This window comes from Lynx canadensis, chromosome F2, assembly GCF_007474595.2.
Source record: "Lynx canadensis isolate LIC74 chromosome F2, mLynCan4.pri.v2, whole genome shotgun sequence".
In the NCBI taxonomy this organism is placed as follows: domain Eukaryota; kingdom Metazoa; phylum Chordata; class Mammalia; order Carnivora; family Felidae; genus Lynx; species Lynx canadensis.
The window spans coordinates 6,703,349-6,991,706 of NC_044320.2; the positions used below are offsets into that span (position 1 = coordinate 6,703,349).

The following is a 288,358-nucleotide window of genomic DNA, read 5'->3' on the forward strand; positions in this document are numbered from 1 at the left end:
CATATTTATGATAGCTGGCAAGTCCAAAATCTGCAGGGAGGGCCAGTAGGCTGAAGACTCAGGGAAGAAGGGAAGAGCTGTTGTTACAGTTCAAGTCCCAAGGCTGCTGGCTGACAAAATTCCCTCTTGCTCTGGAGAGGGTAGTCTTTGTTCTATCAAAAACTTCAACTGATTAGGTGAGGCCCACCCACATGGCAGAGGGCAATCTACTTTACTCCGAGTCCACCAATTTAAGTGTTAATCAAATCCACAAAATACAGCCTCAGCAAACATCCAGGATAACATCTGACTACATATTTGGGCCAGCCAAGTTGATATATAAAGTTAACTTTCACAGTCAAGGAAAGTGTCCTTGAAGAGAAGTCAATTCCGGCTGTGATATGGGAACGAACAGGAGTCCTCCATGCACAAATTCAGGAGAAAAGCATTCCGAGCAGAAGGAACAGCAGGAACCAAGGGCTAGGGAGGCAAAGGCTCTAAAGTTAGCTTAGAGTTGAGGGAATAGAAGAGATGATGTCAGAAAGGTGAGCGGGGCAGAGGTAAGTGTGAGGGCATTCTTCGCAGAGAGGGAGGAAAGCCATTTCCTGCCCGGGGCCCCTCCTCCACACCCCGCCGCATTTGTTACCAACCCACAAAGCCGCATTGTGCTGGGGAAGGTAGGCTGGAAATATATCCCCAGACAGCCACACATAAAGAAACCGTCAGGACTTTTGAAGGAAAACACAGGGAAAGGTAACCTCTAACATAAATATCATTTCTCTTGGTTCTTTCTCGTGCTTCCAGAAACAGACAAATTTACTTCTAAATTGTCCTGCTGAGTCTGCCTTTATTACCCGCCTTAGGAAGGCTGCATCTGGGCCAGCTGGGAGGCAGGCCGCCTCCAGTAATGCTCACGCTCCTGGCTCAGACAGCGCTCGGGCCAGCGGAAGCTTGATTTCCCCACAGATCCCAGCAGCGGTCCCAATGCCTTGATTGCTTCTGATCAAGGCAAACTGAGAAGAGCAAAGCAGGGACATCTGTTCTCTTTCTGTCACTGGAAGCCGGCAAAAACCTGCAGTCGATGTGGTCACTCCAAACCCACACAGAAGTACATTGCAACTACAGGGAGCCCCCATAGCATCATAATGAATAAAAACTTTGCTCCAGCCTCTACTAAGCAAAAAAAAAAAAAAACATAGGCTGGCTATAGTCAGAGCCAGATGTCGATATGTCTCAGTTGCACACATCTGTCAGAAGTGTTGACTGGTCCTGCATCCCGACCTTGGGAGCTGAGGGAGGCCTGAGTTAGACATCGGTCTCCGCTGCCTGTCATCTGCCAGCACGTTGCCAAATGCAGAGCGACAGTTTCAGCCGGAAAGCTCTCTGCACCATTGCCTCTCACTGAGCTGCTGCAAGGCTCCTGGTGTCATCCCTGGGTGTTTGGGAGCCTCTCTGCCATCCTGTGCTACCCCAGGGCCCCTAAATCCTTTCCGGCCTCCTCTCCCTGCAGATCGTACTTCCAACTTCAGATCAGGCTCTGGGAGCTGCTGTCACAGTTCCCAGCAAGTCAGGCTCCCTCTCGGCTATGCACCGTTCCACAGTTGCCCCTCGGACTGTCCCCAGCCTTCAGCCCCAACCCCACGGCCACTGACGAGCTAACACCTGTCCCCCCACCAGGCCTCAGGTTTGGGGATCCTTCCCTGACCACCCTGTCTGATTAGGCACACTTCCCCAAAGCCCCATGATACCCCATTCTGAACATGAGTCCCAGGGCGTTGTAAGACTTCACATTGTATCCCCACCACACTGTGAGCTCCCTGAGGGTAGGATCCATCACACCCGTTCATTTGGGGTCCCCAGTGCCCAGGATGCACCTAGCAAAGAGCAGGTGCCACATTGTACTTTTTGAATGAGTGAATGGCACAGTGAAAGTCTCTGGGTCAGGGGCAAAGGACGAGAAAGCCTGTGCCTTCCAGAAGCTTATAGGCAAATAAGAGGCAGCCACAAATAGGCAATGCCATCAAAGTGGGAACATGCGTGGGAAAGTGGGGGCTTATCTACTCCCTGCCTGACGCTTGTGATGCTTCCAGGAGAAGCCAACGCCTGACTTGAGCCTTGAAGGATGAGTAGGAATGAGCAAGTTTGTGGGGGGAAGGCAGCCTAGGCTTTGGCATGAATCGCAGTCAGAGGGAGGGCCAGCACCCCGGTGTTTGCGGGAGGCTAATCCCGCATGTGTGTTAGGTGATGAGGCTGGAGGGGCCGGTCCACAGAGGTCTGGGCTGCAAACGCAGATCTGATGGCCATCCACCTACAACGAGGGCCAAATCCGGGAGGGAAGGTGAGCACACCCACCCTGCACACGCAGCAGGAAGGACAGACTCAGAGAAACACCCGCATTTAATTTCAGGGCAGAACACGGAAAGGGGAGGAGGGACAGGGGAAGGAGAGAGGGAAAAGCCAATCAGAGGCAAGCAGCTGCAAGGAGGAGGGCTCGGACCTGGAAGCCAAGGGTGAAGGAATTTGCAGGAAGAAGCGCATGGGGTTAATCACCAGCGCGAGGCAGAGAGGCCATGACCTTGGGTTTCAGTAAATTGCAGAGTCGGGGCGGCGGAAGTCGGCCTATCAGACCTCAGCGCCTGGAGGAGGAGACGGGAGGTGAGGACCAGAACCAGGGAGTAGTTGAAGTGGTTCCTGAGTGAGGCTCAGGAGGAACACGCAGAGCAGGCTGGGGCCACACCCGCAGGTAAGGGACCACGTGACCCAGGCCCAGAGGCTACCTGGCTTGTAGGGGTGTAGACCCAGAGGTTTGTAAGAGGGCGATGCAAATTGAGATCGCTCCGCCTCAAGGCCTGGACACTAACGAACCTCCCTAAACTACGATCTCGCTTGCCACGCGCAAAGGATGCCTTCCCAGCTCGCGCTGGGCTCGGGGATGGCGAGCACTCCATGATCCTTGACCCTCCCTTGGCCTGACCATGTGAAACGCTCATCTGTGGGGCTCACATATTTCCTGGAGAAGAAATTCTGACGTTTTAAATTAATTCAAGGAGATGGGGAGGATTTCACAAAGATGTATCATCTTAATTTTTTTTTTTTTTTTTAAGTTTCCTTATTTATTTTGAGGGTTGGGGGAGACAGGATCGTCTGCAGGCTCCTGCACTGACAGCAGAGAGCCCCAGGCGGGACTCCATCTCAGAAACTGTGAGATCACGACCTGAGCCCAAGTCGGTTGCTTAACGGACTGAGCCACTGAACGCCCCGTCTTCATTCTTTTTTAACCCTAACAACACATTAGATGAGTCAAAGTGAGTGTTCACAGGACCTCCTTTGCCAGGCTGCTTCCAATAGGTCGAACTGGTGACATTGGCATCTATGCAAATCAACGCATACTGAACGGCAGCATTTTCTTGGGGTTCTACTTATTGGCCCCCTTAAAGCCCAGTCCTTTTCTTGCCCCCAAGCCCCGCCCCCCATGCTATGCCTCCACTTTCAGTGCCCGCCTCTCAGCAGCCCATTCCTCCTGATGCAACCCAGGTACCTCCCGCTCATTCTTTAGGCCACGGCTCAGGCAACGCTTCCTTCCAGATTTCCTCGAGCACCGCGACGGTCCTCTACTGCTTGCTGCGTGACTACTCAGTGGCTGAAACCACACGCATGTGCTGCCTTCCAGTTTCCGTGGGTCACGAGCCCAGGCGTCGCGCAGCTGTGTTTTCCACAAAGAGGCCCCCGAAGCATCAGCCAGCCCTGGATTCTCGAACGCTCGTCCCAAAACTAACCAGGGAAGGCTCTGCTTCCAGATGCTCATGCAGTTGTCGGCAGAATCTGTGTCCTTGCAGACTGTTGAGCCGAAGGCCTCAGTTTTCCTCTGGCTCTTGGCTCAAGGCTTCCCTTGATTCCTTCACACGTGGGCCTTTCCACACGGCAGTTCACACGGCCACTTGTCCCGTCAAACCCAGCAAGAGAAAGTCTGACGGCCAAGTGGCCATTACACTCTAACGTAAAATAATCGAGGGGCATTGGCCACTGTTGCTATTTTCTATGGGACATCAGGGAGTCACAGGTGCTTCCGTTGGAGGTGACTACGTGAGGATGTGAGTGCCAGAGGTGGGTGTGATCGGGGGCCACCCTAGAATTTACTACAGCCAACGAGACTGAATCACGGCTCCTCCCCCCGCATGCCCATTGCCCCAGACACACCTTCGTTTTTGTTACATAAACACGGCGATTTTCTGCTTTTGTGTCTTTCTCCCCCAGTAACTTGCGAGCTTTTTCTCTGGAAGGTATTTTGTCCTACCTGTTGCATCACCGTGTCCAGCACAATGCCTGGCACCTAGCGGACGCTCAGTAGGCACCTGACAGATTCACTCGTTACCGACGTTGCTGCTCACTGGACAAGTCACGAGACAAGCCAGACCGCAAGTCTGTTGTAGGCTGTGGCGGCTTTCAGCAAGGCCTGGATATGCTAAGTCAAATGGTGAGATTCCACAGCGAAATGGCAAAATTCAAATGGGATGAATGAAATAATTAAAGGGATGTTCAGTGCACTAGTGAGCAGAGATACTAAATGAGATTGCGTGACGGCACTTCAAAAACCGAGCTGTGGTATGCACTCGAGGTGTACATGCTCATTTCAGGATGAAATGACCCAGCAATGAGCCGCTCTGCAGCTGTGAGTTTGGGAGTTGGTGCTTCTATAGCTTGATCATTAAAATAAAGAGCAAACACAGGGTAAGAGGGTATGGAAAGGGAGAGAGAGAGAAAGAGGTCAAGAATAAGGACAAGAACAAGGGAGAGAGAGAGATAAAAATACTACAATGAAGATATTTAGCCTGCAGACACCCAAGGTATTCCAAAGAAATGGATGGGGCTTATCGGAGAAAGGAGATGGCAGAGGGTCAAACCCAGCTTGTAAAGCAAAGTGACTGATCCAGTCAGAGGGGTTGGGGGGGATCCAAATTCACATCTTAAATTCACACCCAGGCAGCCTGGCCCTATAATAATTCAAACTTCTTCTTTATGGAATAATATGGCAAACGCAGTGCTGGCCTCTATGGTGGTGTGGTGACAAGACAGACACATCTGGTCCCTGCACCCATAGGAGGTACATGTCACCACTGGGGAACACTGATCAAAAATAATAAACAGGGGAGCCTGGATGTCTCAGTCAATTAAGCATCTGACTCGATCTCAGGTCTTGGTCTCAGGGTTGTGAGTTCAAGTCCCGCATAGGGTTCTGTGCTGGGCATGAAGCCCACTTAAAAATCAAACTCCACACCCGAAAAACAAATCATCCAGTGAAGAAATGGGCAGAAGACATGAATAGACACTTCTCTAAAGAAGACATCCGGATGGCCAACAGACACATGAAAAGATGCTCAACGTCGCTTCTCATCAGGGAAATACAAACCAAAACCACACTGAGATATCACCTCAAGCCGGTCACAGTGGCTAAAATGAACAAATCAGGAGACTACAGATGTTGGCAAGGATGTGGAGAAAAGGGGACCCTCTTGCACTGTTGGTGGGAATGCAAACTGGTGCAGCTGCTCTGGAAAACAGGGTGGAGGTTCCTCAAAAAATGAAAACTAGATCTATCCTATGACCCAGCAATAGCACCGCTAGGAATTTACCCAAGGGATACAGGAGTGCTGATGCATTGGGGCACTTGTACCCCAATGTTTATAGCAGCACTTTCAACAGCAGCCAAATTATGGAAAGAGCCTAAATGTCCATCAACTGACGAATGGATAAAGAAGATGTGGTTTATATATACAATGGAATACTACTTGGCAATGAGAAAGAATGAAATCTGGCCATTTGTAGCAACGTGGATAGAACTGGAGGGTGTCATGCTAAGTGAAATAAGTCAGGCAGAGAAAGACAGATACCATATGTTTTCACTCATATGTGGATCCTGAGAAACTTAACAGAAGACCAGAGGGGAGGGGAAGGGGGAAAAATAAAGTTACAGAGAGGGAAGGAGGCAAACCATAAGAGACTCTTAAATACTGAGAACAAACTGAGGGGAAAGTGGCTGATGGGCGTTGAGGAGGGCACCTGTTGGGATGAGCACTGGGTGTTGTATGGAAACCAATTTGAAATAAATTATAGTAAATAAATAAATAAATAAATAAATAAATAAATAGATAAATAAATAAAATCATAATATTAATAATAATAAGAGACCGCAATCATTTCAACCTAGGATTTTCTCCCAAATAAATGGATATGGTGATAATGATAAAGGTTGTCCTCTCTAATTACTAGCTTTACTATCTGAGCTAGTTGTTTAACTTTTGTGATACCAATATCTTCAACTATAAACTGTGGCTACCAATCTCTACCTGCCAAATTAGCATAGAGATTAAATCAATTAAAGAAAATATGACAAGTAGCACAGCCCATGGCGTTCAGGAGACTTTCAATGCCATTGCTATTATTGTCCAATTTAATTGTGCCACCCCATTTCCTGTCTTAGTGCCCAGCATTGCACTGGCCTACAAGCAGGTGCTCAGTTTACATGGCTCAGGAACTAAGGCGGGGCAGTTTGAGGGGACAGGCAGCATTGCTGTTTAGGGGCAGACAGGTGTTTCCGTGAAGAAAACCATCTTCTCTTTCATTTTCCAAGCTCGGGGGGGCGGGGGGGTGATTAAATTAAATAGGTCCCTTGTTAATAGTTAACCATAGTATCACTACTCCCCAGCCATTCATGTTAAAATTAGTAACAATTTTATCGATTCAGATTCCCAAGTGGATATGTGGGTAACTCAACAAAACAATATGTCTACATGCCATTGGGGTTCAAAAAAATAAATAAACACATAAACATACCAGCACACCTGGCCTCTAGTTATAATGCACCATTGACCCACTGGGATCTTGGGAAGATCACTTTCCCTAATTGGGTCAAAGTTTAGTCCCTTTAAATTGAGTACATTAGAGTACATGCTTGAATGGCTTCCTTCCTTTCAGAGATGGCTGTAGGACTGTCCCCCTTCTGGAAAGGGAAGAGCTGGTTCAGGAAGAATCAGTAACTCTGTCTACCATCTGGTCTGGCTCTTGGCTTGAAGACACGTGGTGGGATTGTTCCCCCCACCCCGGTGAAGTCAGTACGTCCATGTGACCCGCTTTGGCCGTGAGATATGAGCAACTGTGACATGAGTCACTTCCAGTCATGAGGTTTAAGGGCTTGCGCACAATTTGTCCCAATGGTTTTGTTTTGTTTTGTTTTGTTTTGTTTTCCCTCTGACATGACACTTACAATATTTGAGGTAGTGGCTGTCCTGTCAGCTGGCCCTGAGTGATCGTGGTGACATGTGCTAGGACACTGAGGTAGTGGGGTTACTGTCACTGCAGCAGGACCCAGCCCATCCTGACTGATCTGGTGAGCCATATTGGGGGAGGGAAGAATAACGTGATTCCAAAGCAAAGGACTCTGGTCAGTGGAGGAGCAAACAAAATCAAGACCTGAAACCTGCTTGGAGCTGAAAGCATGGCCCAACTCTTGGAGCAGCTCACCCGACCGTTACAAGGGTCCGTGGAATATTCGGTGATGTGGCTGGTGTCGTGGTTAGATTTGGGAAGGTTTGGTTAATCATCAGAGACAGGGGCTGAGGGTATCTAAACCATGTGTATCTCTAATATTGGGCAGCTCCTCTGTGCTCCTGGCCACACCAGGCAAAGGAATGGACAGAGTTGACCTATGGCATCTCTAAGTGCTTAGGGCCTTAGGGGGACATCAAGACAATCTGGATCGGTGGCCTGGTATACTTTTCTAATTCTGGCAGTCTATAAACCCGGGGTTCTGCTGTGCTTGGGAAAGACAACCCAACAAACGAGGCACTTCTGGAGATCTCTCTAAACAATAACACCAGGCAGAGGGTGACTTTGCAGGAGAGGAGAGAGTGACTCTGAGCGATTCATCTTTCCTTGCAGAAGGCCGGGTGCCATGAGCCTGGAGGGAATGGGTTTAATAAATGGCAGCAGGTGGAATGTAGGTTAGCTCCAGAAGGAGAGCATGTCAGCAAGGGTTATGAAACACAGAAGAAGTGACGGATGAGGTGACATTGTCCGGTCCCCTTGAAGACCCTGGGAAGGAGATGGAAAGTCTTTCTTAAGGTCAGAAGTTGAAGAACGAGTCCAGACTTAGTCGAGTGGGGGTTGGGTTGTGGGTCTTGCGGGCCAGGGCCAGAGCAATAATAAACGGCTCTCCTCTTTCCTCTCCAGGTTCTCAGCAAACTGAGAAATCGGACAAATGGCAAGGCGGATGGAGGCCAAAATATCAGCTGAGGGTAAGGGCCAAATGGGCCTGTTAATGAACTGCAGAGGGAGGCCAGCTTGTCTCCTGGTCCCAGGCAGTGGTGGCCCAGAGCAGCCTTCTCAACACTTGCAGGAACCGAGCCCCAGAGAGCCTTCAGCCTCGTGTCTCTGCACGCACCTTACCCTCTAAAGAGGACAATGTCCTCTTTTCTAAAGAGAAAAGAAGACAGCTGAGCTGACCAGGCCTCATGTAATCTTGTCAGTCCTGAAGTCAGAGAGGCCTCTACTGTGCCTCAGACAGGTTGGGAAGAGAAACAAAGGACTCACATCAAACCTCCCCCTGTCCCGCCCCACCACCGCCACGGAAGGAGGCATCCGTGGTTTCCAGACCAAAGACCTGCCCTCTAGGAAAGTGAAGGGATTTGCCCAGGGCTGGTGAGGCACAGGGTGAGGAGCTGACCTAGTAGCTGTGAATCTCAGTTGTTAGGACTCGCTGCCTTCCTCTGCCCCAACACGGGCCCCCAAGCACAGATCCAGCGAATGCAGGAGGATGCGGTCTGAGCCATGGCTCATGGGTCCTTCACCTGTGGGACTCCAGGCAGGTCACCCAGGTGCTCTGAGTCCCAGTTCCCTTATGCCAAAGCAAGAAACCATCATATCAGAACCAGCCCGCTGACAAATTCTTGAAGGTCACATGAAAGAATGGACGGGGGAGGGAGTCATCCAAGTAACTACAAGATGAAAAAGAAAGGGTTGAAGTTCGGGCCGCTTCTGCAGCTGAGAGCCTGCCCAGAGAAGGGGATGTGATTGACCCTGCATGTGAGCAGATGTCCTTCCGTGCTCTGGTCCAGGGCTGAGGTGGGTCTGCCTTCGTTCCTTGTGGTCGCGTCCAGGTTTCAGGCTCGGAAAGTGTTCTTTCCGTCCCTTTCATTTATATCCCTTTCTATTTTGTGCCAAGATGGCTGAAGCTTTAAACTCAGACCCAGGGCTCCGGGGAGCACCTCGTCTGTGTGCCTGTGGGGAAGGCCCCAGGGCTGAGGGACAGAAGAGAAGGGGTGGGCCTGATTATGACTGACCTACACGCTGCGGTCCAGCGCATCTTGAAAAGCACATTTGAATACTTTTCACAAGGGAAGAGTTCCCATTTTAAGTTAATAAATCCCCTCAAGGAAGGAACTGTAACAGAGCATGCAAACAACTCACAACTGAAACATTTTGTTCCAGAATTGTTTTTCCCCCAAACTTGGTGATAAAGCAGCACAAAGGGGGAAAAAAATGTTTTCAAGGGATATGTTGCTTCTCTGAGAGGAAGATCCTCTCTACTTAATGCTTTCTGGGACCATCCCTTGATGTCCAAAATTATGCAGATCCCCCCGAACCAGTGAACGTCCACCTACTGTGCGTATAACACTGGGGGGAGGGGACGGGAAACAGAAATGGATAAAGAGGGAGATAGGTCAACCGTAACTGTGAAGTTAAGTCAACTAGTTGTAAATATTTATGAAGAGCCACGAGAGGCAATGCCCTCACCCCAGAGCTCACCCATGACACAGAGAACAAGCCCTGTTCTCAGCAAGTACACATTCTTGTGGCGTGAGATGGACCATCACCAAGCAGGCACATCATTTCAGTGAGTAATCAGCACTATGGAAAACATAAAACAGGCCATTCTGATTGATAGTGTCTGGGGCCGAGGGCATCGTGGAGAAAGGGTGAAGAAGTCGAGTGTAGCTGAGTTCTGAATAGCTGAAAAGGAGTCAACACCAACTCTCACAGGGAAGAAACTCCCAACCAAAAGGGAGAGAAGCTGCCAGGGTCCTCAGGTAGGAATGGGTTTGGTGTATTGGATGAACCAAACAAGGCCTCTGGATGGGAGCAGAGTGAGGAAAGAGACAGTCACAGGAGATCAAGGCAAGGTGGGCTTGGGTTGCCTCAGATACTGTCTTAGGGCAACGAGATCCATTCCCTGAGGTGAGCCCGCCGTAGTCAGCTCTGACTCAGGAAGCGCCCCTGGTTGGATCTGCAGGAACAAGATGGGGCGCCCACCACTGATCAACGCGGGAGAAGGCAGGAGCTGACAAGAAGTCTTAGGCCAAGAGTTCTCAACTCTGCCCACCGGGATCTCCTCGGGAGCACATGGAATACTGATTCCCTGAACCTACCCTCAAAGATTCTGACTCAACTGGTCAAGGGTGCCACGGAAGTTTTGTCGACTCCCCTTATGATGCTAGGGTGCATCATAACCTGCATTAGACAATGCAGAGGAGGGAAAAGGCTTGGAGAAAACACATTTCATAATAATAAAAGAAGAGCTTTCTTTCCCAGGGCTTCCACTTCCCTCTATGGACCAGATGTCCCCTGAGAACCTACCTGCCTGACTCCAAAATACCCCCCAAGTCTGTGACTCTGAATAAGACAGTCAGCCTGCCTGTGTGCCTGGGAGGCTGAGCGAGTATGGCACCACTGACAGAACGGGGAGCTAAAGACCCACATCCTGGGGGCGTCTGGGAGGCTCAGTTGGTTAAGTGTCCAACTGTTGATATCGGCTCAGGTCATGATCTCACGCGTAGAGCCCGCTTGGGATTCTCTCTCTTCCTCTCCTTCTGCCCTTCTCCTACTTGTGCACACACATGCACTTTCTTTCTCTAAACAAACAAACAAACATTTAGAGACCCACATCCTTCTGCTGCATGACTCCTACATCTCACGATGCTACCCATAGGGGATTTAAAACCTGGGCCCCCAAAACCTCTGCGTGCCAGTGCTGAGGTACTGAGGTCAAAGGCTTTAGAGCTGGTTCCAATAAGGATCTTTGAGACAAGGTCATCATACATTCAGTGGGCTCTCTACTCCCCACCTCCTGCCCTCAGCCTTCAACTCCTGCTGGGGTTCATTTGTTCATATGCCCATCTTCCTCTTTGTGAACCACTCTGAGAGCAGACACTATCTGCTTTGTCGTGGTTCTTTACTCTTCCCGATGTAATGCCTTGAAAGCTATCAGGGCCTTCACATGCACACTGCAAAAGACGTGGGCCACATGGTCGCCCTCATTAAGCTGCCAATCTTAGAATTGAAAGCAACCTCAGGAATTGGTCCAATATCTCATCTGACAAGTGAGGGAACGAGGCCCAGAGACGTTAATAACCAGCAACCCTTACATAGATAGGGCTTTGTCATCTGTAGGTTCACATATGTTTCCTAATTCATTGTCACCCACCCCTCCCCCGATGTGACAAGGTTCCTCTCATTATCCCCACCATGTAAGTAAGGAAAGTTGAACAGCAAAGAGTGAACGAACTTGTGTAACAGCTTAGTGAGAAAGGGAGTCAGGACGCAACTCAGTCCAACAAAAATGTTATTTTTCCCACCACACAAGGCTCTCCATGCTGTGACTATGACCCCAAAGTAAAGCTAGTCCTTCTCAACATCACACTGTTCCTTATTCTTTAGGCCGGATCTCCCTTCACAACACAAACCAGGTTCTTTGGTTTCTAGAAATCAAGTTAGTGTTTCATTGCACAACATGGTCCTAAGGAGGTTTCAAGGGAGTATTTGGAATTAAAAACAAATAAGCAGGGGTTCCTGCTGGCTCAGTCAGTAGAGCATGTGACTCTTGATCCCAGGGTTGTGAGTTCAAGCTTCCCATTGGGTGGGGAGCTTACTTAAAGAAAAAAAATAGAAACAAGCAAAACCAGATGGGGACACCTGGGTGGCTCAGTCGGGTAAGCATCCAACTCTTGTTTTGGGCTCAGGTCATGATCTCAAGGTTCATGAGATTGAACCCCCGCATCAGGCTCTGTGCTGACAGTGTGGAGCCTGCTTGGGATTCTCTGTCTCCCTCTCTCTCTCTGCCCCTCCCCTACTTGTTCTCTGTCTCTCAAAAAAAACAAAAACAAAAAAACAAAGCAAAAACAAAACAAAACAAAACAAAAACTTAAAACAAACAAAAACACAACAAAAAAAAGCAAAACCAGAAAGTCAAACTCATAGAAACAGAGTAGAAAAAGTAGCTGTCAAGGGCTGGAGGGGTGGAGGAAACAGGAAGAGGCTGGTGAAAAGCATGTTCTAGAGGTAAAAGATGAATAAAGTCTGAGGATAAATCACGCAGTGACTATACTTGACCACACTGCATGGTACAACTGAAATTTGTTGCTAAGAAAGGAGAACTCAAACGTTCTCACCAAAATCAAGCAATCAATTAAAGTTTAAAAAGCGAGGTGACGGGTGTGATAATTAACTAGATAGGGGGATAACGTGTATGCACATATGACATCATCACCATGGAGAAGTTCAGTATCTTACCATTATATTTGTCAACTAGACCTCAATAAAGTTGAAAATAAGAGGCCAAGCAAACCCTGGAGAATCAGCGTCCGGGGAAGAAATGGAGGCAACTGCCTGCCAGAGAGCGGCCCTTTGCCTTCACGCCAGCAGCCCGCCAGCGCCCGAGATGTCTGCCAGGCAGAGCTCGTTAACCAGGGCTGGGGATGTGCCTGCCTGGCATGTAGCATGATTTATTTCACTTTGGTTCCATGTCTCCCACAGATCGGCGCTTTCTTTACATATTATACTTTGCATCTTAAAAAAATACCCAAGATGATGATGTGTTTTGTGAACTTTTTGCCCATCGGTCTAATGTTGAAAAAGCCAATCTGACTCCCTGCCCTTGTCCTCCAGAGCTGTGAAATCACAAATCAGGCATAATAATAGCGTCCTCCTTAAGGATTCACCCAAGCATGTCAGCCAGCCTGGCGTCCCAATGATGAAATTTGCATTGCGCTTACAGGGCTGTTTTATTGATAAAAATGGACTTTCGTACCCAATGAGTGACCACTGTCTTGGTGCCTGTGGGGCCTCTTGGTCCATCCTGGGTCCCTGGGAAAGGCCAGCCACTGGCCTCCCTGATTGACTGTGATAGTCCAAGGACTGAAGCAGTCACACTGCTGCTCATTCCAGGGAAAGATTTGTCTGGATCCAGCCACCTTCGTCCCCGTTCTCGCCGCTTGCGCCTTCGCCTGTAGTCCACATGCCTCAAGACAACCCCTCATGCGTGCTCCCTACAAGGCTTCACTGATGGCCACCCCAACATGCAGACGTTAGGGCAACAGCATGTGTGGTCAAATATTCAGATGCTTTAGAAAACAGAAATCTCTGTCTCACATTTAGGCTAAAATTAACAACTCAGGAAACAATAGACGTTGGTGAGGATGCGGAGAAAGGGGAACTCTCTTGCACTGTTGGTGGGAATGCAAACTGGTGTAGTCACTCTGGAAAACAGTGTGGAGGTTCCTCAAAAAACTAAAAATAGGACTACCCTACCACCCAGCAATTGCACTAGTAGGTATTTATCCAAAGGATACAAAAATGCTGACTCAAAGGGGCACATGTGCCCCACTGGTTACAGCAACACTATCAATAGCCAAAGTATGGAAATGTCAACTGATGAATGGATAAAGAAGATGATATATATATATATATATATATATATATATATATATTCCAGTATATATATGTGTGTGTCTATATATATATATATATTCCTATATATATGTGTATACACACACACACACACACACACACACACACACACACACTGGAATACTACTCAGTTATTGAGCAGAACGAAATCTTGCCATTTGTAACTACATGAATGGAACTGGAGGGTATTATGCTAAGCGAAATAAGTCAGTCAGAGAAAGACAGATATCATATGATTTCATTCACGTGTGGAATTTGAGAAACTCAGCAGATGAACATAGGGAAAGGGAAGGAAAAATAAGATAAAAACAGAGAGGGAGGCAAACCATAAGAGACTCTTAAAGGGGCGCCTGGATGGCTCAGTCGATTGAGCATCCAACTTTGGCTCAGGTCGTGATCTCACAGTTCGTGAGTTCAAGCCCCTCATCGGGCTCTGTGCTGACAACTCAGAGCCTGGAGCCTGCTTCAGATTCTGTCTCCTTCTCTCTGTCCCTTGCCCACTCTCACTCCGTCTCTCTCTGTCTCCGTCTCTCTCTCAAAAATAAATAAAAAACATTTAAAAAAAAAGAGAGAGAGAGAGAGACTCTTAAATACAGAGAACACACTGAGGGTTGCTGAAGGGGAAGTGGGTAGGGGGATGGGCTAGATAGGTGATGGGCCCTAAGGAGGGCACTTGCTGAGATTGAGCACTGGGTGTCACATGTAAGTGATGAATCCCTGGGTTCTACTACTGAAGCCAACACTACTGTATGTTACCTAACTTGAATTTAAATAATGATGATGATGATAATAATAATAATAATAATAATAATAATAAAAGAAAACAGGAACCTCAAAATGAGGCTGCCTGTCTGCACTATAAGGCCTAAAGTTACATGGGCTGCTGCCTTGACATCTTTGAATCTCACAGGGTCCCAAAGGCCTAACTGTGAGCTCCCCGCTCTCCCTAAATGTGCTCCCACCTAGCAGGAGAGGCTCCCCGCCCCCACCGACCAGTTCCCTTTATTAACCAGACCAGCAGGCTGTGCCCCACCCGGGGTTCCAACCTAACAGGCTTCATCTCCAACAAGTCAACCGCACCCTCGGACAGGAGCCTGGGCCACCCTGCGCACTTACCACCACCCCCAGCATCTCCCACAGCCCCTGCTGGCTCACTTTCTTGCCAAGGACAACCTCTCTGTGGCCCTGCATGGAGTGAGGTGTCCGGCCCCTTCTTATCTGCCCGCTATCCCTGGGTTTGGCCACATGTACTATGAGGGCCAGGGAGCCCTTCCTCACCAACGGGATGAAGAGAAGGTACTCAAAACTTCCCTTTCCAAAAAATACCCATGATTCTAATTTAGTCATAATAATGGATGGAGAACAAGAGGCGTGGCCATTTTGCTCTGCACTCGTCTGGTCAAAGTGCATGGCGCCCAGCCCAGGCTTAAAGACCACATGTTTCTGGAAAGCAATCGGCAAATAGGAGCACGCTTGGAACACTACCGCCTGCTTACCTGGATGAGGGAGGGCAGGGGGTCAGATTCGGACTGGACTCCTCCACTCGGTAGTAAGTTGGGAGGCAAGGGAAGAGACCACAGAGCAGGAGACTAAGGGGGAGCTGTAGCCAAGGCTTCCAGTGCTCTGCCCAGGCCCTCTGGCCGCATCCCCTGGCTTCTGCACACTTCTCTCCAAAAGGCTCCCTCTGAAACCTTATTCAAAAGCCTGCCCTCGTGCTACCAGGGCTACCGTATCTGAACAAACTGTAAGCCAACGTTGATGACCTCAGAGCCTTCCATCAGGATATCTTGGTCCCCTGAGGGAGGTGGGACAAGATCTGTGTGGCACAATGGACACTCCAGAGTTCCCTGAAGGACCCGATCAAGTCCGGGTTGGACTGAAGCTTTACTGCTGGCTTCTCCCCACCTCTGTCCTGCTTACCCTGTTTCTGTGCAGCTTCTCTTGAAAGCACATCCTTCGTGAGTTGCCCCCCCAAAAGAAAATCATCTCAGAGAGCCTAGAAGACCTGAACAAATTAGCATCCAAGAGCCATGCCTCAATCAGGTATAGAAGCATCCGAAGCTGAGGATGGGTGGACAGAGGCAGAAATAAGGCACAATTTGCCAGACAAGAAGAAGGAACACCACACCAGCCACGTGGGTTTGGAACTAAGCATTTGTAGCCTGGGGAGCGAATGCACCGTCACAGGGACTCTGTACAGAGCCACCAGGACCCGGAGGTAGGAAGCAGGCTGTGGTGGATGAGAGCCACCAAGACTAAGAAAGCAATCATCTTGATTCATTCAAGGGTATTTCCGGGGACTCCAAGCTGATTACCCTAGAAACGAAAAGAAGCAAGATGACTGACTTCTAATAACTGAATAACATCCATCAGGAGGAAATTAAAAGCATTCTCTGGGATTCCATATGGGTAACTTGGATCAAGATGTGCAATGAAGTAAGGACAAGTTCAGGCTGGTTTAAGGAAGATGATTCTGAGAGCCTTAGCCATTCTAACACGGCATGGCCCCCTCAGGAGTTAGTGAGTGTTTGGACACTGGAAGTGGACCAGAGTTTGTACGGACATTATTCGGTCTCTCATCCAAGTACTAACCAGGCCCGACCCTGCTTAGCTTCCGAGATCAGACGAGATCAGGTGCGTTCAGGGTGGTATGGCTGTAGACTGTAGGGACATTATTCGGGACATGGAAGCATCCCCTAGAAAGGATGTGCATTCCAGCCAATAAATCACAGTGTCTTCCTCTCCTCCCAGCCCCACAAAATGCTTGAGCACACAGACCGATGCTTCCAGCTGCTTTTATTTCCCTTGGGGTTTCTTCAACACTTACACAAAAAATTCAATAGGAAAAACAAAAAAAACCTCCAAAATAAAGAGTGCCCTAAAGCGGTGGATACAACTTTTGTATGTTTCAGATGAAAAGAAATAATAATTGAATGATCAAGGTAGGGAAACGTATGAATTTGCTAATACAGATCATTTTTAACACGGCTAACATCAATTTAAAAGAAGCGGGTAGGTTGGGACCATTGCACAAACAGATCTGCTGTGAACAGGTGAAGACTTAATGACGTGCTTGTCTTGGTCCACAGACCAGTATTTGGGAACATTTGCTCAAAAAAACAAACAAACAAACAAACAAAAAATATATATATATCCACTAAAAGTCTCACCATATCTCTGTTTCTGGCTTTCATGCTTTAAAGCATAATATATTTAGGTAAATTCAATTTAGGTCTCTTTCAAATTTTCAAAATTGAATTCAACAGCCCAACAATAATAGAGTCAAGACTGTTAGAACCGTATTTTGTTTCTTATCATACCTCACAAATCGTTAGTGCCCTGAGATCGTCAGTGCCCTGAGCCTATAAGACACTTTCACATCCGTGATTTCAGTGGGTGCTCACAGACCTCACGTGCCAGCAGATAAAACAGTGTTGCTTCTGCAGTTTGTCACGTGCCTGGGGCCCAGGTGGGGTGTGAACTGGGCATCGCCCGTCAGGTGAGGAACCCTACATCTGCCATGCGTGCGGGGTGCACTCACCCTTGAGAAATCACCTCGTAACGTGAACATGGAAACTGCCTGCGTGGAGGGCAAAGCCCAGGAGGAAGCGGGCCTGGTGTTCTAGAGAAAAGAAGGGGGATTCTTCCGGGGGAGGGTCAGGTCCAGGAAGAGAAACAGCAAATGTTCTGACCGATGCTACAGGTCCAGTGGGAGGAGAGCAGTCCAGACGTGATTGCAACCTGAACACCCGGCAGGTCGGTGATGCCATCCAGGGAGAGGGGACCCAGGAAGATGAGGAGATATGCAGACATATTAGTTTGCGGTGACAAACTACATAATTCTGGAAGCCAGAAGAGTGTGAAAGCAAGTTGTCAGCAGGGTTGATTCTTTCTCAAGGCTCTGAGAGAATGTACTAGTCAGGGTTCTCCAGAGAAACAAGACACAGGAATTGGCTCACGTGATTACAGAGGCTGATCTATCCCACCATCTCCCACCCACAAGCTGGAGATCCGGGTAACCCGTGCTGTGGTTCAACTGGAGTCCAAAGGGAAGCAAAGTCTCAGTCTAAGGGCAGAAGAAAACCAATGTCCAGTTCAGCATTCAGGCTGAAGAGGTGAATTCTCCATCCTTCTTTCTTTTTTTTCTACCCAGACCATCCACACTAGGGAGAGCAATCTGCTTTACTGAGCCCACTGGTTCGATGCTAATCTCTTCCAGAAACATTCTCACAAACACACCCAGAAATAATGTATAATTGGGTATCTGGGAACCCCACAGTCCATGCAAGTTGACGTATAAAATTAATCATCACGGGGAGAATCTGTGTCGTATCTCTCTCCTCGTTTCCGGTGACTCCTAGAATCCTTGGCGCTCCTTGCTTTGTAGACAGTCCTGTCTCTGCCTCCGTCTTCCTATTGCCTTCTCTCTATGGTGTCTCTGTGGGCCAAATCTCTCTCTACCTTTCTTTTATAAGGACACAAGTCATTGCCTTTGGGGCCCACCCTAAACCAAGCTGATCTCATCTCCAGATCCCTAACTTAATCACATCTGTGAAGACTCTTTTTCCAAATAAGGTCACAGCCACAGTTACTGGAGGCTTAGGATTTAGGCATATCTTTTCGGGGGGAGGGGGCACTGTTCAATTCATTACATAGGAGAATGGAAAGGTTGGCTCTCCTAAGCTGTTTTATCTTAAAGACAGAAGATAAAGAGCCAATTGTCTGGAGATCATTCGAGATCAGGGTGAGCTGAGGTTGGAGCGAGGAGGCTGGTGGGAATTAGTCCACCCACCCAAGGGCTACAGACAAAGTTCTCTGGGCAGACACAAACAATACCAGCTGCACAATTACGCCCAAGAGGTTAGTTAAGACACCGAATCTCCAGTGTTTCTTGTTCAGTAATAAATTTAGTCACGTCACCACCACTTTTGAATCCTCCTTGATATCCACCATAAATCTGGCATGGCATGATATGCCAACCAAGCTGCTGGAAGAGTGTTCCATCTTAGGATTTGAAGCAAGAAAGGAAAATATGGGCTCCATCATGAAGGGCGTTCATCTTTTTCAGCCACTTACGTACAGAATGATTTGCCGAGCAGTGGAGCATGTGAGGCACTCTGTGAGGCTGGAAGAGGCCAGGGTGACTCGGCCAAGTTCTCTGCCTCAGATGACCACTGTCCAGGGGGCTTCTCAGCCTCAACCAACTATTGGCAGCTGGGTCCAGACCATTCTTCATTGTGGGAGGCGCCCTGTGCTTTGTGGGCTATTCACAAGTATTCTTGGAAGCCGGTTTCACCCCTCTCCCCTCAGTTGTGAGAACCAAAAACTTTGCAAGCACCGCCAAATGCCCTCTAGGAACAAAACTGCCCCCCAGCTGAGACTTATTACCGTGCTGCTATAGGGGGTGGTGGGACAGATCTCATGAGCAAGACAGCGCTAAGGCTGACCATGCAAAAGAGGGCTTGAATAAGGTCCTGGAGGCCCCAGGCTGTGCAAAACAGGGGGAGGGGGCAGAAGGGAGATTAACGGAGGTTCTGAGGGTCCAGGAGAGAGTCTGGCAGGGACTTGGGGAGAGGACAGAGGACATGAGGGGAGCAGGATATAGTCCAACTCATTCAGAAGGTTTTGCTATTTTAATAAAGCACAAGCCCATAGCAGTGCCCTCACATGAAAATCCAGAGGCAGGGCTCTAATCTGGCCTCTTCGCTTTATAAGCCCAGCACCTTTTCCCGTGAGAATGCAGAGTGAGCACGGATTTCTCCACCAAGCAGCTCCCGGAGATACGGGGTTAGGCTGACACAGTGGACATCCTCAGCGACAGATGGAGTTAAACAGAATAAAACCCTGCACCGTTTACCATACAAGGATCTGCACTGAGCCTCTCCTTTTCCTTTTCAGATCCCTAAACCACTCGATTTAAATACGCAGCTTTTGCATTAATGCACCGGAATAATTGACGTCTCAATGTCGTCCTCTCTCTGTCACCCGTTACTAAATATACATTCTCTCCAGCAAAGTTTTCAGATTGACTGCTCCTGACAGACAACACAGATTTCAACATTTACACAGAAGTTGTCTGTCAAAAAAAAAAAAAAAGGAGGAAAAAAGAAACAGAAAAAAATATGCCCTATTTTAGGATGTCTCTGCTTAAAACGCAGGAGAGAGAGAGGAGGGAGAAATCTCTCCCTGTGCATAACAGCAATTTATGCCAGGATGCACAGTCTCGCTGGAGAGGTTGCTAAGCAACTGCCTAACGGCATGTCAAAGGTCAAAGGGAGATGGGAGGTAAAAAGGTAGCAAGGCATGAGCACGGCAGGCCGTGCAGAGACCCAATCCACTCGGGACAACCACTCCCTCCCCGCTCCCTGAACAGCTAGAATAACTGGAGGGGTGCATTTTCATCCCAGTGGCCTTGAAGTCGATACGGGAGATTCCACACCCCAAGCACAGCTTGGAACACAGCCACTGTTGCTGACATTTCGTCTGCCGTCTCTTGTGCAGTCGACGAGCTCAAGGTTGAAAGTCAAGCAAAGCTTGGTTTCTCCATCTGTAAAGTGGTGATTAGAACTGTAGCTACACCACAGTGTGGCGGTGAGAATTTTTCTGGATTCTTCCCCTGCCTGTACTTGCCTGCCTGAGAGCATTCACTGCATTGCATTGAAATTTTCTCTTCTTTGTCTGCCTGTGCCCAGTGGGACCGTGTGCTCCAAGCAGAGGGACCACATCGTCATCATCCATCATTGTCCCATGACCAGCACCTTGCCTGGAACACAACAGGACCTCATTAAACAACTTTGTTGAACGTGCTCCGAATCCTAAAGTCTTGTAATGTAAATGGGCCTCGGGTATGCCATGGTCCCCTCCATTTCCTCTTGTCATCCTCTCTACCTGCAAACTAGACGCTAAGGTAAATTCACATGGGGCCTTCATGGAGGGGCCACGCTTGAGTTAGGTTTGAGAGGATAAGTAGGCGTTCGCCAGAAGTTAGTGGGGAGGAGGGAACCATATCAGGATCACGGTTCACTCAGGTTCATTGAGAGAGAGAGGAGCTGCCCTTTTACGACCTCTGCTCTTCCAAGCTTTGGGGTAGTTAATATTTGACTTGGTTAAAGGTCACAGAAAGAGTAAATGGTAGGCAACTCTTAGACAAAACCCGATTTTATCTGATTCAAAATTTTCTGCACATCTCACTAAATCACACACTTTCGATCACGCGTAACCCAAATCCTTCCTTCGTTAATTCTGATAGTTAAGAATAATGTATGAAACACATACTTTGGACTAGCTGATGAAGGTCACCAATATATCATGTATTCCTTAACTCATTCAGTTCAGTCATGCATCCACTGCTTCAATGAAAGGCATCTTGCTAGTCACTGGACACTCAGAGATGAATCATGCCCCTTGCCCACAAGTTGCTCACAATTAGACACTACAACACAATACTGGTCTGTTCTGTTGCACGTGTGATGGCTCTTCTCTCCATACCTGGACAGTCGCCACCTTCATGCATGTCCTAGGTCTCAGATTCCTGCCTTCCAATAGCTGCTGGCATGGAACTTGAACAAAAGGAGATGGCTTATATCTTCTTGGTAGAACTTGAGCTCCTTGTATGTTTCCTTTTGTTATTGTTGGTTGTTCTTCCTTTTGGTTTGGTTTTATTGAAATGTATTTGACACATAATGTTGTATAAATTTAAAATGTACAACATATTGATTTGATACGGTTGTATTGTGATTGCCATGATAGCAATACCACCTCTGTCACATCACATCATTGTCATTTCTTTTTTGTGGCCGGCATACTTAAGATCCAGGGGCACCCGGGTGGCTCAGTTGGCTAAGCATCCAACTTTTGGTTTCAGCTCACGTCACGATCTCACAGTTCTCAGGCTCTGTGCTGGCACAGTGTGGAGCCTGCTTGGGATTCTCTCTCTGTCTCTTTCTCTCTCTTCCCCTCCCCTGCCCATGTACTCGCTTGCTCTCTCAAAATAAATACATAAATTAAAAACTATGTTTAACAAAAAAGATCTAACCTCTTAGCAAGTATGATGACTATAATACAAATTATTGTCTATATTCACTATACCATGTTCTAGATCTCTGGGACTTATTAACCACTAACTGCCAGTTTGTATCCTTAAGCAACATCTCTCCTATTACCCCACCCCTGGCCCCTGGTCTCTAACATTTTACTCTCTGTTTTTGTAAGTTTAGTTTTTTTAGACTCCACATATAGGTGACAGCATGCAGTATTTACCTTTCTCTGTCTGACTTATTTCACTCAGCATAATGTCCTCAAGGTCCATCCGTGTTGTCGCAAATGGCAGGATGTCCTTCTTTCTTAAAGGCAAAAGCAAATCCCCGTATGCTTCTTAATCTAATTTACTGCAGTTTGATTCCACAAAGGCGGAGCAGAAATGGCAACTTGGAGCACCCGCCACATTCCTTATCTTGTGAGTCCTCTACATTTGCTCACTTAATCTTTGCAACGGCTCTTTGGGGCAGGGATCTTTATCCCTGTCTTTACACCTGAGAAGCCTGAGCTCACAGGGAATAAGCAACCCTCCCATAGCTAGTCACTGGCAGAGCCAATACTGAAGACAGCTTTTCTCTAAAATCCAGATTCCTTCCATGCCAGCATGCTGCCTCCACGCAGACCTCGAAAGATGATTCAGAATTCCACAGACCCGGAATAAGAGGAAGAAGGAAGTGGAGGAAACAAGAGCAAAAGCATTAAGGTGCACTGCATCGGGGGAACACGGAGCGTCTGGGGTGGCCAAGGCAGAGTGTGAACGTAGCCTTACACGAGAAATGTACCCAAAAAGATTTGAGGCAGGGTGAGAAATGCCTTGAGCATCCTCTGCACCAGGTTTAGCCTCAGGGTTCCGTCCCCCCGCCCCCCAGAAAACACTCAACAAAGGAATCCAGTCTGTTAAAGCCTGACCCAATTTTCCAGAAGTGGACCTAGAAAGTGCACTCATTTTGCAGTGTTCGTGAATGCTTCGCTTATCTCCCCCACAACAGATGCTCCTTAGCTCCGCGGAGGTTACTTCACTTCTCCCCAGTGGTTTATGAATCTCCCTCCCTCTGCTTGACCTGGAGCTCCGTGGACAGTACTGTGGGTGCATCTCTGTAAAGCCAGCTCTTGGCTTTTCCCCACGAGGGGCGCCACCCTGTGCTCTCTCAGTAAGCGAGGCACCGACCCAGTGAGTGGGTAAAACAGACCGTTGACCATTTCCAGCATAGCAGGTATGATGACTACACATAACAACGGCATAAACAACGACATAAACAACGGCTCAGAATCCTTTGAGAAAGCTACCTTATTTGAATAAGTAATTATTACTTAGTGCTTAATACTCACTACTCTAGTACTTATTTAAGCCCTCCCTTGGAAGGACATGACAGGGGATATAGCAGATACAGCTTTATTGAGCCCACAGTGATTTGAAGTGCCTGTCTGAATTTGACTTCTCTGGGAATGGCATTCCACTCAAGGCAGAGTAGGTACTCTTGCCGGGTTTGGGGCGGCGGCGGTGGGGGGGGGGGGGAGTCGAAGAAATCTGAGCTTTGGCTGCTAATTGGGCTATTCTTAATTATAGTCATTCTTTATGCTAGGGAGTGGGAAGGGGAGGCAGGGAGAGCGAGGCTTTTATTTTTAACAACTGCACTTTCTGTGAGAAGTGTGGCCCCCATTTACAGCAACAAATGGAATCAGTGCTAAGGAGATGCGGCTGAATCATTAAGTGCAAATAATTAGGCCCTTAGTTCCTGGAGTTGGGAAAAGGAGCTCTCTGTGCAGCACAGGGGTGGAGAAAGTACCATTCATTTTGAGTTTTTCATCATTTAAAATGATAATCAGTGAGAGATAATATGCCTCAGTAGCCAATTTCGCCTCTGATTATTTGCTTGAACATGGTAATTGTGTGGTTTTGTTTTGCTCTCTCTTCGACGTGCTTCCTAAAGTCCTTGTGATGTTTTAGGGGGCTAGGGGGCTCGTTATTATCTCTGAAAGTAACCATGGAAATATATAATTAGATGTTATTCAGGGTAGAATGACCCAGGTTGCAGGAAGTCTCTGTGGTACAGTGCATTTAACTGGGCACGGGCTCTCTCCTCGGATCAGCAGGGTGTTATGTTCCCAAAGATCCTATAGTCCCATCTTATGGGACTGTGAGGCAGCCCAGTCTCAGGCAATAGGAGACCTGTCTCCCAGTCCTGGCTCTAGCCTGTCTGCAACTGGTTTTACATCCGGGCAAATGGAGGGGAAGGGGCAGTGGGTGATGTCAAATGTGCCACAAAGTGCTTGCATTTGTTTAGTACGTCATTTCTTCACTGCAAGTGGGAGATGGTTGTCAAATGTCCTCTCTACATTAGAAGGGTTGAGTACACTGAAAATAGGGGAAGAGAGAGTTCTGTTTGTGCTAAAATGTAAATATTTATTCTGTATATCATGGGCACATAAGAAGACTTTAAAAAGGGATAGCCGCATGCTATTACCTTCAAACATCAAGTGTCAGTGATCCAGAATGGCTCCTGGCTTCCACAAAGGGTTAGGTTCTATTATCTGTTTGGAAATCTAGAAAGAAGCACTCAACCCAGAAGGATAGGAATTAGGAAGCCACCGAAAGGTGGCAGGGGTGGGCTAGAGGAAGGAGAGATGGATGCAAATGAGCACTACAATCCCTAGCCAGAGTGTAGGGGAGGACCGTACGTCTTCAGCCAGATTTCATGTGATACCAGGAAATGCCATCTATTGAGTAAGACAGTGATTCCGTATCAGAACTTCAGCTCCTTCAAGGTAAATCCCAGACTCCTGAGCATAGCACAGCTTGCCATCTGTGATATGAGCATGACCCCCACCTTCCCTGCCTCAGCCTCTCATACGAGCTCCAACCATTCTCCTGCCTGCTTCCTCGTGTACCCATTTTGAACTTCTTGGAGCTTGTAGAATGCCCCGCACTTTTTATCAGCCCTGTGACTTTGTCCATGTCCTTCCTTCTGTCCACAATGTCTTTGTCTTCCCGCTTTGCCTACATGACTGTGAATCACCCTTTAAATCAAAGCTCCAACATCAGTTACTCTGGAAAACTTCCACGATTTGGGTCAAATCACTACCTCTGTAATATCCTGCCTTTATTCCAATATTATACTTATCTAGCATATCATAGGTGTTCAATACATGTTTTATTTATTTATTCATTGCATAGTTCTCTCCTATGACTTATGTAGAACCTCATCTGTATATTATGTTAGTTGAGCTGGTTAAAGAAAGTTGGAGAGAGGTTGGTTGGGTTGATGTGGTTAAACTTAGTGGTGTTGAATTAGGACTGGATGAAATTAGGGCAAAGACAAACAGGAATTCCCCCAGACAGTGAACCAGGCTGTAGAACACGCTTTCCACCAAACATGACATCTCCTTCTCAGCAGTGCTGTGGGTAGAAGACAGAAAAGTTCTGATACTTTCATGCAAACTGCATAGCTGCTATCCTATAGAGTCACAGTAAGTCCCTTGTTCTTGATAATAGAACAAAAGAACACTAGTTCCAAATACTACTGAAGGATATTCACACCCAACCTGCCCACTGACACTGTCTTTGCCCTAGGACACAGTCAAAGCTGGCGGAATACTAGGTGCCCATGATAAAGAACTGAGATGGAACTAGGATGGGAAGTTAGGACCAGGTTCCAAAAGGATAGTTCTTCCTAGAATGGATCATCCAAGTGGGATGTTAGGCAGGAGAAGTAATTGCGCGCCTGGAAATGTCTAATTTTATTGTCCCAAAGGCCATGCTCTTAACTGGTACTCTCTACTGCAGAGTGATAAAAATGGGCATAAATCCCTAAGTTCAAATCCCATTGACTAGGTGTCATCAAGAGGTTAGTAGCTTTTTCAGTAGTTACATTTCCTAGGATGGGAAGAAATTACCACTTTGGTCTCTAAGGGGGAAAATCACTAGAGAAACTATTCCACTTTCTCTCTACCTGCCACTCATCTTTCTAGAGAAAGGGAGTGATTTATCTGATGGGTAAGATTGGAAGAAGGACCTGTGATATAGAAGGATTAGGCCCTTCTGGCCTCAGGCCACCCTGTTCCTCTACTATGTAAGCTTAGGGGTACGTACTCTCCTCCCCCGGCCATGAGAGAGCTGGTAAATTCCAGTCTAGAGTGAAAACTTAGGCTATCCACAGTGGCCACACACCTAGACTATAGTTTCTAATCAGCTTTATGTGAATCTGGCATTTTGAGTGTTACTTTTCTGCCTTCTATTTCTTATCTTTCAGTGTTTTGAATGCCGGAAGGAAAATGGCAGGCACACATTGGTCCCATCCTCCCCAACAGACATGTTACCATCGCCACCCATTCGACCATTCCAGGTCTCTGTTTCCCTATCCGTAAAATGGGAAGAGTGCTGCCTGTCATCAATGTGTTGTGGGAAATAAATGGAACAGCATATGGAAACCGTGGCACCGACTGGAATGGCACCAAACAGAAGGCTATTACCTTCGCCACCTCCACCTTAGAAACAAAATATTGGCAATCAGATCCTATGACCTTCTTGCTCTGTTCTCCCTCTTCCTCCACCTTGTTTTCCCTGTTCTTATATTCCCTCCTGTAATGAAAGGAATGCCCTTCCACCCACTTGCCACAGATGGACATCCGCTACACTCACATCTCTCACTGTCTCCAGGAGCACCCCAAATGAGAACCCCAAACGCACAGCAGAACTCGTTATCTTTCAGCCAAACCCCCAACTTGTGCCTTCTTTCAGCCACCCAAGAAGAAATCATAATCACCCCGACCCCATGGGCCATGAGCAAATCCTACTAGAACAAGCTCTTCATTGCCCCCCTTTCCTCCCCATGCCCTGAGTCCCATCTCCTCCAAATCCATCCATCACATGCTGTAGAAAGCTCTGCTGTAATAGCTACCGGCTTTCTCTGAAGTAGGTCCCATTCCTTATCAGCCTTCCCACTGGGCTGTAAATTTCCAGAGGCAGGGCTGATGATGCCTATTTCTCTGTATCAGTTTTGTTTTCTACACAGACCTTGGCATAGAGAAACACCTTTACAGTGTTAGTTAAATGGAAAATGGATTGATCTAACCTCTGTTCCCTGTTCTCTCCTGGCCAGAAATAGCCTTATTTTTATTGGTGGCAGTGAAGCGTTGTCAGAAAAGTGACATTAGACGTTGTTAATATGATGAAGTGAAAAATAATGTTGAGCTGTTCACAGATATACCCCGCTTCTGTTTTGTTTTTTGTTTTCTTTTTCTTGCCGGGTGTTCTAAGAGATCTCAAGCAAACTGAGGCTTGATGGAGGGCAGGTGGGTGGGCAGATGGGCTAAATGGGTGATGGGCATTAAGGAGGGGACTTGTTGGGATGAGCACTGGGGTGTTATATGTAAGTGGTGAATCACTAAATTCTACCCCTGAAACCATTATTACTCTATATGTTAGTTACATCGTTGGATTTAACGATAGATAGATAGATAGATAGACTCAGTAAATAAATATTTCAAATAAATAAATAAACAAATAAGAGAAAGAGAGAGAGACATCTCAAGCAGTCAGCTGGTAAGCTTCTTAGATACAGACCCAAGTGTATCTGTCCAGGTTAAGGTCAGCATGATAATAGCCAGAATTTCCAAACTCTATTTGCAGCCAGTCCCAAGACAACAAATCACCTCTGTTCCAAACAAACAAACCAGCATTTGGAAACCTTAATTCTCTATCTGCGGCTCATCTCTGGCTGTGGTATTTTTAGTTTATTCAAGGCTTTTTGTTTGAAAAAAGCAAATGTGCATCCCCTTATCTGATTAAACTGTAAAACGCCTCTCCTGCCCAACACTTGCCCTATGTGCCCTCTCTCACAGATTTTCCCCATTTCCAGCCCACAGACGTTTTGCTGAGTGGCAAGGGTAAGTAAAAAAATGTTGGTGTGATTAAAAAGAAGGAAGAAGAAAAATAACCCTGGAAGCTTCTTGATCCTTATTACCATGGAAAAAAAAAAAAAAAAAAAAAAAAAAAAAAGATGTAGTGTCACCTGGGAAATAAAAAGGAGCTGACATACCGGCTGCTACCGTGGCACCGCGCACATTAATCGCGGAGATTTGCCTTTTATTCGATTGTCATGGCTTCATTAGGTGAGTGCCTCCCTCTTCCCAAAAAGGACTTCTGCCCAAGAGGCACAGCCAATTTGCTGTTCATTTCTGCCACTTCCAAGGATACATTTTTTTGTTTTCCCAGGACCACGAGCAAGTCCAGGCTCGTGTGGAAGTGACTCTGTCGCAGACACTATTGGTGACTTCTCATCTCTGTTCAGAAGGTACCTCCACGTGGAGAAGGCCCTTCCAGAACTTCTGTGGCTCTGCCTGCGCTCCGGCAAGCTGGACGACCCTGACAGCGGCTCCCATCAAAGAAAGAAGGGGGAGGACAGTGGTTAAACACCCCATCACCTCACATCCCAGGTGGGAAAACTCAGAAGCGCATGTCCTAACCTGCCTTCCAAGTTCCTCAGTAGGACTCAGCTCTGTTGCCTTGGCGGTAACTCCTGACAACATACAGTTCGCTGGTTTCCTTCCCTTTTCTGCCTCACTGCCCCCTTCCTCGGCTCGTGTCTCCTGGACTCATCTTTTAGTAAATCACCAGCACTCACATCTGGCCTCAGGGTCAGTTTCGGGGAGGAGCCAAACAAAGAGAAGCCCCTGCCCTGATTTAGATGACAATTGCCCTTCAGAGCTCCGCTCCAGAGGAAATCTCTCTTTCTAATGAACAGGGCCTTGGACATCCGAGATCCTGGTCTGCAGCAATATTCCTCACACTGAATCCAGGCATGGGATGGTGTCCCTTGCCTTCAGGCACAGAGTTTAGAGCTGAGGAAGGGGACAGTCTACAAAAGAATGATGTATGGAAACGCTGAATCCAATTCAGGTGCAGAGAGTAACTACAGCATTAGCATCCACTGGGGACGGGTCACTTAAGACCTCCAACTCAAATGCCCCGCGGGCATTTCATCCCACAAATATTTAACGAGTGTCTTCTATATGCCAAGGATGGTGCTACCTACCCTGTCACGTGTGACATTTCCTCTGTATGAGACTTCCCACTATCATCTTTTTTAATGCAATATCGTAAGTATTTTCAAAATAGTAAGAAGGAGAAAAGAAGCACCTGACACTCTTCCAATGAAGCACAAGCAATAAAGAGAAAACTCTCCCTTGAATAAGTTGTAAAGAGCAGACCACACCCCCAGGTCTTCCGAAGGAGCATCTGACACTTGTCTTGTGAACCCAGTGTTGTTGGCATGGAAACGACATACCTCTAAAGCTCTAAACTGTCTTCAGGCCAGGAACATGAGGATGTGATCCAGCAGTCTACAGAGGTGCTTCAGAGCCCACACAAAACCCTTAAGGTGCTGAAACAATAAGAGACCCAGAAGACTCTAGAACTAAGCAAAGGGTGGAATGAAGATAGTTCTCAACCTGCTTCGTTAGTTCCTCAACTGTGGCATGCTTTCGTCACCGTGGGGGACTCTATTTGCTATTCTCACTGCCTGGGCTTCTCTTACTGCTCCCCAGACTAATCTACTAGTCTCCGATTCACTCTACAGATCTCAGAACTTTCGTCCTTCTTTCCAGGATGCTTCCCTAGAGTTGCAAGACCAAATGCTATCCCCTCATTAGAACATTTATCATAGTTGGTGCCTATGCGCCTATTTGCATGTCTATTTTTCCTATGAGCTCCTTGAAAGTTGGAGCTACAGCTGTTTCTTCCCACTGTTGAATCCCTGGCATCTGGTACAGGGTCTGATAACTGGGGTTCAATGACAATCACTGCATAAGTAACGTCAACATTACTGTTTTCACCAACACCAAGGTGAACTGCTGAGCAGACCAGATCCGCTCTTCACTCGGCGGGGGGGTGGGGGTGGGGGGCTCGAAATGTACTCTAAAGAACACTAGCTCCAGGTTTTAGACCGAAAGAAATACAAGTTTCCTGAATCTGGATTAAATAAATCCAGGAAATCAGGTTTTAATAAAAATTGTCCAGGTCTCTTTACTTCTCAGAGCACTTAAAATACTAATGTGTATGGTGACTCTGAAGATGGGAATCCATCAAGAAAAGTGCCCCGGACTGTCTTCTGTGGCCCCACCAGTTCCAAGCTGCTTGCCCTGTGTGCCAGCAACATGCATTTTTACTACTCGTGTCAAAGTATCTAGCACAATCTGGGCGGGAAATACATGTTCATAAGTCCTGAAGGAAAGGAGTGGTGGAAACCAGATATTGTGAGAACACTGTGTGTGCTTGGCAAATCCAAAAGTGTATGCAATTAGGGAGACTCCTTTCAAAACAAATACGGAGAGGTGCCTTGGTGGTTCAGTTAAGTTTCCAACTCTTGATTTCGGCTCAGGTCATGATCTCACAGTTCGTGAGTTCAAGCCCCACACTGGGCTCTGTGCCTGCTTGGGATTTTCTCTCTCTCCCTCTCTCTTTCTGCCCCTCCCCTGCTCTCTCTCTCTCTCTTTCATAATAAATAAAATTAAAAAAAACTTTTAAAAACAAATACATTGATACAGAAATAAAAACTTTTAAAAAATATGGAAATTAAACTTTGGAAATATGGAAATGAAACTATGGAAATAAAAACTGTAAAAAAAATTGGAAATTTTACAAAAATATATGATTATGTGCATACATAAATAGTGACCTGATTTGGAATCATCTCCAAGCTGCTTGACCATCTCTGTGTCTTCTAGCAAGACATTCCCACCAAAGGGTTCTCAATTTACTCAAGGTTAAGAGCTTCTTGAGGTAAGGACCACATGTCTTCAGCTCTCTGTACCCATTGCTCTCTTCAGTCACTGCCCTGTTCCTCTGAGCAGCACACCAGCACACCGTAGACACTCAACAGCTCATTGATAATGAACTGAAAAGAAGGAAGGAAGGAAGGCAGGGAGGCATGAAGGCAGGAAGGAAGGAAGACGGGAAGAAGGAAGAAACCTAACTTGGTTTATTCTCTAAGCACCATAAGTTTTGGAATTTCTTATCACAAGAAGTGGCCTTGACTGAAGCATGGAAGATTTATGAAGAATCTCTCTTTAAATTATCCAAAGCACAGCATAAAGGTCAGGAGTAAGTTACATTCTTCAAAATGCCACGATGTGCAAGGGAGACCCTAGCTTCTCTTTTGGATCTGTCAAATCCATTCGCTTCCTACTGCACCTTCGGTAACCCTGTAACCTCTTCTGGTTCCTGTCATGTCTTGGGAAGCTGGGGAGACTCCACCCTTGGGACTCACACTGAAGCCTGAAACAACCCTGCTTTGGCTGTTAGTTACATCAGTGGACAATCCAATCTACAGGAGACCTAACAGGGAGAACATGGGCCGAAGAGTCAGTAGTTACACACATTCAAATCACCTGGGAAGCTTATTAAAGACACTCATCCCTAAGCTCCTCTCTGGACCAATTAAATCATACTCTCTGGCAGTAATGCCCAGGCAGATGTGTGTTTTAAATCTTTTTTTTTTAATTTTTTTTTAACATTTATTCATTGTTGAGAGAGAGAGAGAGAGACTGAGCATGAGCAGGGGAGGGGCAGAGAGAGGGGGAGACACAGAATCCGAAGCAGGTTCCAGGCTCCGAGCTGTCAGCACAGAGCCTGATGGGGGGCTCGAACTCACCAACCACGAGATCATGACCTGAGCCGAAGTCGGATGCCCAACCGACTGAGCCATGAGCCACCCAGGCGCCCCAGCATATGTGTGTTTTAAGAGCTCCTACATGAATGCAATGTGCAAAACAGCTTGGAGAACTGCTGGGCTTGATAAATGTGTGCCGCTTTCAAGATCTGCCCTTAATTCATTATGTGAATGTGGGTAGGCTCTTTACCCTGCCCAGACCTCAATTTCCTCAACTGTAAAATGTCCTGTTTAGAGAGAAAATGGTTAAAGTTTCATACTTGGTAAGTGTGTGTTATTTTTATATAACAGTTTTGTAGCTGTGACAAGGCAAGACACTGTGCAGAGTGCAAAGATGAAAGAGTGGTCCTTGACCTCAAGAAGTTTATAAACAAGACTTTTTTTTAATTTTTTTTAAACGTTTATTTATTTTTGAGACAGAGAGAGACAGAGCATGAATGGGGGCTCAGAGAGAGAGAGGGACACACAGAATCGGAAACAGGCTCCAGGCTCTGAGCTGTCAGCATAGAGCCCGACACGGAGCTTGAACTCACTAACCGCAAGATCATGACCTGAGCCGAAGTCGGACGCTTAACCGACTGAGCCACCCAGGCGCCCCTATAAACAAGTTTTAAATCCATCAGTCACATAAGAGTAAAAGGCAGAGAGACTTGCTGGATGAATGGATGGGTGGATGGATGGATGGATGGATAGATGGGTGATGGATGGATGGATGGATGGGTGGATGGATGGATGGATGAGCAAAAAGACCCTCATGTTTTCCTTGTGAAATAGTCTACATATAATTTTAATTCCTTGCATGCCCTTCTAAATCCTAGCAGCATCCTGATGTGAATCCAGGGGAATTTAAATATGCTGTCATGTGGGTTACAGGAAGATGTAAATCAGAATCTTATTTTTGTGTTGTTTATTTTATGGACACAAAGCACACAAAAGTAGATCAAATATAATTCATAATTCTTGACTCAAGAAACACTATCATCATTAGTCCATGCTTTCTTTTACTTCATAAAATTATGATTTTATCAGGTAAAGAGCATCTATACAGATTTGTATAGAGCATCTATACAAGGTGATCTATCCATCACCCAGCCCATGAATAAGAACATTACCATTTACTTAATCTAGGAATTTTCTCATTCCATGTTGTTGCCTTAACCACTTAACCAAATCCAGACATAAAATTACTTTAAATATTGTGGTTTACAAAATTTGTTTTAAAAAAGAAAGTTTCATCAGGAACTCACATATATGCACACAGCACATATATATTATTTAGTTTCACTTATTTCTTAACTTTACAAAAAGGCTGTCATACTACAGCTAGTCTTCTAGGTCTTGCTTTTTAACTAAAAATTATATTACTAAGATTTATCTCTGTTTTGATTGGGGAGTCACTTGTTTTCACTGCTATATAATATTCTGTTGCACAAATATACTCTCTCTACTCTTTTAGTGAGCATTCAAGTGGTTCCCAATTGTGTGCTATTACAAAAGGGGTGCTTTTTGGATTCTTAAACATTTCTCCTGATACACATGTGCAGTGTGTACCTAGGAGTACAATTACAAGACTTCAAAGAATGTGCATATTTAAAAGTACAAGCTAATGGTTCCTTGGTTTCCAATGTGGATAGGCTGAGTTAAAGTCAACCATAAATGTGTAAGAAAGCTTAAAATAATAATGTGATTATTAGTTTAACAAATATTTATGGAGAGCATACCAAGCACTGTGCTCTGTGTGGGGGATAAAATGATGCAACAAGAGAAAAGGGTCCTTCACATCACTGGGGCTACACGCAAGTAGGAAGATATGAGAACAGAACATCATGAGTGCACAGAGAGGGAAATAGCATGGTACTCCAAGATCAGAAAGGCCTCTAACTCAAACTTAGAAGTCAGAAATGAGATCAACAAAGAGCAGAAGAAGTAACGTAGCCCAATCCCTTCATTTTCTAGGCAGAGACATAGCACAGGGAAAAGGTAGCAGTGAATGATCAAAAGAGCATTTTGTGTCGACTGGAAGTAATAGAAATCTCATGATTAAAGTGTTATGACTTGTGAATGGAATATTCATGTAAAGATTTAGCATAGTGCCAGGCACATGGTAAACTACTAAACAATGTTAACTATTACTATGATCATCCAAGATGATGCCTCAGTTTTGGTTAAGGTAATTGGGTGAATGAAGATCCATTCACTAAGACAGGAAAAAGAGAAAGAGGAAATTTGGGAACTGTGGAATGATGTCAGCTTGAGCCATGTGATGACTGAGATACTCATATTTAGGAGACCGTTGGATAGAAGTTTGAAATTCAGAGAGTCAGACAGTGTCATCACCTGGAGCTTTGGGAAAAGATGGACTCACCCAGAGATAGCATGTATAAATGAGAGCACCAAGGGCAAAACCCTTCAGCATATTAATACTTCAGTGGGCAGAGAAACTAAAGCCCACAGAGAAGACCCGAGAGGTGGAATGAGGTGCACCAAGACATTATGAGGGCAGGAGAATGGAAGCCTAGGGGACAGAGCATTTCAAGAAGCAGGCAGCACTGCTGAATGCCAGGAAGAAGTCCACAAAGGGTACATTGGAATTTCCAAGAAAGGCAATGCTGGAGACCTTGAGAACTGCAATTTCAGTGGAGTGGAGAGGGCTACAGTCTATGCATCCCAGGCTTCACAGTGAAAAAGAGGTGAAGAAGAGAAAGGAATGGCTGATACAGGCAGACAATGGAAAGTGAGGTAACTGGAGGGAGCATGTGCTCAAATAAATAATCTATTTCGAAGATGCAAAGACCTAAACATACTAACAGGCTAAGGGGAAGAAGCCAGTGGAAAGAGAATTTGGAAATGTAAGAGCAGCCCTTAGTTGACAGGATAAAACCCCCCTGAATGGGGAGAAATTAAGCCCTCTTCCCTCATAGCTGTAAGTGTGATGATCTTTGCTTTGGAAGTTTGGATTGATAGTTTCCTTCAGTCCCCAGACTGTTCAGGCAATGGTATTATTCTAGATAATCGAGTGTTAGCTCTCAGTCTTTCAGAAAGAAGATTTGTAAGTTTTACTATTACAGTATTCCCCCATTGTTTCACATAATCTGAGAATTAGAGAGAATCATCTGGTATCTGACCATCTTATTTGACTGAGGATATTCTAGAGTTTTATTCCATTCACTAAGATGATAATAAATATTTTAATAAATTATTATATTATATATAATGGAGGTAAAAAATAATGCCCAAGACTTCTGAATCCTACTTTAAAAATAATCCATTCACTCATTCAACATGTATTGAGCACACAAAACTCAGACGAAATCTCTGTCTTCAGGGCTAGTACAAGATGTTTTCCATTAGAGCAAACTGTCATTACATATTTAATTTTTTGTCTCGAAAAAATAATACAACAAATTTCTTGGGATTTTTAAATGAAGGCTAGAATCAATTTCACTTCATTATAGCACTGAGAACCTCCAGCCTCCATTTGCTTAAGTGCTATCAACTTAGTAAGCTCATAATAGTGGACATTAGGCACAGCAAAAGAAGGCACCAATATCACCTGAACCCTTACTCTCTCTCTCACAGTTCTGCCATGTCCCAGCTGTGCGACCTTAGATCTATGTATCCTTTCCTCCAACATGCAAATATTTCTTATAATCATGTAAAGACCAAAAAGGATATGTATTGTAATTTCCTGACATATAGTAGACATCCAGTGAATATTGATGGGAGATAAGTTTGAAAATTTCAAACAGAAATAAAGAATGTTCAAACAAAAACAAGAAATCAAAAGACAGTTAGAGATCATCTTGCCTAACAAAATTTCTTTCTGGAGGCTCTGAATCCCCAGAATGGGGATACCCCTCCAGAGCAACATGACCAATCAGCAGTCTCACTGTACTTGAACCTGGATCTTTCCGTTTCTAGCCAAAAGCTTTTTGTTTGTGCCAACTTGCATTGTACCACAAAAAAAAGTCTAAGGAATCTGGGTTTTGTCATGTAGACAAAGGTTTTCAAGAAGTGACATGATGAATCACCCATCAGGGTTTGACACCAAATGTGTGAAATAATTGGAAAGGACCAGGGCTGGGAGAAGAGTTCCTGTCCTTCACATAAGAGCCTCCACTTATCTGGTGAGTTCTATTTCTAAATTTAATAAACCATGAAAACTTTGACTTCCAACATACACCCTAAAATAATGACAGAGTCCACAAAAATGCCAAGAGATGCACAAATTTAGTTTCCACATGCCTGCCCCAGCTCCAGCAGGATCCTGAGGCCCTGAAAGCACTTGGTATGCATCGAGCTGATCAAAAAACATCAGTGAAAACATATTTCAGCTGTGGACATCATTTTTCTTTCTGGTACAGAGTGACTTTCACTCCTGGCCAAAAAAAAAAAAAAAAAAAAAAAAAAAAAGGTACCCAAAATAAAAAGAAAAAAAATGAAAAGCAAAGTCTTCATATCAAAAGCGTATTGATTTTTTTTTCATTTACAAAAACTCACCCATGTCTGTCTATTAAAAATAGAATGTCTAAGGGCCTGAACTTATGTCGTGCCAAGAACCCAAACTTTCTACTGACTTCAAGGAGGGCTTCTAAGTTGGAACAAAAGCAGAGAGGCCAAAAGAGGGCTAGGAAACCGAATCTCAAATCCAGGTTTTCAAAACCTTGCTTTCTTATTCTCCACAAAATTCTGAATTGAAATATTACATAGGAGGTATTGAAGGGCTTTATAAGAAATGCCATGTTGTACGAGAAAGCAAGATGGTCAACAGATATTTGACACCCCATTGTGTCACAGGTGCTGCTCCAGCCGAGGTTGAACATGTGACTTTCAAAACTACCTTTCTTAGACTCATTTTTCCCCACCATCTGCCCTATCCTCTGACCATCCAAACCACAGTCTGTAGTCTAAATGCAAGCATGACCTTCAACATAACCTCCAAATCCTTACTTAGATTTTTACCCTCGTGTCCTTCAACACCCAGCCTAAATGTCTAAGATCGGTCTGGGCGTACTGAAATTATGTTTAAACATCTGCTTTCTCTAGGATAATGAGTACCAGGTCCACAAAGATGCCAGCCCTGCACCTACCAAATTCCTGGAAACAGTAGGTTAGTGATAGGTGCTTCTTGAAGAACTCATGGAATATAAGAGATGAGTCAAACACAGATTCTACTGTCAATGAAAAGGCTAGAAGAGGAAGGAGTAACAGCACGAAATTAACAGAACTTCTAAGAAAAGTGATAAATTTGGTGATAGGTGCTCAGAGAAAGCCTTTAGAAGCATACACTAGAGGGTAGCTACTGTTGGAGGGCCTGGGGGGGGGGCGTCAGGGTAAGCTTCATAGAGCAAGTGGCATATGAAATGGACCTTGGAGGATGTTGGGGGACTGAACTAACTAAACCAAGCAGGGCACTTGTAAGGTTTAAAGTTAATGTAAGCAAAACGACCAGGTCCATAGTAGGAGCTAAATAAATGGCAGCCAATAACAATAATGATAATAATAATAATAATACTCTAGCTAGCCTCCGATACACATGTCAGTTGTCTGTGCTTCCATTTTATTCCTTTTATACTTTTACTATCCTGACCCTAGAGTCTCTAGCCAGTGAGGATGAAATTGGTACATCTTACGAAAACAAAATCATCACCTCACCAGCTTTTACAAGACAGGCATGGAGGACATTGAGCTCCTGGTTTGTTCAGCCTTGGCCTTGACATTAATTCCTGGAACTCAGCTGGATTCTCAAACCCGTTGTTTATGCTTATAGCCTACTCTTTATGGCCAAGGGTCAGTCCAGACTCTTCGTTCTCCCGTCAGGATGGTCCCAAGAGGGGCAGGCATCTCTCCTTTCAACCAAATCTTCTTGCCTCCCAAAGAAGACACCAAGATACACCTTGAACTTTTGTCTTGATGATCTTTGGCTCACAGTTAGAGCCAACGCACGGCTCTCTTCATATCAGATACATAACAAGTGCTTCACCTACTCCTAAGACGGCTATGGATTTTTTTTTTTCAATCCACAGATATTTACAAGGTACCTGTATCATTCTGGGTTCTGAATTTCTTTTTAGTTGCAGAATTGTCTTGTCTGAAATTTTTTTAGTTCCAATGCTCCTGAACGCTCTTCTGGCTTCAGTTTCTCCTTCCCATGGTCCATCCCCACACAACACCATCATGGTCTTGCTGAAACTACGTAGACGCCTCACGCTTCCACAGACAACTCCATTAAAAGTATGTGCCCAATAAAGAAGATGTGGCATATATTTATATACAATGGAACATTGCTCAATCATCAAAAATCATCATCATGACATCAAAAATCATCAAGATGTGGTATATATTTCTATACAATGGGATATTGCTCAATCATCAAAAATCGTCATTTGTAATGACGTGGATGGAGACAGCGTGTATTATGCTAAGCAAAATAAGTCAGTCAGAGAAAGAAAAATACCATACTCACATATGGAATATAGGAAACAAAACAGATGAACGTGTGGGAAGGAAAAAAAGAGACAGAGAGAAGGAAGCAAGCCATAAGAGACTCTTAACTATAGAGAACAAACTGAGGGTTTCTGGATGAGAGGTGGATGGAAGACGAACTAGATAGGTGATGGGTATTAGGGAGGACACTTGTGATGAGCACTGGGTGCTGTGTGTAAATGATAACTCACTGAATTCTATTCCTGAAAATGCACTGTATGTTACCTAACTAAAATTTAAGAAAAAAATTGGGGGAAAAAATACATGCCCAGCTGCATTTCATCAGCATTTGCTTACGTACACCCACCCCACAATGTCTAACCCCATTTTCTCCCAGCAAACTCCTATTCACCCCGTAACACACAGTTCAAATATCTTGTCCTCTGTTAGTCATTTCTTGACTCTCCCAGTAGAGGTTAGATGCTCCCTCTCCCTTGACTTTCTTACATATATAAGAAGGAGCCTCTTCTGAGTACGTGCTCTCTATTCACCAGTTACAAAGTTGAAGAGGGAAACAAAACGATCTTGACCCAAAAATAATCATGAATGAATTGTTTAAAAAGAAAAAAAAAACAGTTCCTGTGGTAACACAGACTCTATTTCCTATCATCACCTCTGTGTTCTTGTTGATTATTCTGTTCATGCCAAATAGTTCAAGTGTTATACAAACACCACAGAAACTGTTTGTGAAAGGAAGTTGTAACTTTTGCAAAGATATAGAATTCCGTGAACTCAGTAAAAGTGATGTTGGGGAAGTTCTCAAAGCATAGGGTGCCCATCGACAAATTAGAATTTCACTGAGGTGGACAGTTATCAAGCGAAAAAGATAGAATCTACAACCTGAGCAGGCACCTCCAAAGAGAACGATATGAATATTAAAAGCTTAAGAACAGCCGTTGGTAAAGTTGATAAATCCTTTAGAAAATATGACAATTCAAATTAGTAAGGGCGAGCTAACTATTGTAAGAACCTGCCACAAAAATCTCAGATGTTTAACAGAAATACAAGCGTTTCTCACTCAAGACGTGGTCTTGTGTGGGTGGATCAGGGTGGGATGGGGTGGAATGGGTTGGAAGGGAGGTTCTCCTCCACTCAGGCTCTTTCAATGCATTTACCTCTGCTGTCTTCTAGACCAGGGGTTGGCAATCTTTTCCAATAAAAGACCAGATAGTAAATATTTTCAACGTGTGGGTCATCTGGTCCCTGTCACAATGACTTAACTCTGCCATTGTAGCATGCAAACAACCATAGGTGATGTGTGTATGAATGAGCATGGCTGTATTCCGATAAAACTACATTTACAAAAATAAGTGGTGGGCCAGCTCTGACCTACTGGCTGTGGTCTGCTGATTTCTGTTCTAGAACTTCATCCTTCTCGCTATTCAGAAGGTAAAGAGGGAAGAGGGAAGAAAGACAGACGGGGCTCATAGGCTTATTAATGCTTATACAGTCCATGTTAGTGTCCCCGGAGGGATTTTTCCTTTTTTGTCACTAATCTACTCTAAATGTACAGAAAAGTGCATGCAGATGATCAATAAATATATACTAAATGAAATTATTGAATGCATTTATTATAATACAATTTTGAGTAGCAAAATAAATACTCAACCACTTTGTGCATCCTAACCATTAAAAATAGTAGCTAATGTTTATTGATCACGTAATATATACCAGCTACTGTTTTAAATCCATTATGTGTAAATGCCATTAAGTTTCTCACAACAATCTGAGAAGGAAGTTCCATTATTAAAATTTATCTTTTTTTTTTAGATGAGATAACTGAGGTACAGGAAGTTCTAATTATAACCTAAATGTGATTCGTTGTCAGTAAAATGCAGTTACTTCCACATTTTCTAATTTTGTGATTATAAATTAAAATCTCATTCAAACACTTGTTTCTAAACCACTTCATATGACATTTTCTTCTTTTAAGAGTAAATTCCCTTCAAGTGTCTTTTTCTTGGTACCAAATGTTCTCTCTGATGGAGTACCTCCTGTGATGTTTCGTAAGTGTGCCCATTATCAATTTATCGCCTCTCAACTGCAAGTTAATCCTTCAATGCCAGCTCTAAAAAAAAAAAAAAAAAAAAAAAAACTAAACTGAGCCCTTTAAATATTTTTCCCATTGTTAGCTGTGCCAAGAGAGGGGGCTGGAAAGACCTCACAGGAAGAACTAACCACTCAGCCGGCTCCTCAGTAAGCATCTTCAACACCTTCCAGGGTTGTTAGGGGCAAGTCAAGAGACAAAAGGAATAGAAGAGAGTTGGCACACACATAATCTCATATCCCTTTCTTTATGAGTAACCAGATCTGCTTTCAATACGATGGAGAATGTGGGGATGAAAGGGGCACATGAAAACTGTTTTCTGTTATTTTGGGAAGGAAAAAAAAAACCAAACTGTGTGCCACAAAACTCTTCCAAATGAGAGGGATTATATTTGTTAAGAACTTAAATTTATAGGTCAGTGAACATAAACATTCACTATTTAGTTCTTTTGTTGTGAGAGCACAAGTGGAAACAATATCATGTTTATCCAAGGCATGATGCCCTGGAAAGTTTATTTGCATAGACTTGTGATCATCAGAGAAAGCAGAGTCTGAGGTCAAACGTTTTTGTTTCTGTTTCCTTTGTTTCTTTGTCTGATTTTATTAAGAGACTGCTTTTATGGAATAAGAAAAACTAATGAGGTATTCAAAACATGTAACAATTATTTATCAAGCTTGCAAAGCAAATCGTTTCTGATCATCAAAGTAACTACAAAAGTTAAGCGCCGTAATTCACACAGTAGTACATTGAGAAAATGTAGTTCCAAGAGATTATGAAATTTGCTCAGTAACACAAAGATAGGAAGTGACACAGCCAGGATTTTAACCCCAGATTTGATTGGCTCAAAACATACCTTCTTGCACTGGCACGATGATACTTTTGTCACAAATTGTCCTTGACAATAACATTCAGGAAAACCAGGCTGTAAACTCGGGTCTTACTGATCAGTAGCAAATGCCTTCTTCGCTGTAGGGCGTAGGATGATGGGAGTTGGGGGGCAGGGGGGAGACGATGGAGCTAGAACCAAGCATGATATTAACATGCGCTTCAGATTACATAACCTGCTCTAAGTCAAGAATTTTGGTCACAAGTGACAGAATTCCAAGACCAACTAGCTCAGCGAGCTGCAATAAAGAGAATTTATTGACTCATGCAACTGGCAAGTCCTGGAACAAAGCTGCCTTCAGGCATAGCTATATATAAGGGCTCAAATAATGACAGTAGTACTCTATCTTTCTGTCCACTTGGGTTCATCTCTGGTCCCCTTTGTTAACTGGCTTTATTTTCTCACCATAGTCCAGCTTTCCCCACGTGACAGGCAAAACAGCCACACCAGCTCCAGACCTGCATGCTTAAGGCCCTTTTTTAATACATATATAATATATTTAATATATATAATTTATTGTCAAATTGGCTTCCATACAACACGCAGTGCTCATCCCAACAAGTGCCCTCCTCAAGGCCCATCACCCATTTTCCCCTCTCCCCCACCCTTCCCCCATCAATCCTCAGTTTGTTCTCTGTATTTAAGAGTCTTGGGGCGCCTGGGTGGCTCAGTTGGTTAAGCATCCAACTTTGGCTCAGATCATGATCTCACTGTTCGTGGGTTGGAACCCCGCATCGGGCTCTGTGCTGACAGCTCAGAGCCTGGAGCCTGCTTCCGATTCTGTGTCTCCCTCTCTCTGTCCCTCCCCTGCCTCTCAAAAATAAACATCAAAAAAATTTTATTAAAAATTAAAAGAAAAGAGTCTCATGGTTTGCCTTCCTCCCTCTCTGTTTCTAAGTATTTTTTCCCTTCCCTTCCCTTCCCCCATGGTCTTCTGTTAAGTTCCTCAAGTTCCACATATGAGTGAAAACATATGGTATCTGTCTTCTGACTGACTTATCTCATTCAACATAATACCTTCCAGTTCCATCCACGTTGCTGTAAATGGCATGATTTCATTCTTTCTCATTGCCAAGGAGTACTCCATTGTATATATAAACTACATCTTCTTTATCCATTCATCAGCTGGTGGACATTTAGGCTCTTCCCATAATTTGGCTATTGTTGAAAGCACTGTGAAAAAGACAACTCCTCATCTATTGCCAATGTGGAAAAGTTCCGAGATGGTATCCGACTGGCTGAAAGTCACTGGACTCTTCTAATCACCAGGAAGTGCGAGGCATCACCAAAGCACACGGAAGGGGAAGGAAAGGTATATCCCAAACCAGGACAAGAAATTGTCACTGCATCCCTAATACCCACATGCATACAGGCCAACATCACCACAAAATTCCAACATCCTCCAAACTAAGTATTACAGGTGATAAAACATGGAACATTTTAATACATAAAATCAGCTAAATCTCAATTATAATGCTTCGCCATAGAAGGGACATCACAAAGTTTTCAACAAATAAGAAATCAAATAAAATATACTGTTAACTCTATCTCATGGAAAAGTCTGTCATCTTTATATCATATTGAGCCTTGCCAGTCATGATACCTTGGCTTGTCATGTGAGCTGGGATATTAGAACGTATGTGTAGTATTGAGGCATCGTGATGTTATGACATTTTTGTCCCACCCACAAAGAACTCTGCTACTATATCTTTAGGAGACAAATGTCTTTAATGCTGAATATGCTTACCTCTCATTAATTAGCATCCAAAAGGATATCCTAAGCTCTGATAGATATCTGTATATGCTAACCCAACACTTCTGAAACCATGTTCCTATTCCATAGGGTATATGCTCTCAAGATGATAAATTTAAAAAGGTTCAATGGCTAAAAGCATACCCCAACATTCCTTTAGATGATGATAACCTGTAACAGTAGACAAAACTCTGAGAACTGTAGTAAAGAGGAAATGTTCAAGTTTTTCTAAAACCGTTGTGTCTTTGTTTGGACTTCCCTACAGGCAAAATCTGAGACATAATTTGCACAAAGAGTTTGAAAGGTGATCACAGAAAGCACGAGAGGAGGAACGGTCAGACAGGGAAGGAGAAAAAGTCAATAAATTATACATCACTGAGCTAGTTTCCAGTACAGTCATGTGCAGATTGAGCTCCAAAGGGATCCTACAAGGAATGGTGTAGAATGTCCCTCAGATTGTCTCTCCAACTACAGGAAGCTAGCATATATCTACCACCTCTGTCCCTATTGGTTGAAGGTTTACCCCCAAAAGCCTTACATCTGTCACACCTCTGGGCACCTTCACCCTGGTCAAGGGTTTTTAGGTGACTTAGACGCCACGAGACAAAGCAGGGGAGCAGTAGGAGATACTGCTGAAGGGCCAGGAGGTAGGACCTCCAGTAGGCGGGAAACTATTCACCAAGGGTGTGTTGAAATCAATGGTGGGAAACAGAATGTGACACATTTATTTTCGAAATCTGCTTATGTGTTGCTTCCCACAAACACAGAGCCCTTGTGGCATAAAACACCTTTGAGCATCACACGTAATCTGGAAAGCACTCTGTTAGACCAGTATGCAGGAAAGGACCAATAAGAGAGACTTCCAGAATGGCAGAAAAAGAACCCTTGGAAATCCTACACCTGCATAAAGGCAACAGGAACAGTGGCAAAAAAAAAAAAAAAAAAGTCAAATCAAAATTTTCAGAACTCTGGAAATTGACAAATTTTTTGCAATAATCCAAGGAGCATTTATTCAACAAAACCAGCTGAATCTTGGTAATAACAGGGAGATTTGTGATGCTTTCACCTGCCTATTTTCATCCCTTCTTTTCCCAGCTCTCCAGGAACTGTGCACAATGGCTGCCTTGAAATCTCCATCTCTGTGAAAGCAAGCAGCCTGGCAGACACCGGAGGGGACAGATTCGGTTTGGGGATCTTCAGAAAGTCCCATCCCTATCACGTTGCACTATTTCATCTGTCTGGCAACTCCCTGGAAAAGCCCCATTCACAGGGTTGTTCATTATTTGATCTGATTCAGAGCCCACGCGACGAGAAAAGTCCAATCCCTGGGGTGTTTGTCAAAAACAATCGGTGGTCAAGAGAATGAGAAGACAGACCACAGGCTGAGACAAAATATTTGCCAGAAACACGTCTGACAAAAACTGTTATTCAAAATACACACAGAACTCTTAAAGTCCAATGATGAAAAATGAATAATCTGATTTTAAAATGAGAAAAAAATATAAGCAGACACCTTTTCAAAGAAGATATACAGATGGAAAATAAGCAAATGAAAAGATGCCCAACATCATATATTACCAGGGCTTTGCAAATTAAAACACCAATGAGATATCACCACACACTCCATTAGAAAGGCAAACATCCCAAACACCAAAACACCGAAAAAATCCAAAACACCAAATGCTGGGTAAGATGTGGAGCAACGGGAACTCTCAGTCGTTACTGATGGGAATGCAAAATGATGCAGATACTTTGGAGAACAATTTGGCAGTTTCTTCTAAAACTCCTACCATATGATTCTGTAACCTTGCTCCTTAGTGTCTCCCTGGAGGAACAGCACATTAACATCCACACAAAAACCTGCACCCGTGTTTATAGCAGCTGTATGCATAATTGCCAAAACACGGAAGCGATCTGGGTATTTGTCCAAAAATTACAAGAACACTAATTCAAAGGGATACATGCACCCCTATGTTAATAACAGCATTATTCACAACAGCCAAACTACGGAAGCGGCCCAAGTGTCCATGGACAGACGGCTGGATAAGGAAGATGTGATACATAGATATAGATATGTAGATATATAGATATACACACACACACATATATATACATATATGTGTATGTATATGTATATATATGAATGAATATTACTTGGCCATCAAAAACAATAAAATCTTGCCATTTACAACAACATGGATAGAACTAGAGAGTATTGAGCTGGGTAAAATAAGTCATTCAGAGAAAGACACATACCACAGGATTCCACTCATGTGAAATTTAAGAAAGAAAACAAACAAGTAAAAAACAGAAAAAAAAAAAAAACAGAGAGAAACCAAAAAACAGACTCTTAACTCTAGAGAACAAATGGATGGTCACCAGAGGGGAGGTGGGTGGGGGCATGGGGGGAGTAGACGAAGGGGATTAAGGAGTACCCTTAAGCACGATCAATGTAAAATAAAATGAAATTACATCAAATATGAATAAATAAATAGAATTTGGAAGGGATCAAAATGTCCTTCGGTAGGTGAATGGATCAAGAGACTCTGGTCCAGCCAGACGACGGAGCATTGTTCAGCTCTCAGGCCACGAAAAGACACGGAGGAACCTTAAATGCGTACCGCTAAGTGAAAGAAGCCAATCCGCAAAGTCGACACGTGGTACGTTACGACATTTTGGAAAAGGCAGAACCATGGAGCCCCTAAAAGGGTTCGTGGTTGCCAGGGGAGAAGGGGGAGGATGGATGAACAGCAGAGCACGCAGGATTTTTAGGACCGTGAAACTATTCTGGATGACGCTTTGGTGGTGGATACGCATCATTACACATTTATCAAAACCCATAGAATGTGCGGCACCAAGAGTGAGCCATGCCCTTTGGGTGATGATGATGCATCTGTGTCGATGTGTGGGTTCTTAACAAGTGTACTCGTCTCAAGGGGGATGTTGATCACGGGGGAGGTTGTGTGTTTGTGAGGACAGGGGGTATATGGGAACTCTCTGTATTTTGTGCTCAATCGTACTGTGAACCTAACACTGCTCTAAAAAAATGAAGTCTATTAAAAAATGAGTGCAACTGTTTAATACTGTGATGCAGCCGCCTGAGGTGATGATACTATTTAAGGCAAGAAAACATGGAAAGATTGGAGAGTGAGATTTTCATAGGGGACTTTGAAAGGCTCCAACACATTGCTGGGATCCAGAGCCCAGACCCTGGTGCAGGGGTACGCACGGTCCCAGGAAATACCCTAGGGGACCCTAATCTGTCATTGCTGGCTCTCTGGAGGCTCTGTGCAAGCAGGAAACAAGGGTTCAGGCAGTCGTATAAACTCCTCAGGTACTGACAGTGTATCCAAACATACAAACTCAGCTCTCCGGCAAAGCATGAGACACTTCCTGTTTCAAAGCTTCTTGAAACTTCCGTCTGATCTCTAGCTGACCACTGAGCTAACTGGACACAGACCTCAGTGGCTGCACGGGAGACAGAATACAGACCTGAGACGGTTAGTCCAGACAGGTCACTAAATAAACAAGTAGCATCAAGAACAGCGACAAAGAGTCACAACAGCAAACCCTGTCCACAGGGGGGCTGCACTTCCAGAGTAGCCGCATCATATATATTATTTAAAATGCACAGTTTGGGGGGCGCCTGGGCGCCAGTGTGTTAAGCATCTGACTCTCAATTTGGCTCATGTCATGATCTCACGGTTCCCGAGTTCGAGCCCTGCATCAGGCTCTGTGCTGATGGCTCTGAGCCCAGAACATGCTTCAGATTCTGTGTCTCCCTCTCTCTCTGCCCCTCCCCCTCTCACACTCTGTCTCTCTCCCTCTCAAGAATAAGTAAACATTAAAAAAATTTTTTAAATGCACAGTTTCAACACCAGCAAAATTATGGCAAGAAACAGGAAAACATGTCACCAACCCAGAAAACAGAGCGGCCAATGGAAACTCTCCCTGAGGAAGCATGCACACCGGATTTACTAGATAAAGACTTCACAGCACTACTTAAATCGGTCACTATAAATACGTTCGAAGCCCTAACAAAAGCATGAGAACGATGTCTCATCAAATAGAGAATATTAGTAAAGACATAGAATTTTTTTTTTTAATTATAATGCTAGAATTGAACAGGGCAATCTTTAGAGTGAAGGGCTCACTCAAGCAGCGCAGTGATAGACTTGGGTTGCTAAAGGAATCAACAAACTTGAGGGTAGAGCCCGGGGTTTTGCAGAAATGAAAGATGTTTGAGCAGGTAGTCAATAATAAAGATAGTGACATGACATGATGCTGACGGGGAGTGGAGAAGACAAGTGCTTTGCAGGAACAGGAATTGGAAGGTTCCAGAAGACAGTAACAGGGGGATTGCACCGTTGATGATTAGTTGTGCAAGCTGGTACTCAAAACCTTTGCCTGAGTCTGTACAGCTTATGATATGTCAATTATACCTATAATTGGGAGGAAGGGGGGGGAGGGAGGAAGGAAGGGAGGGAGGAAGGAAGGGAGGGAGGGAGGAAGGGAGAGAGGGAGGGGGAGGGGTGAGGAAAGGAGGAGGGGGGAGAGGACCTTTCTTAGGAAGCACTTTGCTGCTGTTGTTTCGCCTATTCCTGCGTTCTTCTTGCATTCTGACTCGTTTTTCCTTCCTCCCTGCCTTCCTTCCTTTCGTTGCTTATCCTCCGTCCTCCGGCCTCCCTCGTGTTCTCTTTTTTCCTCCGTCCTTCGTTCTTACGTTCTGTGCTTCCGTCGCGTCTTCCTCCTCCCTCCTTCCTTCAGCTGCGACCTTCCTTCCTGCTCCTCATTTCGTCTCCGTCCTTCCTGTTCGTTCTTTTTCCTTTCTTTCTAGGAGGGGTGTGAGAGAGAAGGAAAACGCATTCCCATTTTCCTGGCTCTCCTTCCCAGTAGCTAAGGGTTCTCAGTGAGGATGGTATGGAGGCCTATCAGGTCCCAGCCTGCATTTACAGCCTATTTTCTAATATTTAGGAAACAAACTATGGACACATTTCATTGCAGAGTGTCGCGTCGGCATGGAGAGTGTCTCGATCGATCCTAGTGTCTTCCAAAGTCAGAGTTAAAACACTGTCACATGTGGGGGCTGCGGTGCGGATGCCACCCGCTGCTTCCAGCCCTGACTCTGACGCCCCAAACAGACGAATCCAGGCGAGGCAGCCCCCGCGGAACCCGGATAATGAGAGAGCCACTGGCACTCCCTTGCCCCCGGCCCTGTCCGGGAGGACTGCCGGGGGTGCTCCACCTCCCGGGCAGCCCGGTGCTCGGAGGACTTGGTGGCTTTTGCGCCTCCCCTTGCCTCCCCCCGGGGCGTCAGCTCCCATCTGCCGCCTCGGACGGGAAACACGGGTCAGCCTGGCTCCGGACTCTGCCCCTCCCCGTGCCGTGCCTCGAAAACTAGGATTTTCCATTCTCCGGCCCTGCAGAGGCCAGAAATGAGCGGACACCGGCTGAAGCCGTCGCGGGCGGACCCGCGTAGGGCAGAAGCTTTCGTTCGCCGAGCGGGCGCCATAGGGCGCGTCTGTTCTCTGCACTTGGGCTGCCCCGGGCCCAAGGTCAAGCTCCGGAAGGGGAGGAAGGAAGGGCGGGGAGCCTACCTGCCCTTGGGGAACGTGCGAAGTCGGCCCCGGGAAGACGTGCTGTTAAAATGCTGTTACACGTCCAAAGTGGTACTTGGATGGTCCAGAGCGAGTCGAGAATGGCTTCTGGACCCGGTTACAAGCGGCCGCTTCCTGCAACCCTGCGAGAAGGACGGTGAGGGAGTGTGGGAAACGAGAGCCGTGAAGACAAGAGGCGACTGAATAATTTAACAAATATGGTGCCAGAACTCTTTTCGGAAAGTGAAAGGGGGAAAATGAGGGGAGAAGTTGTAAGAGAGTCCATATCTTCATCTACAACAGTCTTGGTAAAGTCAACAGATAATATCTATAATTGAAATGCCAATAAGTAGTAGTAAAATTGTTTATTTAGAAATAAGGGAAGTGAGACAAGAAGAAACAGTAGACTAGAACATGGTTGCCCTTGGAAAGCAAGCACTGAGAATAGTCCCAGACAAGCGGGGTGTGAAGGCTGCTGGTCCTGGGGGCACCTGGGTGGCTCAGCCGGTTAAGCATCTGACTTTGGCTCAGGTCACGATCTCACAGCTCATGAGTTCGAGCCTTGTGTTGGGCTCTGCGCTGACAGCTCAGAGCCTGGAGCCTGCTTCGGATTCTGTGTCGCCCTCTCTCTTTGCCCCTCCCCTGCTCGCTCTCTCTCTCTCTCTCTCTCTCAAAAATAAATGAACATTTAAATTTTTTTTAAGAAACTGCTGTTTTTTGTGATAATCTTCGTATAATGATGTTACCCTAAGCTTTCCCAGGTACAAGTGTTAATCTGATAAAAGCTAACTATTTAAATGACACCTGATGGAGGGATCCAGCAAAGTACCGTTGGAGGAAGTGGGTTTATTTTGATGGTGTTGCAATGGACTCTTACATTCCACCTTCAAGCAGAGGGCTCTTCCTGAATCAAAACCCACATCAGATCGCATGCTCTTCTTCTTTAATGTTTATTTAGTTTTGAGAGAGAGCAAGTGGGGGAGGGGCAGAGAGAGAGAAGGAGAGAGAGAATCTGAAGCAGGCTCCGTGAGGTCAGCACAGACCCCAGCGTGGGACTTGAACTCGTGAACCGTGAGATCATGACCTGAGCTGAAATCAGGAGTCAGACGCGTAACAGACTGAGCCACGCAGGCGCCCCATCACATGCTCTTTTAAAACTACTCGCCATTCATCCCACGAGCATTAAAGGTGCTCCAACATGCACTTATAATGCACCAATAATGAGACCGGCTCTGCTCTGGACCCCAGGTGTACTTTCAGCCCATGAAAGATCCCAAGAGGCCTTCACTGCCCAGGCCCTGGGCTTAAAGCAGGCCAGTGTGAAGAGAAGCATCCAAGACACTGGAACGGCATCCATCCTGACCCTCGCACACTCATCTTGCACTTGGACGCTCCCAGTTAGGCTGAGGAGCGGTCCCTCCACCTTTGCCCCTGTCCAGCCTATTCTCCGTGCAGCAGCCCGAGGAGTCGCTTCAATGTAGATCAGATGCCGTCACTCCTCCGCGGCAACCCTGACTTCTGACTCAATCAGAAGAAAGCCCAAATCCTTACCATGGCCAACAAGGCTGCACAGTCGAACCTCTTATTCCCTGTCCCTCCCCAGCATGCACGTTCCCCAGTGTCCCTCTCTACGTCCTTCCTAATCTTCACCATCACCTGATACTATGATGTTTTCTTTCATTATCTCTTTCTGTCTACTGGGTTACGACTAACCAGGCTAGAGCTTTACTTTGGTCATGACCACATCCCCAGCACTTACAACAGTACCAGGCACATAGCAAACATGCAATAACCAGTTGTGGAATGAGTAAACAAAGAGCCATCGAAGACTATATCAGTAAGTCACTGATCACAGACACGAGCATTGTTAAACCATCACTCTTCCTTCAGTGTGAAGAATAGATTACAAATGAGAACATCCGAAGAGTCAGGGGCACGGGGCACCCGGGTGGCTCAGGCGTCTGACTTCGGCTCAGGTCATGATCTCACAGCTCGTGGGTTCAAGCCCCGCCTCAGGCTCTGGGCTGACAGCTCGGAGCCTGGAGCCTGCTTCAGCTTCTGTGTCTCCCTCTCTCTCTCTTTCTCTGTCCCCCCTCCTACTCATGTTCTGTCTGTCTCTGTGTGTCTCTCAAAAAATAAAAACATGAAACAAAATTAAACAAAGAGTCAGGGGGGACCACTGGGGAGGCAGGCTGGCACAGTGATCCAGGAGCAAGGAAGCTATGGGCTGAGAAGAGAACTGACAATCAGCTGTAGCAATACTTAGGGAGGGTCCACAAATGAATCTTCTGGAAATAGCAGGAGAGGTAGGAGCCAAACTGGGATGGTGCAGGGCTAAGGGAGCAAAAAAAAAAAAAAAAAAAAAAAAAAAAGGTTTTATAAATGAAGGGCATAGACTTAGGAATCCTTGAGGTCAAGTAAGATGCATAATGGAAAACGACCATTGTCTTTAGCAATAAGTGAACCACTGATGACCACAAGGGTTGCTTCATTGGAATGTGAAGGCAGAAGTCAGATGCCACTATTGATAAGGACAGTCAGGAAGCAGGGATCTCAAATGCATTTCACGCTTTCAAAGTGTGGGTGTACAAGGAAGGAGGGAATTCGGCAGAAGATAAGCTGCTGGGTTGCAGGTAGGGGCTCTTTGGAAGTTGGGAGACACTTGAGTACATTTAAGTCCAGGTGGAAGGAAGCAGGTAGAAGACAAGAAGATCCAGGGAATATAGACGCCAACTGATGGGACAAGGTTCTTGATGGAAGGGTGCAGAGCACAGGTCAAAGGAATGGCCTTGGAGAGGAGGGCCACATATTCCATCGTGGATGTCGGAATGGATGCTAGCGGGTGTGAGCATTTGGCCGTGGCAGGAATACAAGCCATCCTGGCTTGTTCCTCCGGCCAGCATGTATAGCTCTATGCAGCAAATTCTATGCTGCATACTGTGTTCCAGCTGGGGACACAAATATAAGGAAGACACATCGTCAAGAAATGACTCATAAGAGTTCCAAGGTTCTATTTTCTCATTGTTGCTTAATTTCTTATCCTTCCCATCCCAGATAAGGCCAGGGATCGTACCCTTCAAGTTTAATTCCATTTAAAAAGCCCATTGGCTTCGGCCCCAAATATGCTTCTGTTTCATATAACTGCTACTCCCCACACACCCCTGCACCATAATGTCTTCCTCATAGCAAATCCCTCCCCTACTGCCTTGTTTAACATCTTTACTCCGGTATTGCTCTGATGGTCTCTTTCTCATAACAAAGTCATCATAAGAAGAATCTCCATGATCCAGTGCCTCACCCAGAGCTCTGCAGGCAGGGAGCACGTGCTCTGTTAAGTGAAGGAGCAGATAAGTTGGCCGATTATGGCTTCTAGTCCGTCTGGTAGCTATCATCCACTGACCACCTGGGGGGATGGGAGGACCTGAGCTGGAGGAAAAGGAGAACGAACTCCAACCCGAGATGGATCTGAATGTGAATCTATCCCTGGCACGTGCTAGCCATGCGAGCTTGAATTCACTTCTCTTAACAGCTCTCATGCCACTTTTCTTATTTGACAACTGGGAAAAAGAGTTCAAACTCTAGTAAATTACTTTTTTTTTACGTGTATTTATTTGTTTTTGAGAGAGAGAGACCAGGAGCAGGGGAGGGGCAGAGAGAGAAGGGGAGAATCCCAAGCAGGATCTGCACCGTCAGCACAGAGCCTGACATGGGGCTCGATCCCATGAACCATGAGATCATGACCTGAGCCAAAATCAAGAGTCAGACACTTAACCTGACTGAGCCACCCAGGAGCCCCTAAACTTTAGTAAGTTATTTTAAGAATTGATTAAGTTAACGTAAATTGCCAACAAATGGCCAACGTAGCCAGTAAGTGAAGGGATGAAATGAAAGCTACAATAAGAAAACATCTTCAGCTATTAAATTAGGAGGGATGAGAAGAGTCATACAAATGGCGTGAAGAGGAAAAGAAATCAGTCCTTTTATGGGTTGCTGGTGGGTGTGTAAGTAGCACAGTGTCTCTAGAGAGGATTTGGCTACAGCCACAACATCACCTTCTTTAAAAAGTTGCCCTAGACATCTGGTCCCAGGAACTGATCCTAAGGGAATCATTGGCTAATACACAAGGATGTGTGTGCAAAACTATTTGTTTCAGGATTTCTTGTAGTATGAACATGGGAAATAATTAAACAGTTGAAAATTACAGAACATGAGAAAATTATAGAAATTATAGAAAATCATTATAGAAAATATAATACAATGCACTATTGACAGAAAAAGCATGCTATAAATTAGCAACATGCAATTCCATTTTTGTTTTCAAAATTTTGCATTTTCTAATGTATAAACACACATACAAATGAATACATAGTTATGTGTATACTCACAAGGAAGAAAGTCTCAGAATGTTCTGAAAAGTTCTACACCCAAATGTTAACAATGGATATCTTCTGGGGCACCTGGGTGGCTCAGTCGGTTGGACATCCAACTTCGGCTCGGGTCACGATCTCACCTTTCGTGAGTTCAAGTCCTGGGTCGGGCTCTGTGCTGACAGCTCGGAGCCTGGAGCCTGCTTCGGATTCTGTGTCTCCTTCTGTCTCTCTGCCCCTCCCCCACTTGTGCTCTGTGTCTCTATGTCTCTCAAAAGATAAATAAATGTAAAAAAATAAAAATAAAAAAAAACAATGGATATCTTCTGGCAATGGTTCTCTCAAGAAAACTTGTAAGGCATTGGTTTTGCTTTCAAATTTATCCCTAGCTTCAATTTGATACTTCTATAATCCTAATGAATCTTGTCATGAGGTCAAAAATAATATTTTAAATTTTTTTTTTTAACATTTACTTATTTTTGAGACAGAGACAGAGCATGAACAGGGGAGGGTCAGAGAGAGGGAGACACAGAATCCGAAACAGGCTCCAGGCTCTGAGCTGTCAGCACAGAGCCCGACGCGGGGCTTGAACTCACAGACCGCGAGATCATGACCTGAGACGAAGTCAGCTGACCAAACGACTGAGCCACCCAGGCGCCCCAAAAATAATATTTTAAAAATGAAAACAAGCATCACATTTAAAACAGGGCAGTGCTTTGGCTGTAATGGGTGTTCATGAAGTGTCAGCTACCCGTAATTATTTACGAGTAATAAAGAACATAGAACAAAATTAGCTAGCTGACTAACCTTCAGACCAAAGTTACGGACTTGATCCTGTTCCTTCCCTCCTCTGACCAACTTGGAAATAAATCTCCAACATTTGGCCTAGTGCCTGGCCCACAGGTAGTACTGTGTAAACACCGAAAAAAACAAGTGGATGAACACCCTTATGTAGAAAGAGGTCTTCACGGGAATCTGGAAAGCGAGGGAGAAAAAGACGGATTCTCTATTCCCACCGTGCCCAGCACTATTCCAGCTGATTCCTTTATGTATCTCATTCGGTCTCGCAGCCCTTGATATATCATTACCTCCCTCTTGTAAATGAGGAAATGGGGTTCAAAGAGACCCCGCCTCTTGCAGGTGGTCACATGGCCAGGAGTGGAGAAGGATGAACCCCAGCTCCGTCTGCTGACATCTGTCCTTTCCTCCCCCTCTCCAGCGTGGGCTGCCTCACCCCGTGGATGGGTGCATTCGTGGACCTTTGAAACCAGCCTGGTCATCCAGACGAACTCTCTTCGGGGTACCGAGCAGTAGAGGTCCTGATAGTTTGGTGGCTCACTGATGGGGAACCGAACCCACAGAGCTACCAACCCCCGGGTAATGGAGCAGTGCAGCAGCCCTTCTAGGCTGAAGAGATTGAAGGAATTTTCATCCAATCCCCTAAACGATCCCTTCTCCCTCTCAGGAGACACAGCAATCAAAGAGACGTGGCAAAGAGAAGCAGTGGGCATTGGAAAGGTCAGTGGTACTAAAAGGCCCAGAATCTTCCTCCATTAATGCCCTAATTGCGTTTATCACCCAGTTTTCACTCAAACGTCAAACTTCATTTCCGCCTTTCTCCTCTCCCAGGTCACAGATGTTTAATATTCCTGACTAAGACATAATGAGCCTTTTTATGTCACTGTAATATTTAGTTTCTTTAAATCATGATTAGCTTCATCCGTCGTGCAATGCAGGGACGACTAGAAATTTGGGAGATGGGATTCCATTAGGCGGATATTATGACCAAGCCAAGCTGAAAGGGAGATTAAACCAGGTGGCAAAGTTCACTGGTGATAAACTACACCGACAGCCTGGGGTTGATTGTCTGTGAACCTCGGGTCAAAAAAAAGTAGAAGACTGGGTTATAAAGGACTTTGAAAAGTTATAATTTTCCAGTTTGGGGCAAGCCTGCTTCCCAAATGAGTGTATATATTTTTTAACATTCTAGGCTACTAAGACTTTTTAAAGAACAAGTTCAGTCTCTGTTCTCCTAAATTGTGGTCCCCATCTTGAATGGTTCATTTGGCAAAAATAAGTTCACAAGTCAACGGGTAGCCAATTGCTCGTAAAACATCATTGAAAAATGTAAAGCGCATCCTTACGTTTTTGTGCAAAAAAGCATGAGAGCGCCCCTATCATCTTTTTTTTTTTCTATTTCTTGAAATAACTTATGTCGTCCGCTGCTCCTGAAAAAACACGCAATATCTTTAAAGCTCCCCAACACACCATGAAGAAAGGACTGATAACACCAAGCCGCACATACTCGGGGGCTCTTCGTGGCAATGACTCAAATTCTACACATTTCATTCCAGACCCGTCACTTCGACTCCTACCTAGTTCTCTCTTGATTTCTGTCTCCCACTCTTCTATTCCATCAACAACTTTCAACCTGAGGCGCCCCAAGAAGAAGAATTAGGACAATGCCTGGCATTCATGGTGAATTACAAGTAGCCAAAGCTCCAGCAACAGGGGCAAGACGACCGAGGGGAGAGAGTAAAGCATTTGTGTAATAATCGGCCTCTGGTTTCTGTCAGTTTATTGCAGGGTCTGTATCAGGAAGTTCAAATCCCTCCAGGAGCTGGCCTTTCTCGGCCCCCTTCCTCCCTGCTTCTTCTCCCAAGGTGGAAGCTTTCTTCCTGGCTCTGGAAATTCTGTCACTGTGCCTTCACAGACCTCCAGGCTGGAAGGATGAAGGCATGGAGTTTTATCCGAGGCAATCTGGTCTCCTGGAGAATCAGAGCCTTTGTTTCCCTGAGAACATAGTCCCTGCGGAACTCATAGAAGGGATGTACCCAAAAACACGGAATGGATTATTCGGATTCGGTGTCTCCGTCTCTCCCTGCCCCTCTCCTGCTCCTGCTCTGTCTTTCTCTGTTTCTCAAAAATAAATAAATGTTGGGGCGCCTGGGTGGCGCAGTCGGTTAAGCGTCCGACTTCAGCCAGGTCACGATCTCGCGGTCCGGGAGTTCGAGCCCCGCGTCAGGCTCTGGGCTGATGGCTCGGAGCCTGGAGCCTGTTTCCGATTCTGTGTCTCCCTCTCTCTCTGCCCCTCCCCCGTTCATGCTCTGTCTCTCTCTGTCCCAAAAATAAATAAACGTTGAAAAAATAAATAAATAAATAAATAAATGTTAAAAAAATTTTTTTTAAAAAACACGGAATGGACTAGACTGTGGTATCTCATGGATTATCTGCTTCCTTTATAGACCACAATACGGTAGCTTGTTTTGCTTTGTGTGTGCGTGTCTGAGAGTAGGCGATGAATTTAATCATTATTATTAATTTTGAATCATACTGCCTTATTGAGCTATTTCACTATTTTTTTTTTCATTTTTGGCTAATTGCCTTGAATCTTCCAGGTATATAATCATATTGTATTTAGTGATTTTTTTCGCCTCTTGCTTGGTAAGTATAACCTTTTTATCTTACCAATAGAGCTGGTATAATGAGAAACTATAGTCATGATGGCATCCTCGTCTTTTTCCTGAATTGAGTGAGAATGTTTCAAGCACTTCCTCATCCATCCTAAAAATGCCTTTGTGACAAAAGACATATATCACTTGCCAACCTAAGAAAATATTGTGAAGTCCTATTATATGAAGGCTTTTAAAGGTGGGGCGCCTGGGTGGCTCAGTGGGTTGAGCGTCCGGCTTCGGCTCAGGTCATGATCTCGCTGTCCATGAGTTCGAGCCCCGTGTTAGGCTCTGTGCTGACAGCTCGGAGCCTGGAGCCTGTTTCGGATTCTGGGTCTCCCTCTCTCTCTGCCCCTCCCCCACTCATGCTCTGTCTCTCTCTGTGTCAAGGATAAATAAACATTCAGCAAAAAAATAAAAAATAAATAAAAATAAAAATAAATAAAGTTAAGAATGGATATTCAATTTTGCCTAATGCAGCATCTAAGAAGATTGTCATAAATTGTTTTCCTTAGATCATATTTCTTATAACGAACCACTCTTGATTATCGGAATAGGGCCATATAATCATACTCTGCTTTTTTTCTTTTTTTTAATGTACTGTTGAATTGTTTGTTTACATTTTATTTACAGTTTTGCATTACCAAGTACGGTAACGATTCATTGCTGGAGGATGTAAGCACATCCTTTGTCGCTCCGTTAGGAAAGGACTCTTGGAAGCTTGCTCCTGCTTTCCTCCAGATTTTCCCCCATATACCTTTTCACTTTGCTCATTTTTGCCTTTTAGCATTTTGCCGTAATAACGTACCGTAAATATTTTGGTATCTGGCCTAAGGGAAATGGAGTTAGGGGTATATTTAGGAGGGATTTATGGAGATACATGGATGTGGTTTGCTCTCACTGCCATTCATAGCTCATTTCTTGCTAGCTTTCCTGGTACAGGAATAGCTTCTGAAAGCTTCCACTCATGCTCTGGGCTAACCCACCCTGCACTGCAACTTGAAGATAGAGGGTTTTATCATGATGGGAATCTGTCCTCTGGCCCCTGGCGTGAGGCGTATGTGGCTAGCTGAAGCAAAACAAGGTTTGAAATGTACACAGCCGGACGTTCTCTGGCAGACAACTCTCCCAATCAACTGCCTACAATTACAAATGTGGTTCTCTTTGAGGTCTAGTCAAAACAGGGGTTCTCCCCTGCCGGAAACAGGCTCCAAATCTTAGCAGGCACCGTTATAAATGCACCGCTTGTCTTTTGTGATGGGAATTGCAAAAGATCGAATTAACCAAATCCCTGTGCTTGTAGAGTAGAAACCAGGAGCAAAACAATAAGTGGGCAGGTGTGCCCATGTGAGAAGTTGTGGGTTTTCTGCATCCCAGTGTATCAGATTGCATCTAGCTTATCCAACACGTCTCGTCTGGAGGAAGTCTGCTGGTTTCAGATGAAAGAACACCAACTTGTCAGTGACGCAGCTACGAGGACTAGAGAAACAGACAAACTCCTACATGGTCATCAGGAAGTCAATGGATGTGGAGGGAAAATAATTGGATTACACTATGAAGTAGCTCCATACAAGGTAGTGGCAGTTTTTGAAAGCATTGGACTTGCTCTTGGGATGCCGGGGTGGCTCTGTCGGTTAAGTGTCTGACTTTGGGCTCACGTCAAGATCTCGTGGTTCACGAGTTAGAGTCCCGCGTATGGCTCTGCCCTGACAGCTCAGAGCCTGGGGCCTGCTTCGGATTCTGTGTCTCCCTCTCTCTCTGCCCCTCCCCTGCTTGTGCTCTCTCTCTCTCTCTCTCTCTCTCTCAAAAATAAATAAACATTAAATTTTGTTAAAAAAAAACAATTTGAAATGCTCTTGTCTATACCTTAATTTTAGAATGATTTTATATGTTTGCAGAATGAATAATCAAAGCAAAATTCAAATGTGTTGGGAAGTATCTAAGTAGAAGTCAAAAAAACTTAGACAATGCAAGACTGGCCGCGTCTTCTGTTCTTCTGTTTTTCTTTTTTAATTGAAGTGTAGTAGATACACAACGTGACAATAGTTTCAGGTGCACAACATAGCGATTTGACAAAGGATTGGCAGGCTCTTTATGAGGTCAAAGTCTCTAATTATATCACAACAGGAATTAAAACTCATGGTCAAAGTCATAAAGATATGGAACAGAGCCCCAGTAGCCAAAGGAATATACCAAGAAAGGACAACTAAAGAAATAACAGAAAGTAAGAGAACCAGAACACTCCCCAGCAGGAAGTACAAGAAGGGGGATGGACAGAAGGACGCCATTTGTACAAACGAAAACTCACAGCATGTGTTCACTAAAACACCACTGTTTTTCCAATATCATGTTCACAGTAATATGAAGAATCATATTATAAAGGAATCCAAAATATCAATCAAATCATAAAATAGACATGAAAGATACTTTTGAAGCAAGTATTTAGAAAACATAAGAGCCAAATTCCTGAGGTCTTAGGTGTCCTATGAGATGTTGTATGTATCCACCTATGTCCTATATGGCTTGGTGCTATTTGGGTTGTATGCTGTGTGCCATTAAGAGGTACATCAGGGGCTCCTGGATGGCTCAGTCGGGTAAGCTGACCTCAGCTCAGGTCGTGATCTAATCGTTCGTGAGTTCGAGCCCCGCGTCGGGCTCTGTGCTGACAGCTCGGAGCCTGAAGCCTGCTTCGGATTCTGTGTCTCCCTCTCTCTCTGCCCCTCCCCTGCTCATGCTCTGTCTTTCTCTCTCAAAAATAATACACATTAAAAAAATGTTTTTAAAGAGGTGCATCAAATAAACCAGTCATGAAATATCACTCCATTGTTGTAGATTCTACATTGGCTATAACAAACATTGATCTGTGGCAAATATTGGGTACTCCCCTCTTCCCAGAAAATCGTATCAGAAAGTTTTAATTTTTTGGCCAACTGACGACTGACTGTCTATGACTTTACTCAACAAAATGAAACAATGTTTGGACAATTGTAGCCTGCCCTTGAATGGCATCCACAGTCAGTCATGATGAAAACGCTGCTATATTATCGAGAACAAAAGCTTCCGTGGGCTCTTCAAAAACATTTAAAAATGGCACAATACGTACAGTGAACATTCCCTTAATTCCGTCAAAGGAAAAGCTGTCTCCACAGTGTCGAGGCTGTTGACAGCTTCGGTACTCTGCTACGTTAAATGTTTTCCTTTCAGGTTTGAATTGTAGATGTGTTATTTTATACACACATGCCATCTTGGATTTTTCTCTAAAGATTTTAAGGGTGATAAGGTGGTCTGGCCATTATAAAGCTATTCAAGCCTTGCACATGGGCAAAAAGATATTTAAAAGACTCTGACATACATTTTTAAAGACAGAAGACAAACCTGAGCACAAAGATGTTAAAAAAAAAAAAAAACAAAACTGTATTCACAAAGTTTATAAAGCTTCAATACACCATTTCAACTGTAATTTGAAAAGGCATTTTGGAGTGTTTCAATAAAACAAATAAGAAATCACAGGCTCGTGAATTGGATGTTTATGAAAGGTACATTCTTGTTTCAACTGTGAATATATTGGCTAAGGAAATGAGAGGGAATTCAATTAAAAATTAATGGAAAAAAATGAAAATACGAGGGGGAAAAAAGCACTAGAAATTAACCTGACATTTAAACGCAAATTATAATGGAAACAACATTTAGATCAAACTACAAGTGGTAATTGTGACTCTTCTCATAGAAATAATCCATAGGCTCTTGGATTGTTTGATATTTTGGTCAATGGAAGACAGTGAATTATCTGCATATATTGGGAAGATATTCAAATTTCTCGCTGATTTAAAACAGTGCTGAGATCAATGGAGGTCATATAAAATATCATAATCAAATCAAATAAAATCCGAATCCACCACCACAAGAGCAAATCATTGACAAGCTGGATAATGAGCATCAGTAAATCAAAGATGATTTAAGATTTAAGTGTCACACAAGAAAATGTCAAATGCCCTTTACAGAAAATCTATGGCAAAAATTGGATAGAGTTTTCCCCCAAATTTATAACAATCCTAAAAATTTATATGACATGATCAACATGGGTTGAGATCCTGGAAAGAACTTTTCTAAACTATTAGTAAAAAATATTTTAATCTGGGGCACCTGAGTGACTCAGTCGGTTAAGTGTCTGACTTGGGCTCATGTCATAATCTCACAGTCCGTGAGTTCGAGCCCCGCGTCGGGCTCTGTGCTGACGGCTCAGGGCCTGGAGCCTGCTTCGGATTCCATGTCTCCCTCTCTCTCTGCCCCTCCCCTGCTCATGCTCTGTCTCTCTCTCTGTCTCAAAAATAAATAATAAAAACACTAATTTTTTTTTAATTTTAATCCACCATGCTAGAAGGCAGAATGAACTTTCTATTGCCTCACTAGAAATTGTTACTAAATTATAGTCCTGGGAAGGGGCAATTAAAGAGCACCCACCCGGGGTGCCTGGGTGGCTCAGTTAAGCGTCCGACTTCAGCTCAGGTCACCATCTCGCGGTCCGTGAGTTCGAGCCCCGCGTCGGGCTCTGGGCTGATGGCTCAGAGCCTGGAGCCTGCTTCCGATTCTGTGTCTCCCTCTCTCTCTGCCCCTGCCCGTTCATGCTATCTCTGTCTCAAAAATAAATAAAACGTTGAAAAAAAATAAAAAATAAAAAAAAAAGCACCCACCCAAAATCATAGGGAAAATATTTATAGAAATGTGCCCAGAAGTTAAAACAAAAAATAGGTTTTCTTTTTCTGGGTTTTTTTTTTTGGGGGGGGGAGATTATTTTGGATTTTGTAGATTTTCAGTCTATATAATTTATTTAATTTCTCATTCCAACTAAATATTCAGTTTTAATCTAATCTTCCGTTCACAATCCTCTGTTCTTTAAAGAGAGCACCCAAAGTTGTATAGTCACAGTCTCACAAAACTTCAAGAGCGGTAATAATCTGACACATAAAAACAACAGACCTGAGGAAAGCATTAGTGAAGACACAACTTTAGGGCAAAAATGTGGAACCATTATTTAAATGTGAATGCATCACAAAATACTTCCCCCTCGCTCCACTATTGAGAATCTCCCCCCTTCCTACATAATTTGCAATCGTTGACCTGTGTATCTTGTCATAAATGTTAGTGGTAGGTCAATGGAAAAGCAGGAAAAAGACAAATTGACTTCTCAGAGCCGGTTAACAACAAAACACAATGATAAACTATGTTTTCTAAGAAAGGGCCACCAGAAAACACTACATTATAGAGTGATGCCATGGTCTTTATCTCATTATTCAGGACCCTAAAGCATCTGGCAAGTCCAGAAGAATTGCCCTGTTGATTCCAGAAGGGCAGCCCAAATACTGACGTATGGGATTATTATAAGCAAATAAATAGTGTGTTGTTTTAAATCATTATATTATGGGATTGTTTGTTACACAGCAAAAACTGACCGATGCGCTTCAAAGCTGTCTATTCTAAAGACACCCAGCTATAAGTATAGGAAGTTCTACCTTGTGCCAACTCTGACCACAACCCTGAGCCATGTTTTGGCTGTTTTGACCCGAGCTGTTTTGAATATGCTGTATCCTCTTTCTTGAATGCCTTTTCCCCTCCTCTTTGCTAGCAAACTCAAACATGGAATCCCCTGACAATATTTCCTTCTCTGCAATTTCCTCCTATGACCCAGGTAGTTACCCGTTCTCTCTCTTGATGCCTCTAGTCATAACTCTATCATACAATCTCATTCACCTTAGTGTCTTCAGTACCGAGCACGGTGGCTGGGTGTGCAATGTTCTGAGTGAACAAATAGTGGTGTGGTTAATGAAGTAACCTTTCAACTAAGAAAGACGTCATTTCAAATCCTAGCTTTACTACATACGAGTTGTGTGACCTTGGAAGGTAGGCTTGGCTGTGTAGAACAGGAAGCCAGAATGGTGGAGTAAATGACGTGGTGATTGTTTTCTCTCACGAAAGTAAGTCTGGGTAGGCAATCCCAGACTCTGCTAGTGGCTCCATGGTAAGAAAGGGCTCAGACTTCTATCATTCTTCTCCATCACACTGTGCTGGAGATTTCCATTCTCAAGTTCACCTCATAGTCCAAGAAACCTCTAAATACTCCAGCTACCACATCCTTGGCCCAAGCAAGAAGGGGGAAGCCAAGAACCAGGAAAAGGATGTTTCTCTGAGCCAAGTTGTCTCCTTTTAAAGAGTTTGCCCCGAAACCTCAACCAACAACATCTTCACGTGTCTCATTGGCCATTCTCCTCCACAAGAGAAAGTGGCAAGTGCACTTTCATAATTGAGCACATTGCCACCCCCAGCAACATAAATAGGGCTTCTGTAATCAAAGGAAAAAGGAGAATGGATATTGAGTCGGACTGTTGGAGTCTCTACAGCATTCTGGACCAGTCAGTTCAACTTTCTTGACCTTCAGTTCTTTCATATATCTAATGGGAACAAGACCCTTTCAAGGTGGCTGTGTGGTTTTTGTGGGACGACTCTGTGAACTGCCTAGAAGTAGATACTCAACAAACGGTAACTATTCTCAATGTGACTTTTTATGAAAATATGTTATCTACTATCTATCTCTCAGTCCACTATATTTTAAACATCTTGGAAATCCCACACTGCCGCTCATCTTTCTTTTCCCAGTGCCAAGCACAGTGCCTGGTATATTAGATAATCAGCAAATATTTGTTCAAATAAAGTCAAATGGAAATTAAGCATTACAAAACACATAGAAAGTAGCTCCTAATACAAATGCTTGCCTGGGCAAATTGTAGCTCGCTCTGCATTTGGCAATAGGCTTTGCAGATAGCAAGCTTGACAAAGGATTTCTTTAAGCACAATCGGCCCTCAGATGGCCACTCAGCAAATGGATACTCAGTTACTGTAAATCACTACTGTCAGCTATAGAGTCCTGAGAAACTCAAGTCAATAAGAATGTTTAATAAACAAGAAGTGTGTAGAAAATGAGCAGGAGATGATGGTCATCTTGATAGTCTAAAGGGGCTGATCACCTCTCTATTCCCTCCCCTCTTCCCTCCAACACTCTACCTTTTGAGATAGGCAAACTTCTTGGCCTTTCTTGGCTCCCAATGGTCACAGAAACTGGAGGACTTACAATAGCTAAAAAGACAGGAAGACTTTTATGGCATCCCACTAGTGATGAGAAGTCCAAATCAATGACCCTGGTATCCCAGGCCCTTGTTGGTCTGGCCCATGTCAGCCATTCCAGTGCTAAGCATTCCACTAGTCTCATAAGACATGCATTTAACCCACAAACAACTTTAAGAAACAGGTGCTTTTTTCCATATTTTGTTGATGAGCACATTGAGACTCAGAAGTTACATGACAAGTTCTTTTGGCTCATTTAATTCCAACAGACAGACAACCAGCTCAAATAAGCTTACACCAAAAAATAAAATAAAATAAATAAAAATAGGCTGTAGAACAAGGAAGTCCAAGGATGAGGTTGAGTTCGGGTAAAGCTAGATCCAGGAGTTCAACATTGAATCCAGACTCTATCTTTCTTAATTCTCAGCACTGCTTGCCTTAGCTTGGCTTTATCTCAGACAGTGTCTATGTCCACAGTGGCAAGATGGCCCCAGAAGCTCCATATTTACAGCCTTCTTAAAGACACCATGGAAAGAGAAGGCTTCTTTCTTGACTGCATTGGCAACATCTCAGGGAGAAACCTGAGTCCAGTTTGATTCACATGCATAGCTCTGAACTCATCAATATGGCCAGAGAATAGGCTGAATAAATAGGTCCCCAGGACGAGGCAGGGGCTCAGTGAACTTAATCCCACACGAACCACGTGGGTTGAGCACAATTTGGCTTGAATGGGAACGCAGTCATTCCCCAGAGACAGAAAGTAAACGTTGAGCTCATTTATACCCCAGCCAGGTAATAGATTCAGCCTTTCATTCTGGTTTACCTTTCTCCAAAGCCCAAGTTTTTTGTTTGTTTTTTTTTTTTAGTACAAAATTTTGGTGTTAGATTAAAGACTAAAAAGCTGCATGATTTTTCAACGAAATCTTATAGATGTTTATTCTTACTAGACTGTGTTAGACATTTGCATGTGTTGTTTCACTGAAGTCTCACTATTATGAATGAAGGCCACTCCTCACTATGGCTATTCTGCGAATGAGGAAAGTCAAGTTCAGAGAGATTAAGGCACGTACCCAAAGTAACAGCTAGCCAATGAGAGATCTAGGCCTCATCTATTTCCATGTGACCTTGAAGGTGCAGAAACACCAGAATCCCCAACAGACACTTTGCCCAGGCCAGCTTGGCAGCAGGTGAGAGGTAGTTTGGGTGTGATCTCAGCCCTATCTCACGGCCAGGATCTATTCTAAGCAAGGCAGGAAGCACATCGGCCCCTTATCACCACCTCCGCTTGGGGAAAAAGTGAGGCTCCTTGGCCCACCATGTAGGGTGCAGGTCTGGGCCACTAAATGGCTATCGCCTCTCTTTCCCAGTGGATTAAGTGCACTCTTGTATGGCTTTCTGCCCCCACTTGAACTCTAACTAAAATCAGAGCCCTGTTCTGCAGCCCAGCCTGCTTGCGTGAGGCTCAAACACCTGGGAGGAGGCTCTCACTGGCCTCTTTACAGAGCTCAAATCCTAGGCCTCTTGCTCCCAGCCCCTGGTTAGGGCCGTGTTCCCAGTTGAGTGAGTTTTCCAGAAATAGGATTGGCCACCCCAGTTGACCTATCTCACTCCAGCCCTGGTTGCAAGAACAGACCTAATTCTCTGAGTCTACCACTGTCAACCCCCTTTAATGTGCACCTTGGCAGCCCTACCTACCAAGAGGTGAGATCGATGTCCCGCCTCTCAAACCCGGGGTGGCCTTGTGACTTGTTTCGGTCAATGGGATGCAGTGAGAATAATGTGGGGTCGGTTACCCCCAAGCGTCAGTAGGCTCGCCTGGTGGAGGTGAGGGACTACGTGGCAAGGGGAGTCTTGGGTAAGCCAAGGCCATTCTGCTCTGGCCCATGGCCGCTGACCCCTGTGAGTGAACCCTGAAGAGATGAGCAGAACTGTCCCAATGAACCACAGCCGATTGCAGATGTGTGTGTGAGCCCAGCCAAGACCAGAAGAAAAGTGCAGCTGTCCTCTAAACCCATTAACAGTGATTAGTGCTTCTTGCTTTAAGATGCTGAGTTTGGGAGAGGTTTGTTATGCTTTAATAGCGAACTGATACAACCCTCGCAGACACACTGGGCCCGCTCAGGTTGGGCCGAAGTCTCCACACCCCCCGTGGACCTAACTGAACATCTGGTCAGTTTCCTTCCTCATCGTGGGCCCCACCACACCCCGAACCCATTCACTTTCTCTCCCAGGCTCCCAGATGAAGTTCTGGCATAGATACCGACCAAGTAATGACATTCGAAGCCACAACCTGTCATCGGGAGGGCACAGGAAAAGAGCAGAAGGAGCACTCCTCACCTGCAAGGGATCACCCTCCACCTGAAGAAAGAAGGTTCACATCTGAAAACAATTAGCAAGCAACTTCAGCAGCCGTCAGATGAAATTATAACTACTTATCAGTCTGTCTCAGGAACCAAACTGGGAGATCCTTGAGGGCAGGACCCAGTCTAGTTTCTCCATGGATTCCCAACAACCAAGCTCTGCCTAGACCAGAGCAAGTACATGTATACATTTCCCCCAGTAACGAATGGTACACGGCAACAGGTTCAAGTGTTAATCGAGTGGTTCAGATGTTATGAGATTAGGAAATTCAGCAGGTTGACTGGCACGTACTGAGGGTCAATAGCTTCAGGAGATGAAGGAAGGAGGGAGCGTGTGCCTCGCACAGGATGGACGTGTGCTAACCCCATCCATCTGTATGAACAGCGATGGGAAGAGAATTGGCCAACCCGCTGATCCGGTCCTGCCTCCCACCGACCAGATGCCCCCAGGCACCTTATTCCCATCCCCTCGGTTTTCTCACTAGGACACTAGACCTTAAGTCAGGATTCCCATGAGAATCAGAAGTGATCGTTGGTTCCTCCAGTGAGAACAAGCGAGCATCACGGGCGCTGCCCCAGCCGTAAGTGGCTCCGAGCCCAAGGCAGGCGGGAGCATCTCTGTGGAGACGAGAGGGATAAACCTGGAAGCTACAAACACAGCACCCCCGAGGAAGGAGAGCCACCGCCAGCGTCCGGCACACAGACACTTTGCCAAGAAGCCGGACAGGGTGGGGTCAAAGTGCACGCAGAAGCCTGCGATAAGAAAGCTGACCTTGGTCACCCGCTAAGCTCCAGCATCTGTCTTCGATATTGGTTCTCGTCTGTTATTTTCCACCTTTTACTCCGTGTGCTTCTCATTGGCTTTTTTTCACCGTCCACGGTGTTTTCCCATTACCTTGTCTCACAGCGCTGCCCCGGTGTTCTAACCCGTGACCCCCAGTGACACGGGCCGAATAAGGGCAGTGCACGCGAGCCTTAGTCCCCGGCTGTGTGTGATCGCTGTGGCCTGGAAGGTGGCTGGCGTGAGAGCCTCACCGGAGTCTGGCCTGGGAGGGGAGCCACATGCTCAGAGTTTTTCCAACGGCTTTGAAATCAGGTATGACAGGGCCGGAATCTCAGCTCTGCCACCCACCTCGCTGTGTGAATGTGGACCATGCAACCTCCCGGACTCAATTTCCTCATGAGAAAAATGGAGACAGAAGCACCTATATCACTGAGTTGAAGAATTAAAGCTAAGAGTTGCACGAGCACTTCTTACACACCCTGCATTATTCTAAATATTTCTTGGAATATTGACTTTTAGCACTCCCATTTTGCAGATGGGTAAAGTGAGGCAGAGAGTAGTTACCTGATCCATGAGAACACACAACTAGCAATGACAAGCCTGGAGTTATACTCAGGTGGTGCCAGAGTCCACACTATGAACCCCTCTTTATATACCACAGCTGCTATATCAGGATTCAAAGTGAAGGGTAACAAAGAGCATGGCCTGTGTCCAGCTCATAGTAAGTACCCTAAAAACAGTACTTATTACAACCAAGTCCCAAGGCACATGGTGGAAAAAAACAATTGCCTCGATCCAACTTAAATGAAATCTCAGCCCATGAATGAGTGAAATGAGACCAAAGACAAAGATTACGATGACCCAGGGAGGTAACTTCTACAGCAGTGGGTCTCAAACAGGGATGATTTTTGCACACCAGGGGACATTTAACAACATCTGGGGACATTTTGGCTATCACAACTGGGGTGGGAATACCCCTGGTCTTTAAAATATATAGACCAATTGTTTTGCTAATCATCTGACGACGCACAGGATAACCACCCCCCACCATAGCCACACACACACACACACACGCACACACATACACAATTATCTGGGTCCAATGCTAGTCATACCAAGATTGAGAAACTGTCCTCAAGCACTGAGTCTGGACCCTGTTCACTGACGTAAGGTAATTTCTCAGTACCCATCCTCACATGGAGTAGCTGAATATAAATACTGATTAGACAAATGAACACATGAATGAAATAATGGGTATATTTCCTCAGTTCTAAGGGGCTGCCCGTTGAGCACTATACCATCAATTTAACAGTGATTGTCCAGAGGGAAAAGAAACAGCACTACATTCACTATAAGATACACCCCAAGTCAGAAATGTTAAAGTGTGTGTGTGTGTGTGTGTGTGTGTGTGTGTGAATGTGCTTCTTAGGACTGAGTAAATAAAGAATATCCTTCATGTTTAATAATACTACAACCAAAGAAGAGGTAATCCTTCCAGTGTGGAGAGAATCACCAAAACATAGCCTAACTGAGCCCCTAGTGATTGGGTGAGGGCTGGTTTGAAAAGAATTATGAGACAGTGTCTCAATTCAGCAGGATAGATACCCGTGATTGATTAGTGATGTCTGCACAGGCATGGGGGGGGGGGGTAATGTCATACATGACCCAAACCTGCTGCCAGGAGAAACCTACTATAGTCCAAGGAACAGTGGATTTTGAGTCAGCCTAGCTTTGAACCTCAGCTCAGCCATGAAGAACTATTTCCTTGTACAGATCCATCTACTTGTCTGAAATCCCGTCTAGTCTCCCATAAAATGTCTATAACGCATGTTAGTTCCTTTACATGGTTGTTCTCATGAGCTCTGTTGAGTATAATGAAAATGTTAATTATTACAATGAGATTAGAATGAGATCATCTATTCTACTGTTTATTAATCTGAAGTTCCAAGGTAATATCCAGGAGCTGTTCTGTTTTCTGTATTTCAAAATATGTAGTGATATCATTCTGGAGATACCCTCATGGGCCATTAGTTAATCAGTGCACTGTGTGGTATGGCAATTTGGGAGACATTTCTATATTGCTGAGGTTACACTATTTGAAGGAAGAGTTTGAGGCCATCCTTTAGGTGTGTCTCTGTCCTTTGTTAATCTAGATAAGACATCAGGAATAGGCAAGCTTTCTATAATAGGAAATAGTTTCTCCAGGGCCCTAATGAGCCATGCCTCCCAGTACTCAAACTCTTGCATAATCTTTGCCCTTGAACCTCGGCTGATCCCGTGACATTAGCCAATAGAATGTGGAGAAAGTGATTTTCCCTGACTTCTGAGGCTGGGTCTGAAGAAACCCTTCAACTCCCTCCTTGGTTTCTTGGAACACTCATTCTCAGGGAACCAGATTCCATGTAAGCAGTTGGATGGCCATAATACTGCCATTATGTGAGGAAGTCCATGTCTCTACATGAAGATAGAAACCCATCCACCCCAGGTATTCCATCCACCCCAGACGTGCGTGGAGATGCCACCTTGGATGTCTAGCCAAGCTGAGTCTTTCAGTGACTCCACCCCCAGCCGCCATTTGGGTTCAACCATATCAAAGACCAGACCAGAAACACCCAGTTGAGACCTATTGATCCACAGAATCATGAGAGATAATGACAGATTATCATTTTAAGTCACTACCTCTTGGGGTAGTTCGTTACTCAGTAGTAGATATTTAAAACAAGAACCATGTTAGATGTTGCAGGTGGTGAAAGACTGCCCAGGATAATCTCCTCGACTTTTTGCCTGGAGTAGGTCACATTCTGAGACACTGAAGGTTAGGACTTCCATGTATCTTTGAGGGTAGAGGGGAAAAATTGAACCCATAATTGTAGATATTTAGAATTTATTTGGGTGGAGTATAATATCCACGTAGAGGATTAATAGGAAATGAAGCTAGAAAATTAAGTATCTGATCCTGGAAGTATCTGTCTGAATGCACGCTAAGGACTTTAGACTTTACGGACAGAGAAATAAAAAATGGTTTTAAACAGAAAAGTCATGTGATCAGACCTAGCTTTAGAATGGAAAACCATGCCAGCAACAAAAACCAGGCTCATTCAAGATAGGAAGCTGAGGCCCGTACCAGGGAAGAGGCTATTTCAAAAGTCAAGGTGAACCTTACATAGTACATAAAAATTAATTTGACATGGTCCATAAACCTAAATGTGAAAGGTAAAGCAATGAAGCTTCTAGAAGAAAACATGGGAGAATATCTTCATGACCTTTGGGTAGACAAAGATTTCTGAAACATGCCACAAAAAACACTAGCCATAAAAGAAAAGATTGATAAATGGGACTTCATTAAGATGAAGAACATCTATTCATCAAAAGTCACCGTTAAGAGAGCGATAAAACGAGACAGAGACTGGGAATTGACACTTGGGGCACTTATATGTGGACAAGGACTCCTGTCCAGAAGATACAAATAACTCCTTCAGATCAAAGACTGAGGACTCGCTGTAAACAATGAGCCAAATATGCACACACACACGCGCCCACACACACATACACAAGCCAGCACTAGTAAGTGTCGGTGAAGACACTGAGAAATTAGAACTCTCCTCCATTGCTGGTGGGCGTGTCACCTGGTTCAATTAGTTCAGACACACAGATAGTCTATGATCTGGAAAGTCTCCTCATAGCTTTGTACCTGAGAGAAATGAAAACTTGTTTCCACCAAAAGACAGGTGCAAGAATGTTCGTATTCATAAAATATTCATAAAACCCAGTGTATGTAGTGGGAATAGATATCTATCTGTTAGATCTAAAGGATCTCTCTCTCTCTCTATCATCTATGCTACAGACTGAATGACCGCATCCTCTGAAATTCATTTCTTGAAATCTAATCCCCAGTGCAATGGTCTCAGGAGGTGGGGACTTTGGGGTGATTACATCAGGAGTGTGGGGCCCTCATGAATGGGATTAGTGCCCTTAGAAAAGAGAACCCCAGAGAGTTCTCTTGTCACTTCCACCAGGCGACCACACAGCAGAAAGACAGCTGCAGGGGCGCCTGGGTGGCTCAGTTGGTTAACCGTCCGACTCTTGAGTTTGGCTCAGGTCACGATCTCAGAGTTTGTGGGTTTGAGCCCGTCAGGTTCCTCACTGATGGGACAGAAACTACTTGCGATTCTCTCTCTCTCTCTCTCTCTCTCTCTCTGCTCCACCCCCACTCTCTCACTCTTGCTTTCTCTCAAAATAAATAAATAAACTTAAAAAAAATAAACATAATAAATGAATGAATGAATGAGTGAATGAATGAATGCATGAATAAACTTGAAAAAGAAAAAAAGACAGCTGTCTGTGAACCGGGATGTGGTCCTTTCCTTTACCAGACACTGAAACTGCCAGCACCTTGATCTCAGACCTCCAGCCTCCAGAACTGTGAGAAATACGTTTCTGTTGCTTCTAAGCCTCATGGCCTGTGGTGTTTTGTTACAGCAGCTGGAAAGAACTAAGATAGTGCCACACTTCCCAGTAACGAAAAAATAATCCACCGCTAAATACAACAAACTCAATTCATCTCACAGACATGGTGGTGAGAAGAAAAAAGTGTCTAGGCGCGAAAAGCGCGTGCTGTAAAAGTCCATTTGTAAGACATTTGAGAACAGCTGGAGGTGACCTTGACCGGAGTTAGGGTAAGTGTGCCTGCGTTTACCAGTGGAGAGGGCCCCAAGGAGCTGCTGGAAATCTCTGCCTCAAACTGGAGGTGACACAGGTGTGGACACGTGTAAATCTTCATTGAGGGAACGGACTCTGTGCCCTGTACTACGTGCAAGGAAGACATCCGTGAAGGAGGAAGAAAGCCCAGGTGAGCCCGGGTGGGCACGCGAGGGGTGGGTGGCAGCGAAACGGGACAGGAACACCCCTGGCTGCCGCTGGAGAGATGGGAGAAGGGTGGCCCTGCACCGACCAGATGGGAAGCAGCGAAGAGGGGAAAGATTCGAAGGCACCTCTTAGTCCTGACTGTAGGTGTGCCGGAAAGAAGGGATAGGGCCAAAAACACTCTGCAGAATCAGAAGGAAGCAGGACCTTCATCCGGGCCCTCAGTGATGGGCTGGATTTTGTTGGGGTGGATTTGTGGCCACACAAGGGAACCCCCCCGGATAAAGGAGAGCAGCACGCACAAACGGTTACAAGCAGGGAACCACCACTGCCCATCACACCCACTGCAGGGACAGCCGTCCTTTTTACCTGTTAAAATCTTTCCAGGTTTTTGTGATAAGGGTCAGATGTTAAAAAAGAAAAAGAAGAAAGAAAGAAAGAAAGAAAGAAAGAAAGAAAGAAAGAAAGAAAGAAAATCAGCATCTGTTTGGCAAAGAGGTGACGGAGAAGGCCCCAGAGTAGAAAAATAGCTACTCTAGTCAAATCGTCGTCCTGGGCAGGAAAAAAGGTGAGCGCTGGGGAGGCGGGGCTGTTGTGTGGCCAATGCACAAGGCTGCAAAATCTTTCAGGAGAAACGCTCCCCGGATCTGAAACCGACTTTATCACAACTGTCAAAACAGACTCAGCCAGTACATAATTTATGACCCTGGGGTGGCAGCTGGGGGGAAGAAGCCTAAAAGATTGGTTTATTTTTCCTATTAATATTTATTGGCCAAGAAACAGCTCTGCCCCCACTAGACCAGAATAGGGGCTTCATTTGAGGCAGACACGTTTGATTTGCATTTGGGAGCCTTCACGGCTGGTCCTCAGGGCTGAGTGGTGCAGAGACGGGTGGGTGGCGCCTCCTTCCCTCACTCTGCATGGTGGTGGCCGCGGAGAACTCAGAGAGGGAGAAGACGTGGGCCCTGCCGATGGCGCCTGTCTGTGACAAGGACACAGACAGGGGGAGCTGAGAGCCCCGTGCGGGCAGGAAATGAAAGCACCAGCAGCGGGCAAGGTGGAGGCGGGGAAGCCCGAGCCAGGCCAGGCCGCAGAGAGGGACACACGGCCGAGCTACATGTTGCAGGGCTGGTGGGACTTCAGTGAAATACAGCGGAAGGGTGACACGGGCAGAGGGAACAGCACGTGCGAAGGTCAGGTGGCATGAACGAAGAACTGGAGAACTGTCTCCCTTTGGGAACATGAAATATATGATAAAAAATGTTAAAACAACCTCTTCCATTGATATTAGGGGGAAAAAAGAGGAAGGAAGCAGACCAGAAACACTGCTGATGTTTTTAGCTCCTTTCTGGAGAGCCTAAGAGGGCAGGAGAGGGGCGGAGGGGGGGTTGGGCAGCCATGTCTGCGAGGTGCCTCTGCAAGTTGGGCACCAGTCCCTAGTGAGGGACAAGGGGCACTGATGACATCTGGGCTTGAAATGAGGCATGCGAACGGTCAGGTTCAGCGCCGGCACAGAGCGGGGGCATCACGGCCGGAGGGGGCCTGACCTCAGCCCTCACAGGTGGCCGGGACAGGTGTTCCCTTCACGGCCCAAAGCAAGGGTGGAGAAGAGGTCTGGACAGGGAGGCACCGCCCGGGCTCCACCCCACACGGTCTGGCCCCTTGACTCCAAATCCAGTGTCCTGTCCCCAACACCTCCTCTGCCCCAGCTCAGCCTCCCTCTCGATCGTACACCTTGGCCTCACAGAGAGAAGGAAGGGTGAGGCGAGGAGGGTCGGCAGGGGAAGAGGGCAAAGAAGGGAGGAGAGGACCGGGGCGGGGGTCCGTCTAGGCTCCATCCCACCCAGCTGGGTGAGTTGGAATAAGTGACAGCACCTCTGTGGGGCTGTGTCCAAATCCGTGGAAAAGAGAATCGGGCCCATTTGATCAGGTGTTCGCGGACTGAAGTGAAGTTACAGTAACACTGAGCGTTAACGTGTCAGGCATCGAGCAGGACCCTTTTCCCATCTTATTTATTCACTGTCTAGGCCATCCTGCAAAGCAGACTTCATTGTACCCATTTTACAGACAAGGAGAGTAAGGCCCAGAGTGGGTACACTCGCCCAAAGCTGGTGGCATGGTGTCTAGACCCTAATTTAACACGTGCCTTCTCTTTATTAAAGGAGAGGATTGGGGGTGGGGAGGGCACCTGGGTGGCTCAGTCGGTTGAGTGTCTGATTTCGGTTCAGGTCATGATCTCACGGTTCGTGGGTTCGAGCCCCGCATCGGGTTCTGTGCTGATGGCTCGAAGCCCGGAGCTTTCTTCGGATTCTGTGTCTCCCTCTCTCTCTGCCCCTCCCCTGCTCATGCTCCGTCTGTCTCCATCTCGCAAAAAAAAAAAAAAAAAAAAAAGAATAAATGTTAAAAAAAAATCTTTTTTAAAGTAGAGGATGGGGCACCTGGGTGGCTCAGTCAGTTGTGCAACCGACTTTAGCTCAGGTCACGATCTCACAGCTCATGAGTTCGAGCCCTTCATCAGGCTCACTACTGTCAGCACAGAACCGGCTTTGGATCCCCTGCCCCTTCTGTCCTCCCCCCACCCCCCGATTCTCTCTCTTTCTCTCTCTCAAAAAAAAAAAAAAAATGTAGAAGAGAAAAATCAAACCAGTCCAGACCAAAAGAAATAGAGCAGGGGAGAAGCCAGCCCCCCACAAATGATCCCGGGCCCCACAAGCTCCGCAGTTAGAATCCTCTCTCTCAGCTGTTTCCTCCTCCGCTCACACTACTTTCCTTTGCCTTTTTCATTTTTTTCTTTGCCAGGAGTCAAGATGGCTGGAGGGAAGGCTTCTGTTTTTAGGTGTGGTTTTTGAGAAGAGCTTTTAGGCCATTGTTTTAGAAATCTTTTCTGGGAAAACTCAATCACAGAGAAAAGTCTTTCTTCAGAGCAAGAAAATTAAGGGGCGGTAATGGATTCTGATCTCATCAGCTTCCCAGGCTGGGCTCACGGAAGGCCTGTCAACCGCCAACCCTTCATAAAAATCCTTCCCAGCCCAGCCCCAAGACACCGTGCTGTGGCCACCAGGCTAATGGGATGTCTTTCCTGCCAGAAACTCCCCTAGGAAGACCCCAAAAGTAGTGATGGATTTGGATCAGGACTGGAGTGCCAGCTGGAGAGAGGGGCATGTCCATGGAGACATGGGGGCACAGGGGCAGGGGCGCATGTGGAGGTCTGGAGGCCCCCTCATGATGCGCACACCCACTCTGGTGCGTTCAGCTGTGTCCCCAAAAGACATACAACAAAGCCTTGGTTTGGGGGCATAATTCATTCCGGAAACATACTTGTAATCCAAAGCATTTGAATTCCAAAGGGAAGGTCAAGAACCATTGGCTCAGTTGTGATCATGTGACATTCGGCATCACATACTACCCACATCGCAAGACATGACTCGTTTCTCAAGTTAAAATTTATGAGAAATATTTGCTCATCTTGTAGAATACTCACAGAATAAGTTACAATCCAAGGTTTTCCTGTGTGTCCCAGACCTGACCCCAGGTAACTGTACAGTCATCTTATGCTGGGGAATAAGTATTCCCCACTCCTCCTCCCGGTCACATTTGCTGCTGGCAAACAGCCTGGGCTGGGCCAGGCCTTGCTGATTTTGAGTTTGGACCCTAACCACACAGCCTCCCTTGCCGCCGAGCTGCAAGCCTCCTACCAGGTCTGCATAGGGTCTGCGACCCTCAGGAGAAAAGGCCAGGGCCCACCCCTCCCCGCAGGACTCAGTTTTGGTCCACAGCTGGGAGGAGACACCTCTGGGGGCTTGGGTCTCAGCTCAGGCTTCAATGCAACACCCCCTCGCCCCCTCCCCCCCACACACCGCTTCCCCAGGCAAATTAGCCCCAGCAAATCGAATGCCGAAAGGGCTAAGGGCTGCTGGCTCTAAAGAACATGGCCAGATGCTGAATCCCAGCTTCCGCCCATCCTGGGTCCCAGCAACACATGCTTTACCTCGTTGGTGCCTCATCAGTACCTAGAAAGGGGGCAGGCAATCATGGGCCAACATCTGCGGGAGATGCTCTTTTATTTGTTTCTTTGCCACGTTCCAAAGGGAGAGTCAGTTCCCCAGAGAAGGTGCTGTAGCTCACACCTCCTGACCTCGGCAGGTGCTGTCCCTCGGCCTGGGTCACCCTCCTTCCATAATCCAAAGAGGGCCCCAGCCCTTCAACGTGCAGCTCAGTCACCGCGTGCTTTACCCCAGACGCTGGCGTGGCTTCTGTGCCTCTTCTCACTGCCACTGTTGGCGGAGGAACTCAGCTCAGCAAGACCCACTTGCTTGGCCGGAGGCACACAGCCAGAAGTGGGGGGCTAAGGCCAGAATGCACAGCCCACCGGATGGGCTTAGCCATCACAGTGCTCACACCCAGGCGGTGAAGGAGAAGAAGGCGCGCAAGTGCGCACAGCCAAGTTTCAGGCGACTCATCAGAAGCATGACTGCTGACTGAGCTCAGCTAAGGGCCCAGGTCTCCCGCTGACTGCAGGTGAATGGATCCCAGGGCAGCAGGTAACAGCCACCCACCCATCAGGAGCCTGGAGACGACTGCGGAGCAGGGGCGGCACATTAAGGCCAGCGGCCCAAGTCTGCTCACTTGTCAATAAAGTTTTATTGGGACACAGCCATACCCATTCACTTACATCTTATCTCCGGCCACTTTTCTGCTCCAATGGCTGAGCTGAGTAGTTGCAACAGAGGTCTTATGCCCTGACCCACAAAGCCTGAAGTTATTTACTGCCTGGCCCTTTGCAGAAAAGGGTTTGCACACCTGTTTAGACTGAGAGAAAACACTTCTCCCCTGCATCCCTTCAGCCTCCAGCCTGGCTCACCCACGAAGTTCCTTATGGAGGTTCCAGCCCAGGAGGGGGATGACGGTAGCCTCCATGCGGGCATTTTGTCCTCTCCGGTGGAGACACGTAGTTGGTTTTGTTGTGCATTTTGGTTGGCTGTTTCTCTGGCATGTTCGGACACCCCTTGCCGGGACTGTGCTCTGAGGCAGATTTGTCATGGGGCACTGTTATCCCCAAGGGCCGATGGGGAGCTGGGCCCTGCCCTTCCTTGGAAAGGTTTGGGCAACACCAAGCTATTCTCAGCTCTCTCAGGCCCTTGCACCTGCCACCCCCCATGTGTGATGGTTGATTTTCTGGGCCAACTTGACTGGCCACCTGTGTCCACATGAAACATCATTTCTAAGCCTGTCTGGGAGAATGTTTCCAGAGAAAATTAGCATTTGAATGTGTAGAGTAGATTGCACCCCCTCCCCAGTATGGGATGGCATCATCTAGTCCCTCGAGGGCCCGCGTAGAACAAAAGGCAGAAGATGGAGTAATTTACCCCTCGTTTCTGCCTCACTACTCAAGCTGGGACATCGCATCTCATCTTCTCCTGCACTCAGACTGGGATGTATACAATCAGCCCCCAGATTCTCTGGATGTCAGACTCAGACTGAATTATGCCACCTGCTTCCTGGATTCCCAGCTTGCAGGTGGCAGACCATGGGTCTTCTCAGCCTCCATAAGCAAGGGAGCCAATTCTTCATGGTGTGCGTGTGTGTGTGTGTGTGTGTGTGTGTGGAGAACCCTCACTGAGGCCACGGAGCCTTGAGACGGAAGTCAGCAAAGGATGGGAAGAAGCTTCAAAGAGATGGTGGTGAGGAGGACCACTGAGGTGGCAGGGAAGAGAGAGGAAGGCCAAGGTGGCACCCCGTGAGCAAAGTCGTGGCCATCGGCCACTGCCTTAACTTGGATTGCTGGCCCCCGCCCTGAACCCCCCTTAAACCACCCTGGCTCTCCTTTCTGGCTCCCTGACAAAGATTGAACCAGAGAGGCAGTGAGTATAGGGGTTGGGACTATCGAGTGCAGACCATGAGCTCTTAGAGCTGGGGATGGGGTGTCACCTGGAGGTTATTCAGCCCGAAACCGAGCCGAGGTGACAGGAGATACCGGGTGCCAAGACAGAGGTGGAAATGTGTTCTAGTGGGGAGGGTTGCCATCCTGTGTCCAAGCACAGACCTCCCTCTTCCCTGGGATGCTGCGGTGGCCGCGGGACACAGCCCGCTTCACTCCAAGCTGCAAATTTGCTCATGACCTCGTTCCTGGAAGGTCAGAAGACTCAGACCAGGCTTCCTTTCTCAGGAAGAACCCAGTCCACCAGGAGGTAACTCATCACAGAGTAGAGAGTCTGGAGGTCACCAGAGACCACAGGAGAGGAGGCTGCCCAGAGAGGTAACCTGGAAGATAGGGCTCAGGAAATGGTCTCAGTTGCTGGAAACCCAGGCTCGGGGACACCAGCTGGGCGCCCAGCAGCTCACATTCCTCCTCCGTTCTCAAGTTCCCCTCTCGGTACCTCTGTCTCTTCTCCCACCTCTTCCACCAACGTCGCCGTCTCCCTCTAGGACCTGAGGTTCTCTGGGAAGGAGGGCATTGTTGGCCAGAGCTTTCCGAGATGGCCTCCTCCTAGGACCCTGGTTCCGTCTGGTCAGCTCACGGATGGCTGAACTGTGGTCAGATCCAATCCATGACAGCCAGAATAAGCAGGTCACACTGACACAAAGAACAGGTGTCTCGTGCCACCACCTGCAACCCCTTGTCTCAGAAGGAAGTTGGATAATGGCATCATCTCGAGGCAACATGACCTCGTTATGCAGGGATCATTCATTCGTTCATTTGGTGTGGATTTACTGAGCACCTACTGTGTGCCAGGAACTGTGTTCAGGATACAGTGATGGCCAAACAGGTAAACAGGATACATGGAGAGCCCCGGGAGCTCACGGACTCAGGAGGGAAACACACGTTTCATGAGACAATCCTTACACGTAAAACCACAACCTGAGAATACGGTCATCGTGGTTTTGATCTCCCCAAAAGTGAACGTGGGACCAGGACGTGGGCATACAGATTTGATTTCGGAAGTGTTCCCAGGAGGCAGAAAGAGGAGAGGGGGCAGGGAAGGCAAGGACAGGGTAATATGGGGACGCCTCTGGCAGGGCACTGCAGATGAGTCGCGCAAAGCTACCGGGACGTCTCACAAGTGGCTGGCATCTTCCTGATACGCTGGCCACGGGTGACAGGTGGGAGACCGAAGACCACCCACACTGCACCCCCACAGCGTGAGCACCAAGGTACAAAGTCCACCACACTTCTCTGCCATGCCTGCTCTTTGTGGAGCCTGGAAAAGAGGGGAGGGGTCCTGGTGCGGCCGTCAACATGGGGCGGCGATTCCCTGGCCTGTCTGTCCGCTAGGCTGCCCCTGATCTCACAGGTGCATGGGGGCTGGAGAAGCTGTGACTTGGGCCCGAGGTGTCACTGCAGGTGGTCTGCAGGCAGAGATGGGAGGCAGTGAGAACAGGCGACTGATGGAGCGACCCACCCGGCTGGAGGGGAGGAAACAGGTGCCCGAGGATGGGCCGGTGGGGCGTCTGAAAGAGGTGACAGGGAAGAGATGGCAGGAAAATCACAAGACGGGAGGGACACGAGCCGGACTGCGGGGTGTCGTGTGTGTGAGAGAGACAGAGACAGACACGGAGAGAGGGGAGGAGGGAAGGGGGAGGCTGGAGAAGGGGATAAACCTGCACGGAAGATTAGGAGTGGGGCCCCGGGTGACTCAGTTGGCTAGGCATCGGACTCTTGACCTCGGCTCAGCTCATTCTCTCACGGTGCATGAGTTTGAGCCCCGCGCCAGGCTCTGTGCTGACAGCACGGAGCCTCCTTAGGACTCCCTCTCGCTCTCTCCCTCTTTCCGCCCCTCCCCTGCTCTTGCTCGCTCACTCTCTCTCTCTCTCAAAATAAATAAATTTTGAAAACAGGTTAAAAGAAAGAACAGGAAGTCATGACTTTTGTCTCTCAAAGCTCAGATCCTCAGGCCCTCGTCCTCCCCTTCCCCGCTCCCTCCTTCCCTTCTTCCCGGCCTTTCCTTTCTTCCCTCCTTCAGTGGCTTCACCAAAAGAAAACCAGCACTGTGTGTTTTATGAAAGTTTTGAACGGCGCCCTGTGCCACAGCCCCTGGAGGGCCCAGCGGGCATCGGTGGGCCGCCTCCGTGAAGGTGTGTTGAGGAGGGACAGAGGCTCAGACTCGAGCCCTGCAGGGCCCGCTCGCTGGGGCCCGGCGCAGAGTGCGTGGGTGAGGGCGCAGGAGGGCCGGGGTCTGTAGAGAGACGGGAGAGCCACCCGGGGAGACCCTCCCCTGCCCCGTGCTCGCTGGTCTGTAGGGAGACAGCGGTGAAGCAGGTAGGACGAGAGAGGGATTCCCTGAAAATCCTGGCTCATCCCGCAGGCTTCCGTGGTCCAGGCTCCGCGTCTACACAGGTTTGTCCATAAACACGGGCGGACGACGGGTACAAACGACTTCACATTTTGCTGACCCCCGTGTCCAGAGTAAATCATTTTCTGGCTTAACAGTGGTCACCAGAGAAGGGAACTATAAAGGAAGAAAATATAAAAATATATTTCGATACCCCACAGGCAGGTTGAAACTGAGGTGGAACAAAAGGAAATGCAGCTCCTGTGTATAAAAAGCCAAGACAAATTAAAGCAATAAATCTGGAACAATGACAGAAGGCGGCTTAATAGGACTTTGCAGCAAAGGTACATTTTCAGCAAAAGTGCACACACGTGCACACACGCGCGCAGACGACCCCCCTCCTCAACCTCACTGGCAGGCACTTCGGAAGGGCAGGGTGGTGTGATGAAAAGCAAAATGAGAATTAGGAAGTTGGAACGTTCCTCTGGATTTTCCCGACGGTCTTATGCTGTCTAAGCCCGGGAACGATATACAAGTCCGTGTTCTGACCTGGAAAAGAGGGATAAGAATGACTGCCTTGTGACTGTACCAGACAATCGGAAAATAAACTGGAAACCCCACTGGCAACGTATAAATCATCTAGAAGTACCAGGTGTCTTGATCAATACCATAATCATTTGTGTCAGAATTGAAATCTGGTAACAGCAACAACAACGATAATAATAATCTAATAGGGTTAACGTTTACTAGCCCATTTCTCTAACGAATATAAAACTCCATTTTATGGGTAAAGATAACAAGGTTCATAAACGCTGCGACTTGTCAGGATTAGGGCCGCCGTACACCGTTGCACAGGCTGCGTACTGCTCACCTCTAAGGACGCCGTTTACCTTAATCATCGTGGCAGTTCGGGACGCTTTTTCAGCAGAGGGCACTGAGAAGTCTTGAGGAACAGGCATTTTGTTGTCATCAAAACGGTGCAGCAGAGGGGTGGTTAGGAGCTAAAGTGAATTCCGTCTGACTCCAAAACGCACGTTCTTCCGGCAGATCTGAAACTTGAAAAGGAAGGTGTGATTCTTCCCCAACTAAATACATGGATTCTTAATCACTTAAAATAGACCAAAGCCTTCCCTGTCCCACCCCGTCATTCCTCATCGCACTGCCCCCACCGCAAGCCGTCCCCGAGGACGACCGCCCACGGGCAGCAGCCTAGATTGCTGGGACCAGGGAGAAAGTCCTGGGTCCCCCCTGCTCACCACCCCAACATTTGCGGGGGGCGGGGGGGGGACAACGGGAGCCACTTGCGAGGAGTGTGGAGGACAGCCATGCGTGAAATGCAACCAGGGGGCCATCAGCTGATAACACGGAGGCAGGTGTGACAGGTCGTGTTCCGAAGGAGAGTTTGAGGAGAGCTGGGCCCCAGCCCACGCTCACTCGCCAGGCCGCGTGCACCGCTGTGAGGGGCTGCATCTGCCCCACAGGAAGGGCACCTTTCACGAAAAGGCCTCCTGGGGGTAGCCTGGTGCCTGAGGGAAAGGGGAGGGGAGGAAAACAGAGGGGAGAGGAAATCTTGTATTCACTCGAGGAGCACGGCTCGAGAGAGCCCGGGCTCTGTGGTCAGGCTGCCCTGGGCCAGATCCCGGCCCCACCACCTGCTAGCTGACCCGGCGGGTACTGACCTCCGTGACTCGGTTTCCCTCTCTTTAAGGTGTGATGAGAACACCTCCCCGCCCCGGGGTGAGGCTTGCGTGGGTCCACGGGAGAGCGTGGGTCGCAGGAGGCTCACAGGCCGCCAGTTACGGAAGCCGTGACCCAAGTCCGGGAGCTCAGGCGGGCAGGGGAGCCAGGGCCTCGGGACAGAGCTGAGGGACACGACCTCCCGGCCCCTGCCCGTGGAGCCTCTTCCCGCCAGCCCCCTGCGCCTCTGTGCCCGGGCCCAGCACAGGCGGCCGCTCGCTGTCCCCGCGCTCTGCCCCTTCTCTCCTCGGCCCCCTCTCCCTCCTCCTGCTCCTGGGCTGCTTGCACCCCGCTCCCCTCTCAGCGTGGCTTGGGAAAGCGAGGAGAAACCAGCTCAAATCCCAGTTGCACCACGTTCCAGTCGGTCTGCCATGACACCCGTGGGACCCGTGGCTCCATCCTGGCAGGTGGGGCCGGCCTGCCCCCACTCCATGCGAAAAGGAAGGGACACACAGCAGGCGCGGGGCGGGAAGGCACCTTCGTTCCCCGTAGTGGTCACTCGTGTCCGGCAAAACCCTCAGCCTCACCGAGCATCCATTCCCTCACCTAGAAAGCAAACGGGAGTGTTAACGGCAGCTTCCCCAGGGGGCCGTGAGGATGGGCAAAGGGGACAAAGAAGGATGGAAAAGAATTAGAACACTGCCGGGAGCCCAGTTAGTGCTGGACACATCCTGTTGTCGTTGTCGCCCATGATACAAACAATGTCCCACTTTCGAATCCATTCTCCCTTCTTTAGTGGCGTCTCCCATGACCAGTCTCAGTTCTACAAGCACTTTGAGTCCTATTGTATAGCTGACTCAGCCGTATTTTAGATGAGGGAGAGCATGGTCTTTGCCTTGACTATCTCATTCTTAGGAGAGAACCAAACTTAAAGTAACCCTGCTACAAAGTAGTCATTATCAGTCAGCTGCTGTTCTCACAGGGCTGCGTAACAAGCCACCCCAAAGTCAGCGGCTTACAACAATAAATATTTGCTCGCACGCTCCACAGTTCTGTGGGCGGACCACGGGTCCGCCGGTCTACGCTGGGCTTGGCCGGGCTTGGATCCAGGCTGTAAGTCTGCGCCACACCTCCCCCATCCTCCTTGGGCCAGCGGCCGGCCAGGGCGTGCTCTTCTCCTCGGCAGATCACCAGTACACGAGGCGAGCCAAGCCACCCGAGCATACTTCCCCGCCTCCTCTCAGGGATCCTAGCGGTTAAAGAAAGTCGCACGGTCGAGCCCAACGTCAAGGTGCAGGGAAGTATGCTCACTGCATCCGCTTAGGTCTGGGCAGGGGTGTGGATGTAGGATGTGGGGGAACGAAGAATTGACACCAATGTCCTACAGGCATCGGGACTCTCATTCTTTCTGCACACAGCGGAGGTGTGGAAGCAGAGGAATAAAGTGCAATGGACGGGTGGCAGGAAGGAGGGTTGGGAAGCAGAAAGACCTCTTGCAGGGGACCCTCCGGGAGCTGCCAGCCTGACCCTTGTGAGTGACGGAGGGACAGAGGGCAGGGACGAACTTGAGAAGCAGCTCGCGCTCCCTAATGCTGGGAGTCAGTCCCAAGCGTTTTCTGATAAATGAAAATATCTCCCTATAGGTCACTCAATAGCTTCTGTAAGGGAGGTCAGGAGGGTGAAATGATTTTTCTAAGACTCCATTAGCAAAGATCAGACGACCACCAGGATGAGCTTTTCCTTTGATGCCCCACCTGCATGGCTTCCCTACACTGCAGATGCAAATTATTAGTTGCCATTTGAGAAGTCTTAATTATCCCGATCCACTGGACACCGTGCCAGTTACTTGAAACCAAGAGGTCGATAGTTCCGATCAATGCCGAGCCATTAAGGCACAGAGCGCTCCGTGGAAACAGCCCCAGCTCCGCACGGAGAACTTGCGATGCCCGAGGCGCCTTCATTTTCTGAAAAGAGAACAGAACGGAAAACTCTTTAAGTTGGACAGGGTGGTCACCGATGAAACTATCGCCCCAGCTGTCAGGAGGGTACAAAATTAGATTGGGATCTTTCATTGTAGACGGTTGCAAAGCTTTTGCCTTTTATCCCCTTAGGAAACTTAGTTTACTTTCAAACTGAGCCAAACCTGGGGGCGTCTTCACCCATCTCTAACTCAGTCTGATTCCAAAGCACCTGTCGAGCGGGGAGAGCCGGGCTCCGCTCCGATGCTGTCACGGCATGGCTGGGCGACTCCTGTACCCCGTGGCATCCTGTATCCCTGTATCCCCTTGGTACCCTGACATGACCCAGACATAGCGCGGCCAAGCCTGTCTGTCTGCCATCTCCTCCATCCCGGAAAGTGGCACAGCACTGCGGGCATCACCAACCATGAAAACAATGTCTGGCACATAATAGAAGGTCAACAAGTAACGACTGAGTGAGTGAACAAATGAATGATTCTGGGGAAGTGAGATAATCTCGTGGAGGCCCCTTTCTCATCTATGAAGAAATTCAGCTACTATACTTATCTCCAGGAGTTGCTTAACGACTGGCCCAAAATGTAGTCCTCCCTGGCCCACCTTGGGCCAGCTTCTCCCGCTGGCTGAGGCACGAGGCAGGCATCTGCGGGCAGTGAGGAGAGCTGGGGCTGGGGGTTCTCAGGGCGAAGGGAGAACAAGGGAATTGAAAGCGCCAGTTTCTCAAGCAGGCTTGGAACCAGCCAAGGATCCTATGGAGAGAGAAATGAGGTGCTCTCGTGGAAAAAAGGCCCCAGAAAAGTACCACATTGCCAGACTGAATATGAGATCCATGCAGGCAGCTCATGGTGCAAAAAAAAAAAAAAAAACAAGAAAAGAAAGAAAGAAAGAAAGAAAGAAAGAAAGAAAGAAAGAAAGAATCTTTGCAACTGGTAGTGGGTCATAAATCACTTATTTGCCACATGCAATGTGGATGCCAGGGTTCCAGCCACCACATCCTCATTCCGGGCAGCCGGACAGAAAATGAGACACGGCAGGAGCACTTCTAAAAGCCTCTCCAACAACTTCCACTTATATCTTACTGACTGAATTCAGTCGCATGGCCAAAGTCAGCCATAGGGTCAGGAAGGGGGAGAAATGTCATTTCTTAGCAGGTTATTCCTCCCACCAACGAAATCAGAGTTTTGTTGTTGTTTTAAGTGGGGAAGGAGGGGAGAACAGATGTGGGTGGGGATGAGCAGAAGGTGCCTCAGGTGGCTTCTGCCCAGGTAGCTGTCATCATCATGCTTCTGGTGTGGCAAAAATGACCAGGACCTGAGTGGTGGGCTGGAAGGAAGGAGGGAGGGAGGGAAGGAAAGAAGGAAGGAAGGAAGGAAGGAAAGAAGGAAGGAGGGGAGGAAGAGACAGAAGGAAGGGAGGGAGGGAGGGAGGGAGGGGAAAAGGAGGAAGGAAGGAAGGAAGGAAGGAAGGAAGGAAGGAAGGAAGGAAGGGACAGTCAGGACCACGGCAGAAAGGGGGTTGTACATCTGGGCTGTTCTGGGCCAGGGAGGACTCCAGGAGGGTCTCAGTTACGGGCTGATGAAAACTGGCTGGTCCATCTCATTACAAACAGGGGGCAGGGAGTGAGGATGAGAAGACAGCATTCAGGCTGGGGGCGAGGGGTCTAGGAGGCCCCAGTGCCAAGCAAGGGAGCTGGGTTTAGGGCCAGGGCTCCAGCCCCACAACTGGGGACTTGATCTGGTCAGGATCCAGGAACGACTCCAGGCTTCCCCCCAGCACAGTGTTGGGGGAACAGGAGCTCTGAGTTCCGTTGCCACGGCAAGGACAGCAGCACGGATTTATAACCCGTTATTTTCAACAAAATGAATGGTGTTCTTTCAATGGTTTTTTTTTTTTTATTTATTTTTTAAGTCTTAAATTGTTGTGTTCCTTTAATTTTATGTTTATTTATTTATTTTATTTTATTTTTTTAATGTTTGGTTTTGAGAGAGCATGAGAGGGGGAGGGGCAGAGAGAGGGAGACGCAGATTCCAAGGCAGGCTCCAGGCTCCGAGCTGTCAGCACAGAGCCCGATGCGGGGCTTGAACCCACGAACCGTGAGATCATGACCTGAGCCGAAGTCGGGCGCTCACCCGACTGGGCCACCCAGGTGCCCTTAGTTCCTGCAATTTTAGAATAAACTAATCACAAGTCCTACTGGCCGGCCCTCCTCCACGCCTAAGAGCTTAGACCCTCCTCCTGTCCCTAGTGCTCTGCCTCAGACTTTCCCTCATCTCCTTGGTCCTGGACCATCCCAACTGCCTCCCAACTGGTGTCTCTGCCTCAGTCTCCCTCACCTCCAGGCTGTCCTCTACCATCTGCCAGGAGTGAGGGTTCTAGGACTGTGGTCCTCGGTCCAGCCGCATTAACCTTCCTGGGAGCTTGTTAGAAATGTCGATCCTTCCCACTGACTCCACCCCAGACCTGGGGTTCCCTGGTGCAACAAGGTGTGAGAAACACTGCACTGACTCACGCCCAACCGCGGCACGTTTCCCGGACCAGCACCTCTCGTGACCCCGCAGCGATGGCCTTCCTCTCCGCCCTCTCACCGGCCTCCCCAGACTCGTCCTTCTCCACTCACACTAGAAACCTTCCGCTCCAAATACAGGGAGCTTCTTGCAACCCCCCAGATGTGGTCACAAGTCTCCACGTCTGGCCCTTTCATTCATCCAGCGATCGTGGATTCATTCCTTCCACAAAGATGCACTGAAGCTCTGGGCCCAGTGCAGGGAATGCAGGGTGTTCATCCCCACGAAGCACGGAGTCCCCACCATGAAGACACTCGTGAGGGAGGGTGGGCATTAAACCTTAAATCGATGAATAATGCCGTGATTAATTACACCCATGTGGATGCCTGGCTGGAGACGTGCTAGGTAACGAGAGCACACGACCAGAGGCCTGACCTAGAAGATGCCCAAGGGTAGAAAGGCCAGGCAGAGGAAGAGGAAAGGCAGCATGATGGAAGAAGTCCAAGGCTCCCAGAATGGGGGAAGCAACGCGGACAGTGGCCCCAGAATGTTCTCTCGATGGTCCCCCCACAGCCTCAGAGGTCACGGTAGACAAGTGGCCAGATGGAGAGATTACGTGCGCTCAACGGAAACCCCAACCTCAGTGATCCCATCTTTGGAATGACCAGGCCGAGCGTTCTAAAATGCCCCTCTCCGGGAAAAATTCGTAATTCTGCATTATTCACAGAGCCTCGAGGCGCCAAGTAAGTGGGGAGTTGTCCCGGGTTTTCCGATGGTGACTACAAAACAGCAGCCATTGCCGCCTGTCACTTGGGCGGAAATACGGCCATATGTATGAAATTGATTTACTACCATTGAAAGGGGCATTAATCCAGCTGCAAATTCTCTCTGCTGGGACACGAGGCGGTAAATTTCAGCTAGCCTGCAGCATCTCCGATTCAGTATGAAATATAGTGCTTACGTCGTGTGTATGTGTTTTAATAAAAGGAACCCTTTCCCAGATTCTTAATTGACAATCACATTTCCCCATCTAAAAACCGTAGCAGATGATGAGCTCATAAAAATGTGAAGCGCAGAAATGCCTCTCCCCTGCCCTTATTGGTACTTCAGAATATGGAGTTCATTGAGGAAGACTTTTTCTCCGTAGTCAGGACATTCCTGTGTTTCTGAGAATCTAAAGGAAATTAAAAGAATCAGAATAATTTATTGAACACCTGTTAAGGGCCAGGTAGCTTTCTAAGAACAAGGGATAGGAACTTGGTAGTAGTATTATCGTGACTATCACTTATTGAATGCCCGACCCACTGGGAACCTTCTAGAAACAGCTGTCTCCTAGACATTCTTAAGCAGCCCTGAAGAGCAGGCTGTCATTACCCCCATGTTTCCCTTGATGAGCCTGATGCTAGAGGTGTGTCATCCACGGCTGTACAGGTAGACCCCGACCCAAGTGGGAACCCAACCCTGAATGTTCTCCACTACATCCCATAACTCAGACACCCCTCCTCAAGCCCTGCAGCGGGGAGCTCCTCAGCCGGCCTCGGCCGGACCTGCACACCACCAGCCCCCGCTTGCGTGGGCCCCCTCATGGCACGCTTCTCAGAACCAGGCCAATGGCAAAGGGCATTTTCCTGGTCCTGACACGACGTCTTGGTTCCTCCAGAAAGCAGTCACTTTGAGCCCTGATCGTGCCCGTTTCATAAATAGTGCTGAGCACTACCATATGCCAGGGAATGCCCTCAGCACGGGGGAGGCAACCAGAGAGGCAGCTAAGGCAAGAAAGGAATGTTCTTCACCCATACCTCCCACCTGGGGCTCCCAGCCCACGGCACCCTCAAGCCTGCCTTCCCGGAGATCCCTCTGGACAGCAGGTACCCGGGTTGACCAGCAGGCTCCGCCTCCCAGGGCCAGACGCCCAAAAGGCCCATCTGCGCGTGCTCAGGCTCCCGTGGGGGCGGGCCGTCACGTGACCCGATCCCAGCCAATGAACGCGAAGGGGGAACTCCCCGCGAGACTTCGTTTCTTCCTCGGAGCCCAGGGTGCAGGTGCTCAGGAGGGCGTCCCCGGGCCGTGTGTCCGTGTGTGACCGTGGTTTTCCCTGCGTCACGTGAGGACGTTGGCCACGTCCTGTGCGTGGATGAGTCGTCAAGACGCCCTGGGCAGACGGTGGGGAGAAGGAGCGAACCTGGGTCCTTGTCGGCAGGGCGAAGCAGTGCCCGGGTCTGTGAAAGGAAGAGTGTGCTACGAGGGAATGAGTCGTGGTTGGGGGCCACTGAGGCATGAAGGCAACCATGGAGAACTGCCCGGTAGACAACGGTGTCCCTCGACGGAAGAAGGGCTGTGTTGGACACCCTTCATTCTGTCCCTGAGCGTTCTCTTCAGGGGACTGCAGGCAGCCCCAGGCCAGGCCAGCCAGGCACCGTGCAGAACAGACCCCAGGCCCCGCATCCCGCCCCGCACCGCCACCTGGCCCGTGCCCCGGCTGCTTCTAGGGCTTGAGAGGAAAAACCGAAAACGCCAGCCCGAAGTGCTTTCCAGACAAGGCTGGAATCGAGCCATCCATCAAGGAGGAAATGAGGACACCGAAGTAGGGAATTGAAAATGAAGCTGAGACTGACAAGAAAGTAGATGGAGTATGAAAAGCAGCTCTCTTTTTTTATGCATTTATACATGAGAACATCAAAAACACCATATCTGAGAGCGGCCGCATTTCCATTTGCAGAAGTAACTACAGGACTGAAAGTCAGCTGGAAGGGGGCAACGGCACCACCCCCGGGCCGCTCTGAGCCCACGGCCGTCTCCGCGCTTTTCCGTCCAGCGCATCCTCCAGGGGGCTGCTTCCGAAACACAGGTCTGGCCTGTCCCTCTCGGGCTGAAAGTGGCCGTTGGCTCTCCACTGTCCGGAGAAGGGGCAGCCAGCATCTCCTTTCTGCGGGTTTCTGAGCTCCCTGCGGTCTGACTCGGCCTCCTTTCCAGCTTCCCCCACTCCCTGATCCTGCTCTGCTCCGTCAGCAGCAACGCGCTGGCTTCTGGCCTCCTTTACCCCCCGTGGTCCTCTCTTTCTGCCCACAACAAGCATTCACCGAGTGCTTTCTGTGTATCTGGAACAGCAGCAGGTGATGGTACGGAAAGAAGAATTAAACCAATTCCAATCTCTGAAGAGTTGCCGAACCCGGCGGGGAAGACAAAGACGTAAAGAGGGCATTAAAAGCGAGGTGCACGGGAGGACCTACATGTTTGGGGGGGGAGCCCTGAGCGAGGTGTCAGAGCCTAAGGAGGGGTGAGGAGGGCGCTCATGCCTGGGGTGGCGGGAAGAGGAGGACATATGTCGGGGAGGTGGTGGCAGTGGACGGGAGAGGTCCCCATACAGGAGGATTAGTCACATAAGTAAACCGAAGGCTAGGAGCCAGGTTTCTCTCTGTCCCAGCAGACAGATAGTGACCAAGCCAGAATAAACTCTGGTGTTGGATCAGAATTGGGCACATCACTGGAAGTGCCTGGTTTTCAATACGTACAGCTAGATGTAGAGATAAACAGAGACATAAGTGTCCAATGAGAGAGAGCACTTGGTAGCAGCCACACTCCCTTAATACCGAGCACCCCCCTCGGCCGCATTTTGACTTCTAGACACCGTTCTCTTCTAAAAGGAACCGGGGTTTCTTGAGACATGGCTATTTCAGGGCTAAGGCAAGGGATGTAGGAGATAAGCCTATACCATCTCTTGCCAGAAATCAAGGTAGTTTAAGAGACTGATGGGACCATGCCCAAGGGATACAGAAGCCAGCTCAAAGGGACCCTCACTGGCCAATCAGAGAACACAGAGCATGAAAGTGAGAGTAACAGGATGTAACCTGTAGAACAAAATAGGAAGCCACAAATCCATACTGCTGCAAATGAATGAACAAATACATGGAAGGTTTCTTGAAGAAAGGGGAATCTATGTATTCTAAATGCAACCTCCCTACAAAACACGAATCACTTGTGAAGGGGGGAGGTCACTTACAGGAGAAGCTCGGGACCTCTCGTCTTACTCAAATGGTAAAGTGACAGGACAAGTCTAAGCCAACCAACCACCGAACCAAGTCCAACCACTTCTGTGATGTTCCCACCACAGGGGCACCGCCTGGATCGAAACTGGAGGAAACATCAGCCCCAGGGGAGGGATATTTACAAGGGAGCCGGCCTGTGGTTTTCGAAAGTGTCAAGGGCATGAAACTCAGAGAAAAATCCAAAGGCACCGACGACTGAAGCAACAGACGGTCCCTTTGCTCTACAGGATGTGATTGGGACAACTGGTGGTTTCTGGGAGAGTCTGCGGATGGGGTGTCAGTGAAGCATCGGGCCGATGCGCTGATTTTGGGCCTTGGTGTAGGAAATACACACTGAAGTACTCACAGAGGACAGTAGACGGTCGGACAGACTCTAAGTGGTTCCAGAATGTGCCTCATACTTCCAACCTTCTCTGAGTTTGCAGTTTCTGTTATGAAAAGAAGCACGAAGTGCACCAATGGGGCACTAAAAGAAATTGGAAGAAGGTTCAGGCGGAGTCAGGGTGGGGGTGACCAAACTGCAGCTCCCTTCCTCCGATCTCCCCTCTCAACCTTCAGTCACTCATCATTCACTCATTCATTGTTCGTCTACTCATCCTTCAGTCGCTCACCGTTCATTCATTCATCGTTCATTCATCATTCATTCATTCATCGTTCATTTACTCATCATTTACTCATTCAGTCATCGTTCATGTACTCATCCTTCCTCACTCATCAGTCACTCAGTCATTGTCCATTCACTCATCATTCATTCACCGTTCATTCATTCAATCATTCATTCACCCAATCATTCATTCACCATTCACTTACTCATCATTCACCATTCACTTACTCATCATTCACTCATTCATTCATTGTTCATTCACTCATCATTCATTCACTCATTCACTCGTTCATTCAAGAACTCACTCAGAAATAGTCACGCCAGACCACACTGAGCGATGAGTAGTGATAATGGTAACAAAAATAAGAAAAATGAATTCCCTGTCATCAGGGCCCAGGCGTGTTGGCGATGGAATGACAACAATAAATGCAAAATTGTAACTCAAAGTGCCTTAACGGTGTCGCGTGCGGAAATCAGAGAGAAGACTGACCGGGTCAGGAAGGTTCAAACAGCCCCCCTGAAGGAAGGAAAGACTAGAATGGCTAAAGGAAGCCTCCGCGTTAAGACTCCACCCTGCCAGGCGGACGTGTGTTGGGTAGGCGGCCTAAGCTGCTGTAACACAGAGGCTCGCAGCCACAGAAGTCCGGCGGGGGGACACCGTTTCCATCTGAGTCGGGAGCAGAGTGGGTCTGGCAGTCGGCTGCGTGGTCCCACAGGGGATTTCAGGGCCCGGGGCCTGCACGCTCGAACCCAGTCCACGGCTGGGTTCCAACTGGAGCAAAGGGGGCATTAGCTGGGGGAGGCGATCAATCTCCTCTTCAAACGTGAGGCCCAGAGGTAGTACAGGCCACTCCTGTTCTCACCCACTGGCTGGAACTTTGTCACGAGGCCCGCAGGAAATGAGACCGGCATCCACCAGGCCCCATCCCTGTTCTGTGAGTCCTGCTGCCAGTTGTTTCCAGAGGGAGGCAGTAAGAGGGTTACATTGAGACAGCCCTGTGACCCTGCTAGGGATTCCATGCCCCTGCCACCAGGCCTGCGGGTGCAGAGGGGCGGACAGAGAGGTGGGTCGGTGATGAGGCAGGGAAACCGGGCGGATCCCCGGGACCCGTGGAGTGGAGAAGAGAGCGCCCAGTGGGTGCATTTTCTCAAGAGCAAAGGCTCCCATCCCCCAGTTTCCCAGGGAATGCCAGTGCCTCTTGTCACATACACCCCCTTTCTGCCTCCACACGGAGAAAGACCATGAGCTCAGGGCCCATAACCCAGGCTCTGGCCCAGCTTAATCCCTTATTGCCGTGTGGCCCCGGGCAAGGCACCGAACCTCTCTCACATCAGGTTGGTCCATGATGAAACAGGACTCACAAGTATCTCCCTTCCTGGTGCGCAGTGTATCACCTGACAACCCCTGGAACATGGTAGAAGCTTAAAAAACGCAAGCACCGGGGCGCCTGGGGGGCTCAGTCGGTTAAGCGTCCAACTTCGGCTCAGGTCATGATCTCGCAGCCCATGAGTTCAAGCCCGGCGTCGGGCTCTGTGCTGACAGCTCAGAGTCTGGAACCTGCTTCAGATTCTGTGTCTCCCCCTCTCTCTCTGCCCTGCTCTCTCTCTCTCTCTCTCTCTCAAAAATAAATAAATGTTAAAAAAAATTTTTTTTAAATGCAAACACCAACCCCAACTTAATTCTCTGTCCCTTCATGGTACTGAGCCCGGGGTCCCCACCTCTCTCTCTCTCTCTCTCTCTACCACATTGGACCCACTTTGCGCTTTCGCTTCTGTGGGTAAACTTTCTCTGTGCTTTAGGCCCCCTTGTCTCACCAATAACCATCCCCATCTCTGCCCATCTGGGCAGCACCTCACGCCCTGGGTTCACAGAGTGTGGTCTACACAGCAGGAGCATCTCCAGGGAGCTTGTCATAAACGCAGAGTCCCAGGCCCCGCCCTAGACCTACTAGGTCAGAAGCCTCGTTTTCACAGGATCGTTGCCAGTGCTCGCGCTCAAGGACACGGAAATTTGAGAGGCTGGTGCTGTGTCCCCAGCTAGTCCCAGCTATCACCTCCTGAGATCTTCCCAATTTCCCGAGCAGAGGCCCGTCATTACCATTTGACAAACGAGGCGACGTCCACCAAGACGAAGACGCAGAGCAGGGACTTGGGTCTGGTCCCCTGCCGGCCCCCGGGGACCCTCTGGCACATCTTGGCCAGGTCCTCCTCCTCGACAGCGGGCACACGCAGTTCAGCTCTGCTCCCCTCGCGTTCCCAGCCACGTCCCCGCAGCGCCTGCGACACAGAATTTCACATTACCCTGGGTCACCTCCTCACCACCGCGTGCAAGGTCACCGGGGGAACAGGAGACATTAAAGGGATCAGCAAGGAAAATAATTACTGGGCCGAAAGACCCGATAATTGCCAAATGATTAAAGTTTGCAGAGAGCTGGAACTATGGAGATTGGCTAATTGATCTTCTTGACAAGGGTTAAGAAACAACATCGCTACCTCTAACGATAATTGCAGAGTTCGCCAGTCCCTGGAGGGAAAGGCAAGACCCTGCCCCCCAAGAAAGTGATCTGTGTGGTTACACGGCAACAGATCTCACGTCCACCCCAGTCCTTCGCAGCACAGGGAGGAAGTTCAGGCACAGGCGCGGGGGGTCAGGATGGCCTGCTTTTGAATCGGTGTCACGATACTTCCTGGCTGTGTAGCTCCTGGCAAGTGCGTCTTCTGTCTGAGCCTCCGTTTTCTCTCCTATAAGATGGGTTTAACAACACCAACGTCCTATGGTACTGGAAGTGTTGAGTCATGTTAAATCGGTCGTTACAGCGAGAGCCCGGTGGGGGGCCGGCACCTCCCACAGGGGCATCATTTTGCCCCTGTATCTTCTGCCCTTAGAAGCAGCGGCGACAGAGGACAACGTGGGGGCAGATGAGTCCAGAGAGGAAAGCAGAGCCAGCTCAACTCAGGGAAACAAGGAGGCTCGTGAAAGGAGTCTCACTTCCCCCAGGGAGCCTTCCCTGGCTTCTCAGGGAGGACTCTCCGATCCCTCCCCTCCAGGCACGCTACAGCAGATGGTCTGAGTCAGGAGACCCCGGACCACGCCGATACGCGGGTGCTCACCCAGCGCAGAATGCATCGGGGACCCTTCACCTGGTGCTCACGGGTACCCCTGGCTCACTCCCACATTCCCTTGGCCCCCAACTTACTGTCTTTGTCTTTGGAGCCTCGCCTCGGACTTGCTCTTCAGACTAATAACAGGTTTGGCTTCTCTCTCAATCCCTCTGTCTCTTTCTCTGTGTCTCTCTGGATGTCTCTGCATGTGTGTGTATGTGTGTCTGTCTGTCTCTCTGTGTCTCTGTGTGTCTGTGTATCTCACCTCGGCTCACTAGCTTTCAGGAGCCCCCAGCCTGGGTCCCCGGGCTCCGTGGTGGATTTGTGGCATTCTGTACCAGGACACCCCCATCCCCCCTGGACCCCACCCGTTCCCACCCCAGCTCCGTCATCAGGGCTTCCACGGCCCCTGTCCCTTCTCCTAGGGCCGGGAAGGCCACGGAACCCAGGCCCATCAGAACTGTTCCCCAGGAATTTCCTCCAATGAGACTGTCTTCCTCTGGTGACAGAGGTCACAGGCTATGAAATCCCCCACATCTGTCCCTCTGTGATGCTGGTACCAGGGACACCTGCCTAACATGCTGATTATCCCACAGACCGTTCATCCTGGACTCCTGACCTGGGGCTCATCACATACCGCAGCTCGGTGGGTAATATTCCCACAGGCCTGGCACTCCCCTTCCTTGGCTCATTTTGTCAGTTTTTTGGACATATTTAACATACGCTTACTATTTACCAGACACAATGCTAGTCTCAGTACGACACAAACCCACAAGCATGGGTTCTGTCCTCGTGGAACTTTCCCATCAGTTCAGGAAATAGGTGTTAATCAAGTAATGACACAAATCAGTGTCTCAGCGCTGGTTCAAAGCCTCGGGAGCGACCGGGGTAGAATCTGAGACTGGCCCATGTACACGGAGTTTAGGAGAGACAGAGGAAAGGGACAAGCCACTCCACACAGGTAGGTGGCAGTTTAATAAGCAAAGGTTCTTACTCCCCAGGCTTGTCTCGGATGAGTGGATCTCTGCACCTGCCCTCTGGAATCTTAAACATTTATGGAGAGGCTTTAATGGGGTTCAATCGCATAAGAGTCCAAATGGTCTCAACAACACCTTACTCTCCCCAGGATGAATCCTGGGAACAGCTTCCACTAGGGAAACGGAAGGCAGAGTGCACATCCCAAGGACACAGAGGGGGTAAGGAGCCTCTGATTTCCTGGGTCCAGCTCATAAGTCAAGTGGCTATCCCGTCCTCTTGAAGACCTCCCCCAACAGTTCATTTGAATCCTGTGAAAATACCAACTTTGGGACATTTTCACTTACGAGGCCGGCCCTTTCATATGGTTCAACCTAAAGATTAGAGTGGTAAAGCCCCATGTCTAACTGGTCCGACGTAAGTAATAAACCAATATTTGCCCAAAGCTCAAACCAAAAATCCTACCTGTTTGTGTGGGGTTTTCCCCCCCATTTGTGCACCTGTAATTTTTAAAAATAAAAGAGCATGCACACACAAAAGCCTGACTTAACATTGACTTTCTCTCTTCTTAGTTTCCTGTATCCTGCCTGGCGTAACCCCACCCTGAGATTGAAAAGTGAGTGTGGCAATTCAAACCAAAGCTAAGCAAAAGGAAATAAATAAAGTCCCTACGTGTGCCCTGGCTATTTCTGCTGATGGACCTTTTTCCTGACATTTACTGACAACCAGCATTTGATGGCTTTCTCCCTCGCCCTGCCTCCCACGCCACCGGCAGCCAATCTAATGATGATGTATTGAAACCATTGCTGACATAAGCAAGTAGGACTCCACGACAGCCACTCTGGTCCCAAAGTAGATTTCCAGCAGAGATGAGCCGCCCTGAAGCTCTCAGAGGACCGCTGCTCAGCCACGGCTCTCGGCAAGCCTGGGTGGGCGGCCAGGAGACCCCCGCGGGTGTTCTCGGAAGGATGGGCAAGATTTGTGCAACAACCAGCCCCAAATGGGACAGGGGAGCGGAGTAAGGGGAAGCGTGGGGCAGAGTGATGGTCCCAGCCATCGTGCTGCAGCATCTGCTAGGGGATGGCCTTTCATCTTCTAGTTAGCTGCCGTGCAGGCTTCTCTGGGAGCTTTTTGTATGTATTTGAGCAAACACCCTCCAAGACGGGGAGCTCAGAATAGAAGGCGTCGAGTTCATCTGGGGCATCCCGTGCCATACCCATTGTTGATCTGTCCTAGACGTTAGGTTCCTGCACCGGGGGACTGGTGTCTCAGGGAAGACTTTGTAACATAAATAGATCAGGAAGCACAGGTCATGCCTCCACCACTGGTCTTTGTAGACCTTCAGAGATTCAAGTTGTCTCATTTCCCCTTCTTCTTCTTCTTCTTCTTCTTCTTCTTCTTCAATGTCCACTTCCTTTCTCCTTGGGCAAGTAAAGTGTTCAGTGTGCCTGTGATGGGACCGATGCCACTGAACAAGAATGAGCAAGGGAACCGATTCTCAAACTTGACCAATCACTGACCACACCCAGGGTCACTCACCCTGGATCCCTAAGAAAGCTCTGCACGGATGTTCCGGAAGCCAAGGCTACTTTAACTTTGTTTGTAAGTTTATTTAACTATTTTGAGAGGGGGGGTCAGGAGCAGAAGGAGGGGGAGAGAGAGAGAATCCCAAGTAGGCTCTGCACTGTCACAGAGCCCGACAGGGGGCTTGAACCCATGAATTGTGAGATCGTGACCTGAGCTGAAATCAAGAGTTGGACGCTTGACCAACTGAACTACCCAGGTGCACAACTTTTTTTAAAAAATGGTTTAATGTTTATTTATTTTTGAGAGAGAGAGAGAGAAAGAAGTGCACGCACACACAAGTGGGGAAGGGGCAGAGAGAGAGAGGGAGACAGAATTCGAGGCAGGCTCCAGGCTCCGAGCTGTAAGCCCAATACGGGGCTCGAACCCACAAACTGCGAGATCATGACCTGAGCCAAAGGTGGACATTAGGCGACTGAGCCACCCAGGCGTCCCTAGATAAAGACATTACCACATTAAAATTTATTCGTGCAGTTGCACACGATAGAAAACTCTCTTGTGGTATCTCAACACATCGACACAGGTGAATCAGTGAAAATTTCTGAAGAAGTTACAAAAGAATATTTCAGGTATGATAGCGCATAAAGTTTTTCAAACTATGAAATTAAGTACTGTTACTGGGGATATAAAAATCAGCCATATAAACTGATGTAAAGCAAGGAGTAGTCACGCACTCACGTGCACACACACACACACACACACACACCCTAACGGTTACCCCCCCACACACACACACACACACACACACTGGCCTCGAGTTCTCTCCGGTGCCTAGCCCATCCCCCGAGGGCCAGGTCTGAAGTTGGGCAGCTCACCCACAGCTACGATAAACCGTAACCGAGTCCCTTCTCGGTGCTTAGAAAACAGGGAGGCGTCAGAAACAGGGTTCTTTCCCCGGAGGGGCTCCAGTCTAGTGGGAAAAACAGAAACCGGGGTGGGGGGGCTCACATCATCATAATGGAGGGACCGGGAAACACGGAGGATGGGCCCACTCCATGGAGCGGGGGGTGGGGGGGCCCTCCGGGGACAGGTGGCACCCAGGCATGGAGGCAGGGGGGCCCTCCGGGGACAGGTGGCACCCAGGCATGGAGGCAGGGGGGGCCCTCCGGGGACAGGTGGCACCCAGGCATGGAGGCGGGGGGGGGCCTCCGGGGACAGGTGGCACCCAGGCATGGAGGCAGGGGGAGCCTCCGGGGACAGGTGGCACCCAGGCATGGAGGTGGGGGGGGCCTCTGGGGACAGGTGGCACCCAGGTGAACCCCAGGGAGCCAGGGGCTAAGAGCCTGGCTGCTGGAACTGGCTACATGGGTTCAAACCCTGTGAACCACTCACCAGCTGGGGGATGGAGGCCATGCTCTCTGTTTCAGGCACCTTGACTGTGCAGTGTACTAGAAACATCACTTTCCTCCGGGATCCACCACGAGGGAAGGTGAGCTAGGACTTTCAAAGAGTGCACGCAGGCTCCCCGTGCCTGGAGGACAGGTAGGGTTGGCCGTGCGAGAGGGGGCAGGGCCGCCAGCAAGAAGCGTGTGTGTGTGTGTGTGTGTGCGCGCGCGCTCCCGAGCGCGTGCATCTACTCCCTGCTTTACTTCATAGTTTATATACCTGATTTTTACATAGACCTGCGCAAAGGGCTAAGACAGGTCTGCGGAGCAGAGACACCCATTCACGAGATGCATCTTGTGGCCGCGTCTCGGAGTCTGAGCCTTCTGCTCTCCCGACGGGCCACCTCGGGGGCCATGCCTGCAGCCATCTGGGGGTGTCCGGGCTTCCTCCCCAGTCACCTAGAGTCCAGTACCCGCTCCTTCCACTCTGGGGAGGCCGCCCTCGTGCCAGACGCCCTGTGCCGAGCTCTGCCGCCGGCCCCTGGAAGCCGCCTGTGGCTCAGAGCCACCGCCTGGGTCACCCTTCGTCGCTATAGCCTGCCTGCCCTGCCCAAGAAAGCCCTGCCCTGGCAGCTTCTGAAAGGAGCCAGACTCTGGACCCCTGGCTTAAAATGCAAGGAGCTTCCTTAAGTTTTTAAAATAGTTATTTTTGAGAGAGAGAGAGAGACAGAGAGAGAGGCAGAGAGACAGAAGGCAAGTGGGGGAGGGACAGAGAGCGAGGGAGACGCAGAATCCGAAGCAGGCTCCAGGCTCCGAGCCGTCAGCCCAGAGCCCGACGTGGAGCTCGAACCCACGAACTGCGAGATCGTGACCTGAGCCGAAGTCGGAGGCTTAACCGACTGAGCCACCCAGGCGCCCCTCAAGGAGCTCTCTGAGGGGTGCGCGGATGATGACAAATCGGGGCCCGGGCCCAGACTACTCCAGCCCACGCATCTTTGTAACCTGGGATGGGGCAGCGGCCCCAGAGAGAGAGGGGGCCCGGTCCACGCGTCCCGCCCTGACCATGCCGCTGGGGCCTGAGCAAGGGGCACCCTGGACGGGGTGTCTCTCCCTCCCCCAACAGTGCGTGACAGGCCAGGGAGGGCGGGACCGTGGGGCATCAGGTGGGGGACGGGGACCTGAGCGTGGGGCGGCCCTCCCCCACTTACCAGCTCTGGGCCCTCAGCCTCTCACAGGTCAAACGAAGACGAAAATGATCACAGAAACTCATAGAATCGTCAGGATTAACAGAGATAACTCAGGGAAAGCTCTCAGCCCAGTGCTTGGCTTATAGCCAGGGCTGAACAAGTCTATCTAAGAAACAAAAAGCGAATTTGGTACCAAGTGCCCGGGAGTTGGCTTCTGCCCTGCCCCTCCCCCGTGTGCAGGGTGGGCCATGTGGAGTCCCACAAGAAGGGGTGATGGAAGGCCAAGGCTAGTTTCCCCGGAACATGCCTTAGGGCCCAGGACACGATTGTCACCTTCACATTCTACAAGCGTTGTCAGGCAGAGAAGAGGTTGATCCGTTCGTTTATGGCCTAAAGGTCGATGAGTAGGAGCAAGTTCTCGGTCAATATGAGGAAGAACTAATGTTCCCTCTCCCCTGCCTCTCCTCTCTGCTCCCCCGTCTCCTGACTTCCATCCCCGTGTGTGGGACGGGCGCGCGCTGTGCTGACGGCTGGAGATGTCACTATGGCCGGGACCCATCCCCTGCACTCGAGGAGCCCACAGTCCAGCCGAGGAAGACAGAACTGAACGAGCCCCTCCTCTGGCTTTCTCACAGCAGCTTCTGTCCCGACTTTCCACCCTGTCCCGCCAGAGACAAGTGTGCAACTAGTGTGCCGGCGACGGTGCAACATGGAACAAGCTGCCTGGGGAGAGAGTGAGTTCCCTGTCGATGGGGGTATGCAAGCAAAAGCAGAAGAGGTTGTCAGTGCCGTTTGGGGGGGAGGGGGGAGGGAGAGGTGGCAGTCTTATGGTCAAGGCGGGACAGGACGCTCACTCCTCAGGGTGAAGGGCTCTGGTCGAAGGTGGGTGATATTCCCAGTGTCCTCACATGTCCCCGTGAGGCCAGGACTGCTGATGGGCAAGGAGTCCCGGCCACCCCAGGTCCACAGAGCCCAGCACGGTCCTCACTGTAGGACCCCGCTCATCTTCACCGATCGCTAACGGTCCCCACGCTTTCCCACTGTTCGTGTGGCCCCAGCCCACTGGGGCACGTGCACAGGCATCACCCACAGTCCTTTTCTCCCCATCCCCGCTTGTCCCAGAGGCGCAGGAGTCACAAGAGCTACGCGTTGGGGAACAGGCCATCCTGATGCCCCCCCCCCCCCCAGGGACACAGGGGAACAGCTTTGGCCAGGCCTCCAAAGACCCTTCCCGCTCAGACAGACGCTGGCTCCTGCCCCAGCCAAAGTCCCTCCGCCTGCCTCTGATACCCGGCTATGGTGGCGCTCCCGAAGCCACTCTCAGTGATCTCGACAAAGGCGTGAAGCGTCACAACCAGCACAAGGGCAGGAGGAGGATCACACCTGCCTGTCCTCGGGGCTCCGTGAGCTAAGCAGCTGGGGGACTAAATGTGGGTCCCCTCCCTCTTTGTCTTTTAGGTGGTAATCTGTGATGACTTTTAAAAATGGAGACACCGTGGGGCGCCTGGGTGGCCCAGTCGGTTGAGCGGCGACTTCGGCTCAGGTCATGATCTCGTGGTTTGTAAGTTCGAGCCCCGCGTCGGGCTCTGTGCTGACGGCTCGGAGCCTGGAGCCTGCTTCGGATTCTGCGTCTCCCTCTCTCTCTCTTCCTCCCCTGCTCACACTGTCTCTGCCTCAAAAATAAAGATTAAAAAAATTTTAATACGGAGACATCGTTTACGTACAGTATATTAGTTTCAGGTGTACAAAGTAGCGATTGGACAGTTCTGTCTGTTACCGCCATGTTCCCTACGATGAGCGAGGTCACCCTCTGTCACCACACACAGTTATTATGCTGTTATTGACTCTATTCCCTATGCTGTGTTTTCCATCCCTGCGACATATTTATTTTATAACCGGAAGATTGTCCCTCTTTATCCCCTCCAGAAATTGTACCCACCCCCCCACCCCCTTAGCCTATGGCAACGACCGGTTTGTTCTCTGTATTTATGACTGTTTCTATTTTGTTGTTGTTTGTTCACTGGTTCTGGGTTTTAGACTCCACATAGGAGTGAGATCGTATGGTATTTGTCTGGTTGTCTTTCTCTGACTCATCTCCCTCAGGATAACAGCCTCTAGATCCATCCGTGCTGTCGGGAATGGCCATGTCCCCTCCTTCTTTACCTCCAGGCACCTGGATGCTAAATGAACAGCTCAGAGACGGGAGCGACTTCAACTCAAGTACCTGCTATATATATATATATATATATATATATACATACATACATATATATATATATATATGGTTTTTTTTCCTGCTGCTTTTAAATGATCTTTATTTTGTGTCGGTTCTTTTTTTCATGTTGGCTTCTTTTCTGTGTTTTAATATTGTAAGACTCCTCAAATCCTTTCCAAGGGGTAGACAGAATATAAATGATAAATGAATAAACACATAAATAAGTAAAAAGGACACAAATGTCTTTTCCGAGCCAGTCTTTCTTTCCTTTGTGGGTGTTTGCCATTCAAGGCAAGTGCACTGCTCATGATGTGCCCCGACCGTTTACCCCTTGCTGGCCTTTGCTCACTCAGCACGTATGAAGCACCTACTGTGTGCTGGCGTGTGCTGGGCCCTGGGGGTACAGGTGAGGCGAGAGGGTTCCCGCAGAGCTCGCTCTCTGGGCTCCCGGGAGGAAGCAGCCTCCGTCAGTCGTGAACTACCCCCTGGAGCGTGTGCACCCGTGGGTGTGCGCGCTCACGCTCTAGTGGAAAGATTAGAGGTAGGTCTGGGCACCCAAGATACCCAAGTCTGTGTTCCGTGAACCTCCTCCACCAGCCCATCAAGATGCCCAAGGCCAAGGGAAACCAGATGAAGACAGACACAACGAGGGCTCTGGCCTCTCACCCCAAGGTTGGACACCAAGCCCGTGAGCCGGACTCAATTCAGTAGAGCCTGAGAGGCAGACACAAAGGGCCACATTCAGGCTTTGCCCTTTTTCCTAATTGGCTTTCAGGTGAATGAGGCAGGACGAGGAGGCTGTCCTCTCTGGCTGGAAGGGCTATAAAGACAGGGCTGGGAACCCCAGTGCCAACGGGAGCAGGCGGGGGATGGTGGAGGCTATGGCTTAAAGCCCTTAATTTCTTGTGGGAAGGAGACATATCACCTCAGATGCCACCCAACCCTATTGTAGTGCTCACCGTGTCCTTGGCCTTGACCCAGACTCTCGGTGAGGGTGACGTTCCTCAGCTCCCCCTGGGGTCTTACCCCTTAAGGACATTCGTTTTAGCAGTGGCGAATTCCCAAATCCAAACCTGAGCCCCGAGAGGTCCTCTAGCTGTGAGTGGCTGTAAGCATAGAACCTTCCAGGAAGCCAGGAGGCCTCTCTCCGAGGTCGCGCCCGAGAATGAAAACTGTGGTGACCAACCCTTAGAGTCACTGGGCCTCGTACAGGAAGGGGCCCCCGAAGTTGTCCGGTCCAGTGGTTTTCCAGCCCTGTTCCTGCGGCCTGGGCTTGCCGACAGCTAGCCCAGGTCAGCATCCCGACGAGCTCCAGGGCAGGGCCTCACCCAGCGTAGCTCCTGTTCCAGTGGTTGTTCACACGGGTAAGATTCTGCTTGGAGAAAGGGTCGTAAGACCGCTGGCCACGGGCGACCCGCCACAAAACGTAGGAATCCCTTCCCTGGCCAGAGGAAGCACCCGGCACCTGCCTGAACTCCTGGGTGGTCGAGGCTGATGTAAAACGCCCATCTTGCCCATCCAGGGTCAGAGCCACCTAAGAACTCAGAAGTCAGGCGACCGGGGAGTAAAATGGCCCCTTCTATCATTACTTGTGTATTACTTGTCACAGAGGGTGGAGGTCATCACGCACCGTTTTTCTTTCTTCCTTCCTTTATAACATTCTTTCACGCAGGCTATGCACCCTATTAAAAGACTACGTTTTCCAGGCTCCCTTACAGCCAGGAGTGACCAAATTGCTAGGCACCGGACAAGAAGACAGGAAGCAAAATGCTGTGTCAGATTCCTAAGATGGTCATGTGAGAGGAGCTGACTTGGCTGGGACAGATACCCCGTAGTCCTTTCTCCGCCTCCCGCTGCCAGCATGGAATGTGGAGGCAATGGCAAGAACTCCAGCAGCCACTATTGACCTGTGAGGTGACTCTTTTTTTTTTTTTAATGTTTATTTATTCTTGAGAGACAGAGAGAGATACAGCATGAACAGGGGAGGGGCAGAGAGAGAGGGAGACACGGAATCCGAGGCAGGCTCCGGGCTCCGAGCTGTCAGCACAGAGCCCGATGCGGGGCTTGAACCAACGAACCGTGAGATCATGACCTGAGCTGAAGTCCGGTGCTTAACCGACGGAGCCACCCAGGCGCCCCAACCTGTGAGGTGACTCTTGAGATGAATGTCTGTTCTGAGGGTGGAGGAGAGGAAGGTTCGGAGCCTGATGGCCCTGGAGTTAACATACCAGCCGTGTGTTACCTGCTTTATTTGAGGACACCTCTTATGACAGAGAAACAAACTTCTTATCTATCCTGCTGAAATCAGTTATTTGGGGTTTTCTTTTATATACAATTAAATATCGGTTCCTCATTAGTGTGATTAAAGCACCATGTGGCTAAATGGACTTGTCAACACTTTTGCTTCCTCGGTGATCCAAGTCTACAACTTGAGACAGTCCCCCTCCCTCCCAAGGGAAAGTCTCGTTTTTACATGGATGGCGTGTTTTCTCAGATCACTGCCTCCCTCTGGTCCCGCCTACAGATGGAAGATGAGAGAGAAGGTCTCAGAGTGCACGGTCTTCTGACAGATGAGATCCCGGCTGAGAAAATCCAGACGGACTCCTCATGGGGGGTTTAAGGAGCGGGACACCTGTTCCACCAGAAGACAGCCCTCTCTTTCTCCAGCGAAATACAAGTCATTCTGCCATTGGACGGCTGGCCGCTGGAGCCCTCCTTATCACACTGAGCTGGAAAATCTCCATTCTGGGGGTAACGCCCGCTGGGTGTAAGTTCTGCCCGCATCCACACAGATGAGCCTGATCTCTCTTTGAAGGGTCTGTGGATACTTCAAAACAAGCGGAGAGCCTAAATTGTAGCATCGCCAGATGAAATATAGGACATTCAGTTAAATCTGAGTTTCAGATAAATAATGATGATTTTTTTTTTTTTTTTGGTCAATTATGTCCCAAATTTTGCAAAGAACATGCAACTCAAAGACTTATTTGTTGCCTAGCTGAAATTCAAATTGTACAGGCCGTCCTGTATTTTTATTTGCTAAATCTGGCAACCCCCGCCTAGAGGCACCAAATTTCCAGACACTCAGATGGGCGCACTCCAGCGTTTGAGAAAGGATGTAAAGTGGAGAAAAAATGCAGAGGCAGCTCATCTGTGGCTCCCACCTGCCTCGCTCTCCTCTCTCCCTGCCCACGGTCCTCTGGGCTGACTCAAACCCTGCCTTGCTCAGAAATCTGAGCCTTCTCTGTCAACCGTAGCCCGCACCAAGCCCACAGTGGGCCGTGGCCCCCAGCCACCCACCCCGATCTGTGGCAACTGTACCCCAGGGTCGCCTCCCTGAGACCCCCAGACTCAGGGCTGAGCCAATCGGAGTCTTTATTCTGCCGGCGACAGTGATTGGCTGGAGGCTGGCAACACGTGACTCGGGCCTGTCCAATCAGAGTGGATCGTGGAGTTTCCGTTGGGCAAGGAAGACCCGCCTCTCCCCCCCCCCCCCCCCCCCCGCAAGGACCCTGTGCATCCTGAGACCCGAGGGGCCGCCGGTGCAGAACCGGCCCCGAGACGAACTAGCTCTTGCTCTTTGTCCCGAGGGGCGTCCTGGTGATGGGCAGGTCGAGCAGTAACAGAAGCCACCAGCTAAGAACCGGGAAAACCCGCTGCTCAGGAAATCCTAGGGAGGGGCCAGATCCTGGCCCCGCCCTCTCAGCCCAGGAAAGACCAGCCCGCCCACCTCTCCTCGCCTCTCTGGGCTCATCTCCCCTTTAGGGACCTGGATTGGCAAGATTCAGTGCATGGGGAGGAGGCGGAGGGGCAGGTAGGGGGTCGGGATGGTGGCTGCTCCCCGCTGCCCTGTGCTCAGGGGCAGGGGAAGGAGCCCCGTGAGTGGAGCCAGTGTGGCAGCACGCGTGTGGGTGGGCCTAACTTAGAGAAGCATCTCTGGCCACCCTGCGGAGACCAAGGAGGTGGGAAAGATACCGCTTTGTCCACAGGGAGACCCTGTTCCTGTGGTCACCAGGTAGTAGCAGGGGCTGGGGCTGGGGGCTCCCGGCAGCCCAGGCTTTCTGAACTGGCCGCTGCTGGACAGAGCGTCTGTCCACACTGCGGGGGACGCCCTGGGTTCCATCTGCTGCCCGGGGCTCCAGGAAGCGGGTTGAGCCGGGAGGGCTGAAGAATGGGGATGGGGTGGGGGAGGGGAGAACCTTGGCCTCAGGGGCACGTGGGAGTCTCCTTCCTGCACACCCTTTAGATGATCTACCACACAGCCTGCAGGGCGAGGGGAGGAGCAAGCTTTGGATACAAACAGCGGTTCTCGCTCACGGGATTCTTGCCAGAGCCCCGGGCTGCTTCTCGAAGGCCCTTGGTCCCCTTCCACACGGCAGTTAGCTCCTTCTAAAATGTGGATCTCAGATGCCACTCCCCCGGACCAACCCCCCAGCGGTACTTCACTGCCCTCAGCGTCAAGTTCTAGCTCCCTGGACTGTCCTTCATCTTCCCCCAGCCAACGCTTCCCAGCCTGCAAGGTGGCGCTCAGGCATCGCCTCTTCCAGGAAGGCTTCCTGGCCCCACCTTCCCGCCTTCTGCCCCCGACACTCTCCACCACCCCAGTCCCCAGGCTGAGGGGAGGCTCCTGTGTGTTATCCCTGGCAGTCGTATCTTGTGGTCACTGGAGCCGTGCAGTTAGCCTCCGTCTCTTTTTGCTTTGGATGCTCGGAGGCCCGTGTTAGGCTTTATGGGATGCACGTCGCTGCCCCATCATACCTTCCTCTGGCTGTGTCTCATTTTCTCAGGCCCACTTGCTTTCCCTCCCATCGTTTCATCTTTTCCTTGTATCCTTTTGTGTAGCAGAAAACCGTCCCCAGGTCCCTCTACGGAGAATGACACAGGCACCAAAATGGGAGCGGCACATCTCTCTGAGAGGCGCGTCTTCTCGCAGAATGTAAGATGGTGGTGGTATTTAAGGGAAACGAAAAATAAATTGTTCCGGCTCCTTCCTACCACCCGCCTCCCGCTGAGTTTCCTCTTAAGCAACCTTCGAAATCTGTTAGGAAATCAGAATTGAGAGGTGGCCTAAGTCACATTAAACCTCCCTGGTTGTTAGCAGGGCCGGGACATCCCAGGCATGGTGGCCTCACTCCCAAACCGGAGAGTTTGTGATAGAACTCAGGGGTCACCGAAATGTCCTTAGATGTGCCTGTTCGCTTCCCGCTGCTGCCGTAACAGATCACCACAAACCCAGCGTCTTAACACGACACAGGCTTCTTATCTGAAAGCGCTGTGGTTCGAGGTTCGGTCTCACTGGTCTCACTGGGCTAAGATCAGGGTCTTGGTAGAGTTCTTGATGAAGTTCTCCAGGGGAGAAGCCTCTTCCTTGCCCTTTCTCACTTCTGGAGGCTGCCTCGCTCCTGGTCCCTTCCTCTCCACCTTCAAAGCTCATCCCTCCCGCCTCTGATCGGTCCTCACGGCTCCTCATGGGCACCCGGACCCTCTCGCCTCCCTCTTCTAAGGACCCAAGCTTAGGGTGACCGTGGGCCCAGCTGGATGATCTAGGATCATCTCCCATCTCAGGCCCTTAACTGAATCACACACGCCAGGCCTCTTTTGCCATGTAGGGTTACATATTCACAGTCCTGGGGACCGGGCCATGGGCATATTTGGGGCCGTGTTCTGTCCAGTACAGTGTGGCTCCCCCCGAAGCCAGCCCTAAGAGAAGGACTTGGGCGCAAACCGTGTATGGGGAGGTGACCCGGGAAGCACCGGGAGAGAAGAGGAAGTAGGGGGGAAGGGTCAAGAGACGGTGTGCCGGTGAGTTGTCGCCGCTGGAGACATCTGGGGCACAGTCCCACCCAGGCCCCTCGGCGAAACTGGATGAAACAGGCCTCTGAATTGTCATACCCAGAGGCAAGGGACGTGGTGAGATTACCCACCAAAGGCCATTTGTTTTTTCATCGCTCCTTGGCTGAGGGTTTCTCCTGGGGCATCGATGCTGTGGGCCGCCCCAGAGGCAGAGAGCGCTGTCCTCAGGTGAGGGCTTGTCCACCGAAACCCCCGGGTCTCCCTGCGGTCGAGACAATGGCAGAAGGGACACCCAGAGTGTCTGTGTCCCTGCAGTGTGCGGTGTGGGAGCACAGCCCAGAGAGGCGACGTGACTTTGCCGCCGAAGGCGAGGATGGGGACATGCAGAGAGGAGTGGGCTAGAACTTTCTTAGAACCCGTAACTGCACGGGGGGTGGAGGAAAGCGGAAGAGCACAGACCCCGGAGCCGGCACGGAGGAGGAAGCACCGTCAGCACAGCCAGACCGAAGGCAGGAGGCCCTGACCTCTCAAGTCGTCCCCTGCGATGTCTGGGGTCCAGGGGGGCTCGGTGGAGGCTGCCGGCAGCGGGTCGGGCCCTTCTTGGCCTGTGGGTTTGCCCTCTCTGGCCCCGGCCCTCTGACGAGGGGAGCTGGGGAAGAAGGCACATCTGTCCTTAAGTCCCTTGACCCCGAGGTGGCACCTGTCAGTGCCCCTCACTTGCCCTGGGCAAGAGCCAGATGCCAGGGGCAGGGACACGTGGCCCATCGGGAGTTCAGGGACCCGGGGCGTGGAGCCAGACAGACGGATCCCAGGCAGGTGGGCATCTCGGAGGGTCAGACATCTCGGGGATCAAGTGGGGACATGGTGGTGGCTCTCGGGGTCACCGTGGGAATGGCATATTAGAGCGCACACGGCTGTCCCAGGCACCCGGCAAGGCACCTGGCCCGGGGGGAGTGGCCGCGGAGATTCGGCCCCTCCCCTTCCTCACAGATTTGGTCTGAGCCTCTTTCTATCCTGCCGGGCTAGGGCTAGCCGAGACCAGCTGACCCCTCTTCCCTGCCTTTTTGGCTGCACTTCCTGCCATTTTAATGAAACTCAGCAAACAACTTCTGTCCAGCGAATGCCCTTGAAATGGCCCCGGAGAAGGGGCCAGAGCCTGGGACATGGCTTGTGACTCTCCCGCGCTGATGCTCTGGTGGCCCTTCCCAGGAGGTGAGCGTTCATCTTGGAGAGAGACGGAGGCCGGGCCCTGGCGCCCTTGCCAGGACCCCCCCTCCTGTCCCCACCCCCGTGGCCTGATCTGTTCTGTAAAGCATCTATTTACAAAGCAGGTCACAGAGAGCGCCGCTGTCTAAAAATAGAAAGTCATTATGAGCAGACAAGTGTCTGAGCTTGTCCTGCGAGAGCTAGGCAGCTTCTGTTTACCTTCCCTGGTCCCCTTTCTGCTTCTCTGCCCTGCCGCCCTCCTTCCTCTCCCACCTGCCCATGGATCCCGCCTGCACCTCGGCCCCCGAGCCTGCTGCCTGCGGGGACCTGGGCCAGCTGCACCCAGGCTTGCCTCTGATCCTTTCAACCAACCCCGTGAGGCTGGGCCATCACTCCAGTTTGTCAGCTGAGGAAAGGGAGGCTCAGGGGGTAGGGGGCTCTCCCCAGGAAGCCAGGGGACCCTAGAGGTAAGAGCGATGGTGGGTCTGTCTTGGGGGTGTGTCCCTCACATTGGACATACCACGGCATGTCCACAGAAGCATCGTCTGCGGAGACAAGTGCCCTGTATCTTCGCATCTTGAAGAGCCACTGGGAAGTGCGGGTCCCTCTCCTGGGGAGCCAGCCTCAGGGCGGCTGGGCCCCAGGTTGCTCCCAAGCTGAGCTCAGAGCTCTGACCACCCCTGGACCAAGCCTGGTTGCCCCTCCCACCCTGGTTTCATAGGCATTGAGCCGCCTCCCCTCTGCAGTCGTGGCCGGAAGCTCCCAAGGAGGACAGCTCTTGGTGAGACAGCCAGGCCCAACACGTGCTAGTCATGGGCCCAGCACAGCTTGCGTGGGCTCCGAAGTATGATCTGATCCTGAGTGCTCCCTCCATAGATCTCCCTCCTCCCAGCCTCTTCCCCTCCTTCCCAAGTCCTGAGGGCCGATGGAGTCCTGGAAATACCCCACGACGTGCCTAGGCCTTACAGACAAGGACCCCGGGCAGCGTGCTGGTCGGAAGGCCACACATGGGTCTCTGACACTACATTCTGGCTGCCGCCCCTTCTGGGGGTCCAGGCTGTGTGTGTGTGCGGGGGGTGGGGGGGGTGTCTGCGGTCCTATGTCTCCATGAGAAGCCTCTTTGTTCTGGAATCGCCCCTGCCCCAACCCCCGCCCCCACCAAGCCAGCTGTGAGCACCTGCCAGGTGCCCGAAGAGGAGTGGATCAAGAGGCCAGCTCGCTCGGATCCCGGATCGTCTCTGGTGCCTTCTGAGAACAAAGCGATGTAGCATAGCAAGCTCCCTTCTGAGTCCTGAGCCGACGGGGAACCAGCACACAGGCCCGAGGGGTAAGTTCGGCCGACTGGTTCAAGTAACCATCCTATTGTGGTTCGGGCGGAGGACCGAGTTGTGACTTTTTCTCTTGCCACACAATAGTGAGTAGGGACAAGCCCTGGCTGCTGGGGCCGTGGGTGTCAGATGCAAATGACAAACGAGTCCAAATACTTGCCAGCGAAGCCTGAAGCAGGCTGGGGGGGGGGGGGGCAGGTCGTAGAGAATGGCCGGACCGCGGCGGCTCTGTGCCCCGGCTGACCGGGCCACGCAGAAAGCAGGCTGACGCTGTAGGTCGTCTGCCTTATTATGAAAAGTCAGCAGTTTAGATACTTGTGTAGAGTTGGTTGGCATCAGACGAAATAAGCTAAAGCTTATTGAGCGAAGGATAAGCTTGAGCCAAGGAAAAGCTCGCGGGCCGCGCAGAAGCAGAGGACCAGGCCCGTCGCTTAATATCGTTTAATGGAAAGAGAAATTTCTCTAGAGCATCGACAGTTTGACCTCGGTTATTCAGGATTGCGGATTTGTAGGACGAAAGGTCTGAGGGAAATAAATATGCTGTAATACGATCGCACCCTTTGTTTTTCAGCTGGAGATGTGAGTCATGGCAAGAACGGCTCACTCCAGTCAAGCCTGGGTAGTCTTAGCAGTGATTCACCCAATGTGTGTTTTTCACTATGAACATAGCTTGTGGTGGCCCGTTATGAACAACGCATCCCTCTCAATCTAGAGAGTTCAGGCCCAGAGGCCTACACCTCCCCTCACTCCTGGAATTTTCTGGATTCCAACGGCCCCCACAGCTGCTTCACAGAGGCCAGAAGAAGGTTTAGAATCAGCTGCCCCCGCTTTACTGGCCTTTGGCTTCCCGCTTTTGAAGATTTTGGATCTTGCCTCTCTGTGCTCATTTTCTGGCATTTGGGAAATCATGAATTTCCTGCCCGAAAAGGGAAGTAGATTCGATTCCCTTTGTGTGCACTATTTGGTGACAGGGACGGATTCTCTTTGGGTGTTGACGCTGATTTCCCCTCAACAGCTGCAGGGGGCTGTCCCAGGGGCGTGGCCTGGGGAGAATGAGTTAGCACCTCGGAGCCCTTTGGGGACAGCAGCCTGGCATTTTGTTCAGAACTCCCTGCATTAGGCTAGAGGAGAAATCTAAACGTTCTCTGGGTTCTGGTTTTTAGAAAATGTGTGTGTGAGCCTCCTGCCATCTCCTCTCCTCCCTTAGCCCAAGAGCCACCTGGGGGCAAGGACATCCTTCCTCCCCAGAGCTCCCGGACCCAGCACGGCCGCCATTATAGCAGGTGCTCAGTCGGCGCTTGACGAATCAATAGATGGCCAGTCACACTGTCCCTTTTCTCCCGCCCGTGCCCCGCTGTATCAAACCCATGCTTCTCTCAACAACATTCCAGGGCCGTTATGAAGGATCTCCATTTTATAGAGGAAGGAGCTAAGACTCAGCTGATGGGGAGGGAGAGAAGGCTGAAAACACCAGGCCTGGCTCTGGAGGGCCGATCTGGTGATGGGACATCAGGGGCTACCTCCCGACGGCCGGGGAACATGGCACCTTGCATGAGACCCAGGTGGCCCGATCTGGAAGAAATGGGCAGAAGAGCTACTCAGCCTCTTGCTTCCAGCGGGCTAGATGGCTGGAGGCAGGGCCCAGCAAGGAGCTCCAGGGCAGGGTGGGGGGGCCCTTGGAAGAGGGTTAAGGCTTCTGGTGGGGTGGGGGTGGGGGCGGTGATGGCTCTGGAACCAGCAGACGGCAGATGGAGGCTGAGTAGGGAAACTGAGGCCACCCCCTCCCTGCCCCCCGTCAGGGGCCACGAGGGTGGGAGGAAGGCTGTGAATCGATGACGGTAGGCTGGCAAAGGCTGAACCCTGCATGCCAAGTACAAAGCACCGCGTGGCTGGAAGATTCGAGTCCCTATTTGCTGGGAGGCAGGAGGGGGCTGCCGAGGTTCCCTGAAGCAGAGGACTGTCCTTCACCTGGAAGGCATTTCTCACTGGGCACCTGCTTGGGCGCGGAGCGTGGGGATGAGGGGAGAGCAAACCCTCAGGGGTCCCCGAGGAGGGGACCTGGATGGGATGGCTGAGGGCTTTCACAGCAGAATGGGGACCGGTGGTGTCTACACTGCAAGTGCATGTGCGTGTGTTGGGGTGTCTCCATGACAGTTAACGGCTAATATAGACCCAGTGCTTACAAGGCACCATGCCTCACTCCGACCACCCTTCTGAGGCAGGCGCTACCTTGTGGGTAAGGACACAAAGGCCCAGAGACATAACGTGACTTGTGCAGGTGCTGACTGGCTTCCAGGATGGCCCCGAGATCCCCCCCCTCCTGGTGTTTGCCCCCTTGTGTGTGTGGCCGCCCCCCCACCGGTACCGGGGCTGGTGGGTTTGCCCAGTAGCACATGGGATTGGGGGACAAAAGTCCGCAGCTTCATCCTGTGCACTCCGTCACCGTGGGCTCTCCCTCTCGGACCACCTGCTCTGGCGGAAGCCGGATGTCACGCTGTGAGGACACTAAGGCATCCTACGTGGCCAGGCACATGGGGACCTCTGGCCCACAGCCCGTGAGTGGCTCTGTGAGGGCCCGGGACACCTGCAGTTTGTACCCTCGTGAGACGCTCTCAGCCGGAACGCGTCCCAGACTCCGGGCCCTCAGAAAACAGACTGACATCGTCAGTGGTGTTCTTTTGAATTTCTGAATTCTGGGGCAGTTATGCAGGAACTGATAACTAATACACCAAGGCATCCACTCTGCTCAGTGCAGATCTGCTCGCCGAAGCCCAATCGGGGAACGGTGTGGAAGAAGGGGCATCTTGGGTCAAGGGCAGAGAGCCACAAAACTGAGCCATCTGGGGCGGGCGGCCCGGGAAACGTGGGCACGTACGTTTAGATGCCATCTGGGGCAGGCAGCCCGTGGGACGCTGAGCTGGGCATCGGGAAAGGGGCCGGAGCCAGGCGTCCGGGGAAGGGTCTGTAGTCTGCAGTGGGTGCCGACCCCATGGGTCACCCCGGGCGGGCCCAGGGGAGGGGCCGTGAGCTTCCACACAAAAGAATCCTTTTCTCTGAGCTCCCAGTGTCTCAGTGCCACAGCACAGGGCCCAGCCACTCTGCAGAGGACCCTGCGGTCACCAGAAAGAGGAAGGTACTTGGGCATGGCAGCGAGCACAGTGGTGACAACTCCAGGAAGGTATCCCTTGAAAGAGCTGGGCTGCAGGGTCTAATATAAACGTGGAGAAAAGGCCATCGGCTGTGATTTTGAAAACCACAGGAAGTCGCTCAGATCCTCCAAACGCTAGAATGCAGAATGGTTATTTCGGCCCGCCCTGCCTGGACAGCTGCCGGTGGCACCAGAGTCGCTGAGGAGGAACCCCAGCCGTCTGAGGTGGACCGAATCGAACTCAGCCAGAGAAAGGTCCAGGAGTTTCGTGTCTAAAGGCTTCCTTTGTTCGGCTGTGCTTCTGTTCTGGGCGGCACAATCCCTCTTAGGCTCTCCCCCAGCCTCGGGGACACTCAAAGAGCCCTTTCAGAGCTGGGCTTCCAAGAGGAAGTCTGTCCTGCGGGGGCCGGGAGACCTGGACCCTCGGGGCCACTGCTGGCCGAGCTGTCCCCCCTCCCCGCCCGCATCCCCCAGCGCTGTGGGCGCCCGGCCTCCCGCGCTGACGGGTCAGGGGCATCTCTGCACCAGCCGGGCCTCTCCCCACCCCCAGCCCCCATCTCGTCCGCCCCCCCCCCCCCCCCCTCCCGGCCACTCCTTGAAGAAGCTCCTTGAAGGAGCCGCTGACACTAATTCTTCTCCAATCCGTGCTTGACTCTGCTCCCAGCTCTCTGTGAAGTCAACCACGGTCACGAAGGCCTCGGTCCTTAACGTATCCCCTGGTTCCTTCTATGGTCATCCAGCCTCAGAGGCGCAGTTTATTTTCTCAGTGGCCCTGGACCAAACTCTTTGCACCGTTCAGTGCCCCTCTCCCGCACTCCACATCGACGCACGGGCAGTGCCTTCCAGGCACGTCTGCAGCTGGGCCCGTCCTCAGTGTTTGTGTGGCTGCTGTTTCCTGGGGCAGGCTGGCCGGCCGGCCCGCTCACCTTCACTGCCCTGGCCTCTCTGGGGTGCCCCCACCTTGCCCCACCACAGCCCATTCTCAAGGCGGTTGCCAAAGTGATCCTGTGAAAACACACATTGTGTCACGCTGCTCTTGTGTTCAAACTCCTCCTCCCACCGAAATAAAGCCCAAAGGTGGCCCCACGTGCTCTGGTCCCCAGCCGCCACCCTGATTTCACTGCAGTCCTCTTTGCCCCTTGGTCATTCTATCACTTCTACGCTGGCATCCTTGCTGCTCAAGCTCCCAAGCATGTTCCCACCTCAGGATCTTTGCACATGCTGGGTGAGGTCTTGATGTGGCTCACTTGTTTATTTTGCTAGGACTCTGCTAAAAGGTCACCTTGTGATTCCTCTGCCGCACAAATTAAAGTCTAACCCCCGCCCCCCGTGACTGTGCTCTCAAGTTCCTCAACAGCACTGTCACCACCTGGCATTCTCTCTCTGGGTTTGTGGCTGATGGCCTGTCGCCTCCCACTGAAAAAGGTAGCTTCTGGAGGACGGGCTCCCTGATTTGTTCTCCGCCCGCTCTCGCGTGTAGGGCCGGTGCCCAGCATAGGCGAGATTTTTGACGAGTATGCGTTTAATGAATTAAGCAACGGAGGCGGTAAAATAAGAGGCCAAGATTATGGTAGCAAGAGCGGGAGCCAGGACAAGGGGACAGGCGGAAGGGGCGTTGGAAAGTTTGAATCCCTGGGATTCTTATTTGCAGGCGTATGGCTGACATCACCGACTCCGCAGGGGAGAGGCTGCAACGAACAAGGAAGCTCAACTTCTTTTCCATTTACAACAATCTGGCTTATGTTCTACGCTTCCTGTTTGTTTAATTTCAAACAACAGGGTCCCCGGATCCCACCGTCACCGCGCCCCGCCTTCCCGAGCGAGCTGCTGGGTACTCAGCCTCCGGGCCGTGGCGCCCACCCACCGCACCCACCGCGCCCTCTCCAGAACAGAACTTTCCCGCCTGGCACTCCCGAGCTGCACAAATGTCGATCCGGCAAATGCAACGGCACGGCTGGCTGCAGGAGTAGAGGAGAATCGTGTTTTTAGGGTGCATCATGAGAGGATAAGGAAATGCGAGCTTATCAGAAGTTATTCTGTGGTTAACGCGGGGCTCCCCACGTGGAACGCACCGTCAAAGCTAATGCCTTGAGGAAACGTGTCTTCGAGGGAGGAGACGGACACTTTTCACAGCGCACGAGACTCTTCTTGAAATTCCAAGACTGGGAAGCATGTTGCGTGAGCTTCCGGCAGAAGGAATAAAACATTCCCCCCGGGGCATATTGAATTAAAATCACGATGCACCAGTAAATGAAGAAAAGGGAACGAACAGAATAATCCTGTCCGCAGGGACTAGGACCTTTACGCTCCGTAACAAACTACAAGAGAGGCGTGAAAATCAGCTCTCCTTTCTGGCAGGACACGCCCACGTTTCGTGCTCCGTCACGGAGACAGCGACATCGTTTTCGAATCTGGAACATGCGTAGAATCCTGACCTCCGGCAGCGAGGGGCAGCCATACAGGGCTCTCTAGTGTGCACAATCTAGAGCTTCCTGAAATAACAACACTTTGTTTTTCCAGTTTATTTTCAAGTGGACGAGACTGAAACGGACAGCCTTTATTAAGTGACACACAGATCATTTGTTCGTTCGTTGTTGGGAGACCACAAAATAAGACGGGATTTCCCTTCCCTTTTTTAAAACAGGCTTTCCAAATTAAAAAGGCATACCATTTTATAAAAACATTTCACAGGACATAAAATTGTGAAACAAAAAATTAAGACGATTTTCAAGCTCCCAAGTGAATTCATTTACTGACTAGGCACGTTGGTGAGTTGACAATTCGTAAGCAGTCCACAACTTGAAGGAAAGTCCCTGAAAGAGAGGAAAATGAAATATATTTGTGGACATCAAGAAACTAATAATTATCTATGCTCTGCTGGGGGTGGTGGGATTTAGGCAGAGGAAGCAGGCAAGCTGAAACTGAGGAGAAATAAGGATGTTAAGGGAAGACGAGGCAAAACAAAATAACAGAAATTTAAGAACATAAAATATTTGTGTTTAGTAAGGCAGATGAATGGTTAACTAGTATGGTGAGAATCAAAATACTCTCCAACGCGACATTTATGGGTCTGATTTCAGAATGGCAGTGCCTTGTTTTACATGGAACTCTAATACCAAAATGTGAAACGGGTCCCCACAGGAACACACTGACGGGACAGTCCTTGACTTCTTGTCGTCTGAGATGAGACCCAACTTTCAGAAATATTTACAAGTTTTTCATTAACGCCAAAGAATATATTTTGATGTGCTATATATTATACAACCATGATTTCAAACAAACCCAGTGGCAATCGAGAGGGAACGAAAGCCACCCAATCACAACGGAGAAGTGGCCGTCACTCTACTCCACAGCTCTGGTCACACACGTCTGGCCCCAGGGACCCGTCACCACCACACTGTTTGCTCTTGGTGCCCTATGACCTGGTCCTTCCCAGCGCTCCAGCATCCCCCATTGCTCTGCCGGCTCGGGCACCTGCTCACGTGCCCACGTGGGGTCACCAACGTCCGCCTTCCCGCCTGCACCAGCCCGTTAACACCCGACATTCTTCTCCCTGCTTCGAGATCTCAGCTGAGCTCTAGAAAGCTCCATGCAGGTGTCCCCTTCTCTGTGAAACCTCGGCCTCCTCGCCCTCCCTCACAGAGTTCACCACCATTTCCTCTGCACGGCCTCTGCCTTTGCAGAGCCTGTTATTACTGCGTGGGGCCAGGGACGGTGAGCCACACGGGCCACCCGCACGTGCTACGACTGACCAGGGCAAACCGGATTTAAAGGCTAATGCTGCATGCACAAGGTAAACATCGAATGCAGTAGATCTATCGGCTGGGGTGTGGTCTGGTTAATCAGTATTTCCTGAATCGAGTGCCAGCAGCCAGTACTCTCAGAGCGAATGGGAAAGAGGGTTCTTTTGGCAAAAAGGGAGAGGGAAGATCCCGACGTACTGTCAGGATGGACAAGGAAAGGTGGGCGAGGACACTTCAAGGTACCCTCGTGGGCCCCCCAGACCGCGGGCGGCCCTCGGAGCCAATCTGCTCAGGCTGGGCAGTGGGAGGAGGCCCACAGCCTCACTTGTCCACACAGGGATCCAACCCACGGCGTGCCAGTCGCCATGCTGGGCGTCAGAGACCCTTTCAAACCCGTTTTGAGTAGAGGAGTTTTCCGTGCTAACGGTTGTATACGGTAAGAACGCACGTGGCAGTCGGGAATTCAAGCTTCCCCCAGAAAAGCATAATCAGGGACACCATTACGTCCGTAGAGAACCACGCAGTAATATTCCTAAAATATGCAAAGACTTAATGAACCTGGCTCAGAAATTCATTCTCAAAGACGTATACAAACGTGCACGATAACAGAGATGCAGGGCTCTGCTTTCTAGCACTGTCTTTAGTGGGCGTAAAATACGGGAGGTGAACTGCATGTCTCAATCTTTGTTTAAATTAGAATAGTTAGTTCATATATATACCATTCAGCCAATGGAAACAAAAAGGCAGCTTTACAGTATAAATGACAGAAAATGAATTCTAAGCTATACTCTAAAGCGAGATGAGGGAGGTAGAAAACAGCGTACTGTTCTGTATGTAAAAAAGCAACAATTAGAAAAGAAACCTATGCTTTGCTTATGCACAGACTATCTCTGGAAAAATGGACAAATACACAAAAAACCATGCAAACAGGTGGGTGTTTGGGGTACGGGTGGGAAAGAAGATCAACTTTGCATTCTATCCTTCGGAATTTTAGATTTTGTACCAAGCACATGGAGTACCTATTAAATACAGGCCATATTTTGGTTTCCCGACTTCGCATTTCCCACTGAAAAAGCCAGTGGTCACAGAAGTTACTTAATCTCATTTTCACCGAGAAAGCAAACTTGTAAGAGTGCCAAGTGCTCAGTGCTGGTGTTTGAAAAGGCACAGGGTCGTCCGCTCCCCCCGCTCACTCGCTCGCTCCTTGTGGAGCATGTCAGCAGCCCCTGCCGTGTGCCAGGGACCACGCTGGCACCTGGATGAACCAGTCAAACAAGACACAGTTCCATGTTTGCGGGAAGACAGACGCATCAACAAACAGGACAGAGACCTAGCTCTGGGAGCCCCGCTCACGTCACAAGGGCTTCTGCGCCTGCTCACTTAGTCCGTCTCCCCTTTTAGTGGCCTGTCAGGTTCGAGGGACCTTCTGAGGTGGCAGACAGGGGACGTAAGGCCTGGATCTTGCCAGTAGTGGTGGTCAAAAGGTACTTTTATGCATCTAGATCTACATCTGAATGATGTAGATGATTAAAACCTGTTTAGGGGCACCTGGGTGGCTCAGTCGGTTAAGCGTCCCACTTCGGCTCAGGTCATGATCTCGCAGTTCATGAGTTCGAGCCCCGCGTCGGGCTCTGTGCTGAACAGCTCGGAGCCTGGAGCCTGCTTCGGCTTCTGTGTCTCCCTCTCTCTCTGCCCTTCCTCTCCGTCTCTCTCAAAAATAAACATTAAACAAAATATATTTTTTAAACCTGCTAAATTCTCTGCAAATGGAAGGGTGACTGACTCCGCCCGGTAAGACCAAGGACGTCCTGTCCCGTCTCCCGTGCTGCGGAGACACCGTGCCGCCTCAATTCATCAGGTTCGCTCGTGTATCTGACTGCTTGTTCACCTGCCGCTTCGTGGGCACAAGACGTGGTCCATACATGAAAGATGTTTCTATGACGGTCGGAGGGTGGGTGGAAAGGAAAGTGAACGGCCCCTCGAGGGACGCTGTTTTGCAGAATTCGGGCAGCTACAAGGGTTCTCCACCCCCAGGGATCCCACACCCAGGCCTGATGTGGAGACCGTGTGCCAAGGAGGCTTCCCCGGCAAGGCCAAGCTTCACGGTTCACTTCAAAGTTGGACAGACCCTAACGACTAGCTGTGCCAAGAGCTGGGTGAGAGGGAGGGGCGAGGAAATGTGACTCAGGCAGAGGAGGACAGGAAAGCACTGTGAGGGATGTTCAGTAGCAAGGCCGGAGCAGGGCGGGGTGGGGCGGGGTGGGGGGGGAGAGCAGTGCCGGAGCAGGGCAGGGAGGGGTAGAGAGCCTGCTGGAGCAGCTGGGAGGCAGGACCAAGATGGGGCCGGGCTTTGTGTTCAGAGCCAGGGATCTGAGCTTTACCCTGAAAGCCACGGGAGCCACTGAGGGGCTCATCACACAAAGATCTGAAAAACGACTTCAGGACTAGGTGCTCATCACTGAAACAGAATCCCACTGAGAATCTAATCAGTTGGATTAGACAAGAGGAGGACGCAAGTCAGACTGGGAAATGTCCTACAACCCATCTCAGAGATGGAAACAGAATCAAGACAAGGTAGATTTTGTTATTTCAAACACAGTGATGGTTTTATTTTTCCCTTGCTGTCTGTATAAGACATTGACGGATATAAGCAGTAGACATTATTTGCATAGAAAGTAACAAACTTTGTTATTTATATTCATGACCTAAATCGTATCAAGTGGCTTACGTTTTGGTTACTTAGACTTCTGATTACATTTTTATTTTTTTCTCCAAATCATTCGGTTTAGACTCTGGGATTCGTTTCTCTGTACACACTGGCCAGAGCAGAGTCACTGTCTAATTGTGAGTGAAACCAATGAGCTAGACTGTCTGAACTGTAATACTATTGACACGAGCGGGTGTTTTGTTTGCTCTCTGCTAACTCCTCCTACCACCCCTGACACTGTGTGTTAGGAATCCTACTGATCCCCCGACCACTCTTTCCTATTCATGGTCTTGCTGATAAGCCCTTACTCTGCGGAGAGGAGGTCGAGGATGAAAGGTAGGGCCCTGTGTTTAAGACAGTGTGTCCGGATATCGGATCGACAGCCCGTGCAAACAGGTTCCTACAAAGTTCTTGCTGGAACGGAGATGCCCAAGGCACTTTCTCCGCCTCGGGGGCTGGAGTAGGGCAAGTTTGGAGATGAGGAGGATATCATTACTGAAAACGGGGTCAGCGCGTCTAAGCTTCTTAGCAGGAACCGCAAGGCCCTTCACCACGCGTCTCGTGCCTACCCAGATGGCATCGCCTGCTGCTTTCTCTGATTGCCCAACATAACTGATTTCCTAGATAATCGTGCTTTTTCATAGCTCCAAGTACTTACATAAGGCAACAAGCAAGAGCAAACACTTGTTAGTGCCGCGCACGTTTCTTGTCCTCATACGGCGACACTGAGGTGGGTGTCTCATTACTGTGCCATTTTATGGGTGGGGAAACTGCCACTGCAGCTGCAGTCGAGAGAGGTTTAGTGACCTAACCAAGGTCATAAAGCCGGTAGATGACGGAGCTGGGGCCGGAGCGCTTCCGAGAACACCTTCCCCAATGTGGTCAGGTTCTCTGTTCCTGGTGCTAACTCCCCTGCTGGCACCCGCCCCACCTCCACCCACCCACCTAACGGGAGCGTCTCTCTTCCACGCGCCTGCCTCTGTCCTACCGACACCCTCCTCGACCACCTCCCCCGCAGGCTGTCGCGTCTTCGGGGACGGGACGACGTCCCACAGCACAGTGTCTGCAGCACAGCAGAGGCTGGGTCAGTGGACCCGAATGAATACTGATAGCGGATCAACAAGGCATCTCCTGAATATGAGAAGATTCAGAGCCTAAACGCAGTCAAGGAGATTTTCCAGGAGGGCATCTGGGGCAGAGGTGGAAGACAGCCAGAGCGCGGAGTACTTCTCAATCACATCGAACTAATGCTCAGTGTTGTGGGAGTCACTTCCGGGGATACAAGGTAACATAAAGAGTAGCCCTTGCTCTTAAACAGCCTTTAGTCCAACGGGGGAGTCAGTGCTCGTCCAGAGGAGCGACAGTGTGATGGCCACCAACAGCACAGACTCTGGACAGGACGCGACGGTTCACTGTTGGCTCTACGCGTTGCAGGGTGTGTGAGTTGATGTGAGTGATTTCACCTCTAGAAGCTTAAGTGTCTTCCTTTGTAAAAAGGGGATGACACTCACCTTCTTAAAGCTTTAAGGATTCAGTGAAATCACTTACTGAGAGTGATAAGCTCGTGTGTGGTCGCAACAGCAACTTGTAGCCAATCTAGGTCCTGTGACATCAACGCTGAAACGAAGAAGTACCAGCCGAATTCAGAGAGGGCCGAGGGATGGTGGCCACAGAAGGGAGGGCACCAGGCCACGTCCTGGAGAACGGGCCCGGTTTCCGTGGGCGAAGGAGCGGGGGCCAGCACGTATGGTTACAGTCCACCCCTTCCATCGCCCTCCAAATTACTTCAGAGGAACAGGGAGAGAGAAGGCTTGGCAGGTACGTGCCAAGTACAGGAAGCCCTTGAGGCCAAGCAGGAGGCTTCTTGTCCGATAGCATTCCTGGTGGTTCCAGACCTTTCTGGCTCACAATCCCTTTTTACAGTCCAGGGGAGCTATGGGTTCTTTAAAAAAATGAATATAAACATAAAACTGAACAATAATTCCTAAGACTTAGCTGTGAAGAGGGGGTAAGCCTGGGGGTTTACCCTCTGGGGACCGATCTTTAATCCCTCACTTAATAAACCTACATTTATTATTCAGCGTGCTAATCCCCCCTCCAAAATTACTTAATATGGAAGGAAAGTAGTGACAACCTTCAGTGTAACACTACACATTGAAAAAAAATGTGTTCTGTGTCACATTCCCTTTTTGTGCAAGAAAAGACTCTCCCCACCCCTCAGAAACCCAAACCCCAAAACTTTATTTTGGTCCATGAGACTAAAAAGAACTATCCTCTTCCTAACAGTAATTTGATTTCAGGCTAATTTTGGCCAGTGGAGGGGAAAAACGCTCAGCTATTTCCAATACTGATTAAATATTACACAATTCACAATTACACTTCACGTTACTGTATGACTTTCCAGGTTACAAAACACCCTTTAACATTCGCTCACTTAATTCTTAGTAACAACTATATGAGATAAGCGTCACTCTCATTGAGCTGCTGTCCCAAGGTACACAGGAAGGGGCAGAGCTCAGATACAAATACTTTTAAAACCTAAGACTCTCTGGGAATATAAGAGCTTAAGTAGCAGTGTGTTTCTGATGGTTCAGAAAAACACAAGAATATGGTGAGACCAAAACTAACGATACATTTCCCTCACAGATCCCTACATGTTGAAAAGAATTATGCAATTTCATAAAACACACTTTATAGTACTTATAAAATAGTTTGTTTTGCAACATCAGAAAGGAAAATACACACACACAGAATCATACTTTCAGAAGCCCTAGGATACGTATTGTCAAAAATCTGCAACCTATCAGTGTAATTTTTTGCCTGTAAATATATAGAGAGAACACAGTTTTTTGTTTTTTGTTTTTTTTTTCTTCAAATCAGGCTCGACACCCAGCATGGAGCCCAATGCAGGGCTTGAACTCACAACCTTGAGATCAAGACCTGAGCTGACAACAAGAGTCGGACGCTTAACCGACTGACCCACCCAGGTGTCCTGCCACACGGTCCGTTTTTAGAAAATAACACCGGGCTCATATTATACATTAGGCTTGATAAACTGCTTTTTTTTCCTTAATAGTTTGGAAATTTTTTCATATGGTTGACTAAACGTATTTCTTTACCGAAGAAAGTAATCCAAATATTAATAAATAGTGGGACGACCGGTGTCTCTGCCTTGTGCATCACAACCAAAGCTGACTGGGTCTGACTTGTTCACGTTCAGGAAGCTTCTTTGCTGACTGGAGGAGTTAATTCACGGTAATCACTAGTGCTGGTAATAGGAACCAGCATGGGATATTTTCCATGTGACTGTAGATAAGCATGAAATTGTCTTCATCTTCCGCAACACATCAAAATAATTGGAACAAAAGGCACGACGTACCTTTGTTTGCTCCCCGGGCACAACCAGTTCCTTTGACTTCCCAAGATGGCTGACATTTCCTAACAAACAAACAAACAAACAAACAAAAAAGGCCTTTTTACTCAAAGAGAAGGAAATCTCTTAAGAAATAAAAATTAAACATTTTATATCATCTACAATTAAAAAAAAAACTTAACCCAAACAATTAAAAGAATAACTTTATTAAATATTTGTCAGTTTTAAGAAGTGCCCTCAATTACTAACCAAATAACGTATTACAAACCACTAGTTATGAGGTTTTACATTTGTTTAATAGGGAATAATTGGCCCCAATTAAACTGACTGAACTAAGGCTTTTTAGATTACTAAAACAAATTAAACTTTTTAAAATGAGAATTTAGGTGATCTTAAAACCTCTCTAAAATGGATAATGAAACTTGCTAAGTTGTAATCTCCCTGGTTTTATTAGTTATATTAAGATAAATTAAGTGAGATTAAAATCTTATTTGATTTATTTACCTTTGACAATGAAGACCGTTTAAGGGTTACACATCCTCAGCCTTGGCGAGTGCGACTCAATTAGTCAAGTCAGAGTGTCTTTAAAAGCTTTGTGCTTATTGCTTCCAGCATGGAGCGAGGTGTTCATTAAGGTACCAAAATTCTCATAAAAAATCCAAAGTTGCACTAGTGAAAAAACGCTCAACAAGATGAAAACTGATCACATGTTTTTCAGAAAATCAGTATAGTTATTTTAAAACCAGTTTTTAAACAAGATTTGGTTGTGCGTAGGTTTAACGTGTCACTCACGCAGCTTGATAACCATTTGGACTCTTTAAACAGCATTTAAATCTACGGTGAGTAGAGAATGGTACATTTAATTTTATACCATTTTTTAAGTAAGTTGTACAATGTTTAGTGTGAACCCTTTTATGACAAGCGTTGTTAAATGAACTCTTTCCCTGTTTACAACTATTTATGAAGGCCTTTTTAAATAAGCAAAACATGAAATTGTTAGCTCACACACACGAAATTTCTTTCAAAAGTTTATTTAGTATCAAGCAAGAGGAGACTTTGCTTAACACTACAGAACATTTCAAGACTTGAGTTACAAAAGAATACCACATTATTTGCACTTGTAATTGGCTTCCCTTTTTACGCATGTTGGCAAGAGAAAAAAAAAAAAAACTAGCATATGGCTGAAAGATAAAATAACTAAATTTCTATGGAAACCTTTAAAATGAAAGGTGAGGCTTATGTTAAAAGGATGGATTAACATATTTAGTAAACCTATTTTTTTGTTTAACACTAGTTAATCAAAGTTATTTTTTTTTCCTTTTGATGACCTATTTTTTTCATATACAGACTGGAAATAACAAAATTTTACATGTCTTTTTTTTTTTTTTTTCCTTTTTTCTGCCCAGGTTGATGTTTCAACAAAGTAGTTTTAAAGTTCCATCCATTCAGATTTTAAGCATTTTGATTTATTTAAAAAGGGATTGTTCATAGAAAAAAATTACTTTGAACAGTATACAGGACTGGTGGAGATTGGCTATTTCACAACATCAGACAGTACAATCAGTATCTGCCATATGGCTGGTCTCTGTAGACGCCCTTTGCTGTCCTCGCTGAAGGTGCCTTGTGTCTTGAGTTAGTCCAGTCCTCTTGCCCTAAAATCAGTAAGACGAATCGCAATTAGATCACTGCCATGGATCCCGCTGGCTTCATTTTTCAGAATCTAACTTAACCCTTGAACCAACGGTAGCTGTCATATTGAAGACATATATCCCTGATGCACTAGGAAAAAACCAACGGTATTTACTTAAAAAAAAAAAAAAAATCACAGACACAATGGAAAATGGTTGTCCTCTTAACAAAACCTAACAGCATGGGAAGAAAAATGAGTTTTGTGTCTTCAATGGCAACCGACTTCGCAAGAACTTGCCTTTGGGCCACTCATTTAACCAAAGCTCACAAGCTCAAACAGCAAAGGGAACTGCCTTTTGCTAAACGTCAAGATACTTCTGAATGGGAAAGAGAATGGGCAGAGGATCACTTAAATTTCTTTCTTTCTTTCTTTTTAATGTTTATTTTTGAGACTGAGAGGCAGAGTGCGAGCGGGGGAGGGGCAGAGAGAGAGGGAGACACAGAATCCGAAGCGGGCTCCGGGCTCCGAGCCGTCAGCACAGGGCCCGACGCGGGGCTCCGACCCACGAACCGTGAGATCGTGACCTGAGCCGAGTCGGATGCTCAACGTACTGAGCCACCCAGGCGCCCCCACTTAGATTTCTTTTAACAGCAAAAACATAGAAAACGCAGATAAAAATGTGTGCGGGCAAAAGGAGACAAACACAAAGAGCAACGCGGGGATGGGGAGGGAAAGAGAATCGCCGACACCATGTCTCCCGGGCCCTTCCACGGAGAGTTCAGTGAAGGACAGTTGTGTTGGGTGGAATGCAAACGCCCCGACAATTCTTCCTGGATACGAAATACACCTAGTGACGGAATGTTCGTTGTCAGGCATCATACCAGTATCTCCATCCCAGACACAGGTCTGGAGTAACAAGAGGCATCCGTGATCTAGACCTCCTGAAACTAAACACCTGTTCAACCCCAGCACCCAGTCGTCACAAGTCTCTGCCAGCAAATGGTTAACGTCTCTGCGGCAACGTACAGCAAGTGAAAAGCCATGTGTCCACTGAGACCAATTTAAAAAGGCTGTGAAGGAAAAACACTTAAAATGACCTCTTCTTTTGATACAAACATGCAATCAACGTCACTCCCTCAAGCTAACTTGCATCAATTTAAGCGGACAGCATCCAGCAAACCAAGGTATTTCTCTTAAGTGTTTGTTACAAATAACAAAAAAAAAAAAAAAAAAAAAAAAAAAAAAAATCCAAGGTGAGGTCATCACAGCTTGGGGGCAGGTGATATAACAAAACGCACTTCAAAAGGAACACCGGAAAATGGTTTTTCAGTTATGTTCAGAGAAATGTCAGAACATCCATTAACCAGAATCCTGATTCACTTGCGCTGGGTACCAGGCATTTTATCAGAGCTTTGCAACTGATTGAAGCTTCCTGTTCTCTGATCTCTTTGCCCTCCGGCAAAGGAGCTTCTTACTATCATTATGTTGCTGCCGCCAATTCTTTTAATTAAACCTGTCCTCCTTCTGCACACTGAGACTTTGGACGCGGATTCTCCTGCATCTCTACCAGCTCCCACTGAACTCAGACGGGTTTAGCTGTCTCCCCGCAAGCTGGAGAGAGGGCCTGACGTCCTGTCCCTGGCTCAGTGCTTTGGTAACCTTTATGGAAGGACTCCCACAGTCATGTTTTCAGAGCATTTGCGATCGGAGAGGAATTAAAATATGAAGATGGGGGTGGGAGAATCGTTTTAGAGCTGCAGACTCAATGACTTCATTTTCCTTTACTGTCAAGAAGCGAAGACACTTCAAAAAGCGCCACGCTTTCAAGTGTCTGCAGTTTGGCAAACGATTCTGTAATTGAGAAAATCAGCACATGGCAATCAACCCAAACAGAAAATCTAAGTTGAGGATGTGAATCTATGCAATTTCCTATGAGTATTTGGTCCTCTTTAAATATTAAATTTAAATCTTAAAGGAGCTTCTGAAAATAGCTAGATATGTACAGACGAACGGAGAGGAAGCTGCTGTTTCGGTCAAAACGTCTTTACGAGGTACGTTCTCCTCCGTTAAGATCTTGAAGGTGTTTCTGGGACCATCCCCCCGCTCTGCTTCCGGTTCACTCTGGCCAGGTACTCACCGTAGGAGTCGTACGTCTCTTCACTGAGTCCATGTCCGTAATCATAGTAATCAGCACCACTGCAATGAACAAAACACGCAAGAAATAAAAACGTAAATAAAGATGAAAACGCAGGAGAAAATGACTTGGCTGTGAGTCTGAATCACATTCAGCGAAGTATTCTAAAACAGTTACCAAAGGTTTCCAACTTTAATGCCTCATAACTGTGTTTGACACTTGAGCCACAGCAAGTGGCCAGTGAGCACGGAGTGAGCACGGAGTGAGCGCCTCTTGCGCGTGATGGATACCAAGACCGTCCTGGAGGAAGAGTCTGCAGAGACCGCGGGCGGGTCGCGGACAAGTGCAGCTGCCCCGTGCCAGGCGCCTCGCGGGTGCAGAGGGAGGAAAACCACGGGTTCTGTCCACCAGAAGGCAAGGACCTTCCTTCCTCTCTAGCTCCAACCTCCCAGAAAGCCCGATGCTGTGTGACCTGTGGGCTTTACAACAAGGCCTGAGACTCCACGTTTCGTTTCCCCAGGACTATGCCGTCACTGTCAGGAAGTGGCTACCGGTCAAGAGGCCGGCACGATGACCGTGTCGTGACAGGAGAGCAGGAGGTTTCCCTGCCGTCCGGTGACGGCAGCCTCACCATGCGTGTGAGGATGAGGCCGAGCATCTTTTCAAAGCACAGGCGCGTCTGTGTTCTCATGTACAGCGTCCTTGAGAAAGCGGGGGGTCGGAGGGAGCCCGTCACCAGGGCCATTCTGCTGCAGACGATGCAAAGGAGGCTACACGTACACAACATATTTCAATCAGGCGTAATTTTTTATAGGAACAGACCTATGGAAAAATCTAGATTACTAACCCACGGCAGATATAAGCAGTTTATGACGCTATTTTGAGGATCCAAGGGGGAGCTCCCACTCACCCTCTCAGGCTGTCCGCTTTCCCACTCTACTTAATTTTGTAGGGAAACAATCGTCCTGAATTTGTTATCCTGGATTGTCATGGAAATAAACATTCTCATTATTCCAACCCCATGCAATCAAGTAAGAAGTTCCAATCAAAATGGAAAATGATCAGCTCAGCTGCTTAACACCTTAAGAAGTTGCAAGATGAATAATAAACTCCACGCTGTGAGTGTTGCCGAATGCCAGCTGCCGAGATCCCGTGGAGTCCTCACGGCAGCCCCCGAGGTGAGTATGAGTGTCATACCCATTTTATAGCTAAGGATGCTGCAGATCTGAAAGCCAGGGCGCCGGCCTCAAGTCTCACAGAGAACAGACAGGTGACACGCTCGTTGGTCAAACCCACACCTGGCTCTCCTCCCCACGCTTCACTGTCAGGTGAGCACTACCAGAGACTCATCGGCTCCGACGGCCGCAGCACAGCACGGCGATCCTAGGAGGAAGGGGTAAGCACGGGGGGGCGGGGGGGGGGGCGTCCCTTTTTGCCTCAAGTGCGTGGGCAAGGGCCTTCACCTCTGCTCCGCCTTCTGCTAGAAATGTTCTTCTTTCCTCTCCTTCCAAGCTACCTGCTACTCAGTCTTTAGCCACAATGTTACTTCCTTGGGGAACTTTCCCAATCTCCCAGAGTCAGAGGGCTCCCCAGAGCAGCCCTGTCCTTGCTTTTCCCCCACCCCCGCCCCCCAGCACAGCCCCACTCTACACGGACGGAGTCCACGGAGGAGGTGCGCCCCCACCATTGGCTGCGTTGTGGTGGCTACCTGGACAACGTTAATGCTCAAGCAGCTCTGAGCACCCGAGGGCGGAAGCCAAGGGGTAGGGAGAGGGAACAGAGAGGAGATGGCGGCAAGGGCCTTGCAGGCGGGGGAAGGGCACACACGAGGCACGGATGCAAGAAACAGGCTTCAGAATTTGAGTCTACAAGTACTTCCATCAGGGTCAAGAAGCACTGACCAAATGCCGAGCCTAGAATATTCCTCCGTATAAAATGCCTCCTCCATGTGCAAAATATAGGTCAGATCTTGTTCTCCTGGCTTACTCACATCCTCACTAGCCAATTAAACAGTGTCCCATACTGGTGATGACGGGAGCCTGCTGGCATGGAGATGGAACGTACGCTCTCTGGAATGTTCTGTGTTAAGCCCCATGGTTTTTTCAAGCATTGCCCAGGAACAGGGCAGTCGCTCTTACAGCTGACCTATTATATACCAAGTGGCAATGTGTAATTTTTCTGAGGAATTGCGTGCGGCTACAGAGTTTTAAAAAAACGTCTTCAGATGGAGAACTGGCACTCCATGAGGGCGTGGGAGAAAGGAAGGGAGCGTGGGAGGAAGGGCCTCTGATGAGTGAGACCCGGGCTGCACTGACCGCCTCTCTGCAGACATGATCTCACTGAACCTCCACAGAGTCACCATCCTTGAACAGGAAGCAGCTGAGGCACAGTGACGCTGAGCCACCAGGTCACACAGCTCAGAAGGGACAGCACCTACACTCGAAGCTCAGGTGCCAACGTCACCACGTGCTGAAGACCTATGCCAGGGGTGGGGGGCGGGCTGTGCGGTTTACCCAGACCTGCCCCGCTCCCTCCCCGAACGTCTCACTTGCCCGTCTGGGGTTTCCATGACCCCTCCTCGCACCCGGAAATGTAAGTCAGGGTCCACGTGAAACTCACTGCCGTGTGATCGTGATGAATTACAACTGCTTTACTTGTCTGTCTGGTCTCAAATTCCCTCCCTCCCTTTCAACAGTTGCAATTTTCCTTGAGGGCAGCACACAGATCTATGGCGAGAGGGAAACAAGAGGGACTGGCTAAAAAAACATCAAAGAAACATTCACATTAAAAAAAAAAAAAATCCAGCAGAAACAAGAATGAAAGAAACAATATTGCTTTCCTCCCTCTTAAGGTTTTACAGCTTTAAATAGGAGAATTGCTTAAGTAGAATGCTCTTTTTCATCTTGAGGACAGAAATTCAGAAAGGAACGCCCTGTTGAAATGTCAGTGTCAACGATGGGTCAAACATCTGCGTGTGAACCTGGGCGTCCACCTGCCGGGCTCCCGGGGTGGGGAGGCGTCCTGCTCACTGTCTCAGCACCCCCGTCCATCCAGCCACGGGCCTGGTGTAAGTCCTGTGCGGACCCCGGGCAGCTGTGACATTCTTGATGGCTCATGCACTGCAGTCGGCCACAAAGTAGTCAAAATAACTTCTCATTTTGTTGGGAAAAAAAAAAAAATTGGCTAATGTTTCGTGGAAAACAGCACTAAATTAAATGAACCTCGGTCCTCTTTCCAAAGGTCAGAAGTTACAGCAGAATGGCTCCTTAGACAAATAAAACCCTGATGTTCTTGAGAATTTTATCAGTCGCACAAAGTGAATTACATCTTCATAGAACTGCAAGAATCTCCTTTCCTGAGACAGGCCCCCACTGTTTAATGCGATGCTGTCGGTGACAGGCACTGAAGCTAATCAACATAGGAGTCGAGCAAGAGCTTTTTGACCAAACCAAGTCTTTATCAAATGGACTGAGCAGTAATGAACATCAGTGCAGACTGGAAATTTGTCTGTGAAGTGCCCTAACACCATTCAGCATAAAAAAAAAAAAAAAAAAAAAAAATGGGGGTGAAGAATGTTTCCCATGAACAGGAGGATAAGAGGTAGCATAATTTGGTCCAGCAATGGTTTGGTGATAAGACAATCTCAGTTTTGACAGGTGAAAACTTGAAACTGACATTTGCTATCATTTTGCCCAGTTTCTGATTATTTATTACAAGACTGTCGTCAAGCCAGGAAGCTGGGAGCAGCTGAGCCCCACTCTTACACCTGTCAGCTCCACCGAATTGCTCTGCCAGCGCTTTATCTCGTGCACCTCAAATGTCTATTAGCCAGAGATGTGTCCGAATTCCCAAGGATGAACTAAAAACCCAACATAAGGCAAAAGGGAAAAGACACTAAAAATCTCTTCATTTACGCATACAATAACATTAATAGTAGGTAAGAAAATAAAGTAGGCCAAATACGCATCAACTCCCATCAAAAGGGATCCAGGGAAGCTGCTCCCTGAACAGGTCAAGAGTGGGCTTCCCTTGCTGGTCCTATGGCCACGTCTGCCCAGGCCCTTTATTCCCCGCTGTTCTACCCCGTCTCAGTGGTAGAGGGAAGTGTAGGTATGCAGCAGAATTCCTCGCTTTCCCAGAGGTTCTTGGTTTTACCTACCAGCATCTAGAATGCTCCCCCCCCAACCCCCTGCCAACACACACACTGGGAGAGAACACGGGGGTCAAGGAGCAAACTGTAGTACTGGGACCAAGTCTACCACTCCTGAGACCTTCTATTCTCCACGGACAGGGGTCCAAGAGGAGGACAGAACCTCTGTCCCCAGATCACCCTGTCTCTGTGGGATCAAGAAGGCAATCCTGACATTGATCTGCCCCCTGTCCTTTTAACCTCTTCAAGACTCTCCACCAATTTCTACTTTAAAGTCTCTGAAACCAACTTCATCAGGCCTCTTGCTGGTTTTTATGTCAGCTCGGGAAGCTCTTGACCACTAGGATGCTCTTATCCCCAGGACTCCTGAAGTCCTGCCCGCCTGCTGCTGTCCACCCTCAGCACCGACTCCACTCTGAAATTCTTCCCCCCAGGCCCCCCTGGAATTCACAGCCCACCACTGGCAAAGCTGCCTATATAGTCTCAGCCTCCTCTTGGAACACTCCTTCCTCACTGGAAACTTGATTCTCCTCCGCTGACAGTTATTTCCTGGGTTGTTTCCGGGCAGCCTTCTCCAGTTTTTATCTCCCACAGCTCATGTACCGTTGGGCCCAGAGGAAGGGGGAGCATCTTCCCTCTCCCAGTACCATCGCACTCCATTCCTCCATACCCACACCCAACTCGGAATCTCCCAATAGCATCACTGTCCTGAGTCGTGGGGATTTCAGTACATGGACAGAAGAGCCTTCCAACAAGCTGGTCTCTCAATTCCCTGGACGACTCTTGTCCATCCATCTTGCTCTAGGCTCTTTTAGCCACTAAAGGAGTCACGCCCTAGACTTGCCATTACCAATAACAGAAACCTTCCCCACCTCGCTCAGTGTCCTGTTCCCACTCGATGACGTCCTCTTTCCTGCTTCACCCCGTCCCTCCAGTACATCATCCTTTCACATCCATTGAAACCATCCTCCCCCCCAACACCCCTTAAACCTTTCATCAAGGGAACCACCCAACCGCAAGTGGCTGAAGTCAATACTCAATTCTCAGTCCTTGTGCTTAAATGACTGCTCACCATCTGTTACAAGGGACCTCTTCCTTGACATCCTTTCTTTCCTTGGTTTTCAGGCTGCTGCATTTACTGGTTTCCTTCCTGTGTCACTGGCTAGACCTCACCAGATGACCTGTCGGTTCCTCCTTTTCCTCAGACCTCTTAAAGCTGGAGAGTTCCAGACTTCAGACCTTGGTCCTCGTCTTCTTTATTGACCTAAACTCCCTTGTGATTTTGTCCAGTCTCTTGCTTTGTATACATCCTAAATAGCAAAAACTAGCCCCGATCTAAGAACCTCTCTTAAAGTTTACATTCAAGTGTTAACTGCCTACTCGACACCTCAACTTCAATGTCTAACAGACATCTCAAATTTAACAAGGCCCAGACTCCACTGGACCTCTGATCTTATCCCTAAATCTGCTCCAGCCAAGCTTCCTAGATTTCAGCTGACAGCAGAGTTTCTTGTTTGCTCAGGTCAAAAAAAGTTTGTGGAGTCATTCTTTTCGTGGCTATTCCCTTTGCCTGGAATGCTCTTACCTCTGGACATCTGCATGGCTAACTTCACCTTTCTCAAGTCTCTGCTCAAATGACACTATCTCAACACGGTCCGTTCAGATCACGATTGCAATCTCCCTGTCTGGCAACCCTCATCCGTATCACTCTGCTCTACTTTTTTCTACAGCATTTGCCAGTTTCTAACATACTATATACTTACTTATTATTTTTACTGTCTATGTCCTTTTGGTAGAATGGGACTGTGAGCTCTACAAGAGAGGGACTTGGGGCTGGTTTATTCAATGACATACATACCTCAGGCTCCCTGAGAACAACACCTAGTACAAGGTAGGAACTCAGTAAAGTTTGTTAATTGCGCTGACTGAATCGTAAGCGAATCGTTGAAAAATTATGGCCAAGACAATACAAGAAAGACCAAGGGTTATTAGTGGATAAAGATGAACAAGAGGTCACTCCTCTTACCCCACTTCTCAAGGTGCAAGACGGAACGATTCAAAGGCACTTAATATTTTCTGGCTGTTAAATAAACTTGACAAATAAAATTAAAAGGAAACACTAAGCCCAAGTGTGGCTGTATACTTTTGAGCACTTCCTATGTGAAAGACACCATTCTGAAAAATGGAGATCCAGAAATAAGTAAGGTGTGATCTCTGCTCTCAAGAAACTAACAAAGATGAGCATGTATTTCCACAGAGTAGGGTGTAAGTGTGCATGAACACAGAAGCGTGTCCAAGATACCTTGGGGTCAGAGTCTCAGTCTGTTGGGGGGTGAGAGGAAGGTACGAAGGTAACACATGACTGGCTGAGGGACTGAATGAGGAGGAAAGAAGCGACAGGTGAGTGGGGGTCAGACTACAAAGCGGTTCACGAACTCTCAAAAAAGGGGAGTTAACTCTACTAGTTCACCCGGTATACACAGGGCACCGACAATGTGCACATGTGTGTGTGCATGTATGCGTGTGCGCATATGTATATTCTTTTGCATTTAACCTCATGACAAACCGACGAAGTGGATATTATTGTATCTCCTTTATATACAATAAAATTGGAGGTCTGAGAAGTTAACTCAACTATCCAGGGATGAACAAGAACAAGCGAGGACCAAAGCCCTAAGTCAGGTCTGTCTGATGCCACAGTGGATGTTTATCCTACTCGAGCTGTTGCTCGGAGTGCGGAGGAGATCCTTCCAACAGGAAAGTGGTGACAGTCTCTTAAATCATGACTCTGCTTCTCTCCCTCATCTCATGTCACACTCACATCTCTCCTGGCACCTAACATGCCCTCCCACATAAGTAATAACTTGTGTCTTTCTTCAACTTCTGAGTTTTCTCTTTTACAAAATTCTCTTTGCCCCTTCATCCTTCTGGCTCTCCCACTCCGGTGACCCCAGTTTTGAAGTTCTGGGTCCCACCTCCCATCTCCCTTTTTCTCCCATACTTGCTTGCTCTTTATCCTTTGCTGATACTTGATTTTTAAATTCCTGCCTCCCTAACTGGTTTGGCCTTTGTGGATTCCCACTATTCGTCTCCCTATGAAGATTTAATTACTTACTTTACAATCATCTTCTATTCTTTGGGCTCTGTTCTGTCAAAGTGTGGGTTTGTCAGTTTGTTGAGTCTGTTTTTTAAATGCTTAGTATATGCTGGATAGATAGGTGTTCACTTTCTGATTTGAGATTCTCAGTTTGCCTGTCTGCGGACACTACCTCTCGTTCAAAATAGCTTTCTTCTGGTGGTTGCGGAAAAGGGACAGAGTACGCTATTGGGTGGGATACGCGAGTGATTTGTTTCCCGTCCCTGGGCCTCCTGGTTGCCCTAAAGGGTGGTCCCGTCTGAGGTCTGGCTTTGCATGGCTCCCGCTGTAACCTGGGAATGAACACCACGAGCGCACTGCTGAGCATCCCCGGTTAGAAAGCAGGGCCAGACCAGCCTGGCTGTTCCAAATGCAGTCTTCGATCAATTCCCTTGGTGCCCCTGTTTACAGCCACTGACATGGTTTTACGTCTTCCTAAACCTCCCCACCATTACAGCACCCTTCCCTTCCATGGCGGGGGGCGGGGGGTGTGGGGGTGGGGAGAGGGGAGGTGGGAGGGGGTGTTTCATTTGGTTTCCTCAAGGCTCTCGTTTCATCTGCTTTCCCTTCCACAATCTTTCAAAACTTGTTTCTGTCACTTCAGGGGATTCTGAACGGGGGGGGGGGGGGGGGGGGGGGGCGATGGTGGAGCAGGTATGTGTTCTTAGTCCATCCTCTTGATTCAATCTTCCTGTCTCGTTTTAAATCCTTTTTGGTTTATAATGCATTATAGATTATCCCTTAATCCTCAAGGCCCTGTCTGACGCAGACATATTATTTAATTTTACAGGTGAGAAAAATGAGGTCAAAGGATGGGAGCCACGTCTAACTCAGCTGCTCCCTACAGTGCTGATCCCTCCCAGATCAGACAGGTAAGAGGAAGACTGATGTGAACACGAGGGCTGAAGACCGTCCATGACTCACGCAAGAGTCTATAATACGGACGCTGTGTTGCAGCAGTTGTGGCAATTTTCTGGGGTGGGAGGTGAATCTGGAATTCATCCCAGAATCATCTTCAGTGAATCTCTTCCAAAGTTTAATTAGTAAGTTCTGTGTTGTTTGAATTTAACATGAAAGGGCTGATGTTTTTCTGGATTATGTTGGCCTGTTCTTTTAAGATAACATTTTATCTATAATCCTTTGGACAAAAATTAAAATTTTAGCAAACGTTTACGAAATGCTTATCATCTGGCAGGAAAAACTACCGGACTGAGCACACGTGGTCCAGACAGCAGCTCCAGACCGGCTGGCCTGGGCTAGTGTTTTCGCTCTACTTGGGAGCTTGTAATCCTTCCGCAACATTAAGAATTTTTACAGATAAAGCAGAGTAAGTGAAAAGTAACATTTAAAATGAAACTGTGGGACTACTCTTGTTTTCCCAATATCACAGATAACTGAAAGACCTGAAATTCCTTCAGGGTAATTGGCTAAAAAATTTCCAATCTGCTTTCAGTAAGAGCCTTACTTCTCTAATAGTTCTTTAATAAGATTTCAGAACATTTCCTCAGGAAGGTGCCGAATAAATAAGTCTCCGCACTGGGCTGCACCGGTCGGATGGCAGAACGGCAGCCAAGGTCGGGTCGTCGGCCCATCGGTTTGCTACATCCGGGCCTCCCCCTTGGTCATGACCGCCCCTCCTGGGGGCTGCTCCCCAAACGGAGCTAGCTTCCTCCAAGACGGGAGAGATGGGGGTAAGGGCACTTCATTCCTGTCTTCCGGGTTTTGCAAAGCGTGTTCAGATCTAAACGCAAGGCTGTTAATCCTTTGTCCCTCTTCCCCTGAGGATCGCAAATCTGGACGAGGCAGCTTTGATGTGGGAGGGATGCCAGGGCCAGCCCCTCTTCGTAGGCCACCCCTGGCTTCACAGCACCCCACGTGTGATGGGCACGCAGGGAACACACTTCTGCCCTCAGGGAGCTGACGGCGTGAGGACAATTCAGTGGACCAAAGGGCTGCACGAGGGTTAAAGGGCCCTCGATAACTAGCTTCCTACGCTTGCCGCTGGAGGCGGCTCTCGCCCCGCGCTCTCCCAGAGCCCTAGTATATGCATCCTGCGTGTGCAAACCGGCCTAGAGCGGTGGTGTTCCAAGTGTGGCCTGGGCACTCCTAAGAGCCCCTGCCATCAATCACGGGTCTGAGCCCCACATCGGGCTCTGCGCTGATGGCGCGGAGTCTGCTTGGGATTCTGTCTCTCCTTCTCTCTGCCTCTCTCCTGCTGGGGCTCTCTCTCAAGATAAATACATAAACTTAAAAAACATTTTTTTTAAAAAGTATGTTCGTTTAAACATGTCCTTGATGAAGCAGTACAGATTACTAATTTTAATAGATCTCCACTATTATTCTGCATGATGAAACAGAAGGGTGCTTACGGGAGGTCGGTGGCTGGCTGGGGCGTGGGGGTGACCTCGGGCTTTCTCGCGGCACAGCTTTCCACTTGAAAGAATCAAGTGCAGACAGACTATGGTTACTCCGACGCACGTATGTGGCAGACACGTTCTCAGAGATGAACGAAGTGAGCCTGTCTCTTCAGGAAAAACTGACAGTATTTGTTACCAATGACACAATTCAAGCTTTCAGGTATGCGCTGCAATTTTGGAAAGTTAGTACTGACCACTGTAAACGGATAATAAGGCAGTACTTCTACAGACCTCTCTGTTGAGACCGGCGGTGGTGGCAACAGATACGGCTCTTTCATACTGCCCAGGGAAATGCGTCACAGGACCGTGAGAACACGCACGTCCCAGCGAACCAGTGTTTTTCGTGTGACCCAGGTCCGATGTTTCCAAACCCACCAAATGGAAGACGGACCAAGGCGTTTCAATGAGACAGAGTATGACAAGTTTACTGATGTGGTTTCAGAATCCACACTGCAGCTAACCTTTAAGAAACTACCACTTGCCAAGTTTTGGTAGAGTCATCAAAGAATACCCACAGTTAGGTGCAAAGCTGTCAAAATTCTTTTCTTTTCCAACTGCGTATCTGTGGTTCCAACTACTTCAACCCAAACAACATGTCCCATCAGACTGAATACAGAGGCAGAGAGAAGACTCTAGCTAGCTCCCATGAAGCTGGACATTAAAGAGATTTGCAAAAATATAAAACAATACTGTTTTTGTTTTGGAAAGTAGTGATTTTCCATAAAAACAGATTTTTTTTATGTTAACATGCAATGAGTTGGCTACTGTCATGTATTTCATGATTAATACCTATTTTTAAAGTTTCTGTTTTTAATTCCACATGCGGTAAATGTTGACAGATACAAGCCACACACACCAGACGGCTTCGTGGCCCTTACAATAAAGGACAGAGGAGTTCTGAGACCGAAGGCTTTAAGCCCGGGCACAGGTCACCTGCCTGCAGGAAGTGGGTGAGAGCACACTGACTCCTACACACTGGCCTGAAGAATGATTCTTTGATCTGGAACAATGTCTCTCCGTCCACCCGGTGACGGGGGAGGAAGAAGGGCTCACTCACAGAACTAGCCTGCGGACAGAGCTCCGTGTCACAGCCGCCCGGCCCCAGGTCTCACACGTACCAGGACAAAAACCGCCATTTCTGGCAAGATCGGGAAAAGAGGGGAAACTTAAACTTCGTATAAGCAGGACAGACGCGTAGACCTCCCCAGATCCATCAGGCACAGATCTAACGTGGGGACAGTTTCAATTTCCTCACGGTACATGTCACTTTCTAGTGCCCAGAATGCAAGAACACAGAAGTAAAAAGGTTTGAAATAAAGAGTTGTCTTTAGGAATTAGAAACATTATATCCATTTGCCAATAACTGGACTATTTAAATGCCCAGCTTAAATGGCCAGATATAATTTATGGTTTAACCAGGGAACCTATTTCTCTGAGAGCAAGTTCCAGTAATTCTTTTAGCACGAAAATTTAAGGTCTGATTTTTGGAATTCCAGACCTTTCAGAGTTGATATTGTTAACCTGATGTTAGACGTTCCATTGCTCAGGAGACGACCCATCGCAAGGCTGATAAGGGAGGGAAAACAAAGGCAGATTTAAGAGGCGGTGTATACGTACAATGGAATACTACCCGGTGATGAAAAATGAAATCTTGCCATTAACTAGAAGGTATTATGATAAGTGAAATTAGTCAGAGGAAGAAAAATATCCTATGATTTCACTCATATGTGGAATTTGAGAAACTTAACAGGGGAACATAGGGGAAGGGAAGGAAAAATAAAATAAAAACACAGAGGGAGGCAAACCATAAGAGACTCTTAGATACAGAGAACAAAGTGGGGGTTGCTGCAGGGGAGGGGGGCCGGGGGATGGGCTAAATGGGTGACGGGCATTAAGGAGGACACTCGTTGGGATGAGCACTGGGTGTTCCACGTAAGTGATGAATCACTGGGTTCTACTCCTGAAGCCAAGACTACACTGCATGCTAACTAACTTGAGGATAAAAAAATAAAATAAAATAATTTTGCCATGTTTCTTAAGCTCAGAAATAAGATTCGGTAAAAAGAGTAAGTGGAAAAAGGGGTTTAAAAAACTGTGGGGAATTATTCGTGTTCTCTATTCAAATGATTAAGAGTTAACAGAAATTTCAATTTACAGTAGAATCCTATTTTAAAGATGGGTCAAAACCATAAACACTTTAGGAACTGTAACTGAAAAGTTTGTCTCCTATTGTTTTCAGAGACAAAAGAGGATTTTAAAATGACAGATGAGAAAACAGAACTTTTTCTTCTTTACGAATAAACTGATAGCGAACTCGTTACCTTTAAGTATGCGTCAGTCATCTGGTTTTGTCGAAGGGAGGCTACCGCAGGCTGAGCTGCACTGTGACGTCACTAAGAGCTTACATTTCTATGGGTCCCCTACGAAGGATACATGCACCTAACCCAGTCACTTAGCGCAGACCCTGTCGCTGTTCCAGCCTCCCTCGTGCGAAGCGAGGCCTGGCCGCCGCAAGGGCACAAGCGCGGGGCGCCGCGGGAGGGCCGGGCGGCTTCTGGCTTCAGGGGTTCGGGGGGGTCGCAGCTCTGCCACGCGAAGCTATTTGCCGAACCAACTGCCGTGAGCCAAGCATTTCGGGCCTGCGTTCGTTCATTCAGTCATGGAGTCAAGGTTTAAAGAAACAAAACGAATTCATGACCTTCGTAAAGCTCGTATTATAGTGGGAGGGACAGGCCGTACACAGTTCGTGTATCAACACGGCGAGAATCAGAAGAGCAGGAAGGCGGAAAGGCCTGGAATCAAGCTGGTATTTCACAGCCTACCCAGAGAACCCCCGCTACCAGGGTGTCCTGTGAGGCCATGAAGCAGGTGCAGGCACCACCCGCGGGAACACGTCCCAGGCAGGGGGACGGCTCACTCTTGGCACATCTGGGGGCCGGAAGGGCAGTGTGGGGGGAGCAACGGTCAGGGAGGAGGCTCTGGCGGATCGCACAGAGCCAGACAGGCCACGGGAAGCCTTCGGTTTCTGTTTTAGATCTCGAGGGAGAGGGAAAGTTACCGGCAGTTTCCCCGGAGTTAGGGAAAACCAGCACTGCCACTGACGGAGTTGGGGCAGGTGCCATCCGGAGGTGAGCCCCGGGCACGCCGGGTCTGACAGGCCTCTGGGAAGGGATATCTACAGGTCAGGAGACAGAGCCGCACCGGGCACATAAATCCGGTCATGGCCATATAAAAGGTACTGAAAACCCTGAGCTCACGAGATCACTTAGGGACTCGGCACACGTGGAGGGAGCGCAGGTTCTGGATAAAAAGGTTCACTGGATTTTGAATCCTGTCCTTGCTTTCGGAAGCAGTGCAACCTCAGGCAGGCGGCTTACTCTTTTTGTGTTTCAGCTTCTAGGAGCGTCTCAGATCTAAGAGGTGCTCAATAAAGACACTGAACGAAGGAGTCACCGAGCCGTCTGGCTTGCGGCTTCTCGGGAAGGGGAAGGGACAGCGGCTGGGTCTGCGAGGGGAGGGCGGGAATGGATGAGTAATCCCGAAACGAGTTCACGCGCACAAAACACCGGCCTGCCCCTTCGTCAGTGACCAGTAAACGTGACCTGATTCTTAACCCTACTGTTGTAAGTACGCTTGCAAAGTCTTATTTCAGATGTAACAATTACTTTGTCAGACGCAAAGATTCTAACCGCTAACGTAGGTTGGCCACAGAATCAGACGCACACAGAGCTTGTCGTTTAAGGCTGATCCCCCGCCCCCCACACTCTCTGCTGTGGGGTACTTCTAAATTTGCCCTCACCATAAAGTAAAGGAACTTGCAGGTACTCTGCTGAGTCAGAGGGAAGAAAGCCACCTTGAGAGGTCACGTGGCCCATCCCCTGCCTTCAGGCCAAATTGTCTTAATCATCGGAGAGAAAGGGTTCTCTCTCCACTTCCAAAGACTTCCAGAAACGAAGCCTGAATGACGTGCCACAGTAATGCGCTTGAACAGGCCTGCCAGAAGTTACTTGTTTTATATGTAACCTTAATCTCTCGGGAGCCGCTCAGAATCCTTTTTTCTTTTACTCTGTTCTCCACGGGGCTGGGGAGTACCACCTTCTGGGCAAGACGACTCAGGAAGGCAGGGGGGGCCTGCCTGGAAGTTCCTGGCAAGGAGGAGTTCCTGACTGAAGGAGGACCTATTTCAACCGCTACTGCCCGATGCTGGTTTTGGGCAGCCAGACGTGCAAAGCTTTAACATAACAGTAATAACAGACCACACTTACCAAATGCCTACTGTGAGCCATATACTGTTCTAGGTACTCCACACGCCCTCCACACACACTTCATCTTTATTTATTTCTTTGAATGTCTATTTATTTTGAGAGAGAGGGCAGGGGGGACAGAGAGAGGAAGACAGGGAGAAACCCAGGCAGGCTCTACCCTGTCAGCACAGACCCTGATGCAGGGCTCAATCCCACGAACCAGGAGATCATGAACTGAGCCACCCAGGCGCCCCTCCTTTAAGACTCCTTGTGAGCCCGAGGGGGGAGGTGCCAGTGACAAGGGATCAATCCCCCCAACTCCCTTTCTCAGCCGCTTCTGCAGGTGACACAGAAGCAATAACTCTTGCGGTGAAGCTTCTGGGAAGTATGCTAACAGAAGGCTGACCCAGCCAGGAGGTGCAGCGTTCTCCTCTTCCTCCTCCTTTCTGCCTGAACCCTGCCAGGATGGCTGGAACCACAACAGCCATCTGGAGACGGGGAGGAGCCTCAGGAGACAGGGCGGGGGGGGGGGGGAAAAGGAAGGAAGGGGCCTGGTTTCTTAGTAACTACGAAGACTTGTGCTCAAAGTCTGCAGCTGCTGGTATTCTTACATGAAAGAAAATAAACCTCTCATTTGTTTGAATTTATGGGTAATCCAGATGTCATCCCAGTCCTAAAAGATAGAGCACTGCGTTCTGAAATAAGGGATGTTGAGTATCTCTTTAGTTTTCTGATGCAGACATATCCAACTATGCTTTCTTATTTGAACAGAAAACTGCTGTTTTCTTTTCTTCTTCCTATCAAAAGCTGCTTAAAAGGTTGCAGATGGTTCTTCATAATTAAAAAAAAAAAAGATGAATTTTGATTAGATTCCAAGAAAAAGGAAAGAATAAAAAGAAAAGAATTTGTTTACAGAGTGTCTTCAGTTCACACTGGGCCTTTCTTCTCCCTCCAACACACCTGAGTCGTGCACGCAAACAAGTCACAATGACGCTCAGCGTGTTTCACGGCAACACCACTGACGCTGAGGCTGTGCTAACGTTACTTTCCTTAGACCCTCATAGTTTCATCTTTAAGCAGGCTCCTCATCTTATTGTAATCATTCTGGAAGGCAGCACGTAATTAATAGTTGAGACCTGGGCTCTGGAGGTGGACAAGCAAAAGCCTAGCATCCGGAGCCAGGCTCCAGCATTTACTGTGTCAACTCAGGCAAAGCTGATCCGATTTTCTCCCCTGGAGAAGGGTTTTGAAAGTCAGTCTTTCCTGAGATGTTGTGAGGTTTATATAAGACAATGTGGGGGGCGCCTGGGTGGCGCAGTCGGTTAAGCGTCCGACTTCGGCTCAGGTCACGATCTCGCGGTCCGTGAGTTCGAGCCCCGCGTCAGGCTCTGGGCTGATGGCTCGGAGCCTGGAGCCTGTTTCCGATTCTGTGTCTCCCTCTCTCTCTGCCCCTCCCCCGTTCATGCTCTGTCTCTCTCTGTCCCAAAAATAAATAAAAACGTTGAAAAAAAAATTAAAAAAAAAAAAAAGACAATGTGGTACATACACACCTCAAGCTCTTGTTTAAGGACAGTTGTCATTACTGTTATCGAAACAGAGGTTCTTTCTAAGCGAGAAGTATTTTTCTCAAGAGTTCTTAGTTTGGTGTTACATAACCTTTTTCTCCTTGGCAAGAGAGTCGGGAGCTCACCCTCAGTGACACACATCTAACGACAACAAAAAAACAATAGTTTCCTTTTATTTGCAGAGTACTCCGCAATTTCGTAGCCTCATTTAACTTTCCAGAAGGTGAGCACTGTTTTGTCCATTCACTTTATTCATTAAATATAAGGTTTCATAAGCTTCCTGTTGGCTTGCTCACATCTACACAACAAGTGACAGCTGGGGATCCAAAGTTTGGTCTCTTGACTCAAGCTTCAGTATTTGTCCTATAGCTGTTAACTGCAACGATGAATTAATTTGTCAGAAACATTAATGTTTAGAACTAAGATCTCTTATGATGAAATACAAGATCAGTTGTTTATAACATTTTTTCTGGCAAAAGAGGATTTAAAAATTGTTATCAGTTACATGTATCATCACTAGACATCCCAAGAAAATTTTTTTTTTAACATTTATTTATTTTCAGAGAGAAAGAGAGGCAGAGAGAGAGAGAGAGAGAGAGAGAGAGAGAGAGGAGATCCCAAGCAGGCTCTGCACAGCCCCATGTGGGGCCCGATCTCATGAACTGTGAAATCATGGATTGGGCCTAAATCAAGAGTTGACCACTTAACCAACTGAGCCACCCAGGTTGCCCCTGGACCTCCCAAGAAGTTTGGACGAGAATTCTCTATCTGAAGCATCAAGACCGCGTGTTGGAATGTGATGGAACGTAACTGTCACCACAGACTGGAGCGTGGCGGGGGGAGGGGGGACCCCTGCGAGGGCAGAGTCAGGATGAGTCCCCAAGTGACAAGGAGGTTGGGAAAGTTGCTGAGAATTAATTTCAAAAGGATGGTTTATGTACATACACGTTTAAAAAATAAAAAAAGGGTATTTTGGACAGGGAACAAAAACTAGGGCTGGGTTTATCAGCCTATTTCCATGCATCTCTGTGAAGCCCCAAGACCGAGTACAGCTTGTGCCAAGGCACATAATCGTTCAGTACTGGTTCCTCTGGCTCTTTCCATTGCATTCAAAATGGTCTATCCACATTTTATGAGCAGTTTACAGTATTTCATGGGACCGTTTGTTAATGCAGTTGTTCACGGTATCTTGAGTTTGTTTTTTCAGTGAGGGCGTCCACCTGCTACACAGAGGTGTCTTTTGGAAAAGATTTCTGGTAGATCCATCTGACAGTGGGATAATCAAAGCCATTATCTATTACTTTTAAAGAAAGCTGTGATCAGCAGTATCTATGCATGTGAAGTATTATGTACGTGAGAGTGGAAGGAACTTCATTTGACTTTCTGTGGGCTCGTCAGCATCCCTGTGAGACAACGTTGGACTAGCAAATGGTTTTCAGTATTCCTGAAGAATCTGGCAGACAGTAACTGGCATCAGTGTGCATATCAGATTATTCAGTCTCGCTCTTTCAAATATGTAGAACGGAGATAATTTCAAGTACGCTCCCCACAGCAATTGTATGTAAATTCAAATCCAACATTAGGAAATTAAAATAGGAATGTCTACTCTGTTTTAAAATTGCTAATGCGGAGTTAAATTCTATCTCCCCATATTTAGTCAATAAGTATTTACTGAGCATTTTCTATGTTTTAGGCACTGTGCTAGGCACTGGGGGGTATGGCAGCAAAAAAACTTAAAGAAGGCAGACACTGATCAGAGAATTACTTCAAGATAAAATTGCAGTTATGAAGGAAAACTGTCTAACAGTATGAGAAGCTATAATTACGGTACATTTGAAAAAAAAAAAACAACCTCATTCTGCTGCAGTATGGGGAAACGACAGGAAAGAGGTTGTTGCAAGTGGAGGTGGGGCATTCGAACAGCAAGTCTGGTATTCTAGAAGCAAGCAAGATGACACGACCCTGGACCAGCATGGTGGTGGTGGGTGTGGAGAGTATGTTGGTCTGTAAGACCCGAAAAATCGTGTAAACTCCAGGAGCCTGGAATTCGGGTCCACCACAACCTGGCCTCCACCGATCCTTCTCTGGACACTCCGTGCACCCCCCGGGGGCGCCGTAGGCATCAGCCTCACCCTGGACTAGTTATTACCAGCATGCTCAAGGTCGTGACCTTCACGGGACCACTGCACGTGTTTGCTCCCTTCTCCCGCTGCTGGTTTGCCTGGTAAGATGGCCATCATCAGTGGCCGTTGAGTAGATGGCTACTAAACTGACAGCTTTGTAGGAAGTACTTTTTAAAAGTTTTCTTAGAGTTTTCACCCACGCTACGGCAGCTACCACGATTTCGTCCATTCCCGCTGCTGGACAACGTTCCACTGAGGACATTACAGTTTATTCCTCTGTGGAAGGGCGTCTGGGCCGTTTCCAGGCTCGGCTTCAAAAATAATGTTACTTTGAACACTGTTACATAAAGCTTTTTCTAGATACATATTCTTATTTCTCTGGGATAAAATTATCAGGAGTAGAATTACTGGTTTATAGGGTAGATAGATGTTCGACATCTTTATTGTTCATTTATTTATTTTAAAAAAATGTTTATTTTTGAGAGAGAGCGTGCAAGCGGGGAAGGGGCAGAGAGAGAGGGAGACAGGATCAGAAGGAGACTCTGCCCTGACAGCGGTGAGCCCGACCAACCATAAGATCATGACCTGAGCCGAAGTCTGATGTTCAACTGAGCCACCCAGATGTCCCTATGTTCAACATTTTTGAAGAAACGGCCAAACATCTCATAGTTGTGCTATTTTACACATGTATGAATTCCAGTTGCCCTGTAACCATGCCCACACTTAGTGCTGTCCATGATTTTCGTGTTAGCTGCTCAAGGGGTGGGCAGGGGGGAGGGCACATGCAGCGGCGCCCCACTGAGGTTGTAACTTGCATTTGCACCTCCTGGACGACCAATGACTGAGCACTTCTGCATATTCTTCGTGGCCATCTGAACATATACTTTTGTGACACTTCTGGTCTAGGTTGTTGCCTATTATAAAAACTGGATTATGTTTTTCTTATTGAGTTTCACAGTTTCTTTATAGAGTTCAGATAAAAGTCCTTTGTCAGATATATGTGTTGCAAAGATGTTTTCCCTGACAGTGGCTTGTCTATTTTTTTAATGACGTCCTCTGATTAGGAGATGTTTGAAATTTTGATAGAGTCAAATTTCTAAATCTTTTCTTCATTTCTATTTTTTCAGTATTTTTTCCTGTAAGTTTTATAAATTTAACTTCACCCTGAAGTCATGAACCATCTCAGATTACCATTTGTAAACGGAGTGAGTGAGGGGTGGGAGGGGGCAGCGGGGGGGGGGAATCAAATCTATCCCTGCTACCCAAATACCTAATTGTTACAGCATTACATTTACTGAAAAGACAATTCTTTACCCACCCAATTGCTCTGGTGCCCTCGAAAGCAGTTAAGTGTGGGGCCATTTCTGGACAGTCACTGGCCCGTTTACCCATGCTTGCACAGTACCACGGAGTCTCCCTTACTCTGGTTTTGTAAGTCGGGAAGTCAGTGTTCCAAACGTGTTCTTCATCGTCAAGACTGCTTTGGCTACTCTAGGTCCTCTGAATTTAAATAAACAAATATACAAACCTACCTGTAGAGGTTCTGGACTGTACCGAATTTATAGACAATTTCGGGGAGAACCAACATCTTCAACATTGAGTTCTCCAGTACGAAAGCATGGGGCACGTGTCTCCATTTAGCTTCGTCTTCATTACTTCCTATAAGCAGTGTTTTACTAACCGTGGTCAGTATAGAGGTCTTGCACATTTTTGCTAAAATTACCCCTAAGAATCCTCACACATCACAGGTGGAAATTTAAAATGGTAGAGCTGCTTTCAAAAAGCAGTTGGGCAGTTTCTTAAAAAGTCAACCATAAAATTACCACTGGACTCAGCAACTCTGCTCCTAGATATCTACTCGAGGGAAGTGAAAACACAAGCTCACACAGACTTGCACACCAGTGCGCACAGCAGTGCCATTCGTAAGAGCTAAAAGTGAAAACAACCCCGTATGAATCACCTGGGCAAGGTATACACAAAGTGGAGTCTACCCATAAATGGACCACCATTCGGTAAGAAAAGAAGACGACAGATAAATGTTATAATGGGGGTGAACCTCAAAAACACAATGCCAAGTGAAAAATACTGATGTAAAAGAGCAGACATTTTGAGTCTATCTATCTAACGTACCTAGAAAAGGGAAATCTGTAAAGATAAAAATGATGCTGGTGGAGGCCTGGGGTTGGAGCTAGGAAAGGGATTCACCGTAACAGGGAGGAGGGAGTGGATGGCAATGAGAAAGACGTGCTCAGATGGGATTATGGGGACGGGTGCGCAACTCTGCAAATTTACTAAAAGTAATTACATTTTTTAATTTCAATGGTGAATGGTACAGCATGTAAAATATGTGTCAATAAAGCTGTTTAAAAATGGTCCTATGTATTTTATGTTTTTCAATGCTACAGCACATGGTCTCTCTGGGGGACTGTCTTCCACTTGTTAATTGCTAGTGCATGGAAACACAGGACTTGTATACTGACTGCGTTACAACTGATAAACTGACTGATTCGTCTGAATAGTTTTTTCGTGGGTCCCTTAGGACTTGCAGCCACCTGATCATGTTATCAGTGAATAAAGACAGTCAACTTCTTCTTTTTCAGTCTGTATGCCTATCATTCCTTTTTACTCACCTTCCTGCACAGATCGGGCCTCTCAGCACAACACGAGTGCAAGCGGGGGCTCTCAAAGCTGCTGTGCCCCTAGCCTTGGCAGGAAAGCAGGGACTGTTTCAGTTAAGTCTGATGTCAGCTTGAGGGTGTGTATCTGTGTGTGTGTGTGTGTGTGTGTGTGTGTTCTGGCAGATGTCTTTTATCAACTTGGGAAAAACTGCCCTGCGTTTCCAGTTTGCCCACATCTCTGTTTGTTAAATTCTGTCAAACATCTTTCCCGCATTTGTGGAAACGATCACATGATTCTTCTCCATTACTTAGTTAATGTGGCGAATTACACTGATTGACTTTCACGTATGATAGAAATCTTGCGTTGCTGAGATAAACTCTACTTGGTTGTGGAAAGTAACCGAGTTTTGATGTGCTAATATATTTTGGTAAAAGAATTTTCAGTTATGATCATGGGGGATAGTCTCCCCTCCTCAAGATCCTGGACCATATCTGCAAAGTCAAAGTCCCTGCTGCCCCGTAAGGAAACATGGATTCTGGGGATTGGGATGTGGGCATTTTTGAGAGCCATTATCCTGCCAACCAAAGCTGCCACAGGCCAGGGAGTCAGTGAGTGTAGGCAACAGTGTCTTCCTGTAACTTCAGAGATTTAAGTCTGCAAGCCCCTTCAACCACACTGAGATAGAAGGATAGGAAGCCATTACCGCATGTTCTTGGACAGTGAAAACATTTTGTCCCAAATCATTCAAAAATATCTGATTCCAAAGGGAAATTTGAAGTTTTCTACCCAAAGAACTTAAAATTATAAGTTCAAAGGGCAGAACACGGCCCTTAAAGATGCCAGAATACATGAGATGGACCCCCAGGGATCTTTTCCACGGCCTCTGCTCCTGCAGATGTCCCCGGGGCAAACTGTCACCTCGTTCAAGTCTTAGATCACCTCCTCCATGAAGCTAAGCATGACTGTCATATTTAGACATGAGTAGCACCAGATTTGAGCTCTATAAGGGCACAACCTTTATCCTTTTTGTTCACTGACACTTGTCAGGCATCTAGGAGAGTTCTTGGCACACAGTAGGTACTCAACAATCATTCGCTGAACGGAAGAATGGAAGACATTACAGAAATGCCAATAACTTATTTCTTTGGGAAACAAACATTTACTTAGCAACTAGCTGCCAGGCACTAGGAAGGTATAAATAATACCTCATTACATAATGCTTATTAGTCAAGAAGGGTAGTCCTCAACGTTGGCATCGTTGGCCCATCGAAGTTACCTGTAGAGTCTAAAAACTTCCAGATAGCTGTGCTACACCAAGACCCAGATTTAAAAAAATAAACAGAAGACTGGTCGGGGCACCTGCTTTTTCTTTATTTACGACTGTTATCAGGGATGCTCCTACACAGCCGGAGGAGGGAGGACTGCATGCATTTTCACAGGAGATGTTCAATGCTATCAGACTTCTTACTGTGTTTCCAGTAAAGGAACTTTTAAAACAGATGCTGACTTCTTGAATGTTATTAGTTTAACTGAAAACACAGGTAGATCACTTGTCTGACCAGACTGCACTAGGTACTGAGAACAGAAAGATGAATACAAAGGGTCTCTCGAGGGCCTCTCTGTATAAAAAGCAGACAGAGTCTCAACAGTCTAGAAGGCACACTGGAGAGGAGGGGCAAGGAGAACATTTTGAACACACAGAAGGTCGGCTTAGTGCGTAACAGGACATGGAAGGAAGGGGATGTGCCACGAAGACAGGGTCAGGGACACGTGCTGGATGAGAAAACCACTGATTCAAGGAGCCCGCTGCTCATGCAAGTGATGTGGCAAGGACTAAAATGTATAGAAAAGCAAATCATCCTGTTTGTGCCATTTTGGAAAATTCTAAAAGAAATCACATCTAATTTTTATACAAATATGCCAAACAACCACAATGTCCTTAAAAGGCCTATGTAGGGAAAATAACTGAAGGAGCCATGAAGGAATTAAATTTACTCTCATAACTTACGCTCTGACACCTACTGAATGTGTGATCGAGCAAATTACCCACAAGCCGAGACTGAACAATTCAAGATAAGGTTGGACTGTATCGGTGGGTGACCTGAATGAGGCTACAGACAAAATCGGGGCCAAATCGAGAGAGTCCTTGCCACCGTGATGACTTCTAATGGATGGGATGGTCCTTCACTAATCCTTTAATCCATCCTATTTAACAGTCAGTTGCTAGCACGAACAATCTTGTTATATTGGTAACCACCAAGGCTGAGCACCACGTCCCTCTTCAGAAATCTCTTCGCTTTTCAATTTGCCATACATGCTTTTCATCTCTCTGTAATCACATTTTCCTTGATCTTAAACTTCAAATAATCCAAGGGGTAACCGCTCTCCTGGAGAAGCACAAGCCTCCACCAGAGTTGGGTAACAGATGGTCCGTAACCATACTGTCTTTCCAAAATTCAAAAATTCTGAATCTCAGACTCTTAGCCCCAAGGATTTTTAGATAATTACAGTGATGATAGCTGATGATAGCGTTTACAATGTGCCAGGAACTGTTCAAAGTGCTTTCCGTATACTTAAACTCGTCAACTCTAGAAGAGTCCTACAAGGTAGTTACTGTTAGCATCACCCGCGTTTTACGGACAAGGAACCTGAGCATAGGTTAGGTCAGGTGGCCTCAGCTGCACTGTTGGCCGACACAGAGCTGTGACTCATATCCAGGAGCTAGCTCTCCATCCTCATGAACCAAGTCTTGACTCAGCCTTCCTTAAGGCACTGTTTTATCGGTGTTACTTCGGCCAAGGTGATACGTATAGGTTTTTTCCCACATCTAAAATGTCGTATCTCCTTCCCTGAACTCTGCCAGGAGCTGCTTATTTGCGTTAAAGTGCTGGTAAGCACACTTCCACTGTCAGACACTCACCGAAAAATAAGTTCAGACACTTACTGTGCAAATATGGAGTCAAAGGTTATGGACACTTAAGGTTCTTGATGAACACTTGTAAATTACTTTCCAAAAGGAACATGTCCCTCCGTGGTGACAAATAGAAGGGCAAATACAATCTGTACTATGTCTGAATTATTTCAGCCTCTCAAGTTGTGAGTCCGGTAAATGAGGTTTGACTAGATTCTGAGAAATTCAAGCGCCCTGACGTTCTCTATTATAAATCATTCTTCACAAGTAACTTCAAGCTCTGACCTCACGTCTGTGCCTCCAAACATTTGAGGACTCCAATCATCCAAATTAAATGAAGCCTTCAATACTTTTCCGTCTCACAAATGGGCAATCAAAACGGCATGCATAATTTTATTCAGATTATTTGTTGGGATTTTACCGACTGGAGTCTTCCTCGGAAAAAGTCTGTACAAGTTTCTAGATGCGGTAACCGAGCACTCCTAACAGCAGCCGGTGCACGGCAGACAGTACAGAAGAACGCTCCGACTGTCTGTGCTCACAGGCCACCTCTAGCTAGCACTTACTCTCCAGGAGCCTCAGGGAAGTTCCACGGCCTCCGTGCCGCAATTTCCTCATTTCTGTACAATGGGATGGTAACAGGGACCTACCGCCACCAGGCTGCGAAATGCACAATGTGTGGCAGCCAGTACGTGCCACGTGAGTGAGTTTACCGAACCTCTGCTCTGTACATCACGCCTGCCGTCCCAGCCAATCACCATCTTAAGAGTCAAATACGGTCTTCGTTTGACGGATGAGAGAAGAAGACTGAACAAGTGACCAGGCCCAAACCACGCAGCAAGGGGCAAGGGAAGCGATGGACGGAGCCGGGATTCAAATCCTGGTTTGCTTTGAATGGGGGTGTTATAGCCCCCCCCCCCCGTCTTTGAGACTAAACCATGCCACAATTTAATTAAATCATAGAGGATTTGTTAGGGAAAGTCTCCTACAAATCCACAAAAAAAAAATACATTTTAAGGATGTGTGGGACAAGGCGGAAGGAAACACAGGGAAGCCCCCGAGGAGATCGCAATTTTATAGCGAAGGTGTAAAGCTGGGGTTTGCTCACCAGCACGCCAACTTTTTGGAAACCCTGTCACATAGCCTACATTTCAGCAGCGACGCTCCTGGCCTGTGCGCGGGCTCGCAGCATCTGTCGCGGCTCTGAATGGCTGATCATAAGCACCGTTTCAGCCTTCTCAACGCTAGTAAGCAGATGGCAGCGCGAAATCCAAATGATGTAGTACGTCTCCCCGGTGGACTTTGTTTCCACATACCGCCATCATTTCGCAATTCCTCAGCCATAAATCTCGTGTATTCTCAAGAACACGAAAGAGTGCACGGACACTGGCAGTTGATTTACCACCACTAGCCTGCGTCCGCCCCTCGCCTATGTTTCCACGCGCTTGTAAAGATCGCCGTGAAGATGCCACGTGGAGCGGAGGAGAGGACAGGACTTGGGTATTCTCCACACTTACAGGGCCAGGTTTTGCCACTTGCTGCCTTCACGTTAAGCAAAAGAACACGGGCTCGAGCTTTAAGAGAGCTGCGTGGGAGGCCTGACTTGTCAACTAGGTGACTTTGGTCAAGTTCACATTCCCTGAGCGTCAGTCTCCTTCTTTGTAAAAGTAAAGCCTGACGCTCCTCTGGAGGTTCTTGGGGATAAAACGAAACGGCGGGCACAAGAACATCCGGTACCGTAACAAATGCTTCCGAAGTATTTAATTGATACTTGATTTCTTCAATGTGTGCCAAATTAATGAATCTGGAAGATTTCCCTATTTTCTTTTTTGTTAATTCTAAGGAATTTCCTGTTGAAGCTATAAAACTTCTTGGCTTGCTTTTAGTACAAAGTATCGAGAGTTCAGTAACTCAGAGGGAGACCTAAACACGGCCCTCGGACTCACTGGCCACCCTTCCCATGTCAGCAGTGGCGCTCCCTAGCTGGCCATTCATTACCCAGGGAAACAAATACTGACTGTGGTGTCAGCCACTCTGGGGCACCTCCGGACCTGTGGCAGGACGTCTCCCATCATGGGCACCATCCACCCACCTAGTGACCTAACATTACTTTCTATACAGACTTTGTTTCCGCTTTAATGTATCGTAATCGAATTACAGCAACATTCATAAAATCATGTGCCTGACATGACATGCTGATTATTTTCCCAGTAACTTTAAAATCATCAGACCTTTATCTAAAAAAAAAGGTCTGGCTGTGTGCCACCTGCAAGCATGTTGTGAAACATTAGTGATACGTGTACTACTCTTGGGAGAACATTCCTGTAACGGAAAGAGAAAGGACTGAAATCAATAGTCACCAAGTGTGTAACTCAGGTCACTTATTAAGTCTTTCTCTGGGTCTCAGTTTTCTCAAGACTAAAATGGGGATTATCATATCCACCTTCTAAGGTTAAAGTGAACACAGAGGAGAAAGACCTCACACTCACACGGATGTGCTTAGTGAAACCGATACTGTGCAGTGTGTGCCTTTGTGCTACTTTGTGATCACAGGAGGGATCAAATATTCCTTTGCGAATTTACAATTACGAGACACACCAACTACAACACTGTGATAGTTTTTAAAGCTCTTGACCTATTTTGGCCTCGCCAAGTTACCGTTTTGTGTGTGACCGCACCTGGCATCTACTCTCCCGGCAAACTCACCGCGTCTAACGCAGTGTTACCAGCTACAGTCACTGTGCTGTGCAACGGCAAGTGTCAGTAGGATCATAAATAAAACATCCGCTGAAGAACTAATCCCATCTAATTGAGAACGAAACGGATATATTTACAAAGGGTTTCCAAGAGTGAAAACTAGGACTTCTGTGAAGACTCCAGTCCTGTCAGAGCAGGGGCAGGCAGGTCCCTGAGGGCTGAGGCCATTTAACACCTGCTCTTTTTTATTCACCAGAGCTATTCGGGAGGTGTGTCCAAAATCAGTCAATAACTAGTTCTGAACCAGCGTGTATTAGAACAATTCCAATATCATAAAGAACGGTTCCCATTTCTCTTCACAGTAACTGTCTTGACAGCTTGGTACTCATTAAATGTGTGGAGTTAGATAAACAATGCTTTGTTTTACACCACAACATCAGCACTACCAAGGTCATTACAAAAATCAATGGGGAAATGTAGCTGAACTACACCGAATTTTCTCTCACTCTGCAGGGAGTCTCATTTGTACTCTAATTTTAATACCAGGTATTTGAAAATTGGGAGAAAAAAATCCTAACTTGTAAAACCTCCTGAGAGAAACCGGTATTTGTGCAACAAAACAGCGTCCTAAAATGATTCCAGCTCATGAAGTTTAAACGTCATTACCGAAAGGGACCCCTTCCCACAGCAGGTAATAATACCCAATGGCCAGCCATAGAGGCCTGCTGTTTTGCTCTGTTCTGTTTTCAAGTGGGTTACGGCTGCTCGGTTTGCTAATCCGTTTACGGTAAATACCGACACTGGCCATGCCCTCCGCAAGGTCCCTCTCTTCTCACTCTCCCTGTAAATCATTTACTCACACACACTCTTTCCGGATTTGCTGGTGCCTTCCCTGTGTGAAATGAGAAGCAGAGTGATTTCGAACTGGGGAAGGAGAGCGGGTGTTTACTCAGCTCAACGGTGCTAACTGCCTCCCACACTGTTCCAACTGCCTGGCACGCCGACTGCCCTGGGTGCCTCCCATAAGTTATTGTGTTTGACATGCCTCCCTCTCCATGGTTCCCAGAGACTGTGGGCTTTCCTGACTCATGCAACTTTCAGGCTGGCCGTCTAAAGAAGCAGCAAAGTTGCACACGTTACAAACGGAGGCTGAGAGAGGTCAAACATCTTGCCCAAAGCCACATAACCAGCAAATATCAACGTGGGGTCTAAATACAGGTAGACCAGTCTCTTAACCACCGTGGCCCGGATCTCCAAAAGTCTTCTGTATCACATCCGTATCAGGAGAACCATTTTTGATCTTGTAACTGTGACCGTTTACATGCACGTGTAGCACGTGTACCACAGTATTAAGAAGTTATGTTTCCACGTGACACAAAACATCAGAAGTTTACGAGGATGACCACGTGTTGGCCCTCTCTGTACCTGGTGTGTTGGTTTGCTTACCCCAGGGGTGCGCGCCCTCATCCAGAGACACCACGCTGTGCTGTCTCGCCAGAGACAGAGCAAGCCGCGGTCTTACTTAAGGCTGCCATTATCTACGAGAAATTTGTAGTTTAAAGTTCGCTAGTAGCCACGTTAAAAAGAACAAGAGCGGCGCCCAGCTGGCTCGGGAGGTCAAGGGCCATCTCACAGCTCGTGAGTTCAAGCCCTGCATCGGGCTCTGTGCTCACAGCGCGGAGCCTGTTCAGTATTCTCTCTCTCTCCCTCTCTCCCTGTCCCTCCCCCACTTACCACTCTTTCTTTCCAATTAATAAACATTTTTAAAAAGCTTAAAAAAAAGGCTTGCTTAAAAAGAAACAGGTAAAATTAATTTCAGCAAGGTGTTTATTTCATCGTCTATCTCCTACGAAGTCTTCGGACGCTGCCGCGTGCCCTACACGCCCAGCACACCCACCGCGCCAGCCACACTGCAAGCACTCGGCGGGCACGTGTGCGAGCTGCCACGGTGGACAGTGCGGTCGAACCTGTGCTTGTGCTCTTTCTTCCACACCATGCGTCAAAGAACGTCTTCAGAACAGCTCTGCGATCTAAGAGGAGACCAACCAAGTAAAGAATTCGGCAGTAACACTGAACTATATGCACACGTGAGAGGACTACTGAAGTCCGAAGTTGATTTTACAGGACCTGAAGTGGCAAAGTCCAAGACTTTCAGACCACGGATCAAGTGTTCTGGGGCATTCTCTGTTAGTGAACACTAAGGCTGTGTGCTCCTTGAGAGGGGTGGTGGTGAATGCTATTTGCCGAAAGGAACTAACGTAAAATCGGAAAAATAAGGCCCCTAATTCCATCAGTCCGGTCCCACAATAATACGCAGCAGAAATGAAATTCTAGGTTTGAGAGAGGTAGTCCACGTCTGATAAGGCAATGCTTCCTGATCAGATGGGAGGCCTAATTCTTAGGGGATTCAAAAGCATCACAAAGTATTAGATTTTTGAAGACCGTGTATGGGACATACTAATTGGAATTAATTCCAGCCACTGAGGTCAAAGCAGACTGGAAAGGCAATGCAACAAAGTACAAAGAGAACGCTTTGGGGCCAAGGTGGGTTTGTACCACTGCTGAGCCTTTCGAGTGTGGATGATGAGCCATTTAACCTCTCTGAACCTGTGTGCAAGGGAATGGCATGTTTAGACTTGAATTTTGCACTATTTCGGGGCACGCTGAGAGGGGACAGAGAATTGATGTGAAGCCCACGATACAGTACCAGGCACAGAGTAAACACTCAAGTCGCTGAAGAGGACGGTGGTAGTGATTTCCTTTTCTTTTTAAGTTTATTTATTTACTTTGAGAGAGGGGGCAGGGGCAGAGAGAGGGAGAGAAAAAGAATCGGTGGTGATTTCCTTGTTAGTACTCACTTTTTGGTCCTGGGGATGATTTGAACGTTTGGTATCCTAACTGGTTTATACCAGATTTCTAATTCTGAGACATTCAGTGTTGTGCTTAAACCAAGTGTTACAGTATGTGCATACGATGGGCTGGACTGTGCCCCCACCCCAGATCGTATGTTGAAGCCCCACCCCCCAGTACCTCAGAATGGGAGCGTATTTGGAGATGGGGCCCTTAAAGAGGTGATTAAATTAAAGTGAGGCTGTGCGTGGGTCCTCATCCAATCTGACTGGTGCCATCGGAAGAGAGGAAACGTGGACATGCACAGAGACCAGAGATGCACGTGCACAGAGAAAGACCCCGTGAGGACACAGCAAGAAGGCGGCCATGTGCAAGTCAAGGGAAGAAGCCTCAGGAAAGACCAAATCCCCCAAGACCTTGACCTTGGGCTTCTAGCCTCTGTAACTGTGGGAAAATAAAATTCTATTGCCTCAGCCACCTAGACTGTGGTTATTTTGTTACGGTAACTCTAGCAAACTAATACAGTGTATAAAACCATCTTGTCAACCTCCATCATATAGCTGCTTAGTTTCCAGGAGTTTCCAGTAGAGCAGCTGCTTAGTCACACCCAGTAAGGCTATGTGTGTGTGTGGGGGGGACACGGCTGTGGGGGGGACAGCTGTTGGGGGGGCACATGGCGTGAGGGGACACGTGTAGGCAGGACCCAGGTTCAAAGTCTGCTCCTCTGCCGGTAAGCTGCGTGATCTTAGGCAAGTTGTCTAATTCTGATAAATCACAGTTTCCTTCTTCTTTGAAAGGACTGACGTGTATGTCACAGGTCATGAGGATTAGACGAACACTCAGAACACCTAACCAAGAGTGGCTTCTCAATTTGTCAACGTGTGCCACCCTCACACAATCCTCCGTCCTCCTCCAGGTATGATGAGTTGCAACACTGCAAAGATCACTTCAAAGACGGCAGACGGGGGGTTGTCAGGCAAGATGCCTCTTTAAGTGAGTCTTCCCTGACATTTAAAGGCCTCATGATGTACCAGCCTCTTAATTGGTCCCTGCCTCGAGGCTTTCCCACCTGTCAGTCCAGCCCCTCCATGGCCGTGGAATGACTCTCTGAATCCAAGTCGAAACTCACCGCGCCTCGCGTGTAACTCTCTGGGGCTCCGGGCCACCTGCTGCCCGTGGCACCGAGTCTCAGCACGTGCAGGGGGCAGAGTGCGGCCGCTCCTCCCCCCACCTCCCTGCCGCGCCTCACACCTTCTAGCTCTGCCCATGAACTGGAGTTGCAGATGGCACGTGCTGCCCCCACCGGGCCCCGCTCTTCCAGCTCGGTGAAATGCCCTTCCCTGTCTGTACCCCGGTGACTCCTACTCACCCTTCCCTTTCTCAGTGAAAGGTCCTCAGGGTTCTCAACCAGACTTTAGCGCTGCCTTCTTCGGGAAATCCCGAAGTGTTCCTCAGACCTCTCATAACGATTACCGTATTACATTACTCTTAAGTATTTTTTTCTTTTCCTTCTGGCCTGTGAGCTTTTCAAAGGGTCTTTGCCTCCATAATCTTTGTATCCCAAGCATCGAGCATCCCCGACACACACGGACATTCAACAAATTTTGGCTACATAAATGACCAAAGGGATGAACACTCGTGATCCATCATATTAACAATGCTTTCACTCTAACATTAAGACTCCGAGCTCCCTAAGTCGAGGCTCACGTTCCGGATTGCTCCTTTACTTCTCTGAGCCCTCAGTTCGCCATTTGTAAAACAGATACGTCAGCTCCTGCCGTAACCATTCAGACTCAACGAGACACAAGTAAGTAAGAGGTTTACACTCCACAGGGGATTTCTGGCAAATGGCTTCATCTTGTGCTCTGTGCTCCTTTTCTTCATCTATACAGTGAGAACGGCGCCCCATACTTGATAAAGTTGCCGGGACACTTAAATGAGATACTATGTGACGTCGTGGCTAGCATCTACCAGTGCCGGTCCCCCCAGGCTGCGCCAACACCCTCAAGGATACCAGTGTGAGGTTTCCACTCACAGAAACCAAGACCAAGTTGAGAGTCCAAGACTGAAGGGTCTCAACTGTTACAAGTTATAGGAGAAAAAAAATGTGACCTGAGCCTGAAAGGAAAAAGAATTTTATATCCTTGTCAACCTGGGTACCAGAGCTCACGAGTAACAGCAGCTGCCTGTTCAAAGTTGCCTGGTGCCACGTGAGTTCAGAAGTGGTTTATACTTCATCAAAACAACCACGCAATTTGTATTTTTTTATGCTTCATAAAGCCGCTATTTTGTTTTGTACATGTGTCTATCATTGTCCCCCACTTAGAATTTTAAACATAAAGCAAGAGGTTTCCAGGCATTTAGGAAAACATTCTGAACAGAATAAACACTGATTTCATATATCAATGAACATCAAGGTATATTATCACAAGAGGTAACTATAAAGCTCTGTTTTGCCTCTGATAACACTTACTTATTTCTGGGTAAATACTTCTTTAGAAAATGAAGCGGAGCTAACTCATTATTCACAAATATGAATTTGAAGTTGTTAGAAAACAGGATCACTGCTGCTGAGAAACAGAAACCTTCTCGGAATGCCAAGCGAAACTTCTGGGGCTTTCCTCCTGAGGCACTGACAACGCAGGGTATTTCCACATTGTTCATGTGATTTGGGGCACTTGAAGAGCCACAGACTTTGAAGACATTGTTTTTCCTTAGAATACACTGAACACTGAGTTAAAACTTTAGAGTAAATAAAACTTCAATTTTTATTTTTCAAGCTTCATTGCTTTAACACTACAATAAGTTCTGGAGGGGTGATGCATGCTAGTTGCTAAGACGGAGAGGGCCTCTCCAATTAAAACAAACAAGAAACAAAGCAAGCCAAGTCAAATTACCCTCATTGTCTGATCACCATCCGGTTCCCAGAGTGCATAAACGTGGAAGGGCACAAGTGTCTGTTAACAGGGTCCAGTCAGAGATGGTCTCTTACCTTTGGGCAGGGGTGCTATAGCTGTTATCATAGGAATCATAACTCTGTTCGTCATAAGCAGTGCCATAACCATCATCATAGTCCTACAATAAAACAGGAGAAGTATAAAAAAGTTCAGAAAAGTTTCTGGACAAAAAGAACCACTCTGCTTTTAGTGACTCTTTATTAACTCAGCTAACATTTAACTCCACATCTAATTATAGTGTAAAGAAAAATATTAAGAGTGACATCAGTGAAAATGACAAGAACTTCCAAAAATTCTCTCTGTAAAAGCAAAAAGAAACTGGCAAAAATTGTTAGAATCAACAGTTTCAAAACTCTGGAAATTAACAAAAGGTTTGCAGAGATCTAAGGAGCATTTATTTTTAAAAATTTGGCTGAACCTTGGTAGGAGCAGTGAGCTCTGTGATGTTTTAATGAGCCCTATTCCCACCCTTCACTCCCTGCTCTGCAGGAGCCTTGAAAACCCACAGCCTTGACCACAGTGGACTCCAGCAGGCTGAGGGCCACTGCAGGAGGAGAACAGGGCGGGGCTCTTTCAACCTCATTCCCTGAGGACTGCATTTGACCTGGCTTGGACTCATCCAGTGCAAAAAGCCTTTTCCCTGAGGGTATTTAAAGAAAATAAATAGAGGCAATTACATAAGATTTCAGCTACTTGAGGTGGTTGGAGCAAACAACAGTCTAATCAAAAGCCACCTAGAAAAGGGCCAGGATGAGATATCCATTCTCCCTTTGAAAAGCTCTGACATACTCCTGGGAATCTAGAAGGCTACATAGCTGCACAGTGCCATGTACAGGCCAAGGAAAGACCTGGGAGGACCCTAGGCTCTCTCCTCAGGATGACCCTGCGCTTCTCACAAGAAGGAAAGGCAAGGTCAAGGAAAGAGTTAGTTGTAAACCAACTGGCTGAGTTTTAAAGACCTGCTGTTCCAACCTGCTTGGTACTCAGTCTCCAGGCATTCGATAAAATCACCGTCCGATCATTAGCTGACCACTAAGGTGACAGATAGGAAACACTTCAGTGATAACTCATAATAAATATAAACTTTACAAAATGAGTTTGGAAAAGTCACTAAATAAAAAAAGGAAAACAGAAAATACTGGGAGGAAGGAGAATTTGATTTCCATAGCTGACACACTAAATGTCCAGTCTTAGTAAAAAAGATTAGGTGATATGAAAAGGAACACAAAAGTATGGTTCATACAACGAGAAAAAAGTAATCACCAGAAATGGTCCCTGAGGAAGACAAGACACTGGACTTACTAGCCAAAGACTTTAAATCAGTTATTTTAAATATATTTTAAAAACTAAAGGATACTCTGTGTCTACAGAACTAAAGGATAATAACAATGCCTCACTAAATATAGATATAAAAATAGTAAAGAATCCAAAGTAATTCTTGAGTGGTAAAGTATAACTGGAAGGGAAAATTCACCAGAGAGGTTCAACAGCAGATATAACCATGCAGAAGACAGAGTAAGTAAACCTGAAGAAAGATGAATTGAGATTATCCATTCTGAGGAAGAAGATACAAAAGGATAAGGAAAAGTGAACAGGGTCCCAGAGACCTGTGAAACACCATCAAACAGGAACATATGCATAATGAGATACCCAGAAGGAGAGGAAAATAAGAAGCAAAAAGATTAGAAAGAGAAATAATGGCTAAACACTTGCCAAATTTGATGAAAAACCTTATCTACACAACCAAGAAGCTCAAAACACTGAAAGTAAGGTAAGCTCAAAGAGACCCACACCTAGAAACATCATCAAAATGTTGAAAGACAAAGACAAAGAGAAGCTCTTAAAGCAGCAAGACAGAAGCCGCTCATCATGTGAAAGAGAGTATCAATAATATCAAAAGCTGATTTCTCAAGAAAAACCATGGAGGCCAGAAGACAATGGGATTCCACTTTTCAAGTACTAGAAGCAAGAGACTGTCAACTAAGAATTCTATAACCAGCAGAACTATCCTTCAAAAAATGGAAAAATTTGGGGCTCCTGGGTGGCTCAGTTGGTTAAGCGTTCAACTTCAGCCAGGTCACGATCTCACGGTTCGTGGGTTGGAGCCCCACATCGGACTCTGTGCTGACAACTCAGAGCCTGGAGCCTGCTTTGGATTCTGTGTCTCCCTCTCTCTCTGCCCCTCCCTCTCTCTCTCTCAAAAATAAATAAAATGTTAAAAAAATTTTTTTAAATGGAAAAATTAATATATTCTCGGGTAAGCAAAAACAGAATTCAACAGCAGACATGTTCTACACAAAAGAGTAAAAGAAGTCTTTAATGTAAAGTGAAAAGTCATTAGATAGTAACTTGAGTCCACATGAAAAAATAAGTAACACTGATACAGATAGCTACTTAGGGAAATACAAAACTATAGTTGTGTTTTTGTAGTAACTTTTTTTTCTCCTATTTGATTTAAAAACCAACTGAATGAAGAACTAATTATAATTGTGTTGATGGACACACGATGTATGGAAGCTGCAATCTTCATGGCAGTGACAATACAAAGGTGGGCAGGTGAGGACGGAGCTAAAGAGAAGCAAAGTTTTTGTGTCCTGTTAAAATTAAGTTGGTATAATTCTGAGAAAGACTGATATAAATTAGAAAATAAATTGTAATCTGCAGGGCAGGCTAAGAAAATAATTTAAAAAAAAACATAAAAAGTAGAAAAAGAAATGGTAATGGGGTTAAAGTGATACAATAAACAAATACCTAACAACAAAAGGGGAGAGTAAGGTACCAAAAAGACATAAGACATAGGGTAAAACAAAAAAGCAAAGTGAGAGATGTAAATCCTACCTTATCAGTAATTACACTAAATGTAAATGGATTAAACTAAGTAGAATAAATTAAAAGGCAGAAAATGGCATTCTGCTTAAAAAGAAAGATCCAACCATATGCTGTCTACGAGAGACACACTTTAGATTCAAAGATAAAAATAAATTGAAAAGGAAGAAAGAAGATATACCAAACCGTGGAAATATGAATCAAAAGAGAACTACCGTAGCTGCACTAATATCAGACAAAACAGACTTTAAGACAAAAACTGTCACCAGAGAAAAAGGACATTTACTTATAATGATAAAAGAGTCAAGTCTATCAAGATGATAATTCAAAAATGTATGCAAATATATACACACATAAATAATAATAGAGCTCAAAGTACATGAAGTAAAAAATGACAGAATTACCAGGAGAAATAGACAATTTAACCATAATAATTGGGAACTTCAATATCACACTCTCCAAAATAAAAATAATGCCTGAAAAAAGGATCAAAGAAGAAATAGAAGATTTGAACAATACAAATCAATTATACCTAACAGACAATTATAGAACTAACATACATCTATAGAACACTCTACCCAGTAAGGGTAAAATGCACATTCTTTTTCATTACATAGGGAACATTCCAGAGGACAGACCCTACATTTCTCCAATTCAAAATTTACTACAAAGCTAAGTAATCACAACAGTGAGGTACTGGTAGAGACACAGATCAACAGAATGAGACTGAGAGCACAGAAATAAAACCCTCACATTTATGGTCAATTCATTTCCAACAGGGTGCCAAGACAACTGAATGGTGAACAGTACAGTCTTTTCAGTATATGGTGTGAGAACAAATGGATATCCACATGCAAATGAATGAAGCTGGACTGTTACCTCACACCATATACAAAAATTAATGCAAAATGCAACATGCATCTAAGTATACAAGATAAAACTACAAAACTCTTAGAAGAAAACATAGATGTAGATCTTTGTGATTTTGGATCAGTCATTAGTTTCTTAGATATGCCAGCAAAAGCACAAACAACCAAAGAAAATATAGATAATAGATACCTAATAGATAATATAGATATATCTAATAGAAAATATAGACCATCAAAATTAGAAACTTATGCATCAAAGGATGCTAGCAAGAAAATGAAAAGACTATCCATGGGACAGGAGAAAAATATTTCCAAATCACATATCTGATTATGGTCTAATATTCAGAATGTAAAAAGAGCTCTTACAACTCAACAATAAAAAGAAAACCCAGCAAGAGCAAAAGCCATCTTCCTTAGTTCTATGGAGACAGACTTCAAACTGAGGACATTCTGCAGATAAAATAACAAGCACACAATGGTTATTTTAAAAGCACTGTGGAATTCAAAAAGGTCTAGAGAAATGGTCATTTTGTAAGATAAAATTGGATATATTACAATGGCATCTATGTCCATGAACGTGTGAATCCTACCCTAAAACTGATTACTAAGTTTCTGGTGTTAGTCAATTACATAATGACTTTGGACTTCACTGGTATTTATTTAATATTTAAATGAGCCTGAAAATAACATCTAAGTATTTTGGAACATCGGTATTATCAATGCTAATCAATTTAACGATCACCACCGGATCTGTGGAAGCAGAGAAATGTGGCCAAGGGGTAAGAGAAAGGACCTGGAGTTAGATGGGCTTCCATAATTTACTATCGATGATTTTACTCAGGCTCATTCACATCTCAGAATCTGTTTCTTTACCTGTCACCTGTGAATCCCTTAAGTATTTTGAAAGGATGAGAAATTATATATACACATATATGTACATATTCCAGCAAAATGCCTGACCTATATTAAGAACTTTATGAAGGATAGCATATAATTAACTATTTTACTAAAGCATTACTCATGGAGACCTCTGTCCTGTATTTCTAAAATTATACAACAGAGGAAGAACACCAGAAGCCACTGTATGAGAGGGTATGAGCCAAATAATTGATTTTAAAGTGATTGCCTTAGTTATTCTCTCTTCATAAGCATCTATTAAATACTAAACCTCAATTTACTTGGCTTAGGAAAACATAAATATCTAAATAGGAGGTTATATTATAATGTGTTCCATCTTGGAACATGAGTATCAATACTAAGAGATCGTACTGTCTTTGCAGGAATAAGGCATATACATTTTCTACATGATCACGTTATTTTTAAATATTTTTTCACAAAGGAGGAACTTAATATTTGTTGAACAGCTATGTGTCCAGTACTTCTTGCAGAAGATAGAACAGAATATTCTACAGGGGCAGAGGAAGAATAAAAGTGAAGGACAGTTAGCACACAATATACAAACCATCGTGTTCCCCATAGTACCTAAAGGCGGATTAGTAATTTGGTGATCTTCCAAAGACCAATGCAAGAAGGAGAAAGCTATCAGACAAGATACAGACAAAACAAAAACAAAATTGATATGATTTTAATAATGAGGTAAGTCATATGAGGCAGGTATTACTGATAATTCTGGTGAATTAATAAATTAAAAGAAGCCGGTGTTCCTAATGGAAAGAGTAAGATTTTTAATTTTTTTAACGTTTGTTTACTTTTGAGAGAAAGAGGCACAGTGTGAGTGGGACAGGGGCAGAGAGAGAGGGAGACACAGAATCGGAAGCAGGCCCCAGGCTCTGAGCTGGCAGCACAGAGCCTGCTGCGGGGCTTGACCTCACTCACTAGTGGTGAGATCATGACCTGAGCTCAAGTCAGACGCTTAACCAACTGAGCCACCCACGCGCCCCAGGAGTATTATTGTTAAATTAAAAACCCAAACCTCCACTTGGCGCCTACCCTGTTCCTGGCACTCTGTCAGCACCATGAACTGAAAAGGAGCGCCACTGTCTAGTGAGTACTCTGGCATGAGGTGGCGCGAGACAGGGGACAGGCCACTAAAGAGATACTGATAATGCAACATGTCAAATGCCGTGGCAAAGGCGAGGTGGCGCTGTGCACTGAGGTGGCACAGAACTGCCCAGCAGGGAGCGGGAAGGGACAGGGAAAACTGTCAGAAATGCCAACGCCAGCATTTAGTTTCAAAAGCAGGGAAAAGCAAAAGTCCTGGAAACATGCACGAAAAATAAGCATTTGGCAGAATGGACAGCAGGTGCAGAACAGTGGAGGTACAGACACCTGAGAACCTTCCTCGTCCAGGAAAGCCAACGGCTTGTTGTGGGTACACTGCAGGACGCCAGTGGAAGAATGGAGAGCAAGGAAACAGAGAATCCCATGAAGCGGTTAGTGAATGGCCCAGTCACGGTGCGTGGGTTGGGGTTCTGAGTGACATGATCCACCTTATGGTTTAGAACTCGTTCTCGGGTACCGGGGTGGGGGAATGGAACGGCAAGGGTGGATCTGGAGGGCTTGTTACCTAGGTCACTGCACTGGGCAGTTTGGCGATGTGGAGCTCACGGTTTCGTCAGTAATTTGGTCGTAGCTTGGGAAGAATATGGCTTCGCCAAGTTAGGAATTCTACTTCTAAGCTTATTTAAAGAATCGAGATTGTAAGTGACTGGAACTTTCTTCAAAAACTAAAATGTGAAGTGCTATACTACACTTTTAGCCTTACAGACTCATTCCTTGTTCAATTATTCCATCAGATGTTACAATGCTAGAAATTTATTTGAATTTTCAAATGGTTTAGGTCATTGAATTAATTGACTTTCATGTTTTTACACTGAAGATTTTAAAAGATTAAATTTGCAGTCCTCACATGATTTCTTTCATGATGATTTCACAGGTGGATTTGGCCAGAGGGACGCACTTCCGCTCTCTATTCAATGGACAACACTTGAAAGCTGTGGGAAGTGTGAAGGAAAATGTGACAGGAGAGAAGGAGGAAAAGCTGAGTGTAGGTGCAAATACATTCAGAAGTTTCTAGGAGGGGGTAGAGGGGATTCTTGGGGATCATCTGCCACCTTGCTGCAGGCAACAGATGAAGTCACTGGCAGACAACAATTGGGGGGCTTAATCGGAAAGGACTCCGTGTTGGTTGCCATAATGAGGAAAGGCAGGGCGGGGGGATGGGTAAGAGTCCCTTAACATTAGGCTTCTTTGTCTGAGGACTGATCTGGGGGTCAGCAGCCACCCTTTTTTTCTGAATGCTCTTACTGTTTCCAACTACTTGTTGCTTGTTTTCTTACTCATATCGTTTGAATATTAAGAAATTCCTCTTAGGGGCGCCTGGGTGGCGCAGTCGGTTAAGCGTCCGACTTCAGCCAGGTCACGATCTCGCGGTCCGTGAGTTCGAGCCCCGCGTCGGGCTCTGGGCTGATGGCTCGGAGCCTGGAGCCTGTTTCCGATTCTGTGTCTCCCTCTCTCTCTGCCCCTCCCCCGTTCATGCTCTGTCTCTCTCTGTCCCAAAAATAAATAAACGTTGGAAAAAAAAAAAAAAAAAAGAAATTCCTCTTGGGGGGGGGGGGGGCAAGATGGCAGAACAGCATGGAAGCTTTTTGTGTGTCTCGCGTCCATGAAATACAGCCAGACCAACACTACACCATCCCACACACCTGGAAGAAATTCCTCTTTAGATTTTTCTGAGGCCAAGGCAGGAATTTTAAAAAACAGTGAATGCGTTGTCCGTTACAAGTTAACACGCGATCGGGTAGAACCATAAATCTAGTATAGAGGGGATACACGGATTCAGTTCAGTCATCCAGCTAACCCCGGACTCTACAAAGCCTGCCAGGACCTGGGAGGGGGAACTCACTAGGTCCCTGGGGGCAGCGCTCAGACATGTCAAACAACTGTCTTTACACCTGAAATCTCTGTGTAATTTCTCACATGTGTGTATTTTCTCCTAGAGAACACTGGCCCTTGTGACATGGCCCCAGGCAACACGTTGTCCTCATTTTCTGCCATGTGTGTGCTGCTTCCTACAAGTCTGTGACCACCCATCTCTGAAGAAATTTCTCACGGTGAGGCTCAAAGGACTCTCCTCTCCTACCGTATCTTCTCAGTCCCATGAAACCAGCGTCTGTCACACCCGTGTGACGCCCAGGTCGGATCGGACACACACACCTCCACTGAGTGTGTGGCAATGACTGGCTCCTGGCCTCCCCCGCTGTTGTGAACACGGATTGTGTCTTGCTTATTCTTTCACACAGGGTGGGGGCAGGGCCCGGAGCGCAGGAAGGATAGCTCGATAAATCAATGCTCATTCGATTGCTGGACGGAGTGCCTGCAGAGGAAAAAGCGTGCCAGACCCACCCCCACCCGGTCCCGTCTCCTGCCTGAGCGTGCCTTCACCTATGCCCTCCCAGGGCCACTCCTCCGTGACCCCACGCGAAGACAGCGGGCGTTTATGAACCTGTTTATGCTAAGAACCTAATGCATTTGCTCTGGGAGAAGCTTAAGAGAGCTCCCGGACATCATTAAAATGCAAGCACAGATGTTTCATCTCCTTCGCTGCACTTTTCAAACAGGGCTCTGGACCTGCAAATGGGCAGCACAGGAGACACCGCCCTAATGAGATGCTAACAAACCGCTGGTCTGCACAAGGCTCTGAAGGCACCTTCACCTGGACAGAGCCCGTGCCTCTCGCCTTCCCATCCCACCGACCATTCTGCCTGGCAGGAAACCTTTATCTCCTCAGCCTCCCTTGTACATACCCCCCCCCACCCCGCCCCCGACTCTATTCCTAAGGTAACTAACTGCGTTAGAATCATCCAGAAGTTCTCAGCTGGACTAGTACAATATTCTAACTCATCTGCCTGGAAGAGCTTCCTTATCTAAACCCTAAACCTTCCTCCAGAATTATTCACCAAAATGCTCATCTGAGTGTGCTGCTTCCCTGCATACAAATCTCCAATTTCCACCCCTCCTGTTCCTACAAAATAAGGAACAAATTCCTAAGCCTCTCACCGTCTTGCCTCAGCAACTTACCCGAGACAGCACAGGACGAGCTTCCACACCTCCCTGAGGACCCAGAAGAAGCCTTGCCGTTTCATGCTGCAAATTCTATGTACCTGCGGTTCTTTCTGACATCCCCTTTTTTAGGCTTTCCAACAGAAGACATCAGGCTGAAATTTCACCCCTCTGTGCTTCCATGATCACTGATAACTTGCTTACACGAGGGACCTCGAATTACCCCTCTGCCTCCCTTCTTCCCTATGAGTCTGCGAGGTCCTCAAGGGTACGGCCAAGGCCTTGCTCGTTCCCTTGTATTGTCAAGGTCTGGCACATAGGAGGCTTACAGTGACCGTATTGAATGAACGAATGAATGACAACAAAAATTAACTACAGGCCAAGTGGCAGGAAATAGAGCTTCTTTAGGATAAACGCAAATAAAAGAGACAGCGTAGGATAAAATGCAATACTGATTAAAATATGATGGATTTTGACGAGACCTCACCTGAATTCTTCTGTCAAATATTACCACCACTCTTGCATTCCCTATCCTCAGAGAAAAAAATTCCCTTTTAAAACCCTGTGTTCTATTTCTTAAAGTCAGAACATTATTCAAAACAGAAAACTTGGACAAGAGGTAAATGTATATCAATATAAATTCTTGCCTCAATAAAGAAAACCTATTTATTCAATAAGCTATGCCTCTGAGTTTTTTATCTTTGATGATGAAGATGTCTACGTGGAGTTTAACTGACCGGGTGACCTGGACATTTGGTAGACGCCAGAGCTACGGGAGGAGAAACATGTTCTCCCACAGGTAGAAATTCTTCGTTTGCGTACCCGACCTATAAAACTCCAACCGACACATGGCCAAATACCAAAGAAATCTTGCTTTTGAAAAGAAGAGATTTTCCAGGATAAAGGAAACGGCATGGCCTATTTTTAATTCTATTTCTGTCACAAGCAAAATCAAGCATAACATTTAAGCTGGGAAAAGCCATTTTAAACAGAAGAATTCACAAAAGACAGTGAGTGATTTTAAAAGTAATGTTTTGGTTTTGAGCCCTTTTAAAAGGAAACAATTACCCTATATAACACCTCACTCCAATTAGGGTGATATCTGGTCATTTCCAAATGCAGAAAGTTTTCATTCATAATACAGTACTAAAGCTTATTAAAATCTATAGTCTTTTAATGATTGAGTTTATTAAACAAACATTAAGCTAAAGACAGTCTTTTGAGAACTGCATTTTCCCTGCGTTCTGAGTACTAATATTCTTGCCAAGTATCACCAATGACCACGAACATATCACCGAAACAGGCTATCATTAAGGACAAAAATCACAGTATTAATAACAATTCTATATAAGAATCTTTTCCATAACCATTTAAATAAAACACCATTAACTCAACAATCCAATCACGTCCTTAGGTGTTCGTTTATGGCTATGAGGAAAATACTATGCCGCTTCTACTGGAATCTTACAAATTCTCCCTATCGGTCTTTGGAGTCTGATGCCTGTGTTCAAGTTCCAGCTCTGCCTCTTACCAGCTGTGTGGCTTTGGGAAAATCACCTATCCTCCTCAACCTCAATTTTATAATTTGCCAAATGGCATCATAATCCATGTTCTGGCTATTCCTGATGGTTGTGGACAGATTAACCAAAAAGCACATATGAAGCTGGTTGGCACAGGGCCTGCCCAATAAAGGCAGTTTTATTTAAAGATCTATCCCTTTTAACAGTTTCAAGCTATTAGGCCAGAGAAACATCAGAGCTCTCCAGGTATTTGTCTCTTGTAGAATGTGATAAATTCTTAAAACTTTGTCTACAACTGCAGCGTGTGCATATGCGTTCAGCAAATGCTTGTAGGAGCTGCGTGGTTCTGGACGGAGAAGGGGCTCCCCGCGATCTGCGGCGCTTCTAGCCATACTTGAACACAGCCTGTGAAAACACAGCCAGGTCAGCGACTCTCAGGCCACCGAACCGAGACAGAATCATGTTCGTTTGGAATTGACAAGGTGCTCGAAAATACAATAAAGGAAAATAAGATAACAAAGAGGTTAACCCAGAAATTCCACAAACGAGGGAAGGCTGTATATCGAAAATTAAAGAAAACGAAAAATCCCATGAAGATGGAAGAAAGGGGAATTACTATATTTTATTAACGCCACACCACGCACATCATGCTGAAGATTTTCATGTCAATTTGTCCGCTCTCCCGGGGCAATGGGGGGAAGGGGGGGCGTTTGTTGAATGCCTACTGTGTGCCAGGCACTGCTGTAAGCATTGGGCATACAGTACTGAACAAACAAAACAAAGTCTCTGTCCCCCTGGGGCCTCCATTCCCAGGGGGAAGCAGACAAACAAAACCAGCCATCACAAGGACAGTAGGTTAGCACAGTGAGAGGTGGGGGAGGCTTGAGACCTGGGGGCAGCTGGAGGGGCTGTGGGCAAGGACTCAGCAGGGACTGAGGAGGACACGGGAAGGAAGTGAGAAGCTGTTTAAGCAGATGTGTTTGAGGGGGAGAGCGATATTTCAGGCGGAATGAAAAACAAGCACAAAGGTCCTGAGGTAGAGACAGCAAGGTGGAGAGAGTCGGAGGGAGGACGGTCGCCAGGTCACCTGGGGCCCGTGTGGCTTGAAGCGAAGGAGGTGCCGCCAGAGGCTTCTGGGCCTCGGGAGAGTTTCCGTGGCGACCAAGGTCTGTCTTTCTGCTCCACTGACCTGACTTCCACGACAGTATTTCTTCCTTCATCTGCGTCTAATTTGCTGAAAACCATTTACTTAGTTCTCTTCTGCATTTTACAGCTTTAGAGTATCTGTTGTCTGTATTTTCCAGTTGTCTGCTTCAACAACCAATCTTACCTTTTAACTCCTTGATTTTAAAGAACAGACTTACTTTAAAATTTGTATCTGCTATCTGAATCTACTTTCTCTCTTGTTTTTTTCCTTTTTATTTTGGTGGCTTCAATTTGTAATTATATATGAAAAGTTACAGAAATAATTTATCAAAGCCTATACTACGCATTTCTCCAGAGACAATTTATATTTGCTTTGGGTGGGAGGACAGGATAATTAGCGATTCCGGCTTAACCTTAACCCACAAGGGACTGGGACGATCAGAAAGCGTCCCGTGGGACTGCTTTTCTGAGCTCCAAGGCAAAGCCTAGGGCTCACCAACCCTCTGCATCCAAATCCGGGGGCCCAAACTCCAGTATTTTTTAGCCTTCCCAAACCCCAGTTCAGTTCAGCTTCTCGGCTGCCTCTTAGGGAACTGGCAGAAGCCATCACAGGCCCTCTCAACCAGGGTCTCCCAGAGAATGGAGCCCGGTGCCCTAAGGCGTCTGCTGTGTGTAAGTGACCCCACTTCCCTCCTGTGTATCTGGAATGCCAGCACTTCCGGGCCATCAATTTCTCTGTTCCGAGACTCAGATGAGGAACCCCAGTTGAGAAAGGCTGCCTCACGGGCAAAACCAGTCAGAAATGCTGAGCTGGCTGCTTTGCCTTTCATTTTCGTCAAGAGGTTGGCCAGTATTTTTTGTTTGTGCTGTGTCTGCTTTTACAAACCTTCAAAGATGTTTTCTGTTTCCTGCTTTTGTTTCACCTTTCCTGGTCATTCTTAGCAAGAGGGTCTGGGGTGGATTCTCACCAATACTCAGGATTTATTTGATTATGACCCCCCAACCCCCCCACCCCCCCCTGAAATGTAGTCTTCCTGAGAACAGGGCACCTGCCCTTTTTTCCTACGATGTCCTGCAGTGCCTGCAGGAGGAAACAGTCAATAGATGCTTTCTGAACGAATGGATAAGTCAATGAATAACCGACAGCTACGGATCTATTCACGTACTCTTCTCAGTGAGAAGATGGCCCCTGTGTAAGCGACACCTGGCCAGGAGAGAGGCATCAGGTGACTCTGGGGTCACCGCGAAGAAGAAAGGACCCCCCGGTCCACAGAAAGGCACACTTAACGCACAATGCACGGCTTCCCCACAATGAAAATATAAGCCCCATACTATCAGAAGCTGTATAACGACAGCACTAAGATTTCTCCTTGCTTAGATTTCTGGGAAATCCTCAAATTATCACCTGGTCTAATAGCAGGTACGTTTCCAGGAGGAGCTACTGTTCTGTTATAGACAAGAGTATCTGCTCTACCATAGCATTCCTCATACACAAACTGGTCATATTTTAAAAACCTTTTATTCAAGCATAAAAACAAGGCATCAAAAGCTGCAAACCCTAAGCGTGCAGCTTGGTGAACTGTCACCAAGGAACCACAGCCATGTAACCGGCACCAGGATGAAGAACCGGAACATCAACATCCCCCCAGACACACCCCCTGCACACGTCCTCAGTCACGACAGCGTCTCCCCCCACAGGAACCCCCATCCTGGATTCCAACACCAACCCTGGGGTTTGCCTGCCGTTGAGCTTTATAGAAACAGAACCAGACTCACTACTACCTTGCGCCACGTTTCTCTCACCCACCGTTACGCGTGTGCGACGTGTCCACGCTGCCGGACGTGGCCACGGTTGGTTCCGTTTCGCTGCTTGAAAATTCTGGTCTGTTTCATCACACCACCCCGTGCTCACCCACCCTTGTGTGGGTGGGTATTTCGCTTCTTTCTAGTTTTTGTCTGCGCGGCTCTTTCACGCGTCCTGTGGCTCATCTCTGCACACACCTCTGTTGAGCAGCTCCCGGGAGCAGCGTCGCTGGGTCTTAGGGAAGCGTGTGTTCGGTTCTAACGGGGGGTGCCGAATATTTTTCCGAAGTCGTTATATCAATTTACCTTCCTACAGTGGCAGATGAGAATTCCCACCACACCCCATTCTCGTTAGCACTTGTGATTATCTTTTTAATTATTCTGGACGGTGTGAAGAGTACCGGATCTTGTGTTTATCATACACAGCAATCCCCACCTATCCAAGGTTTCCCTCTCCGTGGCCATGGTTTCCTACGTCCACTAGAGTCCGGAAGCAGCTCGTCCACCTCGTGACCCGTCGTCACGTCAACAGCAAGCTCGCGCTGCGTCCCAACACCTGTCGCATGCCCCTTGCTCTACTCCACCTCCTGGCGCAGGCGTTTCATCATCTCCTGTCCTCACAGGAAGAAGGCCGAGGACAGCGCGGTAAGATGTTTTGAGAGAGACCACATTCACATACTTTTATTACAGCGTACTGCAATAACTGTTTATCTTATTATAGTTATTGGTGTTCATCTCTTACTGTGCCTAATTCCTACATCAAACTTAATCATGGATACATATGTATGGAAAAAAACATAGGAACCGTATCGTTTAATACCATCTGAGGTCTCAGGCATCCCCTGGGGGTCTTGGAACATAACCCCCAGAGATAAAGAGCAACTACTGTATTAATGTCCGGCGCACATTTAGCAAGGGTCTGCCCTGAAAGACAGAGCTACTTGGTCAGCTGAAGAATTACATTTCTGAGCGAACAACAAAATTACTCACATGCCACTTTTTATGTACCAGGCACCACTTGAAATACTTTCCATATGTTAACTTGTCTAATCTTCAATAACAGCCCATGTGAGAAGCACTGACGTTCCCATTTAGGAATCAGGGACTGAGGCACAGAGCAGAGAAGCGACTCACCCAAAATTACACAGCAATTGAAGACACAGCAAAGATCTGAATCTATTCAGCTTGAGTCCTGCCTCTGTTTGTAGCTATGATGATACACATATCGCCTGTCCCTATAAACACCAAGGGTTGGACCGTATATGTAATCAACTCGCCAGGATGGTGTCACACCATGAGGCCGTATCTGGATGGCCAGCTGGCTGTCCACTTGTGTTACCCAACCTGACAATGTGTTTTATTTTAAACTGCTTTAGCCCTGCAATATCTTCCAACATTCCATGTCCTGTTGTGTACCTCACACTCTGTCAACAAACTGAATACAAACAAAGGTATAAAGATGACAATAAACCTCATCAATAACCCAGCACTGCCGCCCCTCTGCTGGCTGTCCCTGCACACACCGCCTCCCGTACGTGTATGGATGGGAACAGCACGTCCAGTCCTCGTGGAAATCCTTCTCGCTCTCCCTGCCTGAATGCTGTGAGCACCCGTCCCTGCTTGGTTTGCCGTCTCCTCTAGAAAGTCTTTCCACATTCCATCAAGCACATCGTATCCCTTCACTGGTCCTCTTCAAATATTCTGTATGTAAGTCAATTATAGGTGTCATATCCTATGATCTTTTTTTTCCCCCCTGTATCAAGCAAGCGAATGTTGATTACTTACTACATGCTGGGCCCTGTGGATAAAAAGGCATGCACCTATCATCCATAACTTAAAATGTAATGGGAGTAATTATATGAATAAAAGAGTGATCACATTGCTCTAAGAAAAGTATTTTAAATAGGGTATACACACAGGGATCCACAGGGTGCATACACAGAAAACCACCACCTGAAATAGGTAGGGGATTATGGGAAGATTCAAAGTCAGGGGTGATAACGGTGTTCCTTCCTAGACCTTGATCTGCTTGATGGCAAGGAATGAGGTCAATGGATGCAGCTCAGTGAACGTTTATGCGTGAGGAAAACGATACAACCAAGACGGCAGGTTCTTGTAGGTGATCCCTGATAAGAGAGGTCCATTCCAATGCTTCTAAAGTCCCCTCCCCGCCTCAGCCCTGATTCCCCTGAGGGCCAGGACACCTCTATCACAGTAGCACAGATACAACCGTCATCGCTCACTCACTCGGATGGGCGAGCCTAGTTACAGAGGCAAAATGTGCTCCCACGCCATTGTGACGCTGTCACTCCAGAGCCCAGGCTCTTATATAAAATACTTTTGGTTGTTTTGTTTAAAGTACAGAGAAAAAGGGAAAAAAAAAAAAACAAAAAAACCCTCTAAATACATAAGTTTAAAATCTGAAATACTTCCCAAAGTTTTACGTTTCCAAAATAGGTCACCGTTTCAAGCAACTTAGGGAAGAGATCGGGTTGTGAAGTTCCTGATAGACATTTCAAGTAAATTGCATGTGGCTCTTATTCTTGCTTCTGGTAAAATGGATGTAAAAAATTATAGAACCTTCATCTTTTCATCTAAAATAAAAAGGTGTCCCTAGGCTTTTCAATTCACATTTAAAATGCATTTTCATAAATAACCTTTTCGCAATCTGTACTCTGTTTTAATTAAATTTCTCACTATGGAAAACAAGATAATTGAAACAATTTAGAGATTAGTTAACTGTCACAAAATTATGCCAGTCGTCACCGCATTGGGAAAATGTGCCATCATACAACCGTCTTCTGTAACTGAAGTCCCCAAACTAGTCATGTAATCAAAACTTCAGGTGAGCTCTCCAAAGAACGAGGGGTATGACTTCACGGAGTCTTTAAAACAAAATCTACCCTCAAGAATTACATGTACCTTTAAAAAATATACTGTATTTGATTTTCCCCAAAGGCCTTTACTGATGTGTCCGGTCACCAAAAATTTAGAAGAGTTGATTCTTCCAGCAGCCCTGTGCCGCCATGTTATGGAGGAAGACACCGACTATGGTAGTAGCAGGGTCTCTCTCTCTTTTTTTTAATAATCTTTTTTAATGTTTATTTATTTTTGAGAGAGCAAGAGAGAGACAGAGCACGAGCGGGGGAGGGACAGAGAGAGAGGGAGACGCAGAATCCGAAGCAGGCTCCAGGCTCCGAGCTGTCTGCACAGATTCCGACACGGGGCGCGAACCCCCAGACCGCGAGAGCGTGACCTGAGCCGAAGTGGGAAGCCCGACCGACTGACCCACCCGGGCACCCCAGCCGCGTTTCCCTTAAAGCAAGTTTCATCTTCCACAGCTCTAATGAGTCGCGGTGCCAGAGAATGGGCAGAAAAGACATGTGTGCTTGCAAAACATGAGGTTTAGATTCCTGCTCCCATTCAAAACTGTCTCTGACTTTTTAAACCTGGATTAAGTTAACTATTGGCAGATGGCCTATGAGGAAGCACCCGAGAGCAGCTGCAGTAAGACAGGATCGAGAAGCTCTATCTCCTCATTTCAAGGCCTGTCTCCAGGGCAGAGCACAGGCTCCCTGAGAGCCCTTGGTCTGCCAGGCCTCCCCTTGCCTCTCTCAAAGAGGCACTGCCGCATCACAGGGGCAATGCTGGACAATTCCACATTCTGTTCAGTCCATAGCTCGGCTGGATAATCCGAGTATATCAAGTGCCTGCGGAGAGCTTCCATATTCTGGTAAAGTTGTAGGACTTCATCTAGAGTGCCCTCCCACGTTTACCTTTAAAGGTGATCAAGCCATCAACTAAGCCTCCAAGACTCAGAATGATTACACATGAGGACACTGGGATATCACCGAATGGCACATAGTTCCTATGAATAAATAGATGGCAGACACAGCCATAATTCACTGAGTTGGAAAATAATATGATTAAAATTTCTAAGACAATTTCAGTTTATACATCTTGAATAGTGAGTATGCCTTTGGAAAAAGAAATCTCATTTTTTAAAACATTTTCCAAAACGTCCGTTCTAGAATTCAAAAGACTCAGAGCCACTCACTTTCACTTTTAGCTTCTCTCATTAAAATTTAGTTTGCTTTGTTTATTCTGTTTGTTTATTTCTTTTTAGTATCAAGATTTCTATTTTATGAAAATGTAATTCCTCCTTAGAAAAAGCTTCTCTAGGGTGACACTGGGAACCAAGTAAGTTTCAGAAAACAATCAATTACAGAATTCTGAAGTTGGAAAGGAAGTCAGGCCAGTGTCTGACCTAACCTGCTCATTTGTTCGGTCAAGTACCCTCACCTGTACTTAGCAGTGACAGACACTAAAGCCCAAAAGGATTAAACACTTTGCATAAGAAGGAAACAATGGTGATACTGATAAGAAGGGGGATAAGAAACCAAGTATGTATTGCACCTGTCAGAATAACATTCTCTTTATCAAACTGTATTCTTTCACATTAGTTCACTAAATGAGCCATGTTATGTTTGCTAAAATTGGCTTGAGATACTTAATTTTACTTCACTAAGTATGTGTAACAGTGCATGGGACACATGAAATGACACAATTAGTTCGCAGTAATAAAGGCCACCCTCTGCATGTTTATTTATTATCTCTAAAATGTCAGGCCCTGTGACAGGCTCTGAGCAAACAAAGATGGAAGGGGAAGGGGAAGGGGAAGGGGAAGGGGAAGGGGAAGGGGAAGGGGAAGGGGAAGGGGACGGAAGTAAAAGAAAACACAGTTCCTGCCCTCAAGAAATCCACAGTCTACTGGAGACAAAAACGAGCAAGCAGACACAGAGGTAGGTCTAAAGCACACCAAAGATGCCACTAACAGTGTCTGATCAGGACCAGGAAGGCTTCACAACAGGAGAATAAACAGTCAAAGAGTGTGCGTGGACAAAACAAGAAAGGCATTCAAAGAGAATCAACAGCACACGCAAAGCGTTCAAGTCCCTGCTGTGCTGAGGGAACCACAACAGATACCCACAGAACGTAAAATGGTCATGTGGGGACAGCAGAGGGTTAGCAGGCTGAACAGTCAGGCAGGACACTCAAGAAGGCCTTCGGAGGTCACTGAGCAGAATCTCACACTTACCCTTTTAAAATTCTAAACTAGTTTTTACGTTCTGGAGCTGGCAGGCAGTAGCATTATCAGACTACAGATACTAGAACGTACTCTAGAAGGAGTATGAAAATACATTATTTAAGGCAAAGAACCAGAACTAGGACAAGGCTTTGGGCAAAGGTGCGACTAAGCAGGCTACGGCAATCGTCAACAGGTCTGTCTGTACGTGCATTCGTGTGTCCATCTGAACAACCAGATGAAAGAGGACTATGTGTTGGGCGGAAGGAAACACAGGAGTGGACAGAGATTTAAAGGGAGTGCCCAGGGCGACATGAAGACCAAGGGCGGCACCGCAGACGGACGGCGGCAGGTTGGGGAAGTGGGTGCGGTCACCCACTGGGGTGACCCGGAGGCTGGGAGGGACGGAGATCTCCTAAAGAGGGCCAGCACCTTCACTAAAGCTGCCGTCACGGGAGGAGCTGGAGACCGAACAGCTACGCAGCCGTGAGAAGACCTGGCTCGCTGTCTGATTACAGGGAATGACGAAGAGGCGCGGACAACAGCCCTGCCCGGAGCCTGGGGGTGTGGCGGCGTCTCCACCACGACCCGCCTCCGCGAGCCTCCGGGCTGGCCCAGACCACAGCTGTGACAGCGCCGCCGTGGGCACGCACGCAGGGAGAGAGGACACAGGAAGCGGACACCGCAGGGCAAGGCGTGCAAGGGAGAGGCCTGGCTTGGAGATTTAGATCCAGTCGCTGTTAACATACAAATGTTGCGGGAGATCACGGCAACGGACGACAGTGTTCAGAGACGGTAAAAGGCGCTGAGTGTTTACGAAACGCACACCTACTTGGATTGTGTGTTTGCTTGGCACGCGGAGCCTGAAGTAATTTATCAAAAACAGTTTCATTCTAGAAATTCATATGTAACTTGGGCTCTGCCAGGACGCATCATACGTCCTTGTGCATAATTATACCAACATTTTGAATCGTTACAGTGCTCTCTTTGAATATATTCTGGGTTATACTAATTACCAGTTATTTAATTATTTGGACACAACTAATGAATCAATGTCATTTTGGGGAAGAGGTGCTTCTTGTTCTCAAAAAAGAGCTGAGAAGTTACAGACAGTAATGATGTCTGATTTTATGCAGTTAAAAGTGGAGAAGGTCCCAATTTATACTCAAATAGTTGAAAACATATCCATTATCTGTTTTCTCCTTTTCTGGGAAAAAAAAAAAAAAAAGCTAATCATGTTGAATTGTCTTGTTTTCTTAAAAGACCAGCACTCGGGACAGAAGGATCTGGTCTCACCGATGGTGAGCTGGCCCGTTCTACACAAGCAGCTACTGTGTGTCACCTGCACTCCTGTCACAAAAATCTTCCCCGGCCCAACAAACCTACTTGCTGATGGATGTTCTTCTCAAGGACGCATACTCAGGGAATATTTGGTGATAGGGATTGTGATGAAGAAGAGTCGGCTCAGATGATATTACAAATGATCAAGTATCTTCACAAACACACCGTGAGAAAAATCAAATTTCAATAGGCACATTTTGACAAGGAAATACCTTCAAATTATCAGGCTTTCTCACTCGGGCTAATCAGGCATGTTCTTTTTTTTTTTTTTAATGTTTATTTATTTTTGACAGAGAGAGAGTGAGAGAGAGAGAGAGAGATAGAGCATGAGCGGGGGAGGGTCAGAGAGAGAGGGAGACACAGAATCCGAAGCAGGCTCCAGGTTCCAAGCAGTCAGCACAGAGCCCGACGCGGGGCTCGAACTCAGACCGCGAGATCATGATCTGAGCCGAAGTCAGAGGCTCAACCGACTCAGCCACCCAGGCGCCCCTTATCAGGCATATTCTTACAACCAGCATACTGCAACCACTCGCTAAAAATTGTAACATACATCATTCACGGAGTTTTGAGCCTAACACAAAGTTGGAATCTTTCACTGCAGGGCACGTACTCTGAAGAATACGGCGGGTTTTCGAGACTGACACGCGTGTTTTCTCAAAACAGCAGCAGCTGTGGCAGGATCTGAACGAACAGGATTCTACCCCCTTTTTTGTTTAAATAAGCAACGTTTTTGCCTTTTATTCTGGACACGACGGCCTCCAATACTAATGTTAAATGGCAGTTAAAATGAAAAGCAAATTGAATTGGTTAGATATAACCAAACAAATTGACGGAAATAAAGCATTTATCACGAAGAATGTATTGCAAGGAAGACTTTAGAACTTGCACTTCTGAGTTCCCAAGGAATGACAAGTCTTTTTTCAAGAGTTACAGATGCTCTGAAACTCTTAACAAAAAATACTACTTTCCTTTTTGCCAATAAATAGGATAATATTGCTGTTGATTATTTTTAAAAATCCTAAGCCCATCCTGTTCTTCCTAATTATTCTCAATTTCCATTCATCTACCTACGGTAGCTTAAGACCAGGGGCTGATTACCCTGAAAGGGGTCACAGGGGTCACCCATCACCCCACACTCCTAAGGAGGGTAACATGCCACATTCTTCTCCAAAGATGAGAACAGCCTATAATCCCAGCTGGTAGAGTTTTTAATAAAACACTGACTGTTGGGGAGAGAAGACAGGCCTTGAATTTGGAATCCCGCCTCTGTGCCTCCTTTATCACCCACGTGACTTTGGGCAAGACATTTAACTTCCCCAACCCTAAATTCTCATTTGTACAATAGGATCCTAATATCTCACTGAGTGGCCACGAGAACATGACATGACATATAGGAAAGTGCCCTGTGGAGAGTGGTTTCTCGTTAAATATCCTATCCCATCACTCTGGAAAGTTCGTTCTACTGAGAGGAGATCTTTAGCATGTGACTCAGGAGCTACACACAGAACCAGTCTTCTCTCGTTGTTACCTGTAACTGCCCTTTGAACACCAGAAGACAAGGATAACTGAGGCAAGATGTTTTTTCAAATGCCAACTATCATACTTCTTCCCACCGGAAGGTTACAGTAATGACTTGGAAAAGATCAATGGTCACCCTCATTAGGAAAATTTACCAGGTCTCTAATCCAGTAAAGATTTAGTGTGTACAATGTGCCAAAAACTATGCTAGTGTCTAGACATCAGTTAAGAGACACGGTGTTTTCCCTAGAAGTTTATAATCTTCTGAGAAACAGATGTATACTAACTAATGACTGCATTATAGAGCTGTCTGCTAATATTTAAGTTCTCTATAAATTGCTAAATGAGTAAAAACGAAAACCACACAGGAGGCATCTTGGGTGGGTTCTCCACACCATGGCAATTTTTAAAAACTCAGTCTTGAGAACATTCATTCATTCATTCATTCATTCAGCAAACATTTATTAAAGACCTCCTATGTGCCAGATACACATCAGGTGCTGGGAATATAAAGGTGAATGCAAGTGAGGGATCCATACTCTCGGAGGTTAGAAGCTAATTTATGATCATTCTAGTTCAATGGGATAATTGTCTTAAAGATTAACTTCAACTTTCTCACTTGCCACATGAATGAATTAACTATTTGAGGCGGTTACAGGATCCTACGCTTTCTAAGTTGGGTATCTTTCGGTGCACCCACTTAATCTAAAATCCTACAAGCAAACAAATTTCCTTGTTTAAAATTATGATTGCTTTCCCCTTCTCATGCTCCAAAGCTAAGCATGTTGTGATTAATCTTCAGGATTTCACCAACGGCCAATGTCTGGGAATATGCCAGATGCTGCAAGGCTGTATTTAGAGGGAGTGGAAGTAAGAAATTAAATTTAAGTCAGGTGAGGAAACGAAGAGGGGTCAAAAGCACACGCCGTGAGGCAAGGAGGCTGTCTCCTCCTCACACCAGACCCCAACACTGTTGGCTGTGCACAGCGTCCAGCTACTGAAGCTTTCACTGTAACACCGTGGAGGGCTTGTAAATGCTAGGGGAGACATGGAAAATCCTTGTTCTTGGCTATGAACTTCAATAAGTATTCCCAAGAGCAACAGATACAAATTAAGAGAGAAAGGTATAGTACATAATCTAAACTCTTCATGGAAGTAATTCAATTCGAGGAAGCAAGTGCACTCAGGATAGTACAGCTGACCCCTGAGCAATGTGAGGTAAGCAGCGTTGACCCCATGCAGTTGAAAATATGTGTGTGTAACATCTGACCACCCAAAAACCTAACTAATGGGGGCGCCTGGGTGGCTTGGTCAATTAAGCGTTTGACTTCGGCTCAGGTCATGATCTCGCAATTCATGGGTTCGAGCCCCGTGTCGGGTCCTGTGCTGACAGCTCAGAGCCTGGAGCCTGCTTCAGATTCTGTGTCTCCCTCTCCCTCTTTCCCTCCCCTGCTTGCACTCTCTCTCTCTCTCTCTCAAAAATAAACGTTACAAAAAATTCAAAACTCTAACTACTAATAAATAGCCTACTGCTGACCAGAAGTCTTACCAATAACAGAAAGAGCTGATTAGCACATACTTTGTATGTTGTGTGTATTACATACTGTACTCTTATGATAAAGTAACCCAGAGAAAAGAAGGTATCATTAAGAAAATCATAAGGAAGAGAAAATACACTTACAGTAATGTACTGTAATTATCAGGAAAATCCACACATGGCTGGACCCATGCAGTCCAAACCTGTGTTGGTCAAGCATCAGCTGTATTTCTTTTGTGCGTGTGTCCTACTCCACTACCTACAGCACACTCTCAAAGCAGTCACGTGTGCAAGAGTTACTGCATGAACTTGATGAAACCGCCAGGGCCACACTCCAGGTAAATTCAAGCCAAGACAGCAAACGTGGTCATCGGTTATTTGAAGGCAACACTGTCGCGTGGCAGAAAGGCAACCATGTTGGAACCGCGGCCGCGGCGACAGTTAGTGCCTGGACGAGGGCCAGGCGAGGGGGGGCATCCGAACAGTGAAGGCCACCTTTCTCCTACAAGCTCTCCAGCCCTGTCTGCTCCTGAAAGCACACAAGTGTCCTTCTGCACGGCCCCTGTCCCATCATCCACTGCAGTGAATGGAAAGGGGGGCGAATTAACGCAAGACGGTACTTTTCAGAACAATCGTTACAATGCCTTTCCCATTTGTTCATTTATCAATAAAAATCAGAGCTACAAATAGAAAAAGAAACAAGTGCCTTAAATTTCTCCCTCCCTTTCCTCCCCTGGACTTGAGCCTTTCAAGAAATATTTATCTGTATTCATCTAATTTCATCCTAGAAATCATTTCTTTAAAAATTATTTATTTTGAGTGAGAGAGAGAGCTTGTGTGAACACAAGCTGGGAAGGGGCAGAGAGCAAGGGGGAGAGAGACTCTCCAACAGGCTCCCTGCTGCCAACACAGAGCCTGATGCAGGACTCGGTGTCACGAACTGGGAGATCGTGACCTGAACCCAAATTGAGAGTCAGATACTTAACAGACTGAGCCACCCAGTCGCTCCTAATTTCATTCCAGACTGACTGGGGTGTACACACCGAGAGAGAGGACATGCGTCTCGTTCACACAGCAGGAATTCAGTAGATCTTCTTGAGCGGAAAGGTGAAGTAATGCGTGGGAAGAAGGCAACAGCTCTTTCTGAAATGTGATTATGAAGCCACACGAGGACCTTGCCTGACTCATACCACATGGATGGTGCAGTGGGCCCAGGATCCGGGTTTTCCACACCCTCTGCCTGACAATTACGGCAGCACCATCCAGCCAGAACCACATTAATCCAAACCTGAGAGAACTCAACATAAGCTGAGCTGGAAAACCAAAGACACAGGCCCTACTAAGAGAAAATGGATAGCACTTTCTTCCCTTTGTAGTCTCTGCTATTTGCAAGGCACTCTGCATTTGTGGGAGAGCTTGAGGCATGATGATTACTGTCATTTGGTGGGAATACTGGGAAACAGGAACATGTCAAACTGTAAGGAAAACAAGGAGAAGAAGTGCAGGCCACGTCCTTCTCCAACTGAACAGCAAAATGGCGAAAGTACCGTGGGATTTATTTGTTAAGTATAATTCGCTGAGTTCCCAGGAGCCACTCTCTGCCAGGTATAGAGAGACAGAAGCTAACAGTCCCTGCCCCTCCAGAAGTCGTTGTGTAGGTGGGAAAGAGACATGTGACTGAGACACATGACCTCAGCAGTAACACTCAATACATCAGCTCCCACCTCCTCTGAATTCCCCTCATGAGAGCTGAGCTAGGTCTAGCAAGACAGACAGGAAGTACGAGATGAGATTCTAGGCAGAGAAAGCAGCACGAGGAAAGATCTGGAAGCCTGAGGGGACACAGCATATTCAGGGAATTACAAAAAGTTCAGTTCGCCCAGGGCGAAGACTGCTCTTTCCAGTGGCTGTGGACCAAGCTGCAGATGTTGTCTGTGGCCCAGAGAGTTAATGCAGACTTTTAGACACCGTGCAAAGAGGTGCCGAGCACCCAGCAAGAAATTTCCCTGACTTAAAACATGAGAGCCCATCGGCTCTTGCTTTTAGCCTCGTCACCGCTTCTCTTTCCTTGACAACAGCTCATGCATTTTTTCTTTAATACTTTCAGCCAGTAATAGAAACATCTATCCACTACTTATTTTCTTATTTATGTAAACTCAGAGGTCAGAGGAAGAATCCCAGGCGGGTTGTATTCTTATTAAAAAACTCCTCTGCCCTTCCCCTCCACCCAGTTTTCACGGATATATTTTCTTTCTCTTATGTTAAGTCTATGAACCATATCAAAGAATTATTGAATGGTAAGTGGAAAAACTAATTTGCATTAATATAAAAAAATTGGGAACTTTTGTTTTCTTTGCTGAAAAACATTTCAACTATGAATCCATATTCAGCAGCAGCCCTTCAGAGGAAACACTTGAGGGTGAAAACAACTTGGTATGTGGAAGTGATTATTTTTTAAATGATTGGGTTACTCAGAGGCAATCTGGAGTGGACTATGAACAAATGTTACTTTAAAGTCCTGTAAGAGCTCGATAGCGTGTCTCCTTGATCCTGGTCTTGAACCTTCCCACTGGCCCCAATTCATCTTCCCTATCTTAGCTGTAAGCTACCTGATCTAAGAGATTATTTCTTTTTCATTTCTTATACTTCAAGTATCACATCTTATTTAGCACTCGATAAATGTTTGCTGAACTGAGGTGGAATGTTCAAGAACCACAACAAGGTAAGGGGGGGCCGCTGGTTACAACATGCAATGCTATGTGAGGATTGCGTCAATCACATGACACCTTTACTTACATAATCTCCGTAGGTCTCTTGTGTTGGGGGTGGCGGCGGAGGTCTGTACCCAGTTGGGGGCACTCCTCTTGCTCTGGGAGTGAGAAGCCCTCTTCCCCGACTCACTGGCCCTCGGGTGGAAAGGACTCCTCTGGAAGCCGGCGTCCCTCGTGGTACACCAACTCCAACTGGCCGGGCTGTGACTCCTCCCCTTCCCCTGTAAGCAAGAGGGTCAAGTTAGCAGTCTTCATCATAGTCTCTACCATTCCATGGTTCACATGCATTTATACCTCAGAAAAATCAATGTCCCATATTTCTGTAAAAAGAAACAAGGAAACCACACACAAAGTAAAAACTAAAGCAAATGAGAAACAGCTATCTACCAAAAGGAAGCCAAGTCACTTAGGCAGCTTATCCAGCAGCGATAAATATAATAACATCAAAGCATCCCCAAGACTCAATTTCTGGCTAAAATACAGAGTAGGAAGCTATGGACATCTGGGAAGGCTGCATCCACTCGGGACCCAGGCCGGGGTCACATCCAACCTCCATGCCAACACTATGAGCTGGGCTGCATTCTGCTTATCTATCAACAAGGAAACTGAGGCTGGAGAGATCTTCAAACCGAGAACACATAACTAGCAAAGCTAGGGACCAAAATATACATCAGAGTGCCATGAAAGAGAAAATTAAATGTACCTTCCCAAATAATGTATCTACCACAGAGTAATTTAAGATACCATTCTTTTTTGTTAAACACCCTTCTCAAGCTGATAAACAGATATTTCTGAAGTAGAATTCAACATGTGTATTTACGTATTTCTAACATAAAATATGAGATTTCAAGTCAGAGAGCAAGGAAGGAGGCTGTACCAAGAATAGCCCAAAAAAGCAAAAACCTGAGAAAATGTGCAAGGTCTATGAAGAAATGACAGAAAAATGAGGCTAAGACAGAGAATAAAAGATTGGCCTCATCCATCTCCATGGACAACATACCCCAAATAAGAGAACTGTCATAGATAACATGGCTGCCTGCGCATCTCCTATCTCCTTCTTTAGTTTCATTGGGATAGCAATACACTGCTAAGACTTAACAGAGAAAATTAACAAAACCAAAAGCTGGTTCTTTTGAAAGGTTCAATAAAATTGATAAACCTCTAGATGTGCTAAACAAGAAAATAAACAGTATCAGAAATGACAGAGGGTCATCACTACTGACCCCAAGGACATTAAGGATACGAAAGGAAGATTAGAAACAATTTTAGGCTCAAGAAATGTGTTAACTTAGATGAAATGCACCAGTTCCTTGAAATATACAAATAATAAATCCCACAAGTAGATAATTAAATAATCGAAATATCTATTAAAGAACTTTAATAAAAGAGTAATAATCTTAAAAAAAAAAAAGCACCAAACTCCAATGGAATTCACTGAATGAATTCTTTCATATATTAAAGAAGAAAGAATATCAGTTCTCTACAATCTCTTCCAGAAAATAAAAATCAGAGGGAATACTTCCTTAACTCCTTCTATGAAGCTGGTCATTGCAAGTGCCTCCTGAAAATTACTCCTGCATTACTACTCAGACACTGGGCCAATGGGGAGGACAGAAGTAACTGGTCTCTGCTTAGTCCTGAACCCTGGTGGGGACCTAGCAGAGGAGGCACCTCTCAAGATCTTTTTTCTAAGTCCCCTTCTGGGAGCCACAACTGGCCAAAGGGTTGGGTGGGGGGAACATGGGGGTCTAGAGAGGATGCCACAGAACTGGCCTAGCTGATATCTGACCTCCCCAAGAAGAGATATGTCATCCAAGGGGGAACAAGGATAAGGCTCTCTGATAACCAAAGCCATGAAGACTTAAGAAATGGGGGGAAGAAAAACAACAACAACCCATAAATCATGATCTTTTAAGAACAAAGGTGTACAATTCCTCAAAAATAGTAGCAAATTAATACAACAATATATCAAAAATTATATACCATGACCAAATGGGATTTATTCCAGGTATGTAAGGCGAGCTCAACACTAGGAAACCAATGTGATCGACCACATCAACCAAGGCTTAAAGAAAAAAAAAAATCATATAATCATAAAGAGCAGAAAAAGCATCTAACAAAATGTAATACCAATTCATGAAAAAAATCAGCAAAGTAGGAAGAAGAAAATTTCCTCAAGTTGAAAAAAAATCTACAAAAACCTACAGCTACATCATACTGAATGGTGACAAACTGAATACTTTCCCCTTAGGACTGGGAACAAGGCAAGGGTGGCCACCCTTACTACTCCTATTCACGTGTACTGGAAGTCCTAATTCAATAAAAAGGAATAAAACTTGTAAGATTGTGGAAGAAGAAATAAAATTTTATTTACAGGTGACATAATTTCTATGTGAAAATCCCCAAAGAATCAACCATAACAAAATAAAACAAAGCAGCCAAAAACTCCTAGAGTTTATTTTTTTATGTTTATTTATTTATTTTTGGGAAAGAGTGAGTGCGTGCACACACATGTGAGCAGGGGAGAGGCAGAGAGAGAGAAAGAGACAGAGACAGAGAGAGAATGAATGAATGAATGAATGAATGAATCCAGGGCTTGATTCCATGACTGCGAGATCATGACCTGGGCTGAAATCAAGAGTCAGATGCTTAAATGACTGAGCCACTCAGGTGCCCCCTCCTAGAGTTATTAATAAGCATAAAAACAAGGTCTTGCAATACAAAGCTAGTAAGTCAACAATATATACTCATATATATTTTACAGTACTCATTTTTGCAAGGTATATCCTAAAATTGGAACAATACAGAGAAGATTAGCTCAGTCCCTGCTTGAGAATGACATACCAATTTGTGAAGTGTTTCAGATTTTCCTATGCATGTGTGTGGGCAAGGGGCCTATGGGAAATATCTATACCTTCCTATCAATTTTGCTGTGGACCCGAAATTGCTCTAAAACAGTAAAGTCTTTAAAAAAATACATAATAACATTTATTAAAGCAACAAAAGAAATGGTTTAGTACATATCTAACAAAATATGTACAAGTGTTCTATGTAGAAAACCATAAAACTGTGATGAAATAAATCAAAGGAGAATAATCCCATGCGTAATCGTTGTTAGAGTCAATTCTTGCTAATTCTTCCCAGCTCGACCTATAGACTCAGTGTAATCCCAATCAAAATCCCAGAGAGCCATGCTGTAGACTGACAAACGTATTCTAGAGAATACGCAGAAAGGCAAGACCCAGAACAGACAACAAAATACCGAAGAAGAACATGCTGGAAGACTCACAGTATCTGATTTTAAGACTTATTATAAAGCTACGGTAATCAAGATAGTTAAGTATTGATGGAAAAACAGACACACAGAACAATGGAACCAAAGACAGCCCTGACACTGATCCAAAGAAATGTAGTCAAGTGACTACTGACCAAGGAGCAGAGACAATTCAATGGAGAAACAAGTCTTTTCACCAAATGGTGCTAAAATAAATGGATATCCATAGGCCTCAAAAAAAAAAAAAAAAAAAAAAAAAAAAGAAAGAAAAAATAAAAGAAAAGAACCCAGACACATCCTTCACAAAAATTACCTCAAAATGGATTTTGCTTATTTTTTTAAATATAATGGTTGTCAAGTTAGCTGACATACAGTGTGTCAGCATGCTCTTGGTAGATTCCCGTGATTCATCGCTTACATACAACACCCAGTGCTCATTTCAACAGTGCCCTCCTCAATACCCATCACCCATTTCCCCCTCCCCACACCCCCATCAAGCCTCAGTTTGTTCTCTGTATTTAAGAGTCTCTTATGGTTTGCCTTCCTCTCTGTTCAAAATGGATTTTACACCTAAATGTAAAATACACACTTGTAGAAGAAAATTCAGAAGAAATCAATGTGGGTTTGGTTTTGATGAGTTTTGGATACCATATGAAAAGCATAATCTATGATATAATCTATGGTAAATTGGGACTTCTTAAAATTAAAAACTTCTGTTCTGAGAAGACCTGTTAAGAGATGAAGAGACAAATCACAGACAGGAGAAAATATTTGCAAACATATATCTGATAAAAAACACAACACAACAACAAACCTGTATCCAAAATATATAAAGAACTTTTAAAGCTCAGTAAGAAAACCCAATTTAAAAATGGGTAAAAGAACAGACAGCCCACTGAAGAAGTTATACAGATGGCAAATAGCCAAATGTTCTATATCATTTGTTACTAGGGAACTGAAAATTAAAACATATCTATTTGAATAATAAAATCAAAAAATTGAATACACCAACTTGATGGTGAGGATGTGAAGGAAAGGTGCTCTCATGCATTGCTCATGGGCACACAGAAGAGGAAGACAGTTTGGCACTTTCTTACAAAGCTAAATGAGATCTTACCACACAATCTGGCAACTGTATTCCTAGGTACTTACCCACCTGATTTGAAAATTTACTTCCACACAAAAACCTGCACAGGAATGTTTATTGCAGCTTTATGCCCTTTAAGAGGACAATCCACATTCATCAGTTAATGGACATTTGAGCTCTTTTCATAATTGGCTATTGTTGATAGTGCTGCTATAAACATTGGGGTACATGTGCCATTATGAATCAGCACTCCTTGTATCCTTTAGGTAAATTCCTAGCAGTGCTATTGCTGGGTCGTAGGGTAAAAATTATAAACAGAGAGGGAGGCAAACCATAAGAGACTCGTAAATACACAGAACAAACTGGGGGTTGATGCAGGTAGGGAGGGCAGGGAAAATAGGTGATGGACATTGAGGGCACTTGGGATGAGCACTGGGTGTCGCATGTAAGTGATGAATCACGGGACTCCAAAAGCCAAGAGCACACTGTATATACACTGTATGTTAGCTAACCTGACAATAAATTATATACTAAAAACAAGTTTGATATTTTATAATTTATTTTGATGGAAAAAAGTACTAAAAAGAAAAATAAGAATCTTCTGGAGGAAAGCTCCTCTCTAGGAATTTTGCTTAACTTGTATGAACTCAAGTGAATCAATTAAAGGTTTTCCCTGACCCCCCCCCCAAAAAAAAGGGGTGAATGGATAAGCAAGCTAGGGTGCATGCGTACAATGGGAGTATTATTTGCAATAAAGAGAAATGAGCTCACAAACCAGGAAACAATATGGATGAATCTAAAATGTTTCTACATGAAAGAATCCAATCTCAAAAGGCTACATATCGTATGATTCCAATTATATGACATACTGGGAAAGAAAAAAACTACACTGATGAGTTAAAACAAATAATCAGTGGCAGACACAGGTTCAGGGGAAGAGGGAAGGTTGAACAGGTAAAGCAGTAGGAACACTTTACGGGGATGAAACTATTTTGTAGGATGCTGAAATGGTGGATAGGTGACAAAGAATTTGTCAAAACCCACAAAACTTTGTATCACAAAGAGTGAACCTTAATGTATGCAAACTAAAATATATATATATGTATATATGTATATATATATACATATATATATATAATTTAGGAAATTGAGGGTTTAGGATGGAATGCTAAATGTGACAAAACATGTGAACTATATTAAAAACATATAAAACACTCTCATGGGGGTGTCTGGTTGCTCAGTTGAGCATCAGATTCTTGATTTTGGCTCAGGTCATGATCTCACGGTTTATGAGATCAAGCCCTGTGTCAGGCTACTCATGGAGCCTGCTTGGAATTCTCTCTCTCTCTCTCTCTCTCTGCTTCTTCCCTGTTCACTTGCTCTCTCTCTCTAAATAAACTTAAAAAAAAAAAAACCAAAAAAACACCGTTCTGAAGTTGAGAGGAAAAATGAATTTAGAAACAAGTGAAGTTTCTAAGTTAAAGGCAAAAAAAGCTGTATGTAAGCACTGCTCTAGGTGACAGAGTTATTTCCCACGAGAAGGGTGCAGGTGCACGTACGATTCTGAGACACTATGCATGTGCACTGGATGGACAATGATGGAAGCCACGCCGTGTTGGAGTGAAGGTTATAGATTAAGCAAGGGACAGAGGCTAGAGTGGGCAATAAAGGCAATGGATTAGAAGTGGACACGTTAGTATGAACTCTTGATCATTTACTATAGATACAGTGAATTGCAGAAATATGCACAGACGTGTATATACACATGGCCTCGTAGCATACACGTTTCCTCGCTCTGACAGCTAAGAGGGCTTGGACGCAAGGACATCCCAGCAGCAGCAAGCAGAACCAGCACCCAGCTCTGGTCTCTGATACCGATCTCCAACGAAAGGAACCTCGGCTCCTTGGAGAAATGGCCGATCCCGGTATGCAAGATGCTGCGGCAGCAACTTGCAGAGCAGAAAAGTAAGGGTACTCGGGGCACCTGGGTGGGTCCCTCAGGTAAGCGTCTGATTCTCGATTGTGGCTCAGGTGATGATCTCACAGTTCCTGAGTTCAAGCCCCGCACTGGGCTCTGCGCTGACTGACAGTGTGAAGCCTGCCTGGGACTGTCTCCCTCCCTCCCTCTCTCTCCCCCCGCCCCTGCTTGTGATGCGCACTCTCTCTCTCTCTCCCTCTCTCAAATAAAATAAATTTTAAGAAACTGTTAAAAACTAGTAAGCAAGTACTCGAAAATAAGTAAATAACAAATGCATAAATAACCAACAAAAAGAATAATGAGTGTATGTGAAAGGAGCAGGGAGGAGCCAACTGAAAGAGCTCTCAATGGCCAAAGTTGAAACAATCCAAGAAAAAAAAAAAAAAAAAAGCAGTACTGGATTTTAACCGGATGTATAAAATGTAGAAATGTGCAAAAGTCTACACTGACATAAACAAATGACTGAAATAATAATGGGAGAGAAGAGAAACATCTTCCGATAATTTATGTAGATATCCCACCCGTCAAAGGGGGGCGGGGGAGGAGTAACTGTAAATGGGAAACCCTTCAAGTATGACCTCAGCCAGGTTACCAAGGCAACGTCAGCAGTACTATGTCATGTGGACAGTATGAACCCTCAACATGTGATGAAAATGACACTTCACCTTTGTGGTTTTTGTCCCTGAAACCGTAAGGCCAAGCTGATCTGGAGAAAAAATATTAAACCAATCCCGAACGAGGGACATCTTACAAAAACCTGGCCAGTACTTCTCAAAACTTTAAGGTCATCGAAAAGATGCAAAATCTAAAAGACTTTTTCACTCTTAGGTAACTTGTATTATTCCTTTTATACATATTATAAATTAGGTCTTTTTGTTCGTCCTAGGCCATAAAAATTGGCACACCAAAAGTGGTGGTCAAGAGAAAGGACACTGAAGTCAGATCTGAATTCAATTTCTGGACTGCACCTACTGGCTCAACTTCTGTCTTCCAGCTAATGTTCAAACTAATCAACAGTCTAGACTTTCCAAGCCAGTTTCCTCCACTGCCAAGTGAGTTATACAACCCATTTCTTAGTGGTAACAGTGCAGGAAAATGACACAAGACACAGAAAGTACCTAAACACATCCCCTACTCAATCAAGATCAACAATGTATATAAATTTTCAATCACTCTGAACAGCAATGATGATGACACTATAATTTCTATAGTCTTACTCATCTTTTTATATGCAGTGTATATCTAGAAAACGCTTCAATGTGATTAGAGAAAAGAATAATTTCTACGTATAGCACATAATTCCTGTGTGATATTTCATTTAATCTGAGTATATTCAAACTAATTAAGCCTCCTGCTTCCTTAGCTAATACCCCATCCCTGCCATCCAAGTTAGCATATGGACCACAAAATATTCAGCATGTTTTCTGAATCTATGAATTTATGTTTTCCATCAAACTGAAAGGCACAAATTTATATATTCAAGAAGCTCACAATTCTTTCCCAGCATCACAACATCGTTTGTTTATGTGCCCTCGGAGTATATGGAATCATACTAAAATATCTGTAGCAGAATTTCAGACAAGTCATTTGATGTATGTAGCTCTTGACACTTATCTATGGAAGATCCTTTGAAGATTCCTTTTTTTAAATATTTATTTATTTATTTATTTATTTATTTATTTATTTATCTATTTAAGCAATCTCTATACTCAACGTGGGGCTTGAACTCATGACCCCAAGATCAAGAGTGGCATATGCACTCCACTGATTGAGCCAGCCAGGTGCCCCTGAAGATTAGTTTTTAAGTATGACATTCCATGAGAATTGTGTGGTTTTAAGCCCTCACCCCCCCACCCCCCCCAGCGAGAGGAAGGCGTGAGGGAAAGAAGCGTACAAACCTAAGAGTCTGACCACGCTGCGGAGGACGCACAAATGCTACAAATGAAGCTCTGGGGACAGATTAACAGCAGGACTGCTGACATGGGGACAAGGATGAGATCCTGATAATCAGTGGGGGCTTATTAATTTTCTACTAGAAAACTTGGTTCAAATTGATAAAATCAGGTTGCTACACTGATCAGAATGAGGCTAACAAGAAAGCAGGAAGATCTCACATCTGAACAGAAAGTTTCATGAGCAGAGGAACAGGTGTGATTGCCAACAGTTCTTTCTGTTTGCCTTCTTCAGCAGCGTGGCCCTGGTTTCTGCTTGAACTCGGATATGGAAATAGTCTAGAAAGGTTGTCAACAGGTACCTTTGCGGGAAGAGTGCTTTGAAGGACTGAATACAAAGGTATGGATGAATCAGGAACTAATTATTTATAGATTCATAATCTATAGATGAACCTATAGATTGTTGATAGGTTTTAGGATGTGATGAAAAAGCATAGGCTTTGAGTTCCAACGTATCTATACTCTCAAATCTACTGTCAGTTAGTTGCTGAGCCCAGCTTTCTACCCATAAAGCGGCGTCAACGGCATCTAGCTCTTGCAGATGGTCGTGAGGTTTACCCACGCGGTATATAAAGTGCCTAGCTTAACATAGGCATGTAGTAAGTGGTAATTATTACGCAGACTTCCACTTGGATTCTGAATTGGGAGTCCCGACACCTTCCTTCGGCTGCGCACCAGAGGACGAGAATGGACGAAGGTACAGCTCATCACCCGGTGAGCACCAGTGAGCACCTTTATGTACCCTCCATGCATTTAGCAGAGATGATGCAGACTGGGAGAGAAAGAGCATAACCATATACTATCGTCCTGTTTGGCTTCTGTCTAGGAATCTTATGGGGAGCAAAAAGTAGAGGGTGAAATGGCGAATTTGGTGGCGGGAGCCCTGGATGATGAGGCCGGCCCCGGCTGACCACAGGCTGGGTGCCCGAGGGAGCCAACGGCAGCGTCCTACTTTGGTACCACGGGTATCACAGTGGGAAGCAGACCTGCCCAGAGAGCTGTCATCTGAGGCCAACGCCCTGATGCACCAGCGACCGCAGGGATAATTTATTTCTCCGAGAGACTCCTTAACAAACACATTGACAACTTTTCTTCATCCCTGGGGTTTTCTGAGAGTGAAGCTTAATCATTCCAAGACTTTTCTTTCTTGCCAGAGGTTGACAAGTGAGTGAGAGGCTAGATAAAAGGAAACAGGGAGCAGAGCCTGCAGTTAGGATCCCTCAGAACGTGCAAGGGAAATCGTCAGAGCCAATGAAGACTGACGCTTCCAGAAGCCTCTGGCAGCCCTTATTCTTTGCACCTTTAGTAATGATCTGAAATGTGTTTCTAGGGCAGTTCACACACTTCTTGAGCGTCCTCGTCACCCAGGACTTGTGTCAGGGCAGAGTCGGAGTCGGTAGTTCTAGGCTGGGGACTATTATCCTGCATTTCCGAGAAGCTCTCAAGTGCTGTTGCTCCTGGTTTGAACCCAGAAGTGACAGACCTGTTACTAAACCCAACGGCTACCACTTTATTCTGCGATCCATCCAATCTCCAATCTGTTTTGCTGTCCTACATTGTACAGAGTATAAAATAAATCTAAGGCAATTTGTTTCTTCTCCAACAAGTTACCAACTGGTTATTATTGACAATATAAGACAGTGTGTGAGAAGCAAAATCTCTCATAAAGTGCAAGAAATGTGTCCATCTTCCCTTCCATCCCTGAAGACAGAGAGCTCACTCCTTACTCTGAAGCCTGTCACTGTCTTCCAGCTCTGTTGGCATGTTTTTACTTTTCGTCCTTATTTAAAAATAAAAACAGTGAAAGTCTCTATCATTTCTAACTAACAGCCCTATTTCTTTCGGCCTCTGGCACTATCCAGGGCAAGTCTTCTTCCTGTCTGATGACAATGAATTGATAATGAAGGCGCTTCAGGGAGATGTGTACTTTGCCCAAGGTCCTCCAGAAGAATTCAACTTGTAGTGTGGGATCATTGTGAGGAATCAGAAAAGAACTTATGGCACGGTTCGGGCTTGAACGGGACATGAAAAAAATCAAGCAGGGTTTGGATTAGCGTGTGCTCGGTGTTCTAGCTCCATTTTACAGCCAAGGAAACGAGGGCTTAGCCCGGGAGAAACGCCCTGGCTTGAAAGAGCCACGAAGCCACACTCTAACTCCAAGCCAACTGTCCCCCATCTTTCTGCTTTCCAGTCTTGGTCCCTCTGCCTGGAATGACTTCCTCTGACACTCTCCTGTCTTATTCCTTTACCTCCACCCTAAGTTGTTCACACCCACATTCCCCATTTAAAATTCCTTGCACCCTCATTTCTATTTCCATCGCACTTGCTTTCACCACCCCCTACCCCTATTGACGCCACTCTGTCTAATTACCTATTTCTCTGACTTACACTTGTTCACTTTCTGGACGTCAAAATGATGACTTAGCCACCCCTGTGACGTCAACCCCTGTCACAGAAAGTGCTCCAAGAAAACCTGTGACGTTGAACGACCTGACAGCAGGAAGGGACTGACTGATTTTCAAAGAGGAAGGCAGATGTTCAAACCTCTGGAACCCCGGGCGTGTGGGAGTATGTTCCACGGCTCAGGAACATACTCGCCAGATGCCGTCCGCCCGAAATGGCCTCTGCTTCTCAGGACATCTTGTCCAACGTTATGGTCAGAAAAACTCTGCCGGCAAACTGGGGGTCAGAACCCTTCCTCCGGCGGGCCCTGCAGCCTACAGGAAGGCCCAGAACGTTTATCGGGCCTTAGGCTGCACCTGACACGTACGTGGTCGGCCACGCCGTCACCAGGAGAACCGCGCGCGGCTGCTCTTCTCTGCCCGTCCCTGGCTGGCTGCAGAGTTACAAGCTCTTGCGGGGAAGTTCTCACACTACTCGCAACATTATTTGCCTTGCTCGTTGTCTTCCCGAAGCCCATTAAAAGGATCTGAAAAGAAACCACCCATTTTCTCCTTTTGTTTCCCCTGAATGAGCTCCATTATGGCCACGCACTAATACGCCATCAGGGACCCCTGGAAGAAAAAGCCAGTGAGTGGATGCTGACAACGGAGGGAGCAGCTCAGCGGGAGAAAGGTGGTAGAGCTTATGGCAACGAAAGCAGAGAGACTCATTTCCCAGCAAAGTCCCCTAGGATCCTCTGCCCGGAAGTGGGGTACATGTGTCACGTACCAATGCCCGGGTTTTTATTACACCAGAAGGAAGAAGGGAAGGTGACTTCTGTTCTGACCAGTTTGGTGGTAGAATGTCCTGAGAAGGCAGGGCCTTCTACTGAAATTTAATCCCAAGAAAGTTGTTTTTTTTTTTTTTAATTGAAAATGTCTATAATTTGGACCAGTAGGAAAATAAATATGCTGTCAATTTCCTATACTCACCCTTTCCTTAATCGAAAAAAAAAAAAAAAAAAAAAAAAAAGACTTCTTGGGCACCTGGGTGGCTTAGGTCGGTTGAGCGTCCAACTTCAACTCAAGTCATGATCTTGTGGGTCCGTAAGTTTGAGCCCCGCATGGGGCTCGTTTGCTGTCTGCCTGTCAGCACAGAGCCCATTTCGGATCCTCTGTCCCCCTCTCTCTGCTCCTCCCCCACTTGCACTCTCAAAAATAAACAAAAAAATATTTAAAAAGAGAACTTTTTAATTAGTAGATTAATCTAAACCATATCATATACTGGGGAAATGTTTAAGACCCTTATATTAACTATTCAGTTTTCCTAATAACGATTCTCATAACTCTACATACTATGAGGGAAAATACATCATTTTCAATCACTGAAACAATCTTTAGTATCCGTGACATCATTCATGATCGGTTTTAAAGAAGAGTGAAATCATGTGAAATCAACGTGGACAAGGAAACACAAGTGCCGGTGTCCCACCCGATCCCGCGTGTGGAGGTTATGTAGCGACCTATGCACCTGTGGCTACTTACTGTTCAACACAGCAACTGCTAAAATACGGGCCTTACGAAGACAAGACATCCGTGGAGAACAATCTAACACTGAACTACAAATAATGCCCCCGAAGCTGAGAGCTCAGACGTGTCTGACAGATGCTGAAGGCTGCGTGGGGGTCCCTGGAAACGGTCAAGTCCCATGGCCAACCTGGGAGCTTGCCACAGCTCCCAGCACCTTGGCATGTAGTCTGCAAAGCGCAATCGTAAGATTTAACGTGGGACTTCAGTCCACGAAAGGGAAGAGAGAAAGGGGCAGGTAAACCATTTACAGAAACCAGAGCTGAAAATTTTCCCAATTTAACGAAAGCTTACAAAAGGCCCCAAGGGGACTTGCGTTGGCTTTGCGGGCGCACGCGCGGTCAAAGCCACCACGTTCAGCGCCCAGTACGGAGGCACGTGTATTCACTACTCAGAAAGGCAGCTTCATCTGCTTGTTCTGCTCTTCTTCCTGCTGTTCGTGGCATCGAAGGTGGGGAGATAAGTCTGCCTGCTCCTTGGGAGCAAGGGCCAGATGGCCAGACTAAAGGTCAGTGCGAAAGCAGCACAGAGTAAGCCAGCTGTCGTGAAGAAGGGATAAAAGGGAGCATCCCCGAGGTCAGGGCGGCTCAGCTCAGACCGCCGGCGGCGGCAGGCCAGGGTGGAGAAGACCGGCCCAAAAGCGTGCTGCCCAGAGTGGCCTCAACTCTCCAGCCTCCTTCTGTGCTGGGGTCTGTGCAAACAGCTAGGGAGGAGGCATCTCACGGCAGGGTTTCTGGAGGCCCTGCACAGGATGGACTGCAAGTAAAGAAGCTTCCTTACCTCCTAAGTTAAAAAAAGGTATAAGTTTAGTTCTCTCATTTGAAACTGAAAGGAAAGGTTTTATTAAAACACATATCACTTCCCACTGCAGGATTTAATTTTAGATCATTTACATCTTTCAGCAGAAAAGCATCCTGAAGTGGTAACAGTGGGGAACATTCATGAAGACTCTCGTAATAACTTGTTCCACTCTGAAATACCAAAATGGTGATAACCACATGACCACCCCTGCAAAGCTAATCCCCTAGTACATTCAGTCAGGTGACAGCGAATTACATTAACACAAAATACTCTGAATGATCAACACTTGACCAGAATGAGCCTAAAGGACCTGCTATTGTACTGTATTCACCTAACAGCTTTTTACTGAGTGACTACTTTAGGCCAGGTCCTAGGACACAAGAGCCCTTGCAGGTTTACATTATAATGAGGAGTAACCAATGAAAAAGGGAACAAACAAGAAAGGTGGAATTCAATTTAGTAAATGCTACTAAGGAACCCAGACAGGATGCTGTAGACCAGCTCTGGGACTGGGGGATGGTGACTTTGAACAAGGTGATCAGCAAGGCTTCTCGGATACCATGCCTGTGTCTGCCTACCACCAGGTGCCCCAGGGACGAGGTGAGAGCCAGGGTAGTGAATGTAAAGGGCGTGAGAGGGAAATAAGCTTGGCCAGTTTGCCAGACAGGAAGGAGGGCAGCCTGGCCACAGTATAGGAAAACCACAAGGTCAGAAAGGGCGGGGAGAGTGCCAGATGATGATGCGCCTGTCATCGAGCCCGGCAGGAGGTTCGGGTGTTCCTGTGACAGCACAGAGAGCCACCGAGGAAACTGAAGCAGGGAGAAGACAAAAACCAACTTGGATTTTAACCAGTCATTAAGACTGTAAATGAAAACCGGACGAGCAGTGAGGCCAGATTAGGGAGGATGGAAGAAGTGATTAAGGAAAACCAGACTTATTTTAGAGGGAGAATCAAAATGGCATTATGGAGGGACTGGCTGCGGCAGAGATCTACTGGGGACTGTGCACTGCGGACACTTCTCACAAGTTTCAGGACTAGGAAGCACTGGCTTTAATGAGCATGTTTGTCTTTTATTACTTTTTTAGATATTCAGACCCAGTGAATTCCATAGCCTTGTCTTCCTCAGCTTTGGTTACAAGGAAGCTCAAAGCACAATTCAAAGACCATCTCTGCGACTGTCCGGAATAACACGTACTCTTGTGTACTAACTTTACCCCTGGGATTTTCGTAATTTTTTATCTTGGTTTCCACATCCATTTATTTTTATTCTGGGAGATGCACAAGTTATGATATGTTATTTAATGAGGAAAATTAGTAGAATATATATATATATAGACGTACTTTCATCACATCTTGTATTAAAAGTACCATCACGGGGGCGCCTGGTGGCTCAGCTGGTGAAGTGTCCGTCTTCAGCCCGGGTCATGATCTCACCCATCCTGAGTTCGAGCCCCATGTGGGGCTGTGCACTGACAGCTCAGAGTCTGGAGCCTGTTTTGGATTCTGGGTCTCCCTCTGTCTCTCTGTCCCTTCCCCACTCACACTCTGGCTCCTTCTCCAAAATCAATAAACATTAAAAAAATAATAAAATAAAATAAAATAAAATAAAATAAAATAAAATAAAAGTAACTCTATTAAAAAAAAATGCCGCCATGTGTCGCAGTAAGAATACAATGTAAGTGACAGAATCAAAGTTGTGTGGAAGAGATGCAGTGGGAGAATGGATGGAAGAAGAAACAGATTGTAGATGAAAATGCGAAGGAAGGATCAAAGAGAGGGGAGGGGCATGGACTTGGAACGGGGCTGCCTGCGCCCCAGGCCGGCTGGCTTTGGGCAAGTAGTCACTTCCCTGTTTGTAAAATGGTGAGTTAACATAATGGCACCCACCTCACAGGGTTGTTATGAGGCTTGACCTAGTTATTGCCTGTAAAGTGCTGAGAACAGTCCTCAGTAGTAGATGCAAGGCGTTTGTTAAAATGAGTTTCGGTTTGAGACACGAAGATAAGTAGGCTATAAACAAGTGAGGGGCTGAGAGAAGACACATAACTCTGGGCAGAGAACAGTGAACAATGTGGGCAAAGGCAGGAAAGGGCGTGAGCTCCAACTTCATGCAACAAGCCGTTTCCAGCCCAGGGTTGAACACACAGGAAACAGGGCAGAGCAATCAATACAGACATGTGGAGCGAGGTCTTCAGAAAAAATACAGAAGGGTTTCGAGTACCTCTTCTAGGAACAGGAGTTTTACACTGAAAAAAGCAGGGTATTTGAAAGACGTGTTACCGAGGAAGCCCATAATCAAATGCAGGAGAGAAAGCTCTGCCCAGAGCCGCGCGCTGACCAGCCATTACCCCGCCGCAAACTAGCGCAGGGTTGCATCAGAGAACATTACCTGTCAAGACAATGGAGAGCCTTGAAATGGCAACCGGCCTACATGCTGTCATCAAGAGGGACAGTTTTTCATCTGGGCGGCCTGTGGTGTTTCTCCAGACACCATACGCCACAAAACAGAGAGCCTCTGCCCTCCTCATCTGTTCCTAACATTTTCAACTTAATTCAACACCTGACAACTAAATTAGAAATTATCTTCTGTAAAAACGGTAGATGTGGTTTAAGGAACACAGCATCCCTAAGAAGTGTCATGAACAGTGGCACTGGGTGTGCACTCTTCTCTACGCTCTCTATTCCGGACACCCGTGCTGCGACTGTCGCCTTCTTTAGAAAAAGGGCCTTTGCAGAGGTGATAATCGGGCAATCTTGAGATGGGAAGAGTACCCTGGATCATCCAGATAGGCCCTAAATACCATCACAGGGAAGAGGGAAGCACACGGGGATCAAAGACAGATGTGACAGAAATCAACACGCAGTTGGAGGGAGACACCAGAGGCACGCGGCCACAAGTCAAGAAAGATCAGCAGGCACGAGACACTGGAAGGGACAAGGAAAGGATTCTCTTCTAGAGGGGGGACACTAACACCTTGACTGTGGTCCGACAATACTGATTTTGGACATGTGGCCCCCACAACTGTGACCAATCTCTACTGTTTAAAGCCACCATGTCTGGAGTAATTCATCACGGCTACCACAGGAAGCTAATAAAGCAAGGACGGACAGTTGCCCCTTCAACATGGGTTCCAACTGTGTGGATCCACTGATGTGTGGATTTTTTCAAGAAATAATACATTTACACTACTACTGCTGTCTCTTCCTCATGAATTTCTTAACAACGTTTGCTTTTATCTAGCTTATTTTATTGTAAGAATACAGTATTTAATACATATACAAAATATGTGTTAATCAACTGTGCTGTCGTTACGGCTTCGCAGCCAACAGTGAGCTATTAGGAGTTAAGTTTTCAGGGAGTCAAAAGTTATACATGGAGTTTTGACTATGCGAGGAATCAGTGTCCTTATCCCCCACATTGGTCAAGGGTCAACTGTAATTTCTTATGATTTGAAGTAAATTTAATGACAGAAGAAATGAAAACGAAAGGGATTTACCACTTACTGAACACTCACATAAGTTATCTCATTAAACCATCAACAGCAATCCCATTATTATTAGCCTTTTCTTATAGAGAAAACCCACTTGGCACCGTGAACAGATCTGTTTATTTCACACTGCAATAACGTCTATTTGTAATTACGCTCGTTGACCAGGGCCTGATCGACAACACTCAAATAAAAACACTGATTTTTCATTGTCTCAAATTAACTTGGAGACATAAAAGAATGCTACTTTAAATTATTTCATGCATAATTGTATCTGAAAAAAAAAAAAATATATATATATAGTCACCAGTGAAAAATCTGTGTCACTTCTTCTTTTGGGTAAAAAATTAAAAATAATTCTCAAATAAATCTGAGACAGCCATTTCTCAATACATGGTTATGTTTAAATTGTTTCATGAATTCACTAGGCATTTTCGTATTAAAAAGTCATCAATCCAGAGACAAAAAAAAAAAATTCTGTGTGTGTGGACCAACTCGGGAGTTTTCAGATACCACAGAGCATTCCCAGTGAATAAAATGACAAGCTCATGGACACCCCACTTGGTGCCTGACATCGTGCTCCACACTGGAGATGTGGCAATGAACCAGCCTAATCTTGTATTCCATGGGGAAAGCCCTTGCTTCCATTATCTCAATTTGCATTATCAGTGCTATTACCTAAAATAAGATTCATTTTAAACAATCACAAACTTAACGTTAGAGTGATAAATAAACTTGTCTACAGTCATCAGCCGGTAAGTAGTAGAGGTTATGTTTAAACCCAGAAATATCTCAGTTCAAACAAAGGGAATCCCCTCAATATGACATCATAATGTCTGAATATATCCTTAAAGTCTCTGTACTGATACACTGATAGAGCTGTTTGACTATTAATAAAAAAAAAAAAAAAAAAAAAAAAAAAAAAAAGATTAAAACGGTTGCCATGGTACCCAATTCTAACAACAGGAAAAGTAAAGTCAATGAATTGCACCGACCTGGTTACTGCTGGGGCTGGTACACCTCTTGTACGCAAGGTGGGTTTTCCTCGAACAACTGGGACGTCCGCGTTTTCTGAACCACCATTCAAATACGTCAACTCTTGGAGCTGTGCTTGCCTGATTTCATCATTATAGTCCTACACAGAAGACAGAAGACAACATAATTCACCTCATGTGAAAAATACAAACGTACTTAGGACCAGAAAAATAACAATATTTAATAGAAAAAAAAAAAGGCAAGGAAAATAGCTGACTTCGTAAGATTTGAGTTTGTTGAAATGAAAACGCATCAATCAATTGTAAAAAAGGAAAAAAAAAAAAACAACAGAAAACAAAAAACCCCAGCAATTTCCCCAAGCTAAAATTTTCTACAGTCAGCCATTACTCCTTGTGTGGGGCATACTTTCCAAGTGAGATAGTTATAATAAAATTAAGATACCATATACAGACAGACACGTGGCACTGTTATTTACAACTCAATTCAACTCATAGTTACTGAGCATCTGTGAAGTGCAAACTAACAAAACCAGAGAAGCAAGCCAGGGTCTCTGCAGCCAATGAGCTTACACTCTAACAAAGGAGGAAGGCATACATACAACATGATAGCTTTACTAAAATTAAGAGCCACATGTACACATTCTTTTTGTACAATTCCATTTGGATATTATACTAGAAAAAGGTACCATTTTCAAAACTGAATACATTTTATACTTGGAGGCTTGCTCTTCTTTGTCTTATTCTCTAAATATTCATCTGAGGAACCCTGGGAGCAATCCCTGATTCCTCCTTTCCTTAATACCTCCAACTCCATTCAACAGTCATCAGGAAAGACATGTAATAAATAAACAAAAGTCATCTGTTTCACAATAGAAAGTTCGATCTAAATGGTATCTAACTTAAGCTGTGGTAGTAAGAGTAGGTTCTCTATAAGATGTGTCATCTAAGTATGAGTGGGAACTAATTACCAGAGGAGGGGCTATAAAATACTCTAGATGGGAGGAAAAAATCATATTTTAAGACCCTAAGAAATGGTGTGTAGGGAACTGGAAGAAGTGCTACATGGCTGAAATATAAAAATAACTTGGGGGGGGGGGGGTAGTGTACAGGGAGGCTGGTCTCAACATGGAGTAGAAAGCAGAAACCAAATTCAACAAAACCTCAAGTCATTTTAGGTATAACTTTAAAGGTTTAGAACTAAGGGTACTAAAAAGCATTTAACAGTTTTAAGGAGGAGAGCTGCATACCTAGATTTGTGTTTTAGAAATAATTATGATCATATATGCCAACAAATTAGGTAACGAAGATGACACCGTGACATGGATGGATCCTAAAAAGTCACAAATTACCAAAAGTGACTCAAGAAGAAACAGAAAATTGGAACAGATAAGCAAAGAGACTAAATTAGTACAAGATAAATAAATGTCTTGCAAATTTGAAGGCCCACAAGACTTCAATGGTGAATTCCACAATTAATGCTAATCCTTTACAAACTTCCAAAAAAATTAAAGAGGAGGGAGCACTCCCTCACTCTTCCTACAAAGCCAGTATTGTCCAAGTACAAACACAGACAAAGACACTACAAAAAAAGAAACCTATAGATTAATATTCTGATGAATATAGATGCGGAGGCTCTCAAAAAATTACAAAGCCAAATCCAGCAGTATAAACAAGATAAAAGGGAGGACTATACATAAGAACCAACTAAAACATACTCGAATTGCTATTTTGGTTTAATACCTAAAAATCAGCTAATGTAATACCATAAGAAGAGAATGAAACAACAACAACAACAAAAAAAAAACGATCATTTTAATACAGAGAAAAAACATCTGAGAGAAGAATCCAATACATTTTAATGATAGAAACACTCAACAAACTATAAAAAACCCACAGTTAACATTATACTTAATAATAAAAAACTAAAAGAATCATCCTAAAATGAAGACCAAGACAAAGATGTCTACTGTCACCACATCTATCCAACATTGTACTCGAGATTCTAGACAGGACAACTATGTAAGAAAAAAAAAGTAATAGTGCTCAGATTGAAAGGGAAGAACTAAAACCATCTTTGTTCATATATGGTATGGCATAATCCTATGCAAAGAAAATCACAAAGAATCCACAAAAGCATTATTAGAGTTGATAACTGTGTTTCACAAGGCTGCAGGATATAAGATCAATATACAAAATCGATTTTATTTCTTTCCACTAACAATGAACAACACAAAAGTAAAATTAAGAAAATTCCATTTAGAGTAGCATCATAAAGAATAACATACTCGGGAATAAATTAACAAAATAAGAGCAACATTTATATACTGAAAACTACAAAATATTGTTGGGAGAAAATTTTTAAAATCTAAGTAAATGGAAAGATATCCAATATTCATGGCTAGATGGACAATATTCCTACTCTGCTTTCCCACCTCCCAAATTGATCTACAGAATCAAGGAAAACCCTCTCAAAAATCCCAGCTGGTTTCTTTGCTAAAACTTATATACGAAAATCCAAGGGACCTAGTATATCCAAAACAATTATAAGAAAGAATAACAAAGTTGGAAGACTGATTATGTTCCCACATCAAAACCTCCTACAAAGCTACAGAAATAAAGACTGTGTAGGGGCGCCTGGGTGGCTCAGTCGGTTAAGCGTCTGACTTCGGCTCAGGTCATGATCTCATGGTTTGTGAGTTCAAGCCCCGCGTCAGGCTCTGTGCGGACGGCTCAGAGCCTGAAGCCTGCTTCGGATTCTGTGTTTCCCTCTCTCTCTACCCCTCCCCTCTTGTTCATGCTCTGTCTCTCAATAATAAATAAAAACATTTAAAGAAAAGATTGTGTAGTACTTACTGGCTCAAAGGGTAGACATAAAGATCAATAAAATAGAATTGAGAGCCCAGACATAAATTACTGTAGATGGATGTTCAAATAGTTTCTTTAAACAAAGGGTATTGTAGTGACTGAGAGAACACTGAAGAAAATGGAAGCCTTACACCTTGTTGGTGGCAGTGAAAATGGTCCAGCCACTGGGGAAAACCAGTCATCAGTGCCTCAAAACTGTTAAACACAGTTACCAAGTGACCCAACAACTCCACTCCTAGGTAATACCCAAGAAAGTGAGACTATACGTCCACCCAAAAATGTGTATGTGAATGTTCACATCAGCATTATTTATAATAGCCAAGAAACAGAAATAACCCCAAAGTCCTTGACTAATAAACGGACATATAACACACAAATAAAACACAGTACATCCATACAATGGAATATCATCCAGCAATGACAAATCAACTGAATGAACCTTAAAAACAGTATGCTAAATGAAAGAAGGCAGGACAAAAGACCATACATTTTGTGCTGTTGTACACAAAATGTCAAAAACTGGCAAACCCACAGAGGTGGATTAATGGTGGCACGTGACAGAATGAGGAATGGCAGGGGACAGGAATGGGGAGTGCTTGTTCATGGGGACGCGTTTGCTCTGGGGGATGATGAAAATCTAAAACAGATAGTGGTGATGGCTGTGTAACTATGGATGCGCTATAACCCAGTCAACTGTGTACCTTAAACGGGTGAATTGTATGGGATGCGAATTATATCTCCATAAAGGCTGTGTAAAAAAGCAAAAAGTAAATTAGTGGTTGCCCAGAGAGGGAGGAGAATGGGGCGTCACTGCTGCTCATTACAAGGTTTGCTTGGGGGGGTAACAAAAATGGTCTTAGGTTAAAGTGACAGTTGCAGAACTCTGTGAATATACTAAAAGCTCCTGAATTGTTTATAGGAGTGAGTTTTATGCTATGTGATTTATACCTCCATAAAGATATTAAATGGAAAAAAAAAAAACAAAAACACCACACACTAGAGGCAGAAATTCCAGATGGAAGCTCATAATTCCAGTACGTGGTATAGACAACCTGGAGTAGGGAAGCGGCAGAAAGAATGAGGAGAAGTAGATCTGGTGTTATTTATAATGGTTAATTTTATTAGGAATGGTAACATCCTAGATGAGGGGGTATATAAGCAAAGTCAAGACCGTCGATGGGCATCTGGAAAATAAGGATAAGTAACAGTGGAACATGCTGTAATCAGTTTTGCACAGGCTGAATCTGCAATGGCCCACGACACACTAAAACTGAGATGTCCCATAGCAATCAGACATAAAAACGAGAAATTTAGAAGTTAAAGATACGGATATAGACGTGAACAAGAGAGGGTTACTCAGGCCCTACACAGCACCGAGAAGGGCCTGTCGTCAAGGCGGGCTCTTGGCAGGCCCCTGGCAGGTGACCTCTACGCCCACAGAGGGGACTGCCTGTGAAGAGGGCTTCTGTATGCCTAAGGCTTGATGCCGTGCTGTACCAGTCTGGCCAGATATGCCTGCCCTGGCAGTGTGGTTAGTGGGGAACCTTCGTCTTGGCTCAGGAAGTGGGGTGGTGAGCAGCCGAGGTCAGGTGCATAGGTACGGTACGTGCACGTGACTGATCTCCGGTAAAAGCCCTGCACGCTGTGGCTCAGGAGAGCCTCACTGGAGAGCAACACTTCACAGGTGTTGTCACACATCACTGCTGGGAATGTTAAACGTGTCCTTGTGTCCCTTTGCACTGCACAGGGACACCTGGAAACCGGGGCCATACTCTTCTTGGTCTTTGCCCCGTGCTCCTCTTCTCGTTGCTGATTTTGGTCTGTATCTTTTGGTTGAAATAAACCATACTCACAGTATATAACACATTGTCTGAGTCCTGTGAGTCCTTCTAGAGAATTACTGAGTTTGAAGGTGGTAGTGGGGACCTCTAGCACAAGAATTCCTCTGTATACAAATGTCAGCCATAGGCAGGATTGCTTGGGGCACATTCGTGGAGCGAGAGAAGGGCTCTGGGCATCAACATAAACTAACAGAAGAAAACCTGCACAGGGGAGACCGAAAAGGGGTGGCAGGAATTTGAGAAGGAAACGGAGGTGATCGGAGCATGAAAGCCCCAGGATTCGGTGCTGCATTCACATTCTGTCAAGCAGCCAAGTACCGATTCCATGGGATTCGCTAACAATAAAGGCAACACAGACTTCAGAAATAGTACTTCTGGTGAAGGGTAGAGCCGGAATCCATCTCGGGGGAATGAAGAGTGGGAGTAAGCAAGTCACAGCCACAGTGCAGGCAGGCGGGTTTTCAAGCTGTGTGGCTCCACAAAGAGGAAGAGAAAGGACTGCAGTCTGAGCGAGGAAGGGAGGATCTTATGATAGAAGAAACCAGCATTTCTGAGCGTGAATAAAAGATTCAGGTGCAATAGTTTCCTGAATTATTTAGAATTAAAAACATGAAATATACTTAGTACGTTTGTAAAAAATATGCTATCTTCTCCTTACTTTTCAAAAGCAGAAATGACTTGAAACTTGAGGTAGAAGGCATCGTGCAATAAGAAAAATAGCATGAACAACAATCAAAAAAGGAAGTCAAAAGGAAGCTGAAGCAATAATAAGCAAACACTTGCAGAGGAGGAGGAAGGGAAGAAAAATGACAAATTCAACTTGCCGAGCTGCGTGAATGACTAAGATCAGGAGTCTAGATTTTACTGTACCTATGGATTCTTTCTCTAACTTATTTAGGGTACTAGGATCTCAAAAGAGTCATTCGAATCTATCATTATTGCAACCTCTCTATAACAAGCCTATTAATATGTTCCTTACCATTTTACTAAAAATGTGTGAAGATTAATAAATTATTTGTAAAGCACATTCTAAATAAAATGTGCTACATAAATGCTAAATATCTGCCCTGTTGAAAAGTGCTAGGAGGTGTGACACAAAATTGTCTGTGGCTCAAAAACAGATTCATGGGAAAGAACATAAAATCCAGAAATACCATTAAAAATTTAAAAAGGAAACAAAATTACTCTAAGCGAAGTTAGGTGATTACAATAGTGCCACAAAAATTAGAATGAAAGCCCATTTTAAACATGATCTTTGTAGGGGCGCCTGGGTGGCTCAGTCAGCGTCTCCAACAAGCGTCCGACTTCGGCTCAGGTCATGATCTCGCAATTCGTGGGTTGGAGCCCCGCGTCAGGCTCTGTGCTGACAACTCAGATCCCGGAGCCTGCTTCGAGTTCTGTGTCTCCCTCTCTCTCTGCACCTCCTCCGCTCACACTCTGTCTCTCTCTCTCTCTCTCTCTCTCTCAAAGATAAATAAACATTAAAAAAAAAATAAAACATAATCTTTGTAAAACTACATTTTCAAGAAGACAAACAGTATATAGTTGGAAGAAAATGATGGAGTCTGAGTCAACACACCTGCGTTAAGTCTGAATTTCACCAACTGGACTCACCAGCTTCGTGATTTTAGACAACTTTTAAAAACTTTAGGGGACTGCTTCTTTCAGACAGAACTACTGATAAAGTCACTGTAGTTATAATTTTCTTGGTCTTTAAAATAATGATTTAAAAAAATGATTAAAAAAATTTTTTAATTGTTATTTATTTTTAAGAGAGAAACAGAGTGTGAGCAGGGGAGGGGCAGAGAGAGAGGGAGACACAGAATCCGAAGCAGGCTCCAGGCTCCGAGCTATCAGCACAGAGCCCGACGCGGGGCTCGAACTCACGAACCGCAAGATGATGACCTGAGCCGAAGTCGGACGCTCAACCGACTCAGCCACCCGGGCGCCCCCCAAAAATGATGATTTTAAATCAGGAGGGAAACCAAGTCACATGTGCCAGCTTACAGACTAAGTAACTCTACATTTTAAACTAGTCATTAGTAAATTATCATCTTAACTCCCTATCAGGAAAGTGACACTACTGTAGCATTAATTCAAACATGGGCATCAATTGTGAAGAGTGGAAAAGTGATTAGAATCCTAATTACATAGGTGTAAACTTTTCTGGATTTTTCTGTCCAGTAAGTTTAGAACATATTTAAACGTGTTAGCCTAGAGAATGAGAACAAAGGTTTTAAATGTAATTATTAACAATAATTTACTGCAATTTAGTGGATTCTCGGTCAGGAATGTTCTCTTCAGATATATTTGCCCCAAATATGCCAATGATTATGCCAAAGAGTAATCCTAGGATCAGTGTTTGTATTATACTCTACAAGAAATAGCATAAATGTTCATTATTTGAGGACTGATTAAATAAATTTTAGAACATGCGTATGACGAAATATTATGCGTATGACGTTAAAAAGAATGGAGGGAAACGTTACACATGCTCATATGGTCAGAGGTCCAAAATAATATAAGATTAAAAAAATAAATAAATGTAATGAGAGAGGAGGGACTTTTAGTACAGCCAAACAAAGAGCCTGGCAAAGCCACTCCATAAAAAGCAAAAACAAAAGCTGACCACACATGTAAAAGCAACCATTTCAGAACAATGGGAACTGACTGAAGTTATATAATAAATTAAAAATACAAGAAATGTATTCGTGTCAGGCACGAAAAGTGGGAGTCTGTGGCATTTTGTGTGGGGATGCTACCCGCCCCCCTCCCCAGCCCAGATGACGTGTCGGTACCACTGTGGGGAAAGACATGAAGACCAACGGTTTGCTGCAGGGGAAGCTCCCTTAATTTGGAAGAAGGTATTAAAAACTCCCATGGCCAGGAGCACTGTCAGTATCAGTAGCCATTTTGGTAGCAAATAAATAGAAGCCCAGTGAATCAGCAAGCCTAATACTCAGGTCCTGGGTGGGGCAAGTGACAGCCTGGCAGACTAGCCAGAAACGTAGCAGCCTTGGAGAGCCTGGATAGGCTCCCCGCACTTCTCTGCTGAATGGAAGGTTAAGCACATGTACAGCAGAGAATGGAGAGAGCTTAACACTCTCCACACATCCTTCCCTGACAGTGAGTCTGTACACCTGGCAAAGGAGGTAGAGGGATTAACACCTCGGTCACAAGTGAAGTATAGACCAGGGAAGATATGACGATGGACCGACCTGTTGGTGCACCCCCACAATTTTATCAGCAGGCGGCAGAAGCCTTACTAACACAGGTGTGTGAGCACAGCCTCTAAGTAATCACTGGCTGATGTCCGAGAGATGTGGCCATACAGGACACGCCTAGCAGGCCAGGCTTAAAAATAAAAGTGAGAAGTAAAAAAATTAACAAAGCTGTAAACCATGAAGTAGACAGACTCTGCAGATTTAGTCCAACTAAATTACTAAAGAAACAAACAAACAACAACTTGCGACAACAGAGCTTGAAGAATAAAATGAGTCGGAATGTAAATGTGCTATAATATGCTACCTGAAATGTGGAGTTTTCAACAAAAAAGCTGGGAGACATGCAAAGAAACATGAAAACATGACAGGAAGGAAGGAAGGAAGGAAGGAAGGAAGGAAGGAAGGAAGGACGGACGGACAGGCAGTCAAGTAATAGTAAGAAACTATCTTGGAGAGGGCCCAGATGTTGGACCAAAAAAAAAAAAAAAAAAAAAGATTTAGAAAAAAAGAAAAAGAAAGTACAACAACAACAATGATAATGAAAAATCAACCAAAGGAGCGCAACAATAGAGTTGAGATGACAAAAGAATGGGTCAGCCAACTTGAAGATAAGCCAATTAAAATGATCCAGTTAGGAACACAGAGAAGAAAGGAGGAAGGGAAAGGAGACTCAGAGAAATGCGGGGCACCATCAAGTGGACCAACATACAACCAATGGGAGCCCAGGGCCTGAGGGGAGCAGAGGAGAAAGAAAAAAGAGAAAAAAATTCTCAAGAAACAATGGCTGAAAATGTCCCACATCTGAAGAAAAACATGTACCTATGGCTTCACAAAGCTTAACAAGCAAGGAAGATAAGCACACACAACCATTGTCAAATTAATGGAAATGAAAAGACAAAGCCTTGGCAGCAGCAAGAGAAAAACAACAGATCACGTACATTAGCAACAAAATCATGAATGAATGCCCTTCTCACCAAAAATGATGAAGGCCAGAAAGCAGCAGACTGGCCTTCTATGACTGGAAAGAAAAAACTGTCAACCAGGAATTATACACACTATCTTTCAGAGGGTGGGCGAAATAAGGACATTCTGAGAAAAACAAAACCAGTTTTTTGGTTAGCAGATCTCAGTTACAAGAAAGGCTAAAGGCAGTCCTTTGGGCTGAAAAGAGGTAGCACCATATGGTAACTCTACCCACAGAAAGAAAAAGGAAGCCGAAATGGTAAATGTGTGGGTTAATACAAAGATTGTAAGAATACGGTACTACAAGCCAATATCCGCCATGATTATAGATGTCAAGATCCTTAACAAGCGATTGTAAATCAATTCTAGCAACATGTAATTTCAGTGGGATCTCACCTAGTAATGCAAGGTTGGCATAACATCTGGATATCAACTAATGCAATACACTAGTATTAACAACAACAACAACAACAAATACTCATTCAGGATAAAGCCTCTCAACACCTAGGGACAGAAGAGAACGTCTTCAACAAGATACAGGGCAGCAATGAAATCTACAGCTAACATCAGACTTAATGGTGAAAACTCAAAGCACCAAGAAAGATGTCTATCTTCACGACTCCTACTCAACAAAGCACTCAAAGTTCTAGTCAGCGTAACAAGGGAAAAATAAAATAAAAAACTGAATTTTAATTTCATTAAAATCCGAAAAGAAGAGGTAAAATTTATTACAGATAACAGGACTCTGCATACAGAAAATCCTAATCATTCCATAAAAATGAAACAACACACTGGAACTAATGGTTCGGCAAAGTTACAAGACCCAAGATCAGTGTATATAAGTCAACTGCATTTCTATAACCTAGGATCACTGAAAATGAAATTTTAAAAACTGCATTCACAATAGCATCAAAAAGTGTACAATACTTAGGAGTAAATTTAATAAAAGAAGTATATATATGACTAGTACCTTGAAAACTATGAAACACTGCTGAAAGAAATGAAAAAAATAATCTGTTAAGTAGAGACACTTCATATTTGTGGACTGGAAAACTAAATATTGTTAAGATGGAAATAATCCCCAAATTGAGCTACAGATTCAATCCTCTATCAAAACCCCGGGAGGCTTCTGTGTGGAAATTGATAAGCTGATTCTGAAATAGATGTTGAAATGCACAGGAGCCAAAATAACCAAAACAATTTTGAAGTAGAACTTTTTCTTTGTAAAAGAATCAACAACCTGGATTTCAAATCAAAGTACTAGAAGGCTAAAGTAATTAAGGGCATGACACCGGCATTAGGACAGGCATATACATCAATGGAACAGAACTGAGAATCCAGAAACAAATCCACACATTTATGTTCAATCGATTTTCAACAATGGTGTTGCTGTTCAACAGGAAAAGAATTGTCTTTTCATCGTATGGTGCTGGGACAACTGGCCATCTATATAAAAAACGATAAACCTACATTCTACCTTCCCACCACACAAAACTTAAAATCGATCGCAGACTTGGGGCACCTGTGCGGTTCAGCGGGTTAAGCATCTGACTCTAGGTTTTTGCTCAGTTCATGATCTCATGGTTTACGGGCTCGAGCCCCACATCATGCTCTGCACTGACAGCATGGAGCCTGCTTGGGATTCATTCATTCATTCCCCCCCCCCTCTCTCTCTCTCTCTCTCCCTCTCTCTCTCTCTCTCTCTCTCTCTCTCTCCCCCCCCCCACTTCTCCCCCTCTCTGCCCCTCCCCCACTTGCATGTGCATTCACTCCTTTTCTCTAAAAAAGAAATAAACTTAACGATAATAGACTTAAATGGCACATACTATATAATAATACTATACTATGCTAATACTAATACTGTAAAAGCTAATACTATAAAAGATTAGGAAGAAAACAGCAGAAAATCTTTGTAACTGGGGGTTAGGCAAAGAGTTCTCCTGGCCAGCCTAGATTCAAGGACAGAGAAACCATGTCTTGGTGGAGGAGTGCAAAGGGGACAGGGTGGGAGGCCCTGTGGCAGCCCACGTGGCTAGGTCAACACTCCCTAAGACTGATCACTAAGACATTAAATCTACCTCTCCTTAGTCAGTCTTGTCAGAGTGCCAATGTTTATATGGGTATCTGATTCTTATCAAACTCCCCCATTAGACAGACTCCACAGGGGCAGAGAAAAGAATGTCTTTTATTAGTTTCCATGTATCTACCACATAGAAAGTACTCAAAATCTTTGTTTTTAAACTAAATGAATAAATGTATCATCATATTGGCTTGAGGGAACAAAGGGAAGCTTAAACAAGTAAAATGACTTAATACAATCCCATGTCTTGGCTTTTCCAAGGCAATCGTGATTGACAATATCCTTTCCTTGTAAATTCAACAGATAATATAGTCATGATACATATGCTACAGTATGTAAAGTCAATCTACTAGACCAACCTGGGATTGCTGAAGACAGTCTTACCCCAGGCAGCTGTTTGGCAGATGTGACAGCTTCTCTAAATAAATTGTCTAAAGAGGCAAAATGTTCAATGTTTTAGTTTTTTAATCTAGAACATGCAAGTTATACAGAAGACCTAAATTAACTTTCATAATGGAAGTAGGGATACACTCTCTTTAAATAATCACATTCTTAGCAACGTCAAAGTGTCTGGAAAGGGTTAAAAATAGACAAGCAATTGTTCCATCAACAAAGCACAAAACACCTGGCAGAAGCCAGCCAACTACCTCCACGGTGTCCTTCTTCTCTGGGCTTCTGACACTTTGGTCTGTCGTTACGTGTACCTCGCGGTACTGAAATCCTCGGCTTACGTTTCTCTCTTCTACGCTACGTGTTCCTGGAGGGTAGGGACTGCTTTTATTCATGCCTCTGGCCCAAAACCACACACAGTGCTTGGTGCCATGGAAGGCACTAACGCATCCGCGTGGGAGAACAGTGAATCTGTAGGTGATTTTAACATCACGAAGAAGCTTAGGACGTGGGAGCCCCCAAATGGGAACTGGCAAGGGTGCTCTTCACCCTTCTTGGCCGTGCAGCCTTCCCGGAGCGACCTAATCTCTTTAAAAACCCCTCGCCTCGATATAAAGAAAGAAAACTGCCAACCGATTCACAGGGACCCTTTCGACAAATGAAGTGCTGTGCAAATAACAATTACTAGAAGAGTTACCAGGGATGAAAATAAAGAAAGGACTTCAAAGGACAAATTAACTATCAGGGTGAACCGTACTAACAGGAATGAGGAACTTTTTTATTTCCTCCAGTGCGTGTCCCATCCGGGCATATGCTTCTGCTGGTGGAGCGAACACTTCGATGAGAACGTGGAGGTCATCGTTGAGGTGAAAGTATTTTGCTTCCCCACTCTTCCTCAACTCTTCTTCCTGAAGAAAGAAAAACCATGCTTAAAAGCGTGTCTGTATAAGAAAAGGAAAAGAAACACTATGCAGAGCTTATCTGGCATGAGGCTGTCACAGAAGAGTCACTGAACAGCAAGCGGCACTACCCAAGGATGGAGGTTTGAGATACAAACCTGACCCTGCCATTCCCACAGGGAATTACGAAAACACCCGGGCTTCCTGCTGCTGCTGGAGAAGTCTCAGCTCCTGCCTCTGCCGGGAAGGACACCTGTGTCCCCCCAGCTCGACGCCCTCCAGGTGCCCTCAGGCCCCTGGCCAAACTGGCTGATCTCCTCCGCTCCCTCTATGCTGGTTACGCCCAGTGCCCGTAGTGTGGCCACAAAGCACTACCGCCATCAAAGTGTCTGACATAACCTATTCTTTACTTGACTCTTTTCTAATTTCCCTCACGGAAGGTGGTCACAGTGGAGCAAACACCGTGACCGTCTTCTCTGGTGCTCATCCCTGGTCTAGAAAAGTACTCAGTACACAGTAGACACTCAGTGAGTATTTTCAGTGACGAGGTAAACATTATCTCATTTCTATGTCCACCTGTGACCGTCTTCTCTGGTGCTCACCCCCTGGTCTAGAAAAGTGCCTGGCACACGGTAGACATTCACGAGTCTTTTCAGTGAAGAGGTAAACATTATTTCATTTCTATGTTCATTTGTTCATTCACATATTCATTCAAAAAAGCATTTCTACATGCCAGGCACTACATCTGAAGATAAAAACGAATAAAATAAATGAAAGATCTTATTACATGATTTTATGATACGCATTAAAAAAAAAAAAAAAACTTTGTTTTTATTTGTTTACATAATGAAACTCAGGGGGGAAATTAGGAGGAAAAAAACCCCAGATCAGAATGGGACAAGTGATTTTCGCCCATGATCTCCTAACTAGCATTCATTAGAGTGGCAAAGGACAGAATCTGGGACTTTTAAAAGTCTTTGTTTCCAACATTCAAATGAGACAGATTGAGATGAGTACGTACCTACATCTAGAGTGATTTCCCAAACGGGGGAAACCTTGCTAGCACCTCCAAAACACCAGCCCCACATGAAAGGGAACCCTAGAACTCCTGGCAACAACACCTTTTAATTCCACCACGAGCTAAGAGGTCAAAGAGGCACAAACACCCTTGACCTCACCACTTAAGGCTTCAACTTCTGTTATTAACTAATTTGCTCTCTTATAAAGAAAAGAGAGATCTACATATGTAATATGAAAAGGGCACGGGGTTCTGAGTCAGATACACCGCAATCCTAGCCGTGCCAGCCACAGCCCAACGGTAGGCCATCTGTTCTAATCAGAACATTGGCCATCACTTCATCTGATACTCTGCCTTTCACAGCTGAAGGTTTAAACATCGAATTATATGTTCAACAGTTCACTTTTGGAAGCATAAACTAGAGAATTAAACATTTCTTACCCATTCTACAATGGGCTCCAATTAATGATGATAATGACAGGCTGTCACTGTGACTCACGGTGAAGCACTGTCATCGCTACAGCGGAAGTAAACTGGAACAGCAGAGCTTTCTTATCCTAACCTGCCGTCGCACATCTCCACCGAGTGAGAAGCTTTATCAGATTCTTCCCTGGGTTCCTAAGGACTGGCAACATGGTGTGCGGGGAAGAACACAGACTTCGTTTGGACTCCTGCATTCGAATCCCAAATCCAACATTTACCCTGTAACTTTGGGCAGGTTACTTTATCATCGCGAAGCGGTGATTTTAAGCGGGGAATAAGAGTATAGTATCAACGGCTCGTAGGGTTGTTGTGGTAAGAAAGGAGTTATTAGGATAGTAATGAGGAGTTACTAGCAATATGATGGAGTGGTTAATAAAAAAAGGAGTCTCCTGTTTAAGGACACAAAAAGTCCTTACAATGAGGCGTAGGACATCAGAAAGACTCAAAAAGTGAACATAGCATCAATTATTCTATCATTCTATAATGCAGATGGGAAGGGCAAAACGGCCGGCATGTCTGGCACAAACTGAAGGCTCCACAGACCACACGTTATGGTGATTGTTATGCTACAAACCCAGCTGATACAGGGCGGTAACAACTCCCATAATTTCATCCATGTAGAAAACACAAGAATAAAATGAATTACGGTCTCGTTAGAATTTAGACAGTGAACACTTTGAAAAGCTACAAGATTTTAATATTAAGTAACGGAAATCTCTGCAGCAATCCACATTATTTATTAACTGAGAATTTCTGCAGGCTGAGAGGCTCAACAGAAGCCAGCGCTCCAGAGTTCAGGCCGTGAGGACCGACTGCAGGACGGCAGGCGGGACCCCAGTAAGTCCCCATCTGTGTAGAAATCATCACTCGTGGTCACGTCAGTGAAACGCCTTGAAGGTGTAACCGATGGCCGTGCGTGTGCATGGCAGGACGAGCAAGGCGGTGGGGTGGGGCGCAACAGGCTACTGTTCACTGTACTGAAGAATTTTAAAAAGAGAGTGACAGACTCCAGACTTGACATTAGGAGTTCGAGGCTCAAAGAGCCAGCGGCAGCCTGGAGGGTGTCACCGCTCACGGCCGAAGGCCGGCGGAGGCCCCAGACGGAAGCACAGTCGAGGCCCGTGTGTCGCGGAAGGACGACGCACACGGCCCGGCCATCTCTCGTGTGGGATTTAGGAAAATGTCTGGAGGGCAGTGAAGACCTGAGAATTGGACCGGCAACATTAGAGAGGATCCAGACAGCCCCGGGTTTTCGAGGGTCACAGCCCCGCTGAACCTTCGGCCCTGGCGGAAGCCAGTCTGCTGGAGCTCTTCCTACCCTGTTTCGAGTAGCCGAGGTCGTTCCGTGAAAGGAGAGGACAATCCTCAGGCTTTGTCACTGTTCCTCAGGATGACCTCCTGGCCCATGATCCCTGCCCGGCCCGGGGATGCAGAGAACAAGAGAGCTCGCGGTAAATGGCAACATCCCCTTGCGTGCACGCGACGCTCCCTCCCCGTCTTGCCAACGAGGATCGGGGCCTTTTACTAGAGTGATTGCACACCGAGAAGAGGTATCCGGCGGCCCGAGGATTAACGAACCTGACTCTGAGCCAACGCTGCTCAACTGAAGGCTGCTGATGAGGGTGGAGAGTGGGGTCCATGGGGTCAAGAGATAAAGGACTTCTGAGCCCGCCGCTTGACAGCAGGCTTAATGGACTGTGAACCTACGATGTACTCTACTTCCCCAGTTCCGGGGTGTCCTGAGGGAATGGAAATGACCAGACACTTACAGAATCTCTATATTGATTCTCAGACCCATGTGGTCAAGGACAGAGAAAGGAGAGGATTAGTGAAGGGCTGGTAAGTGGTCTAGGAAAGAAGCCTCAACAGGTAAGAGAACCGAGTGCCCCATGCAATGCAGAGCAGACACTCAGTGACCAGGGAGCCAAAGGGACTAACTGTAGATGTCAAAGCACCTCATTCCCCGCCCACCTCAGTGCTACTCAAGGGGCTCCAATAAGGGATCTGTGGTGAGAGAGAGGGAGAGATTCGATATTACTTCACAACACAGACTCCTCTGGAAAAGATTCCTGGCTACTGGACTGCTGTGCCAACGGCAGAGAGAGCCCTTAAAATGACACCATAATCTGGACAGACCACCAAGCCCAGATAGCAAGCTGATAGTATTTAGGACCCCTTTCATTAAACGGATAGCCAGGCACTTGCTATTACTTGGACATATGATCTAACCAAAGACTTGCCTTCCCTGCTTCCCTTCTACCTGTAAAACTGTCCGTGGATGCCCTGATCATGGCCACCGTAAGCCATAAAATGTTACTTCTGACCAAAAAAAACCCTCCCTTAACAGCAAACAAAATAAGCAGTACAATGTAGATGAATTTCCCTGGGATTATCACATACCTCATGACCGGATGGCCTTACTGAAGACCTCATTAACGTATCAGCAAGGATTGGGTATTTTCGTACAAGATACACAGAATTTCTAACCAACTGACCAAAATATGGTTCCCTTTCCTCCATCCAGAACAGATGAGTCAGGGAATCAAAGGAACATCATCTGAGACAGCAATGCTTAGTGAGTAGTTAACCTAACCTGGCCCACACCAGAATCATTTCAAACCCCGCCCCCTGAAAATTCATTTTGAGATTCTACCCTCAAAAGAGGCTGTATGGGAATCTTTATTTTTAACAGCATCCCATGTGTGTCTGATACACAGCCATGTTTTAATCAAATAATTTAATAAGCTTCCTCGATTAACTCATAATACACTCAGGTTCCCTAAATCTCAGGTTTTCTACACATAAAACAAGAAAAATATTATGTACCTTCCATCATTTTTGCAGGAAGAACACGGAGTAACGCCTGTAACATGTTTCACAGAGTGCCTGACTCACAAGCAGATGGCAGCTATTTTTTCTTATAAAAGCCTTTGTTTCGATGGACTTTTGTGTGGGGAGGCTGGATTCTGTGTAAATAACTTTCTTGTCGGACACAATCATTGTCTGACCTTTTATGGTAAGTGACCACTAAATGCGGACTCGGTTTTCAGGAATGTCAATCTTTTCACCACGACAGAACAACAAAATGGTAACAGAGAACACTGTCAGGGATAGCACGGCACGAAACGTGAATGCTTCTTTCAAAGGTGGTATATTTGAGAAAGTGATCGATAAAAACAACTCCATTAACTTTAACTTCTTAAAAAAGGAGGAGGTTAGCGTGAATACATCCAAGGAGAACAACTGTGTGTTGGAACGCTAAGCCATTATATTAAAGCGTTTAAAATCGACTTGAACCTGGTAAAACATAAAGGGTATCAAATGAAGGGCAAAAAGGGCAAATAAAGGTGTATACTTTATGAACTCAACCATGTGAAATACAAGCTTACAAAAAAGGCCCAAAGGGACTCCTCTAAAATGCCAACAGTGGCCCTGAGACCACAGATAACTTTGATTTCTCTTCATGGGAATTTCAGTCTCACTGATCTACCAGGTGTTGTATCTACAATCAAAACCACAGGTATTGCTACTTCATTTTACAAATGAATGTGATAGTTACAGACGTACGTGTAAGACACTGCATGTTCTGAAACTGGCCCGAGTGACTCCATTTTTGGCCATATCCCAGACTCACCGCCTTCTACAACGTTTCCATATAACTTCATTTAAGATCCTAGCTAGCTCTTATATAATTTGTATTAATACAACGGATACTCTAAAGGTGGATTATACAACCTGTCTCCAAAAGCAGCCATTGTGTACAACTAATGTTACCTTTGCCTTGTCTCGCATGGAACCTTTTCCAAGGATGGACATTTTTGTCAAGGTTTCTTCTTGTAAGCGCTTCAGAGAATTGCCACGGGGACCCAAAAGTTTTCCCACAAAGTTGAACTAGGAGAAAACAAACAAACCAAATTGGTAAGTCATATCTGAAAGTAATTTATTAATCTTGAACGTCAGGAAACACGACAGTACACTGCACATTACTAATTAACGCCAGATATTTAAGTTCCTACTATATGCATCACACTGTAATGTTTCTCACAAACCCCATAAAATGGGGTTAAAAATTGTAAAGTAAAAACCAACCATTTCAATGATGGCTAGATTTCACAAATTATAAATGAAGCTAATTCCCAGAATTCCTAAGTTGTTGTCCTGACACTTTCAGTAGGCATCTGACATGAAGCACAAACAGTGCTAGCATGAGGATGTGGGTGGGGAAGAGGTAATGTGCACTGGGCTGGTCATTATGGAGCATCTGGGTCCTTCCACCTGGTCAGTCAACCAGGGAGTGCACTGGCCTAGATGAGTTCTCAAGCAGTCAGTGGCTCACAAAGCTTTATGACAAAATTCATCTAACTCTTCTATTTTTTTAACATTTATTTATTTTTAAGAGAGACAGAGAGAGACAGAGCGTGACCAGGGGAGGGACAGAGAGACGGAGACACAGAATCAGAAGCGGGCTCCAGGCTCCAAGCTGTCAGCACAGAGCCCGATGCGGGGCTCAAACCCACGAACTGTGAGATCATGACCTGAGCAAAAGTTGGATGCTTAACCAACGGAGCCACCCAAGTGCCCCAACATCTAACTCTTCTAAAACAACTAGCTTTGGAAATGGTGACAAAATATTTAGTCTAGATTCTACGGGGTTCTTTATTTAACAGGCAGCGCAGAAGTGAATTCATTAATGGCATAGATTCTGAGGCAACACTGCCGTGGTTTTAAGACATGGTTTTTCCATTTACCAGCTGAGTAACCCGGCTAGTAACTGCGTTACCTAATCTCTCTGTACCTTGGATTCCTCATCTACAAAATGAGAATGGCAAATGACAACACAACCCACCCTCATAACGCCGTTAGGAGGATTAAATGGGTCCATATAAAAAAACCAGAACAATGCTTAGCACATAATAGATGATAAATATATCTTGAATGAAAGGGTATTTCATGAATGAAAGGATATTATTAGGAATTTCACACAACTGTTAAAAGTGTTACTATAATTAAGTTGTGAATATTTCTTGTTCCCGAAAGGAAAAGTCAGCCCTACTGACTAGGCAATCTTTGGCAAGATTGCGGATTACAAACTTATGCAGCTGCTGCTTTGGTATCAGCTCTCGTCCACAATCTATGCCACTGCTGTGCTGTTGCTGTTTTTAAAAGACAATTGTTCCTCAATTTCTCTATGGAAAGTGAAGTCATATTCTTAAAATACGAGCTTTTAAAAAAATCAAAATGGTATTTTTTCCTTGCTCACTTTTAATTTTATTAGTCTTCAATGAAAACTCAAATAACTACAGTATTTTTAACCTTCAAATTAAATACTTTTTTTTTTAATTTAAAGTCAATTACTTGGGGCGCCTGGGTGGCGCAGTCGGTTAAGCGTCCGACTTCAGCCAGGTCACGATCTCGCGGTCCGTGAGTTCGAGCCCCGCGTCGGGCTCTGGGCTGATGGCTCGGAGCCTGGAGCCTGTTTCTGATTCTGTGTCTCCCTCTCTCTCTGCCCCTCCCCCGTTCATGCTCTGTCTCTCTCTGTCCCAAAAATAAATAAACGTTGAAAAAAAAAATAAAGTCAATTACTTTTTAAAAAATAGAAATGATACAGAGTTAAAAATATCAAATAATACAACGTAGGAAAAAATCAGTGTCTCCACCCACGGATCCCTACCTTATTTCTTGGTTCCCCATTTGCTCTGCTTTATCTTTCTGGAAATTCTTATGTGTCTATCGGGATCTCCTGGTTTGGAACTCTAAATTTCTCTCTTATTCTTCCTCTTTCTCTTTCACCTTCTCTCTCTCTCTTTTACTTTCTGGGAGATTTAAGTATATTTCCTACATATCTATTGATTTTTTTCATTTTTGCTATCAAACGTTTACTAATAGCATTTTCTTATATTTGTTCCTTTTTTACAGATCTTAAAAATATTTTATGTAATTGATACAAATTCTTATCTCTCTGAGGATTTTAATGCAGTGCCCCCTTCCCCCAACTTGGAGCTTATAGCATCTGCTGCTTCCAACAGATTCATGTTGTGCGAATTGGTCTCTTCCTACATTATCGGCTTTCCTCAAGTGACCAGTAATCCCCCCTGCTGCCTGCTCTTAAAAATTTAAGGTTGCAGCTCAAAAACATTACCTGGACACCCTGGAACTCCCTGATCTCCCAGGAGGAGGTATCAGCCTGGCTGCTGGAATGTTGGGATTCCCACTATGAGCTACGCACACTTTATTTAAGGGAAATAATGCCCTCATTTTCCAGTGTGGCATCTCTAGCCCTCGGTTGAATCCATCTGGGTCTCAGAGCCCAGAGTTTCTTTTTTCAACCCCTTCAGGAAATCTCTAGTCTGCTGTAGGTTAAGAAGGCAGATGCCTGGCTTCATAAGCTGGGAAGAGGATCCAGTGGTCTAACTACTACTTCTTTTTTTTTAATTTTATTTCTAGAGAAAGAACATGTGCTAGCAGGGGAGGGTGCGGAGAGAGAGAGAAAGAGAGAATCTCCAGCAAGCCCCACCTCGGCACGGAGCCTGATGTGGGGCTCAATCCCATAACCCTGGGATCGTGACATGAGCCGAAATCGAGAATCAGGTGCCCAACCAGACTGAGCCCCCCAAGTGCCCCTAACCACTTGTCACATAAGCTCTGAACCAAGTCTCCACTTCAGTTCTGCCCCTAAATCCACCTTCTCAGTAACTGGCATCTAGGATTCCGGAGTTTTCTCAAGGTGTTCCCACACTGACCAACTTTCTGGGACACTTTCTCTGGCCCTGTGAGCTTGGAGTCTTCTTTCTCTGCTCTCCTAAGTCATTACCATTTGTCCATTTATTTTGCAGCCACTGAAATCTCACTCCAGTCATTGGCCTATTGTTGCCTCGCCCTTCCATTCTTGTCTTTGAGGATCTGTGCCTTTTTACTTCATTTACATTCATTTTGGCAGGTTTCAAGGATGGCATGAGAATAAATTTGTGGTCAAACAGCCATATTTGCATCACGTCTTTAGTAGTTAAATATTTCCCCATTAATAAAAACTAAGAGGCCTTAGAAATCATCCAGTCCAAACATCTAATTTTATACTGAGAAAACTGAAGCCCACAGAATGGTAGGATATATTCAAGGTCACTTGTAAAACATAAAGACACAGGCCTCTACATACAGAGGAAAAACATTTTTATGATTTTATATGCCTTCAGGAGTTTCTCCATTTAACTTCTATTAGTCTTTCCTTCACAAAAAGTACATAAATGAGTACTTTGGCAAGCAGAAGATTTTCACCCACTTCTCTGTTCAAGCATGTATTGTGCAGGAGTCATGTGTCGCAGGTCAAGTCCCCCTCACGGGTGTTGGACTTCATCCACAACACAGGGACCTTAGGACCCACCGGCGGTGCCGGTCATATGAATTAAATACGGAAATGTATAAAAAATCACCTAACAGAGCAACCAATAGATGGTGCGTATCCTATGCCAAATGGGTAAGGAATAAAATGATGAATTCAGCTATTATGAACATACATAATTTTACGTGAACAACACCCACCGGTTACTACACACCGACTACCCTCCGACGGCAGTGCATACTGAACCGGCACGGCCGTGCCCAGGTCTGCGGCTGAGAACTGAGAGCGCGGACCCTCAGCGTCCTTAATGCTGACTCACAACGACGGCAGTACGCTCGGTTGCTTGGTCGGGTTCTCAACCCCTGATTGCATCACCTTCCCGGGAGAATCTGGAAATACTTAGCATGTTTGCTTGTCACGCTGACTGTAGGTCACTCCTGGCACTTAGTGGGCAAAAGCCAAGACTATCACACATCAGAAACGGAGGGGACTGCCCTTCACAATGAAGGAGTGTCCTGTGTAAAATGTCAACCGTGTCCCTACTGAGAAACACCGCTGGGGAGAGGAGCCACCGACTCCGGTCCCTCTCTACACCTTGGGCTTAAAGCCCTTGCTGCTCCTTCTTGCGATTACACTATCGGTTCCTCCGTGGATTCTCTAAGGTGCCATCATGTACTTCAACAAACCAAACCAACAAACCATAAGCCGCCCAGGTGGGTACCTACAACAAGACGAGGCCTAAGCGATGCACGGGCTGTGAAAGCCTCTTGCATCCTTCAGACAACACGAATGGTACAGGAGTTGGGGAGCACGGCTGTCTCAAGTGCCCAAGTTCTAGGACACGCTGGTGCTCCCAGGCCACAGCCTTCTGAAGCAGCGGGGCGCCCTCTTGCCGGCAGTGTGGCCAGGGCAGTTCCTTAGCCTTCCCAGTCCCCAGTGTCACCATATTTGCCCCAGTGGAGGCTGCAGCACTGAAGGGTTATCAGGAAGATTAAAGCACATCAGATAAGTGTGCCCCGAGGATGCCGAATTTAACCAGCCCCAGTGCTCCTAAAACAGTGATGATGAGGACAGCCTGGGGCCCTTTCCCATTCCTGGGAATGGCTCCCTGCAGAGTTCCTCCTCCTCAGGGGATTTAGATAAGGCCTGTAGAGGATTCCCTGTTCACCTAAGAGCAGGCCGACCCAGACCCTGGACCTTCCCATTCTTTGCCTCACAAAAGATTGGCCAACCTGTCTGTCCCCACTGACCAGCCAGAAAACGTCCTCTCACCTCACCTGATCAAACTTCAAAGAAGTTCTCGTTTTCCTCACGCCCCTAAATGTGACCCACAGGCAACCTGGGCCAGCACACAATCCCTGAAGGTCCCCCCGCTTCCAGGCACCGGCCTCAGCGTGACCGTTCTCTGACCTAGTGTCCCATCATGCTGTCGCCACACCCTCCTGGCCTTGGGCCCGGCTCCCCTTGTGCCCGCTGACTGCTAGGTCGCTGACAGATCTCAGGAGGCTCAGAGCCCCTGCTATTACAAGTCCCCCTTCCTGTTCTTCTAATAATAATTTTTTAATGTTTATTTATTTTTGAGAGAGAGAGAGAGAGAGATCATGAGTGGGAGAGGGGTAGAGAGGGGGAGATGGACGATCCAAAGCAGGCTCTGCACAGACAGCACTGAGCCCGATGGGGGGCTCAAACTCATGAACTGCAAGATCATGACTTAAAAGCCAAAGTTGGACACTCACCCGAATGAGTCACCCAGGTGCTCCATAATAATACTTTCATTTTGTTTAATGTTTATTTATTTTTGAGAGAGAGCAAATGGAGAAGGGGCAGAGAGAGAGGGAGACACAGAATCCGAAGCAGGCTTCAGGCTCCGAGCTGTCAGCACAGAGCCCAACATGGGGCTTGAACCCACGAAGTGCGAGATCATGGCCTGAGCCGAAGTCGGACACTCAACTGACTGAGCCACCCAGGCACCCCCCAATAATGCTTTCAAATAAAATCTTTCCTTAACCTAAGTCAGGATTTGTTTTCTGATAACCGGATTTGTAAATGAGAACTTAATACATTTTAACTTTCATTTTTATTAATAATTTCATCTGTCCACAGATTTGAATAAGAGGTGAAAGTATTATTTCCAAGATCAATGATATTTTTCCAGATGCCAATTAGTACAGAACTATATTATACTACAAATTTTATAACTGTAAATAGGAAACTTTGTGCAAATGATTACAAAGGATAAACCAACACAGAATAAGTATATTTGAGTTTCACTGCATAATGTGTAAGATCCCGTAATTATGTTCTTTGTTGGAAAAGACCAAATGTTTTTCTGAACTAGCTTTAATTGACTTAAACTATATTTGTGACAGGACACTGCTCCTTGGGGAACAATTACACATAAGCTGTCATTTCATAAACAACTAAGCCTCAAGAACATGTCACGGTCTCCATTAAAAGGTTCCCTTAATTGGGTGCTCATCAAAAAGTTGGTTAGTCCAACAAAGGGATGTTTTATTGACCTCCAACTGCACACTAACACTGAACTTGTAACCTCTGCCAACATAGCCTCAAACGTTAGCCTTCCAGAGCTCCCCAGCCCAGTAAACGGCCCTGCCGTCAGCGCCCTGACTCAAGCCAGAAACTTCCACGAGGGCAATGAGGAGACCTTTTGTGCTCACTGGTCTACCACCTGTGCAGAGAGAGCATTTAATAAATGGATTCATTATATCTAACAATTTCACCTCCCTGGGTCCCTTACACCTGTCTATTTTTCTGCAGACGCCACAAACTCCCAGCCGAGGCCACTGTCATGGCCCACTGTGCCCACTACGGAAGGCTTTCTCCGTGTCAACCTCGATATCCTAAATCAGCACAGCGCTCTTCACACAAAGGTCACTTTGGGACATTGAGTAAAACACAATTCCCAACAACCTTCTGAATGAAGTCCTGATGTCCCGACGCTGCTGAGAAAAGCCCCTCCTGACCCAGCTCTCGCCCACCTCTCTGGCTTCTCCACTTCCCTGCTCTTGACTTCTTCCAGTCTGGATTTTGTGCAGTTTCTCGAAACTACCACATCCCAAGAACTACCCATTTTGGCTCAGATGGGAGAGCTGGAAAGAACGAACATCACTCTTGCCCTCAAAACCCGAAGAAAGCTGGACAGAATGCAAGTTAATGCTGAAGTCCCAGGGCAAACACCAACCGCACCCAGGGCAGGGCACAGGCACCTGCTGGGAGAAACGAGACTCGAGGGCCTGCTAATCTGGGGCGGGCTCGCACCAGAGCAGGAAGCCCTGAAGGCCACAGAATTAGAGGAGCTGACACTTTGTTAAAGGTCTTCCGGGCAGGAACTCAACACTCACACCCCCAGCCTCCACAGGCCCACAGGGGGATCAGGGAAAGACTCAGCAGCCACCGCTGAGATCTGCTCAGACCCACACCCTCATCTGCAGGAGCAAAGACAACAAAACCGCCCCCCCCCCTTTTTTTTAATACTTAAAGATCAACAAAACATGCAGTTAGGTCGGCGTCTGCCCTCCGTACTGTCATTACTGCTGCAACACTGGTGAAGTGGCCAACTTGCTCTAGGTGGAGAGTGGAAAACCCAGGAGATGACGAGCCCGTCCATGCTGAGTTTCAGGTTTCAGCAGCGGCAGCCGGGTGACAGACAAGTGCAACTTACACGCAGACCACCGCGTCTACTAACTGCCAGGAAGCGTCCACGGAGCCCCTGGTGTTCACGGTGGGCTGGCCTGTGATGGTTACAGGGAAGTGGTGTCCTGTGCAAGGACACGGGGACAGAGGACTTCCTGCAACGTGAACAGTAAGTGCAAAGGCCCTTGAATTCGAAGGCGCTTCCAAGAACAAGGAGCTGGGAGCCCGTGGGGAGCAGAGCTAGTCTCGGCTGGGAAGTCAGACACAGGGTAAAAAAGACGGGCATCCAGCAGGCCTTGGAGGCCCTAAGAGTCTGGATTTAATTTTAAGTTCAGAATGTAAATGCATTCTGGGTGGTTTCATTTTCAGTCTGTATTCTGGTCACTGCTTAACTGTTCCCTATTGATATGAACCCCCTCTCTCAACAATGGCAAACTTTACCCGGTGGGAAGGAGGGGGTGAAGTGAGCGTACTGGCAGTCCCTGCTCTTGGCCTGGTGTCTCCTGGGGCCACAGGTCTTGGGCGGCAGGCGCCTCAAGCACCCAGAGCCCACACTCTCCTCCTCCTGCTTCCCCACATGACACTTAGCATATCGCCTTTCGTGTTAGATTCCCGAGAAGAGGGAATGTGTCATACTCAACTCTGAAAGCAACACCTTAATTCCCGTCTCCATTCTCAACAGTCTGCTACACGCGTAGTAAGGCATTTATATATAAAGGGCACTGAATCAGCAAAATCAACAGAATACACTAATGAGCCCTGGGTCGGGGAATCTGGTCTCCTGGCTACTACTGCCTGAGAAAGCCATAGCTGTATCAGCAGTATCACAAAATATAAAACTCTTTGGCACAACAGGAAAAGAATTTCATAGCGTCAAGTGCTTTCAGTGGCAGAGTCCCTCCTGCTCACCACGCCAAACACGTGCATAAGTGTTACGGGATCTTCCCCAATAGTAACCGAACTCTTCCACACTCCCTTCGCATCGGCTGTTCTTAAATGCACTTGACCAGCCAAAATGAAATCCTGGGATGAACCTGACACCTGCTAAAAGCAAGCCCTTTGTCCATTATGGCTTTCTCCCCTCCCGACCCCCTGACCTGAACCCCGCAGCCTTAGACTGTGGCCAGCATGTGCCTGCGCGGGTCACTTCACCAGCCCTGCCCGGCCCGGCAGCGAGAAAGCAAGACTCAACAGTTACGCTTTAATGCTACCTTGGTTATCTGTAGCTACACAGCAGACTAACCCAAAACTTAACAGCTTTAAACAATAACCATTTATTTATTTGCTCATAATTCAGCAACCTGAGCACCGTGGGGGAGCGCTGGCAGGCAGGCAGGCAGACCTACAGGGACTGACCAACCGGGGCTGGAGGACCGAGGCCCAAGACGGCTCACCCCCACCTCTGTTCTGCAGGAGGAGGCGGTCAACTGGGGTCCGCAGTTCTTGCTTTCAGTGATTCTCCCCCACCTGGGTATCCTGGGCTCCCGCTTATCAGGGTGACCTCCAGGGGGCAGACCTTTTACACCGATACACAGTTTCGAAGGTCAGAAAGGCAGAAGCTGGCGCCCGTTAGCTGGCGTACATCAGCTCTGCTGCAAGCTCCGAGGGGAACGAGCTGTATGGTCAGGAGACACTCAGGAAGGGCACCGTGCAGGGCGTGGGTACAGGGAGCAGTCCCGGGGGCAGAGCACCACCACACCTAACAGTGACAGAGCAGTCCTTTAGCAAAACGTTGTTTTCAAAGCCTCACATCAGTCTTTTCTAGACCTACCTTATTTTCTGAGTGTCGGGGAGGGCATGGGCAGAGGCTGTGACCCCCTGAGCGCTGAGACCCTGCCTCATTCATGCATGCAATAACCCAACAACTGCCCACAACAGCACCTCGCTTCCTGCAGGCCAGCAGTGCTCCACACACTCGTAGAAAATGGTGACTGTCAATCAGAATTAATGTCCAGAGAACACTAATCACTAACCACGATGTCACCTAAAGAAAGCCTAGAGTGTGTCACAGCAGCACGACGGAGGGTGGCAGACCTCCAGTATATGGGTCCTAACTGGCCACCAGCATCTTGTGATTAAGTGTCTTATAAAATCTAAATGTTCATTAAAATGCTTAAAAAGACATCTGAAAACAACCACAAATTAAAAGGGTGCTAGGGCTCCTGGGTGGCTCAGTCCGACTGAGCATCCAACATCAGCTCAGGTGATGATCTCATAGTTCATGAGTTCTAGCTGCACATCGGGCTCTCTGCTGACAGCTCAGAGCCTGCCTGAGATTCTCTCTGTCTCTCCCTCTCTCTGCCCCCCCCCCACTCTCTCTCTCAAAAATAAATAAACCTTAAAAAGTAATAGGGTGCTGTCTGAGATAAACAAGGTAGTTTAGTTCTACAGAGATGGGTCTGAGGTAGGATATGAGACACAAAAGGGAGAATATAAAGAATTTCTAAAAAATGCTTGGATACAGCATGAAGTATACAGCTTATTAATTTAAGAACTAAGAAGATGTGGGGCACCTGGCTGGCTTAGTTGGTTAAGCATCTGATTCTAGGTTTTGGCTCAGGTCATGATCTCATGGTTTGTGGGATGGAGCCCCACATCAGGCTCTGTGCTGACAGTGCAGAGCCTGCTTGGGATGCTCTCAATCCCCCCCCCCTCTCTGCCCCTCCCCTGCATGAGCACGCTCTCTGTCTCTCTCAATAAATAAATAAACTTTAAAAAATTAAAAAAAAAAAGAGCTAAGAAGATGTAACAAAGGAAGGAGGGCCAAAAGGGAGCAAGCAGGTCACCAGTGACAGCAAATGTGGATGCACCCTTGGCTATTTCTCACATCAGGCAGCAAAGAATTATCCCCACCACTGGTCCTCACACATCACATGGAGACACACAAGTACACACACACGCACTCATACGTGTGTACATATGTGTATTAGTGTATGTATGTATAAACCCGTTTAAAAATTCTGCATCTGTTCCATTACTACTACAATACTTAGGGCAACAGATTCAGCATTAACGATAGATGAAATAGTTCCAGTATGAGAAGACTCTTCTTCTTGTCATATCCAACTGGATCACAGTTACTTTTACTTTGTTGTAAGGCTGAACTTGTACTAAGCACAGGGGAAGGATCAACACTGCCATTTTTCTTGCTCATTTCAAATGTATTTTTAGACCTTCAATTCAGTTTCTTCCGCAATAATCTTTGCCCATTTAAAGTAAGTTTAACTATCAGCAAAACTAAAAGGGAACCGATGGAATGGGAGAAGATATTTGCAAATGACCTACCAGATAAAGGGTTAGTATCCAAAATCTATAGAGAACTTATCAAATTCAACACCCAAAAACAAATAATCCAGCGTAAGAAATGGGTAAAAGACATGAATAGACACTTCTCCAAAGACATCCAGATGGCAAACCGACACATGAAAAAATGCTCAACATCACTCATCATCAAGGAAATACAAATCAAGACCACAATGAGATACCACCTCACACCTGTCAGAATGGCTAAAATTAACAACTCAGGCAACAAGAGATGTTGGCGAGGATGCGGAAAAAGAGGATCTCTTTTGCACGGTTGGTGGGAATGCAAGCTGGTACAGCCACTCTGGAAAACAGTATGGAGGTTCCTCAAAAAATTAAAAATAGAACTACCCTACAACCCAGCAATTTATCCAAGGGATACAGGTGTGCTGTTTCAAAGGGGCACATGCATCCCAATGTTCCTAGCAGCACTATCAACAATAGCCAAAGTATGGAAAGAGCCCAAATGTCCATCGATGGATGAATGGATAAAGATGATGTTGTGTGTGTAATCCACACAATGGATTATTATTCGGCAATCAAAAAGAATGAAACCTTGCCATTTGCAACTACGTGGATGGAACTAGAGGGTATTATGCTGAGCAAAATTAGTCAGAGAAAGACAAATATATAAATATATAACTTCACTCATGAGAACTTTAAGATATAAAACAGATGAACACAAGGGAAGAGAAGCAAAGAAAAAAATATAAAAACAGGGAGGAGGACAAAACATAAGAGACTCTTAAATATGGAGAACAAACAGAGGGTTGCTGGAGGGGTTGTGGGAGGGGGGATGGGCTAAATGGGGAAGTGGCATTAAGGAATCTACTTCTGAAATCGTTGCACTGTATGGTCATTAACTTGGATGTAAATTAAGAAATAAATTATAAGAAAGAAAGAGAGAGAGAGAGAGAGAAAGAAAGAAAGAAAGAAAGAAAGAAAGAAAGAAAGAAAGAAAGAAAGAAAGAAAAGAAAGGAAAGAAAGCAAGCTGAACTAAAACTAGGTAATGCCATCCATGAATCCCTAACAAGGCACATACAACAGCTATACGCCCTAACATAGTGAGAGCAAATTAAGACTACCTTTTGCACTGTGGGATTCCCCCTTTACCAGAGGGTACTGTCTCAGGGTGCACACAACTGCATGGCACTTACAGGAACCACATAATGGATCTAGCATTAATCTATGTACTAAATATGAAGTTTTCTTTCTCAAGTGGAACATGGGCTCTGGAGGCAGATTTCTGGGATTCAAATGCCTGTTACTTAGTAACTATGAACGTGTAGCAAATTACTTCTCTATTCTTTAGCTTTTTCAAATGTGAACAGGAGATAATCATTTCCTCCGAAAGTCGTAAAGATTAAGTAAGTTAATACCTGTAGGATGCTGGAACAGTGTCTGACACATAGGAAACCATAAGCTACCTACACACTAAAACAGAAGTTCCAGCACCAAATATATTGTGCACACATCCCTCTTTGGAAAACATCACCCACGCATTTGCTTTCTTTACAGGGGAAAGAGAAACCCTCAAGAAACGCATTTTGTTTATGATCTCGCATTCCTCTGACTCCTGCCCAAAGGCAAGAACAAAAAGGAAAGAGTAAATGAGGTCTGTCTGACCTGCCTGCACTTGAAAAGAAAGACCAGATCCCTGCTTGTATTAGCTCTATGGGCCACTTTGGATTCCAGTGATTTAACTACTAACCCAATGGTTAAATAAATCCACATTTTCGTTGGTATCCAGAATACTGATCTTATTTGAATTAAACCAATGTCATAAATGCCAAATTCCAAACAATAGTTAAAATCTAATAACAGACTTGAGACCATGGCATCCACGCGAAACTGAGTGGTCTCTTCAGAGGTAACACATTTATTCCTTGGCATAGCTAGTAACTGAGTCAAGCTCTGGATTACTGACAATAACTTTCATGATTCTCCTAATCGCCTCTAAGAATAACAATTGCTTTTACAGAGATCAATTTCCTAAGAATGAAAGTCATTCCAAACTTGTGTTTTTATCAGTCATTCCTAAATTTTAAGAGGAATTTAACAACGGAAGACCTTTTATAATGCAGAACACCTTCCACTGTATATTCTAGTTGTTTCTTTACCTCTATGTTATAAGTCTTTCAAGGCTCCCTCCTGGCTATATAAAATCCTAATGCCCATGGTACAGCGCTAAAGGCTTCCCAGACTACCTACTCCTCACCATTCCAACGACTGCTATGATCTACTATTCCCCATAACCATACCATTCTGGCCCAACAGTTTACTCTGCCCTCCCCAGATCTCTGCTTGCTAACATCCTGAGCTTACACTTAAGGACTAAATTTAATTCCATCTGTAATTCTTCCTCTAAAAATAGCAATTTTTTACATCTTGAAATTCTTATAGTGTCTGACTACCTCTCTTATGTTAATTCAGTATTTACCCTATATTATTTAGTGAAATGTACTCTGTTTCTTCTGTTAGAGTATAAATCCTCTGAGAATAATTAGGACCCATATTGGATTCATCATTTTTCCTACATAACAGTTTCTTAAGAAATACTTGTGGAATTCAGTTTATTTTATCCCAAACAAAAGGGCACTAATCAACCCAGTTTTTATCAATTTTCTTTGCTACAGAAATTACTGTGACCTATTAAAGCCAGAGAAAAATATTATTATTTAAGTTTATTTGCCAACCACAAATCAGTAAGTATTACTGGTAGCAGTTGAGATTATTTGGTGTTGCCACATTGACTATGATTTTAACATCGTGTTTACTTCCACATGGCAAAGAGCCCAACTAATTTAAACCTCAGCAACTCTAAAAATCAATGAAGTGTACAAGGAACTTCTCCAGGAGATGATATAGGCAAAATCCATACACGCAGGCATACACAAATAATGGACAATGTGAAATAATCTACATACCTCCTACTCTATCGGCTCGGGCTGATTATAGTCTTTGGGTGAGTAGATGACAAAACAAATACAAGAAGCAAACTATCTGGTATATTAATGAGTTTGAAGTTGTTAGCGAGAAACTCCGAGACCACACTGGTCTGGCTGCCAGGGTGGGGAATGAAACGGAGGGTGTGAAACTGCAGGCAAGAAACCAATCTGGACGAGAACCTGTTACAGAAGATGGGTTAGGGAAGACAGTTAAGGAGTGGTAACGGAATGCAGACATAGAGACGGATGGTAATTAACTGAGGAAGTAGAAATAATAAATGTGTAAGTCAAGGTATCTCAAGAATGGAGGGGAAAAAAAAAAAAAAAAAGAATGGAGGGGAAGGAGGTAAATGAAGGAGGAGCCAGTAGACAAAAAGCACACACTCATTTCAGGCGCGGGCACTTAGGTACACGTTGTCTGTCATTCAGCGAAATAAGGAACACAGGAAAAGGTCTACGTTTGCCAAGAAGGGGAGGAAAGAAGGTCATTTAAGGGCCCACCAAATCTAAGCAGGATGTGGGATATCCAAGTGGAGGTGTCCAGGAGGTGCCTGGTCTGATGGGCAGGGGGGAAGAGAGGGAGGGAAAGAGAGAGACACAGAGGGGACATATCAGATGTCAGAAAGCTAGAATATGACTTACTATATGGCATAACACAAGAGGGACAGGCTCCTAAACCCGAGTTCTTACCTCTCCCTAATGGCTTCTCAGTATCAATGTGTCCCTTGTTTCATGTGATTATGTGTCAATTACTTGCCGTGATAAGATAAAATGTCATTGTTTGGTCCGTGGTATGAATTTCTGCCATTTTACCCCCCTGGGCAGGGAATCCTCGAAGTGAGGGACTATGCTTGTTCACATTTCTGTATCCAATGCCACCACAGTCCAGGGATTTTCAGTGGATCCGACTTGGTGGGGCCCAGAGCCAAGAGAGTCAGTAAAATACTATTATTTAAGACCTGTAACTCAGTAGTAACACCCTGCCAAGCGCTAAAGAGGATTTTACCTTTTGTCTCAGCAACACACAGACCTATCTATCGCTCCTCAGAAAGTAAGTGGTGGCAGGATTCAAGATTCGCACGTAACAATACTTATCACAGACTCTGATTTCTAAATGTGCTGTGTTGTGACCAAAGTACACACATGGTAGCATTTCCAGTCTTTCGCTGCAATGCAATTTTGGGGACCTACATATGACCACATTTTAGGATTATTTATTTGGCTCAACAAAACAGTTGTAGTAATAATAATAACCCCCCAAAACAACATGAGTCAATTCTTTCAAGAACCCTTCAATTTGTGCCTGGCTGTTTTTGGAGTCCACTCAGCAAATCTAAATCTAAGTTCAAGAGCTGCTTTCCAGGTCAATAAACAAGAACTTCAAAGAGAGTAAGGGAAAAGTTACTACATCAGATTTGAAATTCCCTCATAATGGTTTCTGAATGCTATCTTATTTGCAAATACCAATTTAAGTAACTAATTGTCATGACACCAGCACGTGTCACAAGATCCCCAGGGCCTGGCCGGGACCTCTGGGAAAGAAGGAAAGTAGCCTCTACAGGTGCATCCCTCCCTCTCTACTTACGACCACACAGCCCTCGGCTCCCTGGGAGGTGTGGGCTGTTAAGGTGGCAGGAGAAGTTTGGCGGAGAAGGCAGTGTGCGGTCAAACAATGGCCTGATGGGCCAGTGTGTTCTCTGAGGTTCTGGAGTCCAGAGTCGCCTTCCTACTTTCTCATGGGGTCCCGAAAGTTAACGCCTACCGGGAGGGACAATAGCAGCGACTTATCACAAATACGTGTCTTTGAGTAATTTGTTTCAGTATCGGGCTTCCTTCCTGTCAACAAGTTTCAAAATCCCCCACTAGCCAGCCATGTTAATTTTGGCAATGGCACTTATACAGCGAGAACTAACGTACATTACCACTTTATTTCTACAGGTAAACTAGCAACTGGACACCAAAAACAGACATTATTTTCACATAAATCCTCTGGAAAAAAATATCATACATGCCTCTGAAAATCAATTAGGAGTCACAGAAAAGGCAAGTTTTAACATACCGATACGACTGTCAAAATATTCACTACTGTGAGAAATTTTTAAACCCATGGAGACTTCTACGGAACAGAAAATTCATGGATTTTTCCTTGTCTGTAACACGCTATGAGGGAAAAATGCAAACTAGTTTCAAACAAGAGAGTTTCCCTGCGCTTTAATTCAAACTCCAGGAGGGAACATGTTTCTAGAACTTACTTCTCTCTTCTCTCTCTCAAAGATCCATAACCTAAGAGCTTCTGTGAAAGAGCAAATGTATCGAATTTAAAATAGGCACGTAATTAGGAAAACATTCAATGTAACCAACCATGTTGACTAATATAATGTTGCCTGAAAACAGAACGTATGCATTAGAATGCTTCGGGGTGAAACCACAGCTACCAAATTCAGCAAATTAATAAACCTGTCTTAAACATGTAACTGAAACGGACAGAATCGAACTCGGTTCACTAAATCTTAATCATAGGGCAAAGGTATCCTCCAGACTGACAGTCTCAGGACCATTTCTTCCCTCAAGTGGAAGTATTTCTTATCCCAATTATAAAAGCTGCACCAAATCGCTGACCATTAAAATACGGAACCACGTAAAGCAGGAAACACACATATCCTAGCCTCTGGAGAACAACTGCTGTTGAGTCAAGTCATTGTTTTTTTCCAAATAAGTGTCCAAACGGGTTACCGTCAGCTTTCTAGGTCGCTCTTTTTTTTTTTTTTTTCCCACTCAACACGGTCACAGACCGCTTACCACAGCAGGAGGGCGTGTATTCGTGTGTCGTGCCACACGGAGGTGGATCTCATCTCAGCTCGAGGCTCATTCTCCAAGTGGTTCTTCCACCCCAGCACCACTCTGCCCGTGCCACGCCCTCTGCTCAAAGGAGCCCACCTCATCCTCGTCACTTCCTGTTCGAGCTCCGCAGCCCTCACGGGCCCACCCCACCCCATGCTCCGCTCCCCTCTCACTTTATCGCTAAATCTTCCGGAAGATCCGCACCTCTTCCTGAAAGTAACCTGTTGAGCCAAATAAAGCGGCTTCTGGTTTCGCAACTGCCCTCCGCCCTGTGTTTCCCAGTCACGGCCACCCCTCTACCTTGGCCCGTCTTGCTTCTGATTCTAGCCAGCTCGGCCAGCCCCCCCCAAGAGAGGCCACCTTAGGGAAGGCTTCTCTGAGGGTGTCAACATGACCCTCCCAGGGCACCCCAACACTAAACCTTGCACGCTGCGTTACAAACGTTGAGCTGTGCGACTGCGCTCCCCGCCAAACAGAAGGCCCCATGACAAAGAAACGTGTCTTAGTCACTTCTGTTTTCCCGGTACAGTAATTGGCTCACAGAAGACCCTCGATAAATATTAGATATGTGAATGGATGCACGGACCAAACGATGAATGAAACAGAGTAACAACAACAACAAAGGAACGTAAATCTAAAACGCAAAGCGTCTGTCGGTTCTTAAAGGCAGGGCACCCTGTTCCGATGGTGATTTGGCACTCACACCGCCTCTGGTCACTGCTCAGCACCAAGGGTAAGGGTTTACCCACCGAAAGACCCTGGACAACAGTTTCTACAGCTTTAAGTCTTAAAAAAAAAAAAAACAAAAACAAAAACATAAAGCACTGTTTACTCTGAGTTTCGCACTGCACAAGCTCTGCCATACGATGCAAGAGGGAAGGTGCTTCGGCTCTGAGTGCCAAAGACTCGCGTTCAGGGCTGTCCAGTGAAGCAGGAGAAGTGGTTCATTAAGAGAAAATGTTCAGCTGGCGGAAATCCTTTGATTAGATGGAGTTTCACAAGTAGCACTTCCGTCCTACCCGGAGGCTGAAGGTGTTCGGTCACCGGGGCCGCGCGTCAAGCTGGGCCGCCCCCAGAAGGCCAGACGGCCGGCCTCCTCCAGCCCAGTCTACCTGCTGACACCAGCGAGAAAGCCTTTTCTTAGAGCTGGTGCAAGTGCCACACTAGCCGTAAACGGAGGCCTGGCTTGAAACTCCTGTGCTCAGCTATGCTAAGCAGAAATCTCCTCCCTCGGCACTCTGAAAGCGGCGGGCTGCTAAGCAGCCAAGTCCGATGGCGGAAGTACTCGAAACAGTCTCTGCTCTGCGTCATATGCAGAAATCCTCATTTGTCTTCCCCCACTCTCATCCAAGCTGACAGCGAGATCTTATTTCATGTACTTTTATTCAACTCGCTCGTGTACAGCAAAGTATTAATTCCAGATTAATCATCTACTGGGCTATGAACTATTTGAAGACAGGGAGAGTCTGCTCATCGTTCTATCTACTGCGTATTGAGCACCTCGGGTATTGAGCACAATGGTCAATTTACAAAGGCTTCCATGAGCCATGTTTTGTTTAGTAATGAGTCTGCCTATGAAATGTCCGCAGCGTAGATTTCTCTTTACCAAAAATGTACATCCTCAGTCCTGCAGGTATGGCTGTGTAGGTTCCTAACAGGCTGACCATCTATACAGTTACAGATGTCATGTATATACATAATATATATGATATACATAAACGTATAGTATATATAATATAATGTAATATAATATAACATATAATATAATATTAGTTAACTATAAATTCTTCAACTCTAAACAAAGTACAAAAACCAATTATCTGACGCCTCTGGAGAATGACCAAAACAAGGGGATTCTGAAAGGGAGTCAAAGCTCGGAAGAAGGGAACAGCCTGGGCACATTTACTGATGTTAGAGTTTTTAGCCTGAATGGCAGAGTCTGAGGCAAGCACAGTGAGGAAATGCGAGGGAGGGATATGAGGAAAGACAGCCGGAGACGAGGAGCCTCCAAGTTTGTACAAAAATGCACCCAAATCTCTGGTAACCTGAGGACCATGTATGCCAAAAACAAACACAAAAGTCAAACTAAGGAAAGAACAGAACTGAGATCTGTATGTCACCCAACAAGTCTGCGGTCTTGGATCCAAAATTACCAACACTCCTCAAGAAACAGAACAGAATCCAGTGTTTTGACAAGATAACACTCAAAACACCCAGGATACAATCCAAAGTCACTCACATGCAAAAAGTTGTAACAATATGACTCATTATCAAGATAAAAGCTTATCAATTCAGGTCAAATACAAGATGACTAAGATTTTAGAACTGGAGACTTTAAAGCACCTATGTTAACTGTGCTCAATAACACAAAATAACGTTAACACCTCTAACAAATAAAAAGCAGAAAATCCCAGCAGAGAAATTTTTTTTACACACACATTTATATATGAATCAAATAATAAATTCTGAAACAGATCATTACAATACTTGATATAAAAAATTTATCTGATGGGCTTACCAGAAAAATAAAGACAACATAGGAGATAATCCATGAGTTTAAGATAAGGCAGTAGAAATCCAATCTGAAGAGTGGGGGATGGGATGGGGGAAACTATAATATAAAGAGGAAAACGCCACAGGAACCGTTTTGAGAATATCAAAAGGTTAAATACATATGTAACTGCTCTCCAAAGGTGGGGAGAGAAAGGGTCATAAAAAAGGCATTTAAAAAAATTATAGCTAAAATATTATGATGAAATGGACAAATCCCTTTGGGGGGGGGAAGAGAAAGATCACAAAAGATTAAAAAATTCTCATTAATGCCATAATTAACTATGAACTGAATTATGGGGTGCCTAGGTGGCTGACTTGAGCTCAGGTCATGATCTAACGGTTTGTGGGTTTGAGCTCCGCATTGGGCTCTGTGCTGACAGCTCAGAGCCTGGAGCCTGCCTCAGATTCTGTGTCTCCCTCTCTCTCTGCCACTCCCCTGCTCACACTGTTTCTCTCTCAAAAATATATAAACATTAAAAAAAAAAAAAAAAGACCCTGAATTCACCATCAAACTTCAGGCCCATATGGTTTCACTGCTGAATTCTATCAAATACTGAGGACAAAATAGCACCAAACTTATATTCTTTGGGAGTAGGAAGAGGAGAGGAGAGGAGAGGAGAGGAGAGGAGAGGAGAGGAGAGGAGAGGAGAGGAGAGGAGGGGAGAGGAGGGGAGGGGAGGGGAAGGAAGGGAAGGAAGAGAAGGAAGGGAAGGAAGGGAAGGAAGGGAAGGAAGGGAAGGAAGGGAAGGAAGGGAAGGAAGGGAAGGAAGGGAAGGAAGGGAAGGAAGGGAAGGAAGGGAAGGAAGGGAAGGAAGGGAAGGAAGGGAAGGAAGGGAAGGAAGGGAAGGAAGGGAAGGAAGGGAAGGAAGGGAAGGGAGAAAAATGAAAAGAAAGGAAAAGAACAAAAAGAAACAGAAAAAGAAAAAGAAAGGAGTACTTCTCACTTTATCAATCTGGCATAACACTAAGATCAAAATCTGATAAAGATGTTATATGTGAAAAAAATATATATAGGCCAGTATTGCTCATGAACACAGATGCACTTGAATCCAACAATATATAAAAGGGATAATAATAAGTAGGGTTTAACTCAGGAATGTAAAGGTGGTTTAATTTAGACGATCAATCAGTAAGATTCACTACATTAACAGTGTAATGGAATAACATTCTGTGTTCATTTCAATAGACAAAGAAAAGGCATTTAACAGAAGTCATCACCTACTCAGGATCAAATCTCTCAGCAAAACTAGCTAGAAGGGGACTCCCTCGACCTAACAAAAGGCATCTACAAAAACCCATGGCTGTTACCACTCTTAATGCTTTCTACTTTGGGAAAAAGGGAAGAAGGTCTAATCACACTACTTGTACTCAAGCATTAGACAGAGATACTAGCCAATACAATAATGAAAGCTAAATAAATACAAGCGTAAAAACTGGAAGGAAGGAAGGAAGGAAGGAAGGAAGGAAGGAAGGAAGGCAGGCAAGCATATCCTAAGGAATCTGTGAAACAACTCACTAAAACAAGTGAATTCAGCAAGGTAGCAGAATACAAGGTCAACTTACAAAGTTTTATACTAGAAGGTTAAAAATTAGAAAACAAAATTTTAAAATATTCATTTTACAATAGTATCAAAAAACATATTTAAGAATAAATTAAAAAACAAGTAAGACCTTTATCTTGAAAGGTACAAAATGCTGCTGATAGAAATTAAAAATCTACAAATGGAAAGATATACCATCTCAAGGAAGAGAAGATTCAATGTTGCTAACATGTCATATCTCCATAAATTAATCCACAGATACCGTGCAGCTGCAATCATTATCCCAGCAGAGTCTTTTGTGAAAATTAATGAAATAATTCTTAACCTTACGTGGAATTGCAAAGGACCTATATCTGAGCTATCCTGAAAAAAGAAGGACGAAGTTGAACAGGCCACATCACTTAACTTCGCGTCTTATTACAAAAAGCTACAGTGACGGAGACAGTATGGAAGTGGTGTAAGGATCCATGAACAGATGATCGACGTGAAAAAGACACTGCACACAAAAGACTCTCGCTTACGTAGTCCTATGATTTTCATCAAAGGTCCCAACACAGTCAGTGGGAGGAAAGCATCTCTCAAACAACGGTACTGGAAAACCAGATATCCGTATGGAGAGAACTTCTGACCTTTTAGTATCACAACATACACATAATTTCCGATGTACCACAGACCTAAAACTAAAAGCTATAATGGTAAAGCTTTTAGAGGAAACACAGGAGACAAGATTTATAGCTTCAAGACAACGCTAACATTCCTTTGAGGTCGCCAATTTGTTAGTTCACAGAAGGTAATAATCATAAAAGAAAAGAAAAAACCTGATATACTAGACATCATCAAATTAATAACTTCTGCTGCTCACAAGACACTAGGAAGACTATAACAGGAAAGCCACAGACTGAGCCAAATACTCACGAAACATGTCTAACAAAAGGCTTATATCCAGGACATATACGAAAGCTCCTACAACTCAATGATGAGAACACATGCATCCCATTTACAAACAGGCAAAGGACTCAAAAAGACACTTCAAAACAGAAGATGCGTGGGGGTGCCAGGGTGGCTCAGTCAATTAAGTGTCCCACTCTTGATCTCAGCTCAGGTCATGATCTTATGGTTCGTGGGATCAGGCCCCACACAGGCTCTGCACTGACAGCGGGGAGGGAGCCTGCTTGGGATTCTCTCTCTCCCTCTCTCTCTGCCCCTCCCCTGCTCACACGTTCTCTCTCTCAAAATAAATAAACATGAAGAAAACAAAAAGATACGTGAATGGCCAGTAGGTACGTGAAATGCACACATCATCATTAATATCAGGGAAATGCATATTAACACCACAAGAAAATACCAATATACAATGAGGACGGTTAAAATTCAACAGATTGAGAACATCAGACACTGATGACGACACAGAGCCACCACACCTGGCTGGCACTGTTCCTGGAAATGTAACAAGGTACAATCACTTTGGGAAAAAGTATGGCAATTTCTTGTAAAATTAAGTGCACAGTAATTTAAATCTTAAGTATTTCCTTGAAATAAAAACATATCGTCACAAAATGTATGAAAACCTGTATGAAAATATTCACAGCAATTTAATCTATAATTCATTTGCAACGAATAAGTAAATTGTGGCATATTCAAGTAACGGGACTACTATTCGGCAATCAAAAGAAATGAACTACTGATGTATACAAACAGTAGGCATAAATCATGTAGTACATGAACTCTCAAAAGAAAGAAAAACAGGATGAAAAGAGTATCAACGTTATCAAGTCATGCCCAATCTAAAATGATCAAGATTTCAGAATCAAAGAGAGACTTTAAAGCACCTATCATAATCATGCTGAATAACACAACATTTGCAATACACGAAAAATAGAATATTTTTCTAGAACAGAGTAGATAATATTTTGAACATTTATGTGTTTAAACCCTATGCTAAGCATTTACTATGGATAATCTTATTTAATTCTTAACAATCCAGCCTCTTACAAATGAAGAAGCTAAAGTCGAAAAATTAGTTCTGTAGGTCATCCAAAGTCACATCACTAGTATGACTCAGAAACACGCCTTAGGGCTCCTTAACTCACACTAAAGTCAAACAGAAAAGATAAGATCACTAAATAAGTTTCTCATTAACTTTACAAGTACCTCTGTGCTGGTGTGAGGTGAAGGAGGGCTACGCTAAGGGAAGACACCTCAAGAAAATATCAAACAATACAAATTAAACACCTGCTCCCTTGGGATTAGGCATACCACACCTGCAGACCTCACTGTCTTACCTTAGGGAACTGCTTTACAGGAATTAACACTTTCTGTCCCAGCTTCATGTTCTTATTAATCACCACATCGATGTACTTTTCTTCGTCCTTGCCTTCTCCTTTCTGAAACTTTTCTATTTCTGTGGAGGAAAAAAGATAACCATGAAGTATGTGACTTAAACCCCAGAGGCTGAGAGTTCTCACTAGCTCTACTGCGGCATGAAATCAAAGACAGAAATACGGACCATCAGATCAATATGAGTTTTTCAAGTGACGACACGTTCCCCATTTTACCAATCGTTCCTCACCAGTACAGCAAGAAAAAGGCATAAACCATGGCTCTGACAAGTCCAATCTCAACAGCCCATGCTAATGAAGGAAGCAAAACGAACCAGTTATAAAACAGACACAAACAAAACGAAATTTCTTGGGGCCTTCTGGAATCCTAGACAGAGGCTGCTCAAATAGCTAAGAAAAGCCAGAGGGTATTCTCCGTTCAGTGTTACAAGGATATGACTCCCTATTTATCAGCTCCTCCTGGCTCTCCAAGGCTCACACCAGCAGGAACTGATTCTTTCAGATGGCATTAAAAGCCCTAGACAGCTTCTGTCAGTTGACGTCCCCAACCAAATCTACCCTCTTCATAAGTGACACGGATCAACTATCCACTCAGGTCTTCCCTAATGTTCCTTTCTCTACCTATAACGCTATTATTTCAATTTCATACATCTCCTTCAAGATTCAGCCACATCAAACACTATTTTTTATGTGTGACTATCCCTTTCACCAATGGGGCAGGAGGGGAAGAACCAGTCACTTCCACCTCGATACTCACAAAACACTTTACGTACAACTCTACTGTAACTCCTAGACGACAAGAAAATGCGGTTCCTCCATACTGTATCTCTGTTACAGACGATGTTTGTGCCCCCCATTCATATGTTGCAATCCTCACCCCGGATGTGATGGTCTTAGAAGATGGGGCTCTAGGGAAGTGATCAAATCAGGAGGGTGGCGCCCTCATGAAAAGGATTAGTGCCTTGTAAAAAAGAGCCCCCACACCTCTTTCACCCCCACCGCCACATGAGGACACGGCAAGAAAACTGCCATCTATGAACCAGGAAGTGAGCCCTCACATGACACTGAATCTACAGGCATGTTGATCTCGGACTTCCAGCTTCTAGAACTGTGAGAAAGAAACTTGTGCCGTGTCCACGCTCCCCAGCCTACGGTATTCTGCTATACATCCCAAGTGGACCAAGACATTCTCCCACTGGAACATAAATTTTACATAAAAGTCTGTTTCTTCCTTCAACGAATGTCTACCACAAAGCACACACTCTGCGTACCTTCTAGATCTTGGAAAATACCAGTATGCGGTTTCCGCTCATTGCTGCCTGTAGCGTTTGGCTGCTTCAGAAGAACACCAACAGGTGCTTGAACGAGCGCTGGCTGAGTGGGTACGCGCACTGTTCCCCCCACAGGCCGGGCACAACCTACCCAGCACGGAGAAGGTCCAAAGACGGCGTTGGTAGCACAAAGGGCACACACCTTCGTTCGTTTTGCTTGCGGGGCTAGGAATACCAGTATTTAAAACAGGCCACAGTCAAGACATAATTCAATCCTCAGGCAAACAGGAAGCTCAGAAAGGTTACTTTGCTAATAATAAACGATAAAGGTAGGATTTCTCTCCAGGTTTGTCTAACTAGAAAGACAGTGTGCCACTGCAGGCTTGCCCACCACATTTTCTGTCATTTGAGACAGAAAATAAGATTTTCATGGCACCTCAGGAGAAAAGGAGGATCTGCTTACATCTGGAGGCTGCCGTCACCACTGAGGAGCCGGGTGGCAGGGACGCCTCCTCGCGGTAATTGTCCATCCACCTACCCCTTCATTCCGTTCATTAGCACTAACCCCCCAGCTGTCTTACTTGTATTCAGAGCTAGACCTGATCTCTCGCCTCCACGGTGACAGTCTTGACACCTATCACGACAGTTCTGAATAAGGTCCTCCTCACCATTTTAACAAGTGTCAGAATAATCGTTCCTTAACAATGCACGGTAGAAAGTCAGTGTATATGTGGGACGCAATGAAAAATATATATCTGGCCTTTGTCCCAAGTTCCTGGCACAGACCTCCTAAAACCCTACAAACTTCCTGAGTGATAGGAGTGCATTTTATCATTCCTAACAAGCCCCTTTCAGACATACCTGCCTTTACGCTAACGAGATGACTCTTGGAGGAAAAGGGGGCTGCTTGCCAGAAAAGCCAACCATGTGGAAAAACAAGCAAGGGCCAAGCTGGCACGTCCAGCACTCCCACCTGTGGGGACAGAAGAGGAGCTAGAAATGGAGTTCGATCACCAATGACCAATGATTTAATCAACTGTGTCCGCATCACGAAAACTGTAAAGCCCCCTCAACAACAGAATCCGGGGAGCTTCCTGGCTGGTGAACACAACCACGTGCTGGGAGGGTGGTGTGCCTACAGAGGACACGGGAGCTCCAAGCGCTTCCCCCAACATCTTGCCCTGGATCCCCTCCTTCTGTTTGGCTGTTCCCGACTTGTAGCCTTTAGAACAAACCATAACGGTGAGTAAAATGCTTTCTTGAGAATCCTGTGACTCACTCTAGCGAATTACCCGACCTGAAGACAGGTCACGGAACCCCCAAACTTGCGGCTCGTCAGACGGCAGTGTGGGTGGCCCGGGCACCCCACCTGCAGCTGACCTCTGAAGTGGGGTGGCCTTGTGGGATGCGGGCCTCACTCTGCGGGGTCTGCCCTACCTCCAGGAGTCGGTGTCAGCACTGAATTGGATCGAATTGCTGGACACGCAGCTGGTGCTGGAGAATTGACTGGTGTCAGGAAACCCCATACGACAGGGATTAATAAGGTGGTGGGGAGGAAGATGGGGGCAAGCAGGAAAAGTCCTGAAGACAAAAAGAACGACTGAGAGAAAGGAAAAGACGTCAGCTCTGCAGCTTCTGACCAAGGCGTCCAAGAATCAAGATTAATACGAAGCCTCCAAATAAACTAATGGATTATTTTGTCTGCTTTCTTGTGTTATCCTAGGTTTTGATCCTGGAAAATGACTCAAAACAGAATCTGTATGGGAACAATGTGCATGAAAATAGACGGGCGTGAAATGCAAAGACGTGCTTAGATAATCCTTGTTAACTGCTGTTGAGAAAACCTTTTAAGAGTACTTTTGACTTTCTTCTCTAAAAGTACAATATATACATGGTAAAAATTTAAAAGGGTGCAACAGGATATAAACTTAAAAGAAAAGGTTTCTCCTATACCAATACTCCAGAAGTAACGATTATAACAATTTTATATACTCTTCCAGAAGTTTTCCACAAATAAACACATATGCATATGCCCATATGCACACACACGCGCACACATATGCACATACATGTGCGTGCGCACGCACACGCACATGGGGTTTGGAAACTAGAACTACTGGTGGAAATAAGCTAACCTAGTTTTGTTTTCCTCAGTAAAGAACAATAAGTCACACTTTATCTGCTCCATCGAGTATAACAATTCAAGACTTCAGCTTTAATTAGAAGAAAATTCATTCCACATTTTTACTTATGCATTTATGGTATAATTGGAAACGCCTTTAGCATAAAAGATTCAACAAAATTAGATATACTGCAACTTTGTAGAAAGAAAACAAAAAACATTTAATGAACATAAATGTTCATTAATATAAGTGTAATTACCTGTTTTTTTAAATATTTATTTTTGAGAGGGAGAGAAAGAGGGAGAGGGAGACAGAGCATGAGTGGGGGAGGGGCAGGGAGAGATGGGGAAACACAGAATCTTAAGCAGACTCTGCACTGTCAGCACAGAGCCGGACACAGGGCTCAAACTCAACGAACCCTAAGATCATGACCTGAGCTGAAGTCAGACATTTAACCGGCTGAGCCACCCAGGTGCCCCGTAATTACCTATTTTCAAATAACCCTGTATTTTTATGATTTGTGAAAACTTATTAAGCATAATATATAATTCCATAATCAACATTCAAATGTTATTCCTTGCATCAATGATATGAAACAATTTAAGTACCACGTAAAATCATAAAGGTTAAAAAATTAGAAAAAAATTATTTGAGATACACCTATGACTTTGAAAAGGCAAATAAAAATTTAAAAAATATATGCTACGTAATTTCCTTCTCTAGACAGTCAACTCTGAAAATCTTATGTTGCTAAAATATCTTGCTACCTTAAGTAAGCTTTGAATTATGTTAATATACAATATTTCACTGTTTAAGACTTATCTGAAAATTGTTGAAGCCTGATGCCACACCACATGCATGCTGGTCTCCAGGTAGTGGAACTAAAACACCACACAGCAATAGAAGCAGCCAAATCCCGTGCCTGGGGTCAAACACACCTCACTTAAATCATGGCCACTATACTTGTCCAAAGCCCTCCAGCTACCAAATTCAAATTGCGCGTGCACGCGCACGCGCGTGTGTGTGTGTGTGTGTGTGTGTTTTCTAGGCACTATTCATTCAATCAACAAGTCTCGGGTTTTCCAGTTGATTGAGGATTATAATAAGTAGTTTGATGTTTTCATGAAAAATCATGAAATTACATTTAATAAACAATGCAAAAAAAAAAAAGGCAGGGGTATTGTATGTGATCTATGAAATCATGGAACAGCTTTCTGGTATTTATGCCTGTCCCTAACTGGGAGTTTTATTTTCCAAAACCCAAGTGACCACCTCACTGATCTTCTCTAGGGAAGGGAAGAGAACATAGCTGACACCACCAAGGTGGACATAACCTTTTAATTGTAGCCAGTGAAGACCAACCATAGAGAAAATCTAATCAGGTTTCTGAGGTGGAATGCATGGGGGACTTGACTTTCACTAATCCCCAGATTACATTTGTTACCACACAGTTCGATGTACCAATGCCATCTCCCAGCTCAGAAACAATAAGCAAATGTGTGATTAGGTTTTCGATGATGTAGGGGATTAAAATGTTATCTTTTCAAATGTTTGACATCAAATTTCTGTCAGCCCAGAAATCTAGCATCAGTTAGAATGTCTTTTTTATTTGTTCATTTCTTTTTTTGTGTTTTTGCCTTGGGCTAATACAGAGCTTCCTAAGCAATGGCCACTTACCTTTCTATTTTAACCCACCAAATACAGTAAAATCTACTAATCCTCTAAAAAACAGCCAAATAATCTTTGGATTTACATAAGTTACATTTTCAATATTTATTTAAAACATTAAAAATGTTGAGCACTGTAAATTTTCATTAAAAAATGCTTAAATTCTCTCATAGAATCAAGCACATCTAAATTGATACTTTCCTTCTTCTGAGCAACTCCATTTCTGTGAATTCACCCTACAGATATACTTAGATAAGTGTAAAATATTATGTGCGAAGCTATCCATTTTGGCATCGTCTCTAACAGCAAAGCACTGATGATCATCTAACTGTGTATCAATGGGAGAAGCCTGGTTTCAGAAGCTAGGATAAACCCACAGTATGAAACAGCGTACAGCTACTTTACAAGAGCAAGAACAGAAAAAGATCTCCACCAGATACACTGTTCAGTGTGGTTGCGTGCACACGTGCGTACACACACACACACACACACACACACACACACACACGGGATCAAACAGTCTAAGAATATATGTTCATATTCACAGAAAATGTCTCCCTACTTATACATAAGAAACTAGCAACAGTGGTAGCCTAGCGGACATGAGAGAATGCACTGGACAGTAAATAGGGAACAGGATACTTTTCACTGTATCTTTTACGTTATTTAAAATTTTTGAAAAATGAGGGGTGCCTGGGTGGCTCAGTCGGTTAAGCGTCCGACTTCAGCTCAGGTCACGATCTCGCGGTCGGTGAGTTGGAGCCCCGCATCGGGCTCTGGGCTGATGGCTCAGAGCCTGGAGCCTGCTTCCGATTCTGTGTCTCCCTCTCTCTTTGCCCCTCCCCCGTTCATGCTCTGTCTCTCTCTGTCTCAAAAATAAATAAACATTAAAAAATAAATAAAATAAAATAAAATAAAATAAAATAAAATAAAATAAAATATTTGAAAAATGAATTTTTCACCAATTCAATTTTACAAAGAATTAAATTTTTAAACGTTTAAAAAATTTTAAAGACTAACAGAATAGAACAAAAATGTATACAGAAATGGCCATGCTTGTATTCTGCATCTTGGCTAGTAATCCAGAGTTTTACTCTCTCTTGACCATTCACTTTAGGTTCTTGATTCAAGAATTATTTTACTGAAACTAATGGGGAATTTACCCGGGCTGCTTACCTCACTTGAAGCAACAGATATATTTCTGAAAATTACATGTAAAACATTTTATTTTGAGAATCTAGTAATATTTTAGAAGCAATGAGGTTCACTTGGGTGGGCAATGAAGACTGGTATCTACCCAAAAACTCCTGACTGAGTTCTGACACACTGAGGAAATTGTAGGAGGTGCTAGGAACAGAGTATAGAGAATGTGTGGCACGGGAACGGACACATTTAATATCACGTACACAGTGCTACAGAGAAGGGACTAATAGCTGCGGAATTTGGAAGATCACTCGAAAAGCGAACAAATATGTGCTAAAGGATAAGGAATGGAGTTTGTCAGACAAAGAAATGATGAATTGCTCAGTGAAGGTAAGTAACCCTGTGTAACACCAGTTCACATTCACCCATTCAATTAGTCAGACTGTACAGTTGATAGATGGAGTTTACCACAACAGAATAACCTATTTTTCCCCTTTCTCTTCTAACGATACAAAATGGAACAGTTCAGGCGAGTAATGATGACAAGATCCTGCAATCACAGAGCCCATCAGGGAACAAGCTTAGGCACGAACTCAATTTCCTGACCCCACGTCCTGGGTTCCTGCAGAAAGACTGAACAGGTGCAGGGTGAGAAAAGGGGTCATTCTCTTGGACCAACACAGAGAAGAAGTGAGGACAAAAGCATGAAAAGGCAGGCCAGGCTCTTAAGGTCAAAACTGAGATCCTAACAGTTCGGCAACAACAGGCAGCTACTCAAAGTTGTTAGCTGGGAGTGGCGTGAAGGGAGACATCCTTAGGGAAAGGTGATCTGGCAGCTCAGGACCAAATGAAATGGATGTGATACAGGGAGGGAGAGGGAGAGGGAGAGGGAGACAGGGGGAGAGGGAGAAGGAGAGGGAGAGGGAGAGTGGGGGAGAGGGAGAAGGAGAGGGAGAGGGAGAGTGGGGGAGAGGGAAAGAGGGAGAGAGAGAGAAAGTTCTGAAACATAGCTAGATAATAAAACAGTCTGTCGGGATGAACAAACGTGGGACTGCACCAGACAGTTTATTTTTAGTTGATGTGGACCTCAGAGGGCTGAGAAAGCCATCAGAGGCAAGGCGAAGCCTTCCTATTTAGAGAAAGCGTCAAGCCTACTGAATACCCAATCAGAGAAAACACACAGGGACATATCCATGCTCCTGACCCTTCTGTATTCTTCATCCCATGACACCCGCCTCTGGCCACAGATCCTAAAGCACCATGCCCACCCTGCCATATGGAGGCTTCTGAACTTGCTCTCCCAAGACTGGAACACGCTGCAAACACGCTGTTTGCCCTGCAGTGTCTTCTCTCCGGTGTCTCTACTTGGACTCTACTTCCTAGAAAGGCTGTCCTTGAATTCCGACTCTAGTTCATCAAGAAAACACAGCGCTGTGGCATGATGTTCACCATGGCTCTAACCTCCCGCTCAACGTCTGTCTTCTCCAGTAGACTGTCAGTCCCCCCTCTTTTGGTCCCTTTCATAGTGCCGGCCATGTGGCGAGGCCCCCAGGTACACGCTGTAAGAAAAGACGCTGAAAAGGACGCATCATTACAAACATACATGCTTATAGCCTGACTCTCACTTAGTCTTTTCACTGCTTTATCTCACGTGATCCTGACACTATTCCAGAATTGGTGAGCGTTATTCACATTTCACATGAGACAACTTTGAAAATATGTTTCTGAAAGTCACCGAGTTTGCAAGCAACATTACTGAGACTCAAACCCAGGATTCTGAATGTGGGACCCTTTCCCAATATATTCCACCAACAGGTCATTAAAACGTTTTGTCTAGCTAACAACCCTATCAAGCCTGTCCGTGCTTCTACAAAGGAAAAAACGCATTCTCTACAAAACAGGTCAATGAAAGACTGTGTTAATGAGTCCATCCGTCCCTATGCTGAGCCCGTGCGGAATTTCTTCTAGTGTCAGAAACTGTCAGCTAGAAACCCTGAGACTCTGCAACTGTGCCTATTCCTAGAGCCTCTGTTCTTTTCCTGGGTGAATGATCCAAGAAACAGGATTGCAAAGGGAAACATGTGGCATTCAAACTAAGTAATCTGAAGAGGGTTTAACTAAAGGCCTATACATACAGGTGCAGAGAACCTAAAATAATAGCAACAAAGAATGGCATCGTATTCTGGGGTTAGTTAGGAAGGGAGCTGTTATTGCCCTAAGACATGAAGCACGAAGGGGCAAAGAGAGGCAGAGAGAGAGAGAGACTAGAGGGTGAGGACAGCCTGATGGGTCACAGAGGGAAGCAGGTGGTAACCTAACAGGGAGGAAGTCAAAGGCAACAAGCACTCTGACCTCACTTCTCCCTCCTGACAATCTGCTGCTGGAAACCTTCTGGGCAGGCACTGACCTGGGGGTGGGTGGGGCTGCTCAGACAACCCTCCCATCATCCGTCAGTCTGTCGTATCAGCCTCCTGGGCACAGGGCAGGGCGGAGAGGGTGGAAAGAGACCTGGTAAGGCGAAAGGCAGTGCTCCAGCTCTAGATCTTTGGTAAACCAAAGGAGTCTTTAAAGAGTTTCTGGCACCTCCTCTACATGCAATGCCTTCCACGTGAGCTCACCACTCGTGATACTATGCAAGAAAATACTGGAAAAGTAACGAAAGCTGTTTTAGAGGTCACTTATACCAGTACTAATTATTATCATTACTTTGGTGACAATGATTCAGCAAGTACAGGGCACTGTGTGTGACTTACAGTCTCTCTCTAGTGTGCCATATCTATGGTCTATCACGTCCATTTTACAGAAGAAGACCCTGAATATTCAAACGCTTCACAAGCTTGGGGCGCCTGGGTGGCTCAGTCGGTTGAGCATCCAGCGTCGGCTCAGGTCACGATCTCACAGCTCGTGAGTTCAAGCCCCACGTCGGGCTCTGTGCTGACAGCTCAGAGCCTGGAGCCTGCTTCGGATTCTGTGTCTCCCTCTCTCTCTGCCCCAACCCACTCTCATTCTGTCTCTGTCTCTCTCAAAAATAAGTAAACATTAAAATAAATAAATAAATAAATAAATAAATAAATAAACAAACAAACAAATGCTTAACAAGCTTGCCAAAAGTTAGTTAATAAGTAGTTCAGGATCAACATCAAAGTCTCTCTAATGTCAAACCCCATCTTACTAGTTGTTTAAAAGCTACTTAGTAAAATATCATTTCAAAGGTTCATAAAGGTCATAGGCCAATAGCACCAATCAGCCTGCACAATAAAGTACTAGTGGGGACAGAAGTTCAGTCAGTAGATGCCCCCTTCCAAGCACCTTGACCCTGAATGAACTGATCAGAGGACAGGGCTCTGCCTGGATCGGTAGTAATGAGAAGCCCCCACATGGGAGAGTAACTACATGCTCAACATTCAGAAATCTATTTCAAAATAATACAACCTCCCAGCTGGAGGATTTAAATTGATCTTAAAAGATATATAAACGGTGTTCAAAGCCACTGTAAATTCTATCTGACAGATTACTAAAACGTTAACTGTGGCTGCTGGTCTGAAAAGAAATTTTTTAACCTCCACCGTGACAAATGTTTTCACTAAGGAATTATTTTATTTAAGCAATCCAAACCTAACTGAATACCTATTAGATTCAAACAAGAGTTGAATACACTAAAACCTGCCCAGGCTAGACTGATTCACACAGCTCGCGATCTTGCAAACAATCTTCCATAAACAGAAATAAATGGCGTAACAGGGCAGAGATGCATATCGCTACCTAATAAGGATGAATAGACCCATCAGAAATACACATACATATACCATCCAGGAGGTGGGACACAGTTGATACTCTACATATTAAGAACGCGTGGACGTACATAAACTTTTATAAAGATGGAGCAAATACTTACGCACAACGCTCCTTAAATATACGCACAACACATAGGATTAAAACACACACACAAAGAAAGGAAAGTCAAATTCCTCCAGGAAGGAGGAAAGGGTTGATAAAGAGGGAGGAGGGAAGGCATTAATTCCACCCATCATGGATAATTTAACAAAAATGTAACGATAATATCGGCAGCGGGAATGTACTTACTGTCCTCCAGATATTTAATTAATCCTTGTAACACTGCAGCAAAGTAGCTCTCCTCTTCACTGTACAGAAAGGGAGCTGCTTGGAAACATCCAGGGACTCAACTGAGGCCCCACAGTCAGCCCAGATCCAGGACCCCAACAGCGGTTCTCTATTCCTAAAGCTATGCTCCCTCCAGCTTCTCGGTACTACTGTAACACGGGGATCTTGATTTGGAGTGACAAAAAAAATGTTTTGGATTATTTCATTTTTGCAGAAACTCACCAAGCTACTGAAGTATCAAAAGAAATAGTGTTTATCACGCTGCTTTAAAAACTGTAACACACAGAACAGAGGCCAGTCCCACTCACTTCATAACGGTGTTTAATTTGTAATGATTTATTAACACGTATCTCATTACAGAGGGATTTCGAAAAGAATCTATGAAGGCTATAGGATTCTAAAGAATCAAACCCACATAACTAAAAAATTCTGAGCACTACTCAGAATTATTACAAAAATTTTGTCAATTTTTTTTTTTTTTTTTAAGGAAAAGAAATGATCATTCAATGCCTCAAAGGGAAAGGCTCAAAGCCCTCCAGAAATAAGTAGGTTAACTGGATTCTGGTACTAAATTCTAACAATTTTCAAAATAAACTTCTACCTGCCAAAGGTTTTTTTTGCCCCACAATTTTAAAACAATAAAGACCACAGAATGAAAACTGGAGACGAGACGTTCCCTAAAACTGGTAGGAGGTGTCTACCAAGTTGGAGAGCTACTTCTCTTAGACGCTACGCTGGAGGCTTTACACACGTCTTGTCCTCATGACTCCTCAGAGTGATGCGGCAGAAATCAGAGTCCCCTTTCCTCTTGTACCTAGTAAGTGGCAGAGCCGACACCAGACTTCAGGATTACGGGCTCTCGAAGGTTTTGTTTCTTCTCAAGTCACCACACGACTTTGGCTTCCAAACCGAACAGAATGTCCCAAGCCCACAGGTGAACACATAACTTCCACCTCCACCAACTCAACAGAATTCTACAGGAAGAGTCGGTCGACTGCATTTATTGAATATCCACTGTTGATTAAGAAATGTAATGGAAGCGACAGAGGAAGTTAAAGACGTAACAAACGTACAACAGTGCAAACTAATTCCCAGGGGGCTGTCATGCGGAGGGGTGGGGACCACCAAGGCCGGGGCTCAGCTTCGCCCAGGGTCTCGCCGGTTCTGATGGTGATATTGGCAAAGGTCTCTTCTACTGACCCGTTTTCGTATCTGGTAGTAAGGAGAGTTCAGAAGTAAGTATTTATTGGCTCTGGCTGCAAGGAATGGTTCAGCTTCCACTTACATCATCCAGATAAGGCAGGCGGGTCGATGGACCCGGAAGGTGCCGAGAGAAAGCGGCGAGGAGCTCCCACCTTCCCAGACACACCGACCCCGTGGCCATTCCAAATGCTTCAGTGCCACCCTCCGTACAACCCAACACGCTCGTCAAATCAAGATCCGATAAACCCACAGACTAAAGGAAGAAAACACTGCATGAAGTTAATTCACGGTTTAAGTTGGTAACTACTGAAAGGAGGGATGGGAATAACCACCAAAGGTTGAAAAAAGGAGTATCTACTTTTTAGTTATACCTGCCTGAGGGTGACACCGCATTTCTCACTTTTAATTGCAAACATCATTAAGCATACTGCAAAAGACCAGCCATCTTAAACAATTATCAGGCTCCAGAGGTCACCAATTAGAACCCTGCAAGGATTTGAATTAAAAAAGGTTTTATGATTAGGTGAAGTAATGATCCAAGAAAGAGATTAGTTCTGTTCCGACTGTACTCATTATAAAACCCATTTCCTTTGTGTGAAGATTCAGTGTCTTTCTCATTTATCCTGCTGGCATTACCACACTTGGAGATAGAAATATGACTGCACTAATGATATCCTATAACAACCATATAACGCAAGCATTTTGCTCTCTATTACCTTCATATCTAATAAGATTACCAATGAATATTTTCTATTGGTTAGATACCAAAATACAGACGCTAGGGCTATGACAGACTACCTGAATAAATTCAAAGTAGGATATAATCATGCAATGGCTGTAGATAACATTTTAGGTCAGTCTCATAATCATTCTCAGTCCCTATTGGTGCAGCAAAAAGATCAGAGTAGTGGGGGAAAATAATCCTTAAGGCTTTAAATCATATTTTTTCATATGCTGATACAGGGTCACTTTTATAAAAGAACACTAAAAATAAACAGCACGACAAGGGTGGCAACTAGATCCCAAAGAACACACCTGCTCTGATGTAAAAGGCATTTCAACAAAACTACAAGGGATCTGCTACAATAATGAGCGTGGCTACAATAAACAAACACAAAACCAAAACAAAACCCCACAGCTTAATATAATACAAAACATACAAGATGCCTAAAAATGCCATACTTCCCTCATAACTCAATGTTCTTCTAAGCTACCTGAAAAGTGCCAAACAGGCATAAAACACTTTTTGAAGAGTGCAATTTTTTTTAAACAAAATACAATTATAACAGAGATAAAAAATTTTGTCACTCAGATTTAATCATCCCAGGAAGGAGGGACATTGATAAAAAATCAATTTGTAAACACTTTAACAGCCACAGCTTCTGAGGACAGGAAAAGCCAACACAGATACACACAGTTACTGAAAACGAGGACAACGTTCCCATGCCAACTTAAAGCTGGGAGAGTGACCCTCTACACTGTGTCCGTGGCTTCTCCTTATGAGTCGGAGGCCCTCTCTTCACAGTGGACGTTCTCACTAGGAGTTTTCTTACAAGTATTTGTCAAGCTGGGAACAGACCCTCACATTCTAACCAAAATATGCATTAAAATCATCTAGGGATCTTACAAAAACCAACTACACTACGGCCAGTCAATAGTATTTGTCTGTTTTCACTCTGACCTTCAACATAAAGAATATAGTTAAGCAATTATGCAGGCTAGTGGGTTCTACCTGTCAAATCTCCTGACAACTGGCTGATTTACTTTAAGGCTGAGTATACAGATTACTCGTTACTTGACAGAACCGCCCCACATGGCCGTCTGGGCAAGTGAGGCAGAACCCCAGGATACGGACAGGGCTTACTTGGACGAAAGTCTGGCAATAAGTATCCTAGGTTGACGTCTGACTGTCTTCTTTCCTCTTTTCCTCAACACAGGAGGAGGGATAATTTGTTGCTCTATTCGACGAACGAGCAAGAAACCAAGATGAGAACACCAAAGGCCAACAGCATAGCTACGAGTCCAGAGGAAGTGTTCTCTTCGACCAGTTTCGAGAATCCACCAGTCTATATGGCAACTATGGGCCACAATACATAAAAGATAATGCAGTGTGACTGATGTACCACTATTTCCTAGGATAGGGAGGAGGAACCATTAGGGAAAAAGTCTAAGAAGACTCTGTACGGGAGGAAATCATGGAACAAAGTGAAAAGCACTGTCTAGGAAACCAGCTGAAGTAACTGAAACACTTATCCCAAAGGAGAAACGATTCCAGAGAGAATAATAATACATATACAATATTTCTCTGTGTCATATAAGAGGGATTAGATTTGGTCAGTAAAAAGGCCAGCAGCACCATTATGACTAAAAGGTAGAAATTAGAGAGAAAGGAGTACCAGTCCGATTCTAGAGATGAAGATTCTTGTAACAGTATGCTTCCAAGATGGAACTTAGCGATCTTAAGGAGATTTGAGTTCCCTCACAGAGCCCTGTCCGGCACACGCTGGGGCCCACGTGACCGGAATGTTCACAGGACAGGAGTCAACCCATGCGAAGGCAAGATGAACTCAGACCGTTCTTTTCCAACCCTGGGATTTACACACGTCCTTATCATCTGTCTCCCTGACTAGCTCCTGCACACACGGAACTCTATCATTCATCATCATACTCCTGGTACCTGGTTATGCCCATAAATATACCATTCATCCAAATATATTTATTGAGCGAATGACAGAGAATGACGGTGTTCTCCATGGACAGCACAGTTGACTTGATGAACTTCTAAGAATCCCCAAGGTGTGAATTAACCAAAACGAGAGGACCATCTATCTCTCACTTCTATAAACAAACAGTCTATGCCACTTCCTAAGCTACGGTCTCTCCGTGGGCACTGGGGGCTGCCCAGAGGAGGGAGACTGATGGGGCCTGACTCTTCCCATTCTGCTTCCAGTTCCTGGCAGCATGCCGCACGCGGTTTCCAGATTCCACCAGTGACAATGATCCCCCCACCTTCCCAGAACCGCCTCACCACAACCTCCCTCAGCAGGCCAGGGCCCTCTGCTCAGAAGCCCCGGCCCTGGAGCTCCCTCCTCAAGCTTCCTGAGCAACCACACTGACTGGGCCTTGGAGCTTCCCCAAGTTTTGTCCTTGCTTCCCGGGCCCTGAGGGGGAGGGCCTGTGGCAGTGCTTGCGTGACCCATCTGTGTCCTGTCTGTATCTACACTTGCTTTTCCAGCCAGCCGGCCCTGCCCAACCAATTCTTTATGGTAAATCCTCTCTATGAAATACCTGGTGTGATCTCTGTCTCCCTGACTGGTTCACCATCCTGGTAAATTCCTGGAAGTACAGTGGAAAGCACGTGGGAATCAACAGGCTGGGAGTGTAAGTACCAAGTGCCAGATCCCAAGCTGGGCCTGCAGGCGGGCCCTTAAAGGGTCCCGATTGAGCCAGAACAGGGCAGAGAAGTGGCAGAGGAAAGGAGTCAGAGGGGTGGCCTGAGCCTGAGGCCTAGCAAGGATCCTAGAGGATCTCTAGCAAGTCAAGTCCATTAGCATCAATGGAGCCCTCACTTCTTCATGTATAAAAATGGGGAGAACCCAGGTCTGTGTGAGCGGTCCCAACACCTGGGGTTGGGGGTCACTAATCTAATGGCACTGAGCCTCTTCTGATTTGATTCTTCTGGTCTCCATGTTGCTTGGAAACTCAGATAATTAAATGTTGGACCAGTGATTTATTAATGGTAGGTAATAAGGCCCTGAAGAAAAGCGCCCGCACAGCCTTCCTGGGCAGACAGCACACTTGAACAGCATCTCCTTTACCCACCTGAGAGCACAGTCTGGCTTACTGCCTTGGCCCCTAAGAGGTCCTGGCCAGCGGAGAGCAGAGGTGCTGAGCCAGGCTGTGGTGTGCCTGTCCGCTCCCCCCTGCACCCCCAGTCCTCACGACAACGATCACCTCTGTTTGGAGAGAAACGGCATGTACGTAGCGGCATTCGCAGAGATGTTCTCTATACAGTGGAACCATAATGAATATCCTGGAGGCTGAATTATCTGAGCTAAATGTTCTGATTTCCCTGTGCAAAGCAGAGGAGCACAATATAATCTGGGAATATGCAAACCGCAGGTGATGTTTTACCTGAGAAACATACCTATCAGCATTCTGATTCGAGTTAACACGAGTAAATTTCTATGAATATATAACCATTCAACACATTATTCAGAGGGAAAGTGTTTATCATCTTCAAAACATTTGCTATTCCAAGAACTAATTAAGTTACAAACTGTGTTGTGAATACCAGAAGGCAGTAGATATACAAATCATACTGTTAATTATGCCTCTGACAAAGAAACCGTATCACAGGTATTACATACAAATGCTACAACCAGCCAAGCCCCTGGAATTCCATGATCTCAAGTTTGGGAACAAACGAAGCCAAAACCATAGCATAAAATGAATATAAAATTAAGTGCTTAGAGGAAAATTCAAGAAGAGCCCTCAGTGAATGCTTAATCGAGTTACGTGTCACCTGCTTCTGCTTATGGCACTCCCAGAGCGGCACATTAACCTACAGCCTCCAGACAACCGCCATGTTCTAGCTTCTTGACACCTGCCATAAGCGACTATAAATTAATGATGATATGGAAAGTAGAGCTTCATTTAGTGAGATCTGAAGTGATAGGAAAACTAATAAAAAACAGGTTTCAAATCACAGACCAGCACTTGCATACAGTATGACCCTGGGAAAAAGAAAGGGGGGGAAAAAGTAGTCAGGGGGCTCTCGGGCCCCTAGACTACCAATTAGGGATAGTGGAGCTGTGAGGACTGATGATGGACATCAAGAGTCACGCCTCAACACCACGCGTAAAGATTCTAACCTCCTGCACATTCCGTATTTGCATAGTAATATGAGCAGAGGTATGTAAGACAAGGATAATAGAACTTCAATGAGAAGTTTAAGTATTAATATAATCAGAATTCGAGATAAAGATTTCCAAGAGAGACCAGAGTTCTAGCAACTCCTGATCTCTTGCAGTCAGCAAACCAAGCACCGGGGAGGACACGGGCGTGGTAAAGCCAGGACAGCTTGATCACGAAGCTGGAGAAGCTTGAACACTTCATAACGCACCTCATAACGCACCTGCTGCTAAAGGTCTAGTTGGGTGAGTCACTTCTCCCCCTGGAGACTCTGTCTCCTTACCTTAAAATGGGGATCACCTATCCTCTCACTAGGTTGAGGTGGAAATGAAAGGAGACCGTGAAGAAGACGACGATGTACAACCTGCAAGAGCTATGCAAGCATCACCAGGAGGGCAGCAAGGTCAAGGCAATTCCTGTCCAGGAGGCTACCTCGAAGCTGCGAGAGTAAGCCGCAGACCACACGTTGTAACAGGGAACCTTTCCAGCTGCAGTTAAATGAGGGCAACCAGGTTAGGCTTTACATTTCCTATTTATGACCTGGCCAGCTCTCCGAGCTCAGACCTGAGCAAAAGCAGGTCTGTGTCCCTCCAAAGAGCAGGGAAGGTGGCATGCTGGCTGAAGGAGTGGTTCCCGAGAACAGTTCAGAGAACAGCATATGCACAGTATCGACAGAAAACTGTGCCTCTAGGATTATCGAAAAAGGAAACAGCAAATTGCAAAGTGTTCCATAACAGTATAGACAGGTGTATTTCCACATGATGCCATCTACTGCCTTATTCCTATCCTGGAAGCATGTCACACGCTCATAGCACATGTGCGCGAGGGACTATCTAGAAGACGATCGAAACCACACAGACCAGCGCCAAGAGGGCTTTCTGTGATGGTGGACACATCTATCCATGCAGAGTCCAGTAACTAGTCACAGGCCACATGTGGCTACCGAGCACCTGAAGTGTGGCTAGTTTGACTGAATTTTTAGTTTTATTTCATTTTAATTAAGACGTGAGTAGCTTCAAGTGGCTAGAAGTTACCACAGCACAGACCCACAATACATCTAAAAACTAGAAAGGAAGTGAAAAGGCATGTGATCAGCAGAAACAGATGTCATGAAGTTCAAACTTTGGTTTTTTATTCAGCAATTTACTGAGAGCCTACAGCATGCTACGGGCGCTCCCTAACAAATACCCGATGACTAGACAGCAGCTGCGTGGGACAGACACGTTCATGTGGACTCCAGTCAGGCAACCCTGGGCTCAACAAACAGCGGCTATGTTACTATACAGTATCATGATATTGACCCTGTTCTCAACAAGGATATTCATGTGGACACTCACCACCCAAAGTATAAAGTTTAAGCATTTTAAGAAAAGTCCAAGGGAAACATTACAAACAAATTTTTTAAATTACAGGATTTTTAAAATTTATTATTTTTTAATGTTTTATTATTTATTTTTGAGAGAGAGACAGAGACAGTGTGAGTGGGGAGGAGCAGAGAGCGAGGGAGACACAGAATCCGAAGCGGGCTCCAGGCTCTGAGCTGTCAGCACAGAGCCCGACTCGGGGCCTGAAGTCACAAACCGTGAGATCATGACTGAGCTGAAGTTGGACGCTTAACTGACGGAGCCACTCAGGCACCCCGAAACATTACAAAATTTAAAGGACGCAGTAGACACTTCCAGGTCCAAGATCAAGAGCACCTTCAGAATATGTAATATGTTGGCGGAGCCTAAATGAATAGGCTTGGATACGTGGAGGGGCACCCATCCTGTGCATGGGGGCAGCAGGAGTAAAACTCTGTAGATGTATCCACGGTAATGTCTGCAAAGACTGTGAAACAACAGAGCCACAAGAGCATAAGGTACAAAGGGGATGTGGCTGGTGACAGAGCCGGGAGGTAGGCAGAGGGCAGACAGGTCAGGAAGGGCTTGGGGCGCGGCCTTGCTGAGTCGCAGTCCCTTCAGGACGTGCCCCGAAGCCTGGCACTCGCCCAGGGCAGGAGTCACAAGAGATTCACGGTTCAGAAAAAGAGAGACACCATCCCGCAGCGGTGCCCGATGGCTGTTCTGCTCTGACGACTCCACGTCTACCGCTGTCTGTGTTAAGGCTACACTACCCTAATAAACAAAGATGCCATAAAAAAGCTGCACAGGAATGAAAATCTATGATAAAGGAAAAGTGGTTTTTGAGACCCTCCACAGGCCTGGTAACTACCCACATCAGAAGAGGGAAGCAAATTAAAAACTTCAACAATTCATGCAAAAATTACAAGATGTGCTAGTATGATCTTTAATGGAAAAAAAAACAAACTCACATATTCTACATAAAACTTCAGGCCAGTGAGAAGCACCACACGGCAGCACCCCAAAATGTCTTCTTGGGACTACAAGGTCATGTTACTCTGAGACTAAATATTAAACAAAATTCTGTCACACGGTACTTATGAACGAAGAAACAAACAAACAAAAAAGAAATTCCTACGTGACAACTTTTCTACAAGACACAATAAAAAGGATTGAGAAGCGACATTTCTGGACATCTGGTAAAGAGATAAAAATCTGACTGAAGGATGGATAGAAATGTGTGATTTCAAATCTCCTTTCCTCTAAGGCACTTTCAGCTCAACTCGAATTCATTCCTATCCCCTCAAATGCATTCAGATCGCTTAAACATTCTTTGATGTCCTTTGTTTCTTACTCAATAGCTACAGGTGCTTCTTCCCAGAGTGACTTTTACAACTCATAGAAATAATACGTCAACAGAGAAAAGTTTTGCCCGACACAAGAAACGTGTCATGACTAACATTTTACGTGGACTTATAAGTCTTTTTATTTTTTTTTTAATTTTTTTTTTCAACGTTTATTTATTTTTGGGACAGAGAGAGACAGAGCATGAACGGGGGAGGGGCAGAGAGAGAGAGAGACACAGAATCGGAAACAGGCTCCAGGCTCTGAGCCATCAGCCCAGAGCCCGACGCGGGGCTCGAACCCACGGACCGTGAGATCGTGACCTGGCTGAAGTCGGACACTTAACCGACTGCGCCACCCAGGCGCCCCGTGGACTTATAAGTCTTAATGCCGGGGGCATCACACCTTTTACGTATGTTCATGAGTCACCAATCAAATATGTTCAAAGGCTCTAAATCCTGAGAAAGAAAATGTTACAAAATAAAGGGAATAAGGCTCAAATTCAGTCAGTGCTGTTTTTGTTTATGTCTACTTTACACATTAAATGTCTGTTCTGGGGCGCCTGGGTGGCGCAGTCGGTTAAGCGTCCGACTTCAGCCAGGTCACGATCTCGCAGCTCCGTGAGTTCGAGCCCGCGCGTCGGGCTCTGGGCTGATGGCCTCGGAGCCTGGAGCCTGTTTCCGATTCTGTAGTCTCCCTCTCTCTCTGCCCCTCCCCCGTTCATGCTCTGTCTCTCTCTGTCCCAAAAATAAATAAACGTTGAAAAAAAAAATTAAAAAAAAAATAAATAAATAAATGTCTGTTCTGTCATAAACTATGATGCATGCAGTGTAAGCAGAGAAAGAGATGAGGGTCAGAGTTTTTTGAGAGGTTCCTGAATATCAGACAAGAATATTGTAGGTACTTTTAAATACCTTGTCTTAATTAATCTTTGAGGGAGGTTCACAAACACAGGAAGGTCTTTCCTGGCCTAGTGAGCTAAGTGGAAGTTATAGGTACCGAATCCACATCTGAGTAAAGGGCCACGTTTTGGGCAACGGCAATGGTGTTACATTCTTCACAGAGAATATTTAATCCAAGTGCAATATACTTAATACAAGCTTCCACTCTACTCATCTTCCCAAAGCACCCACGCCATGCTACTCTGTACCATTTACTCTAAATGTTTAGATCTGTCTTAATCATGGCTAACTTGCACCACTCAGGACAGTGCTTTGCACATAGTTAAGTACTGAATGAATAAAGGAATACATAAAAGTTTTCAACCATGTTAAGATGTGAGTTCCGTGTTGATTTCTGCCATGAAGTAGTTAAGTGACCTTTAGCAAACTACAGATTTTTTGAGTTTTATTTTCTGTTTCTTCTAGGAAATATGTGATGAGCTTTGTAGCTCATCCTTCCCTGAGTACAGGCAATACCTACAACTGGGACTGACGGCCTCTGACACAAGGCAGGGTGACATCTGCTTCCTCTCCAGACAATTCCTCATCTGAGTGGCCTTAGTTCCTGCCTACTTCAGAGGCCACTCCTGTCACCTTCCGTTGGCTCTAGGAGCTCTGGCATTCAACTTTTGTTGGGTTGGTCAGGGTCAGTTTCTTTGGAAACAGAGAACTGTGAGTGACACCAGGTGAAGCATGGCCTCTTCCACACAGAAAAGTTTCAATAATATCACCTCTTTAGCTAATCACTTTATTAAAAGAAAAAAAAAAAAAAAACCCAAAAAACAAAAACAGATTCCCACGGGTCCTCAAAATGAATCGCATTTCCCTCACTGGCCACTATACCACTCCCAAACTGAACTTCGACCTCTTCTTGAAATTCTCTTGTTCTTGTTTTTAGGCCTAAGTCCGACCTACCTTACCAGTTGCGGTGATTTTTCTGAGATCAGTGATAAACTCGTCAATGAAGAGACACAGCATCATCTGCATCAATATGACAACATGATGTTCTGGGACAAAATCCTGAAGGTAATTGTAGCCAACTCCATCATACAACGAAGGCAAACTCTACTTTAAATGTAAAAAATATTTGCTATTTCATTTTAACTCTGTGGAAGTTAAGTGGGATAAGAGCTCTAGCAAGCAAGGAAGACCAGATAAAAGGAAACTGCTTAAAAATTTGTTTAATTGCCACCTAATACAGAAAGTGTCTTTGATCAAACAAAACTCCAGAGTAAATCTCCTCCTCCAGGCAAGGCTAAAAACTCAGGAAGAAAAAGTAAGATAAATGGGCTTAAGACACTCCGATGTGCTTCTAGAGTAAAAACTTAATAGTTTTAAAAAATATGATGAAAGTAGAAACTAAGATGTATAGATACTGTGCCCATAACAGAAACATGACCTGCTGGCTATATTCTGCAGCTAAGATTGTATATCTTCAAAAAGAAGAAATTATAATGAAGGACAAAGTTACAGATAAGAGTTGAAATTTTCATTTTGTATAAAGGGACACTCACACACACATAGCCAAGTGCTTTAGGAGTTTTAATAATCAAGGTGGATTCGTAGAAAGACTCATTTAAAAATAGGCGGAAATGAATTTAAATGACATCTCCAACACTTAGAAGCTGCATGACTTTGGTCAAATTGCTTACTCTTTGGCATTCTCTTTCTTTATGGGCAAAATACAATGATGCCTACCATGCAGCACTGACTGCTATAAGCAACGAAACCAGAAAACAAATATGAATAATTCCTGAAAGTCAGTAGGTACTGACATTACATATTAATTACCTTACATTACCTATTATGATTACCTATATTATATTCAGGTTTTTTTAGTTTATTTATTTATTTTTGAGAGAGACAGAAAAAGTGCAAACAGGGGAGGGGCAGAGCAAGAGAGGGAGAGAGCAATGACCAAGCAGGCTCCACACTGTCAACACAGAGCATGACGTGGGGCCCGAACCCACGAAACTGTGAGATCATCACCTGAGCAGAAACCAAAAGTCAGCCACTCAAGCAACTGAGCCACCCAGGCGCCCCTAATTTATGTACTTCTAAGCAACATACCCCCCGCCAAAAACAAAAACAAAAAAAAAAAACCACCCCACACTGAAAATATCAGTTTCCCTCCACAACTGACATCTCCAGTGTTCTGCTACCTTGCTCATCTCCTACCTGCACAGTCAGGTGCCTGCCCACTAGACGAGGCACCAAACTGAACTGTGGTTGCAGAAAGAGAAATATGAAAAGCAAGGCAGTTCTAAGAGTAAGCACGATGAACAGAACCAGTCTGAACCAGCTCTCACTCATATTTACACTAACGGGGATTCTTTCAGAGGAAAATACCCAGTACCGATCAGGACAGAGGAAGACAGGTGCGTAAGAGCAGGCTGTGCACACAGCGGTCACCACCGGTACCACCACACGTCTCCTCCCCACTCCAGCCTGTGAGCCTCAGGGTAGGTTAACATCTTCCCTTCCACTGTATCCTCCACAACTCTTAGTAAATGCTCAATATAGTTCAGATGACTCAATGAATAAATGATTAACATACATGTACTCATTATATTCGAAAAGAAGAAGAAAACCAACTCTTTGCTCATTACTTCAAAATCATTCCATTCACCTATTTACCGAATGCCTTTCACACGCCAGGGGACACGCTGGCTGTGGGGCTCTTTCAAAAATAAGTCAGAAACGTATTTCTGTGACCAAAAAGTTAAAGAGCAAAGAAGACAGTCATTAGGGAGATAATTACAGCAAAGGGTGCCGGGTGTCCCGACAGGCGGGTGCACAGGCTAAGAAAGACGTTACCGGAAGAGCTCGATCCAGTCTACTTCAGGGTCAAATAAGGCACGTGGAACCTACGGCTTGCTGAAAGATTGTCAACCAAGAATGACGTGCTCAGCTCTGGCTGGTACAAGAGCAATCTGGCCGCCTGAAGGAAGGTGGTCTCCCAGGTGAGGGGCAATCCAGCAAGGCAGGTGATCCACCTAGGACGACACAGCTGCAGAGACATTTCTTAATTGTGACCAAAAGCTCTGCTCCCACAACCCCCAAAGCCCCAAACAAAGTGTTTTATGAACCAAGGCCTCAATCCCTCCAAGCAACGCAATATGGATGGACCGTAACCAGGTCGTTTTCATCTTTGAGTCTGTGAACATCTGGAAACCCACTCATTGCCTTCATACGGAGCCACGCAATGTCCTTAAATGGACGCATCGGCATAAGAATTGGGCCACGAACCGCAGGGCAGCGAAAAGAAAAGGAAGTTATGTGCCGCTGTGATTTAGTACAAAAGGACAGGCCCGCTTCCTATTTTGTCCTCACATATAAATCATCTCATAGTGATCCAATTATTCACAGAATAATAATATATTTTTGAGAAGTCAGATGGAATAATGCAAAAAGAATGGCTGACTTCTAGCCTTATGACCTCAGATAAGTTCCTCATTCACTTGGTTACACTCTCCTCACTTGTAAAACTGGGGGAAATACTACACGCTTTTCATGGGTTACTCTAAAAAAGTAGGTTTAGTGCATCAAGAAAACCTACTAAGCACAGCACGGGACACACAGCAGATGTTAACAAATGACCTCTGCTTTAGATACATCTACTTTAAAACGTAATGTCGATTTCTTCACTTGTACAGACCCGGCCTGATGCCCTTACAAATCGCCACCTTCCACGCACTGTCCCAGCCCAAGAAAAGGCCTTTCAGGTACTCTGCTTCCTATCAGTAACAGGCCACAAGAGATGCTGATGTTAAAGGTAATAAGGTTGAGTTCGTGCAGAACGGAAACGTTTACAAACTTCGAAAGCCTTCAAAAGATCCATGAAAATGAAGCGTGAAGACGAGAAAAAGGCGCGCAGGAGGGTGGCTCCGGACATGAGATAACACCTCCTTTTCAGAAAGACCCCTACAAGCCTACCGTCAGGACACACAGAGTATTTCCAGCACGTCCGCTGGTGGTGACCGGTGATTTCCCGCCACCCCCGCGGGGCACTCACAGAGCCCGGCCTGGGGGACAGGAGGCACCGCAGGGCTGGAGGCAGCCGCACTGCTCCGAGGACCACTACGCCCCATGAAATTATGAAACCGCGCTCGTGCCCATGGCTAGTCAAATCATGCAGACGGTGGCAAATTGTGCACTGGTCCCCCAGGGAGGCAGGGGGCCTAATCTCCCCTTCTACCTGGACTCATTTTCGGGACTTAACCAAAAGTAAGCGGCGGAGGTGGCCCCGTGGGACCTCGGGGGTGAGGTCCTAAGAAGTATTCCGGGTCCTTGCCTGAGCCTCTGGAACCGCTCGCTCTCGGGACACTCCTCTGGGAGCCCGCCCCTGTGCGCTAAGCAGCCCAGGCCGCGACCAGGCCACGGGAAGGCTGGCGGTCACTTGCCGCCCGAGCTCCCGGCGACCGGCACCGAGCAGCACCTGCTGGAGGGAAAGCCTGGATGTTGGCCCGGCCAGGCCTTTGGGTAACCGCAACCCTGGCCGCCATCTCGCTGCCACCACAGGAGAGCCTCCCAGAGAGAGCTGCACCCAGTCACCCACGGAACCGTGCACGCGAACACGACCCTGTTCTGCGCCACTGAAGTCTGGGTGGTTTATTGCACAGCAGGAGAGAACATGAGTACACCAGGGCGTGCGCATTTCAAGTTAAGGAGTGTCACCAGGGTAGCCACCCGCCTCAGTGTTAAGTAGCCTGCCCCAGGTTCAACCTGGCAGATTGTGTGGTTTCTTTTAACCCTGGTACTGGTTTAAAAAGACAAATTGCTTCTGAAGAGTTTCTCCAATTCACTGTTGTGTCTTCTGCATAAGCTTTCTCTTTGTTTGCATGACCTTTCCGTGCCCCGCAGTTTTCCTCCCATTTCGGCATCCACGCGCACATCCATCCAGGTCTACAGCTCACGTGCCCTCAGCTCCATCCCCAACCTGGCCCTTAGCTCATCTGCAGGGCCTTCATGGACTTCCCCGGAAAGGAACACCTTCTCCAGCGCTCGTATTTACATTTCGAAAGGAATGCTTAAGCCGTGCTTCGTAAAATATCTAGCTTAAAGCGAAACTACTTCCATGTAGTTCAGTGATTCAATTCCCAGATTCTCTGATCAGCTCCCTGAAGCAAAAAACAGGCTGTTCATCCACCACTCTTGGCCCAACATTCAGTCAACCACCCAGTGATCCATCCATCCATCCATCCTGCCCGGGTGCCATGGCCTGTGCCCTGCATCTGCTGGGGAACAACACCAATCTACCAGCCTGAAGGCGTTCAGCCCCGGTAGAACACGTGGACTTCTAATGACAAGATCACCATACAACCCCTGATCAGGGAAGCGTGAAACCACAAAGGACCCACAAACGCGATGGGGCTACAACTGTCTGTTGGACAGATGCGGGAAGGAGGCGCGATCACCTTTCTGACTGCCGTTAACACACTAATCCAGGCTAAACTCACGCCGTACTTCCTCTAGTTGGAGTTCAGCTATTTGCTGGGGTCCTAAAGGTAGTTCACCGCTCACATTTCACAGCCCAGCAGGCCGAGGCACAGCTTACACCCCGAGGCACGCGGCAGCAGGACACCGCGGCTTGGTCCTGAACACTGACGAAGGATGAGGGATCCGCACAGTAACGTCTGAGCCCAACAGGAGGCGGGGGCACAGAACCAGGTGAACTGAATCCTCAAGGGTGGCAAGCCCCTGCAAAGACCGACGGGGCCAAATAAACGATGAGCTAATTTTAAAAAATGTACGTGCATGACTTCTGACAAAGATTCAAAGGCGATTCAGTAGAGAAAGGACAGTCACCTAAACAAAGTGTACTAGAACAATCAGATATAATTATATTATGTATACAACATACCAATTAATCTCCAGCCTGGCCATATACAAAAAACTAACCGGAAATAGACCATAGGCCTATATATTCCATTTCTGTTTCCCATTTTCTTTGAAACGTCTTAACTGCTTCTCCATACACGGAGCTTTCCCTAAGTGGGTTAGTCCAACAAATATACAAGTATTTTTTTAAGTTTATTTATTTTGAAAGAGGAAGAGAGTGTGAGCCTGTGCACAAGAGGGGAAAAGCAGAGAGGGAGAGAGAGAATCCCAAGCAGGCTCTGTGCTTTCAGCACTGAGCCCAACACAGGGCTTGATCTCACAAACCTGAACCATGAGATCATTAAGAGTCGGACACTCGGCCGACTGAGCCACCCAGGTGCCCCAACAAATATACAAGTATTTTTAATTACTGTCAGGAAGTAGATGAAAAATTCATTTTAACAGACACAAAATTCATATAAAAAAATATAAGATAGGGCAAAGTAGTACAACCCACATGTCTTGTGCCTATAATCCTCTATATTTGTTCAAAGACTCAGCTACTCAAAATGTTTCTATATCCACTATGTCATATTAAGGCAACACAGCAGCCCTGGTTTTCAACAAATGTCAGCATTCCATTTGGTACTTGCAGTCTTGAGACTTATTTGTCAGGTTACCAACCTGTAGGTTTGTCAAATAACCACTGAAGGGTCATTGTGGTTCAGGACAGTATACAGTTGATTATTAAAAGCTATCTTTATAAAATTAATGTGACTTTTCCTGTTACCAAAATATTCTTAAATGTACAAAAGAGTTAATTTTAAAACACCCTAGTTTATTATATTATGATAGTGGTTTATAGAGTAAGCAATTACTAAAACAACAACCAGAACACCTAGCAATGTGTTAATAGCCACTAGGCAAGAAATTTAACTCATTCATGGAACAAGCTTTACTATAGTTCCCACTAAGCATTATCCTAGATGTGAAACATGGTCTCACAAACCCAAGAGTTTCCCATCTGTTTAATCTTAGAACCCCTTTATTTTTTTTTTAAGTTTATTTATTTTAAGAGAGAGAGACAGAGCGTGTAAGCAGGGGAGGGGCAGAGAGAGAGAGAGAGGGAGGGAGGGAGGGAGGGAGGGAGGGAGAGAGAGAGAGAAAGAGAGAATCCCAAGCAGAATCTGCACTGTCAGTGCGGAGCCCTCCTCAGGACTGGAACCCACAAACTGGGAGATCATGACCTGAGCCGAAATCAAGAGTTGGATGCTTAACCAACTGAGCCATCCAGGCGCCCCAGGACCTCTTCAGACTTAGACTCCTACAAATATTTAAGAACCTCAGAGAGCTTTCTGTGTTTAACCTATTAATATTTACTACATTCTAAATTAAAACTGAAAAACTTGAAAACGTTTGTTACTTTAAGAATAACAACAGTTAATGGTTACATTTTAATATAAAATCATATTTTCATGGAAATAACTGCAATTTCAAAAAAAAAGGAAAAAAATAAACAAGAATGGCAGTGTTACTTCTGTACACGTCTTTCATGTCTGTCTTAAAAAAGAGTGCTGAACTCTCTTGTTTCTTCTGTGTTTCAAATATTCCAACAGGTTGCTGTGAAAGTATGTGGAAAAAGTCCACACAAGCGCGCATTTGGGAAAAGGAGGGGTCTTTCCAGACGATTGCGGATGGTCTTTGTACACCAGAACTCAACAAGCACTAGTTTCTTAAAGGTGAGTGGCAACGAGGCACCTGAAACTTATCAGTGAACTTTCATACTCTGTTAAATTATAACCCTTTAGACTCTCTTGTACTTGGACTGAATTTTTACTCATGTGCACCTTTATAACATCACACGTGATCATTTGTAAAATGCCGGCTTTTCGTGCACATCTTCCAAACGCAAACACATTTCCTTGACAATATTTAAAAAAGCACATTTGTTTATGTCACTACTCTCATCAGAATATTTAAGTATCAGGAATCGGTTAAGCATGTGCTCGGAATTTCCAAAAATCAATCTAATTTTCATTTGAAAACTCAAATTTTAATCACTGGTAACAAATACTGTGAGCTACTTAATCTAAAGTAAAGATTCACTTCATTCACTTCCGTAAAATACCCACATGTGAATAACCTTAACTCACCTGTCAATGTCAGCCTTTCTTTTGAGTAAAAATGGATTTTTATGAAAAAAGTGGCTAGTTCAGCTAATGGCTCAAACAATCACATGGTTTTTCCTTGAGACAACTACGATTTACTGCTCAGCATCCAGAACGTACTGTACACAGGGCTTCCCTTTTTGACACAAAGAATATTAAAAACAAATGTATCCAAAAGTGACATTCAATCGCATGAACAATTTTCTACTGTTCCAACAAGAGCATTCTCAATTGAAACTGGCTTTTTTTTTTGTTTTCCTGCCAGCACCTGGTAGTGAAGAATAAAATTACCATCAAATACAGTTTGGTGCCACTGTCCTGATCTGTGCTAAAGGACCAGAAATTTTACCCGCATTACTTCTGCATTACCAGTAAAAAATGTTAACATAGTGAAAAAGGCAAGAAACATCAGGTTATTGAAAAGATTGTTGTGACCTCACAGACCCCCTCCAGGATTCACAGACCACACTTTTGAGAACTACTGCATTAATCTACTGATGAAACTATGTCAACTCTCTCCTGAGTCTCCAACCAATAGGACCACTGCCCCTTATCTCTTGGGCTCTCCAGTCCTTAGCTTTCTAACCAAACCAATATTCTTATATCCTAAGTTAAAAATGAAATACACACACACACACATTGTGTATCTTTACCCAGACTAAATATTAACCTGCATGAATATAAAACTTAGCTAACTGTTGGGGCACCTGGGTGGCTCAGTCCATTTAAGTGTCCAACCCTTGATCTCAACTCAGGCCTTGGTCTCCTGGTTGCGAGTTTAAGCCCTGCACTGGGCTCCACACTGGGCATAGAGCCTACTTAAAAAAAAAAGAAAATAATAATAATAATACTAAAATAAAATAATTTTTAAAAAGAAGTGGTTATAGTATTAAAACAAAAAAACTCGTCTAACAGAATGCATGAATTCCAAAACATTTTGTTCATCCTGGGTTTTTTTTTCTTTTTTTTTTTTTTTTTAAGAGGGAACGTTTTTAATTTTTTCTAAAACCCAAAGAATTCTCTCGATCTAATTCTAGAGAATTATGTTGGAGACAACATAAGGAGCTTGTCCCTGCCAAGGAGAAGATAGGTGGGTTCTTAGATTTACCAAGAACTGGGGAGAATGTACTCTCACTCCTAGGGCAATGTGCAAAGGAAGGGATTCTATGCAAACGAGGGAGAGGAGGCAAGGTAAGTTCATGATAGTAACATTAGTTCATTTACATTACTGGGTTAACTAGAAAACCACAGGTCAGCTTGGAAGCTAAGGGAAAGTGGGGAAGACAATTAACATATATTAATATATTAACATATACTGAACACTTACTGGGACTCACACATATTGGTTTCATGATCATATTTAAAGCTCACAACCCCTATTTCACAAAGCTGATGAGTCACAGGCTGTCAAAAGACAACTGGATATGTCAAATCCAAAGTCCCTGGTGACTCACACCTCTAGTAATATGATTTATACATTGAAAGATGTGTCAAATTCCCAATAACAGTTTGATTTAGAACAGGGTCAGAAAATTTTCTGTGAACGGTCAGATCGTAAATATTTAGGCTTTGCAAGCAGTTAAGTCCATTACAGCTCTTCAATTCTGTTGCAGCACAAAAGCTACGGGGAAATTACAGGCTATAGGTAAACAAATGAAGTGTGGCTGTATTCTAATAAAACTTTATTTATGGACACTGAAATTTGAATTTCATATAACTTTTACATGTTAGGATGTATATTTTTTCAACCGTTCTTAGCTTGCAAGCCTTAAAAAAAAGCAGACTTGGCTGACGAGCCAAATTTAGAATATATCCTACACACAGCCTGGAGACTGCTGTTAAGTATTTTATAAAATTCAAGAATATGCTTATATATTTTTCATATCTTCAGAACATTTTTTTAACTTTCTTCATATTTTAAACTAATGATAGACATAAAACTCAGAAGCCAGAATAAAGAAACTTTATTTCTAGTTGTGATAATGACTTATTCAATAAGAAGATGCTTTTGTATTAAACCCATTCACTATTGTGATCAGTTTCTGTGCAGGAGAATATTTATATTAAATGTTTATATTTAAAAGAAACAAAATTGAACAAATTTTCAGAAATATCTGGAAAAATTACAATCCATTCTTCAGTTTTGATATAACAACTTCTTAGCTACTTGGTTAAAGATGCTCCTAATCAAAAACTCTCCAGGAGTGCCTGGGTGGCTCATTTGGTTAAGTATCCAACTTCGGCTCAGGTCATGATCTTGTGGTTCATGAGTTTGAGCCTCGGGTCCGGGTCTGTGTGGACAGCTTAGAGCCTGGAACCTGCTTCAGATTCTGTGCCTGCCTCTCTCTCTGCCCCTCCCCTACTTGCACTCTGTCTCTCTCTCTCCCTCTGAAAAATAAACATTAAAAAAATTAAAAACTCTTTAACAACAAAGAGGAGTATTTATTCCACTGAAGTATTTTAAGAATTACATGAGCTAGGGGCGTCTGGGTGGCTCAGTTGGTTAAGTGTCCAACTTCGGCCCAGGTCATGATCTCACAGTTCATGGTTCCAGCCCCCGCGTCAGGCTCTGTGCTGACAGCTCAGAGCCTGGAGCCTGCTTCGGATTCTGTGTCTCCCTCTCTCTCTCTTTCTGCCCCTCCCCCACTCATGCTCTGTCTCTGTCTCTCAAGAATGAATAAATGTTAAAAAAAATAAAAAAAAAAAGAATTACATGAGCTAATGCACTAAGCACAGTGCCTAGTACACAGCATATATAATATTATCTGATATTATGCTTAAATAATAGCAAAAACAAAGAGAATATCCAAAAGGAATAATCTGAACTAGGTTCAATTTTTTTAATGCACAAAGAAGTTTACTGCAGTGTTATTTATAATAGGAAAAACTGGAAATCATTTCTGTAAAATGAAAATCATTAACTACTACATATCTACAAAATGAGTTTATGCGACTACTTTAAAAAATTTGAGAAAAGTTCAAAATTTTACATTTTAAAAGAAGCTTCCGATTCTGGCTTCAGTTAAAGCAGAAGTAAGCACAGGCTACCAGGAATGCAGGAATCTCCCAGGAATGCGGCCAAAACCTGGGCAGAGCGCATTGTAGTCAGGGCCATCGGCAGCAGAGGACTGGGGAAGGAAGGAAGGAAGCCAGCCACGGAAGTGATGGGCTGAGGGGTCTCTCGTCTTCCTCCTATTTTCCCCTTCCTGGACTTCAAGGCAGCCCCAAACCCAGAACTCTGCACCGGTGATCAACAGCCTCCTTCTGGTCTCAGGAACAGGAAAGGGAGCTCTTAAGGGTCAGAGGAGGTTGGGAAAACCCTCCAGAGAAGTCTGTTTTGTCTTTTCTCTCTGCCCCTGCGCCCAGGCAATCCCAGGGCAGCGAAGGCAAGAGCAGGCGAGGCCTTCTTCTGGTTTCCTGGCCTCGCTAATTCTCAACCCGAAAGCCTCCGCTCGGGCTTGACGGTCTCCCAGAAAGCCGTTTCTCACACCCCAGTCTGGACCGCACGCGCGTCTCTGTGCTCCTATGAAGCCCCCGACGGTAGATCCATCGACGGGGCGGTCCCTTTGACCCCCTCACACTGAAATGCCCTGGTTTGGGCCTCCGACCACGAACCCTTCTCTGTGCTTCCTTTTATGTGCTGATCCGCCTGCTAACACTCAAATTCGGCTAGAGGAGGGTCCTGGCCACGCCGCTCATGACCGTGCACCTGGTGCCAAGAACGAGGCCAGTATACAGATGGCAGGAAACACAGACTGAGCGAATAAACGGGCATTCCCAAACTGTCTTCCTTCCTGATTACAAAGCATTGCCACAGAGCGACCTTTTCGAACCCCGAGTAATTCACGGGCGCGCACAAGGTTCTCAGACGTGGTATTTAAGGACTCTTCCATACTGGTCAACGTGATTACCTCCTGTACAAGCCACCAACTAGGCTCCCAGTAAAAACAATCTTATTTTGAACAATTATTTCTTAATTTGAAAAAAGCTTTAAGAAACACGAGGCATGGTGGCCCATGCAAATTATCATCACATTGTGTTTAGTTTTCTTGCTAGTTACTTCAAGTATATTTATTACTGTTTTACGAAAAGTCTGTATGTGCCACTCCGATTTTTCTGTCAGACATCTGCTTCCTCACGTGGACCTACATAGTTTGCTTTCGGATTCCATCTACTCTCGTGACTTTATCTGCCGCTCAAGGGCTGGCGGCCCCACACCATCTTCACTGCATCCAAACTCTTTCGTGGGCGTCAGAACGAAGTATGGTCTCACCTGCCAACAAGGATTGAGTACTTCCTGTGCCTAAGACCCGACAGTAATTATCTTATTTCATCTTTGCAACAACCCAAAGAGGGAAGTTTTGACATTCCCACTGTAAGACGGGGGTCCGCAACCTAGCAGAGTGGAGGCTTCCGTAGCCATGGACGCCCACCACTGCCCTGCCGGACCACCAGCCTCCCTACTGGGATGTACCCGCTTGACTGACTCCCCACCCCATCCCCCGGCCAACACTCCTGAACTCTGAAAGTGGTGCTACTGTATACTTCAGTTCTCTTTGGGAACTGATAGAGATAAAATGTTAAAAATTATTTATTTTGTTCTAAAATATCATTCAAAATAAGTATGCCTACCAAGTGGCACACAGCATACATTACATAAATCGTAGATACATAAATAAAATCAAATGCTTAATGCCATGTTTCCAATGCCATTACTGTCACCACCTATTTTAATGATTTGTGTTTAAACCTAAAGATATTACACAAAGAAGTAGTTTTACAAATTCCAATACAAAAACAAACAAAAAACAGAGAACATTTACCCATTACTCACCATCAGCACTGGCAGATACTGAAGTTTAGAATTTCTACACCCAGTGACACTTCCTTTTCTAAATAATATGCCCTCAGTCTGCTCCTTGGCTTTCCTCTTAACACCTGATTACACATTACCTTGTATTCTTTACTCACTTTCATATTATTAAACTTTTCAAACCCAATTATAAAAAAATGTTGAATCCCACACCTGTGTTTCAATAACCCTGAAAATAACAATGGTGATGATGATAGCACTTGGGCTTTGTGTTACAGTTCACAAACTAAGAAGTCTTTCTCATTCTTCCATTTTATCTATGTTATCTCCATTTTAAATTTGAGGAAGTAGAAGCTCAGAGCAGAGCAGAGAAGCAATTTATCCGAGGTCCCAAGGTTCAAAGATGGGCTCTACACTATCAGACATTTATGAAGGCATGGAGGCTAGGAGGGTGGGTGCTTTCTTCCATGTAACATTTCTGGAACCAGAACACTGCACTTAATTAACAAAGAGTAGTCAACTTCCTACAGCAAAAAGCTACAAATCTAAATTATAGACAACAAGTCAAAAAATAAGGGACACTGGGTAGAACATGGGTAGACATGTTCTTTTTCAGAGCTGGAGAGCTCATCAAAACCAACAGTCATTGATTGGCCTTAGATTATAAGGTATTCCTCCGTGTGTAGATATAAATCGTTGGCTTCCTTCCCCCAAGTAAGAATCCCAATCTTCCTGGGATACGAGGGGTCACTCCTGATGCACTGGGGGGGCTGGAACCATGCTAAGTGCTCTACAAATATGAAATGTTACAACAGTTCTGCATCTATATCACACACGTCTATGATTTAAAAAATGAACCCTTATAACAAACCTTTGTCAGCCTCATTTTGCCCAAAGTCATGCAACAGGTAAGTGGCACAGTCAGAAAAGAGCTTCCATAAACACGTAGAGACTACATGGGGCACTCTAAGCCTACGTGGCTAGGAAAACCACAAGAAGCACGCAACCTTTTAATGGAGGCAGTGACATGCAGGGGACTTCAGATTAGAGCTGAGACCTTCAATACAAGCGATATGAAACCGGAAAGTCCGGAGCAAGGGAAGGCCAATGTGTTGATACTACATGCCAAGAGAACAGGGAGCCATGACAGATATCCAGTGTGCCCATCGATCACTGAGTAGACCGGAATCCTGCTGTCTTCCCAGCACCGTGAGACACGGAGGTGAACGAAACAGAAACAGTCCCCAGGCCTGTGGGCGACTACAGCCTGGTAAGGGAGGCCGACTTTGTAAAGGAGAAGGAGACAAGGGATTGGACATAACTACCAAAGAAAATAAGAAGTCCCTTAAAAATATTACCAACTATAGTGTGATAATTTAAAATATTAATCACCATCGTAATAGCTGCTTCTGTATTCTGGCCAGTCATCCGCTGCCTGCAGGTACCTTATTGGGCCTCCACACATGACATCTCCACTCATTTTCAGAATAGAGAACACTCCCAAAAGTTAACTTCTCTAATGCACAGATAATAGTCAACATTGCCGGGACCTGAACCCAGGATTAGCTGAGCACAAACACTCAACAACTCCACTTAGAAACATTCATTAAGCCTCAAGTAGGAGTAGGAAGCAACAGTACACTGAGTCTATAGTAATGATCAAGACATGTCCTATTTCCATATAAGTTATACTGCTGTTCAATGCAAATCATGATGCTGTTTAGTCTCTAACTGAACATGGGCTCTTTCTGTTCTTTTAAAAACAGCCAGACTCCTAATCAAATACAAAACTCACATCACGAGCACTGCTTTCTCATCTTGCTTTTTTCTCTCAACTCTATTGTTGAGGATGACATAATTTTTCGAAAAGATGCTTAGTACTAGGGCTGACACTTGCTGCCCTTAACTTTCTCTAATCTCTGGATGTTGAATCTAAACAAATAGCAGTACAAATAAGGGCATAATTTTATCTTTTTAAGTGTTTTTTTGTAATAAGCTGAATTTAGAGTAGGTCTCCAGACTTGCTACCTCTGCCAGGCTGCAGGATCAAGTCACAATTAAGAAGGATAGTTTCACAGCTTAATGATTGAAAGAAACATGATCTCTCCTGCAACCCATCATGTTACCTAATAAAGCTGATTATTCAGTCATTTGGCAATAACAATAATTTGGCACTTCCCTCTTAGCTCTTTTCTGAGATCAATATGGTAATAATCTGCCCTAAGCAAAGCACGATCACTATGAGCAAGTGTACAATACGTGAAACTACTCAACTTTATGTAGAATTATATATGCTATCTTCTATAACTGTATTTATATGCTTTATGTATTTATTTTTCTCAAGATTAGTATCTGACATACATACACTTATGTGTATACACACGTATATACACAAACACATATACACAGCTATTCATGTGCACACACAGTAACCATTTCTGAAAATAAAACATTCAAACTGAAATTTTTAGCACTGATTTTTTAAAAGATCTCATTTTTGAAGCACTTCTATGGCACAAGGTTCAACAATGTTAAAACAACCTTTAAGGGGCGCCTGGGTGGCGCAGTCAGTTAAGCGTCCGACTTCAGCCAGGTCACGATCTCACGGTCCGTGAGTTCAAGCCCCGCGTCGGGCTCTGGGCTGACGGCTCGGAGCCTGGAGCCTGTTTCTGATTCTGTGTCTCCCTCTCTCTCTGCCCCTCCCCCGTTCATGCTCTGTCTCTCTCTGTCCCAAAAAAAAAATAAATAAAAACGCTGGAAAAAAAAAAAAACAACCCTTTAAGCCTAAGAGTTACAACGATTCCTCCGTTACTTTGAGGGCAACGTCCATGTTTCTATCCATTAGCACAGATTCTGAAATGGAATTAAGACAAGTTAATCCTTCTTTTCCTTCCTTACAGCAACCATCCACCCAGAATTCCTCACCAACCCAGAACCTACCGTGGTCTCCCAGGGTTCCATGAGTTTGTGCTGTTATCCACTCCCCCTCTCCTCCTTCAATCCCATTTAAGCTTTAAATTCAATCTCACACGTGCCACTCCTGTGACTAACCCATGACTTACACCCCCCAAGTGCTCCTCGAGCAGCTGGGTCACACTTCCTTCAGGCACCCCCTTCCCAGCTGCACCCAGCTCCTTCAGAGTGTCTAATACAACAAATATTAATAAATTCATTTATTCCACAAATATCTGAAATCCACTATGTGCTAGGAAACCAACAATGAGCAGACACACTTGACCTCTTGGACCTTAAATGTTAATATTAAATATAACAACCACTGACAAAAGATGTCAAATCGTTAATATCCTTAAACATTACACGTAAATATTTAAATGATTTAAAATGCTGGAAAAAATTAAGGAGAATCATAAAGGAAAGAATAGAGGAAGAAATGTGTTTTACATAGGTCTAAAGGTTCAAGATCAAAATACCAGATAGAAGAGAAAAACCATTTCATACAGATTAGCTACAACCATCCTCTTCTAGAAAGAGAGAGAACAAAAGAGAAAAACCAACTTGCTTTTTTTTCTTTCCTCGGAGATGTTTTTGAAAAAAAAGTATTTGTGTGCGGTATGATTCATGTTTGATCAGATCTGGTAACAGTATTTCTGCAAATCAATTTCTGTCACAATTAATCATATCAGTTTATAATAAATATACACCACATAAGAATGGGTTCTGCTACATAGGGAAACATCACTGTTATTATGCAAAGTGTGTTCATAATACTGAAAATGTCTGGGCGGCAAAGCACAAGATATACATACCTAACTATGCACAGATTACCTGTAAACGACTATTGATATGCCTCTCTGACGCAACTGAGAAAGCCATTCATTTGCACTGCAGACCCAGCTAACTCGTCTCTCTTAGACAGTGGAGACGACACGTGCCCCGCCTACTAGCAAACCTAATTTCTGGGAGGAGTCTACACCTCCAGTCACACCTCTACCAGAAACAGGAGCTCAGATAAGAACCTAAGAACCTAGGGCAAGCGAACTTCTCGCAGACTTGCTGTGAGGCTACCGTCTATTTCTTCCTCATTCATCCGAAATGTTCGCTTCACATTTTCTACGTGCCGAGCACTGCTTTGACTGCATGGTATCAGCACTAAATACTACAAAACCCTGCCCTCGCGGAACTTAGGACCTGCAAAGGGGTGATGAATTTAGAGAGAAAAATGAAGCATTATAAATGGTACAGGACAGGGACTTGAGTCTCACTGACCTCTTCATTTGCTTCTCACACCATGAGGTTGGCAGGCTGACCATGAGCCAGGGCAGCCTGTGGACTGTGAGTGCCACCGTCCTTCAGAAAGCCCAGTGGGAAGCAAAATGGAGTGCACGAACCACATTTCTCAAGCATGTTACTCGTCACTCTCCCCGCCCAGGGCCCAGGTCAGTAACAAAGACACCAGGTAGAACTCGGGAGCTCAGGCCTTTTGTAATAATCCAAGGATCCCTGCCTGGTGCATCTCTGTAAGCTATTCCTTTCAAGGCCCTAGGCAAACGCAAAAAATATATACAGACTCCAGGGATGCCCACCAATCCTATATACCTATCAAGAGAGTCCCGTGAAGTAACAGGTGAAAATCTTTGGTAAAAGCCCTGTAAAGTGATTGTGAATGCCATCGTCATCCTCCTCCTCACCATTTCCTCTACCATCACCATTTAGTCCTATGTGTGCTTGATTATATCACTGAGGAATAGCTGATCCTCTAGAAATGAACTTCCACCAAAAAGATAAAGCTACCACATCGAACTCTCCATGAAAACACTTCTTGCAACAAACAGAGCAGGAGTCTGGACGGAAATGGTCCTGGCAGCTCAGTAAATGACCCACACAGAAAACAAACCCCTACAAACCCCTTACGAACTGGCCATCAGGTGATGCGACACCGGGTGTGACCCATCCCCCTCATTCACACAGCGCCTGCGTACCTCCAACCCTCCACCTTTCTGGCTGGCATGCTCTCCTCCAACCCTGTACACGCATGGCAAACTCTTCCTCATCCTTCAAGGTCCAGCGTAAAACCAGTCACCTGGGTGGTTTTCCTCGTCTGGACCCCGGCAACTCTGTTCGCCCATCCGCATCCGCCCAGGTTCTCCGCCTGAACACCTGCTACGTGTCGGTCACCGCCGGGGCGCTGGAGCCGCGCAAGTTCCACGCTGGCGGGAGGGACGCGCGACACGCGGGTCGCCCGGGGGCCGGTGCAGGGGTGCTCTGAAGACCACCGGCCTGAGCGAGGTGGATAACCGACTTGGGGCGAGAACGCGGTTGGCGCACAGCACTCCCCCCACCCTGTGCAGTTCTGCCTCCGCGGGCCGGAAGTACAGCCGCCTACCGGGACGCAGCACTTGGCACGTGGGCCGTGGCACTGACGTGTTGCGTCCGAGGTGGCGTTTTTACCCGACGCCGCGTTCGACCTCAGCCGAGAAAACGCAGGAGGGGCGGCGTTAAGTCACCTACCAGGACTTTGCCAGCGGGTCGGGTCGGAGTGACAAGACAGACACATCTCAGCATCCGACTCCAGGGGCTCATTCTGAGTCATCATCCAGTACTGTCTTCCCGAGAAGTGGACATGAGAGGTCATCTTAGGTCAAAGCAAATCGGAATTGTGTATTTGTGCTCTCCTAGATGTCTAGAAACGGCCTGTACTGGACCCAACACAGAGAGGGAGACGGAGCAGGTCCCGCCTGGCCTCCCACGCGCCACGGTCTCGGGGATGCGCAAGAGCAGGCTCGGCCCCGCAAGAGACAGCAGGTGGGCACCAGGAAACCCAGCAAGTGGCCGAATCAGGCATCCGAACAGGATCCCTTCGTCGCACACTTCTAAAATCGGATTCGGAGTATGAACCTCGTTCGTATACTGTATAGTATCTAGTTCCAAACACCAATTCGCTTCAAAGACTGTCAAGTACAGGCAATGGCATCCACCTTCCGGCACAGCCGCCACGAAGGCCGCGCACCCCAGTGTGACAGCACTTCCAAGGCGGCGCGGGCAGCCAGCTGCAAACCACAGCACGGCCGCCGAGTGCGTCTACTTGCCACAATCCGTCATGCTTTGGGCTGGGGGCCACACAACAATGCAATGATAATAACCACTGGTTCGAGAGCGTGTCTTCCACAGGTCTGACCGTTGTGCCACGTGGGTGAAAGAAAAGGGTTCATAAAATGTGATCAGCAACTTTCAAACATAAGCCAGGTACAAAGAGGACTTACTTAGTAAATGTAACATTTTAATAGAGAAAAACATCAGTTCTGACCTTTCTTTTCAATAGGAAGGGGGTACAGAGAGAGAGAGAGAGAGAGAGAGACAGGCGAGGAGGAGGGAGACGGTGTCTACAAATGCTGGGGAACAGAAGAAAGGAGCTGGTCCCAGGAACAAGCACAAGAACAGTGACAAAGCAACCACTATTATTTAATGCGTTCTTTTCTAGCGACCTGATGGAAAGAGCTTTATGATCAAGTACAAACACTGGCTTGGCGCCTGCTACCTGCCAGGCACTAGTCCGACTCTTGACAAATACTCGGTTTACTGCCCTGGCCCTCTCACGTCCCAACAGTGCCGCTTAGCGAGGTGGTGCCATCCTGCTCTGCAGATGATGACAGGGCCACAGAGGTGGGGTAACTTGTGGCCTCACGGCCACATGGGGACCAGAGCACATTTGATATCTTCTCTCCCACACCATCACTTGCCTGAACAATGAAATCAGAATCTCAACTTTTCCCAGCTTCCAGGACCACTCCTCACCCATCCCAAAACACACTCATACCCAATAAACTAAGAAGGAAAAAAAAAAAAGACGAAAACGGGGCACACTATGGAGATATAAGGACACGGGGCCTATAACTGATAGAGAGCTAGCTCAGCCAGGAACACAAGGTTTCTCCCAGAAACTGCTCTGGGAAGCAAGAGCCCCGTTCTGCTCTCCCTCTTCGTCAGTATTGAGCCTTATAAACCTAACAACTTCCTGTTTGCCAGGGCAGCCCTGTACATTGCTTATAATTCTACTGCAGATTTTATCAGATGCAAATCCAAACACTGGATACATCATTGCTAATTATTTTTCCCTCTGTCCTGTGGACAACATTAAGTTCATCAGCCCAACAAGTAACTCAGAACTTACACGCTAATGTGATGTTCAGTGACATTATAACACCTTTGCTTCTTAACTTTGCAAAACCATAGGGGAATCAGATGGAAGTGCTTCTCGAAGAGCTTCACCAAGTTCTGCAGAAGCATTTATTCTGACAGTGTGCCTATTACTGTTTTGATCATTATACTGTCAAAAAGGGCTCTCTGCCCATCTATAATATAAAGGAACAACAAATTCTATTTGAAAAGCAACCATACAGAGTGGAAAATGGAAAACCAAATATCCAGGTTTCTAGTTTACTAAAGTATGCTCCCATGACCAACTAATCATAAAAGGTGACAGGCTGAGAGCCTCCAAATACATGCTTTCTACTTAGTAGCTCCCTAAATAACCGTGGCCTTGGCAGAAACAACACAAATTATCCTGGCAGTTGAACCACTGTATTGTACACCTGACACTAATATAATACTGTATGTTAACTATTCTAGAATTTAAAAATTGACTAATTAAAAAAAGGAATGTGTTAAGAATAAAAGTTTTTTAAAAATAGGAGCTAGAGGGCCTCATCTACATATATTCACATACATTACTGACAGGCAGAAAGTTTAACTGGCACAACTCCTCTATAAATCAATTTGACAATGTAGGTCAAGAACCTTTAAAATGTTGTTTGCTTATTCAACTTCTGGGAAACTGTCCTCAAGAAACTACCTGAATGACCACTGCAGACTTATGTGCAAAGAGGTTCAGTGAAGCATTCACTAAACAAGCGTTTACTGAAGGCCTACTGTGTTCCAGGCACAGTGGATACACAGTCCTTGCCTTCAAGGAGCTGACCCTAGTAGGGAAGATGTAATAGGAAGGAAATTACAATCCGGTGTGATAAAGGCTACGATGGAGGAAGACAGAAATGGGCAGATGAGGCAACCAAGCCAGAGCTGAGAGTGGATGGCAAACTGGTTTCCTCTAGATGGGGATACCCCAGCTGAATCCCTAAGAATACAAGTGAGCGAGGCACGTAAGAGGGAAAAGGGCATTTCCGTTAAAAAAAAAACACAACACACAGAGGACCTTACACAAGAGCACGTGGCTCTCGTGAACCAGACAAGAAATCCGGTGTGCTAGTAACACCCAAGAGAGGGTGACAGAAATGAGACTGGAGACTAAAGTAGAACAGTGAATGCCATCCTGAGAAATTTTAACATTTTATCTTGAAGATATGAGCTAGAGTGAAAACGGTTAAATGAAGGAATGATTTGACTGGACTTGCATGTCTAAAAAGATTTGCAGTTTCACTGCTTCCTTTTAAGTACAAATCTTGATAGAGAACAGCACTAGCAGTAAGGAAGCAGATTCAGGCTATCACAGTAATATTGGCAGGGGCAGAAATGGACAGACATCGAGGAAATGGGACAGACAATCCCAAATTATTAATTCCCAAAACTGGAAATGCTCATTAGTGAAGAATCAGCTAAGTATATAACATGGAGTACTACATGGCCATGAAAAACAGTATTTCCAACTTTCCAATGACCTAGGAAAATGACTGTGGTACAATATTGAACTAAGAACCCAATCTAAAATTTTACATGGAAAAGGAAACTATCTAAAATATGAACAACTACCTCCAAATGATTGCGTTATGGATAGCGCAACTTTTAAAAATTGTTTATATTTTCTATTTTTTTTTTCCAAAATAATCATTTATCAAGCACGTAAAGAGCGCTTTCCACGCACCCAGCATGTGTGCAGGAGCTAGTTATTCAGTGGTCTACAAAAGAGATGTGAGCCCTGGCTTCATGAAACTTGTAATCCAGTGAGGTACATATCATAGTTATTAGAAAAATATTCAACTTTAAAAAAATTTTTTAGGGGCGCCTGGGTGGCTCAGTTGGTTGAGCGTCTGACTGTATCTCAGGTCGAATCTCGTGGTCTGCGAGTTCGAGCCCCACATAAGGCTCCGTGCCCGTCGCGCGCAGCCTGTTTCCGACTCTGTGCCTGCCGTCTGACTCTCTCCCGTCCGCTGTCTGTGCCAAGAAAATAAATAAAGGTTAAAAAAAAAAAATTTGTTTTAATGTTTATTTTTGAGAGCAACAGAGAGACAGAGCATGAGCAGGGGAGGGAGAGGGGCAGAGAGAGACACACAGATCCGAAGCAGACCCCAGGCTCTGAGCCATCAGCACAGCGCCTGACACAGGGCTCAAACCCATGAACTGCGAGATCATAACCTGAGGCGAAGTCGGATGCTTAACTGACTGAGCCACCCAAGCGCCCCTGCTTTAAATTGTATTTTTTTTAAGTTTATTTATTTATTTTGAGAGGGAGAGAAACAGCGAGTGAGCATGGGAAGGGCAGAGAGAGAGAGAGGGAGACACAGAATCCAAAGCAGACTCCAGGCTCTGAGCTGTCAGCACAGAACTCACAAACTGTGAGATCATGACCTGAGCCGAGGTCAGACACTTCACTGACTGAGCCACCCAGGTGCCCCGAAATATTCAATTTTAAAGTAACTAAAAGGAATATCCCAAACTCACTTATTAAACAGATTCTTAGTAGATTCCTTATGATTTTCTATAAATAAGACCATGTCATCTATAGAATAAAGTTAATGATACTTCTTCCTTTCCCAACTGGGTACCTTTTATTTCATTTTCTTGCCCAGCTGCCCTGGCTAGAACCTCCAGGACAATGCTGAATAGTAGGAGTGAAGGCAAAGATGAAGACATCTTTGCTCCTTCCTGGTCTTAAGGGAAAAGTCTTTGACTATTATGTTACTTGTGGGTTTTCATAGATATCCCTTTTTCAGATTTTGGAAGTTCCCTTCAATTCCTAGTTTGTTGAGTATTCTTATCATCAAAGGGTTAGAATTTGTCAAATGTTTTCCTGTGCCTATTGAGATGATTATGTTTTTTGTCCTATATTCCAATGATGGTATATTAAGTGATTTTTCAATGCTAAACCAGCCTTGTGTTCCTAGGATAAATCCTATATGATCACGGTGCATAATCCTTTTTATATGTTGCTGGATTTGGTTTGCTAGTGTTTTAAGGATCTTTGTGTCTGTATTCGTAAGAGATGCTGGTCTGTAGTTTTGTTTTTTTGTGTGTGTGTGATGACTTTGTCTGATTTTGGAATAAAGGTAATTCTGGTCTCCTAGAATGAGTTGGGAAGTATTCCTTCTGCTTTTGTTTTTTTTGGAAGAGTTCGTCAAGAATTAGTATTAATTATTTTTTAAATGTTTGGTAGAATTCACCAGTAAAGCCATCTAGACCTGGGCTTTTTTTAGTGAGTATTTTTATTTACCAATTCATCTCTTCACCACTCTGTTCACATTTTCTATTTCTTCTTGAGTCAGTTTTGGCAGTTTCTGTCCCTCTAAGAATCTTCCCATTTAAACCAAGTTATGTAATTTACGGACATAACGATTGTTCATAGTATTTCCTTACAATCCTTTCTATTTCTATAAAGTCAGTAGAGGGTCTCCCTTTTCATTCCTGAATTTAGTCATTTGAATCTTCTCCCATTTATTTTAGTCAGTGTAGCTAAAGTTAAATTTTGTTGGTCTTTTCAAAAAACCAACTTTCAGTTTGTTGATTTTCTGTATTGCTTTTCTATTCTCTTTTTGATAATTTCCATTCTAATATGTATTATCAGCAGACATCTAAGAACGTGTTCCCTTGACAAGAGCAGAAACTACATTCTTCTTAAGTCACATGGAACATTCTCCAGGACAGATCAATCTATATTATTTTCAACATTCTGATTAATTTAGATTTAATTTGTTTTCACACAGTCTTCACATGGAAGGTTAACTAACTGATTTGAGAATTACCTTCATTTTTAATATACGTATTTATAGCTGTAAGTTTGCCTCTAAGTGCCACTTTAGCTGCATCCCATAAATTTAGGTATGTTCTATCTTCATTTTCATTCATCTCAAAACATTTTCTAATTCCCCCTGTGATTTGTTTGGCTCATCCGTTACTAAGAAGTCTGCTAACTTCCACATACTTGGGAATTCCCCAAGTTTTTTTCTATCATTAATTTCTAATCTCATTTCATTATAGCCAGAGAACATCCTTTGCATAATTTCAATCCTTTAAAATTTACTGAGGCTTGTTTTATGGACTAGCTTATGATCTGTCCTGGAGGATGTTCCATGTGACTTAAGAGATACGTAGTTTCTGCTCTTGTCCAGAGAACATGTTCTACAGATGTCTACTCAGTCTAGTCGGCTTATGATGCCGTTTCAGTCCTTTATTTCCTTACTTATCTGCTACCTGGTTGTTGTATCCATTATTTAAAAAGAGTACTGAAGTCTCCAACTATTATTGTTAAGCAGTTCATAATTATTTAAGGACACTGTATTAGTTTCCCATCGTCACTGTAATAAATTACCACAAATTTAGTGCCTTGAAACAACAATGTGAACATTCTCTTACATTTCTAGAAGTCAGAATTCTAAGATGAAAGCATGTCTTTTAGAGGCTCCAATTAAGAGTTCCTTCCCATGTCCTTCCCATCTTCTTGAGTCTGCCAACATTCCAATGGCTTGTGGCCACATCACTACAATCACTGCTTCCACTGTCACATTGCCTTCTGTCTGACTCTGTCTCCTCCTCCACATCCCTCTTATAAGGACCAGTGCTTGCTGATTATATTGGGTCCACCCAGGTGATCCATGATAATACATCTCAAGATCTTTAACCTAATAACATTTGCCAAGTTCCTTTTGCCACATACGCTAGTATTCACAACTTCTGGGGCTCAGGATGCAGACCTATCTGGGGAACGCTGTTCAGCCCACGACGAACGTTAACTGAAACCGCTGATTCAAATTAGACACAAATCGTTGAAGCAAGTCCTAGTTTGTTCCATGTCGCTGAGCTCATCAGGGTCGACATAAACCAAGTACTTTTTAGCTCTTCTTTTGAATATATCAACATGTGTTCCTTAGGCATTCAGTTCAATTACTACATCAGTCATGTTTAGTTTCTTTTGTCTGTATTTTCTAAATATTTTATGGAATTATTTCAAGCGATCATGCTGAATATGTAGGATTGAAGTAAAACTCTATAAATAAGATACACCTTTTATATAGCATAGCAAAAAAGAACACAGGTTTTGAGTCAAAACGGAGCTTGGTTCCAATCTTGCCCTTCTACCTTTCTTAGGCCAAGTTTCATTATCAAATGGGAGCGTCAGTATCTGTCTGTGTAAGCCTGTGGCACAGATTAAGGAAAGTGATGCCTGAAAAAATATGGAAAATAGATGGGAAGCAGTGACTAAAGAGGAGCTCAATAAACATGGTCTACAAACAGGTAAAAAGTAGAAGTGCAGAGGGAAGGAAAAAGCAGCTGTCAAGTCAGTCGATTAACCGCCTGGTCATTGTGACACGTGAACCAAATGACCTCTGACAAATACCCTGACAGGTACTCTGAACATTACCCGGATGACAACTTCAATATGACGATCAGCTCTGTGAGGCCCCTACACCCTAATCCACGGTAACTGGGAAGCAGATGGACAAAGTCCAAAGCACTCAGTCACAAGCCAGCCATGCGACATCAGGCCAGTCACAACTTCCACGAAAGCCTGTTTTCTCCCCTGTGAAGTGGAATATATTTCTCTTATCTCAGAGGCATGTACCAAGTACTGAGAAAAATACGGTCTGTAAATTGGCTGGCATTTAACAAGAACTCAACAAATACCAGTGCATCATTATTAACAATTATGTGACACTGACAAGTTCTTTCATATCTCCAGAGCCCCTGATGAATCATTCGAGAGAACATCCTAAACACATGAAAATCCCTAAAACCAGAACTGAAGATATACTCGGTACCTGGTAAATATCAGTTTTCTGCAGTCCTCCTTAATCGCTCTGTGGTAGAAAAAGCAAATGGCTCCCCCAAGACCCCCACATCCTCATCTCCAGAACCTGTAAATGTTTAAGTTGCATGGAGAAGGAAAACTACAAGTTGCAGACAGAACTAAGGTTGTTAATCGGCTAATCTTAAAATGGGAAGATTCTCCTGGATTATCCAGGTAACTCCAGGCAATTACAAAGAGTCTCACAAATGGAGGAGAAAAGCAAGAGAGGCCTGCAGGAGAGGCCTACGGGAGAGGTAGCGTGGAAGTTGCTGGCTTCAGAGACGGAGGAAGGGGCCAGGCGCCCAGGGCTGTGCGCAGCCTCCTGCAGCCAGAAAAGTTAGGGAACAACTTCTCTCCCTGAATCTCCAGAAAGGGACTTAGCGTCCCAGACACCTGACTCTGGCCCAGTGAGAACCATTCCAGACTTCTGCCCTCTAGAACCCCAAGGTAATAAAGCCACTAAATTCACGGCTATGTGTTACAGCAGTCATAGAACACGGATATACTCTCTCTTCCGGTTTTTCAGTTTTATTGTAAATAAGTCACAAACACATCTGAATCTGAAAACTAAAAAAGGAAAAAATTAGTTTTGTTTTCTCTACACAGACGAACCTCATCTTAAACGTCCTAAGAAAATCACTTCTTTCTGAACTGTACCCATGAGAGATGGGAACAGTGCTTGATTGTTGGCCCTTGCCATAAAGAACTTAAGATACCAAACAATATAAACTGACTATCATTACTATTTCGGAACGATGGTGTTAAATAACACAATTAGGATATGAGCCACTGCATAGAAGTACCTGGTGTTAAAAGCAGCAGCCAACTCAAGAGAAGCCTTTATGACTCCAAACTAAGCAAGACACGGTGCATATTCCCCTTGGGCATACTGGCTTCCAGCACGCTGTATGTTAAATTTCAAGGCAAAGTTTATGGTTTGAAACCTATTCTGCATATTGTGATTTTTGTTCAAGCGGAAGAAATACTGCTTCTTTGACTTCTGTGATAACCGTGGAGGCCAATATTTGCTCCAAACAAGAAGCCCAAATCAAGGTACTTAGAAAAGTTTATTTTTCAAACAGACGGCAAAACTATTTTGGGAAAGGGTTACTCAAGTAGGAAGTGACAACTGTAAAATGAAATTAAGTGAACTATGAGACTGGCACCTGATGCTCCCTTAATTCTAGTATGGTCTGCAGGCAAAGGAGCTGAAAAACAAAGTGTCAGTGACACACCCAAATCTCTGGAGGACACCAAGGACCCTCACCGTCTTCCCACACACTGAAACGTCACCACCAGTGAGAAAGAACTGTGGTCCAAAGGACTCGTCTGGGCCACCCCCCTGGGTCCAAGCACTAGGAAGTGACCCCTCCGGGGCAAGCAGACAAGAGACCAAAAGTATCCTCCGATGAGGGGACCTTACCAGGCTTTTCTCCTGGAACTTACTTTTGGCCCATTTTTACCACGTGGCTATTGCAAGAAAGCCCAAACAGTTCTACCCTTTTTGGATGAGGTCACAGCCACCCGTTCGAGGGACCAAACAAGAACTAGGGTCCAACCTAAGGGGAGGGCAGCAGGAGGCAGACAAGGAGTCCGCTCCGCCCCTAAGCCCTAGAGGAGAGGCGGTGGGGCCGTCTGTTGCAGTCTCCGTGCCAAGAGTAAAAGTCTACGTTTGCCCAGGATGGTGTCTGCGCCCTCCGCATACATCCCCAGGGAACCCTCTGAGGCAGGGCTCAGGATTCACCTTCCGGATGGACTGCGAGGTAGCAACACTAACCAATACTTTTGCAAAGAAAGAAGCAATTACGACAGGCATTTGCTGGTGAGAATTGAAAGGCACAACGCATTTCACTTACGTTAAACTCTACTGGGAAAGTGTGAGCCAACTCAACAGTCGTCTGGAAGACTTGTGGTGGGCAAGATTT

At 45.8% G+C, this 288,358-nt stretch overlaps 1 protein-coding gene and 1 non-coding gene across 2 annotated transcripts; one reads left to right on the plus strand and one right to left on the minus strand.

Annotated features, from left to right (window-relative positions):
• Window positions 1–114,611: 114,611 nt before the first annotated feature.
• Window positions 114,612–242,388, minus strand: KHDRBS3 (KH RNA binding domain containing, signal transduction associated 3). Its single transcript, XM_032591973.1, has 12 exons — window positions 242,322–242,388; window positions 241,859–242,005; window positions 240,531–240,649; window positions 217,846–217,962; window positions 212,433–212,579; window positions 200,309–200,448; window positions 182,790–182,985; window positions 157,361–157,443; window positions 125,660–125,718; window positions 122,397–123,544; window positions 121,899–121,957; window positions 114,612–114,882 (listed from the first exon to the last, which is right to left on the minus strand). Exons 1-10 carry the CDS (start codon window positions 242,386–242,388, stop codon window positions 123,453–123,455), a joined length of 1,167 nt encoding a protein of 388 aa, XP_032447864.1. The 3' UTR covers window positions 114,612–114,882; window positions 121,899–121,957; window positions 122,397–123,452.
• Window positions 185,532–185,634, plus strand: LOC115506610. Its single transcript, XR_003966454.1, has one exon. It is a non-coding gene; the product is annotated as a U6 spliceosomal RNA (small nuclear RNA).
• Window positions 242,389–288,358: the final 45,970 nt, after the last annotated feature.

What these genes read in the sequence shown, in the direction of transcription:
- KHDRBS3 (XM_032591973.1), bottom strand. Translation starts at nt 242,388, where the DNA reads ATGGACAATTACCGCGAGGAGGCGTCCCTGCCACCCGGCTCCTCAGTG. An exon ending in TATTTTCCAAGATCTAGAAG is followed by an intron (nt 240,650 to 241,858) that starts GTACGCAGAGTG and finishes TTTCCTCCACAG; the next exon opens with AAATAGAAAAGTTTCAGAAA. An exon ending in CTGTAAAGCAGTTCCCTAAG is followed by an intron (nt 217,963 to 240,530) that starts GTAAGACAGTGA and finishes GTTTTCTCCTAG; the next exon opens with TTCAACTTTGTGGGAAAACT.